Source organism: Athene noctua, chromosome 6, assembly GCF_965140245.1.
Source record: "Athene noctua chromosome 6, bAthNoc1.hap1.1, whole genome shotgun sequence".
NCBI classification, from domain to species: Eukaryota; Metazoa; Chordata; class Aves; order Strigiformes; family Strigidae; genus Athene; species Athene noctua.
Window position 1 is genome coordinate 16,180,966 of NC_134042.1, and position 236,792 is coordinate 16,417,757.

Sequence of the window (236,792 nt, forward strand, 5' to 3'; positions counted from 1 at the left end):
GAGTTAGGGGTTTTTTAAAAAGGGAAGAAATGTTTGAAATAATAGGTTAAAAGGACTGAAGTAGGATATGACAGCCTAGGGGACAGGGAGAAGGGGAAACTAAAATCAGAGCCGGGGCTAGAAGAAGAAAAGGCAGCGTGAGGAGTGAGGAGGTCAGCGCCAGCTCCTGGAGCAGGGGTAATGGTAATTCACAGTAACAAAAAGATGTGGGAAGTTACTGAGATACAGAGGCGACAAGAGGACTTGGAAATCTTAAGAAAGCAAAAAGTGCACGTGGATTTTTTGTGTCACTGGCGAGTCCCAGTTTAACCATGTTTGCGCCCTGTCATCTCTCTTCCTGCGAAGGCTGCCAGCCTTTTTTTCAAACGTGCCCATAAGGTTGCACATTTGACAGTAAGGATTCATGTTGCCCTGTCGCAGAAGGGAAAGATGGGGGCATTCGCTAGTTTTCAAGTAATTTATTAATCTGTAATCTTCAAACGTGCTGTGAATGGGAACAGTGGGAGCTTTGTGAACCCTCTCCCGCCAAGACACCCTCGGGTCAGGCTCCGGAGGCAGGTGCGGAGAGGCGGCCGCGGTAACGCTTTGTCACCGTCCGCCGCAGAGCCTCACCCCAGTTTTTCTTGAGTAAATCCGGGGAGCAGCGCCCTGCCAGGTGCCCCTCGGCTCGGCGCGTGGTTTGCCCCCCGGGGCCGCTACAAGTCCCGCCGTTTCACGGTGAGATCCGGCCCCGCTCTGTCGCGGGAGTGGAAAAACCCCGGCGGAGGGCGGGGCGGGGGCCGCTGCGGGGCCGCCGTTGGCCGCCGGCTCGGCCCCTCCCGCCTTCCCCGGGCTGTCGCGCGCGGGGCCGCGTGCGCGACGGGGGGCGGGACACACCCCCGGGGCGCGCGCGCTGCCGTTGGCCGGGCGGCGCGGGGGCGGGCGCGGGGCGGGGACGCGGGTGCCGGCCGCGGCGCGCGGCGGGGGCCGGGGCCCGTTAAAAGCGGCGGGGCGGGGCGGCGGCGGCGCTCGGCATCGCGCGGCGGCTGCGGCATCATGGCCCTGCGCGGCGGCTTCGCCCGGCTCCTCCGCAGGCAGGCGGGCGCGGGGCTGCAGCTGCCCCGGCAGGCGCACTCCGTGGCGCTGGTGGGAGCCCCGCTCTCCCGGGGGCAGGTGGGCATGGCGGGGGGCGGGGGGAGAGGGCCCTTCGCTCCGCTGAGGGGGCCGGTGGGTGCCGCAGCCGCTCGGCTTCCCCCCCCCCCCGCCCGGCGGGACCCGCGTACCTGGCCGCAGGCAGCGCTGGCTAACGCACCCCCTTCTCTTTGTCTCGCAGAAGCGGCGGGGAGTGGACCACGGCCCCGCTACCCTCCGCGCCGCGGGGCTGGTGGAGCGCCTGGCTGGGCTCGGTGAGGAGCGGTGCCGCGCCGGGGGGGGGGATGCGCGGTGTGGGGTGGGGTAGCGCGGCGCGGGAGGAGGTGGCGGCAGCGGGGCGGCCCCCCCTTTCCTTTGCCCCTGCCCTGGCCGGGCATCCCTGCCGCAGTTCGGTTCCTCGAGTCGTGACTCAGCCGCTCGCGGCGAGCCCGTGGGGGTGGGGTGGAGACGGCGCCTCCCAGGGAACCGCCGAGCCCCCAGCGCCCCCGAGCCGGCCCTGCCCGGGGAGGCGATGCCCGCTGCTGTGCGGCCGTGCAGCAGCTGCCCCGCCCCGGGGGTCCCCCGGGACGAGGAGAGGCCGGGTCCGCCCTCCCCGGGCGCGGCGTGCCCCGCCCGGCTGCCCGGGGGCAGGTGGCCGTGCCCGGGTGGGCTGTGCTGGCACCCCCGGCGTGCGGAGCGCGCGCTGCCCCCGCCGCGCAGAGGGGGGGCCTTCGAAACCGTACGTGTGCCCGGTGTAGCCGGGCAAGTCACACCCTCGGCTCTGCTCCGCGATTTCTCACATCGTGTGTTTTCTTCTTCCATATTCATTACTGGCTACTTAGCTTGTTCCTCAAATACTTGAACGCTTTCAATTGATGGAATTTGGAACTTTCTAGAGAAATCCTCAGAAGATCTCAGATACCAGGTCTTGTCTGAAGTTTTGCTTTCCAAACACTTGTAAACAGCACGGTGTGAATGGAAAGTTTCTGATCTTCTCACCGTTAGCACTACTGTTACTCAAGCGAATCTGTGCACTTAAGTGTCTTTCAGCTTCTCGCATCGGTTGTTTCTACAAGCTGAGACCTGCAGAAGACTGTATTGCAGTTATTAGAAACAGGATGTGAGGGATAGAAACTTGTAAAGCTGAACTCTAAGTTGGAATTTCTTTAATCTAAAAAGTGCTACTGAAAACTGTATGATGGGGATGGATTGCCGGGCTGGACCACAGGAAGGACTATGTTACCTGCTCTGTGTATGATTAGTGGAGTTTGGATGCGTGCAGAAGAAAGACAATTGCTTAATCACCCTCTAGCAAATTTATTCTCAATTATAAAACCTCTTTAAAATAGATGCTATTGTTCAGTGCAGCCCTGTAGGCTTATCCTGCATACCTTATGAACCATAAGCTGAAAAGTCCCAGTTTGCAATCAGATGAGTAGACATTCTTTTCCCTGCTTGTTTTGTGCCAAGTTGAGGCATACGCCTTCCTTGGCAGTATGAATTCTAGCGAGCGTGATCTATAGCCTCCACAAACGTGGAAGAGGCTGTCTAAAACAGGTCTTGTATACTGGAATAAAAGCAGGTCTGGATATTACTGAGCTTAGAGTTTAAAACTAACAAGTTACCAGGTTTGAAAGGACAATGTTAGTCTATACAGGACTATAGGCAGCACTTTATGACAATTTTATACTGGAAGGCTTGGGGTTCTCTTTCAGGTGGTTAAGATATAATACCCATTTTGTAAGAATTATTTTGCAACCGCCCCCCACCCACCCCCTACAAAAAAATCCCAGCCTTATTTGCATGATGTTAGTTCACTTCAGTAGGAACTGGGAGAAGGTAGAAAGAAAGGGTAACAACAAGCCCTTTCTGGATTCTAGTAACAAAAAGTTGTGGGGATAGAAAGTAAACTAAAAAATGAATGCAAGGTGAAAAATACTTTCACTTTTTAGTTGCTTATGGACTATTTACTCATTAATCAGTAATGCACATAATTTCCTTGCTGTTCCCTTACAACTTGTAAAGGCACTGGGATTTCTTCCTCCTGCGGTTTGTTTGTCCTGTTGCTGACGTGCTCTTCCACTGGGGTGGTGGTTTGGGGTTTTTTTTTCAGTTAGTGTTGATGTTTTTTGCTGCTTAAATCTGCAGCGCTCTCATGAACAGGTCCAGATGGCACGTGGATTGTGAACAGGTTTCGCTGTGAGGGCCCATCCTGAAACAATGACAGTCACCAGCATGCACAGAGGAGTTACTTATTTTACAAGGACAATCTGCTTGAGGGTAGGGTGGTAGATTGAGGAGGACACTGCCATGTAGCCTGCTGTATTGTGCACATCTGTTGTTCATAGAAACTTAATAAATGATTGGGTTTGTGTGGGCTGTTTATTTTACTGCCTTGGGCTGGCGGGATAGCTTTGCCTGTAGTACTATGATATTAGTGCCATTGCTTGGACTCCTGTGGTACGCTGAACTGGCAGTAGAACTTTAGCTGCTTTATTCTTTGTCTTTCTAACACTATGAATTTTCTTTTCATATACTGAAAGCAACAGAGCCCCAGTATTACTCTTATTATTAACTTGGATATTCTAGTTATCTGTTATGTTAAAAGAATTAATTTTCATGGGACCTTGTCGCTTGTTTTCCAGGAGCAGGTAAATAATACTGCAGCAGACCAGGTTCCTCCTTTAAAAAGAAATAAAATTTATCTAAGATACAGGGCTTTTCCTGCCTGTATTGGTTACTTCTGAAGCATTTGTTTCCATTGGGTCTGTGTTGTTGTGTGTCCCCATTCCCCACTGGGATGTGAGGGAGCGCTGTAAATATGACTTTCCTTGTCATTGCAAGCTTGGAACCAGGTGTGAGGCCAGCTGTGGAATGATGCTTCCCAGTAGAAGAGCAAGGGTGGATTCTGGGCAGTTTAAGAAAGTATAGAAGGGGGAAAGAGGCAGTGTTCCTGTTATGAAAACTCGGTATTACAGTAACTCTCAGATAAAACTGCCCTCACTTGTTTCAAGTAGAAGAGTGACTTGCGGAAATACGACTCTACAACTGTGGAGTTGTAAAGTAGGTAGGTTTATTCAGCGCTGGGCGCATGGGGGATCGCTCCACCGCAAGCATGCGCCCCCTTTGCAGTTCTTGTCCTGCTTATATGTTACAAAATAATGCATATTCATAGAATGCTTATACAGATACATAATATATCCCCGCCTCCCCTCGCTTCTCATAGTAATCAGGTCTCTTCCTCTTGCATCTGCGCGTTGAGCTCCTTTGGTGGTCGCAAATTCCTGGGCGGGGGTTGTATAGATGAAGTATCTCCTCTTCCTCGCCGATGAAATTTTCACCCTTCTGCGCAGTCTCAGTTGTTCCCTGGCCCCTGGCCAAACCACCAGGCCAGTTTGTGCTGGAATTTGGGTAATCTATTGCTGACCAGAGGAGGCTTCTGTTCAGGCCAGAAGATAGTAGCCTAGCAACACTATCAGTATCCAGCAGGTCTATGGACACAGCCCCCAGCCTTGCACAGGCCTAAAGTTTTGATCTTGCTGCATCCCCTAAACTTCCCATATCAATCCCCCCTTTTCTTTTTACTTAGTAAATTCTTTTACTACTCAAACTATCCTACAACTCACTTCTATAACTAACTCATGTATTAGTAAAGCCTACTTTAGTAGCTTCAAACTCGGATTATGATATAAAGCATCATATGTAACTTGCAAGCATTTTGTAAGTCTCCAGTTCCATACATATATATAGTCACAGTAAGGATTAACAAAATCACTATAGATATCAACAGAGCTACCACTGGGTGAAGGACTGTGTTAAAGGTTCCGGTTGCCATTGGTGACCATCCAAGGAGGGTATCCTACCAATGATATTCCCCTACCTTCCGTACTTTTGTTAAAATTTCATGAATTTGCTCCGTGTCATGTCTTACTATAACTAACATCTCCTTTCCTTCCTCCTTCACTTACTCTATAATGGAAAGTAGGTCATCATACTGCAGCATTTCCTTCACCCTTTTTAAATTCATTCCTAAGGGCATAGAACCTATGCTTTGATACAGAGTATATTTTGTTTCTATTACTTGGGAACTCAGAACGGGGGTGACATAATTAAAGTCACACCCTTCGATTTTCGTGAAATTACATACACAGTGATTAGAATGGTTTCCTATCTCCATTTCCTCACCATCGACTATAAAGCTCTTACAAGAAGTGCGTAAACATATGCACCCTCCTCCTATGTATATTAGAACTGTATTGTGGTTAGGAGAGGGTTGAACTTCAAAATTGCACTCTTTCTGGTGGGTGTCCAGGCACGTATCTTGAGCCTCTATGGAGTTCCCTTCGCAGACATATCCCTGATGTCCCATGTTAATGCCCAGATCTGTGTCAATAGTCTGCCATTTATCCCCTTGTTGCCACACCCACCCTCTATGTCCTACCAGATTGATTATTACTCCCTTATGATACAATCCTATGGCAGTAATAGGGTAGATTTTATACTGTGTAGCCCTTGATATGGTCAGGACGAAGGCGATTATTTTATCATTCTTATCATCATACGTGAAATTTACCAATTTCCACCAGGATTGTAATTCTCTTTCTTGATCAAGTGCTTTATCCCAAATTACCTTCCGAATTTCCTTAGGGAGGATTCCCTCATCCCCTTCTCTCAGAATATTGGAAATAATCGATTGTATCCGCATTTGTGCTTGTATACAACTAAGAGCCAGGGATGTGTCTTTCTGTAGAGCTTCCATCCCTTCTACCACTAATGAATGGTCTTTGATATTAACTCTCTCCCAATCAGGGAGAAGTTTTGATGTTAGCCATTGGTGATTCCCTAGGGCTAATAAGGATGATTTGAGAGGCCGTTTTAACTGATCCAATTCTTGAGTTGCAGTAGCCAACTTGTTCATTATTACTTCTGAATCTATACTATTTAATACCCCCAATCCTGTCCCTAAAATTCCTGTTGCATCCCTCTTTTGTCTTTGAACAGCCCGAGCCTTTAGCCAGGCAGTCCATCCCCTTTGAGTTGTTTCCAGAAATGGAAGGCACTTTGGTTGTATGTCTGTCAGGTTCACCTGTAAATGCACTTCCACCTGTTTTAGTGACCATTGGGGATTAAACAATACGACCTGCTGGCCAGTTTTTCGGATCACGTGTGGACCTATCTTAAAGATTCTTGGTTTTGACTTTGGCACTTGCCCAGCAATCACTTTCGTAACCCTTACAGACGTGATAGGTGACGGAGTCGTTGCAGTAGACTGCATGGGGTCAATTCTAACCCTGTAGAACAATGCCTGTCTTCTTGACCCTTGTCCTAAGCATGTTACAAAAGCTGTCTGAGTTAAGGTAAAGTTAAACCAACACATTGATTTCCCTTTGCACGATTCTCCAAATTTATATGAGGACCCTATCATTCTCACACCTATCATAGTGTCTTTTAACACTGGAACTAGACCATCCTCATGATATATTTGACAACCCACTGTTATTTCATCACCCGTCTTTCCTTCTAATTGGTCAATTTCGTCCTTATTGTCCCTTCTCCACTGGTCCCCTTGATATACCTTATTATTGTTAACAACCACCATGGCTAGTTTTGTTCTTGAGTCCACATCCTTCACCATCATGGCATGATTTTTCTGGGCATGATTCCAAGGCCAATCTTTGGGTTCCTGGGCACAGGCAAGAAGGATAATCTTAAAACATATTAACAGTTCAAACTCACGATTGATCATTTTGAGGTCTTAATCCAGAAGTTTTTCTTTGGATCTGAGTTTTAATGGTCCAGTTTCTGTCACCTCCCAGCGTTGTTTAGGAGCCTTCTTGACCCTAGTATGATGTATCCATGACGTGTGTTCTTTAATTTTCACTGCAGTAAATGTCGTAAGTAGCACCTGGAATGGCCCCTCCCATTGTGGTTCCAACGTTTTTTCTGCAAGAGACTTAACATACACATAGTCTCCAGGCTGTATATTGTGTACCGGTCCATCTAACCCTCTACACCGAGTTACGAATACATGTTTCCCAATTTTGTTGTTTGCTTAATGCTATCATGTATGAAGTCATGGTTTCCTCCCCAACCTGCAGTGACATTCCCTTCTGTATCACATAAGGTCGGCCGTATAACATTTCAAAAGGGCTTAATCCTTCCTTGGCTCTTGGTTTGGCCTGTATGCGCGGTAGAGCCAAAGGGAGGGCCTGAGGCCAGGCCAGGTTTGACTCCTGACCAAGTTTCACTATTTGCTGCTTAATCAAATGATTCATTTTCTCTACTTGACCACTGGATTGGGGACGATATGGGGTGTGAAGTTGTCAATCTGTGCCCAGATAGCAACTGACTTGCTGGACTCCTTTTGAAACAAAGTGCGACCCCCTGTCAGAGGATATGGTCGCTGGAACCCCAAAACGTGGAATTATTTCTTGTGTTAATACTTTTGTCACTTCTCTGGCTTTAACCGTTCTGGTGGGAAACGCTTCTGGCCAACCTGAAAAGGTATCTGTTAATACCAATAGGTATCGGTACCCCCCTTTTCTTGGAAGTTCTGAAAAATCAATTTGCCATTGTTGTCCTGGTCCGTTTCCTTTTCCAATCTGGCCTACTTCTAGATTGGGGGTATTCTTAGGATTAGTCTGGAGGCAAAGGTCACACGGTTGAGTCACTTGCCTTACTATGGTATACAAATTTCTGGCTCTAATATTCCTAACTAAATATCGGTATAGGGCCTCTGCCCCCCAGTGTCCTTTTCTGTGCTCTTCCCTTACCAGGTGTCTGGTCAAATAAGCGGGAATTACTACCTTCCCTTGGGGAGTGACGGCCCAACCTTCTTCATTATATGATCCTTCTAGATCTGCAATAAGCTTTTGGTCTTCTTTATTATAAGTAGGCTTACCTTCTAAGATAGTCTGTCCATCAGGGACTAAAGCACCCTCCATTTTTACCTCTCTTTTGGCCGCTTGTTTTGCCTCTCTGTCCGCCAGTTCATTTCCTCTTTCCAAGTCTGAGTTCACCTTTTGGTGTGCCTTAACATGCATGATTGCCACTTTTCTTGGAAGTTGGACAGCTTCCAGTAGCCTCAGAATTTCCTTCCCATGTTTGATGTGTTTCCCTTGTGAATTTAGCAGTCCTCTTTCCTTCCAGATTGCTCCATGAGCATGAACTACCCCAAAAGCATACTTTGAGTCTGTATAAATGTTCACAGTCTTGCCTTGGGCTAATCCTAAAGCACGGGTGAGAGCGATTATCTCTGCCCTTTGTGCAGATGTATTCACAGGCAGCGGTCCTGATTCCAGTATCTCTTGGGTGGTAGTAACAGCATACTCAGCACACCTTTTGCCGCTCAAGACATAACTACTCCCATCTGTAAACCAGTTCTCTGCGTCTTCCAGAGGGGCATCCTTCAAATCTGTGCGGCTTGAGTATGTTGCCTCGATGGTCTCCAGGTAGTCATGGTGTACTGGTTCTCCTGTGTTTCCACTAAGGAAAGAAGCTGGGTTGATAATGTTAGTTACTACAATCTCTATGTCATCTTGTTCCACTAATTCCGCCTGATATTTTAGGAATCTTTGGGGCGAAAGCCAATGTCCCCCTTTAATTTCCAATACTGCAGACACTGTGTGAGATACTAATACAGTCATTTTCTGGCCTAAGGTGAATTTTCATGCCTCCTGTACATTTAGGATTACTGCTGCAACCGCTCGTAGGCATCCAGGCCAACCTTTAGCCGTTGTATCTAGTTGCTTGGAGAAATAGGCAACTGCCCGATGATATGGGCCTAAGTCTTGTGCCAGTATTCCCAATGCAATTCCCTGTCTCTCGTGTGAAAAGAGGAAGAATGGCTTGCTTGCATCTGGGAGTCCCAAGGCCGGAGCTGACATCAGGGCCTTCTTTAGTAAGCCAAAGGCTCGTATGGCCTCCTTATTCCATTGGAGGTTTTTCTGTTCAGTGACAGTTAGTGCATATAAAGGTTTAACAAGTAGTCCGTAGTTATAGATCCATAATCTACACCAACCAACCGGTCATTCCCAGGAACGTTCGCAATTCCTTCACTGTTTGTGGCCTCAGAGTCTGACAAATTGCCTCCTTCCGAGCTTGTCCTAAGGTTCTCTTTCCAGCACTGATTTCGTAGCCCAGATAGATCACTTCACGCTGCACCACTTGGGCCTTCTTTTTAGATACTTGGTAGCCCTGAAGTCCCAGAAAATTTAAAAGGCTTACCGTCCAGCTCACACAGGCCTCTTTTGTCTTGGTGGCTATTAGGATGTCGTCTACATACTGCAACAGCTTTCCCTCTTCAGGTAGAGTTGGGGTTTCCCATAGTTCAAGGTCTTTGGCTAATTGGTTACTGAATATAGTGGGGCTGTTTTTAAATCATTGTGGCAGCACCGTCCAAGTTAACTGGGTTTTACATCCACTCTTAGGATTTTCCCATTCAAATGCAAATATTTTCTGACTGGCTTCGAGGAGAGAGAGGCAAAAGAAAGCATCCTTGAGGTCTAAAACAGTAAACCAGATTAGCTCAGGAGTTAATTTTGTCAACAAGGTGTAAGGCTTTGCCACTAATGGGTGGAGATCTTCCGTTATTTTATTTATTGCTCTCAGATCCTGAACTATCCTATATGACCCGTCAGGTTTCCGGACAGGTAATATGGGAGTATTAAAATTAGATTCACACTCCTTTAACAATCCTATTTGTAAAAACTTCTCTGTAACTGGCTGGATTTCTTCTTGATTTTCCTTCTTTAAAGGGTATTGTTTAATTCTTACCAGTTGTTGTCTTTCTTTAAGGTTTACCTCTATAGGTGGAGCATTCTTCGCCCTCCCAGGTGTGTCAGTGGCCCATACTCCGGGATACACCTGATTGATGATTTCCTCGCTAATTTCTCCTTCTGTGGGGATACTACTTAGAGATAAACTCATGATTTGTATAAGTTCTTGGTTGTTTACCTCCAGAGTAATCTCTCCATTGTTAAAGTTAATGGTTACTCCTAATTGTTCTAATAAGTCTCTCCCCAGGAGCGCTTTCGGGGAGTTCGGCATATACAGAAACTTGTATATGCCTAACTGTTTTCCCAATTCATATTTTAAAGGTTTGCAAAAGTATGCCTTTTCACTTTGGCCAGTGGCTCCTACTACCATGACGTAATCTTCCTCTAAGGGTACTAAATCCATGGTTAAGACTGAATATGTTGCTCCAGTATCCACTAAAAATTCTACTTCTTTTTGTTCTTTCCCTAGCTTTATTGTAACCAGCGGATCTGCTAGGGTAGATTCCCCAGGTCCCCGTCATTGTTCTTCTAAATTAGCTAATGTCTGCCGCTTTCGGCGGTTTCCCCCTTTTCCTGTGTTTCTCCATCCTTCACTCGCTTTTCCAATGTCCAAACTTTCTGCATATAGCATGTTGATTTCTATTCAGCAGAGGTTGCTCCGATCTCCTTTGTTCCCCTTCTTTTATTACTGCCAAAATTTTCTTGTGCCCTTTCTTGTAGTCCTCTTCCTTATTCCTAAATACCCTCCATGCCTCCTCCAATAGTGTTTCTAAGTTCCTTCCCCCAGGAGGAGGTACCTTCTGAAGTTTTCTCCTAATCTCCCCTGTGGCTTGCCCTAGGAACAGAGAAACCAGATGTTGTATTCCTGCCTCTGAGCTCGGGTCTAAGGAAGTGTTACGGCGCATTGTATCTCTTAGCCGATCCAGGAATTCTGACGGGGACTCGGATGGACCTTGTTTAATTTCGTAAAATGTTGACCAATTTATTGCTTTAGGAATAGCCCTCTCCATTCCCTTTGCAATCCATTCATGATATGCTCTTAATCTTTCCACGTGTGCAGACCGATTGGGATCCCGTTTTGGATCATCATGTAAGGGGAGAAACTCCTTATAGTCTCCCCCAGTGGCCCTATAGTAATCCTCTGCCAGATTTTGCACTGTCTTTAGGACCAACTGTTTCTCGGTTTCTGTTAAATAATCCAATAGCAGCTGCATGTCTTCCCAGTCAGGGTTGTGTTGTCTTATAATAAATCGAAAATGCCTGGTTACACTCTCAGGGTCATTTCGGTAGTCTTTGGCTTTCTTTTCCTGTATCTCTAAATCCGAAGTAGAGAATGGCACCTTAACCAACATAGTGCCTTGGGGTCCCACCGCCTCTCTGAGAGGTGCTTGGAGAGCTTTAGGAGCTCTTCCTCGCATCTGGGAGGAGATTGGGCTATCTGGAGGAATGGATTGTTCCTCCGAGTCCTCATCCTGTTCCTGGGATTGAGGAGGAGGTTTGAATAGGTCCTCCGAGCTTTGCTCTTTTGCCCTTCTAGTCTTATCCATTCTAGTACACCTCTGTCCGATGCTGCATGATGAGCAGCACCTTTTTAATTTTCCTTTCATTTCTCCCTTATAATCTTTTTCCAGGGCAAGCACTAAAGGGTCTTGTGGTGGAATTAATCCACAATCCCTCTGCCACTCCGGGTGATTCAGGAGGGTGAAAAACATATCTGCATAGGACACCTCGTCCCACTTCCCTTCTCTCCATAAAAATAACAATAATCGTAGCAACGTATGATAGTCTGAGGTCCTATTCAGTGGCCATTTAGCCTCCTCTTCCAGTTTGTAAAGTGGCCACCACTGATTACAATATTTAATCAGAATTTTCTTGCTTTCCGTGCTTCCCCTCCCTGCTATGTCTTTCCAGTGCGTGAGTATGCAATCCAATGGGCTTTTCTTTACAATTCTTACTTGCTTATTCCCCATTATTATTCCTTCTTCCCAAAATCCTTTCTCTCCATTTATCAGACGCACAGTACCACTTACATTGACAATCTATGCACTCTCCTAATACCCGTATTTGGTGAGAGTTCCCCTTACCGGGGGCAGGAATACAAAAAACAGGGGATTCTCCCACGTACCTGGGGGATATAATCTGCTGGTTGTTCCTACTCTAATGCTACCAGCTGCCCAGAAGGAGTTGTGTACAGTCCTTCTAGCAGGTATAAATCATTTCCCCGTGCCAACCATTCATTCCTTCTACACAAATAATCACTAGATTCCTACCCAAACCAACAGAGAAGGGATCCGCTTTCCCCTCTCTGGTTCATGCAATGTTTTCACAAAACAGACAAAGACAGTGCATTATTTAAACAGATAGAAACTTCTCATTTGTTTTGCAGCGACTGCTCTCACTCACGCCCTGCAGGCATGCAGGCATACAGGTACACAGACACTCATCACGCTTAAAGGGCCCGTCACACTTTCCACTCACACCGTGAAATACACCAAAGTTAAAACAGTCATCAAGTCTGTGTGTAACATATATCATAAGCCATTAACAATTTGCCATAAGTTCAGAATCTAACAGAACACCACAAGTTTCAGCAGGTTGCAACAAATATCAGTCCCGAGGTGGTCAATGACACTTCTATGAACCCCAATACCCACTTATTCAGTCGGCCGAGGTGGTCAATGACACTCCCATGAACCCTGAGAACCAAAACCAAATGGGTACCCTCTCCTTGGGACTGCACTGTGCGCCAGACGTCTCTGCGCGTCTTACCAGCAGCCCATTACCCTTTAAACATACCTTTGTCCGCGATTCAGATGGTCCTTGTCTACTCCCGCAGTGGACAGCTGGGAGTGGAGTTCCTCCGAGAAAAGCTCGGGGTGCACACCTAGGACATCCACCCGGCAGCCGTCCCGGCAGCCGAGCGGAGAATGTCCCATCTGGGGTGCCAACATGACTTGCAGAAATACGACTCTACAACTGCGGAGTTGTAAAGTAGGTAGGTTTATTCAGCGCTGGGCGCATGGGGGATCGCTCCACCGCAAGCATGCGCCCCCTTTGCAGTTCTTGTCCTGCTTATATGTTACAAAATAATGCATATTCATAGAATGCTTATACAGATACATAATATATCCCCGCCTCCCCTCGCTTCTCATGGTAATCAGGTCTCCTCCTCTTGCATCTGCGCGTTGAGCTCCTTTGGTGGTCACAAATTCCTGGGCGGGGGTCGTATAGATGAAGTATCTCCTCTTCCTCGCCGATGAAATTTTCACCCTTCTGCGCAGTCTCAGTTGTTCCCTGGCCCCTGGCCAAACCGCCAGGCCAGTTTGTGCTGGAATTTGGGTAATCTATTGCTGACCAGAGGAGGCTTCTGTTCAGGCCAGAAGATAGTAGCCTAGCAACACTATCAGTATCCAGCAGGTCTATGGACACAGCCCCCAGCCTTGCACAGGCCTAAAGTTTTGATCTCACTGCATCCCCTAAACTTCCCATATCAAGAGTTTTCTGGGGATCAGATTCTTCTGTTTGCCTGAAATGGTAAGGTTTGATTTATTTTTCTGTTCATATATTCAAATTCAGTTCAACCTGTGTGAAATGAAGATGCTATGAAGTCTCCTCTAAAATGTAGCATTTGGGTGGTAAGATGCATTTGCTTGATTGTTTTAGTCTTATGTGTGTATACTGTGACTACCAAGCAACCACATGGCTTTTCATATGTTTGTGTGCCTGAGGTAATGACTCCTGTTGATAGTGCTCAAGCCATATCAGAGAGAGAGAGAACACTAGACCTTTGTTTCCTTCTTTTTGCACTGTTTTGCATTTTGCTTTCACTGGCTGGTGTCTCTGGGAGGGAATTGTATTCTTCCTTTCACCCTATCCTAGTTTCTGTTCTTCCATAGTCCTATTGCAGTGTCCTGAGCTGCTACTCCCTATTTTTTGGGGAGGGGATCCCTCCCTTTAAAGAGACTGTGACTATACTTACATGGCATGATAAATTCTTGGCTGCCTAAAATGATGACTGCCTATGAACAGCTTGTTTATGCTTACACTGAAATATGAGAGGGAGCTCAGAGGCAGATGGTATCGCTAGTGTGTAGCAGACTGTCAGAGATGAATCTCAACTATTAACTTGACTTTTATCCCCTTGTTAGAAGCAGAGAGAACAGAGTTACTTACGTGTTGGTAGTAGCTCGAGGTGTACTCAGGAGGAGAGTTAATGTAGCAGGAGTCCAGTTTCCAAGCCAAAATCAGTGGGTGTGCAAGTTTGTAGCAGGGATAATTTAAAATATAACTGACTAAACCTGTGGGGCTTTTTATTTACTTTGGTGATGTTTGTCTTTTGGCTTTGCTCCTTCTCCCAAGGGAAACCAAAATATTAACGCATACTTCTTGCCAAAGAAGTAAAAGTGCGATATGAAAACAGAGACCCATAACTCCCTGGCATGGGGGAGGAAAGGGTACCAAGCTTGCAGGGCTGTGTATTGTTCTGGCAGCAAAGAGAAATGGTGCTATATGTGGAGGCTCTTGGACTGCTGGTGGGAAGGAGTGGGGAAGATGAGTGACAGATGCACTTGACCTAGGCTGTAGAAGATGCAAAGTATGAAGTTCTTCTAAAGTGAGAATTTATTGGATCTTTCCTGTTTGCTGCAGATTAAGCAGAGAATCCGGTCAAATTAAGAATGTTACCTAGTACTCTTGAAGAGAGAAGGACCATTCTCAGATTTTTGTAAATAATAGATAGCTGTTGTGTTAATTACTATAGCCCTTGAGGTGACTTAGAGCACCTCTGTTGTTGCTAATGTGGGAACAACTTTAGTATAAAATTTCCTCCCAAACATTAATTTTTGTATGTTGACTGTTGATTTCCTTCCCCCTGCTTTTATTTAGAGCTAGATGTGGCTGGGTTGTTGAGTTTAGTCAAACTTGGGTTTGTATTACTCTGGAATTGATTAACAAAGTTTGGATCTGAGTTGCTGGTTTGGCAAGTTAGTGAACTGCAGAGGCATGTGGCTGACAGAAGTAGAGATAGACTGGTCAAAAGAGAACGACCATCATATTACTAGTCTTTTGTTTGACCAGAACAAAGCTTTTCAGTAATAGGATTCAGGAGGTCAGTGTAGTGACTCAAAAAGGAGTAACCTCCTCTAAAAGAGGAATGGAGCTGCTAATCCCTGTGTCACTGGAGATATGCTCCTGCTTTGCCTAAAACCATTGGATTCATACTGATGATGTCCGCTGCCAAAAATAGCAATTCAACTTTGCTGTCTCACCAACATTGTTCATATGGTTAGTTCCAGTCTTAACAATTAACAAATTGTGAAGCAGCTTGTACATATGTCTCCTCTTTCTTCACCCAGATCTTATTGGGTGAAGAGTTTAAGAGGAAGATAAATAGTCTTTCAGTTAGGTACTGAGGGATGCATAATGAAGTAACAGTGCTGGGATTCAGCAGATGTGGACTGGCAAGAGTTACAGCTGCAGTGTTGGGAAAATTTCGTCAGCCCATCCAGTAAATATGTGTTTGAAGAGTTGCCTATATCCCTGAAGACTTTGATAAACTGTACCATTCCGCTTGCTCTGTATTTGAATTAAGATTTGTAGTTTGACAAAGATCCGTTTATGTTAGAAACAAAATCTGTCAGGAATTCGGTACTCTTGGATCAGAATCTATTTTAGCTTTGCCTGAGCTCTAATCTCAGTTGTTTCTCTTCAAAGTTTAGCATTTTAAACTTTCTAAGACTTTACAGTTTAGAGATTCTTGACTGGCTCGACTAAACTGTAGAATTCCAATAAAGTCTAAATTTATTGTATAAAACTGGGATTTTTTAGCCTCTCTCTTTGCTCTTGTTAAAATGGGAGACAGACAAAATTTTAAATAATGGCTAGCATTTTAAGCAGCATGTTGTTTAGATAAGTCTCTGCGTTGTTGAGGTGAGAAATGCTAAGTTCATGGGTTCTTTCTGATTGCATCTGCTGGCAGTATTGTCAAAGCTAAGCCTATTAATTTACTAGGAATGTTCTCAGGAAAAAAATCAGTTAGGATACAGAGTAAAGATGTGAGACTAACAGTTAAGTCTTCTGCCCTACAAAGCAGAAATGGGAATGCCCTTTTTTCACTCAGGCACACCCTCCCTCCCCCTTTTGCCTCTGAACAGAACAGGTAAATGGCAGTCCTCTTTTTTTATTAGACATATGCATGCACAAACACTTCTGTTTAATAATACCAGTAAAACATGCTTATGTAGTATTGCAGCTTGTTTCCGTAACTAGAATAAATGATCTCTCTTTATTTACAGAGACCTAGAGATCCAAGCAACTCTTATTCTTGTTTACCTCTCAAATGTTGATTAGCCATGATTGGTTCGCTTCAAAGACCAGTGGTTTGACAAAAATCAAAGCTCAGTCAAATGAACTGGTTATAACTGGCATTTGCAGTTAGTCTTTGAAACTATGCCAGTTGTCAGAATGCATCAAGGGCAGGTGCTGCTCCCCTCGGTGAGGGAAGGCAGCCAGGAGCTGACTCTGGTAACCAGGCAGGCGGAAGGAGCCCTGCTGAGGCTTTGGAGGAGAGCTCTTTGGGCAGACCTCCACTGAGGCTCTTTCTAGGTTGCTTCTTCGCAGCAGACCTCATCAGCTAGCTTGCCTTGAGCCCAGGAAGCTAAGCTCCTAGAAGTGGAGTAGTGTGCTCCGACAGCACAGTTTATCCTTTTGAATGTTGTACCCTTTGATATTTCCGTGATTACAACTAGTCTTAAAAGTTATTAGAAATATGCCAACAAAGTACATGGAGTTGGAGCATTCTTTGCAGTAGATTAGTTCCGACTCTCTTCCCCTCCCTATACTGATGGAAGACACCATCTGCTTGTCTCTGCTTTGAAATGAAAAGCATTGTGTCAGTCATTGATTTGATGTTTGTTTTTTCCTCTCCCATTTGGCTGGCACATATTCCAGGTTGCACATTATCCATGAAGTTGGCTTTAAAAGAAACTTTGTTAATTTGGGGTAAAGTTCACTCAGTGCTTTAATTGTAATTGTTCCTCATATTAGTTTAAATACCTCTAAATAAATAAGCTATGCTGATGCAGATTGGGAAACCTGAATTGATTATTTCTTCTCAGTCTTTCAATGAAAGGAGATTATATTCAAGGACCAAAGAACAAAGCTCTTGGAGGTTTTGGTTTTATGGTGATGCCTTTCATCCTTGCTATTTTTATATTATAGAATTAGTTTTAATACATGACTGCTGAATTTCTGCACCCATAAAATTATCTCTGGATTGTAATAAGGGCAGATCACATGGTGGTTTTATTTTTTTACCATGAATGGTGTTGAAGGAGAGGAGTTACTGAGGCGGGGCACAAAGGGAAATGACAGGGAAAATTTAGGTAACGATTTGGGTTTCAGTCTGCTTTATGGTGCACAGAATCTGTTATTACTTTCTCATTTGAAACTTTAATTCTGTCTCATTGTGGACTCAGAAGACCAAGGGACCTATGGCAGGTATGTGCCTATGTGAATAAGGTACAGAGGATTATTTTTAGATGGAAGGTGGAAATTTCTGTTGTAAAACCACCTGGTGAAAAGCAGGGAATGAGGCACTAAAGTAAAAAAAATCCCCATCAGATCTTTCATTTGAATATGAAGAAATTAATTGGTCTGATGTTAGTTTCTTGCAGCTAGTAAGAGGGACAAAGATAACTTCAGGAATCTCTGATACATTCTGCTCTTCCTCTCAGGTGTTATTGGTCTGGGTTAACTAATAAAACAACTATTTACTTCTGTAAAAATCTAAAGCACAGGGTGCTTCTTGAAGAGAGGTGGTTTGGTATTACGACTTCCTATGGCTGTAAATGCCTACTTGCTTCTCGCTATGGGGAGCCGTTTCTGGGTTAAGCTTGTTTGAAGGGAATTAGAACTTGTGTGGGGTTTGGTGGAGTGGCAGACCACTATAGCGGCACCCTTGTCTCCTCTCTGATGCAAACCAGAGCACAAATGTTTCCCAACACCCGATACTGACGTTTGTGGAGACCTCTTCAGGTCAAGCACACTGGATTTCATAAGAGATTAAAGTTATAAACAGTTATCAAAAGGAAATGAGGTAGCTGCTCAATTTGGGGTCACAAAAAATACTTCTTGGTTCATTTTATGCAAAGGACAATTTAACACTACAGAGTTGGTGTAGCAATTGGTATTGTGTTTGCTTATTGCTGTTATATGAGCTGAAGCCTTTTAAATAGGTACAGATACAGAAAACACCTTAAACCAGACCTTTTAAAATTCCAAAAGGCAGGGTGGAAATTACTGAGACATGAACTTGCCTCTTAGTAAGTGAAGTTTTTAGAACTGGCAGAAACCTATTGAGCCATCAAATGTATGCAGCTAATAGGAGACATCTTCCAGCAGGTACCTGCTCAGTTTAAAGCAAATTAGACACTGTGTAATGAATTTCCAAGCAAGAAGGTTATGATTAAATAGTATTGTATAGTTTTTACACACTCACCCCCTGAATAATTCCAGAGGGTTAAAACTCTTAAAATAAGCTTCAGAATGCACGGGTTTTAATGAATTGAGTCATTTGTTTGCTACTGTGCAATGTTTTGACAGTGACTCTGAGAAAGGATTGCAAAGTTTGTACCATAAACCGGTGAGATTATGCTGAAAAGAAGGATGGTAACAGTTTGTAGTCCCTTGTTTTATTCACAGGAAGGGAAATGTTAAGTTTGTCTGTAAACATTGTTCATAATATCCATTGCTTCCAGAAGAGCCTTTCTGTGTCTGTGGTGGCTCACTAGACAGGCTGTAATCTGAGAAAACAGTTTGCAGGAGTGATGCTTTCATGTGAGGGGCTTTATATAACACACAGTATAAAGTAAGACCTAATAACTGTGGGATTTCCAGATTCCTTCTGAAAGTAGTTCAGCTGGGTTTAGAAACCCGGAAGAGGAAAGATTTAATTTTCCTATTAATGTAGGATTTATTCTTTTTCCCTCTAGTTCACAGATACCAGCATGAACAGGCAGTGTCAGGAGATCACTTGTATCTCGTGTTCCACGTGCTTTTGTTCCAGTTCCTGTTTGCTGCCTAGAAGCGCTGTGACAGTTGCTACAGTAGCATGCCATTGGGCACTGCCTGTGGACAGCCTGGACTTTGAAAGCTCCATCTCCTGCTATTAGATTGCTGCTGGCTCGGGTGCGGTGTCCTAGTAGAGGGTGGGAAGGAGGCTTTCCCTCCTGCTGCTCAGATGTTTTCCAATTAAATGCCCCTGGACTTATGAGCCACCTGCTTTTACAGAAGAAAATTTTCTCAAAATCTGTGCAGGGAAATGACTTGGTATAGTAACTCCTTCCTACAGTGGGTACTGAATAAATGGGCTGTATTGCTTAAGATGAGAGGAAGGGGACATTACCATTGTCATATAGCTTGCCAAAGGGCATCTTATGTCCCAGCTATAAGCATCACTGTTTTGACCCTGAGTGCTACATTAATAGCTTATTTGAAAAGGCATGCAGGAAAATTTATTTTCTTAAATATGTTCTTAATTTGTATTTCCACCTTTTTTTCCCCTTAGCATAAGTTAGGCTCCTAATTATGAAAAATGTTCGTTTCTGTTACCAGGTACACGTAGGTTCTTCAGCCTGCACAGATTGAACAAGAAACAACTGCCCTCTATCCCCTGGTCTGCTGGTTGAATGCCTATGTGACCTTTCCCTAACCTGTGCGGGTCAAAAGAAGTTGACTTAGGAAATATTTACTGTACGAACTATTTCAAGCTAATTTATTCATTTCTGGCTGAAATGTGTCCCCAAGCAGCTCTGCTGATAAACTCTGCCAGAGGGGGAGGGCATTGAACCACTGAGGATTGCACTCCTAAGCTGTAGAAGAGAGGTGTGTGCTGCCTTTGCACACTAATCACTCACACCAAGAGGAGGACTGCTGGGCATATGTGCATCTTAATTATGTAACTATTTACTGAGTGTTTGTATCCAGATTGACACTTTTATTGCCCTCATACCTCTTTCAAGCTCCTGTAATGGAAATAGATGAATCAAGCCTGGGGCTTTTTTCTTCACTTCAAAAAAGTGATCTCCTCTTGAGCCAGGGTATGATGGAGCTGACTTGTATGGACTTGTTATAAATTTTCTGTGCTGTTGATAATTGACTGATGAATCAATATATTTTTTTCATTTGAATGTAATTTCTGTTAGAGCTTGAAAGTGGAACAGAAGACTTCTTTTGATAACATTCAATTTTATATTAATTAGTTATAGCAAAATGTTTGTGGTGTTTAGTCTGTAAGTACTGTATGGTACTGGTTTGTTTAAAAAGAACGTCAATCCTGACTAGACCTGCTCTGCTGCACTGACAAATGGTGTGGATGCTATGCTTTCTAATGAATCTAAGGAAGCTGGCTTTCCAATCTGCCCACATCTTTTTCTAGTTTTCAAAACTTGGATCTACTCTTTTAAAAGGCCTGTATGTCAACTTTCTGTGCTGATTTAAAAAGCTGTCTGTTTATAGCTATTAGCATCTAAGAGTGCCCCAACTACCAGAGAAAGTAAGTGCATATTTTTTGGTGTGGTAGATTATATAAATCTTTCACTAACAGCCAAATAACAGCAAGATACACCAGATTGCACTGTGCTACGGCATGGCTGTCCATTGAGCAGTTTCTGTGTTGAACAAAATAATGCAGTTGAAAAAGATTTAGGTTAGTTGAAAAAGATTTAGGTTTTGATTTCTTTAAATCAAAACTGTGCAAGCAGACAGGTGAAATGGAAAACAATTCAGGTCTTTAAGTATTAGACTAATATCTGAGACTCTAAATAGAAGCTAAGAAAATAAGAATTATGTGACAAATTCTTTTTCCTTGCTGTTCAGTAAGCATTAATATATATGTGCACACACATGCACATCTAGTCACTTTGGAATATATGGTGTATCTATGTACTGTGAATTATTTTGTGTACTCTGTATTCACTAGGCTTTAATTTTGCACTAAGGTTATTTAATCATAGCTTTCAAAACTCAGGCACATTAAAAATAGGAAGAAGAAAATATATTAGTGTTTGAGGATTGGATTGGTGTGTACTGAGATTAACTGTATTTTAATCAGCCATTGGATAGCTGGCTGAAAACATCCATATCACCCTGGGAAACTTGAGCTATCCTCTGCAAGCACATAGAAACAGTAGGCCTAAATAAGAGGGTTGTAAATAAGAGCTGAGAAAAGAAGCCACTATAAGGTTTATGAACTCTTATCTGAACAACAATAAACTTTTGAATATGGTAACCAAAACAGGAGGCATTTATTGCCTTTAACAGACATTGGGCTTTTTTTATAAACCCCCCAAAATAACTAGAGGCATCAATGCAGACGATAGGGGAGTACCATTTGTTCAAAAGGTGGACGGGATCCCAGAATTCTGAACCCCAGAAGTGTGTGTCTGTCCATCTTGCTAGCATCTGCCATGTCTGGCCTTGAGCATAACCTGAAGAATCTTAACCAGTTCCTTAAAGTGCTGTGGTTGGTTCTTTGTTTTATGCTGATCTCAAGATGGAGCATCATGATACAATTTCTTCTTGTTCTTTCCCATCTTTCAAAATGGGTAAAAATACTGTGATGTGCTTGTATGTCCTATAAGAGAACAAAACGTGGCAGTCCTCTCTTACATTACCTTGTGTAATGTGCTGTCCTGTGGTGTGTAAGTCACTGAACACAGCTCCCCGCTGCAGATTTACCTCCCGCAGATGTCAGAATATTAGATCAAAGGCATTATTAGCTTGTACAGCATCTCCAAAAGCTCTTGATACCTACTGAATAATGCAGTGTCTTGAAGCCTTACTTCCAAAATTTCCCTCCTGTGCACAGTCGTGTACTTTCATCAAACTCTGAAATACCGAAATGTGTACCGGTGTGCATATGCATGAGAAGTAGCCTTGTGGGAAGACACGTTAAAAAAATGGATTTTTGACGTTCATTGAGCATCTCAGAGCTTGCAGCTGTTTTCTGATTCTGCACAGCAGCAGAATGAAACAGAGGTTAAAATGTAGTGGTCACACAGAGATCAGATAGCACATTCAAATCTGAACAAAATGGGCTCAGAATTCCAGGGCCATCATTCTGCTGGCTAATTAGGTATTGCCTAAGTGTGTGGGGGAAATGCTGCTGTGTGCCTGTATTGCCTTTTGAAAACCAGGGAGAGTGGTATGTCAGGGTCTTGCTTACTGCTGTAAGTCTGCGGGTTTTCTCAGAGTTGCGGAGATTTATTTAATCCTCTTGCTAGCATCTGAGCTCAGCTGACGTGTCCTCTCCTAGAAAATACCCTAACATATGTCCCTGCTATAAGAAGTATACTTGCCTATTTGCCAGTCACCAGTGACTAGACCATTTTCTGTTATTCTTTACACCAGTCAAAACTCCTAAAGTCTTGTTTTTCTCAGTGCTATTTTTACATTTTGTTCCAGCAAGCAAATTCACAGGGCCTGCTTCCTGGACATTAGACTAATGGTTTAATGGAAGTTAAACCCGAAACCCAGAGCCTCAAGTGGGCTGTTTCTTCATTTTCATTTGCTTGCCTTAATTTTTCAAATTGCCTTGTTAGGCATAGCCTGGCTAAAGGCAAAATGTGAAGCTCTAGACTGGATGCTTTGAACTGCAAGCAGACTGGTGATTCTGAGGAACAAATGGGACTGTCCTGACTGGTATTCAGGGTGGTCTTGACTTATTAAGCCACTTTTGGTGTAGCTGTAAATACCTTGAGGCCTTTACAGTCCTCATCAGTGTCTCACCAGCAACAGGCCTATCTGAAACAGAGAGTCTCTGGCCTGTGAAATACTGTTAGAAATTTTGGTATCTAAATGACTGTTAAGAAAGCACATGGTATCAGACAGCAGAACTTCAAAGGGTGAGCTCTGTAATGCGTATGAATGAGAATTAAACTTCAAATGCAGCCAATTTAATAAATATGTTCCCAGCTGGGTGGAGGAGGGGAAACAGCACTCAAAAATGTTCCTTTGTTTCATAATCTGTCAAGTCACTCCTTTTCAGGGTAAGTAGACAGAAATACATTTTAGGAAAGGCTGAGTCTTAGACCTCGAATGTTGTCAGGCTTCAAATGGCCAATTAAGTTGTAACAGGCAGTGATAGGATCTCAAATAAGGTTGGGATCAAAGCCCCAGAATCAAAATGCCTTCTAGAACATCTTGCGTTGAGAAAATGGATAGGTTCTCTTACAAAGCAGTAGTGCATCCTCCATGGAGTTGCCTGAAAGTACTACAAGAAAATTTCCATTATTGGTAATGTAGCACTTTTGTGCCTGGATTCTTGTGGGGGTTTGAAAATGGAAAATAACTGTTAGGACTCAGGTATAATTAGTGAAATGTGTAGTCCTAGGCATCTTTGAGCAGCTGGGCTCATTTAAGGCAGTATATGATCTGTCTAACTGGGAAGGAAGACAGCAATACAAACTGTACTTTTTCATGTTAAAATTCCCAAGAAATAATTAAAAAAAAACAACAAAACCAAGCTTTATTTCTAGGTGACTTTCTATGATTGTTGTATCTGATTGCTAAATTAAAGCAACAATACTATCTTAAGCTTTCTGATCTGCAAAGTTGTGACACAGTTGTTTGCAAGGGCATGCAGATAGTCAAATGAATCCATTCACTTCCTGTTGTTCCTTTTGTACTTGCCCAACTGATTTTTCTGAGGGGACCATATTTTGAACATTTCTCTGGACAATTAAGTAACTCACTTTCTCCTTTTGCTGATGTGTTTCCAGGATGCCAAGTGTACGACTTTGGAGATCTGAATTTCACTCAAGTTCCCAATGATGAACTGTACAACAACCTGATTTTATATCCCCGGACAGTGGGTTTAGCCAGCCAGGTGCTGGCTGATGCTGTGAGCAGAGCTGTAGCCGCTGGACACAGCTGTGTGACTATAGGAGGGGATCACAGGTGAGCTGAACTAGAAGCAATTAGTGGTGCAAGCTGCAGGCTGACACTTGGAGTGTAGAATTTAAAGAAAAAAGAAGGGGACAGTGGAAACAACTTGGGTTCATTTCCTGTCAATACCATAGGGTAGCAGCATTTTGATTTTACTGCTGGGGCTTTTAGGGTGGAGATGACTACAAAAATCTGACCTTCTAAGATGGTACTGCTTAGTTCCTGACTGTTCTGTGACCTGCAGACAAACAAATGAGGTTTTTCTGTTTGGGAAAGTTTATGTAATCAGATCCCTTTAGGAACTGTTGTGGTTTTTTTATTGCTGAATGCTTAGTGATGTGTCTCTTTTGCTCCTCAACTCTCAGGATGTCATCTTAGGATGGGTTTGTAACGCCTGCACACTGACCATTTTGTAATGGATCTTAGAACATGAGAATCTCTTTTTCACTAAGCTTTGGTCTCAGATTTGATTGAAGAATGTAGGCATGTAAAAATGAATTGTGGGGGAAGGTGTCATGGCTGGAATCAAAAATAGGTGAATATCAGAAGTGACGAGTGAACACACTAGATGTTCTAAGAGATCATTTTGTGCTAGAACAGGTGAAGGTTTGAGCGTGGGAAGGGTGACAGTGGAGAGACAAAAGAGCTCTTTTTCATCTGTCAGTACTAGTATAGTCCCACAGAGACTTGGAATCTCCCGGAATCATGATGCCATGCAGTTTGTGTGGGATGCACCCTTTATTGTCAGGGATGTCCGAAGTGTTGAAACATGACAGCGTTGCTGACTGAAGTTGCAGACTTTCTGCTGTCGTGTAGTTGTTCTGAAGGAGAAATGGTGACTAAAGACTTTGCTACTGTACTTCCAGCTTGGCACTTGGTTCTGTCAGTGGCCACGCACGGCAGTGCCCACACCTTGGCGTGGTCTGGGTGGATGCGCATGCTGATATCAACACCCCGCTTACAACTCAGTCTGGAAACCTCCATGGACAACCTCTCTCATTTCTCTTGAGAGAGCTTCAAGATAAGGTAAGTCAGTATTTTGCTTGTACAGTTAGCCTCCACTGAAATCCTCAGAGCATTTTACTACTTCTGGTGTGAGGTACTTTCTTATCTGCTGCAAACACAGACCTTTTTTTCTGAGTACAAGCAAAAATACATATTATTTGTTTAATACAGGCACATACGTATACATACATATACACAAATGTAAATATAGGTATACATGCACACACACTTAGAAACAAGAATGATAAGCTCTCCTTTTTGTTGGCACCCTCATGGGTGGTAGGGAGAGCAGGAGTTCATGTGCTCTGTGTAGCAGCTGCCAGAGGTGCCATTCCCACGCAGTGAGTGGAGCTGGTGCTGAGTCTGTGCAATGGCAGCAATTCTGCTGAGCAAAGAGGGAGCCTCCCCCCAGCCGAGCCTGTGGGAGCTGTGCTGAGCTCACCTCTGGAACAGCTGGTTCCTGCATACCTTGTATGCTGCTGCTGCCGCCGCTTGGTTTGGCTTTTCCATGTTTTGAAAACCTTGGGGCCTGACAGGGGCTGTTCCTGCATGAGCTCTCATAACTGGTTGCTCTGGGATTTGCTCCACGGGCAAATATTAGAAATTAGAAATGCTGTACCTGCTTACAGGATGCTTTCTGGAAAGAGTCTTTGGTCTTGGAAAGAGGTCAAATTATCAAAAAATGCCGTTTACTGGGGCATGTGGAATGTGCATGGCCAGTTTTCCCTACTGTCGAGATGCAAAACACCAGGTTGCCCTAAGGCCTATGTACCCCCTTTGGCTTAGCTGCAGGCTGTACCTGTGTACCCTGGAGAGGTACCTCTGGCATCTGCTGGAGACACTCCGGCAGCAGCTTGTGCATTGGAAGAGCTGGGGCCTTAGACAGGACAGGCTGCCTCTGCTGAACTGTAGGCTGGAGCGTGGGAGCAGGATCAGCAACTGCAGGTTGACAGTGGATGCTGGAGCTGCAGAAAATCTGACTCTGTTTCCTGGCACTTTGCACTGCTAGTCATTTCTCTTAGATTTATTTTTTCTCTATGATACATTTTGGGGGTGCTATGTTGATGGAAGTTTGATCAAGCGCATTTAATGGATGTGGCTATTGAAGACACCACTGCGTTAGCATAGTGAGATTGCTTATCAGCTGGTAAAACTCTTCTGCTTCTCACCTGCCAATTCTTCTGAATGAATCCCATCCACAAGTCTATAGTCATTGGGTGCTTTTACATGCTTTCCTCTTTCTAATAATTCTTGTATGGTCTCTACAAACATGCTAGAATTCTCATAGCAATGCAGAATTAATGGGGCTTCTTGAAATACCCCCAGGACATGAGAAGGTTAATATAAATGGTTACTGTATTTCTAGTTTCTTGCCCATAAATTAAAGGGGGTGCTACTCTTTGTGGCATCTGCACCCACTTTTGCAGGAAGGATAGGAAGAGGGAGAGAAAATTTTGGAGCTCACCTAAGGTGAACAGTTTATGTCCTGGTAAGAACAGAAAAAAGTCAAGTTCTTTGATAGCTGAGGAAGGCAGAGTAAGACATGCTGCTTTCCTCTTCTGTCAGTAGGCCAAAGTATTTAATCGACTTCCTGGGTATACATGTTGATTTCTGGTCTGCTGGGCTCCAGTTCTTGAGCAGCACAGAAAAGCAGTTTGGTGTTTAGGTTTTTTGGTGTTTGTTTTTTCTTTTTAGAGCTGCTTAAAAGAGTACTGTGAGCTTTCTGGGGTTAGTTGGGGGATCAGGCCCCTTGCTAGCAGCAGTAGTGAAGGAAGAGTAAGCTTAGGCTACACATAATGGTGAGTTAGTTGGGTGTGGTGCTGGTTAGGAGGTCTCGTCACAAGCCCACCTAAATTGTAGCTGACAGGAAGCCTGTGCAGAAACATCTGACACAAGCCCCTCAACCTGTATTTGTAGCTACACAAATAGGTGTGTACTTTAAATTTAGAGGGTTTTCTTGCCATACTGTATTCCTGTTTAGGGGAGGAAAATCAACATCTGTCCTGCTGGTACAAGGAGGCTTCTGCAACAGTGTAACTGGCTGTTTCACAGTAGTAGAATGTACCTTTGGCAATGGCTCCTCTGGCTACAGATCTGCCTGGCCAGAGGAAATTTTATGTGTGAACAGGTGCCTGTGGCTCCCTCTCATCCAGCACAGCAGTTATGTTGAGAACAGGACCAAAAAATGTCCTCTCCTTTCCTGACTGCTTTGAAGGATTCTTTTTTGAATTGTAAAACTGCCTGCCACCAGCAAGAAGGGTACTCCAGTCCCACACTCTGCTAAGAGTTACATCTCCAAGGGACAGGCAGACTAGCCAGTTGCGCTTCTCTCTCCAGGAGGTCTGGGTCCTGTCAGCGTGCGCACAGCTCGGCAGTGCGAGAGGATGGGAGGTTTAGCGTTGAGCCCTCTATCTCCTTCCTTGCTTTCACTCATGCTGTGAAGGGTTTTTTGGCAACCCCTCCCCACCATGACACATCTGTGTGCGTGCTTCTCTGGGTGGACTCCCATAATTCCACAAAAGTGGAATTTTGATGCCTATTGGTCATCAACCTCATAGTGTCAGGAAGGCTGGCAAGCACTTGGCTCCCTGTCTAGATTGTTTTGTAGAGCCACAAGAAACAGCTCCTTTGAGATGCGAGCAAAACAGCCTGCAGGATTACATCTTCCTGATTCATTGCCCGCCTCTAACTGGTACTGCTCTTCCAGCACCTCCAGGCTCCTTGCTCTTCATTCCCCATCAAGAGGATGTGAGACAGAGGTAGTAGTGTAACACACATCTCTCTGGGTGGCACAGCCTGCTCACACTGTTGTTGACCCTGTGCCAGCAGCTCCATTCAGCTGCTGTCACCCTTGCTGGGGTTGCATGAGAACTGAGACAGGAGCACTGTCTTTGCTTGGTTAGGTTTGGAGACACATCAATTCCTTGTTCACTGCATGACCCTAACAATATTAGGTTAATAGGTGGACGAGATGATCTTGAAGGTCTTTTCCAACCTAGATGATTTAGTGAAAGAGCTGTCCTGGGGCAACAGAACAGTGGGAACTCAGGTGGCACAACTGCCAAGAATTCCCCCAGGGCTGTTTCAAGCCCTTCAGTTTGGGGTGTTCTCTCACCTGTTTTCAGAATCTCTTGTGTACCCACGGCTAATGAGCTTGGTTAGTGCTCTACTGAATTAAATATCCACCCCCAGCAGACAACAGGAAGCACAGAAGTGATGCATCTGGCTGGGAAGGAAAATAAAGCATTTGGCCAGGTCGCTGTAGAACCACCCCTGGTGGTGCTTGCACAGTCCCTTCACAGGCTGTCAGCTGCTGCCTGTTTGCCCAGGGGGCTCCACAGGAGCACTGCTTGGTACTCCTCAAGGCAAGGGGGCACTTCAGGGGGTTTAAAATCTTAAAAAAATAATTTTGCTGCTTTAAAGGGAAAATATATATTAACATAATCCTTTGACTGGCATTCCTCAAACCAAGCATTAGTGTCAGGGCTCCTGGAACCACTCAAACTAAACTCAGAAACTGCTATTAATAACTTACCCTGAAAATGCCTGTACCTTCTGATGCCTGTCTGGCTTTACTATCAGCACTCCTTTTCTACTGCAACAAAGTAAAAGCAGAGCCTACCAAAGGAAGTTAGGGCATTCAGTTTTAGTTATTTAAAGAGGAAGAGGTGTAATTAAAAATGGCAGTATTAAATCTACTAAATCACTGATACTAGAGAGTATCTGACAACATTACCAATACTATGCTCAGTTTATGGTATGGCGATGGGTTTCACAGATACAGCTTCATTTCTGAGACCTGAATTATTTTTCCTAGTGGTCACTCTGCTGAATTCATAACTGCAGAAAAGTTTCAGGTCAGTGCCCCTGAGTAACAAATAAGTATTGTATGTGTGTATTTAATCCCAATGTAGTTATAGCTATGGGTGTGATAGCCTTTAAGAACAAATCCAAATGTTGTAACTAGAATTAGTAATTGAGAGGTGTAAGAGAGAAACAAAGCCTTCTTGCTGCTTGACAGCTGTGTTGGCTGTAGCCATTTTCAGAGCTGGGAGAAGAAGAAGAGACGTTTGAGTTAATTTAAAGCACTCCTAAAATTAGAAGATATTACTAAGTGAAGGATTTTTATAATTGTATACCATGCCTATGTAATCACCAAAGCTGAAAAATGACCGCATCGTCTTTCACTTGCAGTCCTAGGCCTGTTCTCTTCAGTCCTACGTTAAAAAACCAGTATGATGTAGCCCCATGCGGAGGCCCAGCTTCTTGTGCTTTTTTTTTTTTTTTAAACTTCACACTTAGCGTTTGTCTATCTCTAACATTGTTTTTGAAACAAAGTTTGCATAACTTTTTGGTGATTCTCCTAAAAATATAGAGGTGCCTTGATTTTTATTCTTCCACTTAGGCATGATGTACTGGGTAAGTTACATAGCATTACCATTACTTGCACTCTTATAAGTGATCTACATCTGGGTATCTGCTTTCTCATCATTCCCCCTTACATTCACTGATGGTAATTACCTATTGCTTGTGGATTTGGACTTCTTTAAAGTGGAAAATGCTTAACATTCAGCTCTGGTAAAATGGGACAGCAAAGGTAGGGACTGATTAAATTGGGAAGACAAACTCCCAAGTGATGAAGTTCCTCTGTTTAGACAAAGGATGCTATAAAATAATTTTGAGGGAAGCACTAAATACAGTTTTGTTATATATGTCATTAATCTAACCTAATGCCAAACCTTTTGCAGGTACCACAACTTCCTGGCTTTTCCTGGCTGAAGCCCTGCCTTTCAGCATCTGATATTGTGTACATTGGTTTGAGGGATGTGGATCCTGCTGAATAGTAAGTTGATCAAAGGATTTCTGTGAAGGCTGAAATCATGCGCTTCCTTCCACCTCTGGCTGTTCACAAGGGCTGCTAGGTTTAAGCTTAGGCCACTAATGATTTAATTTTATTTTAACAGCTATATTTTGAAGAACTATGACATCCAGTATTTTTCCATGAGGGATATTGATCGCCTTGGAATTCAGAAAGTTATGGAAAGAACATTTGAACAACTGATGAGCAGGTAAGAAACTATTACCTGATTTAAAGTACTGGTATCATCCACTTGTTGAGTATCTACTTTCCTCAGAGTTATTTAAGTGAAGGTCACTCTCGATGGAAGGTGGCCTAACAGAACTGTGACAGTGTCCAGTAAATACTAGTCTCAGCACAGACTTTAGTCCTCAACTTCCACATCTTGACCAGGAACCATTTCACAGTCTTTGGCAAAAAGCTACAAGATAGGTTACATTAGCTACTACAGTTGTGGCTCTGTTTTATAGGATTTGTTTTGTTTCTTGAGGAATACTGCCTTTTGCTGCTGTTTGACAAGATGTTTGAATCCACTCAGTATCTAGGGTATACATTAAACTTTTGACAAAATATGTAACAACTTGACGGTAAGTTGAATGCAGCTGTTGGTGCATGAGGGATAAGCATTTGATGGCTTCCTCCTTAGGCGATGTGCACATACGCTGTCCTGATGACAGCTGTTCAGCTAGCCAAGTTCCCTGTAACACACCCTTGCTTCAGGTCAACGCTGGAGCCTCTGCTAACCGTGCTCATGTCTGGGGACATGGGGAGAGGGTCGCAGTTAGGAAGGGTAACCTCAAACCACAGGGCAGAAGAGAGTCCTGTAGACAGGGCAAGGTCTGTGTATCTGTGCTGTGTGCTGTTGTATGTAAAGGTGTGCTCACCCTCCCTAGCTCCAGCTGTGCCCAGTAAAGGAGTTGCTAATCTGCATTAAGTTTGAAGTACACAGCCTACCACTTATATAGCTCCTTGGAGTGACAAGCACTGTCCCATTTATTAAGCTGTCACCAGTTGCCAGACTTGATGTAGTAAGCAACTAACAGTTTAGGTTTGAGATTATTCTTCACTTTCTCAGCTACGCTTACATGGCAGTCTGGGAGCAGCCTCCAACTCTTGACCTGAAAAATGCAGAATGCCCCATTTGTCCTGATGAGCTGTCTATGAAATCCTCAAGCTTGGCGCTCGCTCTATCCTAGAGGCCATGCGAATCAGTTTTCCAGCCTTTCACTCTGGCTTCTGTACAAAAGGTGAAAAAGCTGGGTTATATCATACATTTCTGGACATTTTTCCAAGTAAAGAGACAAATACCAGCTTAAGTGGTTTGAAGGAAAGTAATTCTCTTCAGCCAGATCACACCTGAGCAGATGCTGAGTGAAACTAGAAGGACAAACTTCTGTTCTCCCACTTTGCACGGGGGAAAGTTCTGAGCTAAGAGATGTTTCAGAGTCCAAAGATATTTGAAAAAATTAAAAATCCTTTCCACATGTATTTAAAGACATGATACAGGATTTACTGGGGACCTTTAGCATCACAGAGCATGATACTACCTTGCTGATCAGCCAGGACAGTAAGAAATACATGTAGAAAAAGTTGAAGGTTCTGAGATTGCTTTTCTTGTTTTTTTCTGTCTCAGGAGACAGAGACCAATTCACCTGAGTTTTGACATTGACGCTTTCGATCCCTCACTGGCTCCAGCAACTGGGACTCCTGTTCTAGGCGGACTGACATACAGAGAAGGCATGTACATCACGGAGGAAATACACAACACAGGTAGGAGTTGACCAGCAGTACTGGACTAACACTACATAGAGCACACACTGGTTATGTTTTTCCCGTGTAACTACATAATAAGATAAACATAGTCATAGGTGCCTACAAAGTCAATTCAGCCTTCAGCAAGGGAAAAAGATGTCCTATGGTTGGGCAGTACCCAGGTGTTGGAAGCAGCTTAACCATCAACAACTTCAATTTGCCAAAAGTAAATAAAATACATAATATATATTAACAACCATTGCCAAAAATGACTCAGTCATCGGGGACAGTATTATACAAAATTTCTAAACACATGGGGCAAGATGGGCATATGGAATAAAAAAATGGAAACAATTTTAAACAGTGTGAAGCCCCATTCTAGGATTCAAGGCTAACAAATCAAGCTTTTTCACTAGGTACACTGCAGTTGACATATGAGGACTTTCCTCCTTATGCCATGGAGTTTTATTTAATGTGTTTAAACAATGAGTTATTTGCAGTAAACGAAGGAAAAAAAAAAAACCAACCAGACAACAGAGTCAATAGAATCATGAATAAGATGGCAAAAAACATTACGTGAGGCTATTCTATATCCACTAGTTTTTGGGCTGAGAGAAAATAAAATTAAAAACCATTCCTTTCATAAGTGTATACAGAACATCAAACTTATTTTTCCTGAATGCTAAAAGCATGAATGAATGAGGTAGTGACAATGTAAGAAAGAACCAAATTAAAACCACAGGCTAGCATCTAAGAATGACAACCTCATCCCTCACTTGAGGGCCAATTTTACTTGTCTAAGGGGTAGAGTAGGTAAAAGGTCAAATGTCAGACTTGGTGCAGTGAAACCCTGTTGGAGATTTTACCCTTTGTCATAGTACCAAAGCTGTAAATCATTTTCACAGGAATGCTTTCAGCTGTAGACATGGTTGAAGTCAATCCACTGCTTGGAGCATCTCAAGAGGAAGTGAACGCAACTGCCAGTCTTGCAGTCGACGTGATAGCAACGTGCTTTGGGCAGACAAGGGAAGGAGCGCACACTGCTTTTGATGAACTCCCAACACCCAGTTCTCCAGATGAATCTGACAGTGAAGAGCAAGTGAGGATTTAGGAACTCAAAGTGTTGGGTATGTTGGACATTATAGAGCTCTGCTGAGGCACTTGAGTGGATCAATTGTCAACACTTGGCAAATACTGTTAACTTCTCTGTTTTTAAATAAACTAGCTTTTCCACTGATTGGTGGCTACTTTATTACATACCAAGATTTATTCATTTAGTGAAGTATATACAAACTGAGACAATAAAATATTTATTACCTTCTGATTAATCTTACCAGTAGTTCAAGTCTGTCTCTGCATTTTCCTTTTACTCCCTTCTCTGTCCCTCTAGTGTCAGTACAGTTTCAGTTGAACCTGCTGTCCCATGAAGAGTTCAATCCTCAGACAGTCAAAGGGAACAGACAGCCCAGCCAGTTCCTCAGCAGTAGAAAAGCTCACGTCAGTCATGAAAATTCATCTGCTGCGGAAGAACTTGTAGTAGACCACACCCCCCAGGATGGCTAGCTCCAGGATGATGATAATGGACAGCAACAACTTGTTAGTGGTAACTCTAGAGTGAAAAAATAAAAAAGAAATTCCAAGATAACTTTTTTTCTCCATCGATTATGAAAGCAGATTCTAGATAATCTGATCACCATCTTACCTTTGATAAATACAGTCCCTGTTTCAGCTAGACCACAAAGTGCCATTTGAATAGCTCTTAACAAGCAGGAAGGGACACACTCAGTAGTTTCCTACTCCCGTTTTCCTGAAAATTCTGCTTAAATCTTCTACTTCAACACTAGCAGTTCTGTTCCTCTTCCCCATGTAAGGGAGATCATTGTGCTCTGTACGTGCCTACTCATTCAATTAAGCAAAGAGGAAAAGATCAGTTGAACTCCTGTGCTAGAGCCCACACTGTGGTGCTTTGACTTGGAACTGTGTAGTTGAAGTAAAACTATAAAATCTCCAACTATAATGTATTTTTACTATTGAACATGACACCATAATGTCCTTTAGCAATGGGTATAAAGGAGGAAAGGTTGTTAGGCCAGAAGTACCTACTGAAAATACACTCCATGGACAGGTTTATAGGGATCATTAAACCACACAGTTTAGAAACTGTAGATACACTTAAGCAGTCACAGGTGGTGTACAGTGAGGCTCAGCATTTCTCTTATGACAATCCAGCTATGCTACAGCACCACTGTGGGCTCCACAGACTTGTCTGTGTCATCAGACATCTAATTTGCTCAGTGCCACAGGTATTTATTATAGCTTCTTCCAACCTGAATAACAAGGAGTTGCACCTAAAGTTACCATTAGCAATTTGGTAGAACTTGCTTATGTGCTCACCACAATTTATCATGAGGGATGGCTAAAGACCACATATTACCCTAGACAAGCAGCATAAATTCAGTACTCCATTCTGTAATTACCAGTGAGGAGAAAACACAGATTAGCAGCTGCAGATGGGCACACATTCTGTTCACATGTTCCCCAAAACCTCCCTGCAGTTCCTACTGACCCTCTGTTCTTTTTTTTTTTTTTTTCTGAAACTGGTAGGCAACAGTGCTACCACCCAGTGCTGCTCCACTCACCTCCTGGACATAGAACGTAGAATCTTGCGACTCTTGCTCAAGTTCTCACTTGTATTCACCAACTAAGGAGAAACAAAAGTTATCTGTCAGTTGAACAAGTATTCAGCATCTCTGCAAAGATGCACCTGGAAGTAGCTGGCATTGACTGTTGCCATTAACGGGACCAAATTCATTGACAACACTGTTCTCTATACAGTAGGAGCTTTCTAGGGAGGAAATTATGACTTTCCCTTAGATACATACACAGATATTCAATTTAGGATCACTTTCAGCCCCTTTAGTAAATCTACAGGTATCAGGAGGTTGGTATTAGCTTCTTTCATTAAATTTTATTATTCTAGTTGTAGACACCAGAAGAAATGACACTGACTGTTCTCCCCAGTGCGTATCTGGAACCGTTTGAAATGCTGTTCAGATTCTGGCAAAGAAAGCAGCACGTTGCACTGATGGGTCTCAGTGACCCAGCGGGTGTGAGCTCTGTTAATAGATGATCCATTTCAGCTTTATAACACTCAGAAATGAAATGCCAAATATTTCTCAGTAAGCTATTAAGCAGCACATAATTACATGAGGTTATAGACAACTAAGCTGTTGTTTCACCGACAGAGTCAGGATTTATGATGTGTAAATGAGGTACCTGGAGGTCTCCAGGTAAGATTCCACTATTCCACTTCAAACCTCCAACCGAAGTGAAAGGTAAGCCAGGTTGCTCACTCGCCATTGCAGATGCCTGCCCGCACAATTCCTCTGTCGTTTAAGCCACTGCCCTCAACTGCAGAACTGGTCACTTCGCACTGAGACAGACTGGACAAGCTGGGAAGAAAACTACCAAGTCCAGCCAAAACATGCTAGATTTCTGATCTCTGCTATGGCAGACCAAGCAAGGAGGAAATCTGCTTCTAATTGGAATGCAAGGTGAATACAATTCAGCAATATGATGCCTAAAAGGCTCACAATGGAAGCCACAGGTTCATGAACAATCTGTGGTTAGACTGCCATGCTTGAAGGGCTGTAATATTTTTAATCAGAAAAAGAATGGGCAAACACTATACCTATAAATCTTAAGAGCATGTTTCCCTTCCTGATCTCCAACCCAAATTTGGGAGCCGAGAAAATAAAATTCTGACTGAAATCGAAAAACTACTTAAATGAAAAACCTGCAGGCTCTGTTACAATGAGTAGAGACGACTCCCAAGAGAAAGGCTATGCTTTTCGTTCTGGCTGAGCCTGCTTACTTACCAAACTCACCCTACCCCTGCAAGTCACTCACCTAAAAGCTTTACACTCAGGAGCCCTTGTACACACAGAAAATCCCATCAGTTTTCTTACTTAAAACCCAAAATTCTTAGTTTTGCACAGGTGTGTAAACAAAATGAATTATTTCTTTAAAGCTTCCACAGTAGAAACAGAGCTTCTTGACCCAAGGATGAGGAACAGGCAATTTTTTTATATCTAATTTTTTCAGTAATGCCTTTTTTTTTTTTTTTTTAAAGGTCTAATACCCAGTCTTGCACAGACATGGCAGCAGATGTTTGGCCATCATGCTTTGGACCCTTCTACAGTGATTATTTTCCTTTTATGAGCACAGCATAGAAATGTGGCAGCCTGGATTTGGTCTGCAGAAGCACCACCTGGGTTACCATGTCTAGAGAGGGCTGTAAGAGTAATTACTGGCTCACAGTCCCCCAGGCCAACATCAGGTTGTTTCAACACAATGCCCACAGCTTCTCTGCTTACTCTGCTCTTGGTGCGCTCCAGTTGCTCCCGCTGCTCCCCAAGTTCTTCAATTATATCGGTGCCAATCTGATCTGTTTCAGCAGCAATTCGGTGTGAGCGCTCAATGCTCTGACTGGCTCGGTTCAGGCTGTCTGTTCCCTGGAGAAGCAGCACCCTCTGTGACTGCAGATGAGTCTGAAAAATAACATATGCTTTGCTTAACAATTAAACACAGAGGTATCAGGCTTCTGACATATTAAGAAGTTAGGCCGCGATTCCACAGGCCATCCATTTGTGTTAGCTCTACACGCTTCTCATGCTAACTGATGTAGGCCAGTTAATTTTGAAAGAGCTCTTGTTCATGTTGTAAGATTATGGCAAAATCTGGTTAAACCTTGAAAAAGAAGGACACACAGCTACAGAAAACTGTCTTTGCAACAATTTACTTTCCCATCAAAGAACATTTACATGAAAATACCATCTTTGCTTTCCAGATGCTTACTTTTCCTTCTTTTTGTATATAATTCAGTCTTATTTGTGACTTCACAGTTGGTTGCCATGGAGATCACTAAGAGTTTACAGTCAAAAGGATTAGGAACAAACAGCACTAACAGATGGATTGCTAAGTAACACAAAGATCCTCTTTTCATGCCAGTAGCTGCGGCCAGAGGATAAGAAATGTTTGCTGATGTTGGGGTCAAAAGGTAGTTCAAAATAGGGTATTCTCTTAAGCTTCAAAAAGCCTAATCTACCACCCTGCTCTCAGGTTTTTGACAAACCACTCAAGAGGAATCAAATGCAAAAATCTACCAAGCTACTGCAAAACAAGATACTAATCAAAGAGACTCCCTCAAACCTTCCTTATCTAAGGCAGGCAAACAAAAGCCCACCTCTGTGACCTTTCTGTCCTGATGACAGCACTTTGAAGATAATAAGCAGATTCAGCCTCACTAGCTTGGACATATCTAAGCATATCTGGTAAACAAAGAAATTGGTGTGTTCTTGCACTGGAGCAGCACATCCATAGTGAACAAAGTGCTCCAGCATGGCTTCTTGTACTTCCTTGAAATTGTTTACACTGAGTCTGCTTAAAAGAGAATTCTACCAAAGAACCTATACAAGATGCATGATCCATTCTGCTAGTTTTGGAGACCACAAGTAGATCAGTTAACTTTTTTCTCAGTCAGTAGTGTCACCTTTGTGTTTTCACTGCTGTATGGGAATGATTAAATAAAGCATTTCAGTACAGAATGTTGTGTAAGTTACTAACCTCACGGCATTCAAGGAGTTCTGTTTTGATTATACTCATATCTTTGTTTTAGAACAGAAAAGCTCTCTGAGTTCCAAGTGTTCCTTCTCCTCCCTGAGATATTCATGTTACATGCATGGAGTTATCCAAGCACAAAAGCTAAGTGGATTAAAGTAGAAACACTGTAAACAATATACCTGGAACATTATTCTTAAACAATCACAGCAGTGTTAAATAAAATTTATATCTAATTCTCACACTCTGTTCATTTTCTGTGGAGAAGATTCCGTATTTTATATCGCCTTGACTTCCAGGGCCCAATCCCAAATCTGTGCTTCTCAGCTCTCTCTGGAACATGGAGAGGTCTCTTCTGTATGCCCGGATTTTGCTCATCATTTGGTTGCGGAACGGCAGAGGAGCATACTTCAGTTCTTCCTCCATTTCCCGCAGCTTTAACAAAAGAAAATGTGTTTATTTTTAAAGCACCAGATCTATTCTTAGGAGCACCTATATTCAAAACTCACCACCAGATGAAGGGATTCACATGTTTTTATGTAATTGGGCAAGGAGGATTAACCCCAAAGCATATATGCCTCATCTACTATCAACTGCACCCTTCTGCCTAAAGCTGTTCAGCCCACATGCATTTTCAGATACACAGTGCCTCAAGAAAAAAAAAAAAATTGCCAAGCTTAAATGCTTGATTTTTTCTGAAACATCATTCTATAACTTCAAAATGTGCAGTTCTCACTTTTATCTAGTTTAAGCATTTATAGGATGGGTATGGTATCAGCTTCTCATCACGTTTATGGCACAGGTAGGCACGCCACTAAATTCACACTCTGAACACCCGGACATGGCAACTAGTTAGGGTTTGTAAACCCTGAGATTTTCACACCAGCTTTTAGTGACAGTTGTTAAATATTCATAATGCTTAAAGCTGTCTGCCAATATGAGCTCTCTCACAATATGAGATCTACATCTCATACATCACTCACACAGATGCAGGTCAATAAACCCCAGTTAGAGTAATAATGCATCATGTTCAGCTGTGACTCAAAAACAGCCTAACAGCACATTAATATGAAAAGAAAGCTTAATCCATAATGTCTTGCTTAAAAAGAAAGGTCACATGGGGCTTTTTGTTCTGTTCCATGTCACCTGCTGTCCAGGAAGCCTACACAATAGAGGTTTCAAATATTCAAGGTCCCTGATATTTAACCATCAGACTATTATAGAAAGATCAGATGGGTTAAGACCAATGTGAAAAAAGACGGGGGGGGGGGGGGGGGGGGGGAAGCAGCAGATTCTCTACATGCCCTCCCTACAATCTCTAGTAATTTTAATTGCACCTCTATCACTCTCCTTTGTTCAACAAAGGGAAGGCAATATCCAAACCCAGCAAGTAAAAAAAAAAGCTCATAAGAATATTCATCTGTACCTGTATATATAGATCTTAAATATGTGATTCACAGAGATGAGGGGCAGAATGTGCTGGGTTTGTGTCTGTGATGGGTTTTTTGGTAGTGGGGGAGGGGGCTACAGTGGTGGCCCCCTGTGAGAACCTTCTCAAAGCTCCCCTGGCTCCGGATGGACCCACCTCTGGCCAAGGCCAAGCCAATTAGCGACAGTGGCTGCACCTCTGTGATAATGTATTTAAGAAGGTGAACCTGGGACTTGTGAGGAGGAGTTGTGAGGAGGACACCTCTGCAAATGCCGGGGACAGTGAGAGAAAGGGGTGGGGGGAGCCTCCCTGCAGGCCGTGGTGAGAGGGCAGGCTGTGCTCCTGCAGCCCATGGAGGTCACCAGTGGAGCAGATGCCGACCTGCAGCCCGCGCAGGACCCCACGCCACAGCAGGTGGCTGCGCCTGAAGAAGGCTGGGACTCTGTGGGAAGCCCCTGCTGTTGTACATTGGTGCTGGGAGGACTGTGACACACGGTGGGGATCCATGCCAGAGCAGTTCAGGAAGGGCTGCGGCACATGGGAGGGACTCAGATCAGAGAAAGTTCATGGAGGACTGTCTCCTGTCAGAGGGACCCTGTGCTGGAGCAGGGGAAGAATGCGAGGAGTCCTCCCCTGAGGAGGAAGGAGTGGCAAGACTGACCGCATCCCCACTCACCTGTGCCCTGCGCTGCTGGTAGGGAGGAGGTACAGAAATCAGGAGCAGAACTGAGCCTGGGAAGAAGGGAAGGATGGGGAGGATGTGGTAATGCTTTTCTCACTGTCCTACTCTGTCTGGTAAGTCTTGTTGTTGTTAGCATTAAATTAAATTGGTGTTCTTTTTTTCTTAACAAGTCTGTCTTTTGCCCACAACCATACTGGGTGAGTCATACCTCCCTGTCCTTATTTCGATTCCTGAGCCTTTTGTTTCATTTTTTCTTTCCCATTCCTGAGGGGGAAGGGGCGAGCAAGCAGCTGTGTGGTGCTCAGTTGCCCTCTGGGCCTAAACCACAACAATATGTATACAGATCTATACAACAGTCTTGGCAGACACACCTATCAGATCAATTAATCAAATATTAAAAAATACAACATCTGCCTGCCAGAATAGGATCCATAAAGAAAAAAAGTACTTAGGCATCACTATTTCAACCAGTCAGAAAGGCCAGAAGCCTAGACTTATGCTTACCGTTTCATCTGCTTCACGCTGTTTCTCATCAAATTCCCGAACTAATTTTTTCTTCTCCTCTATGAAAGGAAAAGTAGTATGTCAGATAAACTACAGAGAAATAACAGAACTCCAACTCAACACATTATAGACAAGGAAGGTGCTACAGATGGCTGATTACAGAGAGTATTTGAGGTCAAAATTTACCTCAAACAGGTACAGCCTATTCTTTGGACAGCTTTTCAGAAGGGTGTGGGGGGAGAGAGCAGAAACCACCCTTCCAAATGCTGGCCACTACCTCTGGTAGACAAAATAAGTCATTTTTCAAACTTCAAATATTTTTCTGACCTATTATCCTTCATTCTCTACTGACAGAATTGCATGTTGAAAAACAGTTAACATGAAAGAATAACAAAGAGGACATGCTGGTAAACAGCTCACAAGTATTTCTCATTTTTTGCACACATTTGGCAAGATTACTGAAGGCTCAAATTATAATTTGGATTTGAACAGAACATCAAGTCAATCTACATTCCCAAGTGAGTCCTGAAGCTCCTGGCAGACAGGGCACTCTGCATTCTAGTGGTCACAAAGTAATTGGGTAACCCAGGATAAACATTCTAGAGCACTCAGAGATTAAAGATGCCACCAAGTTATCACCTCAGGTTCATGGATTAATGCCCAAATGCTTCCCTCTTCTGGAATGACATCAGTTGTTGAATCGGCCAATAAATCTATACATTTGGGTTGTCTAAGTCATTTGCTAAGACTCTTGTACCTAGGGCTTTGGAGGCCAAAGGATGGGTTTCACTGCTGTTACTCTATTTTTAAACAAAATCTTAAAACATGTATTTTGCATGTGTTAAAAAACTATCATACCTCTCCAATATCCACGATCAATGAAAGTGTAATTCTAAAACTCTCAATGGAGCAAAAATGTATGGGTTTTAAGCTTTTGCAAGCGCCCTGAAGATGACCACCACAGGACTTGTAGAGTACTGCAAATGAAACCAAATCCTATCAGAAGTCTGATAAATGTGCACCAGTCTAGTTCATCCCTCTCAGGAAAGAATAATCCAATCTTAAATAAAATAAGGGGTTGCAAAAAAATGCAGACAATCATCTTGGTAAAACTTCTCTAATTTGATTAAACTTGAAGACAACATTATGAAGACATCATTGCAGCCAAAAAAATGACTTGATAATACCTTTTTGTAAATATGGTCCTCTGCAGAAGCAGCAGTTTTTAAACCACTGAGCTCTCAACAGAGAATATGAAAAAAACCTGAAGCAATCAAACCATTTTTCTATAGCTCCCCTCACATACACAAACACGCCTAAGCTAGAGGCTTTCCTTTTCAGTTCAAAATCGTATTAAGCCCCAGATTTTGAACTGTAGAAAATTTAGGACAGAATTGCAAACCATCATGTAACAAGAAGCTATGCTTGCAAGTAGCACAAAGAATTATTACAGACTAAGCCACGTTATGACTGTTAATATATGACACACTAGCTGTTATCAAGAAATGCAGTTTCACATCCCTGATTTTTTCAGGAAGAAATGCTGACTTACAAGGTTCCTAAACACACACTCAACTTCCTCCATGACTTGTCACCAGGTTCATTTGTGCTGATGCAATTATTTGTGTAGCTGGGTTGTAAGTGAAATCATGGACGTGAACTGCAGGAAAACAGCCTTCAGAAGTCAGTATTTTGCTTCGTATAGGCCATTTCACTAATCTGATTTAAGTAGTGCCCTCTTAAAACAACTGCTGTCTCAAACTAATTGAAACCTGGTGCAGTACCAAAAAAACTTTTTTGTGTCCCCCAAGAGGATTAAGACAACGTTGCACTTATAACCAAGCAGCCAAAGAAATGTTAGTTTCCAAAAGTCAAGTAGCAATGGCTTGAGACTTTTTTTGTCTTTATGCCAACAAGAAATCAGGCAATGTGGCTTGAAAGCATTATACTAGACCTGGCCTAACCGAAATGCCAGAATATATTGAACAGTTTAATTCATACCACTCCGGATTAAACTGTGACTCAAAGTGCACTGAGAGAACTTTTTTAATGCAGTAAAAGTAAAAAGTACCTAAGCCACAGTAACACTACTCACACACTCATCAACATTTAACTGATCTATTTTGACACCACACAACATCTTTGTCTCTAAGATGGAGAGACATGAGTTTGATGGATGGACTGCTTGGTGGATAATGAATTGGCTGGATGGTCGCACTCAAAGAGTTGTAGTCAACGGCATCAATGTCCAAATGGAGAGCAGTGATGAGTGGTTTCCTCAGGGATCAATACTGGGAACAGTGTTGTTTAACATCTTTCTTGGTGACATGGTGGGATCGAGTGCACCCTCAGCAGGTTTGCTGATGACACGAAGCTGTGTGGTGCAGTCGACACGCTGGAGGGAAGGGCTGTGCCATCCAGAGGGACCTGGACAGGGTGGAGAGGTGGCCCATGCAAACCTCATGAAGTACAACCAGACCAATAAGGTCCTGCACATGAGTCAGGGCAATCCCAAGCACAGATACAGGCTGGGCAGACTGAGAGCAAGTGGACAGAAAACTGACTATGAGCCAGCAAGGAGCCAACTGTATCCTGGGCTGCATCAAAAGAAGTGTGGCCAGCAAGTCAAGGGAGGGGATTCTCCCCCTCTACTCTGCTCTCATGTGACACCCCCCCTGCAGTGCTGTGTCCAGCTCTGGGGCCCCCAACATAGGAAGGACATGGACCTGCTCAAGCAGGTCCAGAGGAGGCCACGAAGATGATCAGGGGCTGGAGCACCTCCCCTGTGAGGACAGGCTGAGGGAGTTGGGGGTGTTCAGCCTGGAGAAGAGAAGGCTCTGGGGAGACCTTATAGTGGCCTTCTAGTACTTAAAGGGGGTACAGGAAAGCTGGGGAGGGACTCTTGATCAGGAGGTGTAGGGATAGGACAAGGGGTGATGGTTTTAAACGGAAGTAAGGCAGAGTCAGATTAGATATAAGAAATTCTTCCCTGTGCGGGTAGTGAGACGCTGGCACAGGTTGCCCAGAGCAGCTGTGGCTGCCCCCTCCCTGGCAGTGCTCAAGGCCAGGTTGGACGGGGCTGTGAGCAACCTGGGCTAGGGGAAGGTGTCCCTGCCCATGGCAGGGGGGTGGGAACTAGGTGATCTTGAAGGTCCCTTCCAACCCAAACCAGTCAACGTAATTTCCAATCAGTTAGAAATAGATCCAGTTGAAAAGTACAGCTACCTGAATTAATTTAGAGGAAAGTATCTATATTTGGTAAAGATCCAGGCTGTTTAAAATTTGGCTGTTACAAATTTGGAAGGAAAAAATTTGTTCCTAGAGCTAGGGATTTATTATCTTGCTTATACAGAGTGAAACAGCATTTCCAAACCTCTGCCCCTCAAAGATGTCCCAAGGACTACAGATTCTGACTTCCCTCAAGTTTGGGAATCTGTCGATCATTTTAGGACTGTATGCAAGGTAGCTTTTATCACCTCCTGAAGTTTTCAGAATCAGGTAACTTGAAAAATAAAATAAACCGCCCTCCTCATAAGTGCAAGAAGCAAACAAAGCACATTAGGAGAGTGGAACACCTTTATCAGATGGACAAATTCCTGACTTTATCTTAAACTCTCTTAGAAATACTTGCAAAAAATATTACCAGGATTTTTGCAGCAAAAAATTTAAAGAACGAAACAGTCATATTAAAATTTCATAGCATGTCTGAAAAATCAGTTTGTAATTATTTGTAATCTGTTGAAAAAAAAAAAATCTACAAGCATTGCAGAATTGTTGTCTGTAAATACTCCATTTAAGCCCACTGCTCAAGACTACCGCAGTTCCATGGAGACCTGACAAAGCTTTACTTCACCAAGAAGCTGACCCTGACCACTGTCCTTTCTACAAGGAAATAAGGAAATAAGGATTTCCTACAAGAAAAGGTATTTCTTCTTTTATGATTTTTATACTTGTTGACCACTAGTGTCATCTTTGAAAGTTGCCATCTTCAGGTCTGAAGTTTCTTGTACCAAACTTTCTGGAAATACTGATGACAAGGACTGCAATCCTGAATTTAACTCATTAAACAGAAAGCCAGAGTAAAAAATGTAAAGTTAAGCTTTGCATAGCCTGTGTTATCTAGCACGAACAAGCCATTTTTTACAATTTTACACCTAACACATAAAATTGATCAATTCTGGGAGAATTACAGGACTACTGCAGAACGTTGCTGACAGCCCCTACTCATTCTTGTAGTACAAAACCCAAGCTGAGCTGCAGCAGCTCATGAAAACTCTGTATCATGTTTCTCATCTAAAGAAGTATTCAAAGAGATTTGGTGACACTGGTAAAATTCTCCTTGTCAGATCACTTCCCTTTCCGGTTCTCAGATTACTGCCAATAATGCAGAACCGACTGAGAAACACAACTCCTACAGAGAAGTGTTTTGTCAGAGTGTTTTACCCACTGGTATCACATAAGGAATACCTATAAAATCGGGGTTTGCTTCTAATAAAACTCTGTGTAGCTTGATAGTTTTTCCTAGTCTGTGGGTAGGTAGGGCACAAACCAGGCTTCTAAAACAAACACAAGTCTTCTGCAGTAAGTCTACAAATGGTTGTGGACAGCTGTGATAATAAAACCGACTATTAATTGTGCCGATGAGATTTTACATTGTTGAGATCCAGCAATGACCAAAAACATAAGAAAAAACCCAAAGCACGGCAGTATAGTTAGTTCATCTAGTGACAGCATGAAATAACATCCACATTACAACTCCCCTCGAGAGACGAGACTGAAAGCCCAGCACAGCAGCGCTTGGCTACAGACTTGAAATTTGGCAGCGAAGAGGAGCTGCTCCCCAGGAATAAAGCCACACATCCGCCTCGCTACTTAGATATTTGGGGCTTTGCACGACCAGATCTTATACCCAAGAGCAAAGCTACCAGAATATAGCAGCAACACAGAAATAAGACAGAGTGAAGCCAGGCCTAGCAAAGCCACTTGCCTCCTCCAAGGATGCGCTGCCTGAGCAAACTCCTCTCCCACCCCCCGGCTTCCTTCAAGAGACTCTGCCCTCCGGGATGTCGAAACAGGTTTCTCTCTGAAGAAACATTCCAACCGCCCCTGCAACGGCCCAGCCGGGTGGAGAGGCCGCCCGCGGGGGAGCCCCGCCGGAGGGCCGGCAGCCCGCGGGCAAGGAGCGACGCCGGGGCAGCCTCGCCAGCCCCCGCCCGTCCCTAGCGACGGGGAGAGAGGCGGCCGCGGCGGGTCGGCCCAGCCCCGCCGCCGGTACAGCCCAGCCCGTTGCCCGCGCACCGTCCTGCGACCGCTACGCGACGCCCCCCCCGCCCCCAGCACCAAGGGACGCCACCGCCTCACCGGCCGCGCTGCCCCGCAGCCGCTCGGGCACTCCCCGCAGGTCCCCGTGCAGTCCCCGGAAGATCTCGTGCAGCCGCTCCAGGTGCTCCGAGGAACCGGAGCCGCGGCCCGCCATGGCAGACACCCGCCTCCCGCCCCCTCGGCGACGCGATGCAGCGCCGCTCCCCCGCCCGCCACTTCCGCCATCGGGGGCCTCCCCCCGCGGGGCCGGCCGTCCGCGGGGCCGGCCGACCGCAAAGCGCCGCTCCCGTGGGACGGGGCCGCCGCCCGCTCCCGCGGGACGGGCCTGCCGCCGGCGCCCCCGGGCTGCCGCCGGCGCCCCCGCGCATCAGGCGCGGCCCCGGGCTGCCGCGGAGGGCGGGGGGGGCCTCACGGCGCGCAGCGCCTGCTGGGAGCTGTAGTCCCCCCGGGGGACGCGGCGCCGCCCGCCGGCAGCCGGCGCAGCGCCCGGAGGAGGGCGGGGGGCGGCAGCGCCCCGTGCCCTGGGCCCTTCGTTTCTTATGCTCGCCGGTAAAGGTGCGAGCGGGCGCCGCTGAGCCCCCTGCCGCGTCCCTCCCAGCCCGTACCGCAGGCCTGCGGACCCCTCATGTCACACGTTTCGCAGGGGTTAATAGCGTAAACTCTGGCGTGAGGTGATGAAAACGTGCCTTGAAGGTCTCCAGACAGCCGCCGGGCTTCCCCTCCCGACACTTCTCCGCGTTTAACGGGAAAGTGCAATTAAAGCGGCGGTTTCAGGCTGTTCCCAAAGACCCAGGACGGAGCCGCGCGCTGCCGGGGGCAGAAAGGCAGCAGGTGCTGGCGTGGGGCCGGCCGGCCGGCCCCCTGCTGCCAGCGGGGCACGCCCGGTGCGGGAGGGCTCGGGAGCAGCGGGTTCCGCCGGGTGAGGGGCTCGGCCACGCCGGGGCGGGGCCGCGGGCGGTCCGGGGCGGGGCCATGCCGGGGGCGGGGTCGAGGCGGCCGCTGCTGAGCGCCGGCGGTGGGGCGCGGAGCGGCGCGGGCGGGCGGCGGCGATGCTCACCTGCTGGGGAGCCGCGCTGGGGGCCGCCGTCTCCGTCCCCGTCCTCCTCCTCGTGGCAGCGCCCTACGTCAGGTGCGTCCCACCGCGCGCGGCGCCGGCCCTGCGGGCGGGTGCGGGCAGCGGAGCCGGCGCTGCCTGTGCGAGCGCCGCACGGGCCAGGCGGCTCCCCGCGCGCTGGGCAGCGCCTCGGTTACACCAACGCGCTCAAGGCGGGAGCTGGGGCGCCGCGAGGCTTCGGCTCAGCCCTGGCGCCGGCGGCGGCCCCGCGTGGCTCGGTGGCCTCCCGCAGCCCCCGACCGCCCGGGACCCGCCCCGGGCTCTGCCCCGCAGCCGGCGGGGCTCGGCAGAGGCGGCCGCCGTAACGGAGCGCCCGGGGGGGCGGGGCCCGCCGTCTCCTCACGGTGCCGCGGCGGAGCCCATTGGCCGAGTGTCCGGAGCGTGGCGGCGGCAGCAGCCAGTGGGAGCCGCGGCCTCACCTGGCGCCAGGGCGCGGGGCGGGGCGGGGGCTCGGGGGGCCGCTTCCCCGCGGCGCGGTCAGGACACGGCCCCGATCAGCCGCTTCTGGTAACGATGCCCGTGGCTGGCCGGCGCCCTGAGCGAAAGCTTCGGCCTCTGGGCGCCCAGTCCTGACCCCAGCCCCCCGGAGGGAAGGCGCCCGTGGGGCTCGTGCCGTGACGGCTGCCGCCCTCCCCTTGCAGGAGGTATGTCGCCGGAGGACGGTGTAAATCCGCAGCGAGGCTGGAGGGGAAGGTGGCGATAATCACCGGAGCCAACACGGGCATCGGGAAGGAGACGGCCAGAGACCTCGCGCGAAGAGGCAAGTCACCGGCCGTTGCCAGCTGGCATAGCTGTGCGGCTGGCGCCTGCCGGCCTGCGCATCAGCAGTCCCTTTTCCAGATCCCAGGGAAGACACATTTTATGCTTACATTTGGATTCCAGAGTTACTTCAGACGAGCCCAAGTGTTACTCCTCCAGAGGTTGTAACCACTGAAGTGCAAATCCCCAGTTCCTCAACTGTTTTCATTCCTTGAACTCCAAAAACGTGCCCAGTGACGTGAAAATGCTCTGCACTGCAACTGTTTTGAGAGGGCTGGGGTTCCCGGTGGTGTTGGGTCCTGCTTGTATGAAGCCGGGAAACGTCATAGGTCCACTGCCATGTGCTTTAGTTAGTCACGTTTTAAGCTAATTTAGTTTAAATGCTTTTTGGGTAACTGGTAAAGCGATTAAACTGTTATGGGCAGGTATAACCTTATCATACCAGTGTTGTGGTACGCACTCCTGACCTGGGAGAACCTGACAGAGGCACTTCAGATGTGCATTTTCCTGGTCTGAAAGCAGCTTTGGGCTGGATCAGAGCTAACAACATAGTAGGATAGGCTTTGTCCCTCCCAGCTGCTCCCTGGACTGATGCCAATTCCCTAAAGAAACAAGACGTTGTTTGTAAGCACTGCATGTAGTCAGCCTGCTTGTCAGAGCCTTGATCATCCAGCGTGCTCCAGTGATTTCAGCTTCTGTTCCTGCTTTTTCCTGCCGTGCAGGTGCAAGGGTGATTGTTGCTTGCAGAGACATAGCAAAGGCAGAAGCTGCAGCCAGTGAAATCCGAGCTGAGACAGGGAACCAGCAAGTCACTGTGAGAAAGCTGGACTTGGCTGATACGAAGTCTATCCGGGAGTTTGCTGGGAAATTTCTAGCAGGTACAGTCTCTAGATCATTCTTCTCAGAATATTTTACCAAGGACTGATGTCTGCTCTTCTAGCAAATGCCTGATCCCTGACCTTGCATATCTCCGTATGACACTGGGTACTGCAGTTCACAGCAGGGGCTTGCCAGAGGCCATGAGCTACTTTGGGGTAGGAGACCTATCCTCACTTTATTGAGGCCATGTGGCTGCAACTCAGACAGGCGTGGGGGTTTTTGTCTGACGTGTGCCACCTCGTTGTCTGTCTCTGGGCTCTGTTTCCCTGTTTAAGGATGGCTGTTGTTTCTTGCAGAGGAGAAGGAACTCCATATTCTCATTAATAACGCTGGGGTAATGTTATGCCCTTACTCCAAGACTGCCGATGGCTTTGAGATGCACCTGGGAGTCAACCATCTTGGTAAGGCCAGTGAAAGTCATGTTTACATTCAGTATCTGGGGCAAAATGCCAGAGGAAAATTCTGCTTTCAGATTTTCTTTTCCTCACCCTTGCTGCTTGGGAAGGGATAGAAGGCCAGAGTTCAGAGCTCTGGAGATGCAGTACAATGTATTTGCTTATTGTGGACCCAGTTTAAGTATCTGTGCATGTTACTTGGGATGTTTGAGATGCACGACAGCTCCAGCTTTTTAAAGCTGAGGAGCAGAACTTCATGGCCCCAAAAAAATTTAGCTCTTGATTCACTCTTTTCCCTGGACCTGAAATGATGGCAGCAGTAAGATACAACATGTTGGTAATATGTTGTAAGTACTCTGAAATTCTAGCAGAGGAACCTTCAGAGAAGAATGACATCTCCTCTCACCCCTAGGTCATTTTCTCTTGACCTTCTTGTTGCTGGAGCGCCTGAAGCAGTCTGCCCCAGCCCGCATAGTGAACGTGTCCTCGCTGGCTCATCACGCAGGCCGAATCCGCTTCCATGATCTCCATGGTGAGAAAAGGTACAACCGTGGCCTCGCCTACTGTCACAGCAAACTGGCTAACGTGCTCTTCACCCGGGAGCTGGCGAGGCGGCTGCAAGGCAAGTCCCAGAGGAGAGCAGAGTGTTTTTCTGCTTGACTTTTGAGCACATTGATGAGGAGAGTGGACTGAAGAAAGGTCTGGAAGTTGGCCATGCAGAAATGAAATGGTTTGAGGCAAGGGTCACTGACAGCTCTTACCTCCCATCTGTAGAACAGGAGACTCAAAACACTAATTGTCTTTACAACAACAGGGCAGAGGAGTGTAGTAGCTTGGCACAGTTGAATGTATTTAATTTTTCTTTGATGCTTGTCAAAAATTAGCTGCATCCACACAGACAATTGTGGTATGTGGGCAGAAGCTGAACTACAACTGCAGTCTCCACTAGAAAAGCTGATGCGTACCCAGCTGCCTTAAATGTTGATGGCCTGGAGAACAGAAGCATAGGACTAGACAATACCTCTTAAGTCACAACATCTGTCACAGCCATGTCATTCAGTCCTTTTCATAAACTTAAGCAGTATTTATTTTACTAAAACAGAAGCAGTGTCTTCTCTAGGAAATTAGTATTACAGTAGATCAAAAGAAGCTGATGTTCTCAAAAGCCTGATGGAAGCTGCTGCTCTTAGCACCCAGGCCTTCTAGCACATTGTTTTGCAGAAGGCATGTAGTGACTGCAGTGTTTGGAAGGGAGTGGGGGATGCTCCAGCAAGCAGGAACTACAGAGGACTTCACTTACTCTCTATCCACACCTGGACTCCTCCTTTAAGTTGTAGAATATCTGCAGGTAGAATTGAGGAGTACGTTACCCTTTTTTAAAAAGGCAGTTTGATGCATGCAGATTTGTCCTGGAACGCTTTCTTTTGCCATAGGCACTAAAGTCACAGCAAACGCCCTCCATCCTGGGTCTGTCCAGTCTGAGCTAGTCCGGCACTCATTTCTAATGATGTGGCTGTGGAAGATATTCTCATTCTTCTTGAAGACACCTTGGGAAGGAGCTCAGACCAGTGTCTACTGTGCAGTAGCAGAGGAGCTGGAATCTGTGACAGGACAGTATTTCAGGTGAGTGCAAACAGATGGAGTGATATACTGTGGAAGGTAACCTTGTTGGCTGGGGAAAAGGAGACTTACTGTCATTCTTCATTAAGAAGGGACTGGCTGATAATACTTAGAGATTTACCCCTTCGAGGTCTGTTGCAGTCAGTGTTGTGTTAGAAGAAATCCCTGACCTGTACAGCACTTTACACAATGGCAGGGCCTTCAGCGCTAGGAATATCACTGTACTCGAAGTGCAGGAAGGGCTGTCACATGCTCAGAGCTCTAATCCTGATCTGCCTGAGACTTGGGCAAATCACTTTTCAGTAGAGCCGTTTAGTTAATGAGGTCACTTGAGTCAGTCCTGGGAAGACCACTTTGGTTCTCCTTGTGGTTTTACCCCACTGGAGCAGAAGGGGCCTGAGCTTCCCAGGAGCTGGGAGGGCTGATGGTGCTGCAGAGATAGGTGGTGAGATTTTCAGGACTGGCATGTGACAAAATAACTTGATTCTTCAGTGTGACAGACCCACCAGCTGGGAGGAACTCCTGCTGGGATGCTCTCACTCTGTATTGCAAACTGTCTTCTGTAGCTCCCACTATAAACTCTGTTGTTTCTTGAATACTTTGACTTCAGGCCCCTGCATAGTCATGCCTGTTCCCCTCACCAAAACTACAGCCTAGAGCAGTTCCAAGTCATCATCATCCTGGATTTGAAGGCTGCCATTTGAACAGATTCATGCAGATGTGTCTGTCAGCTTCCCACCAGGTGTAGAGCTGTGTAACAATACTGTTTGTTGGGAAAGGAATGTGATTGATTTTTTTTTTTTTTCCTCACATGAATACTGTTGGAGCCTTTGCAATCTTTGCAGAGATTTCCTCTTGTGATATGTGACCAGATTAGTCTCTGTAATGACTTGGATCTTCACTTGGGAGTTTGTACTATCTTAATCAGACTTGAATATCTATATAGATGTCTTCATCTTCCCTGGATGACTGTCTGTCCCAGGATATAAATGGAGCATTTATATGCTGGAGTACAGAAAACTTTGGTGGATTTTAAGCTCATAAAAGAAGGGAGTTTTGGACTTGGTGGGAAATGAATAGCTTCAGAATAAATTCAGTTTACCTTGGACTAGGCAAAAATCCTTTAAACTTTTCAGGCAATGGAATATAAAGTACAAGTATAGATGTTAAGAATTTACATGCCACAGCAAGACAGGTGGAGTCCACCAGAGTCATTTCAGGAACATCAGAGATTGTGCACTTGGAGCTCTGAAAACAGTAGGCTGGATAGAAATCTTAGGAGATGCAACTTCCTCTTTTCTCTTAAACTCCCATGTTATTGCAGCATCTAGCATTACAGAGGAGAACACATGATCTCTGTTCCAGACAGAGTGCTGCCTGATGGCAGGAGCTGAAAAGAAAGGAGCCACAGTTCAGAGGATAATGGAAAAGGGGATAACCATACACAGTTATTACAGTATTCTTACTCTGGGGCAGCATTGCCTTTCGTCCAGTGTCAGTATCATGGGATGAATAGGATGAGATAAATAGTTTAGAATGAAGGGCTGTTTGAGAGGCTTTTTGGTAGTGTTTGCTGGAAGAGGTGTTCCTGAAGCAGCTTTTTTTAGTGCTATTAATGAGAATGTATGCTGAAGAGTATACAGTAGAGCATACACAGGTTTCTTTAAGAGTCGCAACAACACACAGAGCTAGATTTGCTTGCCAGTTCTTGGTGGCTTTAGGAGACACTCTTCCCTAGCAAATTGCAAAGAGCTTTCTCAAGGTGGCTTAGCACCAACCCTTGCTCATTTGCTGGAGAGCCTCTCACCTTTCTTCAACTGCTCTTGAATTTACACTGCTAGAAAGCAACTCTGTTATCGTAACACAAACATTTTAGTGTGAAAATGGAGATGAGATCTTTGACTTTAAAAATGAAAATAAAAAATGTTCCTCTTGCAGTGATTGCCAGCCAGCATACGTATCTCCATGGGGTCGGGATGATGAGACAGCAAAGAAGCTCTGGAGTGTGAGCTGTGAGCTCCTTGGCATCCAGTGGGACTGAACACCAAAGACTGCAAGGGTGCCTGGCTGAGCCAGTGATGCTTCTCCTGGGAAAAGCACTGCTGAGAGACCTCAAGACTAGAATGCTGATACTTCAGCTTCCCTAATGGCAGCTCTGTGGACACAATCTAATGTGCATTTCTGCAATATTACACATAGGGACTGAGATTTGTAAGCAACCAGTCCCTCTTTCTAGCTGGAGAATTAGAGCACTGATGCAGGGAACAACCTTTGCTTGTGTTGCAGAAGCTCTTAAATAAGCAAATAACAACCAAAAATAAAAAATCTTTCTACACAATTAACTAGCACTCTGCAAAAATACAACAGCAGATTCAGATGTCTGTGAGAAGAGAACAAAGCTATCACCATAAACTTCCTAGGGTTTAATGACAACCCAAATGCTTTGTCACTCACCTAAAAAAGAGAGCTCTCAAACCTCAAGGAACTTCTGAGGGCAGTGTTCTGACCCCTGGGAACCTCAAGGAGTTTCCTTGGGCAGCATTCTGACCCAAGGGGAGAGTCCTTGACTGCAGCACACTGCTCCAGGGGACAACTAGCTCAAAATGGCTCCCTCAAGGGACTCCATTCATACCCAGCCGAATCTGATCTGTGGTCAACATCAGCTCCCATTGGCCAAGGGCCCCAAGTACTATAAAGCCCTGAGAACAAGGGCACACATAAAAGAAGTTTCAGCAGCCAAGCAGCCCTATTTTCGTCAGGCAGATGCACCTGCCACAGCTTGGTTTCTCACACAACAGGCACAGCGCTATTGCTCCCTGGGTTTAGAATAGAAAGGGAGGTTGCAGTCTCAGGTTTAGGTTATGAATTAACAAAGACTTTTATATAAAACTTTTTTTCCTAACAGTAATAGTAAAAAGGTAGGACTCTAAGCTTATGCTCTATGAGGTTAGTTTCAGCTCCTACTATTTGACCTAGCAGAGTGAAAGTACTTTAGGGTATTAGATTTTCTGTCAATTACATGCAATGCAAATGCTCTCAAGCACACAGAAACAGGTGTTGGCCTTTTTGTGCCAAGCAATAGGTTAAGTTTTTAAGTGGAATCAATTATTTTTCTCTTTATTCTCTGTAAGAATCTGGACCTTTGCTACTGGCCCCAAATGCCCATTGACTGCAGTAAGTTAACTGAGGGTTGGTGTATCTTTTGAAAACCCAGGTCTCAGTGCAGGTGACTGGGAGGTTAAGAGCTGCAGGAGTGCTGCAATTGGGTGTAAGCAAGTTATCTTATTTTAAAAAATTAACATGTCTCCTGTAAAGCACTGAGCAAAGATGGTGTAAAAGTTGTCACAATAACACCCCCCAGCTGCACTTTAAATTACTTCAGAATCTAGAAAAGATAGCAGAATGAGTGTACATCTCAATTCTGTTAAAAAACACTAAACTTCAGCTGAGACTTTAGCTTTAAATGACAGCAAACTACCTAGAGCTAAATAACCGAAGCAGAGGTTGGGACTGTCTTGACGATACGGTCAAGTTAACTTCAGGACAGGAAAGTAAGGTGTGCACAGAAATCTTTACGTTTGTCTGCCCAGCAGTTGCTGGCCTTGCCGTACCGTACAGCTTGCCCTTCCAAACGGCAGCTGGGTCAATCCACGTAGCAATGGGACAGCTCCCTTGGAACTCCAGTGCTGCTTTGGTGCAAACTGCTAGAGTGTGATCCAGAATCAGAGATTATTTCTGAAAAGAGCTAAGCAGTTAGAAAGCAAACGCCACAACTCATAGGATTATCTTCTGCTTCTGAAAAAAAAAATTGGAAGGTTTTAGACTTGCATATGAGCATACCACTGTGGCTAACTGCCAGTTTTGGGAAACAAATGCTGGTTTTATGATTATTTTGTTCTGCCTGGATACTATCTATGCAGATCAGTCCTGTGCCACCTCTGAGCAATAATAAAGCCATTTTCCTTTTATAACAGGAGACTCTGTCTTCCTTCAGAAATGTTGAATTTGTTTACTTGTCTTTGTTGTTACCTGCACCTGCCTTACTAGTGTAGAGAACTCAGTTTCAGTAACATTTTAAAATCCCTTTGTGTTTTTCCTTGCTGTACCTTTTTGCTTCCCTCTTCACGCTTCATCTAGAATATGAAGCTAAATGCACAGGTAGCAGTACAATGCTACCTAGCATCGCAGGCTTGGCCTGCTTTCTGTGTGTGATTCTCTGACCTCGAAAGTGGCTTTCAGGAGCAATAGAAACTATTTTCAAAAAATGCAGGAAGTGTCTCTAGGCTGAAATATTTTGCCCTTGCAGGTCAATGCTCTTCTCAAAGAAGTCTGATTGTTTCTACAGACACACACCCACTCTTTTTGACCTTGGGCAAATCATTTATATCTTCCTCTAGGTTGACCTGTAAGATGAAGGAACTAAAGCTCATTTAGCTTTCTCAAAGCGAGGCTTGTAAAAGAGAGTTAGATTAACTTGCAGAGCTCTCTAAAGAGGATTACTGGTCTGTGAGAGTACTTGTATGAGGCCGAGCTAGCTACCAATCTACTGGGAAGACTTCTGAAGATGTGATATTCCAATTGATCTAAATATTGAGGACACTGTATAGGAGAGTTCTGCATGACAGAACACTTACCCCCTTCTAATTACTCTGCTAAGCAGAGCCAAAAGCAAAGTACAGATCCATAACGAGATCCCCAGCTATGTTGAGATAAAAAGCAAACCAGAAGTTATGTTAACAGTCATAATACTTTATTCTCTTTTTTCATTGTAAACAAACCTCAGTCATTAATATAGAAGTTCTTTTTAAGTGGCAGTATTCAATCCCTTTTTGACACTCAAAAATAACCCCTTGATAACTGCACTATTCATGACACAAGGCAGTTAGTTAGTCAGGATCAAAATTCCAGTTCTGCTGGCAAGAGAAAGATCCCTACGATTCCAGGTTAAGAACATCAAATTACAACAAACACTATATAAAGTGCATCAGGTACAGTGCAAAGAGGTCAGGAAGAAAGGCAGGTACGAACCAACTAGTCTGCATGGCAGACTCCACTCTCTGTGCCCTATACAGCTGAAAACTCAATCAGAAAAGTAGGTATTACAGCAATGCAGATCTGGACACCCACAAAGAATAAAGCCTCCGCCTCATAATTAGATATTTGCAAATAATCGAAGACAAGGATAGTGTCACGTTTTAGGATTAGCTTAATGGCTGCAATGTGATGGAAAGCTGGGTCAGTCTGGCCAAGAAAACAAAGCTTTCATTAGTACTGCTCACTAACAAGATAATGCTAATCTCTGGTCAGGAGCTAAATGTGGTCATTTCTGACCGCTTCACTCCGAGACATTTCTATCCCTGCTCTAGTGAGCACTTCTGAGAGAGGTGCTCGTGTCAGTGGGGCACTGCTCATGAAACACTAAATGAGACGGACCAAGTCCTTTTCAATACTGTGGAAGTCTCTTCTGTCACTACAATGAGCTTGGAGATAGTGCAAAACTCAGATTTGACAGTCTCAATTATTTTATGTACTAAAACTATATACAGTTATATTACACTTCAAAAAACCTGTTGTTTCTTTTGAAGTAAACAACTTTTTAACAAAAAAGTGAACTACTTTCTTGTGCTGAAATACACATAAACAGCAAACACAAACTCTTGGAGTGCCATGGTTTGTTGTTGCTTTTTTGAAGGTCCCACTGCTGTCTACCATTCTTCTGCCCACTTCTCATGTCCCAGTCATGGTTGCAGAGAAGCAGCTGCTTTTTTCAGCATCCTTGAACACAGCCATTACACAGAGATTCCTGCTTTTTCATAAAACTGAGTTAACCTAATGCTTCCAGAGCAAAGCCTATCGATATAGTCTATACAGTACATCCAGCTAATAAAAACTTAGTCTGGTGTTCTGTTATACCTGACAGGGACAGATTATTCTTGTAAGAAACAAGTAAATCCCTGTGTGACAGGAATGCAAACTGTCTGCTGAATTTTACCACAGCTTGCTCTATCCATATTTGCTGCTACACCTGATGAAAAACTGTGGAAGTTTACTGGCAGCTGTTCAGTGATACAGTATCGCAACAATTTATTGGGTATTACCATAGCAAAGAAAGAGGTATATGATTTTTCAACTATTTTTAAGGATTCTTTTCCCTTTGTACTCCCCTTACAGGATATATCGTTTATCAATTCATCCATCTAGTAAGGGCTCAAATGCCATATGTATAGCACACATCAGACACTGTGACTAAGTAGAAGCCTGCCATGAAGAATTAGTTCCTACCTTTTCAAGCAAAGAAACTGGGCACATTGTACTAGTGGGAAGGAAAAAGTAACAGTAGCAATGGTTTGTATAGAGGTCTTAAAAAATCTCTGAATTTCAGTCTTTGTAAAAGAAGCTCTCTCCAATCTTGAAAAAGTTTACAGGAAACCCATAATCACAAAAGTTTTATACTCTAGGCTACGTTGAGCTGATGAGATTTTTCTGTCCTCTCTACATAGGTTTTCTGGATTAAAAGTAAAAAACATACAATAAAGTTCAGTGCCTTTAAAAAAAAACCCAAAAAAACAACCAAACCCCCTCCCCCCGCCAAACCAATCACCCCCACCCCAACCAGAAGCTGAAGTGCTCTCTTACATACACCTCAATTCTTGCTTGTTCAGTGTGAAACTGCCCCCCTCCCCACCCCACCAAAAAGATAGCCAAAAAACACCCTGAGGTAGTGACTGACTGTCAAAATACAGGACTGGCACTTGTAATTTAGTTCCCTTCCTCTCACCAGAGGTACAATAGCAGCATCCATTTGCCAACAACATGAGTGAAGAGACTTCCATTTTACCAAGAGGTTGCTGAACCACACACCTTCAAGCTGTCTTGAAGCCTTCTCTTTCTGTACAATGGTGAACATCAATTACTTATTACTTCCTAGTGCCCTGGGGAATCCGATTTCTCATTTTGGGCTGGTGCACTGAGAGCCATTGGGCACAGATGGCCTTCACAACGTCATCGCCACTGTTCTCAGCCAGCTGTCGCACGTGCTGGACTAGCTGCACTGCTCTGGTCTTCTCCTGTCTCACTGAGACTAGATAGGCAGAACGCAACTTGTTGCACATCACGTAGGCCTGGATCTGAAGCAGAAGATGCAGTCAGAACTTGGTTAGAAAGCTGTAGTAAACTAAGAGGACAAGCTTAAGCGAGGATTCACTGGAAATACCTAGCTCAGAAGCATGTTGTAGAAGGTGGCTGCAGCATATTATGAAACAGAGTATGGCATGGAACAGATCCCAGTGTAAAAGATGGATAGACCGCTGTATTTCATTATGTTTGTCTCTTTTGGAAACTCCCTTACTGTATCACCATGAAATTAGCATCAGGAATCCTATCTTGTGCATTAGTTTACCATATCCTCATAGCAAAGAGGTCCTAGAACAGCTCACATCTTTCAGCGATAGATCTTGCATCAAGGCAGAATGAAAAGCCCCTTTTTTAATCTACATACAACAGGGAGTTTGTCAGTTGGAGCAGGACAGAGGACAGTCACAAATCTTAAGATTTTATTTCCAGTTATGCCATTCAGGATCTACCACAATCCACAAGCACTAAACCACAGCCTCTTCAACTATAAACATGCACCTACAGTTTATGTATCTATCTGTGACTCTCCAGTGGCTTGGCCAGCTGGTATGAAAGCTAACAAAGTAGTTTAGGCTTCCCTCCTCTAAGAGAAAAAGTATAATCAGAACTAGAGAAGTTTTATCATTTAACTCTTGATCACAACAGAAATAGCATAATCCTGAAACAATAAGCTGAAATGGTCATCTTGGAGGTATGTTGATACTCATTAGCTGTCTGCCATTAACTAGAAACTTACATGCACCAGTGTGAAAAGCTGGGTAACAAACCCAGCAAACCCACCTATGCACCTCTTCGAAATACTTGGCCTCCCCCTATAACAAATTCTTAGCCCTCACTCTGAGGACTGTCAAGGAACTAACATGGATAACATCAACTGGTACCTTCATGTCATAGCTCTACAGTCACAAAAACCACAGCCTTGAGGATTTCACTGTGATTTCTACAATCTAGGAAGTAACCTTCAAAACTTTGGCTTGAGTGAGGATGAGAGAGAAGATGGTGAAAGAGAGCACAGCATATAGCCTGCAGACCAAGACGGGGCTGTTCAGCTCTTGCTAAAAGAGTTTCTCTCCTGTACTTTTACTTACCTTGTTTTCATCACTGTCCATATCCTGAATCAGATTATCAAGATCCTGTAGCCAAAGAAAGGAAAAGGTGTTCACATTTAGAGTGACTACAGTTTGCAAACTTTAACCCCTGCCCAGAGGAAGGGCTGCTGAGATCACAGCTAGCTGGCTACCTCGTCCCAACTGCAAGTGCGGCAGATGTAGAAAACACAAAGTCCACTTCTTCGCTTTTACTATAGCTCCTCCTGCATGCCATGTCTGTGGGGCATCCCTAGAGAACGCTATGAGCCTGGGAGTCCCTCAGGGACACAGCTCACATTGCATGAAATCAATTTGTAGCTTCTCTGCACCCCAGCAGGAGTCACCCCCGTAGCCTATCCCCAACCCCAAGGCATAGACTGCATGCCCTATTCTGATCAGTAGAACTTCATAGAGGGCACCTCCTTCCCTCACTGGGATGGAAGAGACACTCTGGTAGGCAAAGGAAATCTTAAAATTATTTCCTATGGAGGCAGGAGGTTTCTGCCTCCACACATCCTCTATGTTAAGCCATGGAAGCCTCCCACCTCCCACCCCAGTCAGGAGCGTTTACAGGATCCTGCAAAGCAGTTTCTCTCTCCCTCATGGGTACACATCTGGGAAGTACAGGGCAGGAGCACGCTACAGCTACTTACTGCTTCCTCTCAGAGTAACTTGCATAAGGCAAACCACACATTCCCACCTTTAAACAATTCATGTAGTACAGAGCCAGAAGATAGGAAGGACTCGCTAAAAGAGCAGCACAGACACCAGAGGATGGTTTCCCTGTAGCCTGTATTGTATATACCCATTTTCCTTCAAAAGGGACACAATGCAGGATAGAAATACCTCCGCAGGAATGTTCTTGAATTCATTTAGGCAGTTTAGGATAATGTTATCCCCATCATTTTTTGCTGCAACTCCAGACTCATTGACACACTTGAGGAGCTGCCGGATCTCACTATACTTCTGCTGCTTCACCAGCTGCTTGGCCACTTTGCTGTACACATCTGTAGCCTCCAGCTGGAAGTCCTAAGAGGTAATTGGAACATCAGAGGAACACGTTACATGTTCTCAGCAGGTTCTCTCACAGGGAGTCTATACAACAGAGACAATACATCACACCATGCTCCGAAAAGTCAAAGCTGTTTTGGGGGCCTCTGATTTTCCAGTCACCACTGCTCAGCTCTGGATTAAAGGTTTTCTATAATCAGCCTAGTAAAACTCAATTTTGCTCAAGAACAAAAGCGCTGTTACCACCTCCCTTTCAGGGGTGGCAAAAAAGCAGTTTTATTTCTTCTGGTGAAAGATCTTTCCTACCCATGTCTCCACACTTCGCAAGCTCCCACTATATTCCTCCAGCCACCCCACCAGCAGCCACCCTTTATGTATCCCAAGAAACAGGAGACAACTGCCCATCATACACCTCCTATACTAAGGATAAGAGCTGTGGACTTATCCTGCCATGAATAAGGCAAGAAAAGAAAAAAAGAGGAAGGAAACAGAAGTGATGCTAGGCAGCTGGACATGCTGCTCCATTTTTCCTGGAGGGTAGTGACTGCTGTTGATGCTAAGAAGTGCTATTTTTCTAAGGCTGTCCATCTCACTACAAACAGGCATTTTGCCTTGTACATCCTGACTGGAAAGAAGGAGCAGGGCCTGCCACATTCACAAATATCCTTTCAGTGTGCCACCTCTGTCCTGAGGTGGCCCTGCTATATCCTCTGTCCCAGACAGGAGGCAACTGCAAACTGCACTGCTTGAAGCAGCGTCTTTTAGCAGCTCCTAATATATGGATGAGAAACACACAAAAAAATTGGGAGGCTCATGAGCTATGCTGACCGGTAAGGGCCTCAACTTCTACCTAGACATGAGGTCCCCACAGAGAACTTCCAGTTAATTAGCTTTGCTCTCTCAGCCAGGAGAATAGCACAGAGATAGCCTTGGCCTTATTTATTCACTGTGCATTTGCATGGCTATCACAAACTGCAGAGAGCTACCAAGTCAGACCTCTCTACTCACATCTGTGATTGTGGTTTGCCAGAGTTAAGTCACAGAACAAGGTATACAGCAAAGGAAAGCTGTACTTAATTCTTTTGTATGACCAAATTAGTTTGGAAGTGTCCTACCAAAGCAGCATCTTTACTTCCTTACCAAACTTTGTCCAAATACATAGACATTTAAGACTTGAACTAGTGACTTCTCTCACAAGAGGTTTTTCTTTTGGGGGATTAAAAGACATTTTGCAAAAAGTCTTTTGCTTTAACAATTGCTGCTTGCAGGAGTTACTTTTGTAATAACAGTGCTTGTTATATCAAGTTTTTCCATACCTGAAGGACTCTAAATGCAATCCCAAACCCTTCCTCAATGTTTTTGCCTTCCAACATGACCTGAAAAGAAAGGCGTAGACAAGTTTGGGGATGCACATTCATTTTTTCATGACATACAGTTAAATAATAATGCATTTCCAGATTTTGCCCAGAGGCCAAAAGACAGTGCATTAATTTGTCAGAAAACAGCACCACCCCAACAAGTAGAGCAAATACATGGTCTATGGTCACACACTGATTACCTGTGGGACATTGGGCAAGTTACATATGGAGCTGAGCTGAAGTGAAGAAGGGTTAGAATAATAGCAGTATTTGTCTTGCTTCAAAACACAATAGGATGTATAGTCAAAAGGCACATTACTATCTGTATTGGGGATCCTCTGCTTCTGAAAGTTTGAACTTTGATAAAAGGAGCTCCAAGTTCTCACATTTTCTCTACTACTTTGAGGAAAACCATGAATTTTTCATAAACAGTAGGTTGCATATGTGCACAGGTAACCTGCCCATGAAAAATACAAGAGGCTGCTTTGACCATCAAATGTTTCAACCTGTCTATCAAGTCAGTATTGTTGATGAAAAATAGAGCTGTGTTTGACACAGCAATAAGTACCTTGCAAGCAACATCCATTTTCATGTTATTGTTTCCAAAAAGTGTGGGCAAGGAGGAGCCTGTCATTTGAGAGGTTCCTGAGCTCTCACATCGATGCAGGAACTTCGTTACTTCCATCTGCAGATCAACTGTATTGATATGCCTGGATAGAGGAAAAATTCTGACTTTATTTTGAAGTAGAGAAAGGGTCAATTACTATTTGTGTGAACTTACTAATTTCTTGAACACATTTCAAAATAAGACATATATCCAAACAATAATTTAGTTACTTTTTGACTTTGTCTTCTGTGTAACCAAGTGTGCAGCAATGAGATACTTTTCAAATCAGTGAACTTAACATGTATCACAAGCTGCAGGTGAGTACTTGTTCACATTATTTCAAAGAAATGAGACGATAATCTGGATTCCAAATAAATATCTGCTCCCACTTTTCCACCTCATCATACACACTGCCCCCCACCTTTAAGTTAGAGTCTAGCCTAACAAAAAGAAAGAAAAAAGCCCCTAAGAAGACCAAGATATAAAAGCCCAAGCACAAGAGTGATCTGACAAAATTTACACTTCAACTTTTGAATACAGGGGTTCAGTTATGTCTGGCACCTATAACCTGTACATTGTTGAATGGTGTGAGTTAACCTCAGTAGGCAGCTAAGCACCACAAAGCTGCTTGCTTTGTAGAGAGGAAAGGAAGAGTAAAAGCAAGAGAACTTGTGGATTGATATATAGCTGTCTAGGAACTATAGGGGTTTTGTTTGTTTTTAAAATTAAAGGAAGGTAGATGATACATAGACTGATATTTTAGTAGAAACAATCGCTCATTTCCTGGGTTGGGTTGTTGGGGGAAAGGTAACAGGAACCCTATACTTGCAACTACAGAAAAGTCAGATTTGGGTCAGGCACAGCTAGTATGTATTAGCTAAAGCCAACTTAAAAACAACCACAGGAGAAGAAGCCCGAATTTCCCCTTTCCTGTAACTTAGCTTCTTCTTTATAGATACCTTGACACATCTGTAGCAGACATTTTCTTCCGAAAAGTATATGCCATTTTTTTCCTTCCTGAACTTCTTGAAACCTCCTGCAGATAGACTTTGAGATGGTCCTTGATCTTTAGAAGCCATGTCTGTTTGCCTCCCAGTTCAGTGTAAGACTTTGCTCCATGAGTGAAAAATCTAATACAGGTCATGGCAGCACGAACGTGATCCTAGAAGAAACATACTGAACACCAAGATGGACCAACGTACGCCACCTTCACTAATCGCTGTCTGTACTAAAGGGCTCACACAAAGCAGGCAATGCTGTTTTCTTTAAAACAGTAGTTAAGCTACTGCAATGCACCAGATCCATGACAAATGCATAGCCGGTCAGATTCAGTCAGGCTCAGGCCTTCCTATCTGTTAGTTAGGATTGGAAAGTAGCAAAAATATACTTGTCCATCATGCAGATTTACACCAAAGTAATTAATCAAAAGTCTGAGAGTATTCAACATTTCACTGGAAAAGATGCCACTGACCCTCATCTTACCTTCATGAACTGTTGCAGCTCATACAGAATATGGTAGTAGTTCTTTCTCTGCAAGTATTTGCAGGCTGCAATCAAGTAGACTCCCCAGCTCTCCAATCCTGGATCAATGGTTTCCAGCAAGTTCTCTAACATATGCAGTTTTCCACCTTCATAACTTGGAATGAAGATCCCTTCAATGAATAGTTCTGATGGGGACTCCTACACAAGCAACAGAAAGGTAGCCTGAAGCAAAGTCACTGTGGCTTGTTCATTCTCCTTATATAACACCGGAGTATAAAGTGACAGAGATCATAAAATTAATAAATAATTTAGGTTGGAAGGGATCAAACCTTTGGTTCAAACTCCCACTCAAAGAACAGCGTCGAAGTTAGGTCATGCTGCTCTGGGCTTGTCCAGTCAAGTTCTGAGCATGACAAAGCAGGGTGATTCAACAGCCTCTCTGGGGCCCAGTTCCCATGTCTGTGTATCCTCACTGCAAAAAAACCCTTTTCCTTATATGCAGTTGGAATTTCCCTTGCTCCAAATTGTGTCTACTGTGTCTTACTCTTTTACTTGGTAGCTGAAAACAGGACATAGATCTTCTTTTGCCTTCTCTTCTTCAAGCTGGAAAAACCTAGCTCTGCTGCTCCTCATACATCACGCGCTTCAGGCTCCTAGCCACTTCGATGGCCTTCCATTAGATTTGCTCCACTTTGACAATGTCTGCTTTGTACTAAGGAACCCAAAACTGGGCACAGTAGTTCAGATCAAACCTCACAAGTAGTGAGCTGAGGGGAATATTTACTTCCCTTGGCCTCCTGACCATGCTCTTGCAAATGCAGCCTCACATATTAATGTTTCTATGGAAAGCAGCATGTGTGACAACACAGCCTGCATAAATGTTTTAAAGACATAATATGAAATTTTTTTGGTTTTTAAAATCTGAGTAAGATACAAGCTACAAAGCCATACACATAAAATGTTTCCAACCAACTGACTGTAAAATGTTTCATCAGAAGCTTAGTACCTTACAGCTTTAGGGTAACAAACCTTCCTCTCTGGTTTGCATGATCACTACCAGTCTCCTTGTCCAAAACTTCCACATCAAATTGTACATCTAGAGTATTTTCAAAGTTTGCTACTTAACTAGTGAAATTATTTCACCAACATTGCAAAGACATGCAACTGTTCTTTAAAGGCAAATTTAAACTGATACAAAGGACACATTTGAAAGGCAAATTTAATGTGCAGGTGAGTACATGAGCTTAGAATGACTGATGACACAATGAGAAAACAGAGCTGATAAGACAACTTAATTTTCTATTAATAAAGCTCATAAGCAGACTGAAGATAATGGAATTTGGTACTTCAAGCTGTACATTCTCAATAATAATTATTAAAAATATTTTTTTTAAGAAATCAGTAAATCAGACAAGCACAGAAATTTAAAAAAGAAAACCCCACACACTTATCAGCCCTCAAGCTTGTGAGATGTAATGGATTCATATCTCCTCCACATCTCCCAAGAAGCACCCTTAATAAATTAGTGAGAACCCTGTTGGAATAATTTCTAGGTTTAATTGTAATTCAGCACCAACAGAACTTATTTCTCCAGACATTAAGTCCTCCTGTATTATGCAGTTTTCTTAAGGGAGACCTGGAAACCACTTTGTGGCTTCCCTAGATTTCTGTTCTCTGGGACATGATCCTGTATTCCCTTATATTCCTAATGGTTACAAGAAGTGCAATCATGGGTGTCTGGTTCAACAAACAATACCAAGAGAGAGCCGCTGTGATAGAGAGTAAAGTGTCTAGTGTTACTGGCATATTGGAATTGAAAATTTTCCTTCTCTCTTCTGAACAGTATGACAATACTCCCAGATTTTCAGCTTTGCAGAAAAAAGACAAAGTGCTGTTGATGCAGAACCTCTATCAAAAATATAAACCACTTTCTCCTCTCTAGAAGCCACTGTTTCAACACAATGGGGAAGAGAGATTAAACTTAAGATGTAAAGATCAAAGTTACTTTTTCATGTCACTGAGTTGTTGCCAGTCACTGGGTAGTTTGTATAACAACATTTAGGACCTCAGAAAACTCCCATGCAGAAAAACACCCAGAATGCTGCATCACGCTCATTGCCATCTAAGACCGGCCTTGAAGTCCTCTTAGCCACTTTTCAAATTTAAATTTAGGTGATGGCAAATTTGATTACTCACCTTATTTAACAAGTGAAGCAGTGCTTCTCTCATACAGTCATGCCTCATGTAAAAGCTTATTATCGCCAGATTAGTGCCGTAACTATGTAAATAGAACAAGCACTCTTGATAGTAGCTGTTGTGTTGAATCTTCCCCTCACACATCAGCTCCAGAGACAGACTTCTTGTCCTCAGTGTTGCCTCAAGTTCCCTCAATGTGGCAAAGTAATCGTCATCCTGCCATTAAAACAGAGAATCAGCAATAGGTTATGAATAAGAGGAAAACTTTCTTTTCAGTTAGATCTTGTAATTCAGTCCTGAAGCACTTCTATTGTTTTTTTTAAATAAGGTATCACTTCAGAGGAGTGAGAATCCAGTAATGCTTTTTATAAACACTAGATTGGAATTCTGCTATCAACAGGGGTGCTGAATCTTCCTGTAGCTAGCATGGCTGTTTCCAGGGTCAGACAGGAGGCTTATGTAAACACAATTCTACTACAACGGCATCACTGCAGCATCACAACATACTGTTGGGACTGAATTTAATTTCTTCAGATGTAGTAATAATATGGTAAGCTTCTTTCCCCTCTACTAAGTACGCTCCAGATTAGTAGAAAATCCCACGATCTAGTTCTCAGCCATCAATTCACTGCGATGAAACAGCTAACAAATCTCTCAACCATATTCAGTTTCCAATATGCAGTCATGAAAAAAGAAGGAAAAAAATCCTAACACCTGATATTGTAACATGCACTGCTATAAGATGTGTATTAAAACATCACTACTTAGCTTGGCTATCACCTTTCAGAGTAGACAGAAGACTTACCGCAATGAGTATGGGCTTCACTGTGGACTCCAGGTACTGTATCACATCCTGGACCAGCCTTGAACCATGGTTCAGCTGGTTTAGATCCATAGGTGGCTTTAAACATCGGTTAAACTTCTCTCTTGCTGAATTTAAATTTCCAGCTTTAAGGCAAGCCATGCCCCAGGCATGCCACGCTCCACCTGGATCCAACCCAGATTTTGTAGAAACCTAAATTCAAAATAATTTGTTAATATTGCAACACAGTTCCAGTACAGAAAGCAGGAGAACTGGCTTATCACACAGTCTGCGATTGTGACCTTTCACTTCCTAGAGTACGTTTCCCATTAAAAACAAAACATGAAAAAACTCATACTGATTATTTTGTATTATTGGCACAAAATGCCAACTACCAAAACACGATCTCCAAATGTGGAAGTATTCTTTATTGTACAAATTTAAGCAACTATTTATCTGGGAAATTCCAGTTCAGCAGTTTTAAAACTGAGGATAGTTTCACATCCACTTTTCTAAATCGAATGATCTTTACAGAGCAGAATTCATCAGGTATGTGGTTTCAAAAAAGCAACAGAAGATGCTCACAAACCACCAGCAATTTTTTTATTGCACATAACATTGCTGATCAAATGTATTCCTGATTTTCTTTAGCAGACCACCTGCCTTTAAACACAAACTGTTTTATTCAAAGAGGTCATCTATTCCTGCAGTTTATTACCCATTAAAAATCCTAGCCCTGTTTGTAGTATCAATCCTGTTCTTCAACTGCAATGCCATAAACCAGAAGTTTACAAAATTCTGGGAGCAGGAGGGAGACAAAAGATGATAAAACACACCAGATGAGCTCTGATAGACAGATTTGCCACCATTGCTGATTTGCCTTACTAATGTCTGCTGTGGGATTACAGACAAATGATATCAAACATACAAGCTTCAGATAAAGTCCTGCCACAAAGGACACCTCAGCCCTTCTACCAGATGCAAGATTCCTCCATTTAATGACTCTCTTGCCATTAGTCCATTCCAATTTCAAATGTACCAGCAGACAGGGCCCCTACCCTTCCCTTCAGCAGTCTGCTCCACAACAAGCGGACTTTTCCATCTCTGAATTTTTTTTCCAGTGTTCATAAAAATTATTTCTTCTTTGTTTAAAAACTTAATCTCAGTTTGTAACTGTTCAAATATTGTCTGTTTCACACATCACACCTATCTAAACTCAGAAGGCAAAAAAACAAAAAAGCCACTACAGAAGCATTATTAATGCTGACATCCCTCGATTGTCATTACCTCTATAGCTAGTTGATAGTACTCTGCTTCCAGAAGCTGATTTCTTAATCTTGTAACTGCAGCAGGGAGAAGAATCTGATCCAAAGATGGTATTGGACGATAGGCAGCAGTAACCAAAATATTCAACACATCCACTTTGCTGATGTAGCTGGGAGAAAACAAAGAAGTTGAACAAATACATAGACTTTCACTATTATCATACACTTAAAGAACTTTATGTCAAAGACAACTCTTAGAACAGTGGTTCCTAATCACCAGTACCCCAGGTTTCTCTAGTCATCATATTATCATATTCAGATTGTATTTTAATATTCAGTGGAACACTGGCAGATGCTAACTGCAAACAGCAGCTATGTTACAAAATCAAAATAGTACATGTGACATGTATATTACACCTGCCACCTCAAGCTCTGTAGGATAGAACTTTAGGAAAGTGCAAAATGCTCATTCTCAGGAAGTGCAGGTTTAAATTCCCATATTGAAATATAGATTGAAAGCAAATACACAATATCAGAAGCAAAATATTTACCCCAGTCTTTGTGAATTATTTTTCCCTGCTTTGAGAATTTTCTCAGTAATTATTATGTAGTCATATTATTTTAATTTCTAATATTTGAACTCTTACATTATGAACTTCTCTTCTTGTTTGAAGTGTCCACAGTACAATCACAAAAACCCTCCCACCCTCCACTCCCCAGTAAAAAAGGATAATGGTCTTGACAATACCTCAATACACCCTAGTGAACATCTGATAAATCACCTGTCACAGAGAGCTAGATCCTGGCTCCTTCCAGCTTTTACAAACATCATTTTGGCACTGAAGAGCAATTGTTTCATGATGTCCATAAGGAGACCAGCATCCACCTCAGGATTAGTGAGCCCTTGGGACAACTTGCAGCAGTGCTCTATCAGTTGGTGGCCACAGACTATGCTGTCACTGTGCAGGCTAAGGATGGCAATACACAAGGAAGAACTGGGAGCCTGACAATTCGAGGAAATACAGACAGACATGGGTATTGAGGTAGTTCTCCAGGGAACATCTTATATTGGACTCTCTTTCTCCAGATCTCACCTGTTCATAATAAAATTTACTGCGTACAATTTCATTCTCCTCTTCATTCAGGGAAAAAATCCATTCAAGCTCAGTTGCCTTGGGTATTCGCACCACTGTGGAATATTCATTATTAGAAGTTTCTGCAGCCAAAACCAAAACACCATATAGAATCACTGTACAAGAAGCAACAAACCTGGCTAAGGACACATATTGCAGACACATAATATATTCCTATACTCCTTCAAAACAGTCATCTGTAATCTTCTCATTGTGCCACTTTCTGTCAGTATCACACATCCAGGACCCAGATTACAGAAACACTTCCATTCCTCAGCAGGCTGCCAAACTGCACCTAAACTTACCCTCAGCATAACCAACACCCTGTCACGAAAAACTGGCTCCAGTAACATGTCTTCAACTGACAATCCAACTCTCACCCTACTGGACATCAAGCATAGCAATCTCCCCTCTTTATTTAATAATTTGCCTGAGAGAAGGCTATTCCTGAGCAGGAGGAAAGTGGAAATATGAGAGCTGTGGGTTATAGCTGAAAAGGGAAACTATAGAACTAGTTGTAAAAGAAAGGGTAAATTGACTGAACTGTATCTTCTTTTGAGAATTCAGGTTTTTTGAACATATAGCCCAGTGGCTTTAAGACAAAATGTTGTGAGAAGATGAGCTAACTCCTTACATTTTCATATAAAATAGTACTGCAGGAAATTGGAGGTTTGATCAAATGACTCAAGAAATTTCTTTTCTGTAAAAAGTCTTCTTCTTTCCTCCAGATTAAGGAAACTTCTGTTTTGAAATTAGTCACCCCGAACAGCTACAGATCAAATCTTGTCTGTCATCTGAGTGCAGCTGAAAATGCACAAGCCCTCTGATGCTCAAGTCTGTGATTGCGGTTCCTGGCAGAAAAACAGTAGCCAATCTTACAATGCTAAGAAATTGAGAATAATACTAATTTGCTACTCTTTCCCCTAATAAACTTTCCAACTTCCTCTCCTGCCTGGGAAAAACTTAAAATTGAAAAAAACCTCTCAAAATTCACTGTTTTAGATTTCATAGAAGGACTGTTAGTGTTGAATAAATCTAAAACTGTAGGATGAATAAAAAAACCCCTAAAACTGCTATTTCTAAGTTGAACTGGAAACTTGTATAATTATAATAAACCAGGCCTGAAAATATTTGATAAGCCTTCACTTAGACAAATTAAAAAAGCAGAATAAAGCACTTTCCCTCTTAAATCTGAGGATTTTCATACTTTTGTGTTCACTCCTACTGAACGAATCATATGGGCCCACTGATGTGTAGCAATGCTGCAGGCAAAGAGAAAGATCTAACCAGAAGCAGCAGCTCAGAAACTGCATTTCAGCTGTTTCAGTCCTGTAACAAAGGTAGCAGTAAAATAAACTTCTGTGAACAAGAGAAAAAAAGCTCAAATAGCCCATCATACTTAAAAAGGGACAAGTAAGGAAAAATATTGTCATTTGTTTTTTAGCATAAATGAAAATTTTGCATCATGTTTCACATTAATACTATAAGCACTTGAAATAATTAAATTTCAGTCTGCCAGAATTTCACGTCAGTGTAGGAAAATTTTCCAGAATCACCTTAAATGTCACACTAAGCAACAAACAGTAAATACCTTCTGAGGAAAAATGGTAGAGAAAAAAGTCAACTAAATTTTGTTATTATTCCCTAACTGTTATGATACTAGATGTGGAAACTGAGGCACTGAAGAGAAATTATGACTGTATTCACAAAACCAACGAAGGAGATGGAACTCAGGACACAACCAGACCCATGAGTGGGGCCTCATCCTGTGCTACCCCCAGCCCAGCCACCACAGGGTATCAAACGTCACAGCACATTGCAGCAGTATTCAGAGTTGTACTAATATGGTTTGTAAAAAGAGGATCACTCCACAGAGCTCTGTAGTCAGCTAATTAACTCCTACTCAGACCACAGCCTCTCACTGACTGTTTCCAATATGCAAAGTGCATCTCCAACTGTTGTTTTTCAGTTCCTTCCTTTAATCCCCATCCAGCACATTTCAGTATTGGTTCAGAAATCTCTCCTAAATCTCAATTTCCACTCACAGAAGTCTGGAATGCTCAATTTCAGCCTGCACACGCAAAAACCATCAGTGATATTTTGTAACTGAAGTTTTGATCACCCTTCAGCTGCAAGGAGATATATCAGCTTCCTATCTCTAACTCTGCTGCTAATCAGGCACTTTAAAAAAAAAAGTTTAACATTACTCCATTCCTTACCTTCCACTTGGTCCTGATCTTCTTTTCTGCTGTAATAAAATGACAGAAAGAAACATCATGTCTACTCCAGCACGCGGGGAAAAATACAGTTTTAAAAAGAGAGATCAAAATGGCTAGCCTTTTCATAACACTGTCTTGTAAAAATCCAACATCTCTCCCTCCCTGACCTCTCCAATTTATTGCCCTGCCCCAACCCCATGCTGCCTGGAAATCTAAGATCCTGCTTCTGCATTGTTGTATTTCAACTACACTAAGTGATTATTTCTTATAACCTTCTGTAGGAATAGTACTGTTGCACACTTCATAAGAAAGCAGATGCTGAGAAGAACTGCCTAGTATCAGAATATATCAGAGCTAAAATGAAGTTTTTGGCATCCAGGTCTCTGTCCTTAAGACTTAGTTGGTTTTGATATACAAATAGGGCATGTATAAAAAACCCCAGACATTTAAGCAATTAAAACATGACAGGTGGCATTCAAGCTCACTGCTAGGTTCTGCTGACATAATCTAGCAGTGTAAGCAACCATTCTGATGCAAACTGGTTTAGCTAGAGGTGACTGCTGGCTAGAAAAAGAGGAAATGCAGCTGAAAGTGCAGCTGAAAAAAGTCTTACCCTCTGTGACCCTGACAAGCCTGCAGTGTCAGCAGGCCTGACAGGGCCACAGAAAATAAAACTCACTCTTTTGAGCTGCACATTTTACCAGCTGGTCTAACATACACAAAATGAGTTTCAGTCCAATTCTCAGCTTAAAGCAACGACATCACAAAAATTTCTCATCACAGCTGTCCCTTTTAACAAGGGCAGTTTCAAAGCCTATCTAATCATGAACTTGCTTTTGAATCCCCAAGGGTTCAAGGAGTCATAATCAAGGGATTGTGGAATAACATTAAAACACTGGTATGTTCAGCAGAGCTAATCAATATGTGATACTAACGTAGAAGCCAAGTAAACTGCAGGAAACTTCATCACACTGTAGAAGTTTGTGCTGAATATGTTTTGCATCAGAGCATTCAATTCTTAGGTTTAACAGTCAATCAGTGCTTAAAGAATTAAAGACTTTGTTGCCTGGCTTGCCGGTGTTCTTTCTAATACAGAAAGTAAACTGAGGCATACAGAACATCCCCACACCTATCAAACCTGAAAATCCCAACAGCTGGAGACCAAAAAGCTGATATTATTACATTATCAAGATAAACCCAAATGTTTGTTTCTCTCTCATTCCATTCATGTATTCTGCCATGTACATGAAATTGAGGAGAACTAGATAGAATGGAAGGACTTACATGCTTGTGTCTTGTACCAGGTCGGGCACATGTTCTCTGTTGTAGTAGCTATAGCACTGATCGCATACACGAGACAGATTTTCTCTGCAAGCTTCTACTGCCATTTTCTTGGTGGAGCAAGAGCTGCACACCAGCCTGCCACAGCGCCTGCAGTGATGGCGCCTGTTAAACTAAGCAAAAAAGGTCATGAATGAGCAACAGAAAGAATTTACTGAAGTCCCCTCCTATATCTGCCTCCACTTCTGAGTAAACTTGCTCCATTTGAAGAGGTAACACCATGCATGATAAGGCTTTTCAGAACTACACAGTAATTCATTCTCACTGTTACAATTACTTTACAGAGGACATGGCAAAGAAAAAAAACCCAAACAAACCCTGAGGCAGGTATTTAAAACAAGTTTGCTGCAGTCTTGAGCTTTCCACTATTTAAATTGTCCCAGTTTTAATCACAGTGCTAACAGATAATCTCTTGGAAAAGTTAGAAGCTGTAGACTGTGTTTCTGACACCATCTTAGTAATTTCCAAATTCAGAAGCAACAGATACTTTGAGAAAACAGTACCGTTTCTAAGCAATAGCAGATAGCAGGCTGCCAGCACACCTGCAAAACTCAAAATTTATCTTCTCCCTTAGAGCAGCAATGCAGTTGCTCAAGTACTCTGTGAAATGACAGGTTTTAGAAAAGTGTAACCAACAACAAAGATTACATTTCCTATATTTGTAATCTAAATTATATTATACTCATGTTAGTTCTTGCCAGCCCAGTCAACTAGACAACCTTTTGGAATATTAATACTGCTATTATTACATATTTTTCAGATCTTGTAGTTGTCTCCTCTCTGACAATCAGATTTCCTCTTTAGGCTGTGCTCAAAGGACTCTGCAAGGAGATAACTGTTGCCAGTCTCTTCAACTACACTAAATAGAAACTAATGGTTAAATATCAAAGGACTGGCAATGTCATCAGGCCTACACTGATGCAGACAAACTTGCTGAAGTAGTTAGTGTCTCTTAGGAAACAGACTACGAGCAAGTATTCATATTAAGATCACAGTCTAGGAATGCCTGTACTTTGATTTTACTCCTTACCATAGTAAAGCGTTCAGTTTTGCAAACCATACATATCATTTCAGTGTCATCAGGTATCCATTGCTGCTTTGGTGGTGGCTTATCAGGAGGCACAAATTCTTGAGGAAACAAATTCTGCTGCAGACATCTATCTCTGGGACTTGCAGATATAGCGACACCTTAAAAAGAGCCCAGCCAAGAAGAACATCGAACAGAATGTAAGCTGTTTAATCGAGTCTTGAATACCAAAAACCACTACAGACTTACAGAGGCTGTGAGACCTTTCTGGCTCACAAGATGACTACCATTACTTTTCAGCCAGGCATAGCAGAATAACATTGTGTAAGAAATATGTATGCTTTAAGCTAAAATTGTAAGATGGTAAACTTATAGTCCTTTAATACTGATAAGCAAGAGTAGAGTTATTAATAGACCTTTACCATAACAATTAGAGACGTATAAGACAACTTGTCAACATCTGTTCTTGTATCATAAGTAGTGACTTAGAGCAGGAAGAAAAAAAAAACCCATATCCTGGTATATGGATACCAAAAACCAATATAGCATTAAATATAATATTAAGAATACCCAGTGGTGATATTCCTGAAGACTGAGATTTCTTTGTCATCTCAGGAGAGGTGTGGTATGGTTAGCAACAGCATATCCCTCCCTGTTCTGGTCCCCTTTACAGTCTACTGTGGAGAAATCAGTTCAAAGATGCAGGAGTTTAAGTCTTTGGCCTTCGGGATCTTTGACCTTGCCAATGAAATACTCATTGAAACAAGTTTACAGTATTAGACAAGCTTTTAGTTTATATCATGTGAGCCAGTTACACTACAGGCTAATTAAAAAAGTTCAACATGTCACTGCAGCCCTGCAAGCCCCTTTCTGTGTACATGAATACTAAACCAAAAAAGGAAAAAAAAATTCCACTCCAATAAAGCTAACTCATGATCATCTAAGCAGATACTGGATTGCAAAGGAGTATTAGAGGACAATGTATTCAAGTTTTGTAACAACATATAGATATTAAGCTGACCATTATGAGAAAAACTGAAGAGCTACACAGCCCAGCCCAAGACACTGCCGTCACTTCGTGTAGGCAGAGCAAGAAAAGTCTTCAGTTCAGGATGGAGAACCAGAGAACAGTTCAGACACCCTGAACTGTAGATCAGGATATCACTGTGCAGCCCTAGTTCAGGCCCATTACTTGCTGAGAATTCCCAGCCTTGGAGGTCTGAGGCTATCCTTTGATAGTCATTTCCTGAGAGCACAGGTTGTGCATCACTCAATATATATCCTCCAAAAAGTGTCTCTTGCATTAGATGCTGAATGGATCCTATAGAAAGATTTGCCATTGTTTTTAAGCCAAAAATACTCTTCAGCTGTTTTGGCAAGTTATTTTGTTTCTATTTATTTGTTTTTGAGGACTGTGAGTGGAGCCTTTCAGACAATAGAAGGTGTGCCATTTCCCTTAAGTCACAAGAAGGATCCTAGAAAAAAATAAATTCAAGGACCAAAAGAATAACGAAAAAAATACAAAATGAATGAGATGTCTACTGTAAAACCAAAGTTAAGATCTAGAAGAAAAAAAGTGACTGAAAATAGAACAGGAAGACAGGGAGAAGTACCACACTGATGGGCTTCCAGATAGGCTCTGCCTATATACCCAGAGAGAGAGCACAGAAGTCAAGATACAGAAGATCAATCTGCAACACCATTAATCCACCAGCAACCTAGCTGTGGCAAAGAGGTACTTTATTTTTTCCATCAGATGTAGTTGTTTCCTATAATCTGTTCAGACTTGGTTTTTTCCATAGGGTGTGGAACGGAAAGGTTTTGTGCTGATTTTTCAGGCATTTTGTAGATACCTACCAAAAATCAAAACAAAGTCATACACTTCTTGTTCCCCTTTAAGTCTTCTTTTAATTGGGCCCAAAGCACACAACTGTAGAGACCTACTAACCCACATTAAACGTGACCCAAGTTAGTATTAAGCAGTGGGACATACACAGCCGATAAAACAAGCGAGAACAGATTGAAAGAAAATGCCACCAAAGTCTTAACTTTACCAGTAAAGCTGACAGGAGAGAGTTCTGATGATCCCGATTTAGACAGTGCTTCACATTCCAATACCTGGCTGAGATTTTCCTGGATATGTATCAGAGAATCTAGGACAAAGAGAAAGAAAAATAAAAATCAGAGAACAACACTGGTCATATATCTACCTGTTCTTACAAAGATTAGAGGAATCCATTCACAGCAGCACGTAAGAATGTCAGCACAAAATGGGAGTAGCTACTAATTGCAAATTGCTATGTTTTCATGAAAATTAGCCCATAATTCATGCAAAACTACAGAAAATTCAATGATCTAAAACACAAAGGGATCCTTATCAAAGCAGTGGACTACAGGAATAATACAGCAGAGAATAAGTATCAGATGTGAAAACAATCAGTTGACACCAGATGCTCATGGCAAATATTAAATGCTTCATATCGCAGTGGAAGGAACATACTTGCAAAGTTATAGGTCATTTGGCAAGAAAAGGTAGATAATTCTGATGCTTTTGTTAGCAAGAGCTGCATCTTCAAATCATGAAATGAAGTCAACATTTGAAAACAGACATAAAGCCAGTTGGTACCATATATGGAGGTATAAATAGACACAGATAGGTACACACACCATGCACTTTTAGTACAGTGGGAAAAAAAAAGCACTGGACTTGATCTGCAGCACCCTCTGCTGTTCCAGTTCTAAAACCTCGACAGGAAAGAACCAAATGCAGGAGAATCGAACACAACATGGATGAGAAGCGATTTGCAAACCAAGAGAACCATGCTGAGAATGTTACATAGAACTACAAGTTTAAAAGTCTTTTATATGAAAAAAGGAACAGAACTCTAGTAGGAGAAAAGACTATGGAAGATTAAATCCCCATTCTCTTTGGGGGAAGATGTGGTTGGCTGCAGGTTTTAGAACTGCTTAAGTTGTCAGTGACTTAGTGTTAAACAGGAATGAAATAAAATTGAACAGGAATGAAATAAAATTGAACAATATCATGTAAGAAAAGAGACCCCAAGAAGGAGAAACAGAGGAAAGCCCAAGAAACTTCTGAAGCTACTGGTCCTTGAGAACATCTATTTACAAGACAGGCAAAGACTTCAAGAACAAATTCCAGGCTAGAGGGAGACTGGAGGCACATGTCTAAAAACGTTGTGACAATTGGCGAAACAATGCTGGGGGGAAATTGGCCCTTCTTTCCCAAGTGAAAAACAGCATTCTCATGGAAAGTCACCTGATCTCTTTTCTTTTAATGCAAAAGGGAAGTCGAGAGCTTTTTCTGCATACTTTGAGAGCAAATTGTCAATGTCTTCTATGGTAAAACCAATTTCCTGTCCAGATAAGAGCTGGTGCAGTGTCTGCACAGCTACAGCTACCCAGTCCACCTTCATATTCATGAGGAGCTGTTCCAGCATGAGCAGTGGCCTGGAGGAGAGGTGGAAGTAGTTAACACGGGAAAGCTCAGGCAGAGTCAGCAGCACCTGAGATACAAGGAAAAAAGCGTATGTTAAAATTATAGACCTTCAAATCTGTGTTTCGGTGAGATTAAAGATAAGAAACTAGCACAGTAGCTTATGCAGAGAATGTAATAACAGAGGCCAAAAACTGGAGGTGAGACTTCTCAGACCTATTCCTACTTCTATTATAGAATTACCGAGGGGATTTGCAGAAATTACTTAGTTTCCACATTCCCATTCTATAAAACACTGCCTCATGTCAGAGGCAGTTGAAGAGTGGAAACCACTGTGACCCTGTGATAAATCTGTTGTAGCAGGGTAGAGAATATTCTCTTATTAAAATAAGCTTATGAAAAATAATATTAGCCCAATCATTATCCTTCCATCATCCGAGGAAACTTCAAGAAAAGATAAGAGCAGTTCTCCTAAATATGGACACTTTTCAAATTGAATCATTCTTCAAAAGGGACAAGTAAGGAAAGAGGAAGTCCAGCAAAATACTGTTGTGGCACACACTGGAGAAAGCTGCTATTTGTAGTCCTACAACAAAACAGACATTACCAAAAGCACTTCATTTTGTTTACATATAATGCATTCGACTAAGATAATCTACTGGTTATGCATCTATTCCGATGCCGAGCACAGAATCTGTATGACTTCTGTAAAGGCAACAGCCATCCATAGAGAGGAAGGATGCTGTCTACCTTAGGAAGGCACCTGGGAGAAACATGACATGTAAGTGTCAAAGTCCTCCATATAGGTGGGCATATGTAGGACACCTGGCGTTACTGACACAGAGAGCAAGTTGAGGAGGCCTGCTTTTTCACTTGGGACAAAGATAGCAACTGTCCTGATAAACACCACAATTTTATTTTATTCCACCACGTCCCTCTTTTAGCCTGTGTGTTCCTCCACTCCCTGCAGCTCAAACACAAGACTGCTCTGCTTGTATTAGGAGCTACAACTGCATTAGAATATAGGAACTGCAAAGATGGAGAAGGGGAAGAAAAGTTTTAAGTCTTCTCTAACTTTCCTTTGAATCCTGAGACTCAGGATCTTAGTCCTGATACGGTGAGAATGCTCTGGTAAAATCTACAGACTGTATATATTATGTATTATAAAATTACTTATATATCACCATTAATCCCACAGTGGAGGAGTTTAACTCACCTTTGATCCCATATAGAGTGCCTGGATTTCATTACGGCGTGCTGTTGTCAGATTGGCATAGAAGTGAGCTGTGAGGTAATCAGCCAAGAAGTGAGAGGCTGCCAGGTTTGGATGCTGGTCAAGGGACTGCTCACTGATGGCAAGGCAAATACCAGGTTCTTCAATTCTTTGTAAAAGCTACAAAACCAAACAAAATACAGTGAATCCCTACTACATTCCTGGGAAGTGGCCTTTATAATGGGCAGTCTGTGACAGATTATTGCCCTACAATAGTCCAGCAAGCAAATTCACTTGCACAGGTGTCTTACACACACAAGGGTGATTCAGATAACCTATTTATCAACTACTCATTGCCTATTGCTCCATTTATTAATCAAAATATTTTTAAAATTAAAGTAAGCAAAAAATTAAGCAAGGAATGGGACAGAAGGTATAGTGATCAGAAGCCTCCACTTCCTTTACAGAATACTTTCAACACTACATAGTCTGAAAGAGCCTGCACTTTACACTCTGTTATTAGCAACAGCTCCATAAGTATTAAAACCAGAAGAATTCACTCTTCACTAATTTGGGCACTGAAGTCCAACTGACCAATTTCTGTTAGTAGTTTCACTTCTGGTTCTTCCGCTTAAGCAGCACAGCAGTGCTTCATTATGATTTTTCAAATAAAAGGGGCCTTTTATTTCCATGTGCATGACACTGTGCTATTAAGTCCAAGACCTAAGCACGACTTTCACTTAAGCAGAACAGGACAGAGCCAGGATCCTGAAAGCATATCTAAGCAAATGGCATCTCTTAAGGGGAAACGAAAATGGCCATGAGAACACACAAGGAGGAGGCAAGGAAAATGTTCTCAACGTATTTGACCTCAGAATGTACGGTTAAAAGAGTCTTGCTATTACCTGCAATGCTTTTTCCATGTCTCCCACCTCCAGTAAGTGGAGAAGGTGCTCACGGTGAAGGCTGATCAAGTCTTCTCTTGGGACAGGGTACAAGTACCCCCATTCCTCACACAACTCATAATCCTAAAAAAAATATTTTTTTTTTTTTAAAGAAGTGAAAATAAAAGGAGGATAAACTCTACCCTCACTGATACAGCCTTTTCTCCCACAGTTCTGATCAACCTCTCAAGAAATTCTGTAGCTTAGACTCCTCTCCCACATGCAAAAAGTAAATAATTACACTGACAAAGGGAAGATGATGATAGTCATTTTCATCAGTCACAGCCTGCATTAGGAATACCTTCTGATCTCACAGTAAGCAAGCTGGCTTTTTAGAGAGACACTTTTAAAGCCAGCCAGATCTACAGTATTAGTACTTAGTTAATAATCAAGTCTGTATTGTGGCAAAAGCCACCCTACTAAAGTCTTCAAAATTCCAAGAGAAAAGAACAGGTTGTATCTCAGAGTAAGGGTTATAACTTAAATTTAAGGATTATTAACTACATGTATATCTTGACGTTAAACACAGATCTGTATTTGTTTCTGAAGCACAGAACCCAGTAAAGGAATCCTTTCTCCCAAGGTAATCTCCATTGATTGCTGTTTTAAGATGCTACTTGAAAAAATTTATCTATTCAAAGTTTAACACATTCTACTTCATCAAAATTCACATGATGATGCCTAACCTTTGCTTTCAGAATGATACTCATAACAGCCTGGGGGTCATCAGTGCAGGCTTTTTTCAGATCCTGCCAGTCATTCCACAGTTGTTCATTTTGCACATTCAGAATCTGAAAAAGTCAGTAAGGGTAGCAGAGATTTTAAAAGCTTTATCTACAGCAATCACTAAGTCTAAGAAAGACAGCTGAGCTGATCACATCAAGAGCTGGTTCATACAAAGAAAAAAGTCAAAAAGGAGACCCATAGTTATCTCTAGCCCCTTTCTGGGATGTTGTAATGCATTTGCACTCCAAAAAAGAATACACAATTTTCTCAGAGGCATGAGTTTACAAAGCATGTTTATAAGGGAAGGTTTTTAAGAGACTAGATGGCAATAATTATGGATCAAAAAGTACATGCATACTGCAGACATTACTGGCACTAACAGAGAGACAACTGAGCTGTCAGTTAGCAAAACCACCACCAGACAGATTTACGACTCCTTTTGCTCTGTGGTGGCTTTTCAGTCTGTGCTGAACTCCAGGCCAGCTAGTCTGACATACTTTGGGTATCTGCACTACCTTGGAGTAAGAAGAACTGACTGCAGTACAAACATGCTTATTGGACCACTAGTCTTGTACACCATGCCTGGGTACATCTGCACCTTTCAAGCTTATAAAATGAATTGCCACATAAAGCTTCCAGTGGCTCCAGAATTTGTATAGAATTGAAAAATGAACACTATGCCAGAAAGTGGCCTCACACAAATGTTTATATCTAATTGTGTTTGCAGACTTGAATGCTAATAGGAGATTAGGAAAGTTATGAAGGACAGAAGTAGAGAGTTAACTGGATACTACAGCACTGAAGATACATGAACTGTTTTGGATGAGAGTCAAAAAGCTATTATGAACAAAAAAGAACCAAGGGCTAAAACTTTTTCAAAAGGCAAGCATATTTGCTCCCTGCTGCCTATTTCATCTCACTGGTTACTTGAAGAATGACTTTGTACCTTTTGATAAACATGAAGTTCTTTCTTCCTGCTCTGCAGACTGGTTTTTAGTTCATCAGTTATGCCCAAATCAGAAATGCAATAAGCTAGGATTTCCAAACAGGCATCAAGGGGCCATTTGTCCAGACAGCGCAGGGCCAGCCTACTTCTTAATGCTGCATTTTTTACTGCGAACAAGTATTGCCAACCATCCTTATCTGTGGAGGAAACAAACCACTAGTTTGAAACTGAGTTGCTATAATTTGGAAAATTAAAAAAAAAAAAAAAAAATCCTCATCCTCACTGGCTCACATCACCAAAAGAAACAGTACAATGCTGAAAAAAAAAAATCTATGCAAGACTCATCCCAGGCATCAGATTCTCAGGAAGTAACCAAAGTTAGCATGGGATACTTACTATCTTCAGAGTCCAAAAGGAACCTCCTTTTACAGGATACATCATCCATGTATGACAATGACACTGCTGTAAGAGACGTTCCATTAACAGTACTATGACTAATGTCTCTTGATGTATTCAGCTCTTCACATAAAAATAACACCACAGATGCATTCCAGTTCTCTTGTACTAAACTGGTCAGGATTTGCACATTTGCAAAACAAACTACACTATTGGAGACAGCAAACTTAGGATGAAGGAAGGGAAGGGGTCTGGGGTCTTTGGATTTGCCCAAGGACCACTACTTTAGTTTCCACCTCCTGATCCATGTAATCTTCATAAAAAAAAAAAAAAAAAAAGGAAGGGAAAAAAGCCTGCCTTAATCCTTCTTACCTTCAGCAGTTGCACAGCTCAGCACAGCATCCTTCACATTGACCAGCTCCTCCACATCCTGACTGTACAGATCCAAGACCTTCAGAGCTCTGTCCCAGTCCTTTGCAGCAAGAGCTTGTTCAAAGACTCCCATTAATACCTTAACAGCTGTGGTGGAATGCAGTCCCAGGAGAACCAGAGATATGTATGCCTTGCCCGAAAAGACAGTAGCCAAACTGCTACCTTCTTCTTGCTGATTCTGAAGTGGCTCAAACATAGCAAGAAGAAATCGTTCCAGTATTGGGAACTCCTTCAACAATGCCTCACACTCCCTGGAAATCTGTTCCAAACCTAAGGGCACCTCCCGTTTGCCTCGAAATTCCATCCAAGATAAACTCGATTTGGGAATTTTCTGTATATTAGATGCAGTCAGACATGCCAACGTGGCCATTAGCTTTGACTGAGACTTTAGGAAGTCCAGGGAGGAAGCAGTGAGTGTGTGCTGGCTCAAGTCATTCACAGATGGTGGGGCCTGAGTGGAAATACCCACCGAGGTCACTGAAGAATTATGAGTAGGCATTTCAACATCTGGCAGGCAGTGGTAGGCACACTGGTGTGCTAAGTTGCTGATGTTTGTCAAAAGAGACTTTGCCTGGCTGTTTTGCCTTGCACTGCACAAGGACAGTGGTTCACAGCAACAGTTAACAATAACTTGCTGTACATTCAAGTTCAACTTTTCTTTAGCCAAAAGAGAAGAAAGCCTGCAGGATTGAAAACAGAACCAGCTTACCCAGCACGTATAAAAGGCACTTTACAAGTACACGTTTTCATAAATCTTCCAAATTTTTTGTGAACACAAGCCCCCTAGTATTTTTCATAGGTACATACAGGGGAAAAGTACATATCCTGTTTACTCAGTAAGAAAAAAACATATACAGCAGAACATCAACTCAGAGCTTATGCTGCCATTCCTTTAAGAAAACTAACTTCTCAAAAACTGACTTTTACCTAAATGCAACATACCAGAAGAGTTCACCATTAGTGCTCATCTTTTTAAGGGGTACTTCATCAAATCAGACGCTTTCCATGCCAGCCTAAGTTATTAATTTGTGATGGAAGGACATTAGATTATCCAGTTTGCCTACTGACCAGGGCAAGAGCCATGCCCAGCTATATTCTTAAAGAAGCCCTACTGGTCTATTTTATTTTATTATACTGCTAAACAGCAAGTACACTGCTCTGAACTGTCATACATTCCGTTAAAAAAACCCCATGTAAGTGCACTCTCTTCACAACAGACAGTAATTGTTTAAAAATATGGAGCCAGTTTTCCCTATCAAAAATCTTCAGGTTGGTAGAAAAGCCACTGACTAGGCTCCTCCCTGCAAATCAATCCTTGCAGCATTAAGCAATTGGCTGGTGGGACACAACAGGTTGTACTACCCGTGCTAAGTAGCCAGAGAATTTAATCCTGGCTGAGGTCCAAAGTCACCAACACCAAAATAACCTAGAGAAGTATATAAACTGAAAAGCACCTACCTGTCAGGATGAACCTGTCTCTCAAACACAAGGTGGGCCAGCAGCTGAGATGGATTCTGCTGTAACAGGATGAAAGGGTTCCCCACTTTCACTTCTGTAGATGTATCTTTAAAAAAAAACCCACATCAGAACATTTATTATAAACACAAACACATTAGCTGAATACACCACCCAAGTCTTATATTAGAACACAAATTTTAAGAGCCCAGGTCTGAAACTTCTTTGACTACATTCACAGAGGTCCACATTCACACTAGTGTGGTAAAATCCAGAGTAAATTGCAAGGCATTTGTGATGATGATACGCCTCTCAAGCTTGGCACCACTGGCTCATAGTTTACTGGACCTACTACCAAACTGGTAGAGTAGAAAGTCTGTGGCCTTTAAAGCGAGATCTAGCAGAATCAAACAGATTAGCAACTGTACTTCAAAATTTCACCAAAACATGTATTTGTGGTGAGAGACAGAAAATATGCAGGTTTGGTTTGTGAGGAGTCTCTGGAATGTAGATTAGGGAGTCCATGTTCTGAATAGTCAGAGTGAGCAAAGGCAGAGGGCACTCGCAGACAGACCGCTACATTTACAAAAGGAGTAAAACCTTGGGCAATATTGCTGAAAAGCCTTTGTATCCACTACTGAGTTATGTCAAGTAACTCTGTTCAGATTCTCTGAAGTTTACCTTTTCTTTTATCTTCCAGCACAGTAAAACTTCTGCAAAACTCACTCAGCCCTTAAATATCGTGCATGTTTCTGGCTGTGGCAGTCAGTCAGTGAGGACCGAATCATGTCCATACAGAAGCTATGGTTCGCATGGTAGTGACCTGAGCTGAACCAGCATGTATGAAAAGAGATCTCTGCCCTTTTTTCTTATCCTCTTGGGAAGGTACTCTCCAAAATCAGTATTACGGTATTTTACATTAGTGCAGCTCAATTAGCATCAACTTTAAAACACAGACAAGTGTTTTTTCTCCTAGCACAGTGAATTGTTCTGTGACAGCTTAATATGCTGATGGTACACTTCTTTTTATGGACCATCGTCATCTGCTGATTCTATGAAAAAATTCTGCCTAGCTACCTCTGCATAGCTTTCTACACATTCTCTTCTTATCCCTGTGGAGCAGCAGGGCACTGGTTGCCTCTAAGGGAGCTGAACAGTGCACAGCATGCTGATCCACTGGATGTAAAAATCAATCTCACCTAGTGATCAGACAGTGATCAGAATTTTTGGAGGTCAGGGGTTATTTGTTTTGTCTAAACAAAGTGCATAATCTGGGTCAGTAGTAAATGTTTCTGTTCTTGTTTTCCTACTGGCATCAGTTACTTTTATCTTAGCTGTATATGGCCTAGGTGTTAAGAAATAAAATTTAAAAAGCGGTGCAATAATAATCAGTTGAATTCAAAAGATCTGACTATGCACAGGTAGCAGGTATGTTTGGCAAGGAACCATCTTTGCACAATTGCCTTCCAGAATCAGGCCAGACTACACAGTCTGGTATATTCACCTAGGCTCACACTTTCCAGCAGAAACCCCTTACCTAGCTCTGCATTCAGGCTTCGTAAGACAACAGCAGCCAGTGTAGTGATGTAGTCAAAGAAGGCCTTCACAAAGTTTGTCTGCATGTTGCTCTCTGGCATGGTTTGGACATGTTGGTCAAGAGTTCTCAGCAGGAGCTGTGTTTGATTCCAAACCAGGTGCTTCTCCAGCTCCACAGGTTTGAGAGAGGCCTGCTCCACCAAGGCGCCAAGCAGGCTCCCTTTAGAGTCTGGTTTAAGAGAATAGACATACATTCAGGATTCAAGTAAGTATTAAATGTCAAAAAGGAAGAGGGTGAGGGGTAGGTAAAAAGGAAAAAAAAAAAAAAAAAAAGATAACACAAAAAAAAAGAGAGAAAAATGATTTAGCCTAATTTACTCTCTGCAATTACAGATCTCAGACTAGGCATTATAATTTTACTGAAACAAGATAAATTTTCACAGCAGAATAAATCAATGGTTCATCTCAATTGGTAACCATGCCTCTGACAAGTTAGAAATATATTAAGGCAGGACTAAAATAGATCTAGTTGTGTCTCATTAACACATAAGCTTATTCTAAAACACAGGTGTTGACCAGTCCCTGTGCTCCATAACATTTAACCCTTAGAGCTCTCCTAAACTTTTGGAGACACTTATTAAACATACAAACCAATAATAAACTAAATTTAGTTTCATAAACTAAACTTACTAAACATACAAATACATTTAAATGTTTTACCAACACCTACATGCTGTTCAGAAATTTGGTGAATGGAGGGGAAAAAAATAAGCCCATATGAAAACATGCCAGTGCTATATAGTGAAAAGAGCTTTGAGAAAAGGCTATTGTGGAAAACTTCAGAAAAAGATGAGACATTTTATGATAGCCCCATGAAAATTGGCATGTTGTTATGCTATAATAGTGTTATAAGTTTATCTCCTTTTCATTAAAAAACCCAACAGTAAGGATACACCTAATTACCTATAAATTGTCACATTAAAATACACTTTCATCTGACACAGTCAATACACTGTTATGACTGAAGTAAAATAGGACAAATAACAACCTCAATTGTATTCCTCAATATTTTCCTTTCTCCTCTGGCAAGTTCACAATTTTAGGTCTGAAAACAAATACTCTAAATATAAGAATGAGATAAATTTTACATTCTGCATTTATGATTTTTAAAAAATGTATTTATGCATATGTCAAAGAGTATTACCACTAGATTTATAGTTGTCTAGACAGGCCAAAACACAAATTTAGATCCATTTGTTAGTCTTCACGATCACAAAAATAACTCACCCACAGAACGTTCAACATGTGTCAGTGCTTTTAGGATTTGATCCAGATTTTGTGATAAAACAATTTCATTAGTAATACTTTCTTCAGTCAAGGCAGGGTAGCAAGCTTGCAGAAGATCTACAATACTGCATCGAAAATGACTTCCTATTTTCTCATCTGAGACCTCTAGAAAGAGGGAGAAAGAAACAGCAACTATAACAAAGACAGAAATATTTTTGCACAGGGTAAGGCCCATAGAACCAAAATTATATTATAATACAACTTGAAGTTTTCCAAATTCAAAGCATTTCAGTTTATTCAAAATTGAGCTTGGGTCATGTGTGTCCTCCCCCAGCTTTGTTTTAAATACTAAGCTAAAAAAAATAGAAAGTTCAAATTTCTATTGCAACAGAAAGCAAGAATTTGATTTAAGCACTTTTCAACAGAAAATCTTACCAGCAAAACATACTACCTGGCTTGCATTGCCCTTGTGATGTGCAGGAATAGTTGAGAATTTTACTTATTTGCTGAAGAACTGCTGGGAAACCCTTTACACCTTCAGAATGCAGTAAAACAAAGTCAGGTCGGTGGCCTGAAAAAGTCATTGTGCAAAGGGGGACAAAAATAAGAGTTAGGAGTGCAAAAAGAGTGGAAAAAGGAGAAACTGATATGAAAGTACAAAATGAGATTTAATTAAGATTCAGGTGTCAGCACAAACAACACAGCACAGAGGCATCTTCTGCTCCCAGGCCCATGTTGATAAACACAACAATCACCTACCCCGAGTTTCGAGGCTGTTGTAAAGTCTTCTTTCTGCTGTTTCCAAAAGCTGTTTGCATGTCTTCCAAAGATGGCACTGAGTACAAGCTAGGTCAAATGCTGCCATTGCTGAAGGACTGAGGTCCTCAAGGACTTCCCGCAGAGGATCAGTATGCTCCAGCTGGATGTTGGTGATCCAGAAGTTTTCTTGGAGAGTAGGGGCAAGACTTCCAGAAGTTGCAAGCAATTTATCAGTAACATCCGAGATGGAATAAAATACCATACCTACATGCATCAGCAAAACACACAATCACTAACTTAACAGTATATTTATCTCAGATCCTGTCATGGATAATTATTCTCTAATCCTTTAGGAAAATAATTCAATAGGTGGCCAGCTTCACAGATCAATTACTACAGAATGGATAAAACTAACTGAGCATCAACAACAAATTTCAGCATTCTTAGTCTCCTTTTAGTCAAAGAACCACTATGTACTCTTCTGAACAACTGCTGCACTCATTATGACAGTATTCAAATTGTCTTCTGTTTTCCACTTGTCCCTCACCTTCTATGAGAACTCAAAAAATCCAGCCCTTACCAGCTGCTGCTGCGTTCCCAATAGCTTGCAGTGTCGAACGGCCACTGCCAGATTTCCTGATGCCTGTGGTGCCATCTGATGTTTGAGTCTCAATATTGTGCTCCACTCTTGCCATTTCTCGTACCGCCTCTTGGTAGCGCTCCATGAAAACCAATTCACCATAGCAAGGTGAAGTATCCAGATTAAACATCAAAGCCACCTTTCAAAAATAATAGTACAGAGCATGTCAAAGGAGTTTTCAAAGGCCAGAAAGCTTTGGGAGTTTTTAGAGAAGATGAGGGAATCAAATAAAACAGATACTTTAACTGAAGAATGTCCTCACAGACACAGCAGGCTGAAATGATAGGGTTTTTTTCTGAAAAGTTTTAAGTGCCTAAAAACCAGGACCTTAGAGACATTTTTCAACTATTTTTATAAAGCTTAGCTATTATTGGCTGCAAGGCTAGAGTTGAATTAACTTTCATAAGCCACATCTTTCAGAATGACTACATGATTTCAATACACTATGTAGCAAGAGAAACCTATCACATTGGGCCTCTAAAGTAACCTATTTTAAACAAATTCTTATTCAGCAAGGTATACCTTCTAGAAAACCAAACACAGAGTAAATAAGCACAGCTGTGCAAGTTCTTATTATCAAACCAACAACAGAACACAAACCAAGCTTGAATTCTTTATTATCAGCGTTACTGAAATTCAAAGTAACAAAGCAAAACAAAATGCTTCTTTTGGCCCTAAAGTAGGAACAAGATAAAGTGGCATGCTTGATGTCAAACACAACGAATGAGCTGAGCAGTAACCTGCTGCTAATGCAATGCTTAAATGCTATTAACTGCTCCAATATCACTATCTGAAACTCAGCCAGGTCACTGCTTTTTGCAGAGGATCCAATCACTGATGCACCTTGAGATATTTTTTTGGAGCATCAGCCCAAAAGCTGCATAGAGAAAGGTATGCACAGCTGTGAGGGAGCAAAGAACTACAAACATGCAGACTTCAAGTTGACAAACGTGTCAACTTCAAGTCCTTCTGCCTGTTTTCCGCATGGTCAATTTAGCCTCAAAACACACCTCCTTCAAATAAATGTAATTGTCACTTTGGCTCCACTCTGGATAAGGAATACATTTGCATGTGCCTACCGAGCTTACAAAGGGCAGAGTGTCATGGTTTCAATTCACTGACTAAAGGAAGCACTGCAGATGCTGCTTCCTCAGGAGGCTTCAAATGAGCTCTCCGTGTTCTTCATTCAGCTGAAACACTAAGCTTGACCAGCTCTCATCGCACATTTTCACGCTTAGAAAAAGCATTTTTAAATAACAAGGAAAAAAATGTTGTAAAAGCATTTTTAAATAAAATGAAGAAAAAAAGCCCCAGCATACTTGGGATGTTGGTTTGGAGTATCTTTGTTCCTTTTACTCGCATCTGAAGCGTCCCTTTCACTTGAAATGCTGATGCTTCAGCTCTATGCTTGCTAACGCCGAAGAAGCAGCAATTTCATGGGCTATCACAACCACAAATGTCAATACCAAATTAGACTTTTAATTACACAAAATACATGCAACTCATTTACCTGATGGGCTTCTACGAAGTTTCCTCTCAAAACACAAGAAACTAACAGAGATTCTGGTGGGGAAAGCATCATAGGAATGAGGGGGTTTTGCTGATGTGGTCTCACCCTGCTTTCCAAATCACTTGAGCCAGACACATTACTGGTACTTCCCTCTGCAAGACAACAGAATTAATCAGGATGCTATTATGGAAAAAACATTTGACCAGAGAACAGCCAACTATCAGATAACCTATTTAACACAAAATTATAGGAACAGAGTTGCAAGGAAATTTTAGGGTAAAGAGGTTAACATAAACATCTTGTTAAAAATTCTCATAATATTTCACTATTTGGTCAGAAATTTCAGTTTGGTTTTCATCCAAATGTAACACCGTTTAGCAGCTACATAATGTGGATGCAATGCTAGCGCACCGCTTCAATACAGATTAAGGGAGATGTCAAGTACTGGACCTATTAAATCAATTTAGCATGCCTAAGCATGCTCTAGGTTACATGACTACCAGTCTATTAGCTTTTTTGATGGTTTGCACATCACTAGATTGCATAATGTTTCCTGCAAGCCAAAAATATCAAGAAAAATCTAATTTTCTTATTCCAGATGAGATACATACTATTCTAATTATTAAAAAGTCAGCCAAAAATGAGAGCTCCAGGAAGTGTAAAGTTCTAATTCTACACAGAATTGTGCCCTACACAGAGCAGTAATTCACATTAACTAGTCAAGCAAATACTCCATCATGCACAATCGACAAGACAAAGAAATACTATTTCTGTGGCTTAATACCTGAGGTACTGGTGCTTAGCTCGCTGCTTGTACTTTCTAATGATGCACTAGAAGTTCCCTCTTTCCCATCTAAAATGGAAACAAATCAAAACCAGCACATTAAATGCTCTTTTTCTAAACAAGGTAATTAAAACTTACTGCAAGTAACAGATCAGGAAAGAGCTCTTCAAGAGAATCTCACAAATGAGCCATCACTGATGTCTCTGATAAATGCACAAACTTGAGGAAAATGCCATGCAAGAGGCTATGTTGGGGTAGCTCATCAGTGACTCATGTCAGATACTTTAAAGCTTCTTATTTTGGAACATCCCACACCAAAATCAGATGTATCTTTTAAAGGTTAAATAGAAGAAGGGTGAGGAGCCCAACTTTCTACTAAGGCTGCCAATTTAAGCAACAAATTCCTGTAAATTCACATCCTAGATACTACTGTGACAGGAATGAAAAGATACCAAACAGCCATTTGATATAGTGGAGAAAGGGAAGAATTGGTACTGTAGTTGCCAAGTTCTCCCCTGCCCCAAATCAGCCTACATATGAAAGAAGTCATTTTCTCACCTGAATTGAATTATCTTTTAGTTGTGCAGGTAAGCTTTAGGAAAACAACCTCAATCCAAGTGGAACTGACACTTCAAACCATTTAGAAAACTAAAGGCAATAAATCTAGTTCTATTCCTAGTCCATTACATCTAATTGCATTCAGCTATGAGCTCAGCAAAATTATACACATTTCAGAGATGTCTTCTCCATGTGAATTTTTTCAACCCACCTGCTCTGTTGTACCTTTGAGATCTACTTCGTTTCTTAAAGCTGGAGGACCTGATTAAAGAGCAGTATCTCCTGGAAGCTGCAAGCTGATGTTCTGTGAAACATTTAAGCAAAAACATTATGAAATAGCTAGACAGGCCATAAACCAGTATTTGTCTACCTTGAGAATCTATCAGCACATCTACAGAGGTAGAGCTGTTGTGGCAAATCTCCAAAGGAAACACAGTTGATCTCAGCTAAGAGCTCTTCTGCAGTAAAGTTTAAACTAGCACCTTGAAGTAATTATGAAGCAATTCAAACAATACAGCATTTTCACATCCACATCCAATGTTGCTTGGAATGTACTGTACCTTCTACACACCCCTGATGAGTAATAAGGGTCTTTTCCAATCTAAATGATTCTATGATTCTAGCTATGCAGAAAAACAGGTATAGTCCAAGTACATCAGCAGCTAGAAACAAGGTGAAAATAATAATAAAAATAGTAAAATAGAGAGTTTGATCTGTCATTAAGGTTTTGCTGAAACAACTGGGTTCTTCAGTAATGCTGGGTAGTATGAACCGTGTTTCAGTCAGCAATTCTGGAAGCGAACAAGTAATGGGGGCATCAGCCCTTAAGACAGAAAATCCAAGAGATATGCAGTGTCAAGAAAAGCCAGCCATCTCCCCCAGAAAGATGTTCCCCAAACACTTGTCATCATCTGTCCAAGAGAAACACTGAGGGCTGCCTACTCAAACTCAAGTCTCATCACTTCCCCTCCTTTATAGGGAGAGACTTGAGAAACAGTTGAACACAAGTTTGGAAACTTGGAACATTTAAGGTCCATACTGCCCAGTCTTTCTTGGGACATGGAATTTGCATGGTCTGAGATACACAATAAGCCACACTGATACAAGCAGAAATCTGACAGTAGCAGGTCTAACTAGTTATAGGATAGGGAGAAGGGTGGAAAATATTTCCTGAGTATTTTGTTCTAGCTACTCCTGAGGAGTAGTCTGCATCCCAGAATAATTCAACTTCCTCTGATATACGTTCCTAACATGTTTCCAGACTAGGCTAAATCAACACTCCGCCCATGAATGAGTCTACCTGGTTTGCACTGGATCACACACCACCACATCCATTCATATCACTGTCTCGTCAACCTAACCTGTGACGGAGGGGCAGGAGAAAGACAGGTGAACTGAAGCAGTGTGTACACAAATGGAAGGGGAAAAAAGGAACAGAAAACCCAACCTTTCTGGTTAGAATAGAGATCACTCCTATTGGAGAATGGTGCAAGAACCAGGTGATCTCCAACTAGGTGACTCTCATCATATCTACCAAAATATGCTCCCTCAGTAAGATTCTCTGAGAATTTAGTCTTGAGATCATTGCCTGGACAGCTGTAAGAGAACAGGGTTGATGTATCAGAAAGTGCCAGATACAAAGCCTACCTGCATTTCTATTACTCATCACCACCTTGTATCGCCAGTGAGCTTCAGAAAGGTATTTGGAAAACTGTAACACACGACTTCCAAAGGCATCTCTGCTTGCAGAAAGATTCAAGCACTCAACAAGCTCCAGCTCTTCACGAAGCACGTTACTGGAGTCCCATGGGAGCGAACTCTGAATTTCTTCCAGATGGCTGAGAAGCAATGTGAGGAAGGCATCCATGGCCACATCATCAACTAAAAATCCAGTAACACCACTGGTGAAATGTTTGAGATCCAGGTAGTTCACCTTAGAGGTTTCACAGCTTTTGCCACCTAACATGGAGTCATGAAGATCTGGGGTATCTGTGTGAACCATCTCAGCAGCCAGCAGATGCCTCTCTAATTTCTTTTCAGCACCTATTAGGTGCTGTGGACTTTCCGAGGCGGAAGACCGCCGACTAGCACTGCCTTCTACACTCACAGTAGTACTCTTTTTCTCAAGATCATCATCCTCTGCATAATCCTCAGGTAGAAGAGTATCTGTATGGAGGTCACTGTAGGAAACAAAAAGCAAGGAGAAGATATTCTCCAAAACCTCAAGGCGCAGAGGAGCAGGAACACTCCTTAAAAACTGCTGACACTTCACAAGGTACTGAGGAAATACTGAAGAACACTCTGTATAATTAAAAACAAAAACAAAGAACAGTTACAACATTTTCCAGGAGTTCCTTCCTCCAACCTTTGCCCTTTAAGTATACACTAGAAGAGAGAACTGTCCCAGTGGTTCAGAACCAATCATGCCTCCACAAATCAAGTAAGTATAGGTTCCACATTTTACATTTAAAAAGGTAGTATGCCTCCTCCCTCTCAGTAATGCCAATTATCACCTTGTGCAATGATGTACAAACCCATGTGACACCCATTTTAGTCATTAAGTCAGTTTTAGTTCTGGGAAATCGTAAGCTCTTACAAAAGTATCCTTCCCACTACCATGCTGTATCTAATATCACCTTTTTGCACTAAATTTTTAATACAATTACCTTAAATGTTTTAGAACAAGGCAGGTAGCTTATTCCTATATATTATTACTAAAGGTAACAACACCTCAAAGAAATGCTATTTTACTTGTCTGCAAACCATTCATAGCCCACTGAATAAAAACATCGTATGTACACAGGGTGCAGTATTATCCCAACATCAAATGATAATTCAGAGCCCAGCAAATGGAGAAGCACAAGCTACTGAACCTGAGAAGGCTAATCACCTGCTGGTTCTCCAGAAGTTCCATCTTCAGGGATATCACCAAGAAGGCTGCGTACACAATCTTTGCACTTGGAATGCTTATGTGAATTCACACAGAGAGCATAGATAGCATACTTCATGGCACAAAATGCTCGAAAGAGTGCCAGATTGCGTCGCTGACTCAGGGCGTTAGGGAGTGTTGCTGCTGTGGAGGAAAATAAGGGTGGTGAGGGGGTAGGAGGTAAGACAAGAAAACAAGTCAATTTTCTCCTGCAGCTACGACACAGCAATACTTATCCTGTCCTTCTTCCCCACTGTAACCTCCATCCCAGCTTTGCTCTACCTCATTGTTACTTCACATTTAGGAAAGGAAAAAACCCAACAAAACAATTAACGCCACAACAGATGGACACAGAAAAGTCAGGCCTGGATCCCCTTCTGAAAATGAAAACAAGTTTTCTGTGAATTTGTGTTACAGGACCAGGCTACAGCACAGAATGATCATGAACTGCTCATAGTGAGTCTCATTAGAGGTATGTGATTAAGCTACATTGCTGCATTTACAACACAGCGACAGACTGTGTCTCATTTCAGCATCTTTGAATTTTACACATTAGGTAAGTAGGGAGATAGTGTAGACTGGCTATGCCCATAGCGAGAACAGCATATCACCACCTCTACAGATTTGTACGAATAAATACCACAGTGGATTGTCTCCACAATGGCTGGCCATATAGATCATATACAGTCTGCAACTGGTTAACGTACAGTCCCACAGTTCCCTTCACACATTTATGATAAAGGCAACTTAGAGAAGTACTGTACCCTCTTCTTTCCCCTTTTGCTTTTTTTTGAGGAAAGAAGGTGTCACATGCCAGACACATGACCTCTTCTTAATAAAATGGAACATCAGAGCTGCAAATTATGCAAAAGTCGCACCATCATCCCCTTCACTCAGGAACACAACAGTCACATATTGTTACACTGGGTTTAGATAAATTATCCAACTACTGTACAATGGCTAAACAAACAAAAAACCCCCAAACCCCAGACAGTGTTAAATTAGTGCTTGAATCCACTAATCTATGTTCTCATACAAGAGGGTAGATTGTCCATTTACCTATTGTCATGCAGGGGAAGCATTAGCCAAGGGTTTTTTTTTTTTTAAACAAAGCACTGGTTTGATGTACTGATAATGTCCCCATCCAAACTCTGGGACTGAGCAGCGTTACCTAGGAAGTGTTTCAGCACTCTCCACAAGGTTTGAGCATGATTTCAAAGAAAAGCACCAGCCTGAACTCTTCTGAAAACTACAGAGCAGCCAAGACAAAAGCCTTGAGAGCACAAACAGTTTGAAACCAATTATTCCCTACCACTGCAATTCTAAACAGTGACAATGGTGGAAACTATAATGTAGACAGCAGACAGAACTGGGGAAACATCCAAGTATGGATCCTCTGCAGAACCCACATATGTAGCACCCAAAAAGCTCTCAATACCACTCTGTAGAGAGGACTTAAGGCAGGTGAAACCAGAGGTCTGTTTCAGTCCTGAATAGAGTCCTCTGAAAAAGAGAAATAGCTAGCTGGAGATACTACAGCATACACACTGGTAATCAAATGCAAGTTTAATACACTTTTGCCACCCATGTGGAAAGACCTGGACGTAGTGAGTCTCTGTCAGTATCTGTGTCTAAACCAAGCCTTTTCCTTGTGCCAGTACTGAAGAACTACCCTTTAATTATAAGCACTTGCTTTTCTTATGCCAGAAATATTAACACCTTATTCTGGAATTCTGTACCTCATGAGGAAATTTCTGCCCATCATTTTTGGTAGTGTAACGGTTAGTGTTACACACTGATCTGAAGGGTGCCTAAACACAACTGTCAACTAGTACCACTACCTCAGTTTCACTACTGCAGCTGACAGCTGTGTGTCAGAAAAAAGGGAAAGAAAGGCAAATACATGGGCTGAGGGGAGAAAAAGACCTACTAACAATACCGTCAGACAAATCGAAATATCATGCCTCCCTCCTCCCTTTAAGTTTCAAAATAGATTATTTTAAAGAACATTCTATTAAACTGTGTTCACAGAATTATCTGAATTTTACAATAATCACTGGGCTGAAGAGAGAGGGAGGACTCATCTTCCGCTAACTAGTTCTGTAAATTAAGGTGATCTGAAAAAAAAGAATAGAAACCACAGCTAGAGTTCTTTTGCTACAGTCATACAGCTTGCAGAAGATCTAACAGGACTGTCTCTTCCTGGTTTTGAAGTTTTTGACTTTCTGCTTTTAAGCAGAAAAGAATTAAAATTTAAGAACTGATTAAAAAAAGCAATGTCAGCAACAACAAAACAAGCAATTTCAGAAAGCAGGACACTGAAACTAGCAATTATGAGTCTCAATCATTGTCTTTCAACTGTCACAATAATTTTAACAACAAAACCTGCCAAAATGGGACTGGAAATCAACATTTAACAATCCCATACTGGAATGAGAAAAAACAGCTTCCCACTAGTCAACTAGAAAATCTGTGCAAGATGCATCACTGAGAGCTCTCCATGGAACTCAGGTTAAAATTACACATGTACAAATTCCTATCCACAGGAGGAACAAGACAGAAAAAAATTGCAGCTTCTTAGGTTCTAGTACAAGCATGAAGATTGAGCTTCTGTATCGTTAAGAGGCCCTATCAGAAAACAGCATTAAAATAGCAGCAGCTGAACCTGGCCATATGCTGCAATCAAAAAGGTGTACAAGGAGAGTCACTTCTAAGTGAACTTCTAAGGGTTTAGTAATCTCAGGTATTTTAGGAACCAAATGGGAACATGGGAAGATGAGTGAGGCAAGAGGGACATCAACATAGACGGTAAGGCAAGCCTTACTGATTTTAATACTAGTTGATTTGGTAAGACTTAATATTAGAAGAAAAAAAAAATTTGTATCTTTCAAAAATTAAGATGTGATAGTACGAGATACTGTCTATTTCATTTGGCTTTGCCCTTTGATTTTAAATTTAAGCACACAGATGGCCTAAATCCAAAACATTCGCTTACTTTTCAAGCTAAGGGTATTACAAGTATATGAGTTACATTGAGTAGCACGTATTATGAGCATGTGCAAAGTCTTGTTACCATTTTGAAAAAGCTCTTTCAGAGATCTGTCCTTGTGAGATTAAAGTGATCTCACAACTCTTTCTTGGGAGACAATTTACTCCCCAAAAAGATTCTAAAATAATTTCCACATGCTCTCTAGTTTTCTTCCACAAAACAGCTGGTAAGTGGTATCTTCCTTATTTACAGAAGTAGGTCAAAAGAACAGATTCTTCCTGGCAAAAATATTGAGCAGCATATACTCAATGGATCAGGGTTTTTCTGTGTTCTCAGGATCCTACACATTTACCCTGCATCTGTTGGTCTCTAGCAGGAACTTTCTGAAGAAGCTCAATAACATCATCTTCATTCAGTGCCAGAAGATTAGTGAGATGATGAAGAGAGTACACTGCAGTGTGGCAATCTAGACTGTGCAAGTGTTGCAAAAGAACCTTCCTTGGGATAGCAATACTGCAAGAGAGAACAAAGAAAGAGGTGGCACAGATTTAGGTGTCTCAGCCATGTTTAAAGACGTATCTCCCACTCTAATTCTGATTCAACCAAGCTACTGCAGTTAAAAAGAAAAACAAATAGCATAGCTAATGCCCATGAAGCAAGTCAAGAGCTTATGATATACAGTCACTAGCAGATGATTAGACAAGATTCACAGAAAAGAAAACAATTTCTATTTGCATAAATAAATAGACTAATAGGCAGATTTGGCAAAGACAGTTTAGAAAAAGTCCTTCTGATCATTTTACCTGTTTTGCTGTATGCACCATTCAAGAACTTCCACCTGAGCCCACAGCCCATCACAGAAATCTTTTAGTACTGAATCATTGCACAGATCCTAAATGGAAAGACAAATAAAAAAAACCTTTATGACAAATCCTCCAGTCAGACAGAAGAACCAAGCCTGTGTCACATATGGGATGTTCAATAAGGCTTCTTTATCCAGACAATAAGTTTCAAGTACAGAAAGTTGCCAGTGTTATTACAAAGCCAGCAAGGAAGGTCTGTTCTGAAGGAGCATCAAAATCAGTCAGCCTTCACTCGATGCACCTACAGACCATGGAAAGGTGGCTACATCCCTTTTCAAGGTTAGCTTTCAAAATGGAAATTAATGCTTCTTAATAACAGTCTAAGATACTAACCTCTAGAACTAATCATGTACTGGAACAGATGATATACTGGGTAGCAGACAGTTATTCTCCTTTTCCATGTGCTTTTCTACTACAGATGCCTGCCTGCTAAAACCAGATCTAAGACTCTCACTTTGCAGAGGCTACTGAATAGACCTTCAGTCTATGCCCAATAGATTGTAACTCCGTCAAGGCAATACCAGCCCAGACCTGCCCCAATGATCCAGCAGTGCAAGGCACCCTGTCTCCCCACCTCTGTTGTCCAAACCACTGGCCTGCAGGCAAACATCATCTGAACTGCAACTATACCTTCAAAGATGAAGGCTCCCCCCAAACAAGGTGGATCTTTCAGTCACAGCTCTTGCCATTCATCATTTCATTTTGAGAATGGGTATGGGAAATTTCCAAGCTACCCCGCTGCTGAGCTCTAGTTAGTTGTGACCAGAATTAGTCACTACCCAGGGATGACTCACTGGATGAAATGACACCAATCAAACATCCCCCACCTCTTTCCAAAAATAATCAACAGCCATTTCTCTCTCCTAACAGCAAAGGCTGAAGAGCTTATGCAAGAGCAGCTTTCAGAATCTCCTGAGGAGTAAGAAGAAATGCCAGTAATTTACCTACTCACAACTGTAACATCTTAACTTTTTTAAATTCCATTTTGAGAAAGATCAACATTCTCACTGGAAACTCCCTGGTTTTATTTATTCGTACATTTGAAAAAAACTGTATTATCGGAACTCAGACTGGGATACTGCCACCTGCTTTCTGCTGATTTACCTGAGTTTTGTGAAGAGTCCATAGCAATGCTTTTGCTGATTCCAGGCTTTGACAATGAGTCCACCCTAGCAATACCAAGAGGCGGCTAAGGGGGTTGAATTCTCTCCTCAATAAGCTGTTCAGGCCTGCATAGTCTTCTCTTTTCAGTAAAGTTAATGCAGTCACCTAGAAAACAAAAGGAAGAAGTATTTATCTTTCCAAAACACAGAGTCCCACAATGGCTGGTAGGTGATATAAGTGAGTAACTAAAACAGTGCAGTTCTGTATCTGGAAACTTCCCTAAACTTGTATTTTCCTAGCCCTCAGGTTACTCTCCAGTAACTGTCATGAGGAAAAAAATCATCATTTCAAATGCTTACTACAAAGCCCACGCACACTCCCTCACTACATTATCTTTACCTTCTTTCTATTGATTATGTCTCTGTCAAGGGCATTATGTAAGAAACTTGCATGAGCATGTTATTTAGAAGTGGAAGTACGTTCAACCTTAAAAACTCGCACTTTAACAGTGACCACCTACCTGTATCATAATTCTATCTATGTAAATACATTCAAACCATTTAATTCATAACAGAGTCATTTTCACCAGGTCTTCAAGCTCTTTAAAACATAAATTTTACTGTGCAAACTGCCTCTCTGTCTCACTACCCTAAATCTACCAGCATCAGAAAAGCAAAGCAACAGTTCAAGGTCATGGGATAAATCAAGTGGTGTATCCAACAAAATTATAAGCAGAACATAGGACTTCTTAAATCCTGAAGATCTAATTTTCAGTCTGCATGCAGATGAGCTTTTCCAGAAATCTCAATGAACGTTTTAAGTTAATCACAGAGCTGAAAGCAGGGGAGTTATCACCAGTTACCTCCTTGTTCCTGTAAGTCATGACCCCTAGTAAATACTATTTGAATACAAAACGCTTCTGTGCACCACCAAGGTATGTTCAATACATGGACTGACTTCAGCCACCATTGGGTTTCCCTCTTAATGATTTTATGGCCGTACCAGAATCTGTTCCAGAAAGTGCTTGCTGCTGCTCAAGCAGTAGAAATAAGCCGTCTTCCAAGAAGGAGCCTCTTTGGGATCTGAAAACAAACTCATCACAGTCCGCTCTGCATCCAGCTGCTCAGATGAACCTAAAAAACATCACAAGATTACCTTCCAGTACAGAGGGGTACCTTTGAAAGAAGCATAACTGCTCTTAATTTGAACTGAGATTTACCTTAAACATTTCCTCAAATACTAACCTGCTGTTACATGTTAACAGTTAAGAATCTCAGATATTGTTACTGGATAAGAAGAAAGCCAAGCAGAGAAATTTGGCAGAAAATAAACAGGCCAGATAGGAAACTGCCTGGACAACTGTTAACACAGCAAGAGCCTGTTCAGCACACAAGCTGTTTGCATTAGCTCAGGGCACACTGCCTTTCTTTCTCTAGTCATACACATCTTATCTGTATGTTGTATGAACTCACTTGTGCTCTGAGAGACTATGCTGCTTGCAGGGCCTCACAAGGACTTCTCCAGCACAGGAACTTCTCAGATGTGTGCAAAGCAAAAAAACTGAACTACTCACAGTGAGAATGAAGGTATCTACATCTCCATTTCTCTTCCCCCACAAGGAAGCACTAACTATAGTGACTATCAGAAATGCCAGTCTGCCACACCACACCAGCCTGAACTTCCCTTCAGCAAGTGAAAGGAGGACAGAAGATAAAAACCCCATTGGCCTACACCTCAGTGTACAGAGGTGAGCGAAAGAGGGTAGGCATTCTAGTTTCTCCTCCCTTGCACGCTCACCTGACACTTTTCTGACAAGAGCATGGGCACCACTTGCCATTCAGCTTCCACTCAGATCCCAACTAAACATATTAGTCATACGGAGCTAGACAGAAGCTGTGAAGTTACAGCCAGTACAAAAACAGTTGGCTCTGGCAAGCAAGCAGGTAATCAAACTGCATCTTCTTTCCAGCTGGGATATTGGCCTGCTTCACATCTCCTTCCACTTCTAGAAGTTTTCTTTTCCAATATTAAGGGGTTTGAATGTTTTGGGTTTACTGAGGTAGTTGAATGGTTATTGTCCTGAAATGGAACATCCTCCAACACAGATGACCCCAAGCTGGAACTGAACCAATAAAAACCTTCTATACACATGGAGAGTGAATTTTCTAGTGACAAGCAAGATCTTCAGCAGGAGAAATGCTGAGCAGACTAAAAGAGAGGACAACAAGGGGTGGTAAAGGAAGTGCTGACAAAGAAGACAGCATAGACTGCAGAAATGTAGGGACAGCCCAGGAGTTTCTATGCCAGTTCCTTGCTTTAAGTCATTTTAGCATCATTCTTTACAAGACTCCATGGCCAGACTTCTTGACAACTTGCATGTTTAAAGCCTCAATGCCTTTGTTAATCAAGAAATTAAAACAAAGCAAAAGGGAAACAAACCTTTTTGTATTGATTTTGACACCAGAAATTTCTCTCTTGTTCTTTCTATGAGAACACTGCTATACAGGGTTAACAGGCCGTGGCTCTGTTTTCTCAGCATACAGTTTAGTAGCTTCTCCTCCCTCAGTGGGCTTCCCTCAGCCCAGCATACATCCAAGAGCTCCTTGAATAGTTGCTGTATTTCATCTGCCTGATGCTCCACCTCAAAAGTCACTATACTAAGAGCAGCATAAATTGTATCTACTAGTTCTCTTTGATCTAGTTCTGTTGAAATCTCAGAACTGCACTGAAGGCTCTGCAGAGATTTCAAGGAGTCACGAAGAAATTCAACAAAGATATTCTGTAGAGAACAATATTGCTGGAGTGAGGAGCTGTGTGCGCCTTGTTCCTCCTGGAAGAACTCCAGCAGGGCTTTTACCCTCTGGGGAGCCCGCAGCAAAAGCTTCCGAAGAGCTGAAACAACATCCAAACTGAATCTGTGAGAACAGCCATCTCTTCTTTTCCTGTCTGTGATGTCCTTGTTCTGGGTGCACTCAAATGCTTCAAACAGTTCCTGGTAGGGAAATAACAGAAGAGTAAGCCTTTCAGACTCCATCAAAAATATGAAATAAATTATTTTTAAAATATGAAAATTGAAAGCAAGAAGATAAATCAATTTGGAAACATCATTACTACTTAGAAAATCCATTAATAATGGTTCCCCTTGTCCAGTATCCTTCCTAGAAGAGTGGATATGCCTGAATATGTAACAAAATTTAAAGAATCCTACAATACATAACTACGCTATATGGGACGTTCTCATAAGCAAGTCACGTTGGTTCAGAGGCTCCTATGGGATGGTGAAGCATTCCCATATTCTACCTTAGCCATATACTGATGTGACTTTATCTTCATAAGTCAGTAAGAACATGATGATTTGTGTTCAGTCTTTTATTTTTATTTCTACTTTTCCAGATTTATACCATCTATCTACTAACTGCATTGTCCTCATCAACACTAATTTTTCAAACTTGGTTGAAACTAGCCAACAGATTCAAAAGCCATCTCAGACTTCTTAAGCAACAATAATTTTTCTTGCTAACAGAAGCAAACCTACAGTTCCAGAACTAGGAAGGGGAAAACAAACAAACAAATCCCAATTAGCTCTCACAATAAGGGGTGGGAAGGTAAGGGACAAGCCAATTGAATAGCAATTAAGCAGCACCTGTATTTCTGGAACTATGCGAGTGCTGTCCTTGGCTGGAAGGCACAACTCGGGGAATATGGAGGATAGAGGTGGTTGGTAAGCACATCAATGAGAACATCTATCAGCAGTAGAAGACAAGTTCACACCAGCCTTTTCTTTATTTGCTGGTTCACAACATAACTCTACCTACTAACGTGCCTCTGACAGTAACTGTGACAAAGATACGAGGTTGCTGAATCTCCTATTTCTGTGCAACACTGCAGACAATGGAGGAGTATTTAATGATCTTGAAGGTTAGATGTTAATATACACAGACTTAATCAGTCATTAAGAGACTTCAAGCAGATTTATTTTAATCAACAGTCAAATTTACCTTGCTTGCTTTCATCCTGTAATTGTTAATACTGCAACCTTAGAGAATTATTGAACACCTTTTCCGTATTCATATTTGAAAACTTGCTATATTCAGAGGCTATTTGCCACTTTCACTTTCCTCTTAAATGAATTTGTTCTGTTTGGCTTTTTTTAAGAGTTAGAACCTGTAAGACTATAAGCAATATCTGAGGACATTCCACACACCATGTCAGGTCTAATTCTGTTGTAACCAGCACCAAAGTTTTACAGCTTTACAGCTAGTAACTCTCCTGATTTTCTGCTCTATACTTGCTTTTGATATTAATCCATCTTTGCATATGTCCATGTATTTCACAAATAAACCAGTCTGCACGGATTAATTAATAATAGAAAAATGGGTCTTGGACCTCAGAGCGCATATCATACCAATTACTAAATAACATCAGTAGTAACAATACAGTGTCTAAAAACTTCCAGGAAGGGGGTAAAGGGGTGCAGAAGAGAAAAATTAAGATCTTAGGAGGAAGAAAAAGAAAATAGACATACTTTTAAATTTTTCTGTTGACTGTGGTTTATTTTGTCTCACAGTGGGTTTTAGTTTTATGATTACTAAAGGTGTCTATAGATATAAGACAGTGGCAACGAGCTGCAGTCAGGACTGAAGTGTGTTAGAAAGACCATGTAGAAAAACTTGTTCCCTGCCTGCCTACAGCCTCCTCTCTAGCCAGAGAAATCACCTGGAGGCACATTGGATTAACTTCAGAAAGGAATCTGAATTACAGTCTCTTTCAGTTGCCTAGAAGATTAGTAACACACAAGCATCTCAGGCAGTCCAGTTAGCAGATTTAATCTCAAAACCTGATAAAGTTGGACATTCTGCGTAACAAGTAGGGCATACTAAGTAGCTCACCTTTAGGACTTCCTCAGGGACATCTTTCTGTAGTTCTTCCAAGAACAATAAAAATTCAGTTTCTCTCTGAAGAACAACTGGAACGGTTTTCTGAAACAGTATCAGAGAACGGGAAAGACATTAGCCAACCAAGATTTTATTTATTTACATTAGCTTATAAACCTCATCTTAGCTATTTCCTCAACATCTTGAGACAGATTGAAATATCTCTCTGAAGATACTCAATTCTCAGTTAAAGGCTATTCCACAATTAGGTTCTGCCCCCACACCACTGGATTCCATTTATCTATACATGTGGAAACAGTGTCACTTTGTCAGGAATTACAATCCCATCAGAGACATCTTTCCTCAGAATATAAAGAAAAAATGCAAGTAGTGACAAGGACAAATGAAGTAAAAAAAAAAAAAAAAAAGTATGATCACATATCCCAGTGTACCAATTAAAAAAAAAAAGAGGAAAAAGACTAGTTCCTCCTCATGAAACATACTGCACCTGTCTGTCTGGGAACAGCAATACAGCAAGCACATCGCCTATCATCTAAAGCTTATAAAGAATTCTGTGAATTGTGTGATGCCTGAGCTATTTCTTCTTCAATATAAGAAAGGCGCTACACAAACGCATAAGTTGATACGCTCATGTTTTCCATTTACAGAAATGCTTAATGCTAAAAAGCCAATTTCTGTTCCCAATTTTTCTCTCCAGTGTGGAGAAGATTAACAGTTGTTTTGTGATAAGTTTGTTAAAAGCAGTACACCTTTCCAAGCTACCTTGAGAACTTAATTCCATGAAACATGGTAAAGCCTATCATTTAAATAAGCAACTAGGCAGACATTTTGCACTTGGAAGTCACCTAAAAGTCAGAGCTCTAAGTCGCACTTGGAAGTCAGCTAGATGTTTCTGTACCTGATTCCTGGCAAGCCATTTTTCCAGCACAAGAAGCCAAAGCCATGCAGATCTCCATGGGCTAGAATTCTGTCCCCATCTACAAAAGCAACAAGCACATACATTGGATTATACAAAGTCATTCCCATCTCTAAGATCCAGGAAAACACTGTCAGAGGTCATACTGATTTTTATATTTCTCTGTGTAAGATAAAACCAAAGATGACTAAATAGATGAAGATGAGTCAGACAGGAACAGAATGCAGAAAAACCAGAATATTGGTACTACTTACACATTAACTCAATGATTTCTGCTGTGCAAGTAACTGCTTTTAGATATGCCAAATACTAACACTACTGACATAGTTCTTTGCTTCAAAAACAAAAGTTCATTTCTGGTCTAAAGTTCAGTCTGTATAACCCTCTTTGAGCACTTCAGCAGATTTCTTTGAAATCTGACCACTTGCCAAACACTGCTATTTCCTGTTCTATCTAGTTCGACCCAATAAAATGAAAATAAGTTTTAGGTCAGCAGCACAAGTGCAGCTCTATGTCCAAACTACAAGTGAAGTAACATACTAATTAAACACAGAATACTTTTAATTCCCATTAGCTCTTCATGTGCTCCTGTCCTTATACACACATTCCAAAACCTACACAGTTAGGAAACATATTCAGTACTGTCAAATGGACTAGGAAAAAGCCCAAGATAGTTTATCGGCCTTTAAAAACCTCAGCACTGTTAACCAAAGTCTTTAAGATGCAATAGCTCAACTATCAAAGATTAAAAATGTTGTGTCTCACATGGCCGTTAGCAATATTAGTCTAACCACATGCACATCTTCCAGACTCCTTTAACTGCTGTCAGTGTAAACTGTTTCTTAGAACCTTTACCAGAACGTTACACAAATTTTAATGTGAAGTACGATCATCTGCTTGGAGAAGGGGAATATCAATGTTCCCTGAAGTGCTAAAAAGTCACCCTTCATATGCACCTACCCGAAAAGCAAGAGACCATAACTAACTAGGATTGAGTAAAATCAATACTCTTTTAGAATCTAATGTGAGAGAAATAAGAAATAAATAGCATTATTTGATTTTTTTTTTAAATTGGGAGGTCTTTCAAGAGCTGGAAACGAGAACATTTTAAATAATTACAGTGCTAATCTTGGTGGTTCCATTTTGTCGAGGTTTAGCCCCAGCCAGCAGCTAAGCACGAGGCAGCTGTTCACTCACTCCTCCCCCTGCTCCCAGTGGGACGGGGAAGAGAATAAAAAAAAAAAAAGTAAAACTCTTGGTTTGAGATAAGAATAATTTAATAATTAAACTAAAATATAACAGTAAAATAATAATAATAGTAATGAAAAAGAATATAACTGAGAGAAATAAACCCCAAGAAAGTCAAGTGATGCCCGATGCAATTGCTCACCACCTGCTGACTGATGCGCAGCCAGTCCCCAAGCAGCCATCGGCCCCACCTGGCCAACTCCCCCCAGTTTCTATACTGGCTGTGACGTTCTATGGTATGGGATATCCTTTTGGCTAGTTTGGGTCAGCTCTCCTGGCCACGCTCCCTCCCAGCTTCTTGTGCACCTGCTCTCTGCCAGAGCACAGGAAACTGAAAAAATCCTTAACTTATAATAAATGCTACTTAGTACAACTAAAACATCAGTGTGTTATCAACATTATTCTCACACTGAATCCAAAACACAGCACTGTACCAGCTACTAGGAAGAAAATTAACTCTACCTGTGACAAAACCAGAACACATTTCTAAATTAACCAAAGCTCAGTGTAAAAGAAATGTAATTTCAGGAGATGCTCCTTCTCCTCCAGTAAAATCTAGCAAAATACGTCCTGAAATGCTTCCAAATAGTTTTAAACTTGTATCAATCACCATGTTAACTGCATAAATGAATACAACTCATTATAGCCGGCTGGGTAGCCTGATTAGTGCTTGGGCAGTGATGTCAATGTTCAGGTATAGCACATCTAGACACATCCAAGATGCACAGAAGCAAGTGCTATTTGCCAGATCTGCCTGTCTCCCACAGTCACCACTAAACCGATTGCTCCTCCTCATTTCACACTCAAGTCTGCTGAACCAAGACAGTACCTTACTTACCTTACTGTCACGGGACAAGCTACCAGAGCCTGGAGAATTGCTTCCACCTTGTCAGTGCCATCCCCGTGCCACTGGCTCAGCTGGGGCACACAGGCCTGCGCAAGCTCCCAGTCTCCATGCCGTACGCACTCGCAGAAAAACCCGAAGAGCTGCTCCAGAGAGACCGCTTCTTCATTTCCAACGCACTGCATCTTCCCGGGACGAGCAGGTGACCTGGGGCAGGGTGACACACGCGAAGGCAGATGCCGTAAGGGCGCTCCGAGGCACCATCCCGGATTTCTTTTTCGCACTGACAGCGCGGCCCGGGCAGGGACAGGGGAGCGCCAAGGCCAGGCCTCGGGGGGCCGCCCCCCACAGGGGCAGGGGGGTAGGGCGCCAACAAGCCCCGCGGGCTGACAGCGCGGCTGCCGCTCGGCCACGACCGCCCCGCCGCGGGTGCGTGGCGCGGGGGAGGCCAGCCCCGCGGGATGCTCCCGCCACTCCCCACCGCCGCCGGAGCCCCTGGGCCGCCCGTCCCCGTGGGGAGCGGGTCTCTGGGGGCGGCGGCGGCGGCGGCCACTCTCCCCAGCCGCGCGTTCTGCCGCGCACCCGCCCGCAGCCTCGCCCTCCTCCGCAAGGTCCGGCACGGCACGGCACGGCCCGGCTCGACGGCCCCCGGGACCTGTCCTGGCGCAGCCCGCATTACCTGGCGGGGCAGGACGCGGCCACCCCGGCGACGCTGGGCTCTACCGCACCGTGCCGGCACCACCATCCCCCGCCGCCGCCATCTTGGGCGCCGCCTCAGCCGACAGCGCCGTCGGGCGGGCACGCGCCCGCCCATTGGCCGAGCCGGGGCCGAATGTCAATAAACCGCCATTTTTCTCGGGGGCGCCTGACGCCGCAGCAAGAGCCCGGGCAGCGCAAGCCCCGCCCTCCCCGCTAACCACGCCCACGCTCGCCTCCGCCTACCGCCACGCCCCGCGGCCTTCTCCTACCACACGGCAGCTCCGCCCCCTGCTCGAGCCTCTCGTGGTTCTGATTGGCTTCCGCTCGAAGCACCGCCCCCTGGCGCGCTCGGCGTGCCGCTGGCCCCGGAACCGGCGGGGCTGGGGGGCGGGCTTGAGCCCCCCCTGGCCCCCGGCCCGAGAGCCGCCTCCCACGGGCAAGCTGTGTGTATGTGTGATGTAGACACCGACAGACACACATACAATAGAGGTGTTCGTATAGGCGTGTATATATGTGTGTAATCCTAGATGTATACCTCAATCCACAGGTTTATATAGGGATTCAAATTATATATATATATATATATATATATATATTTACCCCTTTAAGAAAGGACAGAAATGGTATCAAAATAAATAAATGATGTGTTATAAAATACAATATGTTACGCACACACATGCATAGTTTGAAACCCCCCTATAAAGAAGTGTAGGTATAGATACAGACCCAGACACTGGCTCGCCAGGCACTGTGGTGCAGCAGGGGCCTGCCCACCCTTGCAATTCCCCTGCCCTCTCACCCTCCCTGGGCTATATTATTTGTGAGCTTCCCCGGGTGGGAAGAGGCGCAAAGGGCCGTGACTCAGCTGCTTGGCTGGGTGGTGTCCAGCCACTGTTTGGCAGAGATAAGCCCCCCCCCCCCCCTCCCTTTATTCCGGGCTTTTTGTTTGGTTTTGTCCCGACACACAAAATAAAAACTACTCTGGGGACTGCTGCAACGGAGGCACGTGTAGGAGCAGAGCAGTGATGACAGAGGAGAGGTGTCCCAAAGTAAGTGACCGAGTGAGCCCCCAGGGCTCCTGAACAGAATATATGGGAGGGGGGCTATATCCATATGCATGTGCTGGGACCCACCAATAAACCACGTAAGGTGCTGCAGGAATTTGTACCATTACCTCCGATGGCATCTTGAGTATTTTTCATCTGTGCTGTCAACTCAGTGTTGGCAGAGAAATGGCGCGTGGGTAGTCATGCATCTGAGCTTACTTCAGTCATGCTGTACCAGGTGTAAGTGTTGAAACCATGTGGTTGTTGTTGATTTATTCTGTGCTGACTCCCTGTGCTTTTAATGATGGTGCTTACTGCGGTGCTGCTCTGTGCAGTTTCTCAAGGCGCACTTTCAACTTGGGGTATTATTTTATATCTTGTCTCTTGTGTAGTCAGGGAAGGAGCTTTAGTGGGACACAGGACCTGTATGAGGATGAAGTTCATTTAGCCTGGGATCTCTTATGCTTACTACCCACTCTCTAATTGCTTTATCCAGTTGAAATTATCTCCTTACAGTCAGACTCCTTTCTTGGAGCTGCTCCCTCATGTAAGACATCTCAGGTGGCTGACGCTTTTCTTTTGTTACAAAGTTCAAAACGTATCTGTTAGAGTCACCTGCCCACTTCTGCCAGGGTAAATGTACGTTATTAACAATCAGCAGTAGTGCTGTCATTTTTGAAGGTACTTTTAAATTCATTTCTTCTAATACTGGCCTTGTTAGGAATTAGAGGTTTATTAATATATCTGTGAGGCTGTAAATGTGGCTCAATGTAAATATCAAGGTGAGAAAATAAAATTGTTTAAGGTTATCCTAGCAGACAATATAACTAATAAACTTAAATTAGGAAATGGAGTATAGGCAAAACATTTTTCATCCTGAATTTGTGTTTCCATTTAAAAAGCTGGCATTCAATAATTTAAAAATCTAACATTGGTTACATTTTCCAAAACTGAAAAATACCTATGAAATACCTGTAGCAACCTGAATGGAAGCCCATTTGCTGTGAACAGAAGTCTATGGGTTTCCATGCTGATGTAGTGCTTCTTGTAGTCAAAATACTAAACCACACAAATATTGAGCAGGTCTTCTAGCAAAAAATGTCTGAATTTTTACCTTGGAACACTGGAATGATATAGCGCTTTTTATCTAAAATAGGGTCTGCTGTGCACTGCCTTGGAATATTATCAGTGTTACACAAATTGCTAATAACGTGTAGTGTTTTATAGCAGCTCTTTGTAAGTGAATCTGCATAGGGTGTGATCACATGCTACAGTGTAGTACTCTGACATTTACATTTTAAAGCAGCTTCTGAAACTGAAGTCTCAAAACATCCCTGTCACTTCTTTTCAACCTCTCTCTTATTTTTCTGTGTCAGCCATTACCTGTATTAGTTTCACCACTGACCACTGAAGATGTTGGAGGATTACTTGGAGCAGTAAATGTAGCTCTGATCTTTGGGTGGAGTTTGCAACTACAGGTCTTTGTGAATGGGACAAAAGTAGATCCCCCGAGAAGCCATTTTCTGACTTTGAAAAGATGATGGGGACAGGCGTGACTGGGATCAGCTGTGAGGACATGGTTGTGCTTCTGTCAACATGCAGTGGTAGGGCAGCATCTATGCTGGCTTTGTGCTCTTATGGCAGAGGACAGAGGCCACCTGGTCCAGTGTAACGCCTGCTGGTGTCAGGTTAGCCTACTGAAATCTGTTAACAAATCTGAACTTACTCCGGCAGAGTAAATTCACACAGAGTCTGCACTCTGCATCATGCTGCCACAAAGCTTTTGATCTACTGCATGGAACACTGCAACCAAATTTATTGTGTCATTGGACCATAGCAGCTGTCACCGGCTCGTCCCAGGTGTGTCAGCTTACTGGCTTCTGTCACTCATGAGATGTGTGGTGTAGTGCTTGCAGCACTGTAGTGCTTGCAGCACCTGCACTGGTCTTGGGGAGTGGCATCAGTCACCCGAGGTCAGTGGTGGCTGTTGCCAGAGCCACCTGAGGCATGCCGTCAGGGTCTTCGGTCACCACATCTGTCAGACAAAGCACTGACAGCCGCCGCTCATCTCACTGACAGCAGGTTTTGTCAGAAACTGCCCACCGGAGCTGGCAGTCCTGTTGGGCAGCCAACTCCTCATTACTGGTGGGTTGGTTATGGCAGCCCTCTCACTCACCTCAGATACCAGAACTGACAGAATTTGTACCAAAAGTGCAAGAAGTACTTTAGGCCAGAAATATTTTTAAGTTCTTTTGTACACGTAAAAATAAAACCAAGTTATATGAGGTGACCAAGGCAGCTGTTAAAGCTGGTTTACCCACAGCATGACCTACTGCAGCACATTTTCACTGTTCCCTGCAGGTGGAGCAGTATGTTGGTGAAATTAAAGGTGGCCTGAGACCAGCCATGAAACTCACAGTCATAGGAATGGTGCACTCCAACCCCAAGAGGTAAGTGAAGAGGCTAGTGGGGGTCCCATCCTGTCATACATGCTCTTACCCGTCTTCTAAATTCATAAGATTTCTTGAGGGTCTGTGCTCTTTGGAGGAAGAAAGTCAAACAGATTTATCATTTATGGCTTTAATTTTCCTGCTCTTAGATTAAAAGAGAAAGAAAGAATTCACTGTTCAGCCTTTCTGACTGCCCTGTCAGGATTTTCTACTCCTTGTCCTTATGTGAACTGGAGGGGGCACACAGGTGGCATTTCTCCTCCAGGAAGAGGTGCAAATCTGAACCTGCATCATGGCTGGCTGCTGGGGGCTGGAAGCAACACCATTTAAAAACCAACGGTTTTGGCACAGGAGGTGCAGGTTCATGGCTGTGTTTAATCTGGATGACAGCAACTATACTTATCATTACACTGTTCTGCATCTACAGCGATCAACTCCAGTGTTTCCACTGTTGAAGAGTTTGCCATAACCTCTTTTAGGACCCAAATTAGCATTGGCTCATGCACAAATGTGGGTTTGATTTCAGTCACAAGAGAGGGGAAGCAACATCAGAAGTCACTAGCATCCTACTGGAAACTGGAGGAGAAACAAAGACCAGCCTGTTCTCATCCCTTTCTGCAGTTTCTAAGCCTGTAGAAGTCTTGTGTTTCAGTTTGACAAGAAATCGATGTCTGTCTCTAGTCTTTATAGGCATCTGCCATGTTCACCATGTCCTTTCACATTTATGAAAGTCCCAGTCATTTAATTGTTTTTCCAGCTTTTCAGTGACTCTGCTCTGTGATCCAGTGGATGCAAACCGAGATGTGGGGCTGTTATTTACAGTTAACTTTAGTGACAAATCCATCACCCGAAATGCACGAATTGCTGGGAAATGGGGAAGAGAAGAGAAGACCATTCCCTACTTCCCATTTACAGCAGGCGACACGTTTAAGGTAATTTTGGGGGTACTATGAGTAGGGTAGAGAAAGGGAGGTGAGAAAGGCTGAAGGCTACATATATGACCACAACTAGCTAACTATTGACACTGCTAGTTAACTAGACTAGTATGGCACAGAGAGCAACAGCTCAAGCCCTGATGGGAGAGATCCATTCCTTTCTCTAGTCTTAGTGAAAGAACTCGCTATAAGGAGCTTTATATTATTATCTCAGCAGAGGGTAGGTTATTTATTAGGGGCATTTCAGAAGAACCAGCCGACTTTGTGCTTCGCTGTCCCCATCATATGGGGTTCTAAGTCCATAGTGATAAAATCAACCCTGCTGCTGTTCTCTAACACCCTCCCCTGTCCTTTGCCATTGCAGATGGAGCTTTTATGTGAACACCAGCAAATACGAGTCTTGCTTGATGGACGGCAGCTCTGTGACTTCACTCACCGCATTCAGCCCCTGAACTTGGTGAAAGCTTTGCAGATCTCAGGGGACATCAAGCTTACCAAAGTGGCTTGAAAAAAAGGAGTCCACAATAACACCAGGGGACAGAGGCAAATGTACTTTCTCCTGTCTGACATATGTTTTATCTTTTCCCCTGGCTGATTCTGGAGAATGAAAACTCTATCTTTTTAATTTGCTGATGTGTTTGAAATATACACTTTTTTCCTCATATACACTCAGCAATTGCAGAGCTATGAATGGTCCAGGTAAATCATAGAGCCTTTGCTGTGATACTCTTTTGGCATCCCATCCTGCAAGATTTATGATGCTATGCAGTATGTTGTGGTCCTCTAATCCCCCAGGCATGACAGCTGGCAGAGCTCAGTCCTCTGCGGTGGGGTGGCTGTGCCCCTTGTGACTAGAACTGGGCAATGTGCAGGTGGTGGGACTGAGGAAGGAGAAGCAGATTTTCTTATAAGTGAATAAGGGAGTCTGGTGGGCCCCCGCAAGGCTCACGTTATCAGGAGGGAATGGCTTTTCCTGGAAGCTCTGCTCAGTCAGCACAAAGCCATCTGCGCTTCCCAGTACAGAGTAATAAATGCCTTACCAGCATCCCTTGTCTCTTGCAGGTAGCATTCTCGTGAACTGAAAGGTTTCAACAGCTGTGGATTTCAGTCTTCTCTGAACCAGCCCTAGGAAATGGTATCTGTAGCTGAAACTACATTGCTCATTCTTGTATCTAATTAAAACTGCATCTTTGCTGGCAAAATTCTTTACCAGCTCTGTTAATTATTTGAATGCACATGAGTGTTGTGCTGTTATTTCATTGCTGTAGATTTAGAAAAAAGTCCTAAGTACATGGCTATTCTAATACATACATAAGCATATATCACAGCTGCTGCCTTTGGCTCTGTTACGATTGGTTGGTTTTCAGACAGGATGAAGGGGAAAATCTCTAGATGAAGATACTTTTTTTTTTTTCAGTACATACCTTGGAGAACAAAAAATCTGCAAAGAAGTGGTTCACTGGATAGGGAGCTGTTGAATTCCTCTGTGACTTCAGGGAAGATATATAGCATGCTGTCTTCAGAGCGCTTTTGGAGGCTCTGCAGAGTCTGGCTGGCAGATAAAGGTACTCAGATAACATGAGAAATTCTATGAAAATAGTATACCATCAGCAGGCTGGTCAGATGTTTTAATCATTTTGTACATTCCATTCTACCCTCTGGTGTTGTGGAGAACATCTCAGTTTCTCTAAAAATTAAAATTTACAGTGTATGAAACCATTATTTTCATATCCTCAAACTCTGATAAAAAGTCTTATCTAAAGAGCACAGGAGATTCAAATGCACTGAACCTTTTTTTATATTTAATGAAATCAAAGTCAAGTTTACTAGACAAATAATGGAAAATTTAATGGCTTAAAGTAGAAAAAGCAATAGTCAGAACTGCTATTAGAGTTCTCGGTCCCAGTGGTGCTCCACATAAACAGATTTATGGTGATAATCAGGAGGAAAAGTCTTGCTTTTATGGCTGAATGATTTCTTCCAATATATTCAGCACCAGCAATTGTCTGGAATAACTGCCACTGTTCTGATTTGATGCGAGGGTCCTGTACTGCTATGGGCTATTACCAGCACAAGAATAATCTATATGCTAGAGGGGAGGATCCTCTGGTCCTTTCCAGCCTAACAGAGAGCCAAATGGTAGAGCAGATGGATGGACAGACAGACCGCTGGTTTGTTTTGCAATAGTGATTATTCTGGCAGCTGGGTTGTGGCTTAGCACAAGACCCTTGTGATATACCAAGAACAGCAGCCTCAGACACCAGGACCTTCCATGACTTTGCTTCAGTCAGTTTTAACTAAGTTTTATGAGACCCTTTATAAAGGGAAAAGGAGCAAGACACTTCTGCTTTAGGATAAAGCACAACCTGGATCTCTCAGATGTAGACTGAATACTTGTACTTCCATCTTGGAATATTATATCTTATTGTTTCTTTGTAAAGCCCCATTTCTCTGTATCAACCTGTTGTCTTTTGTCTCTTGGTTAGATGGTAAGTTCTTGGTGGGGAATTATTCTGGATCTACATGACTTCTAGGCATCCAGGAGTCTGGCAGGAACTGCTAGGCACTGTGGCGATACAAATAAAAAAATAGACTATCTAAGGGAAAAACACTCCCAGACAATGAGAGCAGGAAACTTGGTCACAAATGTGACTTGTCATTTGGCATGGAGTCCATCTTACTCATGTCAGTGGTTTGATTGCCTCAATCCACTGTGCTCGCTCTGCCTTGGAGCTGGCCTGGATGTAATAATGAATGTCCTTTTTGGTGATGATTTTGAAGAGGTTTCCTTGCACATTGCCCTTCACTCCTGCAGAGAAAAAAAGATATGACAGATCAGGAAGCTGCACAGGGAAATGCTTTGTGGCAGATATGAAGTTTCATAGGGAAGAATATTAATTTAGTGAATTAGGGTATCAGACCTTTCCATTTCATTATGGATAAGACATCTAAATCTCTTGTGTCTTTGATTTACCTTCTGCAATATAAAGATGTAGTACAGCACCCCTCACATAGACTGTATGAACTACTGTGTACTATCCATCATATATAAAATACCTGCCAATTAAATGGGGAATCTTACTTGAGTTATACAATGGAAGGATGAACACCCTACCAACTCATGCAGTACATTAGATTGGCTCCTGCCCACCTTCAGGTTCCTCTTAGCAAGAAGTTCTATTGTTCATCATGCCCCCCCAACCCTGGACAGTATCTTCTTCAGACCCTGTCTTTTGTCTTTAGAAAGATGCTCCCTATTCGAGATCCAGACATTGTGCTTACTGTCATAAAATAAATTGCTTTAACAGCAGAAACACTTATCTGACATTCTAGACAAATACCTAAGCTAAGCATATTGACTAGCAGAAATGTTGTTTGTATTGCTGTCTTTATGTCTCCCTTACATTGGTGTTCTAGCAGATAAAAAGGAGAAGGTCATAGCATAAGTAGAGAGGACACACAGAAAAGCGGTGACATTAGGGGATACCTCAAGATTTTGTGTTAAACAACATCCAAAAAGAAGGTGTTTCCTCTTTGTCTGTTAACTCTGGAATATTAATCAGTGTTTTAGGACTGTCTCAGAGGTTATCTGACTGAGAGAAGCGCATAAAAAGGGGAACACCCAAGATAAGTGGAAATAACGCTAAAAAAATCCCCTCTGATACGGACAATCCAGCAGTATGGGGATTTTTTATGATACGCCTCTTCCCTTGCTTGCAAGGGGAGAGGAAAAGCCAGGCCACTTGTGCATATAGACAGGCATACACACAAACCCACACCCAAAGACTGTATTGCTATGGCATCAGTATGTATGTATGTAAGTTTAGAGGCTCATGCTTACCTGATGGGACTCCGTTGTCCTCCAGAGCTGAGACAAGACAGCCACGGAGAGAAAATCCACCTACTGGCCTGTTTTCTTCCTGCAAAGAGAAAGGAAATGAGGCTTATCTGGAAAATGCCATCATTGGAATAATTTCTCAGAGCAGATCAATTATTTTTATGAAGGTGGAGATGTAATGCCAGTCTTTCCAGATATAAAACATCCATGTCACAAGAGAAGTCAATTAGGACATGTAATTAAATGCATTACTATGTTGTTTCAGTCTCAGATATTTCTCTGATGTAGCTGGGAATGGCAGAAATCAATTAGAAGCACAAGGGTAGACTAACAACCACAGTTCAAACTTATGTATAGTCTTACTAATAACACGCATAATATATATATATATATTTCTGCAAGTTTTCAGCTTGCTGCTTTTTACTGAGACTGTATGGGAAAAATTTGACTGTTTTCGCTAGTAGGCTGGCTTTCTTGTCTGATCTTCAGGTTATGCAGTTTTTGTTTACAGCATTACAAGGGCAAGCTGCAGTGCAAAAAACCCTCACAAAGAAACAGGCAACAAAAAATGAACCAGCTCCATAAGCTCTTTTCACTGTTGTGTTGCGTTTTCTTTAACAGTCACATAAAGCATTTCTAGACGTGTTCTTTTAGCAACCTGTTGGACTTTGTGATACCGTATGCATCTGATGGATCCACATGCCCTTCTGGGTTGCTCACACTGATTATTGTATCTATGAAGATAAATTCTACTGTTCCCTGAGCAAGTGTAAAACTGAGTAGCAGAAATTCCTATAAATACTTTGGCATCGACCTATTTAATGTGGGAATAAGAATAGAAAAAATCCCAGTAGCAGTATGACCCTCACTTGGTGGGATGTCAGTTCAGAAAGATCACAGCTCAGGAAGAATCCCTGCAAGAGCACGGCCCCATACTGTGTGGGTACAAACAAAAGAGCAGTCCCAAGAAGACTGCTGCCCCTTGGCTAAGGAAAAGTAATCTCACTGGGGAAATACAAGAGGAAAGACGCAGGGATAGAAAATCCCACAAGGACAACCTCCCAGGGTAAGGCCAGAGAGGTCTTATTCCCCATGAAATGGGCAGAGGAACCCAGAAGATTTGGGTGAGAGAAACATTTACAGCATAATTGTATTTTCATTATAATGTTTAGGTCTGTAAGAGGAATTCTGCGGGTAGTAACTCCCCACTCACATACCTTAGTGGGGTCATAGTAGTGCAAAAAAGCAGGATCAGCTCTCAAAACAAATCTCCTCACCTTCCAGTTTTTCCTCTTGTGCCCCTGCAAAACAGAATAGTTGAAGTTACCACCAGTAAATACCTCCTGAAATGGCCATTTCCTGCAGGCTGTAGGGGAGACCTAAGTAGGTACTGAAAAAAAGAGGTTTTGGAGCCAAGAGGGAAAAATCTTTTCTGACATCTTAGTAACTCCCATGATTTCCTTCTTAACATCCTTCTTCATACATTGGTATTTCCTTCCTCTCTCCCTTCCTTGTGCTGAGAACTAAGGAAGCAGAATGACAGGACCAAGAGATTATATCCCTGATTCCTGCTCTTAATTTTAGATTAAATATGTGTCTTGGATTAAAAACCCATGCTGTGCATGCACGGAAGGGATTATGCCAAGTCCTTTTTCAGGTCTTCACTCTTTTGCCCCCAGCCCTTGCTTGTAGCAAGTCTTGCAGACTTAGGGTGGGATCCTGTAAATAATTACTGCTGGCAGGTAATTGTGCCCAAAGAAAACAAGTCTCAACACCACCAGAGCATCCATGTGGATATGAGTGACTGTTCACAGGTAAATGTCCACTTCATGCAAAAGTCAATCTACTCAGCTTTGACATTTGTCTGTGGCCAGCAGAATCTCGTAGCTGCTCACACGACCCAATGGGATAGGTTAAACCAGAGGAACAGTGGATCTGCTTGGAAGTGAATGTAACACCTCTGGTGGGATTTGGAGTTTGTCTGGGACTTTTGGTTTTGGTACTATTTTATACCTTTCTGTATACACTCAATATATACAGAATATCCAATTAATCCTGCCTAAGCAACAAGCTCCATAGCTCACTTCTTTATTACTAGATACTCTTCACCACATGATCTCTGTAAGTAGTACTAATAGGCAAGTTAGCTCTGCTGACCACAGCTCTCCAGCCATGCTTGTATAAACCACATTCATTCTCTAGGAAGGCCTAAGAGCTGTCATTTTTCTTGCTTCCCAGTGAAGGTTCAAAAACTGTATTTACCTGTTTGACTAAGAACCCTTGCTTCACAATTGTCCCTCTTAATTCAGAGATGTTAAATTGTAGCTCTTCCTTGGAACTGGTATTTTTCTTACTGCTCTCAGCCTGCAAATAGGGAAAAGATGGTTCCACTTTTCAATCTAAACACACTCTTAAGTACAAAGTTCTGTATGTTATTTTCCTTGAGCTGTTTTTACCTCATATTGCCCAAGTAAATTGTACTCTGTAGCCCTCCCTGCTGCTCAGCTTTGTAGGCCTGAGATTTACAAGCAACAGATTGCAGCTGTAAAGCCTGTACACGCACTGTGGCCTTGAGTTTTAGCATAACTACAGCACGGCCTCCGTTAAATGTAGACACAGCACTGCACTCAAGGGACACACCCCTTTTAATGCCTAATTATGTAATTTGTAGGTCCTTCCATATCCATGTAGTTATTTGTCTCCAGCAAAAGTGCAAGTGTTAATGCTACTAAAAGCCTAGAGCTGCTCCTTCTGTGTTTGCTTTTATAGCCTGCATATTTTGCCTTTGGTTGCATGCTCTGTGTGTCCCGGTTAGCACTGCCCCAAATCAAGCATGTCACGAGGGGCAGAGGAGGTGCCCGTTAGCAGCTGCATCGCTTACAAACATGTACAGCGCGGTGGAGTCGTCGAGGAACTGCTCAGAGAGGTCACTGTAGCGTGTGGCCTCAGTGCTGCGGGCTCCCACGGGCTTGATGAAGTTCTCCTCCATCAGCATGGATGCCAAGGTGATGGCCTCGAACCGTGACACAGCAAAGCTATTGGAGATGAGCCAGTCCACCAGGGCAGAACCTGCAGGGAGAAAGGCAGCTCTCATACCAAGATAATGAGCTCTTCCAAGGTGAGACAAGTGGTCTCCTGCCACACAGGTCTTCATTTGATGAAACATTTTGGCACCATCACAAAGACTGTCAATGAAGTGCAAAGCTGACCAAAAGTGTGGGGCCCTGCATGTGCCTCTTTGAGAGCAAGAAAGAAAGGTGTTGGAGAGCTTGGCTGCCCCACTACTTTTCACTGGGCCACAAGTGATCCCACCATGAAGGCAGTAAAGTAGCTCCCTTGTCTCTGCAGCGTGGCATGTCAGATGTGAGGAAGCTCTCTGTGTGCAGTAGGTGTACCTGTGAAGGTCTCTTTGTATCTGTTGCCTTGCTCCAAGTTGCGGGTCCGCTTGATTCCAGTACTGCTGTCACACATTCTCTCCACTATGTGGCTGTAAAAGAGCACAGGACAACGTTAGTAGAAAGACAGGCAGAAATTTCCACATACTTCTGTCAGTGCCTGGGATGTCCTCATGATTACCAACATAAACATGGGAAACAGTATAAATACTCCCCCAGGAGTTTTGTTCTAGAGTATGGTATGGGAAAACTTTATTCTCCCCATAGCAGCAGTAAACAAGATACCTTACAAAGTATCTTTCAATTTAAAGCACTTCAAACTGAGCTATAGTCAGCCTCCGTTTTACCTTCTCAAGACAAATCAAAATAGTCATTTTTCTATTTCTTAATCGGTTCTCTGCTTCCTCTTTTTTTAACATGATGCACCCTAAAAATCCTAGTCTGGATTCCAGCTGCCAGCTTTGAAAATTCACCAACATAGCATGAACAATGTCATAGCGCAGCCTTTCTATGACATTACCTCTTCCAAGGCAATACACCTCCCCAGTGAGAACCTTTGCAGCTGACTAGGGAGGTCTTCAAGCCAGCAGTGAGGTGCCTGTGCAGAACCCACATACTCCCAAAAAATGATGGTCAGGAAAAAGCACATTCCTGTGCCCTGGCAAAAGTATGTGCAAATCTAGGGCAGAGCAACCAGTTTAGAGGCTCCTGGCCACACAAAACCAGATCTGTGCAGAGGAGCTTCCCTTGACCCTTCCCACTTATCAGCTCAGGTTCTTCGCAAACTACAGCAATAGCAGAAGGTGAAACCATGTGCACTTACTGGAGGCTGATATTCTCTAGCAGTTTGAAAGAGTTCTTCATTCTGTGAAGCTCTTGTACCTGTACCGGGTGACCAGCATGAATAGCTCCAGTGATGTCCAAAGCCCAAGAGTCTCGCTCCTCCCTGGAGCAACATTCAAGGAAATAGTCTGTATTGGTTTTTGTCTTTAGTTTGATAAGTAGCTGTGGAGAAAGAAGTGCAAACAATAACATCATTTAGCTATTGTCCTCCACTTGCATTTTGCTTCTTTTAGCACTGGTCCAAATGACACAAATAAGTCTGATATGGCATCTCACCTGAGCGGTACAAAGCAATTCTTGGCCAGAAGGATGGTGGGCACAACTCTGGGTTTTTTTGCTTCTCCCCCCCACCTCAAATCCCTGGGTTTTTAGTTCCAAGCATGGTTTGCATGCATGGAGCTTACAGTACTTAGAAGAGAGCAAACCACCCAGATACTGGATTACATAGGAGTGTGCTGCTGACTGTGAAGCTTTTCACATCCAGATCTCTAGTTTCTCAAAAACTACAAACTCTCACTAGGCTCTTTCTGCCATGAGAAGCACTGAAATAGTCAGCAACTTCCAGAGTCATTTCCCTTCTGGCCCTGCTCAGAGGAAGTTTGCCCGTGGGTGAGCAGAGAAGCACAGGGGCACTTTCCCTTCCAGACCCCTCCTGCTGGAACTTTTCCACAGCAGCAATGTCGGAAAAGGGATTCTGACCTGGCTGCCCAGGAGCATTCCATGGATACAGCCCAGGTTTAAGGCAACTATCATATATGTTAAGTTTCCCTTTTTTCCCATCCTGCCCAGATTTTATTGAGCTGTCCATGTCATCTCTCCACACACCGTTGGGCTAATGCATTTGCATTTATTCTTCCCACTCTGTGTGTATCTGTGTGGGGTGGTTGTTAATGGCTGTAACTCAGATTTGGGTGCAGGGAACAGCAAAAACACAATGAGGGAGTTCATTGCTTGTCCTGGTTACATTGCTATGGGCAGCTTGATTTTATCTGGGCCTAATTCTGGAAACGCCCCAGTGATAGGGTTGCAGTAATCAAAGAAGTCAGGAGAAGAGGAAAAGACTAGGGAGGAGTTAGAAAGTGAGTGTCATTGAGAAGGGATACATTTTTCCAGTCGTACCGGTCTGTTCTCATATTCCAGGCATGGACAAGTAATGGTGCAGCCATCCAAAAGTATCCTGCCCTTTGGAGAAGGCTCCTTCTTGCCTCCTTCAATTTTGTAATACAGCAGCTTATCTTGAAGCAGAACAAACCATCTCACTTTCCAGTTACGAACAATATGTCCCTAGAGGGGAAGAAATCCACACAGATAACTTTAACAGAAGCATTAAGAAATTACTGTATTTTCTCTTTTCTTTGTTCTCTTTTTTTTTTTTTTTTTTTTGGGGGGGGTGGTGGCGGTGTAAAAATACCATAAACTAATAGGACACTGTATGAAAAGAAACACAAGCAGTCATGATGAGTCCTGTTCTCCCCGAAATACATATTATCAGTAACAAAATTGCACAGCTCAATCACTGTAAAATCATGGAGCAATAAAAGCTGCTTTGCTCTTTCTCCAGCAAGAACATCTTCGCTGGCAAGAATTGCTGCTTGCAAAAGCTCACATGAATTATCTCAGAGAGCTGTCATTTGGGTGCACACCTGCCCACTGACAGCACCGGGCAGGAACAGGGCTAAATCTGAAATGTGTGAGGGCTCTTGGAGACAAACTCCGTCTCTCTGGTGACCCTGGGTGGTGGCTGATGTGTTTTGTTCTTTGTCATTTTGATGTGGCTGTAGGTGCCAAGTGGTCTTGAGACCTCTTTGCTGGGTGAATTGCCTTTTCCTTACATCCCCTCTTACTACTAATGGGTGGTTTGTTCCTATCCTGCCTGCCTCTAATCTCCTGGGCTAAAACATTCCCTGCGCTACCGTTTACCGTAAAGGAAATATGTTTTTTAATGTCAAAAGACCAAACAAAGGCTGCTGTTGAATGCCTCCTGGGTTATACCAGAATACAGACAAACCCTCTTCTTTCCCTTCTGTAACCGCCCCCCCCAGCTCTCTTTAGCCCAGCTATACAGGAGAGCAAACCTCAGTGAGGGCTGGCAGTCTGACAGTGTCAGGTTCAGCTTCGGTGTGAGGAGCTGACTTGCACGTCTACAGGTGATGGAGCCTTACAGCCGGCAGGCAAAGCTCTGGCTAGAGGAAGCTCTGAGACCTGGGAGAGGGGAGGCAAAGCTAGAAGAAAGGAGTGTGCCAGGTCCGGTTGTGGCAGCAATCAAAGCTCATTAATTCTCTATGAGTAAAGGGGAAAAACAGCAATTTCCACAAAAAGGTGGGGTAATGAGTCTCTAAAATCCAGGGCACTTAGATCTAATGTCTTCTACTCTATACTAAATACAATTCGTCTAACTTGGGATTGTTTACTCCTTCCCTTTGCCTTCTTCAGTGTTTTTTGACAGCTGTTGTAAAGTCCCTTGGCCATTTTTCCTGAGAGTTATGTTCTTTGCTATGGTTCTTTTATTTCCTTCTTGGAGATCTCTTATTTTTTCAGGAGGTTGCCTTACCTTTTTTTCTTTGTCATTACCTGACTTCCACACATTTACTTTATAATATGTTACAATATGTAATCGAGTAATTTATAATGCATTTATACCATCTCCTTGCTTCTGCTCCCTTCTTAAGAAAGCTGTTTTCTTTACCTGATCCCACTCCTTCCTCACTTTTTCTGCTGGATCCCTTGTTCCCTTCTCCCTCAGTTTTCTTTAGTCACCCTCTTTGAGGTCTCCTTCCTATCCAGCTGTGTATCTCTCTGATGTTGTACGGACTGCTGGCAGTTTCAGCTCAGTGTGCTGGTGATATCCTATTGCTCTCACGCACTCGGTGCCTTGGCTTCCCATCTTGAATTCAGTAGTCACTTAAGAGACACAAAATAAAACCATAGCCCAGAGAGGAGAGCAGGAGCTGGGCTTGCTCTGTCCTCGCTGCAGAAGGGAGGAAGAGGAACAGCTCGGACTGTGCAGCCCTTCTCCGTGCAGAGCACAGCTTCAGGTGGCCAGTGGCTGGCCGGGCTGCCGGAGCCCTGCCAGGAGAGCTCCTGACCACGGTTACCTTCATGTTAGCACCAGAAGCACTGCCACGTACTGTAGAAAAGCATTTCCCAAGGTGTGGCAAACCTCTGAACAAACCTTTGAATCACATATTTCATGTGCAGTCAAAGGCCATATTAGTCACTGAGACAGGGTCTTGGTACTAAAAGCAGCTTATGCCCCTTGCTTAATTGCCCTCTTGTGTCCCAGGCTCACCACACACTGTCCTCAACTGATTTCGTCCTGTAGGAGAAGTATTGGAAAGGCTGAAATCTGTCACATCATCTTTCAGCAATTTTCTCCGTATTTTGGCTAAAATTTTCTTCCAGTGCAGCTTAATGAATGTAGAAGAAAGAAGTTATTTCAAACACATTTCTACAACTGAATTGCTGTGATCCCCTTCCAAAAGGATACTCAGTCCTCCATGCTCTCATATGAAATGGGAAAAACCCTGCTCAGCTGGGTCACTAAAAAGGCGCAAACTATCTTAAAAACCTGTCAAAACATATTTCCTTTCTCCATCCTCCCATGGCTGCTTGCACAGCTGCCACATTGCCATTTGCCAGGTAGTTTTTTATGTGCTCTTTGCAGAGGTGTGCCCTAGGTGCAGACATACTGTCGTTGATACCAGAGTAATCCTGATAGCTGATTCACTTTCCTCTGGGCAAATGCCAATACAGGGAAAATCGAGGGAGGGTAGGGAACACCTGCAGTTCCGCAGGTCCTCCGGCAGGCATCTGCCCACAGCTGGGGGGGAGCCCCTTTCCCAGGAGCGGGCAGGAGCCCCTCAAGCCCAGCGCGCCAGGCGCTGCCGTGTCCAGAGCCGTGGCTCGGTCCCTGCGCAGGGGCTGCTTCCCCGAGCAGAGCCGCCCGGGGGCAGCGGGGCACTCACCCGTTTGACGAGGAAGCCCTCCTTCAGGACTCCAGCTGCTCCCTGCATCGTGGCCAGCAGGGAAGAGAGCAGAGCCCTCGCCGAGAAGCGCCCAAGCCCTGGCAGCCTGTCCCTCTGCACGCGATTTGCTTAAGAAAGCTCATTTTTCTTTGCTACCCTCCTCCTCCAATGTGACGCACTCTCCCCTGGTTTTTTTTCTTCCTCTCTCCCTACCTATGAGACATTAGTTAAACAGTGACCTGGCTCTGATACGTTACCTGCCCTCTGGGAAGTAAAACAAAGGGAAATCTAAAAAAGATCTCAAAAGAACGTCACAGAAGTTACTATAGCAAAAAAACACCACCAAGTGAGTTGGCCAACATAAGCAGCCATATGATGACAAATCAGGTATTGTATGGGAGGGAGAAGCAGAATTATACAATCACGTCCCTCAGAACTTCAGACTACCGCTTAAAATTTCTCATCTATTAATCACATCTTATAGGGGTTCCACAGATCAGAACAGCTTAAGTGTAACATACAAAATTTTATGACCACAAGGAGACTTTTACAAACCTTAAAAGAATTTCTTTTGCTGGAAATTTATTTTATTGAAGAAGCCCCAAAGCACCTAAAAGCCCATTCTACTTTCAGCGACCTCTGGGCATATAAACCAAAATTCTCAACTTAATATCCTAAATCCCTACATAAGCAACTACTCAAGCTTTTAGTAAAGCAGTCTGATCAACGAACACTGCGCAGTGACCTCTTGTAAGTCCTGAGCACCTCTGAAACAGAGTACAATTTTTGTCTCAGATGTTTATTGCGTTTCTGAAGACTTTGGCCATGATAAGTCTCTGTCTGATAGATTTATCAAATCTTGTCCTAATGAAATAAACCAGTATGAGTATTTCAGGCAGAGCTGCTGTTCAGGAGTAACAGTCTTTGCTGTGCTGTTAGCACTGCCTGACTTGTACAAAATTAAGGTGATACATGTGGGCAGAACTAGGGGCTGTGATAAGAAATGCGACGTAGAGTATAACAAATAAACAAAAGCATTCCTTCCTATGTCAAAAGAGAGTCCTGAGCTCAGTAAGACAAAGTGCCTCAAGTATCTTTGCACACCAGATCAGGTTACTGATCACACTTTCATGTACCGAGGAAAAGGAACAAAGAAACATTTCTCTATCTTTATACTATTTTTTATAACTTTTACCAAGGAAGAGTAAGACAACAAAAATTCAAACCTGACAATGTACTGTGGACAACCCAGAGAACAGTCCTGCAGAGATAATGAGAAATACAATAGGTGACTGAACAGTACTTGCAGTTAGAAAAATCTATTGCTGTGTAAAGAGAAAGCATGTGGTTGAGATTTCAAAAGCAGCCGGCCTGTATGGAAGTTACCTATGTACCTATGTACCTCTACGTACCTATGTACCTCGACTCCCTTTGCCACTTTGGAAAACGCAGGCAGCAATGAGGCAACCGGCTGCATAAGTCATATCCCAGTTACGTTTGTTCTTCAGTCCACCTAAAGCAAGTACTGTAAGTTTAACAGAACACCTAGAAAAGTATGTTTTGCTGTGGGTATGCAGCATTTTCAAAGATATAAATGGAATTTGTTGTAATTTTTTATATTATTGTGGCCTTAAAATAAAGCAGAAATGAACGGAATATATTTATTTTAATTTTAAAAATAATCTGTCTCTGTGCATATACATAAATATATATAAAGAAAAGTTGTACTCAGAAGCAGAATCTTGGGAAAAGAACTGATACAGTCAGCAGAAAAAAGACAATAAATTTCGGGTCACAATGTTCTGTACATCAGAATTAAACTTGAGAAAAAAGAAGAAAACTTAAGTCTGGGTACACAAGAGACATTACTGCTGCATGCATTTCCTGGACACGCACACTTTATATAACCAGGAATAGACCGTTCCACTGTTTGGTATTTGAAGTTTGACTTCACATTGTTCAGCTTGTTACTGCAGGCAGTTTATAACAAGGTGGGTGAGATAATTTCATGCTAGCAAGGACAGGTAGAAGCTTGCAGGGGGTTCTCGCTCAGACAGTGATCTCAGAATTGCACCATAACCAGTCCTTGCTGAAGGTAGGAGCGAGCTCTTTTTCTCCAGTGTGCAGACCACCCACAACCCTGCAGAAGGATCCTGGCAAAATTACCATTAGCAACAATGAACTTTATTGTCAAACTGCTGGTGAATGGTGAAGCAAACATTGCTGTAGCTGATCATTAAACAATAGGTCTGTATCAACTACTTTTTCTAATCTAGAGCCTTCACTTTCTTAAATACTTCAAAGTATTTCTTCAGTACTTTGGATATTTATCATACACACACACCCCCCCTTTCCTGTCTCATTCTGTAGTTAATCAAGGCTAACAAACTGCCCCTACATTGCTCCCTGAGGCTGAGTAAACAGATCTTTCAGGGTCATACAGTGTAAAATGAGTCAGTCAGTAGGTCTGGGCTGCCATAGTCATGTATGTGCGGGGCAGGCAAGTTCTGGCACTGAGGTCTCCCGGTGGAAAAGGACATGCTTCAATCTGTATAAATCCAGGTTGCTCTGTATCAAGTCTTCTATAGGACTTGAAACTCACTGAAGGGAAGACTATCGGTTTCCTCAGATATGTTTTTCAGTGTTTTCCACATGTCAGTGCAGTATTTTAACAGCAAAGCACAGTTGAGTGCTTTACAATTTTTTTCCATTCAGAGTGACCCCGAATCCTTTATATGCCATAGAATTTGCATTGGGGTGGCCAGGAAGAGCCAGCTGTAGGCTCCAGGACCACAGGATGCTACTCAGGGTTAGAGGAAAGGGCAGGAGTAGCTGGCCCTCAGTGCAGACTCTGCTATTTCAGCTGACTGACCTGACAGACACTGCTGGTACCTCCAGGCTGGTCCCTCAAGAAGCCATGAACAGCTGATTAAGAAACTTGCCCAAAGGGCAACAACCCCTCTCGCATGCTCTGCAACACCCATCGTTATCATCCTGTCACATGGGGGATTACACATACCCAGTTTTTTCAAAGCAGCCTCTTAAAATGCTAGGACTTTGCCCTCCAGTGTAGGACATCATCAAGTAGTTCCTTTAGTGGATTAGGGATAGAATGAGATGAAAACAAACCACATCAAAATAAAGAATGATGAAACATTTCTAGATAAAAGTGAAAGATGACAAGCGTTCAAAAGTATTCTGACACGATGGCATTTTTAAAATTAACTGTAGAAAGGTGGCAGTGTCTGAAAACAGTTAATAGCCTAGACTCTGGAACAAAAAAATAGCAGAAAGTATATACCAAAGTGCAGATTCTGCTGTGAAGAAAAATGTGCCAGCTCCACTGCATCTAAAAAAAAACTCCACAGGCCAGATCAGAAAGAAAACAGCAAGGAACTATCACTGCATTAAAAACCGGACAAAGCACAACAGCCCCAAGAAAGCAGGGCACCAGTTCTTTAGCAGCCACTATTTCCCCTCGTCAAAACCAGAACACTGGGCTGTGTGTTACCGGAATGTGTGCCTGAGCTGAGCTGGTACCCTGTTGTGTTTTTTTTTTTTTTTTTTTTTGTATTAATGAGTCCTGATCAGATAAGTAAACTGTTTCCAAGGTGCTGATCTTACAAAACTGATTTGGGATATGAAAGTCAAACTGAGATCCTTACAATTAACACTTCGGGCCAAGCCCTGTCCACGGGTATTAGTCGCACCTTCCCCTTCAGTTGGCTATGTGAGTGCAAGGGGAGATTTTGGCCTTGCAATTACAACTGAGCAAACAGCAGAGTTGCTAATGAACAGCAGGAATACGGTACCTCGCTTTAGCGAGACATTCCCACAAAACACACGACCCTTGTTTTAAGCACTTGGTAAGCAAATGCAGTTCCCGCATACAAAACAGACCGGCTGAAATAGAAGGGAGCAGCTCAGCAACTTCTGAAGATCCTCAAGTCACAGGCTATGGCAACTGATGCAGCATGGCCCAGGCCCAGCACGGGCTTCACAGGTTCAGCACTCCCTTACACACACCTCGCGAACAGGCCTCTAACATGGCCCTCTTAGACCCCCTCCTTCCAGCTACTGCAACACATGAGAAATATCCACTAAGTTGTCTGGCATCTTTTATTTAAGCTTCTTGGTTAAAATTTGCTCAGGCAGCAGGAGAGACTGATTTTATCTGCCAGGGTAACAAGTGATTGAAATGTATTTATCTTAAGCTGTTTTGTTACCCTTCTCACCTCAGTCATTTTTTTCAGGCACTCAAAACTGACACAGAATTGTGTACACCAGCATGCTGAGGCTCTAATGAGAAAAGCTCTTGTACTTACTGAACAAGTTTATCAAACTTTTGCCTAAGTTACCGACAAAAATGTTGCTCACACCAAAACAGCTCTTAGAAATAATACTAACTGTAACCCCTTGATAGCACTCCAGGAGAGCACACGTGGCTCATTTTTCAGTGCTTTCCATTAGAACATTATTTTGGCACACAGATCACACGGTGACTACATTTCTAAACACTTGGTTCTCTGGACCAAGTACCCACATACTGCATTTAATGGAAGTCAAAGCACTACTTTAGCAAAAAGGTGAAGTTGGAAGAGCTGTTCAAACAGGAAACTGATACTATCACACCTTCAAGCCATGACAAGGCTGTCAGACACAACTTCTGACAACAAATTTGAGAAGGTAACCATAAAAAAAGTCTGTTTCTTGATTTTGTGATGACACATTCAGGCATTTTCCAATGTTCTGCAAAGACTGGAAGTTACTTAACTTTTTTGGCTTTGCATTGCTATTAAGAGTTGGGTACATGTGAACTTTTCTTATAACCAAGCACGGATTGCAGTATGCATCCCTTTGTGAATGCTTTTTGTGGCAACACCACGTAGCAATGATATTGTTTGTACTGTAGCAATACAAACTAGTATTAAGAATTCTTGTAACTAGTATTAAGAATTCCTAGCTAAGGCTCACAGCCTCATTTTTCATGCATTCTGCCTCTACCAGCACAAAATATTAAGAAAAAAAGGAGATGGGCAATATAGGACATAACAATAAAGATGTAAATATATTTAAAAACTTAGCAATTTGGAAAGGTTACTTAAACAAAAACTTCTCCTCCCAGTTCCCAGACACAAGGAAAACAGGATTTTTTTTTTTTTTTAAACACTCCAATACAGAAAGCACATCTTGTTTCTCTTCTTCAGAGAAGATAAATAGGTTGTTTCTAGAGTGAAGAGCTCAGTCCAGTGTAAACCAGATTAAGGGTGGGCAGAACTGAAGGTCATGCAGCAGTGAGCTTGCAAGACAGTACTGCCTATTCTGAAGTACGAGTGAAGCTTCTGCTATAGTAACCTATAGGAACAAAGTGCAACTGTATGGAATTTTTCATTTATCAGCTATGTTATTGGAATGGTAACAAGCTATTTTCAAAGTTTTCAAGTTCTCAGTCCCTAAATATCAGATGATAAAGGAAATGCTCTTTTAAGCAAGTCTGCATCAACAAACTTGCAAACATTTTGTTCCACTCGTTCTCGGCTTGATTTAAAGCAAACAGAAGAAAGCCCTTTCAAAGTTAAAGTGGAGTCACCCACTGATCACACCCTTCCAGGCTGTATATTCACACCACTCTAGGCCATGTGACAAAAGAGGAAAAAAAAAATAATCTTGGGAGTTATGTAGCCCAGAAATTTATTGAATATTTGATCAAATACATTCTGTATAGAACTGTTCAGCTTGCTTGGATTTGGTGCTCCCAGGAAAGATCATTAACAGATGCTGTGAGCTCTAATCACCAATTGAGAATTGTTACATATGAAAATGTTAAGCATGGGGCTGCAACCTCCTTCTGGCCAGATCTGTGTCTTGAATTCAACTAGGCACCTTTCTTTCAAAGGATTCAGTATGTGTAAGTTGCTGCATCAAATGTTATTTAGAAGAGCCTTTTACATTTTGGTCTTTTTAGAACAGTAAAACACTTCAAGTATTTGTATCTGAAGTTTTTCAATACTGGAAACATTTAGTCCAGAGTGTTTGCAATTGGGTCTCTAATTTTTCATATGGTCTCACTTCTAAATGTCCCAGAATTTAGTCTTCAGTTTTGGCTTCCATTTCCTCAGCATCATCATCCCCATCCACTTCAGCATTTTCCCTCTCCAGTCTTTCCAACTGTCTTGCAAGCTCAGTCTCATCTGTGTCAGTAACCACCTTAGGCTGAAAGACAGAAACAAACCAGAGCACATGGTAAACTGTCATAAAGGAACACCATATATATTTGTAGACTCTGATTCTACATAAAGACATGATACATCCTGAAGTTGCACAATAGAAACCAGGAAAATTAGAATTTTTGGCCATTTGTTCATTTAAGGAACACAGAACTTATGGGATTTTTTGGAAGTTTTTAATACCTTTTTGCTATAATTTCTTCCAGCACTACTGGTCTTGCTCTACTTAAAAATATTTCAAGGAAAATAAGAAATCACATTTTAGAATGTAGTCAGTTCTTACCTCCATCTGCACATTAAAGACTCCTCTCTTCTCCTCAATTTTTTCTTTAATTACAGCCATGGCTTGATTCAGAACAGACAGTCCTTCAGTTCTCTCCAGTGTTGTAGTAGTCATCACATAACGAGGAGGGGCTATGAGATTAATCTATCATATTGCAGGAATTGGGGGCAGTGAAATAAAAAAGCAAACTCAGTAACAAAGAAAGAAAAACATTGAAAGCAAAGCGGACAACACTGTTCTGACTACCATTCAGAGAAGAAACATTTTCACATTAGAAAAACCGTTTCTTGAAGCATAAACAACTTGGACTGAAATAGCAGACAAGAAGGTGCACAGCCTGTTTGATTTCTAATATCAGCTTCAGTTATTTCTACAATTAAAAGTGTTACAACCAGTACTTTTTTTTTTTTAAGGTGATTAAGTAAACTTTTCCTTTTGTTAAAAGAAACCATTATAGGAAATAATTTCAAAAGAAGGAAGTACTTTCAAGTTTTTTTAAAACACATACTTAGTGATACACTCAATATCCTAAAAGAAAAACCAGGCCTGGGTACAGCAGCCATTCTACCAACACTCAAACACACGTGGAGCAAACATTCCTTTCCTTATGCAATCTTATAAAATTTATTGCTCCCTACCTAAGGCTGCATAAAGGAACAGCACGTATGCAGTGTGCCAATATTAGACTTCAATAAACTGAACAGAATAAATACAGCTTCTGGAACTTGGGAAGCCAGAGCACAGTCACAAGAACAACTGTTGGCACACAGCTGAAAGGAACTGTGCTACAGACCTGTCAGAGAAGAATCAGAAGGCAAGTACACGGTTTCCCAGCCTCAGCTGCGTGATTGTGAAAACTGCAGCCGTGTGCCACTGACACCTGAGGGCATCAGAAAACTTTGCTTTTGATTTCACTATTAAGACAGACACTCACTTTAATGGGCATGTTCTCCGTGGAACAGTTCAAGCCTGCTCTCAAAGCTTCTTTTACTGCGTCTATGCCTTCATAACCATAACAGGCCACCTCAATATCTAGGACAGAGGAATATAAATAACAAAACTTTAAAGGTACCAAAAGCCATAGAATCTTTAAAGCTTTTAACTTAAGCTTTAATAAAGCTTTTTAGCATCCAATGTTTATCCACAATGAGAGCCTCAGTAGCTCCCAAATCTGAGGAAAGTATTTCACTTTCTTGACTTGTAAGTAGAGATAAAATTCTTCATAAATTCTTCAGACATACATTTTATACTGTGCTTTGAAAAGCCAAGATATGAATTATACACCCACACTGACTCATCTCTTCCCCAATAAATTCAACAGGAATAATTATGTATTTCACATGGAGAAATGAAGATAAAAAAGAAAAAAATACCAGAGAAAATTAAAGATCTATTGGGAAAAATGAAACTTGATAAAGAACACATCTACAAATTCATGGAATTCTGTCAGCAATTACAACAGAGGCATGGAGGCATCACTTGAAGAGCACTGGAATTGCTTTTAAGGTAAGTTATATACAGTTAAAATGGCAGCTATAACTTTTTGTAGATGTTTTGAAATTAAGGCACAGACTAATGCTGGTCATATCTGTCTTTAGACTAATCGGGGTATTACAAAGATTCCTTCACCTATGTAGCAACGGTGCAAGACTAAGCTACTGTATACAGGATTCATCTATAGGTCAAGTCTGGCTTGGGCCCATTGTCCAAGCCTTAGCACTTCAGCTACACAAAGAAGTTAGCCTCACTTCCAGGTGACTAACAACAACCTGCTATTTCTCAACTATCAGAAACAAATCTACAGAAGAGCATCCCAGTCAGCTTCAGGATGAGACCACAGACCAATGAAAAGTTTCTTTGCTTGCTTTGAAGACAAAATTAAAACCAACTTAGACCATCAGAATAATATAGGCAAGACAAAAAAAGTAAGAGCATGCTCATCAAGTAACTTCATTTCCAAATCTAATGAAGTGCTATTCATGTTTGCAATTTCATTCTTTGTGGCAATCAAATTCTACTTAACATTTTTGAAGTTATGTTAACTCATGGTGATCTAAAGTAATAGGTAAAGGAATTTTTCATTACCTTACTTTTTCCACTCTCTTCTTGACCTGTCATGTGGATATGACTTGTATTTTCTTCTCTCCACAGTAATCAACAAGTGCTAATGCTCTTCAATATATCCTTGCAGAGCAGAGGCAATTTCTCAATCTAGCTAAAAACGTGACTCTGCCACACTGACTGTTTAATGGCAAGCATGCTTTTAGGCTGTTCGGTTAGCTGTACAACCAGATTAACAGTTTTAAAGTATGCCTTCTTAAGTAGTGCAGTCATGTGCCTCTTCTGCCCACACTGAATTAGTAAAAGACAGACTAGCTCATACACTTTACAAATGCATTAGAGATGTGCTAGGCTTGAACTAATATATCCTGCCGAATGGTTTGCAACCAACCAGTTAGAAATACACCCAGAACTAAGTCAGAACTATTTTCACATGTTCATGAGCGAGAGGCTAAGACATGTGCTGTAGCCATGCTGACAGAGATCAATCATCCTGTTAGGGAATCGATAAATTGAACACTTTGAATAATGAAAAATAATACTGTGGATACAGTAATAAGTATAAAATATTTCAATTCATTGTGTGCCAACAAAATATGATAGACTGTATTATATAATATATCAGGACAACTACTTCGTAACCCAAGGAACCTGCAGTTTGGGGTAAAAGATAAAAGCCAGACAACCTTTCATTTCAAGACAGAACCCACAGAGGCATTTTGCAAGCAATTCTTGATTAAGGCAACTTAATTCTGAACAGTTCCATGCAACTGTCAGCACTATAAACCACTAGTTTTAACTGAATTTATAGTTTGGAACAAGATTCACTAACTTGACTTAAGTGTCAAGATGTGTTCAATGAACATCTGGAAAGAACTCACCAGCTCGGATCTTGACTGCTTGCGGCGTCAGACGTCTGTTAATATTGTCAATTAATACACGTCTCTCTTCCTCTGTCAGATCCAGGCTATCCAGGATTGCAGGGTCTCTGAGCCAAGCAAAGCAATATTACAGAAGTTATACTGAAGTGGAATATGACACAATATTAACTTCTGGTGCTATTTCAATATTCTTATGCATAATCCTAGAGATCTACTAGGCAAAGAAGACAGGGAAATTTCTCAAGAGTTCATTGAAACACCAGAAGAAAATAAATATATCTATTTCCAAAGTATTTTCTATTGGAAACATTTCATAACAAAGCAGATAAGTAGTTTACTCAATCTGTTCCTGGAAGGAAATACTTGAGTGATTTTTTTTTTTTTCTTTTTTAAGCAAATGAATGACTTTTGTCCAGCTCCATTTGTATGTGATACACAGAATGGACAATACCTAGTTGCTTGGTATTTACGTTCCCTCCAATGTGAAGATAAACCCATATTGCATGAAAGAGAATCCATAACGAATCTGAGGGTTTTGAGTTAAAAGAACTCATTTAACGCGTTTCACTCAAAACACAAGATTTTTGTCATTCTACAAAGTAACCTATACTCACTCCATGTTATTCTGTACTCCTTTGTATCAGTAACTGGATCACATACAGATATTATCTGCTGGCTATACTCTTAGTTAAAAAAAGGATAAAGGTTTTTAGAATCACAAACAGTTTAAAATCCAGAGATCACAGAGGCAAACTCTGCTGTTTATCAATATAAATTAGCAGCTCTTATTTGAAGAAGTGGTGTCAATTCTCTGTTGCTATACTAATTTTATCCCAAATATACCTCAAATGGAGAATAAAACCAAACAACTCCTCAAAAACTGTTCCTGTTCTTCAGAGACAAGAGTTGCAATTCTCTGAAACACAATACCAGATCACCTACAATATTACTAGCAGGCAAACATGAACTAAAATGGCCAGAAAACCAGAGGCAATATTGGAGATTCGTCTCTGTTGCTAATAAAACATCATCTTTCATGATTTTATATACTGAGTATAGGCAGTAGAAGGGCCAAACATAATCAAACAGAATCCAGAAATATGGCAGGTTTTACACATCAGAATATGAACTTGTATAGGACAAGGGATTTATTTGACATGCAAATTTTGCTTCTTCATTTACAATCCATCCTGTTAAATCTCTGAGTTACTTTCATGAGCATTTGGTAGACATTCAACAAATAGGTCCTCAGTGTTTAGTTGTTACTGGGGCAGGTGTACTTTAAAATTCTGCCACAGGTATCATGCTGTGTGAAACTCCAAAACACTAATCCTCAGTAGTATGAAAGGAATAACAAGTCAAATTCTTAGAGGGCAAGCTAAGCCTCCTGCAAGCGCTTCAGCAAGCACAGTAATAGTGATATCCACATTTTTCTGCTCAACAACTACAGCTTTATGTAGGAGCACAACGGGAACAAATAAAACTTGCAGTTCATTGTCAGAAATCTTAAGGCATTACTGATGGACACGGGTCTTGAGAACAGTCTCAGAAGTTTGTGCTCCAAACTGAATAGCAGATGAACAACAAAATGGCATGTGTTCAGGAACTTTTCTGAGTTTAAGAGAAGCTTAAACAACCAGTGTAACTACAGTTTTTTGTTCTTCTATCATACAGGTGTTTAACTAAGTATTTACAGTTACAGAATGATCGGAAATTCCTTCTGCAGCAATACACCCAGATTTGCCCTTTACTAGGAAGTCTGCTACCATTAGAAAATAATTATTCTCGGAAGCAGAATACATTTAGTCTAAACAAGGTTACAAGTTGTGTCTTCCCCAAAACCAGAGATGGTTTTAAGCTAGTCAGAATGCTATCAAGTGCCCTGCCTCGTGAAGTCAACACAATTTCTAAAATTTTATTACTGCCATCTAGTGTCCAAGTCAAGTTCATCACTCATAGGTTTATGTGCTACAAGAGTGTAAAATCAGAAATGTTTATTGAGAAATAGTTTTCGGATGAACAGTTTTACAACAGAACTTTTAGGAGACCAACTAGGTTAATTCTGAAAAAAATGAAAATACCAGACTCCATAAGAAATTAAGAATAATATAGCTCAGTGCATATTCCCTTAGCATCACAACTTCCATCTCTTTGTGTTCATGATGCCACTTCTAAGTTCATGATCCCATTCCTATTCTTTAAGCTTGAAAGTGTAGAGAAGTAACAAACCAGCTTTTTGAATTTAAGAAAAATTCTGACAGTGCAGTGGAAGAGTGACAGTCAGCTGGAAGCAGAAACATATTCAGACACACAGCTAGGCATTTTTGCTAAATCTGCTTGGGACTAAGAACTGGCAAATTCTGACAGACAAACCAAGATCAGTGCTGCTTCTGTTCGAAATGTCACAGGATCATCTGTAGCTATAGAAAACTCCTCAGTGTTTGTAATCCCGTTTCTTTTATACTTAAACCATCTTATTCACCAATGCCTCAGTATTTCTCCACATCAAATTCAATTCCTGCTTTTAAAAACCTGACATACACAGATTGGCAGACTCAGAGATGGATAAAAACAAGTCAACTCTGAACCTTCTTTCTCAAGAGCATTGGGAACTTGAAGAAAGCAGTAAGACAGAGGAAACCTACAATAAGTAACTGGAAGACTGATGTCAAAATTTACTGGGTTTACTTGACCAGTACATTCTGCGTATTGACTCTGCGGGCAGCGGGAAACCAAAATCAAAATAATGTTATGATGGATCTATTCCAGGAAATACTTCTTTGCAATTTGAAATAAGCCCCTGGAAGTAGAAAAGATGTCCTTACGAGACTGCATGCTTGAACGCATCATAAGCGCCATATCCTGGTCTTTTGTACTTGTCGTCAAATACCCAGGCAGTTCTCTGGAACAGACTCTCAAGCTGCTCATCCTTAGTGTACTCCAAGACTTCAGCAACATGGCGAAGGATGCTGTAAACCTGGAAGACAAAAGGAGTTGTTAAAAAAAAGAACAACCAACAAACAAATACCAAAACGAGACAAAAATTGAGAATCAGAATATTTAATGGCAAGCCTTCTACTCAGATGCCTAAGACCACACAGTAGTAAGGGTGGGAGCCAATGCCTTAAACTATCCGCTTGCCTTTTCAATAGAAGTGGTCCACAGTGTGCTAAACCAACACATACTTTTGGATTTCTGATCATTTAAATATAACCCTTTACATCACAGATCTTCAACTGATGTCTTCCCTGATCTATTCATTAATTATGAAGCTGCTTACCAGAGCAGTCATGGACAGATGAACTGATTACATATATTTGCATGGGTAAATGAGAAATAGAGTATGCCTAATAGATGAGAACAATACTTCATATGTCTGTGCGTTTTGGTTGCTCAGGAAAGAAGCCAGAAATACACAGTGCCTGAATACAGGAAAGCAACTTACAGTCTTTGATTTTGTGAATTTGTCTTCACATTTGATTGCCTCCTCAGGAGAAACTCTTCTTTTTGACAAGTCAATATAACCTATTGGGGAAAACCATTTTGGAAGCATCAGGCATTGTGCAAACTAAGTTTAACTGCTTCAAGAGAAATGCATAAAGAACACACACTCTGGGTCAGGATTTGCCCCTTGCCAACACTATCCTTAGATGTTGCTCCAGAAAGTAACAAAACTAAACTTTAATGAATGTGATCAAATTATGATCCAAATCAGGATATTATTCTTTCAATTGTAAATACTCGTAACAGCAAATATTTTGTGCGGCATTCTGTAAAACTACTGCCTTAATGTTTTCTCTGCAAACTTAGAAGGAATTTTGATATTTCAGCAATCAATGATCCTTTTTTATGTTGCTGTACAGAGTTTTGGCAAAAATCATACCAGCATGCAAAGAAGGAAGTTTGATGCATATTTTTGTAGCTCTCAACTTATGATTCAAGGCTGGCACTCTATTAGTTTAGCTCTGGTCTCTGGCTTCCTAAAAATGTAGGCCTGGCCTCAAATTCCAACTCTTAAGTCCTTGGATACCCTTTTGAGAGAACTGCCTGTGAAAAAACTTCTTTTGAACAATTTCTTAGCAAATCTCCAACCTACTTCTCATGAACTATAGGTTCTCCAGAAGATAAAGACCACTACATGAATTTCAGATGTGTGTCTCTTAATATGAGAATGAAATTAATTCATAAAAGTATTCTTTCATTAGAGATGCTGGGAAACTTATTTCACTTCAGATCTATCTGAAATAAGTTTCTTTTTGTCTTTCTTTCCTCTCCGCTTTTTTCTTATCCTATCATCCATTACTTAATCTCAAAGCTAACTGCAGTTTCAGAAGTATTCTAGAAAAGCATATTACTTGAGGAACATCATACCAACAGTCACGTTTCTAGGAGATGTGCTCAGTGTTTATTTCTTTATACCTAGATACAGATTTTAAAGATCGCATGGAACAGTATTATCAAAATCCAACATGTTCTAAATAGAAAATGTATTTAAAAAACCCCTTCAAAGATTCAAATGCTCAGAAGACAGGAAAAAGACAAAGCTGCCTGTAGCATCTCAACTTGTAACCTACAGAATTCATGTATTATAGTACAATAATTACATACATGTCATCAATTTTATAGCTGAGGTTCAAGACTTGTTAATGAAGAGGATGGACTTTGAGCATTGTGTGAAACATTTAGATTTTTACATCAGATGATTCTCCTCTTCAGTTAAGACTCAGAAAATCTACATAGATATCAAAAGAAAATTCTACTTCACTATGGTTTGTTGACCAAACACTGAGCTGGTGAGTGGGCACTTAAGCAAATCTTTACTGATGTGATTGACCTGCATTAACCCAATTCCCAAAGAACACAGGGAAATGGAAGAATGATCATAAGTATCAGGCGGAACAATGATGGTCTGCTTTGCTTAAGCGCCTTAAAAAAAGAACCCCTGGCAAAACCAATGAATACCTAAGCCACCTAGTTCATCTGCATTTCTCTGTATGAATTCAATCTTGGCATAGCATACAATATTCCCAAATACCTTTCTCTTTGTCAACTCTTATGACCACGACGCATTCATTCCTCCCGATGCGGATCAGTTTGTTTATGGAACGAATACGTCTTCTGGACAGCTCACTGAGAAGGATCATGCCTTCAATGTTGTTGTACTCCAGCAGGCTGACATAGGCTCCCATTTCAGCAATGGACCGAACATTGACCATCACTACATCTTCCACCTCTGGAAATTTATGCTGGTAGAATCTACAGCTTAGTCCCGGCATTCTGGAATTTGAGCAGAAAGAAACAAAGACTTTATTTCACAGTACATCACTGTCTTCTCCTTCAAACATGGTAAAAAAATCAGCAAGGACTGGTGAGGATAGAAGGGACCACTAGCACAAAAAATTTCAAATTAGGATAAGGCTTCTGCAATTCATACTTTTAACAGAAATTAAACAATAAATTAGTATTTTAGTATTACCACAACCATTTGCTAAGACGCTAATTTTTTGCATTAAAGTAGAAAAAGCTTGCCACTCAGACTTTATTATCCACTCCAACTGTTGTACTGCCTAGACATAGCACACTGTAGCGAGGAGACTTCAAGTGGTGAAAAGGTGGCACTGCACAACTTGCATTCATCTAAATTCATGAGGCTGTGTAAAATTTTAAATCTGATTTTAGCAGGAGGACGTGGGAGAGAAGCAGCCCGCATTTCTCACAAAGGTATTTGTATGCACATAATAAGATAGCTTGTGAGAGGCTGAGAAAATAAAGAGGTAGAGCGAAACTTCTGTAGTACTGAGGAGGAGCAGACTCTACGCTCCGTAAAATCACTTTCTAAACTCAGCACAAGGTATTTGGAATAATCCTGCAAGACCTGCTCCAGAGGCCACCTGTCAGCAAAGAAAGCAAAGGCAAGAACCAGAACGGAAGACAGAACTAGCCTGACATGAATGAAGCACTAAAGGAAAAAAAGCACTCCCCAACATACTGCTAGTCAGGAGGAAAAAAAAAACCCTGAAAAACAGACCAGCATCCTTTCATTACACATTTATAAAAAAAGCGCTTCATAATCACCTAGTAATAAGAAGAAATGCTTAAAGTGCTTCATTTTCCCGATGATGACTCCACATACTCATCACTGCTAACCACATTTGTTCAATTCCTTTTGTCTGTGCCTAGAAGTTTCACACAGAAAGCTTCCTACAGAACGAGGAGCCTAAGATGACGAGTCACATGTATCACTCCTTCAGGAGGTTATTCACCATTTTGGTTTTACTCTCGATCTTTACAGCAGTGCTAATGCCGTCTAGCTCTATCAGAAATTAAAAACTGAGTAAAATGGCAATACCAAGTGCTACTTACACGTGGCCATACCATTCAGAAGTCTGTGTCCATCCTTATCTCCAATTTTCACTTTCAGAAAGGGGGAATAGAGACTAGTAAGGGATTATAAAAGCACTCCTCTAAAGGTTTCCTGTAACTTCACATAATTTGAAGCTGAACAAAGATCTTCAAGATTAGAAACTTTACAGTTCCACTTAATGTAGTTGAGCTCAATCCTACATGTCTACTTATGAAATAAAAATATATTGCTAAGCAACAAACCCCAACCACAGCAAGCAAGAATAGACAAACACTGCTCTGCACGCAGAGCATCGTACTCCTCGCCATAAGGACAAACTTTTTATTTTGGCCTTCTATGGAAGACTCGCAGGAGCAACACAGTGCCCATAGCGCCAATGCTGGAAATCGTCTTTCCAAGACGCTAGAAAGTTCTCAGCAAAGGTTTAAGTCCGCACGGCTGCACAAGCCTGCGGAAACTGGCGAAAATGGAGTCCCTTCTGACCAGCGACTCCTCCGGCCGTCGGAGCGCCACCGACACAGGCGATGCCCAGCGACAGCTACGGCACCAGAGAAAGGAAGCGGGCCGCAGGGCGACCGGCAGCCGCTGTCGGGCCGGGAAGAGCCCGCCTCTAGCACAGTGAAGGCGAGAGGCCGGCGGCCCCCCGGGGAGCGCGGCCCCGCGGGCTGGAGAGCTCGCAGCTGCAGCGCCGGTCCCTTCCGCCCCGCCCGGGCCGGGCCCAAGCGCCCGGGCCCAGCCCCCCGCCGCGTCGACTCCCCTCCCGACCCCGCGGTCCCACAGCGCGGCCCCGTCCGGGAGGAGCCGCGGCGGGGCACGAGCGGCGGCGGGGGCGCAGCCGGTACCTGGCAACGGCCGAGGGGTCCCGCTCTGCGCCGGCGGCCCGGGGTCTCGCGCTGCTCCCGCTCCTGCCTCAGCGTGCGCTGCTGCCGCCGCCCCAGTGCGCAGGCGCCAGCCCGCCCCGCTCCCGCTCCTCCGCACGCGATAGGCCAGCACGGCCCCGGAACCATAGAGTCTCGACGTCGAGGCAGAAGGCCGCCCCTTGCTAGAGCGCCCCCCGAGAGCGGGCGCGGAGAGCAACGCGGGCGGACGGACTCGGAGGCCTCCGGGTGACATAAACAGACCGGGGAGCCAGTCGCGCCGCTTCCGTCCCGCCCCGCCCCGCGGGGACACGTGACCACAAGCCACTCGCGGAGGGGGGGAGGGGCCGCGCCGCCATCCGGGTGCTCCCTCCGCCGGGTGCCGCCTCGCGCGGGGGCGGGGCCGCGTCACGTGCCGGCGGTGACGGCGGTGACAGCCGGAGCGGGCCCCGCCGCCACCATGTCGGGCAAGGACCGCATCGAGATCTTCCCCTCGCGGATGTGAGTGTCCGCCGGGCCGGGCCGCGCCGCGCCGCGCCGCTCGGGAGGGCGGGCTGAGGGGGCGCGTCGGGCCGGCCGGCCGCCGCCCCCGACCCCGCCGCGCCGCGCCCGCTGAGGGCCCAGCGGCTCCCGGGCCGCCCCACGCGCGACCCCGGCGGGGTGAGCGGTCCGGGTGCGGCGGCCGGGCCCGGCTCGTGCCCCGAGCACAGCCGCGGGGGCGGGTGAGCGCCGAGGTGCGGGCGGCGGGGGCTCGGGACCGGCGCCGCTCGGGTGCGGGCGGGAGCTCTCGCTGGGCTCCTCTTCCCATCTGGGCTCCGGCGCTGGAAATCGTCTTGTCGGTGTGTGTCCGCTGCCGCTGCCCCCGGCGCGCCGCGCCCCCGGGGAGGGTCCCCCTGCGGGTTCTGTGTGAAACACGCAGTTGGAGGCCGCAGTTACATCTGCTCTTCAGTTTCTCGTTTCAGGCCCAAAATAAGCTCTGTCAGCCATCAGAGGGCCATTGCAGGGTCCAGTACCAAGACGCAAGCAGTTTCCAGTGGGGGAGGCTCTTTAAAATCATGCAATTACGCAAACCTTTATTTTAAAAATAACAATTTGTAGAATATATGTATAAGAAAAAAATGCATAAATGGACGATAGCTTCCCTTAAGTTATTAAATAGCTGTACAAGAGGTTGTCCATAAAGTGTTAAAAAAGGAGGAAGTAAAATGCATACAGTGCAGTGGACAGTTAAGTAATTTTCCAGATCCTGACAGCAAACTATTTGTCATGAAATCAGATGTCTCCTGACAAGGCTTAGAAAGCTGCCAACATTGAAATCAACACAAACAGTTGAGCTGCTAATAAAATTGCTGCTTTAATAATGCTGTTCAGTGTCTCTTCAGAACCCTCCAGGACATAAAAAATTTGCCTTAAGGTGAAAGACTGTTTCAAATCTTGCATAAAATTGGGTTGATGCCTGCATGTAGTCTTTATAAAAAGGTGCCTTGCGGGTCAGAAAGCCTCAACTGTAAAATAATAATTATTCCCCTGTGTTTGAGCTCAGGTCATATGAAATAACAGTTGATATTGAAAGATTAATACATTAACTCGTAAAGGTTCTGTTTTGAAACTTAGTTCAGAAATAAATTATTGCATATATTTAGTCATCTGGTCTCACTCCTGCTCTTTGATAGTGCTCTTTTCATTCAGTTTACATGTCCAAGGAGGACGCACTTCAATCGCTTTTAAAAGGTATCTGGTTTTGTGGGCCGATACGTCGTTGTGGCAAGAAAGTGGTGATGTACAAAGGCTTAATATTTACAAGCCCTGTTGCAAATGAGGTAATAGACTGATGTGGCTGATATTTGATAGAAATGTAAGGTAGGATGATAAAGTAAAGATGGTCTGCCTCTGCAACAATTATTTTTCTTAACTGACAGAACAGAATTTCACAGGTTTGGTTTGGTTTTTTATCTTTAGGAAGTGGCTTGCTGGTATGAGCCTCTCCTGTGCTGAGTATCATTAACTACAGAAGCTGCTCAGTCTCCTTGACAGTAAACAAGACTTTGTTTAATGCACTCTCAGAGCCTGTGAAATCTTGCTTGGACTAGAAGGTCAGCCAGTCTCTGGCAGGTGGTGAACAGCATGAACAAGTTAGTTCAAGGTGGTGACAGAGACCTGCTTGTTGTGAAAGGAAAGCTGCCTTTTTACTCTTTTGACTTTGCAGGGGTTTTAAAATCATAAACATTGAGAAAGTATTCGTGCTTTTCAGTTTTAAGTATTTGGTAGCTATTAATGGAGCTATTCTCATCAAATGTCAGTAGATGTGGAAAGTAATGGAGTCCACTGTGTAGGTAGAATCTTAATTATACTTCCTTCTTCCAAGGTCAGGGGGGAAGTGTATTAGGCTTCTGTTCACATGGAGTTGACTTGAGTATTGTCCTGTGTGTGTAGTGGCTGCATGTACAAAGTGGTAGCTTAAGTTAGCACAGCTTGTGGGTTTTGTAGTGTAGCTCCTGCTATTCTAGTTAAATAAAAAAGATTCTTCAAATTAAAATATACTTTACAGAGGAGAGGGAAGCAAGGTTTGAATCCTTCTTCAGTTCCTAATGCCGTACAAGAAACCTGAATGTGTGCTACTGGAAGTACAGAGTATATAATGCTACAGCTAGCTTACTAATATGCCTTTTAAACTCATTGTCTTAAATAGCTTGTACATCTCCTGTGCAGCACAATGAAGATATGGAATCACTGTACTTTCTGACTTTCTTTAAACCTGAATGTATAACTGCTGTATCTTACTGCTCTGTAAAATCAGAACACAGTGCCAAGAGTTATGATCACATAAGGAATTTGCTGTGTTGTCTGATTTTGAGAAGATGACATAGCAGTAAAAGAGCTTAAAAGCAATACCAGTGTCACACTAACAGTGGGCTTTTGAGTTAGGTTAATTTCTGGTACTTTTAAGTCATCAAGAAGAATGAAAACTCTTTTATTTCCTGTTATGGAAGAACTGAAAAATGACTTGTCAATTTTCCATGATCACTGACTTTGCAGATAATAACCTTGTAATCCTCAGTGATGATGGAGATAAATATAATAAATTCCCTTGATTTTAAATGGGAATATAAAATTCTACCCTGAAGTGGCCGTCCTGTTTTACTGCACTGACGTTTCTTGGATGCTTCACAATTTCAGTCATGTCCATGTCAGAAAACTTTTCATAAGTTTTTTCCTAATCCCTTCAGGTGATGCAGGATATTTTTATTTATTCCTCTCTTTAACAGGGCTCAGACCATCATGAAGGCTCGTTTGAAAGGAGCCCAAACAGGTCGTAATCTCTTAAAGAAAAAATCTGATGCTTTGACACTCCGATTTAGGCAGATCCTTAAGAAAATTATTGAGGTAGGTAAATGAGAATTTTCCTTTGTTTGGCTCACTTTATTTGTGCATTCCTGTTCTGCTAACTTCATTAAGTAAGCTGGAATGTAGGATAACTTTGTGGATAACCTGTTTTTGTAAATGAGGCTGCTGAGGACAGATGAGCAGAATTATGTTTTTCTGACTGCAGTGATACAGAAATTTTTGTAAGAGTTAATATTCTTCACCTCTTTCCAGCCAGTCCTAGGCTCTCCTTTCTTTTGTGTCCAAAGTTCCTCATCATCTCTACTGCATTACAGGGAATTTGCTCTGATGCTGCCAGATACTTTAGGAGTGGATTGAACATGTTCTGTAGACCCATTTTTTGCTTTATCTGGCTTGAGAGGATACTGCAGATCTATGATGTTTCCAGTATGACGTTTACCACTCCTAAATACACTAGAAAGCAGTTTTGTCCAGATGGAACTTGCTCCTTTATGAAGAAACACCGAGTCCTGCTTCTTCCTTTGCAATATGAATGACAAATCGAAGATACTCCATAGAGCCTAAGAGGGCTTCTGCTGTTCTACCATACTAGATGGGTTTTAGTTCTGCTGTTTTGGCTGTGACTGCTGCAGTCCATGGTTAGCAGTAAGGCTTTGTTGCCATGCTGTAGACAAGCTCTTGGCACTCTGGGTCTTGTTTCCTATATAGACTAATGCACAAAGGCTATTGCTTCTCAGTAGCATGGTTTTTAGCTACAAGGGCTTCAAAAGTGTAAACACTGGGAAAAAAATGGAGTAGGAGAGTGCAGCTTCACAAAGCTGCATATGTTGAAGAACAACTTCATCTGTCTCATAGTATTCAGTACAATATGAAGTAGAGTGTTTTCCTGCTGAGCCATTTTATGGTTGTGATTTAACCCCCATGTAGTAGAAGCTTATGATTATTAAGACAGACAAATTTTTTGCTGTTTCTGTGAGTTCTACACTGGGTCAGTCAAACAGCTGAAATGTTTCTTTTTTTTTTGCCAGTTGCTTGGGAACTACGATTTGCAGTTTGAGAGTAAGCTACACATACAGGACTTTCTCCCTCTTTTAAATCTCATTCTTTATGCTGTTATTTATCCTGGAAAAGGAGTAATGATGTGCCTTGTATTTGCTGCCTTCTTTCGGTTTTTAAACAGACTAAAATGCTGATGGGTGAGGTGATGAGAGAAGCTGCCTTTTCACTTGCTGAGGCAAAGTTTACAGCAGGAGATTTCAGGTAAGGAGTGCTGATCTTGTCAGATATCCTACCCATGAGAAAGAATGATCAATAAATTGTTATGTGTCTCTTTTGGAAAAAAAAAAATAATTCTTAAATGCACTTTAAAAAGAAAAAAAAATGAAGTAGGATAGGATGAACTGAATTCCATTAGGTAAAGGTGGGAGACATCACTGCAGGAGAGAGATAATATGCGTGATGAAAATGTGTACTCCATTGGAAGCTAAACAAAGCAGAAAGATTAACAGAATTTACTTTATTTACAAATCCTTGATTTGAGAAGAAGTTGATTTTTGGAGCTTCCCTACATCTAAAATGTAGGGAAACAAGAATTTCTAGAAGAGTATGGGACTATTTACTTTGATCTTTGTTGTGAATGTAAGCAATCATAGTAGTAATCACCTGCGTGCTGCTGGAGAAAAGCCTTTTTGCTCTTCCATTCAGATACGGTGCTCTTTCCTGTCCTAACCAGTGGCAGTGTTTAGCTATAAACAATAGTCAAATTTCACCCTCTGAGCGAACTGTACTTCAGTAGAAGAGTTGGCTATAGTGACCCGTTCTTGGAAGACCTTAAGAATTCTTCAGGATGAATTGTACAAGCTTAAGTTTGTTAATTTGATAGAGTTACTGGGTAAACAAACTCATAAATGTTCTGAAATAACAAATATGTACAAACTCAAATGAACAAAATGGTCTGCATTAAAGCCTTGAAATTCCTTCACTTTTATTGGGAAAAAAGTCTCACAGGTTGATTAGACTCAATGTTATTTAAATATTTGTAAGTAATTTGCCAGATGACTGGCTAGTCTTTAGCTTTGTCTACTCGACTCTGTGTCTCTTACATTTCCAAACATTGCTGGAAACCTGTTTTTTTCAAAGCTGCTGCATTACCTTTGAAGACTGTGCAATGAATTGCATAGAGAACTGACCTGAAGACAATTTCCAAATTTTTACAGCTATTTGATAACTACTTCATCTTGTATATAATGATGATTTAATAAACCACTTCAGCTTTCCTGATTAAGATGTACATTTTCTTCCTTACAGTACCACTGTGATCCAAAATGTGAACAAAGCTCAAGTCAAGATCAGAGCTAAAAAGGACAATGTAGCAGGTGATTGTCTTCCAGACTATGAGTATTTCAGTTCTTAAGGGAATTGTGGGAGGAGACTCTGAAATATGGAGGAACGTATCCTTCTTTCTTTTACTCATGTAACAGTAGGAACACTTGTAATTTGCTGTTTTTTTCACATACAACATATAATTTTTATATTTAGTTATTTACCTCTCATAAAATTAAACGAGTGTGCATAAAGTGCAGTCCAGTTTCTAGATCTTTGGACAAAGTGTAACTTTTCCATAGGGCTTTACTGAAAAATAGATCAGGAAATGAAGTATCACAAATTAAATGTTTCAGGAAATTGACTATCAGTAATTGCCTATGAAGAAAACAAGAAAGATAAATCAGGATTGAATGCTTAAAATACTCCTTAAAGCATAGGGAATATAAACAGAAACATAATAAACCATACAGAAACATAATAAAAACTAAACTGAATAAACTATTCCCCTGAATTTTTCATGTGTCTAGAGCTCTGTGATCTCAGTACAGTTCTGAAGTTCCACACTAACATGGCAGAACCAGCATGACCTAGTTGTTCCAAGATACATAGGGAGATTTTGGAAACAAAGCTTCTGAGCTTATGTAATGTATTAGAAGCAAATGGGGTAAAAGTGAGTTCTACTTAATAAATCTACAACCCTTTATGTCTCTTACACATGTTCACTTTTGTCAGGTGTAACCTTGCCAGTTTTTGAGCATTACCAGGAAGGAGGAGACAGTAAGTACAAACCAAGTATTTTTTATCTTACATGTACTTATGGTTATTCTATGCTAACACAAAACCACTTGTCACGTCTTGCTGATAAGTCAGTTTACATCACAGGCATAGGTCTACTTGACTTCCGCTATGATACTTTGTCCTGTTCCTGTGACATGGAGAGATTATTGGGAACTATAGTGGACTTTAATTTCCTGAATCAGTGAGTTTTTCAGATGAGAAGGCTTGTCTTGAATTACCATGTTTTGAGACTGGTAGGTCTTACCGTTGAGATGCACGCAATCACCTGTAGTAATATCAACCACTATAAAGACAATTTGTTAATGGGAAAAGGCTTCAGCTTGTCACTTGCTCAGCTGTCTGTATCCCTGTTGTTGGTAAAGTACTAATTTTTATCTAGTAAGAAAACACCATAGTAGAAATAGCAACGTTTGTTTTTTTTTTTTTCCAGGCTATGAGCTGACTGGCTTGGCCAGAGGTGGAGAACAGCTGGCTAAGCTGAAGAGGAACTACGCCAAAGCTGTGGAGTTACTTGTGGAATTGGCCTCCTTACAGGTTGATGGGAGACAAAAAAGAAGGGATCATTGGTTTGAATTGTTCTGAAATGAAAGAATTTAGTCCCAGTGATTGTAGCTTAATACTTTGAGCTGTACTATACTCCTTGTACAGCACTGGGACTAAAGTTTCAAACCTATTCCAACCATGAAACATTATATTACCACTTCAAAGAAGTCATTATTCCTCAGTGCTAAGAAGAAACTTTCTTTGGGGAGGTGGTATTTATAACTGCTGATATGCAGTGTTCAGCATGCGGCTAACATTGGTAGAAAAAATTCTGCTCCTATAAAGAATATAGTCTGTAAAGCTACATTACAGACTTGGCTTTCAAGTGCTATTTGTTTTTTTGTATAGAGTTGATGGAAATGCTGAATTTGTCTTGTTATGTATTAATTATTTAATCCCATTCCCTTCTATCAGACATCCTTTGTTACTTTGGATGAAGCCATTAAAATAACAAACAGACGTGTGAACGCAATTGAACATGGTGAGTATTTTTCCATTTGGGATGCATAATATTCTTCTGTCTCCATGAAAGATGAGGAACAGGGTATTGGAAGCCACTCTTCTTTTGACTGATTTCTTGTTAGTGGAATTTCTAAATAGTTCAAGAACTCTTCAGAAAGCATTACAATAAAGCGTACTGCAAGTAAGAACAAAAATTAAAAGCCCAGTGGAATGGGCTGAAGTACACAGCGATAAATGAAAATGCAAACACAAGAAAGTAACCAGGAAGTAATACTGAGAACCTATAGAACGAAGATTTCACACACAAATTCTGGAGTCTCTGATAGTGACTTTGACTGACTTGGTCAAAGAAAAGAAACAAAAGCCAGGGTGTTTCTTTGTGTTAGTTCTTTGTTTTAGCTAGCCTAATAGCTTTTAAAACTCTTAAGGATGGTGTCTAGTGAAGAGCCGGTGACTTTTTGTTGGGTTTGGATGGGATCAGAGTGTAGGCATCCAGAGAGGAATCTTGGTAACTTAATCAGGCTTGTGGTACAGGAAGCTTAACAGTCCTACTGTCAGTACTCTGGTATTTTTCTTTCATCTGAATTCTTTATCATTCATGGTTTTGTTTGTAAATTTGTTTCTTGCCACTTTTTAAGTACTACCTATGCACAGTATTGCTGTGATTCCTTTTGCTGCAGTATCCAGGGTGCTTTGATTATTTCTGGTTCCTGTCGGAGTTGCTGATAGCTTGGATTTAATCATCTTTGCATGTATGCAGTAACTCCAGTACATGATTCTAAACCGTCCTTTTCAGTACTGTTTTTCATAGACTTGTTCCTTTGAACATGCAGGCCTTCTCTGCAGCTTATCACCCTGCAAGTTTGATTGTAGAAAAGGTTTCCTCTGCAGCCTTCCAAAAGAACTTTGGTAGTGCTGATAGCAGCTTTCTCCTTTCAAAAAGTGATTGACACACAGCTTGACCAGTTGGATGTTAAATCTTTGTTTAATGTCTTTACCCTTCCCTTGTGATGGTGTTATATTTGAATATTTTTTCAAACCAGGAGCATAATTCTGTGAGTAAAAGGGCTATATTGAACAGAAGTTTCTGAAAGAATGTAATGGAAGAAGATGGTTTTAATGTAAATCTTGCAGGATTTTTGCGGGATTATTTTTTAAACACTTTCCCGGGGAAAAAAAAGAGTTTACAAACAAACAGGCATCAGCGCTTACTGATTCTGTTGCATCTTTCAAAATAAAGTGCTGTGGGAGATTGTGATGTTCAGAGTCCTAATTTAGAAAACAGGTTTGTGTACTTGTGCCTAATGAAATAATGGGATCTTCCATGAAAGAGATGGAAATTGCCCCCAGCCAAAAGAATGACTAGATTGACTTCAAACAACCATCTGTGCACTGCATTAAATAACCTGGCTAATATGACTGCAATGCAAAAACTTTCTTATTTATATTTTTTAGTGATTATTCCCAGGATTGAGCGTACTCTTTCTTATATCATCACAGAACTGGATGAACGGGAACGAGAGGAATTCTACAGGTAAGTATCTAAAACAATACTAGACTGGTCTCTCCTTCTGAAATAAACCATTCCTCAGAAGGGACTTATGAGAACTCTTCACCACATCTGGCTGTGAACACTTATAAACACGACCTGGTTCTTATTGCACACTGAGTTTCCAGAGCTGGGCACTTGAAGATCTGCAGTTACTTGTCTGAAAGTTACAAATTAATCCCTACCATGAGGTTGTACATAGCTGTCATTATCATTCTTCCAGAGGGAATGATGTGACACAGTACAGGGAGGTATTCTGCTTTAAGGACATCTGTGACAGAGGCCAGTGTTCTGGGCTACCTGAAGCAAAAATGTCAAACCTGAAATGAATTAAAGGAGAATTAAACTTAAAGATAAGAATATTATAATGCAGCGTTTAAGCTCAAGAATATAATTTGTAGTTTTGATGAAGGAGTTAATTTGCAGAGATGAAGTTTTTCAGATGGTAGCAGCTAGCAACAAAAGCCTTTTGCCATTCGTTACAGGATTTTCATTTCCTGGGGAACTTCTCCAGGCAGCTTTATCATATCTAAGTTGTATGGCATCTTTGCTGCTAGCTTCTTTTATGAAAACATATTTGTTTCACAGATAAACCATGTTTTTCTTCACAGGTTAAAAAAGATACAAGAAAAGAAAAAAGTATTGAAAGAGAAATCTGAAAAAGAACGGGAGCTGCGGAGGGCTGCTGGTGGGGAACATGAACCAGCCAATCTCTTAGCAGAAGAGAAGGATGAAGACCTTCTCTTTGAGTAGCCCAGCACAGCTGTTGGACATGGAGCAGGGAACCCAGAATACAGAACGTCCATTCACAATATAATTCAGGACATGTTGCCTCAATGATACTTATGTGGCTTCTCAGTTGGTGTAAAAGTCTCAAATTGAAGGGATTGTGGATTTCTCTGGGGCGATTAGAAATCTGGGAACTTGACTGCAGCATAGGAGAAAAAGGAGAAATGAGTCAGGTGCTTTACTATCAGGAAAGCCTTCTATTGCCTGTTCAGCCTGTTTCTTCACTTGGTAGGAATGACTGTCCATAGCTGTGGTTTTTGCAGGATGGCTCTGGATTTGTCTAATCCGATTCCTCTTTAGTTGCTCCCCTTCCTAGTGCAAGCAGAGGAAAATGATATTGTACGAGGGAGATGCATGTAATGTTCTTCACTGCTGAACTATTAATGTTAAAGCCGGTATTGGCACAGCTGAAGCCCAATGTCAGTAAAAGCAATTCCAGTTTTCTAACCTGTTGATGAAATCCACTGTCTTCTGTGATTTGTTGCACGATTGTTACCATTGGCCTAAACATCTATGGTTTTAAGTAGAGGTTCTGCCAACTTGTGTACTGTCTGTGCTAGAAATAAGTAAAAATTTTAAATGTTAGATGTCTGGTGTCTGGCTCAAGTTGCTAGAAGATGGTGGTCATAAAAGCTTGCTATGCTGACTGCAAAATAAAACATTCACTTCATCCTCTACCCTGCACTGGGCACAGTAACCAAGGAGTGGCTCCTTCCTGCCACAAACATCAAAACTTTTCTCAACTATCCAGCCACATATTGCTCCCAATCTTCATTTCAACCAGGCGGCTGGCAGGCAGAGCAGGGTTGAAGGCAGGGTAGTCCATGGTTGTCCACATCCTCAGCTGATGAGGGGAGTGCAGGACAGGGGCTGGTGAGCAGGAGCCGGCTGTCACTGAACGCTGCTCAGTTTGAAGGGCTGTTTTCCTAAAGGTGCTGGTTTGCAGTTGTGCCACTGCAGTAATACTGGTACATTGTCTCTAGTACCCTGAGTCTCTTCAGGGTAAACCTATTGTTTTAAACATGATCCAGCACTTAAATGCAAGTGCAGGCTAAGTGCAAGGGAATAAATTAAATGAACACCTTAGAACAGTCATAAATGTATGAAACACAAGACCATTTCTTTTCAAGCTGAAGGCAGCACAGCTGAATAAGTCATCCATACTTGTTGTAAGATACAGGTCCATCTTGAAGGAGAGAAACTGTAGATCCAAACCGTTAACATCTCCCACGGGATGTGCAGTGGTCTACCACCTCTAGGGCACTGATGGGTCACAGCATCTTTCACACATTCAGCATAACGGCTGAAAGAAGACTCCCAAGATCCACTACAAGAAGTGAAATTGTACAGTGATTTATTTTAAATCTAGAAATATTTTACATTTTTACATTAGTGTGCAGTTCATGATGTCTCAAAATACAGAGTGCAGATACATGTAAAAAAGTACAATGTGGGGCTAACCACAGGTCTCAGTATAAGTTACCTTAATTATTTAAGGCATTAAACCCCCCATCTTATATTTTAAAAAGTCACATATAATTACATTCAAAAATTATTTTATGCAATTCAGCTAACATACAATTTTTAATTAAATCTGGACTGGTAAAAATGCAGACACCCTCATTTCAGTCTGATACAGCTCACTACAAAGCCTGCGTTAAGGTTGAAGAGTTTCACCAGTGAAGTTTACATGTCCTCTTTTACTCTCGAGGGAATTAACACACATTCTTCATTAAAGAAGGCAGAATAGTTTCTTACACAAGGTAGTTCCAGGTCCGAGCTGGCAGCAGCAGGACAGGCAGGTACACTTCTCAGTGCTCTGCTGTTCAAGCCTTTCCTTTCAGCAGGAGACAGAGCTAACACTGGTTATAAACTACCACAGCACCTCGGCCTGCATGTCAGCGAGTGCTGTGTGCCTCCGGGAATTAGGAGAGTAGAGCTGAACTTCAAGCAACATTCTTTAAGTCTACATTCAGAAGCTTATTTGTATAAAAACAACTTCTGTACACCATTTCAGAAAAAACAGGGAGACGGACAGTCAAAGACATTAATGGCATGATTTACTGTGACTGACACTGCCTAGGAACACCGAATACTTAAGGGAGTTCAGCAACCATCATGAGCTGATAGCGACTGCAAGAATTTGGACAGTACCTACATAGCTGAGCTCAGTGACCATTAACATACAATTTACTGCTTTCCACCTTCTTGTCCAGCCATGAAACAGTCAATACCAAAAAGCCTAATACATCTACAATCATCTTTCTTAAAAAAGGGTAGACTCGATACAATATTTTGTCATCTATGAAACACTGACTATCCAATATACCTGAACATTGTAGTTGTCATAAACTATGGATTAAACAAAGAACGTGCCTGCAATGTGAGGCAAAAAGCCATTGTTTTGAATTATCCAGCCCTTAAGGCCAACAGCTAGCACATTACTATTTCTAACACTGAATCGAACTGAAGATATTAAAATTTCCAACCCCTTTTCTTTCTGAAGGGTCATTACTTATCCCCACTAATTGCTCTGCAGCCCTAAATACTAATTAAACCAGCAAATAATTTTGCTTTCTAACATGACAGGAATGCACTCTATACTTCCATTTTTCAATACAAAAATGTACTGAATGTTAGTTCAGTAGCTAGGATAGTTATCTGACAATTTCTTTACATATGCTGTATACTTTCAGCTCTCTAACTATGGATGTGAATTTGTTCCATTAACATTGGAAGAAAGAATATATGCAAAAGAATGGAAAAAAAAAAATCTACTTTATCCTTCAACATTAGACAGGAGTGAACTACACAACGATGTAACTCCAGTGTTTTACCTGTAGGAAAAAAGAAACACTACGGCTAAAATTAAGACATATTCACAGTCAAGGTTCTTTGTGCTACCCAAACCAGCCAAGAAACTACTGTTCAGTTGGCTTCAGCGATAGAGCAGCCCTACTGCAAATGCACAGCCTTAGTAGTTAAACCTTCACAGCTCAGAGTCATTTGAGGATGCAGAGATGTTCCCATCTGCTTAGCAGAACACACTAGGATAAAGACAGACTTTGTCTTTTGTTCACGTGTTTCAAGTTTTTTGTTTTAATCATTACAAATATTCCCCTTTCTTGTGACTTCTCAGTCAGTTACCAGTGTTTTACACATACTTTCACTGCAGTACTGAGCAAATGCAGGACAATGCATTGTTCAAATGGCTAGTGAATTACAATACTAATTTAAAACACAGTAGCTACATTCAGCTACTTTAATTCCAGTTCATTATCTGTTAGACCAACAGCCACAAGATGAACCATTTGCAGAGGTTAAAAAACCGCAGTATCTTCCAATGTTCAGCACTATTTTAGTCAGTATTCTGTTATAAAACATGAGAATTTGAGTTTTAAGCAGCATGTCTTATAACTATATATTTTTCACAAAAATATAACCTCTGCCTTTCTAAATATCTCTACAGATCTGTGGAAAACCGTAGCTCCAATCAGTAAATATGTTTTAAAGAAAATTCCATTAAAATATAATATCTAAAAGATCAATATTAATCTTTGATTGGATCTAAAATTAATGTGCAGTCAAATCTGATTTTAAAAGTCTGACTAAAAAGACACAAGGATTGAAATATTTACATTATACACATTTTCCAATTACAGTGCTATTAGGAAGTGGAATGTTTGAGAATTAAAATATTAACTCAAGCCTCACAGGGCAGCTTCAGACCAGAGCAGCATCTTCATTCTGTGTATATTTTTGAACAGAAGAGATTTCTCACCAGTATTTTAATGTGTAGATTATTTCTCTGCCCAGTGATCTGTAGAATTATGCTCCTGAACTACCATCACGTCCCACAAAGCCATTAAGTTAAGTGTTAAATAACATTTGTATTTATAACTATGTGACAGCATGGACTGTATATACACACACATATATACTTCAAATCTTTGATTTAATAAGGGTGATTCTAAGTAAAAAAGGTGGATTTATGTATAAAAGTAGTTGCTAGAAAAAATCCATCTAAAACTAGAATTTAGTACTGAAAAAGTCTCCATTTCTAGACCACAGAGAAAGAAAACCCAAACAATCTTTAGATGAGTTAAATTGGCTCACAAGCTGATTAGTGTTTTTTTTTCAGTAATACGCAATTTCACCAGCAAAGGATGCAGCCACTGAGGTCTAGAGCTCACACGCATTTATACTAGAATTGGGCAGACCTACACACGATCTCCTCGGAAAGATTACTAGATTGAAGTCCATTTGTGCCTTGGAATTGTTCTCTCTCATCGTAGCCAGGTAGAGGGCACCCACTGGGGTTCTGTGTCAAGTTTGTTTATTAACCGAAGTAACTCTTGATACGCCTTATCAAGATCAGAATTCACAATTGCTGTATCAAAGTAGTGGCCATTGTTCTGCTCCATCTCTCTCGTTTTCTCTATGATTTCTCTCAGCTCTTCTGGCTGCAACCAAAACCAGAGAATTAGTGTACCTGTGTAAGCCTCTCCCCCCAAACAACGAAATAGGGAAGGGTAATGACTCAGAAAAGTCTTTTACACAAATTGTCATGGTATTGCTATCAGCTGTTGAAAAGTTCACAATAACACTGAACCATGATACATGTTTGAAAGCTAAGGGCACTCCAGACAATCCTTTCTGACTGGCCGTAAGTGGCAAACAGTAAATAACTGTCCTAGACTGAAGTAAACAAAGAAGATCTAGCACTGCTCATTTTATGACATTCTTCTTACTGAGGCTTTTAAATCATGTTTCTGAAAAATAAGTTAGGTCGCTAAGCCCATTATCCTCCTGAAAAAGACTGGAGATGGCAGAGATAGTGTAAGAATAAGTTTGAATGGTGTAAAACAAGACAACATTCCTCTGAAGATGAACCACCACAAACACCGAACAGCCAAAGGCAACAGCTACCATTGATGAAAATATTTCAATAAACAGCAGTGAGAACCACAGTGAGCACTATACATTTAAGCTGACTGAGTCACCACAGCATCAGGTAAATGACATTGTAGAAAAATGGAAAACACTATTTGGGAGCTGGAAGGGAATATGTCAAAAGCAGGAATATTGCAGATGTAGATAAATGATGTAAAGGGAGAAGTAGAAATGGGTTGTTTTACTTCATAATTTTTTACACTTGGATTCTGAAAGTGTGTTTGTTTTTCTCTTCAGCTTATTTTTGTATTATATAAGGGAATACTCAGGTATAATTTCTGAGATAATTTTCTAAAGAGGGTATTTTCAGAAGGGACTTCAGGCCTTCAAGTTTTTTTTTTTCTAGGCTTTATATACACATAAGAAAAATCAATGCCACATACAGGCATACATGCAAGAAATACCCTTTATCAGGGAAGGGGTTTAACACAGTAATGTTTACTCAACTGAAAGAAATACAACTCCAATTCAATTAATCAGAAAACAGGCGTAGTTTAACAGTATGTTAATTTTTATTGCAAATGGATTCCTTGAGTACTGTGATAAAGAACCCAGGACATACATAAGATGACGTATTCATATGAAGTTTCATTTGTTGCATAACAATGAAGAAGGAAACATGCCTGTTTAAAGACATGATTATATCTGACTCAGGAAGAAAAAAACAGAGAAAGAGATGTCTGTTTTAAGACCTGGACTTTAATGGACTTTAGACCCTGTATCCAGGCAATACACCACACCCCTGCATCAAACAAGGAGAACAAAACACCACAGCTGTAGAACACAGTGAGTACTATTCCAGACCCACAGCCACAGCAGGAGTCGCTGAGTTATGCTGGGAAGAGTGCTCTTCCTCAGTCTGAACTGCATGATGTTCAATTAGTACTGTGAAGATACTATGGCGGAAAAGTGCTCCCCCCAACCACTGTAAGGTAGATTCCAGTGAAAAAGCTGAACATATTTCACTACCTTAGCAACAAACACTTTGTACCTCATAAGCTGGTAAGGACCTTTTCTGAGCTTTCAGACATCCTAGTTTAATCTATAGGTTTCAGTTCCAATCTTCGGAACTACTCATTAACTAAATCATCTGAACTGGGTAAGCTGAGATCTTGACATGACTCTGGTTGAAGAGTGTTTCTATAGGATCAAGCACTAAAATAACTTTATCTGAAGAGTTTTGGAGTACATTTTCAAGTAAATGCTTTTCCAAGGGCAGATATGTTCTCAAAAGAAAAAAAATAATCATTTGCTCCCTAGAATTATTCTCAGGTTTACTTGAAGACACAGTTGGGTTTTCCACAGTTTTGAAATAAAGGGTCATATTTTTTTACCCAAGTGCAGGGACCCCAACTGATACATTGTGTTTCAGAATTACTGAATTAGCAGTGGATTCTTTTGCCTCATATCTCTCTCGCTGCATGAGGCAAAACCCTCCTGAGCCCTTCCCTTAGTATGATCTGCCTATTAACCTGGAGCACACAGATCTCAACTACGCTGCTTCCCATATATGGTCAGTACCATTTATCATCTCCCAAATCCAAAGAAAGAGTACACAGATTTATTCACCAAAAGCACCCATAAGTAAAAGCATGGTTTCAGAAGAAGTGTTAGATGGATTACCTTTGGGTTTTTCCCTTCTTTGGCCAGCAAAGCACGTAATCTCTCTTGTGAAGGTGGTGCAACAAATATAATATATGGCTTCAAGTCAGAATTACGTAGTGTCTTCAGTGACTGTAGAAAGAGGATTTATTAAGTGTTTAACAGTTCCACCCATGAAAAGGGCATTTAATGATGCATTATTCACATGCTATTATTTATAATATACTCTTCAAACACAATAACAATTATACAATATATGAACAGCAGTATAATTAACCATAACAGCATTATCATCACCAGAGTTAAGTCACCATGTCCTACAAAATTATATTCCAGCATTTTTCAGCTTCACAGAACCCACACATTTATTTTTTTGTCCAAGAATATTCTTCATAACTAAACTGAAGGAATGTATCTTTTGGTACCCAAAAGCAAAAGTCACCTACATTGAAGTAAGTTTCCTTACAATGCTAAGGAATGGTATCAGGTTGAATAGAGAGAAGAGTCTTTAAATACTACAGTTCAATCTTTTCTGTTTTGAAGATTAAAATACAGAGTATCAGATGCACTACCACTGTATACTTAGCATATCTTTTTTTGTCAGGTTACATTTATATTAAGACACAGGAAACAAAAAGAACCAAATGGTAGTCTGATTTTTCCAAAAGGTTGCTCTAGGTGTCTCAGAGCAAACAACTTGGCTCTGAGACAGATTTGTATAACTACCAAATTAGATCAATTTTCAAAGTGTTATGAATTTTCAACTCATTACATGCTTCACAATACCCATGAGCTATTCTAGTGGAGTATCACATTGTCCCAACTGGTGATAACTGCTTATAGCTTCAGTACTACCAGACTTGTACTCAGACTATGTGTCTGAGTTTTAGGGCTTCTTCTGCAGCATCTACAACAGCAGTAGACCTCACATGTATTGTACGTATTAGACCTCACATGTATTGTACGTATTAGACCTCACATGTATTGTACGTATTAGACCTCACATGTATTGTACGTATTAGACCTCACATGTATTGTACGTATTAGACCTCACATGTATTGTACGTATTAGACCTCACATGTATTGTACGTATTAGACCTCACATGTATTGTACGTATTAGACCTCACATGTATTGTACGTATTAGACCTCACATGTATTGTACGTATTAGACCTCACATGTATTGTACGTATTAGACCTCACATGTATTGTACGTATTAGACCTCACATGTATTGTACGTATTAGACCTCACATGTATTGTACGTATTAGACCTCACATGTATTGTACGTATTAGACCTCACATGTATTGTACGTATTAGACCTCACATGTATTGTACGTATTAGACCTCACATGTATTGTACGTATTAGACCTCACATGTATTGTACGTATTAGACCTCACATGTATTGTACGTATTAGACCTCACATGTATTGTACGTATTAGACCTCACATGTATTGTACGTATTAGACCTCACATGTATTGTACGTATTAGACCTCACATGTATTGTACGTATTAGACCTCACATGTATTGTACGTATTAGACCTCACATGTATTGTACGTATTAGACCTCACATGTATTGTACGTATTAGACCTCACATGTATTGTACGTATTAGACCTCACATGTATTGTACGTATTAGACCTCACATGTATTGTACGTATTAGACCTCACATGTATTGTACGTATTAGACCTCACATGTATTGTACGTATTAGACCTCACATGTATTGTACGTATTAGACCTCACATGTATTGTACGTATTAGACCTCACATGTATTGTACGTATTAGACCTCACATGTATTGTACGTATTAGACCTCACATGTATTGTACGTATTAGACCTCACATGTATTGTACGTATTAGACCTCACATGTATTGTACGTATTAGACCTCACATGTATTGTACGTATTAGACCTCACATGTATTGTACGTATTAGACCTCACATGTATTGTACGTATTAGACCTCACATGTATTGTACGTATTAGACCTCACATGTATTGTACGTATTAGACCTCACATGTATTGTACGTATTAGACCTCACATGTATTGTACGTATTAGACCTCACATGTATTGTACGTATTAGACCTCACATGTATTGTACGTATTAGACCTCACATGTATTGTACGTATTAGACCTCACATGTATTGTACGTATTAGACCTCACATGTATTGTACGTATTAGACCTCACATGTATTGTACGTATTAGACCTCACATGTATTGTACGTATTAGACCTCACATGTATTGTACGTATTAGACCTCACATGTATTGTACGTATTAGACCTCACATGTATTGTACGTATTAGACCTCACATGTATTGTACGTATTAGACCTCACATGTATTGTACGTATTAGACCTCACATGTATTGTACGTATTAGACCTCACATGTATTGTACGTATTAGACCTCACATGTATTGTACGTATTAGACCTCACATGTATTGTACGTATTAGACCTCACATGTATTGTACGTATTAGACCTCACATGTATTGTACGTATTAGACCTCACATGTATTGTACGTATTAGACCTCACATGTATTGTACGTATTAGACCTCACATGTATTGTACGTATTAGACCTCACATGTATTGTACGTATTAGACCTCACATGTATTGTACGTATTAGACCTCACATGTATTGTACGTATTAGACCTCACATGTATTGTACGTATTAGACCTCACATGTATTGTACGTATTAGACCTCACATGTATTGTACGTATTAGACCTCACATGTATTGTACGTATTAGACCTCACATGTATTGTACGTATTAGACCTCACATGTATTGTACGTATTAGACCTCACATGTATTGTACGTATTAGACCTCACATGTATTGTACGTATTAGACCTCACATGTATTGTACGTATTAGACCTCACATGTATTGTACGTATTAGACCTCACATGTATTGTACGTATTAGACCTCACATGTATTGTACGTATTAGACCTCACATGTATTGTACGTATTAGACCTCACATGTATTGTACGTATTAGACCTCACATGTATTGTACGTATTAGACCTCACATGTATTGTACGTATTAGACCTCACATGTATTGTACGTATTAGACCTCACATGTATTGTACGTATTAGACCTCACATGTATTGTACGTATTAGACCTCACATGTATTGTACGTATTAGACCTCACATGTATTGTACGTATTAGACCTCACATGTATTGTACGTATTAGACCTCACATGTATTGTACGTATTAGACCTCACATGTATTGTACGTATTAGACCTCACATGTATTGTACGTATTAGACCTCACATGTATTGTACGTATTAGACCTCACATGTATTGTACGTATTAGACCTCACATGTATTGTACGTATTAGACCTCACATGTATTGTACGTATTAGACCTCACATGTATTGTACGTATTAGACCTCACATGTATTGTACGTATTAGAAAATGGGCTGTGTTCCAAGACTCTGCCTTTTCCCATGTTTGACTAAATTTCCAGGTTGAGGTCTGTATGCATAGTTTGTCTCTTCTTCCTCCATAATCAAAAGGTCATCGCTGAAGAGCTTTTCAATATTGTTGATGTGATGTACTTTAATCCTGTCTGTTATGGAACTACATAAACATTCCCAAAATGCAGTTTTCCAAGTATAATCACAACTTTGTCTCCATCTTCAAAAACCTCAGAACTCACAAGAGTAACTAGAAGGCAGAGACACAAATCTTAATTAATTTTTCAATTCAGATGGTTCTCACCAGCTTTAACCATCTGGTAACCAATTATTAGGTCCCTATTACCTTTAGCACAGATAAAGAAGATGCGTATATTTTCAAACGGAGAACAAGAAAGTTGTATTCATAACACACTAGAGTCAACTGAACACCACAGAAAGAAAACTTGGAATAAACATGAAAATGGACCTTGAAAACACACTCAATTCTATATCAACCAAATACAACTCTTCATATTTTCACAGTAGCTTCTACAACTAAAGCATTCAACAACAGGCAGCTGAAACAGTCAGCAGCTTTGCCATACCTGGGTATGAAGATTTAAAAGGCATATCTTGCCCGAGTTGATTACTTGCCGCACAGAGTCTGTGCTAGTACCATAGAGGTTCTTCTCAAACTCTCCATATTCAATGAACTTCCCTGCAGCTATGTCACTCTCAAATGCCTGTCGGGAAATGAAATGGTAATCCCTTCCAGCTACTTCAGTCTCTCGCCTGCTCCGAGTGGTATCTACAAAAAAGAGCCACAGAAAAGAAATTGAGACAGTGATACACCTGGAGAACTGAAGAAGAGAAATTTTTCTTAGGACATACTGCTAACCAAGCAAAAAAAGGCATATGAAATATTCAAGAAATGCAAGTACTTTATTTTCTACAATAAATATCCCTGGACACATTAAGTTGCCAAAAGCTAAAGCTACATTTAGATGTCTTGTTTACATTATCTAGTTAAAAATAGTTAACTAGGAAAGCAATAATTTCACCTACACAGCTGCATTCTGAATGTGAAAGCAGCTATTAGTTGTTTACAACAAATTATATTGCTAAGCTGTTGTAAACCTAATTTAGGGTACATTAGACATTAAAAATATAAAATTCACTGAAATTTAAGTGGTTTGGGAAGGCACTAAAGCCACCTGAATTTCAATTTATTTAGGATATGCAAGTTAAAAATTCTTTAACCAATGTACCAGTTTAAAAAAAGAAACTTGTGTAACTCACTCCAATTTTATTCAAACTGAAATATATGCATGTCTTATGCCTCTATAACACTATATTGGGACACTGGATTTGCACTGACTTACTAAAGCTACTTTTTGCCACAAAAGATGTAACTTTGTCCTTTATCCAAGAGCTGACTATATCCTGCTCAAAACCCCCAAACTCCTAATTACTATCTTCAACACAAGAGACTTTGTCTGTAGACAACATTTAGAATAAGCAATCGTATCCGCCCATCAAGCTTACGGGGAACTGCAGAGGCAAAGCGATCCACTTCGTTATTCATAAGTCTCTGCCGCAATTCGTTTTGGCCACAGTTCTGTGGGCCGATCAGAACAATGGGCCGTTTCCTATTTGCTGGTTGATGATACAGTGACATTTCCTCATAGGTCAAAATTTCCTCGTTGTCATAATCTTGAGAGAAACAATAAAAGTCACAATACACTTTATTCTAGTTGCATGCGCTACCTGCCATGCAGTATCGTGTTTCAGGCAGCTCCTGACTTTCTCTGCCCAGCATCTAACTGTGAGTCACCAAAGCAACAGGACCCCAAAGATCATCAGTTGTTCACTAAGATGAGGCCTTTTTCCCCCCTTTCTGGAGAAAGAAAATGTGTTTCCACTTACTACTGCTGTAACTAGTAGCATAAACTCAGGAAACAAGTTTCTTGCCAAGGAACAAGTTTCTAGTACAAGAATAACACTTTATACCCAACAACAACAAAAATCATCCTCCCAATCCCAAAGTACCTTTGTAAGAATATAGTATAAATGGCCTTTATTAAACTCTGTAGAGAAAGCTTCCATTTACTAAACCTAATTATGCAGAGCGAGATAATATTACAAAACCATAATAAATTGGTTTATCATTGCGAAATTATGAGTGTTTCCATGTCTAAAAAGCTATCTGTTTTTTTACCCCATCATCTGGTCCTTATTAAAGACACTAAATGACCCTACAAATCCTGCCACCTCTTTTACATCTTTCACTAAATGCTATTACAAACCATACTACTGCTCCTGCATAGAACACCACCAGATGGTATTTCTAACATCACATCCTGAATTTCGGCATTATTTTCACAAGGCTATTTGTAGAATCTTTTGTAGTTGCTTATAAATGCACACACTGTGCAAAAGATGTTGCTTACCATCATTTTTATTTGCATTGTATAAAACCTTTTTCCGTTTCTTTTTGTTTTTCTTCGCACACCAGAGTTTTCCTAACCAAAATAAAAATTATCACAATCAAATACCCATACAGTAAAAAGCTTTCTATCCCACTATCTGGATCTTTAAAGTGGAGAATTTATTCTGCAGTTTTGAAAAGGCATAATATTATTCCGTTTGTTACAACAGTTTGGTGTGTTAAGCAAATTCTGCATGCCAAGGACTTCAACTGAGTCATGACAAACTTCTCTAAGAAAAAAAGGGGCTTTCCAAATTCCCCTACATCATCCTATTTATACAACAAAGTGCTAAACTCAGACCTGTATTTACATGAAGAATTAATTTCAAAGAATCATTCCATTTGGATTACAAAACATCGAAGAATTTTCTGCAGCTCCACAATGACAATATTCCAGATATCACTAATTAGCACCTCCATAAGAGTTAAGATTTTTTTTTTTCCTTGGAAAGCATATATCCAACCTGATTTTTCTGGTTCCTTGTCTTCTTCTATGGTTTGCTTCATTGCCTCTCTTTGTTGCTGAAAACTTTTTCCTTAATGCATTTAAAAAAAAAAAAAAGGGTACAAAAGCAGTTAGCATTTAGAAACCATTTCTATGCTTCTTTTGTAATGACTTATTTTTCTTTTTCCTAAGGTTTTACATCTCTGAAGATGTAAAATAGTAAAATGTAACATAGTAGAATATAAAATCTAAGAGAAATTTAAAAAGAGAAATGAAAATTTAAAAAGAAATTAAAATTGCTGCGAAGCTTGTTTATTACTTTGAAAATTTATTCATCACAAAAGACTTGCAAACCATTTGTACTATTCTGGACAGTTTTGCCTGAAACATGTACACTACTGGAAAAACTACATTTCCCTACTATGATAAAAACTTTTTCTAATTATTTTTGTATATTAAGTGTGCTCTATTTCTACTAAATCTTTTGAACTTCAGCTTGAAACAGATTAGCCTATATTTACATCAGTGCTCCTCTCAATTTACTCAAATGTCATAAAGTAACACTGATGTTCTATGGAATTTGCAGTCTTTTGTTCCCTGTATTTAACAGATCAGATCTTTAATGGATGGAGTGCAGTACATATTTCAATGTAAAAATTATATACTGACTTCAATGTCTGAAAACCCTATTACTCAGACTCCCAACAGCTAGAAAGGAAGGATGACTATTACAAGTAACTGAAGCTCTTTGCCAAGTGAAAACATGCAGAAAAGTTACCATGAAAAAGGTACATTTTTCAAATTGACTATCTGATACAGTTAGAAAACTACAGCTGCTCTCCAGAGAACAAGCAGGGTGAAGTCCCAGGTTTCTGCCGTAGCCAGCAGAGGGAACTCTGAATCCAGAATCCCCAAGGTGGGGAAGTAAAGGAAGAGGAGAGTACATCTTGAAAGGTGAACTGCAGTGGAAGCAGCAGATTTACTCTGCATATAACATCTATACATGGAGATGCCTCTAGAAGGTCAACCTTTTAAGTGAATCACATAACAAACACTGAGCTCAGTTGGCAAAAGGTTCAAAGTCACAGATACTTAAGGCAATTGATATTTAAGGGTATGTGAGTCTTTGAAAACCAGAATATTGTTCCTGTGGCTATACAGTAACAACTGGCTGCCAAGCTTTCTCTAGAGCTTTATTTACCAGGGATAAGGCCTGCCAATGGCTGATTATCTTCATCTCCATCTCTGTAAGCCTGCCACCAGTTTGGGTCTTCTTGGCTGATCACATGGAGTATATCTCCTTTTTGAAAAGATAGGCCTAACTCTCGGCAGGGGACGTATGGGTCATCAGAGGGATCATAATCAAAATGAGCTTTCACGTGTATCTGTGGGAGATCCAATGTAAAAACAGAAGAAAAAACACCATGACTTCTTAAGAATGACACCCCATCTTCCTGTGACTGCAGTGGAGCTCTGATATATAAAAACTCCCAAGATTCTAGAAAATGGAATCTTTATCTGAGGCATACAGGAGATACAGGAATGGAATCATTAACTAGGTTAGCAATGGAAAAGACACAGTTGTGCTAGGTTGGAGGTGAAGGCTCAAATTTAACTTGTGAATTCTACAGTCTATGCAATTTCCTCACCATTTTAAGAAACAAAAACCTCTCAGCTACTGATATAAGTTCTCTGCATTCAAAAAGTATCAGAGGTATTCTGATTTGTTTAAAACATCTAATAAATACACAGACTGAAATCCATTTGCTGGGCTTTAGGTGAAGTTTCACTTGTAAAATATTTTACTTTGTCACCAACCATTAATATTTCTGTGGTGTATTTTTTTAAAATCTATTTTTTATATTATATTTTTTGGTGCATTCTTTCTTCAAACTGTTAAAGTGGTCTCAAGAAGTGTTATTTAAAAAGATAATGAGCAAAGATTCCAGTATACAAACTTTTCCTCCAAAGCATATTTGCAAGTTCCATCGATCTATTTTTGTACGTATATATACAAAAAGATAGAGAAAATGGAAATTTCAAAATATAATTTCAGAAGCACAGGCAGTTCTGTTTTATAATTTCGTACTATTTTAGAAACTGAGTTAAAATCATACCAAGAGTTTCAGCTTAACACCATCAATGTTTTCAACAGTTAATTCAGGTGTTAGTCAGGTAACAATTAAACCAATTTAAACAATTAAGTTTTGGGTTTGTTTCATGATGTAAGGGACCTACAGAAGAACTTTCTACACATTACTGGTAAAACAAAGTATGTATCACTGAAGTCAAGAACTTATGGAGAGCTACTTACAACTGTCTCCTTTGCAGGAGGTGGCTTGCTCTGCTGACTGGGAATCAATACAAAGGTCAGAGTACCATGCATGTCAGCCTGAGACAAAAAAATAGACTCTTCATACACAGTATCGAAATATGGCTTACGGTTAAGAATTTTAATAACATTTTAGAAAATGCTTCCAAAACTCCCATAAAAGGCAGTTTCTAACAGCACATCATCTACCTCTTTATGGTTTAAAAGATACAGTACAGATACAGTGATTTAGTGACAGACTAGTAAGCCTAGCATTCTTGATTATACACAAGCCATTTCTGTTTGAAATAGAGCAGCTGCCATTCTCTCAAGAAACGACTTAGGAGAAATTAAGAATACTATTCTCTTGTTCTGTTCGAAACTACCAAGAAGTGAATGTACGCTGAGAAGAAAAAAATATACGAGATTATTATTTTTCTAGAATTGCTTAAGTGGAACAGTGTTTTCAAACCTAAACATTTTTACTATAATTTTATGCTGTTAACATTATTAAAGTATAAAACCCACAGTTTAAAAACTCAAATCCTGCATCTATAAAGTACTTAATATCAATATTGCAACCACCCCTACTAAGTAGAACATGATAAATGTCCTGGCTTTAAAGAATTCTTATTTGTTTGCATACTTTTGTATGCAGAGTGTGTTTGCACACATAAAGACTATCTAGAAAAAATGCAAGTGCCAATCCATGATAAGGTCTACGTGTATCTCACATCCTATAAATCATTCTATGAAACATAACACAATTCTTGTTTATAAAAACCAAAGCAAATGCATCTATCTCAAAAAATTCAGACCTAAGACTTAAGTAAACATAACTGAGCATAACATGATGAGGCTGCAGGAAAGGAAAATCCACCATTTTCAGTCAGCATGCATAGTTCCATGAGGAATCCATGGAATTTCACAGCGATCGTGTGAATAGTCTTGTCTAAAATCATGTGCAGTTTATCATCATGTGGGTAGCAAGTGCTGAGGTAAAATTAAGAATGAAAGTACTTTCCTTCTCCTGTGCTTAAGTATTTCTTGGGGACTGAAGCATTTTAAAACTTCACTTCCACATTACAAAATACAAAAGACAACACATGAGAAATTAAATATATTATTTAAAATTAATGATCTTAAAAATAGATTTGAAAAATGTGATTTAAAAAAATTTTCAGCAAATAATTTGCTCTTATGTTAATGTATTATGGTTTTAAATCTTTTATTCTGTAACTCTAGGTTGCTGCTCAAGAGGACAACAAGCTTTCTGCAGAGAACTAAACTGCCAGAGTTGAATTATCTGTCAAGCATCTACGAAACACTCTTTTCAGAAGCACAGGACATAAGTAAATGAGGCCCTTAAAAAAAAAATACAGATGGCAATTGAGACAATTCTTAGCATAAAGAATCTCAGATTATCTCTGACTCAAAGCACACATAATGACTGAAGGCTTTTCAAACTATAAGAATCTTCAAGTAGCTTAAAAAACCCACCCCCATAGATTTCTGCCTCTCCTTCCTTCCACTTGACTTCATTCTATGCATTAGCTGAAAAAATTTAACAGCAAATTTCAGAAAAATATCCAACTAAAGGTAGAAATTGTCCATTAAAAACTACAGTCTTACTGCTGTAGCATGAGACAACTTCATCTATGGCTTTTGCTGCTTATTCTTCCTACAATAATGCAACTTACAGCACAACCCAGGTCTTTGCGCCAATACTGATTTGTCTATAGAGCACAGATCTACTAAGTAATTATAATATCTAAAGTATATTTATCTCCCCCCCCCCCCCCCCCCAAAATAAGTGCTAGTGGATACTTCCAATGTTTTGTAACAAAGGTATAAATTAACTTCTGAAAAAAAAAAAAAAAAAAAAAAAAGCCAGTTTCATCTCTTTTCATTTTGACAGAATGGTCTTGCCTGCTGCAATCAGACCAAAGGTTCCAGGGGTCCTATCTTAGACACTGATCAACAGCAGGTGCCAGGGAAAAGCAGGAGAAAAGAGCAATACCAGGCAACAGAAAATACTGGTAATTACCAGCTTTTGACATTCTACCTCACCGGGCCTCTGAAAGAACCTCTGCATTTACTAGTTCCTGATGGATTTCTCGCCTTATGTTTCGACTAGCTGCTTTTGAACTGATGTATATTTTGTCATGAATAGTAAAAGTGTAATAAAGAGAAAAATGTCTATGCTCGTAAATGCTAGACAAAAGAGTTTGTATCAGGAGTGGAAGAGTAAGAACTCTAGTTATATAAAGGTCCCGGTGTGACACAATTTATGGTGGGTTAAGTCTGGCCAGCAGCTAAGCACCCACCAGCTCCTCACTCACTTCCCTTCCCCAGCAGGATGTGGGAGAGAATCGGAAGACCAAAAGCAAGAAGACAGTTTAATGAGTGGAGGGGGAAAATAACCAACCTAACCAGTGATGCAAAGGCACTCACTCACCACCCAGCTTTTATTGCTCAACATGATGTTATATGGCAGGATATACCCCTGTGGTCAATCCAGGTCAGCTGTCCCAGCTGTGTCCCCTCCCAACCTCTTCCTCATCCCCAGCCTACTTGCAGGCAGGGGACAGAGCAACAAACACAAGAAGGCCTTGTCACTGTTCAAGCACCGTTCAGCAATAGCTAAAACACTGGTGCGTTATCAACACTGCTTCAGTCTGAAACACAGCATCCTATAAGCTGCTATGAAGAAAACTACCTCCACCCCAGCCAGGCACTACCACAATCATACAGCCTATTAATTGCAGACTGAAGAGACAAAAATGAAAAAACATAGCTTTTCAGAGCTAAACGAAGTTTTTCTTAGAAATCATTAAAAGCAAGTCATGATGAGGGCTTGATCCTTCCACATTCGTAGGCTTCGTTTTTGCAGATAACTGCCATTATACTTATCAATATCCATACTATGCCTCAGAAAGAGAACTTGAAATGGCCCCCCCACATATAAACACTAGCTATCAGAATGAAAATACTTTCAAACTAATGCTAAATATGAGTACAAATGACAAGGACACCCAACAGACTTCAGTCTTATGAAATGAATATTTTTTGCAGGGAATACAAGCAGCATCCAACTCACCAACAAGTCAAAAACTTCATTAACATCTTTTCCACGAATCTCAATGCCATTAATCTCCAGGACTTCGTCCCCTTCATGTAAGAGCCCACTCTTCTCTGCAGCACCTCCTTTCACTATTCGACTAATAATAACAGAATCCATTTCATTGCGGACAGTAGCACCCTGTGTAGTAGCAAAACATTCCAAATGTATTATATATATGAAACTCAAATCCATCTTTCGTATACATTTAACTATGTTGAAAGAGAATGCAAGTAACAGCTCAGATGCATACATGCAATTCTCCAGTTTAAAAAACATTGCCTTATTTCTTCAAACTGCACTAAAGATTGAAGAATTTAATTGCTCCACATGATAAGATTAATAATTTTTAAAAAATGTGTTCCTAAGTTCCTAAGGAAACATTATTTGAAGCAAAATAGAAGATAAGAGCTGCTAAAAAAACAAAAACCCAAATGTGGTTGTCACAAGGCTATAAGCTCCCCTGCAGCAAAGGGTGACTTCTGGCAAGAAGTCCTGTCCAAACCCAAACTGACAGAAGCTGTACAGATTTAAAATGGTAGTACGGCTAACTGGTATATGAAGATAAGCACAAGTTTACTGTCTATGACTATTCCTCATTTTGGAGGGAGGGTGTTTACAGTTTAAACATCACCTCCACATTCAAATTCCAGCATTTTCATGGCAACCTGCAAAGGACAAAAAAAGTTTACCTCCTTTGCATGTAACTGAGGGAGTGCTAGTACTTACCAATGGAATATCCCGAGCTTTCTCAATACGAACTATTTTAACTGTCTCCCCTCCATACACACCAACATTCTCGTAAATTTTTTCATCTGTCACAGGCTCTGGTTGCATTTCTTGTTCCGCAACCTTATCATGAGCCAGTAAAAGTGCCTAAAAAAAAATACCAGCTCAGTTACAGAAAAGTTTCACACTTTGTATGTATACAAAATAGTAGAGTTCAATGAAATTCTGCAATTTGAATAGTGTCTTTGCAGGCTACAGAATATACCAAACTGACTCAAGCAATGAAAAAAAAGATAAATCACAGCTATGTAGCACCTACTGCTTTTCAAAAACTTTCCTTTCAGATTGGAAAAGAAATAAAAAAAGCAATTCTGAACACACAACTGTGACTGTACTTGCAGCTTCTCCTTCCTAAAAAACTAGACATTGGTTTACGATATATGTGACTGAGGATACAGACATAAGAAGTTACTGTGGTAAAAACTACTCATGGATTTACAACAAAATCCCCTTTATTATGCACCCTACAGTAAGCATGAAACAGCTGTCAAAGGGAAAAAAAAAAAAAAAAAAGAGATAAACAAAGCAGCTCATGTGTTTCCCTGACCCTATGATCTAGTGCTGTATTATGTGCAAATTACCCTGTAATACATGTAGAAGTAGCAAGGGCTCCATACAATCATGCACTACATTTGAAGTTTCCATTAGTTGCTGGAAATTAAAAACTCCTCATCCTAGAAAAATATTAAGAGATCTGCACGAAGTTAAGAATAAAATTCATCCTTACTCAACCAGCCCAAGACATTTGAAAAAAATAAGTTGAAGTGAAAATAGCATCAATACATACATCCATTAGATTAGAAGTTTCATTTTGGTTTACCTGCATGTGAGGGGCATTCAGCAAAGCATTAAGCTCCTGTCCATCCTTATGGTGACTGGGTTTCAAAACAGTCTGTACCTAAAAAGAAATCAAGTAGTAAAACTCTAAATCTACTCTGTGATTTACCCACCCTTCCTCCCCTACCCTACTCAAGCACAAACTCCTAGTTGCAATTATTCTTTTTACTGAAAGTACATCCACACAGTTGTTACAATGGCTGATTGAACACAATGGTACACATTAGGCAGATATGCAGTGAGACCACAGAACTACTCCAGCATACCTTGCCTCAGTAATTATCTACCAGATCTAACCAGGTATCCAGTGTTTTACACAGATTTGTCAATACTAGAGACTCAAGGCAATGAGCTCAGCTACCACAGAGATGCAGTCACAATGAAATGTACTATATGAATATGCCGGGTCTTTTAAAATGGACTAATTTCTCATTAGTGTGACTAGCATCCCTTTTCCTTAAAGCAGATATTTTTACCCAAATTATTTCCACCAACAGCAAGACCAAAGATTCCAAGACAGGTTTTCCAATGCATACTGGAGTACCTGCCTCAGAAAGCGTGTGCGTCAGAACTTCAAAAGGTCCGTGAAAACCAGATTTCTTTGGCTGGTTCCAAAATAATTGACATTAACGCAAGGACAGGTTTTGCTCAAGCAGCTTCAGCTGCCAAAAAACGTCTGCCTTCTCATAGTTGCCAAACATGCCTTGCTATCATCTCTTGCAAATACTGGCAGGCTTATAGAGAAAAAGCCAAGAGCAGGGAAGTCCCTCTTACCTAAAGGCAAGGCTTAAGATGATACTTCCCATAGCTATTATCCCCTGGCCTAATCTGACCAAAGTCACACAAGTCCAAAAGCACAAACGAATCTACAGACATCAAGAGTATGTTATAGATATCAAAGCAGCAGCTTTCAATGGGATACAAACCTTCTTTTTATTTCAAGAGCTTCTTACTCTTAAGGATGAAGTGATATGACATTGGGAATCAAGAAACCACAAGTTCCACAGTGAAAATAATTATGTTTTTTGTGTGATCTAACAATATCTAAAGGTCTGAAGAGCCTCTATCCTAGGAGCAATTATCTACTGAAATGCTAACAACTCTCTCGGATGCTACCAGATGACAGTACTGAAAACAGTAAAGATAACTTTGAATTCTAGGAGAAGCCACTAAATGAACTGTTCCCATGGAGCAAGATCCTTACAGTCCAACCAAACACTGCCACACGGAACAAGTTCCTGAGCTTAGCAATAAAACTGACACAACCTCCAAAAGCCCTCCTACTGACATCCCTAGAACATCCCTCATGATGAACAGATCTATTATGGCTTAAGAGTCAAACAAGAAGCGTGATTTAAATATTTTTTAAAACTGTATTCTTTAAAACTGTAGAGAACAGAAAGAAGTCAGTTTCATAGAGGCCTGACTTCAGTCATACCTCTGAATTGGCCAGGAAGGTATTATTCCCAGCTCAGCCTGAATTTTAGGATGCTATATATCATAGCAGGCAGGGCAGTGTAAAGGATATACTCACTGAATTTTCTTCTGTGTTGAAAGAAGAGATTCTTCTATACAAAAGACCTTCTTCTCATAGAGGTTTATTTAAGGTCTCTAACTTTCAAGGGACTTTCAATTCCTTTCTTGAAGAAGCTAGAAGAAGCTTTAAAGCCTTATTTTATCCAATCTTTAAATGGATAACCTACTAAAGCCTACTTAGAAAACAATTTAGAAGTCCTGAAAGCAAGACAACCTTTTGAATGCAAGGTCAGAGGCTGGGGATTTGACAGGGGAAAAGAAACCAACCAGGCCCAGCCAGTCATTCTGTGTGTGGTGAATACTCTTTATTCAAGTTGAATTTCTGCTTTAAAAAATTTAATTATTCAAAACTTTAGTAGCTTTCCCCTCCCTTTTAAGAGAAAGATACATTTATTACTTATTTAATGAAGCACTAGGAAAGCTTCAGACTGCTGTATACACTAAATACGCGGCAACAGTATTTTCTTAACTCTTCAGACTAGTTTTTACTGTTAATTACATTAACTTTAGTTCAAGCAGCCCTCAAAAAAGCTATCAATTTGGTTTCATTATACACACCACAATTTGGAGGCACATGCTGGAGTGATATTAAAAATTGAGAATTTAACCACATGCGAAATTCTGTTTCTGTTTACTCTCAGGTAAGCAGGACTACAGAGGGAATATGCATACAGATTATAGTGCATTTATACCAGAAGTTACAAGCTTCCAGTGCATCCTCCCAAAAGTACTGATCTAGTTTAACTGCCTGCACTTGCTAAAGTGAACAGTAGCAAGTCTGAAACCTTTAGAAACACAGCCTATATATTAAGTCTATTAAGTATATTTAATAACAAGAACATCTTTAAGGTATTTGATGTGCTGTTACAGGACAAAAATTACAAGCTGTCTTGAATGCTGCATCAAATAATCATCCTACAATGTCAAGATTCAGACCATGTTCCCATAATCGTTGCCCCCATCCTGGTCAAGTTTAAATGGATTTAAAATCAATTTAATTACACTTGATGTTTACTGGCTATTTTTATTTAAGACTTAGAGTACACCATGTTACATGAAGATTAGTTCTCTAAAATAAGCTCAAGTGCTTCATTTCACCTTTTTAATTCAAAGGTTTTTTTAAAAAAAGAAGAAAAATCTTAAGTTGTTGGTGCCTGGTTATCGGAATCAGTGAAAAAAACCTAACTGTACAAGTGTACTACTAATTTTAAGAATTTCCTAAAGAGGACTAGAAAATAAAAACATACCATTCCACTCATGTATTGTTAATGGTTAAACATTCAAAATCAAAAAAGTTTTCACAACACACTGTTCATACACATTGTTTTATAAAAGCAAACCATCAGTTAAAGAGTAAATGAAAACAGATTTGAATTTCTAAAAATGGTAATTCCCAACACACTTCCAAAAGTATAGTTTAATTTCATATTAATTTTTACTTTTTAAGGAAGGATGTTTCATGTTGCAATATGAAACTGTGTTGCAAACTGTCTTTTCCTGTTAGAGCTACAAGAGCATGAGCTCTTGAACAGGTTCTCTTCCGCACCAAAGTGGAAGCTAAGAAAACATGTCTTCTGCTTTAAATTAGCACATGCACTCCAAACCAGTTTGAGTTATACACCGTCACTGATGACCTGTGCACTAAAATATGCACATCAGCATTACCTGACATTTAAAATTAATGTTATGCATGTAATCTGTTATTTTTCTTCCTTGTAATGTCTTGTGGCTTTTGTCATCAAGATGTTATCAGCATCTTAAATCCAGGCTTTGCAAGTGTCTTTTCAAAAACCCTGAAAACTAACTGCATTGTTTAGGGATGGAAAAAGCAAGACACAACCAAAAATCAGTACAAGAAAAAACCTGGGTGTGCAAGATGGACACTTTATCAGGATAAAAAGAAACCAAACAAAACCAAACCCAACTTTTCCTAAAATAGAAATCATTGCCTCCCATGCTGCTACCATAACAAATACAGAAGCCTTTCCAAAAAGAATAAAGGATCTTAAAAACCAGCATAAAATCTTCTATTCAGGTAAGACTAGGAAGTACAGAATTATGTGAATGAAGACCTCAAGGTGTTCCTCTTGAGACACTTCTGTTAGTCACAGAAATGTATGTCCTGATTTTCTGGCTTGATCGTTTCAGGATGCTATTTAACATATTGCAAAATACAAGTCACCTAGAGTTTTCCTAGGCATATTTTCTTCTCTGAAACTTCTATTAAGCAGCAAATAAAAAGACATCATATCCATGAAGGGGGAAACCATCTTTCTTAAGAGAAAAACCTGTAATATCCTGTATTACAAAGGAAGATTCAAAAACTCTGGTTTGTACCTGAATGAAATCCAAAACTAGACCTGTGGGAAGTGGGTGTTTGGGAAGCAGTTTACAAACAGAAGTTAACTGAAAAGGTTCCTTCAGGCTCACATACATTGAAGAAGCTCAGTGGGGATCCTATAGCAGCATACAGGCTGATGAATAAGCCAGAGGGAAGCTCATATGTAAAATATTCCCATCAGGTTTTGGCACAGTCTTACTGACAAATCTAAACAGGAAAATCCTGAGCTAGTTTAATCGGCAGACTGCACCTTTAGATAACATTTAAGTGATGTCCCTCAAGAATCAGTAATTTCTTCTGCAAAATAACTTCAAGCTTGCTACAGTGCTGTTTTCCTTGACTTACAAGATTAAAGTCTAGAAAAACGAAGGAGGGTGGAAAGAGCTGTTGAAAAAAATTGCTTCAGGCGGAAAGAAAACCAGACACTAGAAAAATAAAGAAACATCAGCTTGCTGCCATGGAGTGATGTGCCTCTGAGCAATTGGAGAATGGCTATATCCTGGCTTGGGTACTCCAGCTGGTGCACCTGAGCCAGTTTTGAACAGCTATGTTTGGTTCACTGGGTGATAAATGCTGGAGCATATACCTAGCCTCTGGATCTGGCTTTGCTGAACACGACAGTGCTACACCTGCACTGATACTGGTATTCAAGCTAGCTAAAGTTAACAAGTGTATATTCATATAAGGTGTAGTCACATTTCACTTCAATGTATACATCCACCAGGCCATGGAAAATGAAAATAAACTTACTGATCAACCCCTCAGGTCTTAGCTGTATGGAGCCACTTGTGAAAACTCATTCTGCTTGCAGCAACTTTGTATCTGATCAGTTTTCTGCAAATTACTACTAATGCTTATAGCTATTGTAGACAGGTACTGCCTATCTATCGTCAAGTGAATAAGCCTCAAAGAAAGTAGTTAACCTAGCTGAAATTGTTAAAAGTATTTCAAACAGTTAAGATCTGACTGAAAAGATTAAAGTTTAAAAAAAAAAATCTTGCTCATTCTGAAAGTATACTTTAATGATTTCTAAAAGACATATCAGATCTTGTAAAAGAGCTGTCATCTGTCAAGACAAAAATTAAGTCTAATCTGACCATCACAGCAGTAGTTAAAACATTGAAATTAAGTATTAAGGGATCTATTGCTCACTTTAAAGTAGAATGCTCGTTTCCAGTATGGTTGTATTTTCAGAGGCCTCCCAATTTAAGAACCATGGGTCAACTCAAAGGAAAGTCACAATAATAGAGAACTGTATTTCAGTTCCTGAATGCTCGGAGTAAAGAATACTGAAGGTAAGAGTTAGATTTTTCATAACTGCTTCCTCTTCCTGTGTTTAAACATAGTACCTTTGCTGTTACATATCTATCCGTGCTAAAAAGGAACTTCTTATCCCCAAAATATTTTTCTGGTTACTGTTTGGAAATCTGGAAAAACTGGATACAGTAATCAGTGACTATTATAGTCCCTTTCATATTCAACATCCAGTAACTCAGACAAGCTTGGCAAGTGTGTATTTCAACAACAGCTATGATTATAGGTTTCATATATATCACAGATGCATACCGTACATACCTCTTGTGCTAGTTCTTGTGCATTGGAGATGAGAGGATATGGAGGGCTGGCTTTATTCATGTGCACTGTAACAGCATTGTGTATCTTAAATGCATTCTGAAAATCAGTATTTTGAACAAGCTGTAAAATGAGAGAGATATCCTCTTGGCTCTGAGGGTCTACCAAAACGTGCTGGATATGCTTAAGAGAAGTTAACAGTTCTTCCACTTCTAGGTAGGAAATAACAAAATACAAATAAAGTATGAGTTAATAAGATCCATAATTCAGTAATGTTTGTATTAAGATTTTTACCAAAATTTTTTGCTGTTCAGTTTTTAATCAGCAATGATGTATGCAAGCTTTAACATTATCCATTATTTTCTGACTTTTATCTATCTGAACCAAAAAAAGAAAAAGAGTACCCCAAGTCAGTAAAAGGAGAAACAAAAAAGCTGATACACTGTTTAAATTTAAATTCCCATTGCAGGAGCAGTTCTCCTTTGAGAGAAATCATCATTACATAAAAGATCCAGTAATTGCAGCTCAGGTATAGCTGCATGTGAAAGAGGGACTATTTTACAATATGAAAGTAACTCCTTTGCTAAACTAATCTTGATGCACTGAGTATTCACTTACTTTGATACATCTCTCCATGTATCTCAACTAATATTACAGAATGAGCATTTTATAAGTAAACAACACTCAATTTCTAAACATAAATTACGCTCAGTTTTAGCACATTAAAATAAAAATGTAAGGATGAAAAGAATAGTATCTATGATTGGAGTTCTGAAAGTCACCAGAAGAAAGTCCACATCTTTTACCTACAAGTTTATGAGTTCTGCTTGGACCATAAAATATTTTAACATATTTTAATAACCAGTTTTCTACATGTCTGCAGAATACTACAGATGTACCACATTCTTGAGCTCCAAGAATTAATCTGATACTTTAATGGGTGCCTTTTAAAGACTGTCAACAAATTTACATTTTTTAAACCAATCTGAATTTCTGCAAAGTATGTCACTGCTTAATATTAAATACTTGAGAAACTATCCAAAACAAGGAATATGAATCATACCTATAATATGTAGAAAACCAGGTAAGAAATCCTCAAGCAAACCAAAAAAACCAATGGATGTTCTGAGCCTCAAATAATGTACGCGTTCTCTCACACATTATCTGAAAAAAATCTGTTCAGCCACAAGGGGCTGGTCAGCTATCTTTATATTAAGAAATTCAAGTAAGCTAGAATTTTGAATCCTGGTATTTTTTTAAAAAATGAACAAAAAAACATCCCAATTTTTAAAACTGTCAGTTGATTCTGAGGTCAATCTCCCTTGCTGGTATCAAAATATCAGCTTTGAGACTTATTTTTGGTTTTTATTTATTTATATTTAGCAACCTTCAATTATTCATGATGAGCCAGTTAAATAACATTAAAACAGGAGTGCTATGAAGACATTAGCTAAATTGCACTTTTAACATGAAAAATCACAATAGATACTGATCATTAAACAAGGATATATTGTCAAGAAGCTTCCTTTACCTATTTTTAACTTCACATTCACCAGTACGCTGAACCCAATGCTAGACTCAAACTTGTTGAGCACAAGATTAAAATATGCATTTCTAACAAGTTTAATGGTTTTAATTTTGGACAAAGAATACCTACATATACATTTTTAGTTTTGAATTTGCAAGACAATCTTCTGTATAACAAAATTTTGGAAACAAGTAATCCAGTTACTACTCTTGTACTTTACTGTCTGCAGGACAATAAAAAAAACCACCAAAAAACCCAACCCCAAAACCACTCCACACATGCTAAAAACATCCTACCCACGAAAGGTCAAGGGCTTCTTCCTGTTACCACCAAGGAAACAAAGGGCAGCAGTACAAAAGCTGCACAGTGGCTGTGCAGGATATTCCACAGGTGAAATCCAGTACAGCTCACAACACTAATTAAGGCAGCCATGTCTCACTAGGGAACTGCATACACAGTATACTGCCTAACACACCAGGGGAAATGCCATTTGGAGAAAAGACTAAGAATACTACAAGCAAAAATATTTGCTAAAGAGGATGCTGTCAGCTGGCAAAATTCTTGTCTAGTGGGGTATGCAGACTACTAAAGCATCCAGCAACTGATTCTCCCAAGTCTGAGGACATGCAATATTTTCAAGCATTAAAAAAAATAGTGTAAACCAGTCAGATGTTATTGCAAAGTTCCTACTGATACCTGCTCAGTTAAACACACCAACTCAAAACTCTGCCTTTTGTTACTGTTTCTAGATTCAAAAACCAGTGAGGCATTAGAAGAAACTCACTTCTAACTCTGCCTACGTATAAACTGTTTTATTCCATTATTTCTAAATTGTCTACCCCCCCCTTGATATATCTGAGAATTCAAACACACATAAGTACGCATTTCATTCTAATACATATTTCATATAAGATATAAATACATAAAGACATCTTATTCCATATCTATAATAAATATGTCCTGTTACTAGATGCCTTTACATATTCTCTCTTCAGTACTTTGCTAGTTCCTTCTGTATTGCCCTTTCTTACAAACTACCAGAGTAGTTTTATAGTTTTATACTCCCTGTATAATTCCCTTCTACACTGAATCATCTGTGCTGGATGCAGAAGCCCCATACTAAATAATTTCCCCCCACGATGAAACAACAAACAAATATCCTCCTCATCACAATTCTAAAAGAGAAATAACGCTTGAAAGGAGTGAAATTAAATATTCCCCAAAAGCTAACAATCCATTTCCTAGTCACTTGTTAATAAAAACCACATACACATAAAATCACACACAAACCTGGCTTTATGCATGACTAACTCACTCTAGACTCCTGTTTCTGAATCCTAAATCACAGATTAGATTTCAGTGCGGTCTTTTTTTTTTTGTTTGGTTTTGGTCTTTTTTTTTTTTTTTAAAATAAATTCTAGGTAACAAAAGACTCCATCTCTAGAAGTTTCCTACTGAAAGGGTTGTCTTGAGGAAAAAAGTTCAGTAAAAGACTAACATCTCTATTTACTCACAGAAAAACACCAGGGTTCTTTTGCAGAACAAGTCCATGTTTTTAATCGCAGATCAATTAGCAATCAACTACTTTTTTTTTTAAAGTCTTCTTTTACAAGAAGTGTTGCAGCCTTTTTTCCATTAGGCTATGAAATGGCTGGAATGTGACTGAGCGCTGTGCGATATACACATTAATCAAAAGACTGCCAAGGCAAAAGTATGCAGCTGCAGGGGAGGACCTGTGGTCACAGCTTAACATGTTAGATTAGAAAAAGAAAAGAAAATAGTTCCTGTTTATCACCTCAAAAAGTTATGAGCAACAAATTTAAGAAGATATTGGCTTTATTATATGTCAGCACCAATATCTTAATTCCCAAGATTTTTTATAGATCTCTAGAGTACTCTGTGTGCTGGTACCAGCACTCAAATGCTCCATATATTACTTGAATCACAGAACTAAGGAAAGTATTGTTTTATCCAAAACAATTTATGAAAGTTTATTTATAAGTAAGTTTTGCCCAAGGTATAAAACCAAAAATAGTCAGCTTTTTCCTTAAAAAAAAAAAGTTTCACTGTAGCCACAAAAGGTTTACTTACATGAAACGTCACTCATTTAACTAAACTAACTAAATTAGCTGAACGAACCGTAGGAAAGTTTTCTGCATTTTCTACAAGTATACTGCTGTGAAAAAGCCAGTTAAATATTTGTATGCACGTGTTCCAGGTACATAGTTACTTCCATTAAGACAGCTGACTAAATCATATACTGTTTTGATAACAAACATGCCCTTTAAAATTGTTTTGATTGTGTACTGTTTTATTTCTATAAATAAAATCCAATTATTTTTTTTAAGATGAAAAGATGAGAGACTTAGCAAAGGTCTGCCAAATCAGACATTGGCACTTATGAAATGTTTTCAAAAAAGGTCAATATTCTTATTTAAAACACCTATCTTTAGCAGAGCCTCAATGTATTAGCACACCAAAAAAAAGCCACCCACAAAAAAACAAAACTAAAGTCAGTATTTAAAAAACCCCAAACTGGATAAAGGTAGTTCAACATCTCTAATTTACTAGCACCTGCCCTGGTTTATTTGTGGTTCTCCTAACACAACTTAAGAGATTTGTGAAAGTGACTAAGTACTCTCACCTGGACACCAAAAGTGGAAAGATGGAAAGAGTCAGTGTAGATCAGAAATTCAGTATAACCAGTGAAAAATTTCACATACTAGCAGTTATTTTCTGGACAAAGTCATGGGCTAGCAAGTTTCTTGAGAGACCAAGAAGTTTTATATATACACACACATTTAAAAAAATCTGGCATCTCCAATTCAGATATGCAACAAAAAAGCAGAAGTATTAATGACAATGGACTCAAATCCTCCTTATGAAACTGTTATTTTGTAAGCGTGCGCCCGTGTGTATATACATATATCGATAAGGCAACATCCCTAGCCCTGACACTAATCAGTTACAGACAGCTTTTAGAATAGAAAAAATATTCTTCTTTTGAAATTCAGCTTTATGTCAGATGTTAGAATGATTAATTCAGAAACTGGAAAAAAAGACATGTTTAATTCTGGAGGAAATTTTGGAAGAGGCAAAATTACTCTAGAAGGATTTTGTTATATTTAAGACGATGACTTAGTTTTTGACACCATTAATGACTGAACAGAGATTCTTTATGGTTTAAGATATAAAAACAGTTTAAGAGATCACAGCATTTAATTTAGAACTTTTAAAGTTTGTAACAACTCAGCATCACAGCTGAGTATAATAGAAAGCACCATTCAACAGGAATGTTCAGCTACTATAAATCTTCTTAAATCTTAACTCATCCAAATTGTTACTGTAATTCTGTCTGGCAAGGAAATAATATTGATAGTCATACAAACACACTACCATTATGTCATGACTTCTCTGATTGAAATAGATGCCTATGAAGCCATAATTCAGATCCCTGCTGCATATATGTATATATCATGATTTAGTCTCATTACATCTTCTAAAGCTCCTTGCCTTTCTAGCTCATAGAACAGACCACATTCACTCTGCAAGTCAGTCAATACTTCGGCTCCCCACACATACTTTTAAGCCTTATTTATTGCAATGCAAAGTAGAGACAGACATTGTTAGTTTTCTGATTTTCATGGTATCCAAATACTGAGGGGAATAACATTAGTTAAATCATGCAATTTACTACTGAAATATGGTGACATAATACAGAAATATGCTGACATGACAGTAGAACAATGACAACACCCTAACTTTGATTACAGAAGTGAAGAGGAGTTTGCCCTCCTGGACAAAATAATCTATAGTCATTTTCCTTCAAGATGCATCTTATACCATATATAGCTATTTCCTAATTTGCCTCTTTCCACATACACACCTCTATATTCTTGTCTCCAGTGTTTAGTTCTTTTCTTCTTACATCAAGTTTTCACATAATTCTAGCTTCCATTCACACCAATTTCGCCCTGTCTCTTCTTGCTGAGAACACCCAGTTTCATTCCTTCCAGCTTTTCACAAATACTGTCTTTCTCTGACAATCTTTCAGCTTCTGCCACAGCCTGTACCTGTTTTATCCCCATACTGAGATTTTTTCAAAACAGCCTTTCATCATCACAGTAATTTCTCCACCATTGCTTCTCCTGTTCAAACAGCTTTAGTCTACCACAGCTCCTTACTGGTTCTCAACCCTGTCATTATTCATTTCTCATTCCTACCAGTTTCCATGCCTAGCTTCTTTGCCCATTGGTTTGGACTTAGTCCTCCCTCCAAGTTCTCAGCTTCTCTGGCATGAAGCCTAGCCTCATCCTTCTAATTTCAAGTCATACTCTTTCCTCCCTTCTGTAGTTCCAATTTCCAATTCCTCCTGTAGTCAGTCTTCAGAGCTTTTAGCCACTGTAGCTAAGCAAGTCCCAGCAGAAGTCACTTCTACTGTTTGACATCAATCTTAGCATCTTCTGCTTTGTGTTCCCTCCAAGAAGAGAAGTTCAGTCAAATATCTAACACTTCATAAAGATAAGTACAGAATCTGCTTCTTACAAAGAGATCTCTGGGACAGGAGCTGACAAGCCCCACACTAAAACAAGGCCTTGTTCATAACTGACCCTGCTTTCAGCAGGAGGTTGGACAGGATGACTTCCTGGTGACCCTTTCAACCTAAATTCTCCTCAAGAGGGATTTGTACAACAAGGATAACCAGAGGTTATGGAATAGACACATGTCTTTACAGAAATGTTGCTCAGGCACACAAAAGATGAAGCAAAAAACCAATTAGCAATTTGATACCTATTTTTCACTGTGTGTTCTCAACTACCAGCCAATAGGAAAGAATAGCAAGAATCTTAGTGCTGCCAAAAAAAAAAAGGCATCTTTTTAAAGCAGTCCGCATCTCAGAACAGGTATAGAACAAATATATATATATATATATATATATATATATATATATATATATATGTATTTGGGAATCTGAACTGGACTCCTGCAAATTCCCAATGCTTCTTTTTCACTCCAGTGACAAACCACATTTTAGATGAATAGATAACTGTATTTGTGGAAGAAAGGTTAGAAACTTTATCTATATAAGCACAATTAAAGCAATGACAGCTATGATATGAACAATTTCAGAATCTTTCTTCAGCAATTACTAACACTATATTTTCATCAATGTCTAACTGCCAAGGTAACTAGATTTTCCACTATCAACACTAATACTTTAAAAGAAAATGTAAATTACATTAGGTGACAATTGATAAAGCCAAGACTGCCAGAATAAGAGACAACCATAAGCGTGCTTCTCCTTAAAATCTTAAAAACTCTTGTGTTTTGATTTTGAATGACAGTAAGTGTTTATTCACTGCTTATTCTGGTTTGTGCTTCATCAAACCTAACGCAAAATTTGGTATTACTTGTATGGTTTTCCCCAGCCTAAAGAGGCTAGACATCCACTGAACTCATTAGTCATCTACAGGATATTTAACTGTTACCCAAACAGATCAGTTTTGAAAAGTCACTTTGAGGCACACAGCCTAATGCTTGACTAAAATAAAACCCAAACAACCACAAATCCAAAGGACCAGAAGACTTTAAATCTTGTAGGAAGAACTAGCTAAATTAGGTTTTCAGAGGCCTAAAAGAACATTAATTATTTTCTCCACTAGCCCGTACATTGCTTTTTACCTACCTAGTGTCTTCACAGTACAATGAGGACTCTCCAAAACAATTCCTTCTTCTGTGTCAAATATTGGATTATCTATTCCAGTTTTAGGAGGAATTTGTGCTAGTTTCTTTAGCCTCATGGAAGCAGTAAGGTCCAGTTCTTGTTTCTTTCCCTCTTCTTCCCGCCTGCGCCTTATGTCCTCCTGCTGCTGCCGGATTCGCTCAAGCTGAGCGCTCCGTCGCATGGGCATCATCCTGGAGCCCAAATCCCCAGGGCAATCAACAGCCATTTCTCTGTGCTTCTGAGAGTCTTCAGGAGATGCAAGATCCACATTTTTTGCCTCACTGTCAGAATCTTCTGTGATATGCCCATTCATATGGGAAGTTGTCATGATTATTTGTAATTATGCTTATTCTCTTCAAACAGAAATGCTGCTATTAGGCCAGTTTTTGTTATGATGTTGCATAAAATCCATTATAACTTCAAAAATATTTCCCTTCCATCACAGGACAGTTTAAGAAACATCCAGGAAGAAGACCTAATGAAAGATATTCAAAAGAAGTTAGTGAATAACTGCATTAATAAGAAAACACCTAAGATAGTTCTCCAGGCATCAGAACAATGGAACTTTTCCTCCACATTTACATAGCGCTTCTTCTCCTAAGAACTACAGAACCCTCACAAATCTGTTTCACAAATTTTAGTAAACTTCAGATGCCAGTGTTAGAAAAGGAGCACTGTTCAAATTAATACTGAAGTCTGTTACATTTCCTAGTCAAAGCAGTGGAGATTCTACACTTAACACACACAATTGCAAATCAGCAGTTTTCTGAAAATTCCCACTCAGTTTTAATTTACCCCTTCATTCTTAAAAATCCCAGCACAAACCATGCTTATGATCCTACAAACACTAAATAAGAATAACTTGTTATAAACAACATGTTCAGAAGAATTTAAGTTAAACAGAAGTAACAATATTTACATTTATTGTTCATTAATTGAGGCATTTTTATGTAAACGTTGCCTCCCAGGTTCAGAGAAGACAGGTCTGGCACAGAGTTCTTCCAAAAGATATTATCTAAAGCAGTCTGGAGCTGCACTTACACAATTCCAAGTAGGCATAAAGTCCTAGGATAAGGCTTGGACAGTTCTGGTTAGCAGCCACTCTTAATACTTCCTCTAGGTATCCATTAAAGCAGAAAGGATTAGATACAAGAGTAAAAATCCTTGTGTAGGTGTATAGAAGTACAGATTTGACAGAGAACAATAATTAAATTTCCACAGTCAACTAGTGAAATTCCACTATAGCCTTTACATCTTAATCTGTTTTTTTCATTCCTGATTATTCAGGCTAAAGAACTTAAGTGTCCTGATAAATATAACCATGCAGCTCTTAAATATAATACATACAACAACGTGTTTTATAGGATATTGCCTTGCTGCATCACAATGCCAGTGACATGTTATCTTCAATATGTCAAATTAAAGTGTCATAAAATTAATAAATAGTTGTGTACAGTATTACCAATACACTTAATTTTTCAAGTTGTTTTTTTTTTTTTTTTTAAAATTCACTGAAAAGAAATGCTACAAAATATATCTCAAAGTTTTATTATACACTGGAAGTACCAAGACCAAAAAACCCCAAACCAACCAACTTTCTTAAACCAAATGTTTGTGCTTGGAGGAGGAAGGGAAAGATGCTTGCGTTGTAATTAAGTGGAAAATTAAATATCAATAGTACTGTTTTGGAGGAACAGCAATAAGAACTCCTACACAAGTTTCTGCCAGCTTGCAATTCTAAGTAAGTACAGCTTTTAATCTTTGTAAGGAGTACCATACAGCTCACACAGCAATACCAAAACAATTCTATTTCTTTTTTTCCTGTCTAGCCACTGCTACCAGTTATTACTAAGATCTTTTAAGAAGTCTATTAAAGCATTTCTATGATAGTAAAATTTTTTTGCCTTTGAAAGATACTTACTCACACCGCACCGATATGTAAAAATTATTTCAATGCTCAACATTCCCACATTCCGAAAAAATACAGACAACAAAATAAGCCCATCAAGAGCTGCACAGTAGTGGGGCTAGCACTGCAGGTACCGCACAATTATTTGGCGCCTGTAAAACTTTCAGTTAGTGCCCAACTTAAAAAGAGCAGCTTTTCGAAGAATAAAGTTGGCATTCAGACAGGGTTATATAAAGTACCATATCAAAAAAAGGTCTCTGAAATTCAGAGAAAGGCAGGTAACAATTTAAAAAAACCATCCTCGGAAAGCCCCGTTTCCCCTCCTGTAAAGGCAATTTCACTGTACAGAAATACCAGTCCCAAAAAATGGAAGTTTCACTGGGTACAATAAAATTGCAAAAAGCACTAATTTAACTGTGGACGATAATTCAAATTCTCTTTCATCCACATTGTACTGGCCATAACTTGTCTAAAGACTAAAGCTTTTAAAAAGTTACATTCATCTTTTTTCCACCTCTGACAAGCTGAAAGAAAACTCACATTCCTCAGTCCATATGGTACAACTAACAGGTGTCAAAACAATTTGGGGGAAGGATTAATATCCATTTACTCAGCACTAAAGAAGTCAAAACCACTATCTGAGGATATCCAAGAAGTAAATCGCAACTTTAAAAATACTACCATAACACTCAATCATGTGTAAGCTAAATGATGTCACACTCACTAAAGAATCTACACATCAGAAAATGAAGTTGATGGCCAATATTTAATAACTCATCAAAAATTTAAGGTGGAATTATCTATATTTCCTCTGTCAAAAGTACTAGCTACCTAAGACAAAGAGTATCTTTTGAGGTTAAGTCAGAAAAAGGGCACAGCAAAATCTCACGTTATCTGTATATAGAATGAGAAGGTTTTAAATCTCTTTAGTAATAAGCACTGAAGACCAGAGAAACAAAAATACAGTCTGAGGTAAATACTACTAATAGGCAACCTTTAGCAACATTGCTTACATTTTCAGTATAAGGTCCATGCAAGATGCAAAGGGCATATAAATTCTTGGAGCAGAGTAACCAAGACATTTAAGTGACCTGTGCTAACAGCTGCTCACTTCCAGTATTTAAGATCTGAGGTAAGTCAGTTAAGAGGAAACAAAGAAAAGTTACAGAAAATCCTGTAGTTCTCCTGCAGTCACACTTCAACAGCAATATTCACTAAACTGGTATCAAAATTTAAGAGAGTTTTAGGAGCATTTTAAATAGAAAGTATTTTTGATATCCCAGAAAGTTAGATGTGTCTGAAGCAAGCAATAAACAGTACAGGCAAAGTAATCAAACTCAGATAATACAAAAGATAATATGAAATATCACTTATCAGGCAGCCTAAAGTTTGACATTACCGAAATATCAAACCAAGTCCATAAAAACCTGATCCCCCCAGATATAACTCGTTGGTAACCCATAAAAGCACAGGCACACTGCAAGTCTGGAATGCTCAAAGAACTTCCTTTAATCAAGGAACTTCTGATAATGGATAACTCCTTCCAAACCTAAGCCCACTGTTCTTCTGATGTCTCAAGTCTGCTTCAGACATCACAAATCATCTTCAACAGTTTTGGAAAAATGGTACTGCCCAATTGCAACAAATAAAATAAGCACATAAGGAAAAAGTCAGATAAGCTCTGAAGTCCCTCTCTACAATGGTCCTAAGGAATTTAAAATTTGACACTGATAAAATGTTAACTTGGTCCTCAAATTAAGGTGTGGTGTAGCTGAGGTTAAAATAAGATTCAGCTTGAGGCAGGCACCAGGAACAGAAAATTTTATTCTAACCAATAAGTATGGCATCAAAAGTCTTATGATGAGTAATTTCAGAAACAGTTTTCTTGACTTTTCTTTCTGAAGGTTTCTTTTGCAATTTTAAAAATCCCAAGATAATAACAATAAGGGAAGGTTGCTCTCTGCAAGTTGTGGATCATCCAATAAACCAGCTTTTTCAGCCTTAGAGAAGCTTATTTTGTTACACTAATTCTTATACTAACGAGGAAAATTTACTCAAACATACTCAATGATTTTTACTACATCATATATAAAATAGAGTAATATTTATCATTAACAGAATTCTTTTCCACTTTAGAACTCGGTATTAGCAGTTTTTATACTTTTTAAATATGTAGAAGTCTCTATGTTACACAGAATCTGGTTACTCAAAGTATAATAGGGTTAAATTGTGGCTTTGACTGTCTTCTTTTGAACTACTGGTATCTAACAGAGGAACCTCAGCACTTCCACATGTTACATAGATCTTTCCAAATAAAACAGATTTATGACTGTTTTCTGTCTAACTTCATATCACAAGTCTTACCAAAATAGTCCTGGAAAGCACATGTGAAAGTCTCTTCTTCACAGAATACTTTTACTGTTCAAATTTTTGCCCTACAGAGGAGCGTTTGTATAAACAGCTAACATAAGTACAGCTATTAAGAAAGAGCATTTCAGTCACTCAGGTCACCATCAGGCACCACACAAGAATTTCACTCTGAAGTAATTATGAGCAGCAAACAAATATTTCTGGTGCAAGTTCAAAACAGCAAAATTAAAGAAAAACACGTAACTACTGTCTTGCTAACTATACTTACTGTTCTCAGAAATACTGTGTTTTACAAGCCACACATCATTCTTCATACTGACCCCTAATAATGTCAGGGTTCTATTATCTCTTCAACCACCCTGAATACACTAAACAAAGCACAGACCACCAAAGGTCTGTCAAGGAATAAACATACATAAATGCAATCATCTTAGTTTATAAGACAGATGCTATTATAAGATAGATATAGACAGGGACAGAAACAGAAGTGCTTAAGGTGGTTTAAGTTTTCACTTGCTTCCTGGGGACTGTGGCTGGTGTGCATAGCAATCCTAATTGCTTCAACAACTAAATTCTGTAGACTAAAATTAAATTTGTTTTGCTTCAGCAACTTCCAAAGAGCAAAAATGACATTTTCTGGAGGCTGAGGTTTTGTGTTACATTTTGGTGGTGTTTAAAATTTCTTTCAATGCTAGAAGTATGATTAGACTTGATAGTTCCCTTTTTAATATTCATTACAGCTCTAAATTCTGAATGACTGCAAGGGAGTTCAACGCTCACCTCCAACTGAATTTCATTAGTTTTGGCACAGCTGAAAGTATAAAAGTCCAACCTACATCTGTAGTTTTATCATAAACGCAAGAAATGCTATTTAACATCAGGCACAGTGCAAAGGTTTTATCATCAGCTGAAAGCCATATATTATGACAGTCAGTATATTAAAATATTCATTAAAAACAACTGGAAGATGAATTCTAGGTTGCTGAAGGGAATTAAAAGTTAGATTAAAATCACATACAAGATGCTTCCTGATATCTGAATTACTAACAAAATATGAGCATAAAATTATGCTAGAGATCTCTACTACGTATTATTAATGGCTCACATATGGTGAGTCTTCTGGTATATTTTTACTCAGTACTTCAGATTTCTAAGCAAGCAAAACCTAAGTCATAAAAATCGGAAAATAAAACACTTTAATTCCACAAATGGAAGTTTGGTGTAGGGAAAAAAAAAATTCCCAGCTCTTATCTCCCAAGCATAATTTATTTCTTCAGCAGAATCTTGCGGGTTCACTGAAATAAACATACTTGGAAGCCAATTACATAAAGAAAAACACAAACCATGCTGCACAGCATAAAATTAACCACTACATGATGGGAGCTAGATTGGAGTTTATGGTAGATAATACTTCACAAATATCTCCTATGGAGGTTAATAGTACCTGAAATACCCAGTACAGACTGTAACATCCTAATGTTTTTCAAAAGCAAGTTAGAAAACATACGACACCTTGATCCTATTTTTCTAAATTAAAAAAATTCTGTAATAGAAAAAAGAATTCTTTACACTAGCTTTGTAATACACTCAAGACTGCAACTTCTTGTATGGTTTGCTTGGGTTTTTTAATTCTGCAATAATTGACATTATTTCCTCTAATTAGACGCTCTAGCACAGTCTTGATATTAAAAGAAAACCTTTTAATATCCACTTGACTTATTTTTAATAATTTCAGAACAGAGTTCATTATAAAACCTGTCAAGCAAAGTAACTCAGTTCAACACGTGTATTTCAAAGGGCTTTCATACATGCCAAGAGGTTTTAACATTCCATGCTCACTTAAATGTTCAAGACATGGTTCAAAAGCAAAAAGGACTCAGCCCTCAAAAGGAAAGTAGTTTTCATTGTTACTGCTTTCTAAGTTACATTTGTACAAGAGCAATAACAATGTTAACTTGCAACCTTAAAGCACAGAGAAACTGATGAAACTGAAAATTCAGATGCTAAGGTTAGATTACAATTTTATAAATTGTATAAACAAATTGCTCATCATGCAAACACAGGAAATTGTAAGCACATTTTTGAATCACATTGGTATTACACTTAAGAACTGTGGTCTATTTAATACACATTTAATTTTATTAGGCTTGTTTATCTGTCGATGCAGTGGCAACAATCAAACCAGTCACAGCTCAAGAACTGGCCAGTCTACACTATCCACTTCAGAATGGGGGCTACTACCTACAGAATAGATAAGAACAAAGTGACTTCCATGAAAAACATGGACCAACGCAAGAGTATATCATGTCAATCAACAGCCACATCACTCACACTTCTCTGTAGTAAATATATATGCAAAAGTACCTTTGCAGTAAAATATATGCAAGATACCTTTGCAATTTTTATGCACAAAATAAATTAAATTAGGACAGAGTATATATCACAATTTCACTGTGTATTCGTTCATGACAAACAAGAGTGGATTTTAATCTGTTTCACTGCAGAAGCATATAAATTGCTTTCTAAGGTACATCCAAAGATTGTTTTGTATAAATATTCAATGTCACACAACATTCTTCTTGCTTCAGTCACTGTTGTAACTTTTAGTCACATCAGACTATTAGATAGATTTCTAAGAGGCCATGTTTAATTTAATTACCCAGTGTGATAGACAATGGAGTATGAATAAACAATTCTTGCTGCCTCAAAATTAAAGCAGAAATGCAAGATTTGTAATTGTTATCACTAATTAAAGCACTCCTCTTCATTGCCGAATGTCCAAAATAGTAGCTGGTCACTCATCCGGCCCAGGGAGGTGATGTTCCCTCCCGCTCCAGCTCCCCTGGTGCCAGGACTCCCTGGGGCAGCAGCTGCAGCCCCCCATTTGCCGGCCTCGGCCTTACCCCCCGGGACAGAAGTACTGTCGATTCTCATGCAGCCACAGCTTTGTTCAGGCTGCACTCAGGCCGCGAGCAGCAGGACTTACATCACAGGCCAGCCATGCGACGCGTTCCTCGCCTTGCTCTGCTGCTGCTCCCCTGATTGCGAGACCGTGGCAGCCGGTCTTCCAACCCTGTTTGTTGGAAATAGAGACAATTACTCAAACACAGAGGAAAAAAAACCAAAACACTTTTTGCAAGTTCTATCAAGCTCAGTCAGCAGATGGCTAAAACCTCTCCATGTGCAGCAGTGGTGAACTTCAACTTGCAGCCATCACTAGAAAGCACATAGCTCCAGTGATTCAGGTGAGTGAAATCAATTTAAGAGATACATAAGATACACCACAGTAGATTACTTCTGATAATATATTCTAGCTCTTTCAGGTCTAAAGAAAGTAATGCCCTTAGATTAAGCACAATCTAAGTTTTAAGAAATTGAACAGGCTGATTTTTACAAAAGAAATAACACAGCAGTCATATGAAGAGGGAGGAACGCTTGAATCTTATTTAAATTCTTACCAATCTCTCCGTGAAAAGCACATAATGCATGCTCTATTAGCAGCAATCTTCCTTGATTAGTATCTCAATAGTGAGCTCCTTTAATCAGTTAAAAATGATAGCACAGGTCAAAGCAGAACCACTGCAAAGGAAGCTTTCTTTAGTCTTAACAAATCTGATTTCCACTGCAGTATAAATGCTTTTTTTCTCGGTTACACAAATAATTAAAATGCTTCAATAGTTGATGGAGATTAAAAACAACTGTTCAAAACACTAGGGATAAACATATGCCACAATTCCCTTTGTTGTAAATATACACTACCACTTACACATTACCGTTGTTTAATTTCTACTTTTTAGACCAAATGAAAAATGGACTTTAAAGTTTCTACAGGGGTGACAACAAATGTACTGGGGAGAGGGAATGACAGAAACAAATCAGAGTAGGCTTCAATAAGCTTACTGCTAAAAATCACATCTAGATAGAATGTTAAGACTTTTACCAAGCTCATTTAAGCATATTTTTAAACTGAATAACTGTATTTAACTTTTGTTTATATTTTGCCATCTGCATCATCAATAAAACTCTGACATAGTTTAATACCTTTTGAACATTTATGAGCAACTCCTAGTGCTGACAAGACCTAAATTCTACTTTAGGTGAAGAGCACAGCACAGCAGAGGGCAGTCTCTACACCAATTAATGAAAACCTGAAAAAAGAAATACACTCAGTTTCAAAAAGTAGATCACCAAAACAACCAATACTATAGCTCCTTAAATGGTCTGACACCCACACTGCCCCACACCAGCACAGAGATTTACTATCCGAGCATCCCACTATAGCTTAGATTAATAGGCTGCAACTATGCATACATTTAAATACCCAGATCTAATCAAGTCTTTTAGTGCCAACAATCCCTGCTCGACACAAAACATTTTATACATCAATATGAGTGGATAACACGGATGTCTACAGGCTGCAATGAAAAGATGATAGAACACTGAAAGAAAAAAATAATTATCTTAATTTAGCAGTTATTCCAAACGTTAGAAACATTCAAGCATAACGAATGAAGAGTAAAGAAATTCCTCGAATTCCAGGGCACATTAACAGATCTCACAGGACAGTCAGAAGCATGATAACGAGACAGTCATTTCTTATCACCTATTCACAGACAGTTAAGACTTCAGATTTCATTGTTTTAAAAGTAAACATGCCTGTCCTTGTTTTAAACAGTGGTCATATTCTCTGTGAAATTAAAAATACTGCTACTATTTTAGTTCTCTAGTAAGATTCCCCCACCCCCTTCAAATTGTATCCTTTTTGGCTTGGGCTCTTGCACTACTTTTATCCCTGTATTTTTTAGCATGTTATTTTTAATGTTAATGCTTGCCACTGCTTTGCTATGTTTTACATAGTATTAATAGTAAACGTTCATGATTACTAATATGTAAATGACACTTTCACTTCAGAGATGTAATTGAACCAAAACTGTACTAATTCCAAATTAAATTTAGATTTCAACATGGTGTTCCATCTGACATTGAAATTCATACAAAATGGCATTAGTTTAGTCCTTCATAGCAAGTTGTTCTTAAGCCATATTTACAATATTCTGGGAAAAAAAAAATTTCTTCCTTACGTTTTAATATTCCAACAACTGGTGAATCTTATAAACACATTTAGAAACATCATCTAAACTAAAGGGGAAGACAGACATTCCTCGCAGGCCTTCATCCAAAAATGCTGAAATGTTAGCTACTTACTTCAACAGTCTTCTAAGGCTAGATAGAGGGACCAAGACTGTCTTTCAACTTTGTATGATTAAACCATAGGTTTTGCACGTTCAAAAAAGCAAAGTCTTGCAACATTATGTAACAAAGATACATGTGCTAGCCTCTTTTATGTGGCCTTCCTCCTTGGGCCCTATTTTCAACTCTTTTTTTTCAATATTATCTGAATGGGTAACAGCAATGCAATTTTTCATTTTGTAAAAAATTATTGTCCTTAATGATTTAACCTGATTAGCTCTGTCAATGTATTTATTACTCACAGGTATGGGGTGGGGGGAAGGGGTAAGGTTCTTCTGACTTTTTTTTTTATGATGACAGAAATGAATTGAGACTTTTGAAGATTGAGATTCTGAAATATAGAACATAAACCAAAAAACTGTATGACTGATGATCTCTGCACTTCATAGAATTAACGGTCACATACGCACCAAACTCAGAAGCACATTTTGTTTGAGTACTTCTCTAGTTAGTTATAGGGGGAGGAGCCACAAACTATTTTGGATACTCGGGTCTCAGATGTCACAAGGTTTTCATTCCTAAACTCATTTGAGATTGCACTAACCATTCCACAATCCCTAAAAACCTGCTGCATAAATTTCAGAAGTTTCCTTCTGAAGGATTTTCACTTCATGGGCACAATTCCCGGAGGTTTTCTAATTAACATCACCACTACTCGCTTCTTCTGGAGGACACTGTAAGCAAGGCATACCAGCCATGCAGAGTATGTCAGGTTTTTTTTCCATGATACCCATTTCAGTATTATACTATGCTGAGATGTCCTGTTAGACAAAGACAACAGAAGCCCTTGCTACTATGGGAAGAAACCATCCTCAACCAGGATGAATGCAGTGAATAGCTATGGAGAATATATCCCCAAAGAAATACTTGGTCAGAGTTGCACTTTGCACAGAAGAACTATGCTCAAGTGAATTCATGTACATGAAATCTGCTGGAATGTTTCTCACTCCTGAAATGATGAAGGCAAGTAGCAAACTCAATTTTGCAGACTGACACAACTGTTCAGAATCTGCAAAATGCTGTAGTTTCTTTATACTGTATCAGTCATATTACTTAATATTTGCAGAACATTTCACTAATTTCTTCAGGGAAATCACATAATTCATGTTTGTGCACAGCTAACTCCCCAACTGCTAGCACAGAATAAAGCTGACTAGGCTTTCAAGTGTGCCCTACTTTCAGATCCTGCCAAACAGAGATCCCATAGTTCATGCATTTATGACAATAACCAGAAAAGAAGCTGACTGTCAGTATGATTCCTGAGACTGTTAAACTGGGCTAGTTTGCTGCTCCCGAAGACTGCAGTCTCATAACTCTTTCTCTTGACTGCTCCCTTACCATCTCCACTTTTGGGTTGTACAGCCAATACCTTCTCTGATAGCTTTGAAGCTTGTCAAATTGCTCTGTGAAAGACCTTAATTCAGTAAGACTGTAGAATGTTATAATATAATTTTGTTTGTTTTCCAAGTGACATGCTAAAACAGCTCACAGTAATCTGAAAGGTGACAGGACATGCACAAGGGGCAGGAGCAAGTGGTTGAGACAAGGGAGATAAAGAGGTGAGGACAGAGACAATCAGAAACTGCCCCCGTCTGCAGCAGAGAGCCAATTTCAATGGAACCTCATCTCATGGAACCATATTCTGTGATTTCATTCACTTCCCCTGAAGAAAAAAATAAATCTCATCAACAGCTACTGATTTTGAAAGAGCTTTTCATCCTAAAAACCCCAAGCAAAACCCACAATAAAAACCCCACACCACAAAAAAAGCAACCACATGCATCTGTTCATGATGATGTAAACAGGACAGTTAAAAAACCTACTGGTTTCTCTTAAAAGGCAAAAACTGAGACACTGTGGGTGTAAAGGGCCAAAAAACTTTCATTTATATTTAAGTATATTTCCTCCCAAACAAAAATGGTAAATTTAACATGCATGTCTTGAGAGCATTATTAAAGGAGGTCCTACTGAAAAGCCTGAACATCTCTGCACATTCACTACTTGAAGACACTCGAGTAGTATTCTCAACGTATTACCTTTGCGTAAATAGTATAAACATACTAGATGAGAATCCATGACATGGAAACAAAGGATTTTTTTTTTTTTTTTACAGTGGACAGCAATCATAGCCATAAATCTTAGTTTTCTGAGTGTTTGCAGAAGGCATAAAATAGTACACCTACTGGTCAAACACTAATGGAAATAAAAGTACTAGTACCTCAGGCATACATATACCTATACAATGGAATTCACAATCAGGTAACCACTTGGAAATGGACATAAGTTACAAATCACCCTTACTTCAAACCTTTCCAGTATTTATCCCAAAGATCTGTTAAACTTATGGGAACAATGCCAACCATGACTAAAGAACTCATGCTGATTCCTTGGTCATACTACAAGGCAAGACTGCTGAACAAACTTATACAATCTAGTAACTTAAACGACAGGTCATGAGGAAAACCTGGAGAAAAATACGTAAAGTATTACCAAAATTTCACTATAGGATGTGAAAATCAAATGTTTTGTAAATAACCTACATTAGACTTCATAATAAAAGCACATGAGAAAGCTTCACAAAGCCTATAAAGACATAACATTAGAGACTTTCTGTACCTTATGAAAACAGTCTCTCTCTTTCTCTCCTATAAAATGTAAGTGGACTCTTGGGCCTAACGTTAGCAATCACTTACACAAATTAAGATAAAGCCCTGACAGGAACATAGTCACTTCTGCAAACTGAATTCAAGAATATAAGCACTGTGGCTGCAGAGCTCTTTCACAGTTCAACTCTTTAGCTAAATCAAAGAAAGTACATTCAGTTTCTGAAACCTTGTTAAAGCAGATGTTATATTTATTAAGAAAGCATTAGAAAATTGTGATAAACTCATAGGAATGTAAGAATCTTATCTATGTGAAGCGAGACAAACTTACTTCATATGTAGTGATGCAGCAATTCTGTCCAGAAAACCATGTCATCACCTGAGCTGTTGAACTAAGATATTAAACATCACTACACAAGTCAGGGAAAGACATTTCTAATCTAAATGATGCAAGTCCCCAGAACTCTCAAATCACGCTAAGAAACAAAGATTCAACACCTACGAAGGTGGAATTCAGCAGAAACCTCTCTCTGTCTAAGATCAGGGACGGAATCTTCTAGTGCAATGAACTTCCAACACAGCATTTGAACTTGAAGTATTTCCTCTTATTTCTTACATTAATGAAGCTGAAGATGACTCTTCAAACAGTAGTGTTCAATGTATTTAAAACCAACTTTCTCCTCCTTTGGTAGCATCTTGAAAACCTTTTTCCCTTCCCTAATTTCAAAGTTGAAAGCTGAATACTGAATTTTTGCTTCTTATACAAAAAAATTCTCAACCATCTTGAATGTTCTGTGCCAGTGAAATGGATAAACAGTGAATGGTATGTTAACCTATGCTTTACACATGCTTCTATTAATGACTACACAATTACTCTTAAATAAAAACCACAAATTTTTCCCAGTCATTAGACCTTTCTGAAGTGTCTGATAAGTAAAACTAGTTCCATAAACTTATTACCTACTAGTATTACCTACTACCAATTACAATAAAGAAAATTGTAACAACAATAGAAAATGGAAAGCACAAGCCAGTAATAGCCAGTCTTCCTAGTTTTCTGTACAAGTTAAAAAATTAGTTTTTGAACTAATTTGTCCCACTTTACCTTTCATGTGTATTTTTTATTGTTACAAAACCTGAAACAAGTTTCTCATCAGAAAAGTAGAAAATAAATAAAATATCTGGACATCATTTATCCCCATATACATATTTTAAATCTTATATTTATTTTTTTATATTTTATACTAAAAATTATATATTTTATATTTTAAGAGTTTTATATTTTAAATCTGATGGATGCTAAATAATAAAAGTTCTCTAACAACAGTTTTCCTCCTGGTGCTGATGTCATATCTCAGCAATTCAAATATTTCATAATGGGAAGAGAGGAAGAACACCTTCAACTGATGAATTCAGAATATCTTTGCATTTCACCACTCAGTGCAGTAAATTGTATAGGTATTACACAAAAGGACACTGAACATTAAGAATACACTCAAAAAAGTTATTGAGCAATTCTTGGAAGAACTGATCACACACGCAACCCCTTCAACAAATACCTAAAGATTAACTTTGTACAAGTTCTAAGTACCAGTGTTACAAACACGTTTACATGCATTACACCAACACAGATAATAAATCTCTACAAAAAAAAATCACAACACTTTATTGTCCCAATATTTAGAACTCAGCCATCAGGTACTTCTGAATCAGAAAGAACTGTGACCCAAAATAACCTTGACAACATAAACTTTAAACAGTGCCATTTATAGCCACTTTAGGTAGCAGCATCTTCAATAATCATTGTTTAATTTCATTCCAAAAGAACCATAGTATTGACTCCTTTAGAACAAACTTCTTAGAAATTTGAGCTTCATAAGCACACACTGATGCCATCCAGCTGAAGATAAACTGCTATTAAATTCAAAACCCTAGAGCCAAATTTCTCATAATTGAGCTTATCTAAGAATGTAAGCTGTGTATTTGGCAGTTCTACTTTGGGTTAAAGAATAAAGCCTTCAGTAAATTAGCCTTTAACAGGTTTTACTATACTAATCCTTGGAATGAAAAGAACCATAACACTAGGCATAAGGTGGTACTTTCTTAAATTCACATTCACATAACTGTAAAAATACAAACTTTTGAGTGGAAGTATTACTTTGTAAATCCTTCAGCAAAATGATGATCCTGGTGTGGTGGTGCAACTCCTGCCCCTCCTTGGGCCTAGTGCAATTTCTCCCCCTTGGGTCCCATGCCAACCCAAGATGAATAGGAAAAGGTAGGGAACCAGAGCATAAAGGCACTCCCTTAACACTCCTGACTCCTACCTCCCCTGTTGCTTGGGAACAGACAACATGCCAACTCCTCAGATGGCTTGGGAAAGGCAGTAGACCAGAGCATTAAGGTGCTCCCTTAGCCCACCTGATTTCCCTCCCCTCCTCTCCTACTGTTTGAGAACAATAACAAAAGCAGGGGACCAGAGCATTAAAGGCACTCCCTTGGTCCACCTGGTTTCTGCCCCCCTCTCTCACCACTTAAAGAACAGTAAGAACCATCAATACTGCCTGACAGCCTAGTACATCTGTACTTGGGTTGTGGCCCAAAGGGGGTGATACCACAACTCCAAGATCTAGCAAGTTCTGGGCCTGTGCAGCTGGTATAAAGTACCAGAACATTCCAGCATCTGAGCTGGGGTGAAATGAAAAAGCACCTGACTAAAATAATTTATCTCAGACCCTATAAATAGCAACCCTAAGCAAGACCCTTTGAGCTCTCCTGGACTGCAGGAGGCTGTGACCAACATCTCCCCTGAGCTGGGACACCTCTCAGGCACAGACTTCTTGATGTCTGGAGATTATCTGCCCACGAAGTCAAGAGAAGGCCAGAGTTAAGTCAGACAACTAGACTCTCAATTATCACTCACTGACAAATATTAATACATTGTATTTGCTCCAAACTCAAGAAGAGGGAACTATTAACTATAGGTTAGCCTATTCCATCCACCTCTTTATCTATCTATGTGTTTACATATGCTCATTTGCCTTCACAAGTCTAGATATTTGGATATTCAGTGAAATACACAGACATTTCCACTCTGTTTTGTGTGTTTATACATATACATAGATTCAGAATACCTTGTAGTAATTTAGTGCAAATCTCATTATTCTCAAACCTGTAATCAAGTTGCTATTTTAATCATAACATATTTACCAAATAACTTTGTTAATATTTAAATCAAATAACCATTAAGTGCTGCTAAAATTTAACCTTTAATCTATCTTACACCACAAATAAATCTTGAATTGCTATTAAACCATAACCGTGTGAGATAATTTCATCCACAACAGCTGGATGCTGCCCACTCATGCAGAGACTACATACACAGGTGTTTTACTCTAGAGGTGGAGATAAATCAGTAGTCTAACATAGGTCTTCTGTACAAGACTGCATTGGTAACACTCTCTGATCCTGAAGCATTCTGGAAAACACTGTTAGGATTATGAAGTTATCCCAAGCAAAACCGGTTACTAAAATGTGCCCAAAATACTGTCAATTCAGCATCAATGACACAGTCAGGACAGCTTGAAATATTCTCAGTGCTTTTGTCCCAAAAGTGGCAGACTTGCTTTGTTGCTCCACAGACCACCACCAGAAGTTGCATACAGTATGAATGCTAGCAAGGACAGATGCTGTTTTTCCCTGAGAGAAGCCAGAGAAGGCAATGAAAATGCAGAGCAGGATAAAGGGGAAAGTCTAGAACTAAATCATATGGAGTGAAGTTCACAACTGGAGAAACCAGTTCTGAATTTTCATTCAAGCCATAATCAAAAGAATAGCAAAGTTGAATTACTCTAAATTCCCTGCTTGGATACAAAGCAGAATCCAGTGTCAAAGGGCAAGCTAAGATGACAGAACAGACAGCAAGAGCACTAACTGGATATGGGGCTCAGTGCCAATATCAGCATTTCTATATGCTGCTTGGGAAGCTGCCACTGTCTTTACATGAAGATTTTCAGATCAAAGAGGTCAGCCAAATAGTAAGTGTGCCAGGTAAGTGTGTAATGGGTTTCTTTGATAGCAAGGGAGGGGACTACAGTGGTGGCCCCCTGTGAGAAGCTTCCCAAACCTCCCCTGGCTCCAAGTCAGACCCACCTCTGGTCAAGGCCAAGCCGATTAGCAAACCTGGAGGAGGAACTGCAAGGAGGACACCTCTGCAAACACAGAGATCAGTGGAAGAAAGGAGAAGGGGGCGGTAGAGGTGTGCTGGAGAAATGACCCTCCCTGCAGGCCGTGGTGAGAGGGCAGGCTGTGCTCCTGCAGCCCATGGAGGTCACCAGTGGAGCAGATGCCGACCTGCAGCCCGCGCAGGACCCCACGCCACAGCAGGTGGCTGCGCCTGAAGAAGGCTGGGACTCTGTGGGAAGCCCCTGCTGTTGTACATTGGTGCTGGGAGGACTGTGACACACGGTGGGGATCCATGCCAGAGCAGTTCAGGAAGGGCTGCGGCACATGGGAGGGACTCAGATCAGAGAAAGTTCATGGAGGACTGTCTCCTGTCAGAGGGACCCTGTGCTGGAGCAGGGGAAGAATGCGAGGAGTCCTCCCCTGAGGAAGGAGCACTGGGACTGAACTGTAATCCCATCCCCTGCCCTGCTCAGGTTGGGGGTGGGGGGGGAGGAAGAGCAAACTGAGCCTGGGAAGAAAGGAGGGGTGGAGGGGAAGGTGTTTTCAAGATGTGGTAATACTTCTCACTGTCCTACTCTGTTATGTGTTGTTGTTAGCATTTGAATTAAATTGATGCCCTTTTTCTTCCCCTAATTAATCTGTCTTTTGCCCATGACCATAATGGGTGAGTCATCCCTTCCCATCCTTACCTCAATTCCCGAGTCTTTTGTATTTTTTTCCTTCCCATTCCTGAGGAGGAAGGACTGAACGAGCAGCTGCCTGTTGCTCAGTTGCCCTCTGGGCTCAAACCATGACAAATAGTAAAGAGTGAAAGCTGTGGTCCATTGGAAGACAAACTCTTTCCTCTGTAAGACAGGGAGATGAAAAGAAAGAGTATTTTCTCTGATTCAGGTATAAGAAATGTGATAAAAATTAAACTGAAAAGGTTATGTGCATAGAAATTGTAACAATCTGGTCTGGTGCATCCACCTTATATGCAACAGGAAAAAGCAGCAAATTTTTCAAAGAAAACTCTGAATATCACTGTGAAGCACCAGAGCTGTAACAACAGCACAATACTCATGTCTTCACTGCAGCTACCCCAAGGAACCATCAGGTTTACAGAAGGGGTTTCAGTTGAGAAACTTCATCCAGACCCTAACCATACAGATCTAGTGTCTGACAGGCAGGGAGAACTCTAGTCAGTATATGTTGCTGCAAAGCTTGAAAATATTTGGTCCTTCTCTTGCCTAGCAATTTGAGGAGGCCTGACCAGCCGAAACAGAAAATGTTTTCCTAAACATATTTCTTCTAGATTTCACAGCAGCAAATTCTCACTACGCACTGGAGCAGCACAGCTGAAAAACTTTAGGATGCAACAATACATACCACCCATGGCTCAACATGCACATATATCCACGTCTCTCAGCAATCCTGAGTTACAGCCTCTACTTCTTCCTACCAGTTTTGCCACTTGAGCTTAGAATATGATTCTGCAAGATGGAGTCTACCGTCATCTTATTCCAAACCCCTTTCCTAACTTATTTTACATTGGCTTTGGCATCACTAGAACTCTCCATGAGCCATCTTACTGGACTAAAATGGCAGAAAACAAATCCAGGAGAGAGATACATCCTATTCTCAGGGACAAAAAAGCTCTAACCTGAGATCATCAGTACATAAAACAGTGGTGTCTCCATCGCCAAAACAACTGCAATTTTTGACGAGTTGCAGATTTTTAAAAGCTACATTTTTACCAACTCTTACTGCACATAGAAAAGCCAGCTTATACCAAATAAAATCAGAATAAGTAACAAGAAAATTTCACAGATACATGAGCACATGGAATTTTAAGTGAAAGAACAAATAATATCCAAAATCACTCCAGAATGGTGCTACGTAATCAGCAACAAATGATTCAAACCCAGAGAAGTACCCAAAGGTAACAGACAAAAACAAAGAGACAGGCTTACCCTTCATGTCAGATAAAAATCAGGATGACAGTGAATGCTATCTGCTTTCTCAGCTTCCAAAAAAATTTACAAATATATATTTAGGACTAGGATTAGAATTTTTGTGTCCCACTTACAAATGGGCGCTTTTGGGCTCTGGCAAAAATGAGAATTATAGACCTGATTAGAACGCAATTCAGTAATATCACCCAGTACATATAAGGCCATAATTTAAGCATGATGTCTACCTGAATCGTTGCAGACTATTTTTAATTATCTGTCATTAGTGGCATTTATTCAAATTCATTAGGTCACATTATGAGGAAATACTTTATCCTTTCTTCCAAAAATGAAACTAGACTAGTCTCTATTAAGATAAATCAATCAACGTAAATTGGGGATTTATTATGGGGATTCAGCTTTCTCTTGCGCAAATAAAAGAGTGCATACCTTCACCCAGAATAGGTTTTGCTCATTTTCTTAAAGGAGCCAGAAGAGTCTAAAGATCAGTAGTGCAAACAAGGTTTACATATGAAACAAAGTAAGGAAACACATGAAAGGATGTACAGATAAGAAACAGCCTACAGAATAGTGCATTTTTAATTAAAGAACAACAGGTTATTCAACAAAAGTTAGAGCAAAAAACTGGTTTGCTTACAGAAATAAACAACTTTAAAAAGTCATTACTTCAAGATTTTATGGACTGTGCATAAAAAGATCCAAATAGCTGCATAAACTGAAAAAGGCATCCAAATGCAGATAATTCTAGTCAACCCATCACACAGCTATAGCAGCTAAGTAGTACTGTTAGGACAGGGCTGCTGGCTCTTTCCATTCCTTGGCTCAAGGGGAAGGGTGTCAGGGCCTTGGATTGTCTCAACATTTTTTTTTTAACCAGTAATTTTTTTTTCACCACAGGGTGGATGAATGTAATCAAGAGGCCTGACGTGACCACAGGTCAATTAAAAACAGTTGTCTAGCACAATTTTCAAGTGCCACTCAGTATAATGGTTGAAACAAAATAAATTTAAAATCTGCAATTCAAAAATATTTAGTCAACGTTCCCAGTAAGCAGTAAGATACTGTAAAACTCCGCATAACAGCAAAGCCTGAAGATATGAATTTAGACGGCAAGACAGAGACAAAAAAATAATCAAGTGACACTGTGAAGGTCCAGCATAACCGGCCTGAAGTTAATAAACCATGCTAAATTTAATATCTGTCTGTGCAATGCTAACCAGGCTCTCCAAGTTCTTGACAACTTATTAGCTCAGACACCTGCATTTTAATCACAAGTGAAAAGGGCTCTCAGACAGCTGATTACTCCCTCCCTGATGCTCCAGCACATCCTGCAGTATGGCTCCTCTGGGTCCTGGCCAGGTGGTAGGCTACTGTCTGGGCACCCACCTTAAATTATTTTACTCACTAGGACAGGCAACTGTTGTTCCTACAGATACCATATAGAATAACTATGAAGCCATTTAATATGGTCTTTCACGCAAAGTTGAGTAGACTGAAAATACTATTAAAACAGAATTTTAACTGAGAATTGAAATATCACATTCTAGGCCAATAAAACCAGTTTTAGACATATTTTAATTTTGTTATAGTAAGAAAGTTAAAAAGTAACAGCAGATGCTGCAGTTCTGTACTTTCTATTTGTCAGATGTAGAAAAGCAAGTCTTTTTTGTGTTTTAGAGCTCACCTAAGCCTAGAAATCAAAAAAGGATGGCACAGATATGATGCAGTATTAGTTTTCTAAAAAGCTCAACAGGTGAGCCCAACTTCTAATCCAGCAGGTACACTGTGAACAGCACTGTTACCCTTGCTGGAAAGCGGCTCCTGTGGTGACTGTACTAATGCCTCATAGAGGCTTTTTATTAGCAGCTCTGCACATTACTTTCTTTTCCACCACCCCTCAGAGCACTTGTTACATGCACTCTGTGTGATGCTAGGAAAAAAAACAAAGTTCAAGATTGTGCTTTCTAATTCTGCAGAGTGAGAACACAGGTTCTTGCCCTAAGGAACCATTTCATACTGAGATTTTTTTCAGTAGGGGAGGAAAAAAACCCCCAACAAACCAACCAAAAAACCGAAACTTTTCTTGAACAAGCCAAGAACACTACAGTGACTTTACCATTTTGTTTGGAACCTGACCATATAAAACAACAGCCACTTTTTCAAATAATGTCAGAAAAATACTGTCCTCCTACAAGAGCTGCAACACTGTTCACACACCATTTACCCAGAGCAATCAACTGGCAAGTCTGGTCTCTCAGTTTAATCTTTAGTGCCAAATCAACCAACTGTGTTCGTGAGTCAAACCAAAACAGGTACATCTGATTTTGTGAGTCTTGATGGAGTTTCTATATTTTATCATTACTTTTTACCATCAGGTGCTTAGGAAACAGAAACAAATTTGGGGATGTAGATTATCTACTGTCCATTATTTATGTTTTGTCATTTCAAATTGAATTATTGCAATATAATTTAGGTCAGGTTATACCTTAAGTCCACTTGAAAATTTGAAAATAATCAATGCAGCAGCCATTAGTAACTGTCAATGGAAACAGACTAATCACCCAGAAGCCCCAATACTTAATAATTTATTTTTCCAATACAAGTCTACAATCTTTGCTTTAACGCTGAAGGAATTTTTGAAATCAAAGCAACCATTTTATCCTTCTGACGTATCTGTTTACCAGAGACACCCTGTTAAATAAAATGGTTTTATCCCACTCAATTTAAAGAAAGCATCTGAGAGGAGTTGTAGTTCTCTGGTCTTCAGAGACTGCAAATCACCTCAGCAAAGCAGGCAGAGAATTTTGTTCCAGCACTATCAAGACTATGACACCTGCAATAAGAAAATTTATTTTTGCAAGGCAAAAATAATACGAGCAAACCTAGGAAAGCATCCTACAATTTGGGAACTTTTAGGTATCCCACAGATGGTCAGACTTCATCCAACACTTCCAGGAGTTTTGCAACTTGAACCAAAAGCTTCACATGCCCTTTTCCAAATGACCATCAGTTGGAAGATACTTATATATCCAAGACGTATTTTCAACCTGAAGCCAAGTGATATTTTGCATTAGAAAACTATTTACTCAGCTTTATTTAGAGAAGAATATCCATAAGTCAGCATTCACAACCTTTTTGCTCTTGATGAATTCTGCATTTATAAAAACAGATATAACTATTTCTAAATTTTTAGTAATCATTCACAGATTAAAAATGAGTTCCAGAAAAAAAAAAAAATTCTAATGAATTAAGTATTGAAAAGAGAATCTATTAGTTAAGGTGAGAAAAGACCTATTAATATCTTCACACTCCACTAACTCAAATCATTCTAAGTATGTACCTATATTCTTTCAAAACCACTTCTGGAATTCTGAATACAAACAAGGGGTATTTATTAGAGAACTAAGTTTTAACAAACTAAACCCATAAACATACTTCTAATGCTTTCTGATTCCTCTAAAGTTCAAGCACCCATGCACTGTATTTCAGTTTTGGCTTTGAGTAATAGGTCTTACCTTTTTTTAAATCAATGTCTCTATTTTGCCTTTGGTTCTGCACACCCTGTGGTTGTATATATTGAATTGATGCAGTGTATTTCTGGATGGTTTTACACTGCAAGTCTGGAAACCAAAGCAAGTGCAAATTTTATCTACTAAATAAAAAATTGCAGAAATTTACCTGTAAGAATATACTAATATAAAGATATATGAATCTTTCATACCTGCAATGATGTAACAGTCAACAGTAATGTGCTAAATTGTTTATGGGTTTCTCAAAGTACAAGTTGGAAGCTAGACATGAAATCTGTTGCAAAGAGATCATAAAACAAGGCAAATAATTTCTCCTTGTGTTATTTTTTTCAAATATAGAAGAAAATAAGGCTGCATAAGAGGCTGAGCTGAAGAGACAGCAAGCTTAAATTAAAGATGTTGACAGACAAGCTCTAGCAAATCTTGTTGTAGCAGATTAAGTTACTATCCTCAGCTGTAGACTCTGCTCCCATCAGAAGTCACTGATCCCAAAAGCAGAGTTGGCAGAAGGGAACATGTACTGACACCTCAGCCACTTCAGTGCTAAGACTAGCATCTTAGTTTGGGACAGATATTGCATTATGAACTATAACAACCAAGGAATAAGCACTTCTGCTAATTCTGCAAATGATGAACTAGAGCAGAGGAGCTGAGCAAGGAAACGTAAAACTGACATCCCCAAATCTGGCAAGATTTCCCAGAGCTATAGTTGCAAATTAAATTTCTTCTAAAGTAGCCAGAATCAGATGCGCTACTTGTCACAAATCTATCCAAGAATAAAAAACACACCCTCACCAAAAAGTGTCAGAAGTACAATGTGAACTGTTACAACAGCTAGCCATTAAGTTTAATAGGCATTGATTAGTCATATTATGTACCTTAAAGGCTGAACACTCAATTTCAAATTAGTTTTAAGGAATCAAGAACTGACGCTTTGCATGGCATTTTAATTATCACATGAAGTCCCAACTACAGAAATTAAGGAGCACTAACACACATAATACCAAAAGAACAGCATTAAATATCTTTCTAAGATTTGACAAGACTGTGCACTTAAGAGGGAACACAAACTACCCTACATATACTACCCAGCCACTTAGGTATGCAACTGCATTCATTAAATACTTGAATAGAAAAGTCTTTAAAAATATTGACAGAAGGAGCAACTGTATGAAGTTCTCACCAATATAAGTCAGAAACTGGCTTAGGGGATGAAGGATATATAAATTCAAGTTTGTAACTCAAGTTGTTAAATTAAAAAAAAACATATATGCAAATATTTAATACTTTACTACTACAGAAGTGGTATTTCAGATTTTAATACAACCTAGTAAGTAAAATTCTTGAAATTTTTACTATGCAGTTATCACCCTAGTACTTTTTATTAGGATTAAGCGTGTACAACACTTTACTTTGTTTTATAAATGAAGAACCACCACTGATCAGCCATGGAAACCACATTCAAGGCTTCAAAAAGCTTGTACATAATAAGCAGGCCTAACTGTTCACTTCTGCAGACTGTGTCCTCCTATCCACCTTTAACTGAGGTTTTTACCTTCTAGGATTCCTTTGTTTTTCCAAACAGGTACGTAATACTAACGCAAGTTCAGCATCATGCAGCTGCATTTATAACAAAGGGCCCCACCCAGCTGTGCACACTGTCCAGTATTCAAAACTGAGCCATCAAGACAGAGCTCCAAATGAAACTGACATTTTTGTAGAGTTCACAGTTATTGTATCATTATATTGTTGTTATATTATTTTGTGAATTCCTTGCTGAAGTTCCCCGGCTCTGTAGTTCTTCCCTTTATAAAAATCAACCAGCCAAACCCCAAAAAACCAGCTTGTTATGTGCTTGTAGCCCAGAGCAGCAGAGTATCTGGTTGAGATAATCTACCACATTTTTATAGAACAAATTTCAGTAAGGTGTAAAACATGGTTTCTGCCAGTTTAGGACAGCAACACAGAAATGCCCTCCTGAGTCAAACCAATGGCCCACCAAACCCAGAACTCTGTCTGGACAGTGACAACCTGACATGCTGTTTAGGGATAACGAAGATCCGATGGTACATCCCCGACTATTCAATTATGAACCATTAAATATATCTGTCAATGGATCTGCTGTCTGGGAATCTGCATAACCCCTTCTCTGAAAATGCTGATATTGATTGCATCCACAAACTCCTATGGCAATAAACACCAGTAGTTCACCACCCAGTATGAGAAGTACCAGCTTCTTTTATCCTTTTCAAATCTACCATTTTAATCAACTGCATCCTGCATTTTTAAGATCCACAGCCTCCATAACCTTTTTTCCCAAATTTCTATCACATCCCTTTGTAACTGAGGAGTTCCAGTCTTTCTAGACTCTTCTTACATGGCTCCACCCTTTAACTGGTTTTATTGCTCTTTTCTATTTCTTTTAGTTCTGCTATATATCAGTACTTCCTTTAAATGCAGACCTGAACTGTATACAAAAGTGAAAACAACAGTGTTTTGCCTGGCTGCAACATGATGTCATCTGTCATCTTAGTGATTAAAATGCCTTTCCTGATACATTTAGCATTTCATTGGCTTTCTGGCTGTCATTCACACTACAGAAAGGATAGCAAAATAATACTATGGTTAAAGATAACTTTCGCAACCGCTCTACAGAAACTAGGAGACTGGTCCAATTTTGTTACACTTCACAGACATCTAAACACACCACACGCTTGCTAAAAATTCTTTCTTGAGCTCCTGGCACTGAACTACTCTGCTTTGCATACTACTAGATAATAGTCATCATTATGTCCCATAAAAGCAATATTGCTCCTTAACTTCACTCTTATTACAGAAAGATTTCCCACTGAAATAGAAGGGCTATCTTTGAATATACCAAAGCTGTAATGAGAGGTAAGATAACACAAGCACCAGAAGATCTAAAGGAGAAGCAGGACAGTACTGCTAAATTAAAGAAATAAGTAAGTATAGGTACTCTTTTACAAGTCAATCCAACCTGAAGACACAAGGCAATAATATGATGGGAAAGAGAAAGCAAAAGGTCATAAGACTTAACGGAGTATAGGAGTGGTGGGATTCAACACACAGAACCTTTGTTTCCTTACCAATATTGTCCATCTTCCCTATTCAGAGAGAGGAGACTAAGACTCATGCTTGAAGGTCTGCAGAAGGAAAGAATGCAAGAAAACAAGCAACAGAAAAGCTGCCAAAAAAAGCAGCAGCAAAAATGTAAGAAGTCTGTACTAAACCAGAAAGATCTAAGGAAAAACAATATATCATGACTATTCAAAATTGATCATGACTAGTCTCTAATGACAATATGCTTACTAGTCTAAACAAGACCTTGAGATAAAAAAAGTTTAACCTAAAAATTACTTCATAAGCAATAAGGCAAAATAACTCTTAACTGCTGCTTCAAAACATCCTGTAATTAGATGCAGAGTTCTTCCTTTTCAGTCAGGAAGAAACAGCTCTTCGTTACACTTAATTTTGATCTCTCCTTATTTGAAAATTGGCAAAAGCTTAAAGAAAGTAATGACCTACAAAATATGTCAAAATTATGAGTCTTGAATAGCTTTTCACCTGTTCTGCTATCTTAAAACCATCCTCAGAATTTTTTCTTTTGGGAGGAAGGACAAGTAACATTGACTTTGTGGATTCCTAGCTTTCCCTGGGATACACTTTCAGTCTTGATCTTTTCATTTTGCTTGATGAGCCAATGAAGAAATTTAAGTAGACTAAAAGGTAGAAGAGTGTCTACCTGACTGTAGAATCCTCGAATTGCCACTTTCCTGGTCTTTCCACTGAAGCCAAGTAACTTGCCTCTTCAGAGTTCTAGCTAGCCCTCATCATATGGTCTTGAGGCAGCGTGCTTTGTCGGGAAGTGGTTGATGACAGTGGTTAAAGTCTTGAGAGAAAAATCACACCATACACTAGATGAATATTCTACAAACAGGCAAAAATTAAATAGATAATTCAGTAGAAAAAGTCTAAAAATCTATGAAGAACTTAGGCTCAAATGGATTTTTAGTGCTGTTTATATTCTTAAATATGTGAAATAGACTATTCCACTGGTCAAAACCAATACTGCTGGGCTCATAAGTCATTAGTCAGTCAGTCCCACAAGACAACATCAAGCTGATCAGCTTTTACCTCACTTTAAGACACTGTACTAATTCCTCTCGGTAATTAGGTTACTAATTTAGAACATCTTGATTACTGGAAAAAATGAAAAGGTAAGAGCTTGCATTATGTTGGTTTTAATTATCCTACAGCAACAATAACCACCTTTAAATATATATATTTTCAGTTATATTTCAACTCACTTTTCTCCTGCATTTGAGAACTTCTAATACCATTCAAACAAAATGTAAATGCCAGTGCATAGTGGCACTAAGCAATTCCATCACAGCTTGATCCTACTGATTCTGCAGAAAGCACGTGATGTTCAGTAATGCCATATTCTCCCGCTAACAGAGGACTAAGTTTGTCTGCTGACATCATATGCCCTTTCAGACATTAGGAAGAAGAGATTTGCTTTCTGAAAACAGGGATATATGTATGTAAGAAATACAATCAATATAATACAAACCAATACAATCCAAACCCTCATCTATGTGCAACCTCTGGATGCTTAATCCGAAAGCTTGAGTTTTGCCTTCAGAGATGAGAGAACATTTAGAAAATAGGACGTACCAGAGGAAATGGCAACATGTTCTCTTAGCCAGTGCAAGACATGCAGTTCATTTCTATGGTGCACAACGCAGTTTTGTAACAGTTTTTCTACAAAAGCAACTTTAATTTTATAAGACAAGGTACACTGCATTAATCCATGATTAGTCTATCTCATGCTTCATTAACAGTAGCTGACAAGTCAATGGCAATTTGATAAAACAAGACAAACAAGGGTGACCATAAGTTCTCAACCATGACACTGCAGGGACACTGCATGATCTGATATTAAGGTCAAGCCTTAACTTTATGCACAGAGGTGCATAAAAAAGGAAAAAGTTGTCATGACATCTGCTGTGCTGAAGAATTTAACTCAGTACCACAACCACCATGCAGAAAAACATGCTTCCCTCCCTAGATTTATCCTCTGCCACACTGAAGACCAGCAAGCATACTATCTTCATTGAACTTAACTGTGAAGATCACCCTAGTTAAAAGAATGCTTGGGTTTACATTTGAATATTTAGATGAGAGCTGACTGCTGATATCTTTCCCACCCAAACCAAGATCAAGATTTGGCTCCAGGGAAATGGACAGGTGATTGGTAAACATCAAAAGCAAACTAAGTACTCTCAGTAGTGTCTTTACCAAGGTATAATACCAGTTATATTTTACCTGCCTTCAGCCTTGAACTTTTAAAAGTTACCTTACTCTTTTGTATACACCTCATTAAATGCAAGTCATTCTTGTGCCATCACACTGCTAGCAACAGCTCACCAGCAATCTTTAGAATATACTGTTGAAATGAGAAGTGACTCTTTTATGCACTAGTATACATTGTTCTCCTTTGAACACACATTTGTACTAAGAACTCCACTCATTACCACTGGTACCTAAAGGAATACTTCTTTTCCAGCCTCTCCTTCATGACTTTAAAAAAAAATATACACTTATATCTGGAAACAGACTTGTAACCCACACAGCCACCTCCCAGCACCATTGCCAGGTCAAAGAGCAGCTGCCAAGGTTACACTGGCACTTCCTGGTTATCAAAGAAATGTTTTTAAGTTTTGCTGAATTCAACTTTCTAGAGAGTTTGAAGACAACACTGAACATCTTCACACTATGAAAATAAGTCAATTTGCACGGACTATTCATATAATGGTTGATGAACATGCACAGGTATGTGCTTTAGATAACATACTGACTATTACCACACTCCTAATACCTTTTGCAAAGAACAGCTTAAGTGTCCTATCACTTTTAATATATCCCTACCAGAAATAATCCCTGGTTCTAACAACTTTTTCCTCACAAAAAAAAAAAAAAATTTTGAGTCTTCTGAATCATCCGTTATGGCCAAATAACCAAGTATGACCATCCAACAGAAGACGAATCCTGATGCAAGACAAGAATGAAACTTACTGTTTGGTTTCTATCTTATTTTTCTTAAGAACTATATTTTTCCAGTATTTCTATCTATTCTTTTGTTAGAACTTCGCAGGAAATAAGGAATTTATTTTCTATGCTGATAAAGTATAGCAAATTCAGATACTAAAGTTTGTGCTTTTCCCAACCACAAGCTGCACTGTCACATGTATCAACTGTCAAGCCTTTAATCCTATGGAAGACATTAAAAAATATAGACTAGAGGCAAACAAGTATTAAAAATGTTAACATAAAAATCACATTAACTATTTCTTACTCATTATTTTTCTTTAGAAAACAATTACAGCCAACCAGAACAGATACATGATGCAATAGGCAAATCACTTAAGGAAACACAAGGGACTGAGGTGATCTTCATATAAGAGATAACAATTGCAGGTATGCTGAAAAAATTACATTTTTGTATCTAATTATTTGGCATCTTATAAGCATGCAGAATTAGATCCACAAGAGAATCTAAATGCCATGCCACCTACTAGACGCCACAACTCACAAATAAGCAACCAAGCCCTGCTCTACAATGAAAAGGGCACATTATAGGTGCTGTTCAAGTATCTAAAACTCAACATGAGTAGGAATTGGCCAAGTCAGCCAAGAATAAACATAAAGATCAGAGATTTAAGTGTCCAGAATTTCACACCACACTAGGGAAGAAGAAAAAATTTACTCTTTCAACCCTCTCCCTGTAACAAGGAGATCAATTCATCATCCTTCTTGCCAGACAGCCCCTGTGCTACATACCCATTCATTCCCTTCCCAAGGGAATACTACTCCTCAAGAATGAAACTGGCTGGTGCCTGGAAGCACATCACACCCAAGCACCCAATGGCCTGGCAGTTGAAGTGTTCCCTTTAGGAAGTGACAGAGGGGGTTTTAAGTTCCCCCAAACAGAAGAAGGGTTTAAACCCAAGTCTCAACATACTGGACTGGTACTCAAACCATTTACCCATTCCCAAAGAAATGCAACATCACATCCTTTTTCTGCCAAAAGAAAAGTGTGCAAGATCGGGACTCTCTGTGTTTACTCCTTCACAGAATAGAAGCATTCCTTGTACACTGTGCATTACTAATGGTATTTCTGTTTTCTAATTTAACTGATGCAAGCTTTGGGAGTTACACCATTTTCTTCTTCCTATACAGCTATGTATTCGTATGCAGTTAAGACACTCTTGCAGTATAAAACAAGTCTTTACCAACAGACATACACAGTTTATCACCTCCAGTTAAAAAAAAAAAAACAACACCCCCAAAATTTACTTTAAAATGGCCTGGTATATAAACTACTTCTTTATTTATAATTTCCTCTTTTTGTTTAGAGTTCTGCTTCATACTTTAGCCTGAACTATACTTAAAACATTGTGTCACATAGCTATACTGGGAGTGCAGGAAAGAGGATATGTACATAAAACACTTTCGTCAGAATAGCTGTATTGAAGAAAGCTGCAAAGTAGATAAGGATATGCAAAAAATCATTTTGCCAGCATAACTGATTTTTAAGTCACAGCATAAGCCGATTCAACTGAGTTTTCTACCGCAGACATAGCAGCAAACCTTTTCAAATATAGAAATGCCTCTCTTTGCCCATTAAAAGGAAAACAATAGAGCAGCATTTAATTAATATTTACAAAAGGTCTTGAGGTTTTCTGATGAATGACCAAAGCAGTAATTAGTGTTCTGAACACCGTAATGTCATGCCTTTCTGCAACACTACCTGTCACACTAAGAAAGTAGTTTAAAAAAAAGCCAGTTGCTAGAACATTTAAGAATTTTAAACATGGCATATGAATACAAATCCTGTTATCTAAGAAGCAGCAGAGTGTTTGAAATCTTAGCCTTCAGCATTCTGAAAGCCTAACACTGTAAAAGGAATGCACTTGATCAAAAGTGCGAACTGGAAAAGAAAATTGGTAGCTGAAACAGGTAGTTACAACTGTTAGCATCTGATGTTAAGATCCAGTCTTTGAGGAGACATCTTAACAGAATTTGCATGTAAAAATGCTGCAGGAATTTTAACTGCTTGCAACTCCAAACTACAGCAAGAGATTTTAATTAAAAAGCAGCAAATGGAAGTGTTATGAAAATATCATTACTTACATAGGAAAAAATATATATGGACACATATATACTCCAGACCACGTTAAGTTTTTTGTGTCCATAACCCTCAGTGCGAATGCTAACCTCTACATTGCATTTTTACTAATTTTACGCCACATATTGCTGTGGTAATGAAAGATGCCCGGTAGCCCTCAACTGCCAGAGTAACTCCTGCAGATTCCTAAGGCAGCTAAATCAGTCCAGTGAAGAAATATTTTGATTTATGTTTCTAAGTAAGTTCAGATCTTTTGAAAGGCAAGTTAATAAAAACCTAAGTAGAACTACCACCTTTACCATCACCTAATTCTATATAGCAAAAACTACTATCCTCTGCTATTCCATACGTTGCAAGGCAACATGACACGCATCGGAAAGATGTAAAATCTGAAAGAACTACTTTGAGAAGAGCTAAATGGTCACGTATTAACACTTAACTCTATTTACTAACGGTTAATTAAATTTAACATCCTAGAACACTGGTTCACAAAATGATGAAATATAAATACTTGATGCCTTGTTAATCTATCTACAATATTAACCGTTAGTTAAGCTTTCAACATGTGAAATAGCGATTTTTTTTTTAATCACAGCATGTTGGAAAACAGTTCATATGTGTATAAACCAGTCAGGGTCTGAAGTGTTGGACATTTAGATTTGTAGTAACAGCTCTAAGATGATTATAAGAAAAAAACCCCGCACTGTTTGTGAATATTTAAAGGACAGCTTAAAACTAAATGACTGCAGGCTCGGATGCCTAACTAAAGACAATTTAAAGGTATCCTATATTTGGCAAATTCAGGAAAAACACCTCAATCCTCCAAAGACAGGGTGGTCCCTTTAAGGCATAGGAAGCTGTGCACTGAAGCAGCAGACAGAAAAAGACCACCACCAGTCCCTTCTTAGAACTTTAACGATCATCAATATATCATCACTTAGGTAGAATGCAAGTATTTTGTTCCAGTAAGCGAACTACGGAGCCAGTTTATGCCCAAATAATTCCATTACGGAGGCTTTAAGAATTACCGTTTGAAAAACAAAACCCTTACAGCACCAGTCGATATTTATCCCTTTTAATACTCTTCATTAAGTTCTTTTTCGGGGATGTGTCCCACATGACACCTCCAAGAACATTACTATTTTAGGCAGGTTTTCTAAAAATGGTTTTCAAAAAGGTCAAAGCCAAGTTAATTTCATTTTCTTGTGGGGTCTGTCTCACCAAGCTGAAAGTCCCCGTGCTCTTTGTCGCTTGCCCGTGGAGCCTCTGGCAGAGCACGGCCCGGTTCCCCCGCCGGGAAGGCTCCGGGGCCGCCAGCGCTCTGCCGCCAGCCCTTCGGAGAGCGCAGCCGTTCCGAGCCAGTACGCGCCTTAACTACTGCCGACTGCAAAATACACTGCAAGTCCCTCACAGCCAACCTACTTAACCCCGCGAAGCTTCATAAATGAATCCCAAGCGATCCCTTTACAGAGGCACCACCGCCGAACCCAGAACCGCCACAAGATCGGAAGCGCGGTGGGGGGACGCCTCAAGTTTCTCCCCTCATTAAAACACAAACACAGCCCCCCGTGATCAGCGGAGAAAGCGCCCAGCCAAGTACGGGGGGGTTTCTTACAACTTCTGGGCCTCGGCTCGCAGCGCCTGCCCGGAAGGCACCTCCGAGGGCGGGCAGCCCCCGGGGCAGCCCTCGGGAGCCCGCCCGGGCGCCGCCCGCCCCCCGCGCTCCCGGCAGCGGCGCCGGCTCCGGGCGCCCCGCGGCGCAGGCACCTGTAGCCGCAACGGCCAGGGCCGCCCCTCCCGGCCGGGGCACAGCCCGAGCCACCGCCCGGCGGGGCGCGGGGCCCGACGCGCTCCCCCGAGAGCCGCGCCGAGCCCGGCCCGGCCCCGCCTGGCCCCAGCCCGCCCGGACCCCCCCGGGCCTGCTCGGGCGCCGTGGCCGCGGGGGCGGCTCCCCGCTGAGCCGAGGGGGGCGGCTCGGCGGTAGGACCTGTTGCTCGCACGCCGGGCGCGGGAACAGGGGTTACGCTCACCGTCCTTCCCTGGCCGCCGCTGACACGCTCCGGCGCCGCCGCCGCCTGGAAGTCAGGGTCCCCCGCGGCGTCGCCCGGCCACAGCCCCCGCTGAGCTGCGCAGCCGCCGCCAAGCCCGGCCCGGCCCGGCCCGGCCCTGCCCCCCGCCCGCTCCCGGCGCCGGCCGCCAGGCCCCGCCCCGCCCCGCCCCGCCCCGCCCCGCCGAGCCCGGCCGAGCCGCGCAGGCGCGGGGCCGCCCCCACAGCCGCCGGGGGGCCGCGCCGGGGCGGGGCGGGGCGGGGCTGCCCCCAGGGCCGCGGTGGCGCGTGGCGGGCTGGGGCTGTCCTCAGCTCTCTCTGAGGGGGCAGGAGCGTGGCGCTGCTTCCATGTCTCCATCCTCCCGCGGTCATGTCTCATCTCCCTACCACAGCTCTTTCTGCACCCCGAGAGGCACCTCCACCGCAGCCCGGTGCCCTGAACGGAGCTGGCTTGCCTGCTCGGCCGCGGCCTGCTCCTTCCCCTCTCCCCCCGCCAGCCGCCTCCTGCCCACTCTTCTGCTGCAGCTGGCACATGCCACTGCAGCCCCTTTCTCCTCCACCCACCTTGTCACACCCCCATTCTCCTTGTACTGCTGCTGAAGTTGCAACCCAAACTTCAGTGCCCCAGCCGGGCTGGGACCTGTTGTGGAAATGAAAATGTGTACTCTCATCTGAGTGTCTAGTACGCCTTTGGGAGAGTGTAGGGAGGCTGAGGCACAGAAAGTGCCCAGAACACAGTGTCTGTGAATGAAGGAAACAGGGCACAGATAAACTGGTAAAATAGTTTTACCAAGTTCTTTATATCCATGACTGTGTTTAACAGGACCAGGGATACATATCATAGAATCACAGACTGGTTTGGGTTGGAAGGGACCTTAAGGATCACCTAGTTCCACCCCCCTGCCATGGGCAGGGACACCTTCCCCTAGCCCAGGTTGCTCTCAGCCCCGTCCAGCCTGGCCTTGAGCACTGCCAGGGAGGGGGCAGCCACAGCTGCTCTGGGCAACCTGTGCCAGCGTCTCACCACCCTCACAGGGAAGAATTTCTTCCTTAAGAAGAAAACTGAGTATCTTCAGTTTAGCTTGAGCTGAAAACTGCATTCCCACCTCTGGTTTTTCAGGCTAGCCTGCCTAGATCATTGCCTGAGGCATTAAAAGGAATGTTCCACATAACAAGATCTGAAAAAAAAGGCCTTCTTGGATCACTAGAAAGTCCTAAAGAGATGCCTGCTTTAGTCCATCTCCCCTTGCTTCAGTTTAACCATTTATAAATCTGTATAATTTTAACTATCATTCTCCATAATGAAATCCAGATACAGACTTCCTATAATTTTACCCAATACCATGTTTTCTTCAGGTGCATTCTAAAGGTAGATACACAGTCCAACTTTATAAGTCCCCAAACTCAATCTCGTGGTTTTCAGGTTTTCTTTTTTTACAGTGTGAAAAGGCCAGCTGACCTGACTCTAACGTATGTCCTGCCCAGCTACCGGCAGAGGAAACTCCAAAGGCATTCTACCTTTTCACACTGTGGCTGAAACTTCCTAGGATCTTTTTGTTTGCTCTTTTCAGGGCAGCAATGCCTTGTAATTGCATTTAACCAGCTGTTTCTATTCTGACCAATAACACGTGTCTTTGTATCCAGTGAGCAAAACTGCAGCACTGCAAGAAGTACAAATATCAGTGGAATGCATAATTATTTACCTGGTCTCCCGATTCCAATATCGGGGAGGGTTCTTAAACGATCCTAAGAGCCAGGTTAAGATGCAAATGAAGTCAGATGCCGCACAAACCTTTAAGCTTTGTTTAACAAAATAACTGATAATAGTGATAGGACAGAAGGAAAAGGAAAAGTCAGAATACCTAAGTGAGCAAACAAGAGAGATGCAGCAATACTAGTTACCACCACCATGAGTCAGTCTAGTGGCGTTCTGTTGATCTGGTTTCGGTGCCGGTGATGGGGGGTTCCTGCAGGCAATGGGGAATGTCACCACCATGAGCCTGGTGGCGTGCCGTTGGTCTGGTCCTAGTGCAGGCGATGGGGAGAAAGCAAGCAAGTGAAAAGCTTCTGCAGGCGAGAGCTTCAGCAAGCAAGAGCTTTGGCAGGCGATAGACAGAAGGTAAGCGAAAGACTACAGCAGAGAGGAGCACGCATCCTCTTTTATACAGTCTCCACCACTAGTTTTCTTGTTGTCACAGAGCTCAGTTGCATATTTGTGGCCCCGTGTTCCCCCGTGTGCTCATGCCCAGGTGTCCACAGTGCTCGTACCGAGACGGGTTCGGCCACTGACGCCTCCAGCTTCCGTACGTCCCCTGGCCCTGCACACACACGTGGCTTTCCCAGCTCCGGGCAGATTTTGTCCTCCCGTCAACGGGACGTCGAGGCCTGGCCTGTGAAATGGCGTGTGCTCAAACAGACAGCTGCCATCTTACACCACCCTGCGGCTCGGGGCATGTGTGTGTGTGTGTGTAACGGTGTAGCAGCAATGCCGAGACAAAATGACTGACACAGTCCCTTACACCTGGGAAATAAAAATGGAGGGAAAACATGACACTGCTAATTCATGGCTGAGCAGCATCAGTCATGGTTCTTTTGACCTTTGTATGAATATGGTCAAAGTTCACATTAAACTTTTTTTTACAGACTGCTTTGGCAAAGGACCTGTGAACCAGAAAGGACTTTTTCAAAATATGATACTTGCCTAGAAGATATAATTGTCCTGCCTGTCCAGTGTCCTTCTTAGTTGTCCTGCATCCATTTTGTTAAGGTTTCTCACTTCATAATGGCTGCAAAAAGTATCTAGGTTCATCTGTTGGCTGTTCACTGTTGTCATCCTCATCCAAACTGATCACTAGTTTACTGTCTTTTCTACATCCAAGGTTGGGATGATCAGACAAAAAACTCCCACAAATTCCAATTGCAGTTTCCCTCAGCTGACAACATTTCCCCTTCATCTCACAGAAAATCTCATTGCCTCCAGTTTGCATATTGCCTGGTAGCCACTTTTTAAAACAGGATAAGGGAATTTTCTTCAATATGTAGTGCAATTTGTCATAGAGCAGAGAAGGATTCACACCACTTCTAGAGTTTATTTTTCCCTCCTTTATGCTCTCCTATCTGTAGCTGAAGTTTTAATCTTTTGCCAGAAGGGGTTACCAGACCAAGTTAAGACTGAGCTTGGGATCTCTCTTGGATATATCTGCTTAAAGATCTATTTGTTTCTTTGGTAACCAATCTCCTCCCTCTGGCTTTCACAAACCCTAATATTAGCCCTTGCACAGCTGGCAAATCCATTCATAAGATGCTTGAATGAGGCATGCTTGGCTAATTCTATCCAACAGATTAAAATATTCTGTCAAGCCAAGAAGTTGTCATACCTGAAAACATTTCACAATAGAGTACAGGACCAGCAGCATTGTTTGTAAAGACCCAGATAATCTTTCCTTTTTTAAATCATTGTGTCAGCAATTTAAATGGACAGATCTGATGGTTCATTTTGCCTTGTGGGTGATGTTTGTTGGTATGCTGAGAACACAAAAATTGCTGAGAAAATCAACATTTTGGCTTGAATTTAACCAAACATGCAAATTAAAAAGTATAGATCCAGAGAAAGAAGGCAAATGGGAGGATGAAGAAGGACAACAGAAAGATGATTGGGACGATGAGAGCTTTTAGTCTTTGTTTTGTTTTAGTTGATTAATCTTTCATACGAGGATCTAAGACAGCTTTTAAAGGAACTGAAGAAATTACTTATCAAAGTACTATAAACCATGCTGCTCCATCTCTTGTTCAAAGTTTTCAAATGTTATCTTTAGACAGAAAGGAACTGAAAAGAAAGATCTAAGTGATAACTTCTGTAAACTTGAATCTTAGAACAATTTGATTTTAGACATGATTTTTCTATTACTTTTACTATTTGGGATTATGGGAACATTAAAGCATGCTGGCAGCTACAGAACCAATGTATATATAGGCAATTTATTATTGAAGAATCTTCTTTTTAAGGTTGATGCATTCATTCCATAGGCAAATATTTTTTAACAAAGGAAATGTTCATCTTTGATGAAGTGAATTTGACATGAATTAGTGTTACTGTTTTCCAGCAAGGTGCTGATATAACCGTTCATCAATCTAAGCCTGGCTGATTGTAATCAATGGAAAAGAAAAAAATCTGACTCAAGCTGAGGCATCAGCCTAAGATATGACAAAATGTTTTCTTTGAAACCATTGCCCTCTGGAGGGGGAATGAAAAATCACGGAAGGATTAAGTGAAAACTCCCTTTTATGTCGCTGCATAAGTGAATTCATGCTTTACAGTCCAGGAGTGGTTCTATGTAAAAAGGCATGCTCTGTCAGAAGAGCCACAGTGGCCACAGTGCTTATGTCAGTGAAGGCTGGAGGAGAAGTAATCCCCATCTGTCTGCCCCATTACTCTCCTCCCCTTTATCTCTAAACTCGTTATCTCTAAATTCACTGAACACCCATTCTACAACAGATGTACTTTCTCCTCCAACTTCATCTTGGATCCCTTCCAAGCTGGTGTCATCCCTTTTTATTTGCCAGAATATTTTTTTATGCAATCCCTAAAGAATTCTTGCCTGCCTGGTATCAGAGTCTGTATTCTATCCGCTTTCTTGACCTTTTGGCTGGTTTGTTTTTTTTTTTTTTTTTGGGGGGGGGGGTTATTTAACTGTTGGGTTTTTTGATTATTATTATCTTGATTACCCTTTCCTTCTTGATCTTTTAATCTTGCAATATTTTGAGAAATTGTCATCTTTTTATCTCTCTACTTTCGTGTCTGACATCTATTTAAACAGACTCTTTTCCTCCTGTCTCTGAGAACTTCACAGGGATTTTTCCCTTGGCCTTTAGATATTGATAGCTTATGTCTTAGATAATCACATTTACATGTCATCTTTCACTTAATATGAATAAAGGTGAGCTCCTCCCTGCTCAGACTTTCCTTGCATTTTTTCCCTGTGTTGCAGGGGAAATGACAATATCTCACAGGGGTCTTTCCAGTTTGATTTATAGAAATCTGATGTTTCCTGACTACAGATCTAGTGATTGTTTTAACCCTAAGTAGGACACATGCAGCAGCCATCTAAAAGAATATGACAGCAGCACTAGTCTAACTGTAGGGCTATAGCTGTGTTCAGTATCTAGTGTTTCAAAGAGTGCAAAATACAAAAGTCCAGAAGCGAAATTGTTCATTAGGCAAGAAAAAAAATTCTCTCCTGGCCTCCACAATTTCACAACAGAAACCCTGAATTTTGAAAATAATACAGCAATTCAATTTCATTTCAGCCTTCCTTGAACTAGGACAACAAACACCAAGGTTTCGAATATGGTTGTGCTTTATTCCTTGATAGAAAGTTAAAGTTGGAGTGGGATTGTTAATGTAACGGTTTGAGGCACTATTTTTAGTCCAGAAAATAATGGGTAATAATGGCCACCGTTTTCCCTTCCCCTATTAAGTTACTCCAATTAGTGATTACCTCATCTGGCTCTTCATATCTGTTTGCTGCTTCTTGTTCTTCCTTGAGTAGTTTCTCCTTATTTTTGCATGTTACTCTCTTCATGATCATATACCTGTCTGTCTTTCTGATATTGTTTCAGTCATCTGTGTGCCTTCCTCTGCGCAAATCCCCATCTTTGGTTTGATCTTGAATAAACCTATATGGTCCTAAAGTACATATTTAAGTCTTTCTGGAAAACAAAATCCCACTTTACTATTTATAACAATTACTCATTTGTATCACAATGCACTTTGTTCTTCCCTGATTTGCCATTTGCAGGCTGGATGTATCCTAAAGCCCAAAGTCAAGACAGGATTTTATTTTGGTTTTAGCACTAGCCTGCCTTACTGTCAACTTGCACATACTTTTTATTGGATTTACCTGACAGTTTGATTCTTTGTTTTAATCTGTGAATAGAGGGGAAAAGCCACTTTTCATTTCTACTCTTTTAACTCTATGGAGCTTCTTTTCTTATACTCGTAAATGTACATTAATAAAAACCTGCAAGATAATTCATGTTAGAAAATAGGGGAAGAACCAACAGAAGTTTCAACAGTTGATACCACCTAAGGGAAATACTTAGGTGGTAAATCCTAATGAAATATGACATTTGTGGTTTTTAGATTCTCCCCAGGTGTGACTGTCTTTCCTGAAAGGCCATTTAGTAGTGATGATTATGTTAATGAGACCCTCCTATCTGATAATGCTGCAGTGTAAATCTTAAGCTTTATGTATTTGTCAGTCAGAAGTGCGAGACTACAGTACATTGTTCACATACTCTATAAACCCGAAATGCAGTAAATCTCCTGAAAGCAAACTAGATGTACAGTGAGACAGCTGTAAGATGCTGTAAGACGTACAGAAATAACATAATTCTACTTCTTGTTCCTTTTTTCTAAATCTTCACTGAAATAATCTTGCACACTATGCTTTATTTGCCAGTCTTGTTTGGTGTCGGTTTTCAGCTTGCGCATCCCTTTTATACTTTACTTACTGACACAAAAAGATTTGTGGCCATTCTCTACTGTACCTTTATTCACGTGGATGTCTGAATATGACATAAGGCAGAATCACTTCTGAAATTATTCTTCTTAAAACTTTCATTTGAATATTCCCCTAGTTTTTGATCTTGCGTTCAGCAGATTATAAACAACATCTGGAGCAGTTAACTGCCAGCCAACATGTCTGTTGTTACCCAGCATTTAAAGGAATGTTTAAAATCTATTTAATCTGAATCCATAACTGCATAAGTTTTACTGGAAATATTATGAAACTAAAATTAAGAGACCGACATTTTTTTATTTGAGAAACATGCTCAGAAAAGTCTTCAATACATTTCGTTCATTTCATACTTTCATACTTTCATTCATTTCATTTCAAATTTTATCATATGCATAAATCTGGAGCATCATGGCACAGAGGAAATTCAGGTGTGGCATCCAGTTCTTTTGTAGATGTCCATGCTGATCCCAACATAATGTCTTCCTTACAGACATAAGATGCCAATAGATTTCCATTACCACCTCTTTCAGATAGCTCCTTGATTTGTGAAAACATATCATACACGATAGCACTGAGATACACTTGCCACATGTTGCCATAAGCAAAGCCAATATACTAAATTACCTTTCCCAAGAAAGCAATAGCAACTACAAAATCATCTTTAAGGAAGAAAGAAATTGTGCTGATGCTAACACAATAATCATTTCCACATAGCTATGCGGAGCTATACGGATGGTCTTCATTATTCTTCGATAAATCTATAAGCTGCAGTGCCAATTCTATACCGTTCTCATGAAGCTGCATCTTGACAGAAAGTTGTAAAAACTGCTTTGGAATATATTGAATAAATAGCACATTATTTTGCAGTATTTCCTAGAAAGTGTAGTCAAACACATTACCTTGATAGCTCTACTGCTTGCAGGATCTTCAATGACTGTCATTCGCCCAGCAGTTATTTTTCTTTCAAAGGAGCTGATAGACTGTATTGGCTCGTTGAGCCAACACTGCATACCAGTCTACTGAATCAGCTCAATGTAAGACTGTTTTGGTATGTAACCCAGCAAGCATCCATGCTGAGTTATTTTTCTTTGCTCCAGGCACAGCAATTAAGAGGTATTTCTTACTACATTTGAAATGCAGGCAGTTCAGCCTTCTTCCTAGTGTCGTAGTCTGGGAGACACAACACTCCATTGCTTATTCTTTGCAGCACTGACTGAGGGCATTTTAGATTGGATTCCAGTAAACTGAGGTGGAATAGCAGTTCCATTTGCGTGATGCAGCAGTCCTTTGTCACACCCTGTCTCTTCAAGATCTGTCAGTGTGGCCACAGGTCAGGATACTCTGCGTGTAAGAGTGACTGGTTTTGGCAGCACAATGTATTGTCTCAGACAATATGCTGGTTTCTGCAGGTAAAGGACTATACCTGTTCAGTCAGTGAAGAAAAACACAGTGCTCAACAGTTGTAATTATTCTCATGTCACATTGCCACATTAATGATGTCATGACTGTCATGAGCTTAGTGGGCACCATTGTCCCATTAACTACAGCATAAAGTAAGTCTTTGTGGAAGTATTTTTGTTAATTCTTTCATCCTGGCTCATCAGCTTGTCTTCTGTTATGGCGAATGCGTATGATTGGGGCAAATACATTTACTTAACAATAATCCAGCTCTGAAACCAATTCTAATTAATGTTGTTTCTCATCTAAAAATCACTCTTCTCAAAATGTGCTTGGACATCTGATACCTTTGTTTTGATGGATTTTAACTTTTTTCTTAGGACTAAGTCATCTTTGATGGCCTTATTCATTGGCAGGTTGTTTGGATGCAAACTAAATTTCTCTTCATCATTGTAGGCAGCGTGCAAAACTTCTCCAAACATGGGAGGTATTCCTAATTAAATCTTTAATCTATTGCATTCCATTCTATGTTACTTAGTATATGCAGCATATCTTGATATGAAACTGGTCATGGTTATTACATTACCTCTGTGCTAACAAAATTATAATTTCTGATTAATGCAAACAGTTTTTGAATGCAGTATACTCTAAGAATATTTAAAATCTGTATCATCGATTTTCCAGGATTCTACAATGTTAATTTCATCTTCACTTCCAGTGTGTAAGTTTAGTGTGAAGTCACTGATGGTAAGCATCTGCAGGCAGTCTGTGCAGAGATGATAGTGAAGACACCGTTATTGATCCTCTTTTTGCAGTATTTTACGTTTGTTCTTGTAGTGGACAACAGCATTTCATAAATCATGTATCATTCAAGTACTTACTGTCCCCTGAGCAGAGAATGTGCTGTATAACCTTTTTCTCAGGAACTACCTAAAAGTTTCTTCCCTGTCAGTAATTGCTACTTTGCTCTTTTGATAAACAGAATTTAGAAATTTTTTTCACCATGGAAAATAACATTGGCACTTCCAGTTATAATGAATGGTATTTCACTCTTGTTCACATTTTGGGTGATACCTAGAATTTGAATTTGCTTGATTCTTATGGCATCCTAACCTGGAATCTAATTACACATTGACTGCCCTCGAAGACTATTCAGTTAATTTATGTTTTCAAGGAACTTTAGATTGGCATTTGTCTCCTCAGAAGTTGTGAATTATGTATGTCTTCTGTGCTCATTTGGAGGGAAGCATACTGAGTGTTCCATCTCCCATGCTTAGTTATGCTTGTGCAAAACTTATGCTCCAAAACTTCAGTAAAATACTGCACATGCTGTAAATTACACAGAAATGTCCCAGGGACAGGTAACAAAAGCAGCAGCAGATACTTAGTTTGCTTAATGCGAAATGCTTCCAAGTGCAGCAAGTACATTCTGTCAAAAATGCTGCTCAGTATTCCAATAGGATAGTGATGTTTATAGTGTCTAAATAATAATAACAACAGTAACAACACCACCACCTCTTTATATAATGGTTCTCATTTAGTACATTGCATGGTGATTTTCAAAAGAGATCCTGGCTATCCTCATTCTACAAATGAAGAAGCTGAGAAACAAAAAGGAAAAGTGATTCACCCACATTCATTTAGAAGTTCACTTGCAGAAATAAAAGCTGTGTTAGTATGATTCTGTGCGCACTACATGATATTGCTTTCTATCACTTGTCCCCCGGCAGTGTTCTGGAAGTTGCTTGCATGAGAAGATTTCCTGACCCTATATAAAAGTGTAAGCTGTAGTCAAATATTATGAAGTTAATTAAAGTGTCTGTTTCTTTGCCTTCTGCTGTAAACTATTTACAATTCTTCACCCTGAAAAAATTGTCTCAGTCACTGAAAACTGTAGATTCCACTGCCCAGGATCAAAATATATTTGTTGTTGCTAGCTGTGAACTAGCACAGAGGAATACAGAATTTGTATTTCAGTAACAGTGAATTGTGCAATAGTAAGAGGTTATGAATGGAATGTAAGTCTGCAAGGAAATTATTTCTTCCTTGTTCCATCTTTTTCTTGTTCCAGCAGAATCTCCTACCACACGACAGGATCCATCAGTAAACAGAGCATAACGCCTTTCATCTTCTGGTAACTCGTTATATGGCAGCCACCTCCTCAGGAAGTACTACAAAATCTCTACCTTCTGGCCAGTCCATGATCTCTTCCAGGATCCCAGGACAGTTGGGTTTTCCTAGTCAAGCTCATTGCGTGATTAATGCTACCCATTTATTCCAGGTTGCATGGTGCATAGAAGGGATGTTTTCTTTGAACATCCAATGTAGTACAGGCAATTGCAGTGCCAAGAGGAGCTGTGCTTCTGTACCAACAATTTCTGAAGCGGCTCGAATCTCCTCATATGCTGCTAGCATCTCGTTTTCAGTTGGAGTGTAGTGGGCTTCTGATCCTTGATATCCCTGGCTCCAAAATCCTAATGGTCGACCTTGAGTTTCACCTGGTATCTTCTGCCAGAGGCTCCATGTGAGGCCACGCTCTCCAGTTGATGTGTAAAGTACATTTTGCACAGCTGGTCCTGTCCGAACAGGCCCAAGAGCTACCGCTCAAGCTATCTCCTGTTTGATGTGCTCAGAGGCTTGTTGTTGCTCAAGACCCCACTCAAAAGGGTTCTTCTTTTGGGTTGCTTGATAGAGAGTGCTCACAAGATGACTGTAACCTGGAATATACATTCTCCAAAATCCCACAAGTCCTAAGAAAGTTTGTGTTTCCTTCTTGTTTGTTGGCGGAGACGTAGTTGCTATCTTGTTCACAACATCCATAGGCACATGATGGCACTCATCTTGCCATTTTATTCCCAAGAACTGAATCTCTTGTGCTGGTCCCTTGACCTTACTTTTCTTTATGGCAAGCCCAGCTCTCAGAAGAATCTGAATTACTCTTTTTCCTTTCTTGAACACCTCTTTTGCCTCATTGCCCCAAACAATGGTGTCATCGTTGTATTATACATGTTCAGGGGCATCATCCTTTTCCAGTGCAGTTTGAATTAGTCCATTACAAAGAGTGGGCTGTGCTTCCACCCCTGGGGCAGTCGATTCCAGGTATACTGGACAACCCTCCATGTGAAAGCAAAGTGTGGCCTGCACTCTTCTGCCAAAGGAATTGAAAAGAATGCATTGGCAATGTCAATTGTGGCATACCACTTGGCTACCTTTGACTCCAGTTCATATTGAAGCTCTAACATATCTGGTACAGCAGCACTCAGTGGTGGCATCACTTTGTGCAGGCCACGATAGTCTACTGTTTACCTCCGCCCTCTGTCAGACTTTCGAACCGGCTATATTGGGCTATTAAAAGGTGAATGTGTCTTACTGATGACACCCTGGCTCTCCAGTTGATGTATCAGTTCTTGGATGGGAGCTAGAGAGTCTCGGTTTGTGTGCTACTGCCATCGGACCATGGTCCTCATAAGAATTGGCACCTGTTGTTCTTCAACTCACAACAGTCCCACAACAAAAGGATCTTCTGAGAGGCCAGGCAAATTAGACAACTGTTTGACCTTCTCTGTGTTCACACTGGCCACACCAAAAGCCCATCAGTATCCTTTTGCGTCTCTGAAGTACCCTCTCTTGAGGTAGACAATGACTGTGATACAAGGGGCTTCTGGGCCAGTTGCAATGGGATATTTTTCCCACTTGTCCCCGGTCAAGCTAACCTCGGCCTCCAGTACTGACAGGTCTTTACATCACCTTGTTACTCCTGAGATCCAGATAAGTTCTGCCCCTCTATAACCTGATGGTATTAACGTACACTATGCCCCGGTGTCGACTAAAGCCTGGTACTTCCGTGGATTTGATGTGTCAGGCCATTGAATCCACACTGTCCAATACATCCAATCATCCCTTTCTTCCTCCTCCTGTTCTTGGTCAGAGTATTCACTGTCTGACCCTTGCCATGCCAGGCTGGAGATTCCTTCATCAGAGTCAAGGGAGGTGATCTCAGTTTTCCTGTATCTGGGAGATCACTGATTATTTCTCGTGTTTTTACACCAGCTACATTAACAACCTTCTTGGATGTCATCTTTCCTCGCAATTCATGTACACAATCTTCCAACTTAAAGGTGGGTTGACATGCCACTTCTTCATGTCCTCCCCCTGGTCATGCAGGAAGAACCAAAGTTTGCCATGTGTCACACCTGGGGTTCCCTTTCCCTCTGACTGAGGCAGAAGAGAACTGATTTATTGGGGTGCTCCTGATATCCAGGTGCTCGCCTGTAGAGATGAGGAGGTACAAGACTCTCTTCAAAGTTCTGAAGCCAGGAAGAGACTACCTCCACAGTTGGTGTACGTCCTAATCCTTCTCCCACATCCATTTCTGGGTAGTACATTGCGGCCAAGCTGGCAGAATACGGGGATGGTGCACCTTTAATCACCTTCCTCCACATGGCCTGTGTGCAGAGGACATCCTCCAGATTTTTAGGGGCTTCATCATTATCTGGATCACCATAGATGACTTCCAGCACTGCTAATTATCTCAGGTACTGGACACCTTCATCTGCAGTAGTCCACTTCCCTGGGGAGTTGTGCATAAGATCTTCCTTGAAAGGATATCTTGCTCTAACACTTGAAAGGAGCCATCTCCACAGACCGCAAATTGCTGGATCTTTTCAAAATCCCCTCTTAATTCCTCGATTTCTAGCAAGGGAACCCAGCTGTTAGGCTTCCTTACCTTCCAGTTGTTGAGCATCAGCCCCATTATCCCAGCATCGAAGTAGCCAGGCAGCAATCCGCTCACCTGGCTGGCGGCTATAGTCTTTCTGCAGATCTCACAGTTCTGATGAGGTCAGGGACCAGGTAGCTTTGAGTTGTTACTCCCTCTTCCAACCCCTTTGCTGAAGGACCAGCTTCTTGATCAAGCTTTTCCTCTTCTTTCTCCTCCCTTATTAATCAAGGGTATGGGCCTGCTCTTCTCCTTGTCCACTGTTTCTTTTTCACTGCTGGGTCAATCTCTGCTGTTGTTGAGTTCCCATCTCAACCACAGTCATTTGAGAGTACTGAACTGCAGCTCAATAAGCATAGGCCAGGCCCCAGTACAGCACTAGAAGTTGCTGATTTTCACTGGGACAGTCAAGGCACCCTTCTATCAGGTGGTGTGTCAATTTTGTGGGGTTGCTGGTCTGTTCAGGGGTAAGATCTCAGGCTACGAGAGGTAATAACCATCCTAGAAATCTGCCCCAATCCTTCCACTCCCCCTGCCACCCAGGGACAGGCCACCTCGGGGCACATTTTGATATTGGCTCACCCAAAAGTTGCCTTCTCTTACACCAAAAACATACCGAGCTCCACACAACTCACAGTAAGCCAACAGTATCAATGAACAGTATCAAGCAGCTCACATAAGGGTGAATAAGTACCTCAGGAGCCTGCAGAATAAAACCACCCATGATGTTCTTGATTTTCTTCAGCATGTTCCCAAGCTTAGCAAAATAAAGATAAGCAGTGCAATCAACAAACCTGTGACCAGCACAAGAGCTTGTTGCTTAATAACTGCTATAGCTATAGCACACAATATAAAACTGCCGTTGTTGAGCCCCATGTTGGGCGCCAAAAAAAGACTGGTGGTTTGACCTTGGCTAAATGCCAGGTACCCACCAAGTCGCTCTATCACTTGCCCCCCCTTCCCCTTTTTTCTCAACAGGGCAAAAAGGGGGAAAGAAAATGAGATAGGAAAAAACCTAGCCCCTGTGGTAAAACAAAAGCAGTTTTAATGTAAGCAAAGCAAAGGTCCATGCATGGAAGCAAAAAGGAAACAGATTTATTCTCTACTTCCCATTAACAGGCGATGTTGGGCCTTCTCAGGAAGTAGGGCTCTGATACATGTAGTGGTTTCCTTGGAGGACCAAGGGTGACCCCACCCCCTTCCTCCTTTCTCCCAGCTTTATACTCGAGCAGACATCATATGGTCTGGAATGTCCCTTTGGTCAGTTTGGGCCAGCTGTCCTGGTTGTGCCCCCTCCCAAGACCTTGCCCACCCCATCCCGCTGGGGGAGGGAAAATGTTGGAAAGAGCCTTGGTGCTGTGTAAGCACTGCTCAGCAGTAGCCACAGCACCGGGGTGCTATCAACACCTGCCTGCTCCCAGCATAAACCACAGCACCGTGAGGGCTGCTGTAGGGGAAACCCAACTCCAGCTCAGCCAGACCCAGTACAGATGTCCAGAATGCTTTGCTTTATGTTCTTTTATTCCTTCTTACTAATCATCTGGGATAATACTTGAAACAGAGTCCTTGACTTATGGTCAGTCTCTTGATTTCCTGAAAAGAAACATGAGCGTGAGGAAACCAGCACACTAAGAGGCTGAAAGAGAAAAATAAGTACGAGGAATCAAAAGAGAGGAAAGTAAACATACACCAAGAACCCCAAAGGAAGAAAGATCACCCAGAGGGAACTGGTTTGCCTTTGTGGTGAGTTTACTAGAACTTGTGCTCTATATTCCAAACTGGCCTTTCCCAGTCTCTCCCATGCTATTCTTCAGTCACTCCTACAAACCGTCTCACCTATTCACAGCAGAAATCATCTTTAGTCCTTGCGGAACACCTGAGAGATGTGAAAAGCCTGTGCATAGCTGGGATCAGTTGACATGATATTGTCATACTTCTCAGCTGCTGGGGGCTATGTGAAGATCATTTCCATTCTCTACTGAAAGTTAATCAGCAGGTTGAGAAGACAACAGAGCCTGCAGGTCTGTGTAAGCCCAGGAGGAACACACACTGCCTTTGCCTCAATATGGCAAATTCAGGAATTGATAGTAGAATGCAGACGGGGAGAAGTGTGATTGGAAAATGAAGGAAAAGAGGGGAGACACAATTGCACAAGAGGAAGAATACATCTTTGGAGGAAGCTGCCATTTAAAAAGAGGAAGAGGCACAGTGTTGAAAGAACATGGAAAGTGAGAGAAAGAATAATCTAGAGCTAGAGAAAATGAACAGGAAAGCTGATCAGAGGGAAAGCTGAAAAGCTGTGAGTGACTGGGAAAAAGGAACACTTAGACACAGAGAAAGAAGCAAAGATGTTAACAGAAAGAAAACAGTGGGAAATACAAGCAGCTATTTTGTCTTTCCTACAGAAAATATGTTGCAAATGCAAATACATTATCACAGAATTAATATGTAAAAGTAATTGCTTATATAGAATAAAAATGGCGACAAAACTCTAGAGGGGAAGAGACTGAAATAAATAGGCAGTTCCCCTTCGCTCAGTGCAAAAAATACAAATGCTGGATTTGTCAAGACAGGTGTTGGTTTTTTTTTTTTTTTTTCTGAATGATATTATAGTTTTATGTGTGTAATAGGAAAACATATGAAGCATTTCTGTTCTGACTGCTTCACTACTTCTGTATTATTACAGTTTTCACAATAAAATCACAAGAAATAAAATATTGTATCACTAAGTCCCAGTAAATATAATTTAGGTGTTTGTCACTATATGTATGTCATAGACTACTTTGAAATGCAGGAAATGAATTTGAAATGAGAGTATAATTAATCTAGTGTTTTGCACAAATTTGGTTTTGCTGATTAAATATTATGTTCTCCATTTAATGTGGAGTCCTAAAATAAGTTCTTGAGCATGTACTAATTTATATCTGCTCATAGCTCGTTGCTCTCTCTCAGCAGCCCCATTTCGAAAGGAATGGCTGTTAAAAGGGGAAGAGAGTGAAAAATAACATAACAATGAGATATTAAAAATGATTCATGTCCCAAAGTGTGTGTAGAGAGAGATGGAACAAGATTTTCAGACAGATAGACGTGTATCAGTGGATGGAGAGATGTATGCACACAGAAAAACATCATTAAAAAAACACTTTTTCTTCCAGGTCATGTAGATCACGTTAAGACCACCAACTGGAGAAGAGGAGACTGAGGGGAGACCTTATCACCCTCTACAGCTACCTGAAAGGAAGCTGCAGAGAGCTGGGGGTGAGTCTCTTTAGCCTAGTAGAGAGCGACAGGACAAGAGGGAATGGCCTCAAGTTGCACCAGGGAAAGTTCAGACTAACAGAACGGGTTGTTGGGCGTTGGAATGGGCTGCCCAGGGAGGTGGTGGAGTCCCCATCCCTGGAGGTGTTCAAGAGTCGGGTCGATTTAGAGCTTAAGGATATGCTGTAGGTGGGAACTGTGCTAGGGGAACGGTTGGACTAGATGATCTCCAGGGTCCTTTCCAACCTAGACAATTCTGTGATTCTGTGAACTGGCAATTAGGACAATGAACTGCATGTAGCCCACCAGCCAGCTACAAAGAGGAGCACACAGTAGCATCATGTTCACAAAAAATGAGATTGACTGAACAAGAACTCATTCAAACTTGTAACTTAGTAAAATGGAGAAGTACATGGAGGAAGACCATAAAAGCTTTTGTTCAAGAGACTGATTCACTCACATGCAGAAGGATCATGAGTTTAGACATAAAGTAAGGGGCATCAGCAAGCAAAATGGTTCAGTTTTTGTCATTCCTCTGCAGGCACAGATAAAAGTGTTTAATCGCTGACAAGAAATGGAGAAGTATAAACCAGGGAAACTGTGAACATTAATGAAGACTGTCTTTAGGTGTCTACTTGTTCCAGCTGGATATTCTGTAGATGTTTGTGCAGAAATGCAGAATGTCAGAAAGGATGCTAATGCTAATCCCAACATGACATTGTGGGGAGCGCTCCAAAACATGTACTCATTCTGATGAAACATGAGTCCAGACCTCCTGCTTGAGGACACTGCAGACACACTGTCTGGAGGTAAATTCATTCTCAGACATGGGTTTTTGGGAAGCCTTACAGCACACTGGAAGAGGAGGTATGGGCCAACATTACCTCCTTGAACTGTCCTAGGCCTGCAGCTTTCTCACCCTTTCCACCATCCTGTATTTTATCTGATTTTGCAGTGAGGTTGCAATGGCTGCCATCAGCAAACAAGTCAAACATCAAGGCCATTCTAGAAGAAACCTGACACTGAACCCTAGAAGGTGAGATGTGATCCCAGGAGGGAACGAGCACAGGGTACCTTTTAGTAATATGGCCACACAAGTGCTGATCTATTTGCAATGTGGACAAAGGAATATTTGTTCTAAAGAACTCTGAGCTCATGAAGACTGAGCTTCTCTCATCTGTTGTTGAATTAGGAATAGCAATGGAGAAGTGAATAAATATCAGAAAAACTCATACCTGAAGTCTGTAACCTTCTTCTACTATTTTGCTTCATTGCATTTCTCCTAAAAAAAAGTAGTTCAGGAGAAAAAACATTATGCCATTGCCAACAAACTCAGGAAAAAGCCTTACCCTAGCAATATCATTATGTACCAGGATCAGTATTAAATAGGCGCTATTTTAATATCTTTCTGTCTGCGGTAGAAACATGTATTGCTAAATGATGTAGTAAGCCTTGTTTTGAAGCACAGGCGCACTAACACATAGAGCTATTTGAATGTTATAGACTGTGGTTGTATATGACGCATCTGAACACATCACTTAGTGCCTAGATGTGGCCTGAGAAGTGATTATGTTGAAGTGTTCTTTGTTGTTATGCAGATGCTCATGTAAATGACAGAGTTTCCATTTCCTTCTGCCATCTTAACTTCTACTTGCCTAGTTTGTGTAACATCACGGACAAAATCAGCTTCTTTTCTGCACAAGCCACAGTGGATATGGCAGTGAAGGAGATAGAGAAAAGACAGATTTCTTCCCAGGACACGTTGCTGATTTTGGGCAGAAAGGAAACACTGAGTCTGCATCATGCTGTATGTTTCTAAATCAAAGCCGCCTGTATGCAAATCGCTCCACATTCAGGGACACTTCTAGCACTTGTCTCTGAGCATTCATGCACTTTTGCTTGATTGCCCATCTTTGTGAACCCAGATGGTGGGAGGGTGTGCAGGGGAAATGGTCTTTCAAAAGCCCCTAAACATCTCAGAAACCGAAGTCTGGATACTTGGAAACCCCACTCTGTATTCTTTAGCTTTCTAATCCATTAACACATTAGGAAAATCACAGTAACCCTGAAAAGGTGTTGCGATAATATATTTTCTGAAGACCAAAATATGACACATTTTACTTTTCAAAAGTCAGCATCAGAATATTAGATTTGTTTTCCATACATACCTACCTAGTTTTGCTCTTTTTTGTGCTTTTGCTCTTTTTTGTATCCACAGGATGTATATTCTTTGACTGCATGGTGGTTTCTTGCTTGGTTGGTTTTGGGATGCTGTGGAAGTCTTGCACTTTGCTTCCACTCTCTTCTGTGGGACCTACTGTACCTGAGAGGCAAACTTGTTTGGAGGATGTTTCTTTAGTAACTTCTTCCCCTCCTTTGTGGTTAGGCACATCTTGTGAGTTGTTCCTCTTGAAGGAAAAAGGAAAGATTAACACATGCAGTACCAACTGACATAAAAAAGAGCTCTAAAGAGAGCTGATCAGCACAGCTGAAACTTTGTGATAATTTTCTATATAGTAGTCCCCTATATGCTGAATATTCTGCTATAAAGTTGTGTCAGACAGGCCATCCGTAGGAAATGCGATATATTTATCTAGAAGAGAGACTACTGTTTCTCCTACATTCTCAGTTTGTTGATTATTGGCCTACAGCTTTGGCTAGATCGACTATACAGTCCGTCAAGGGATAACAGTCCCAAAGCTTAACCTCTGAGAGTTTGTGGCTTTGCCTCCAAGTTCTCTGCTTCTGGTTCATGTCCAGGACTTCTTTATCTCCAGGTTATTATCCTATTTTTGCTCATATTCAGAAGCTGAGACAAGATTTTTGCTCTTCCTCCTGTCCAGGTTTTGAGATTGGTCCCTACTAAAATCTAAGCCTCCTGCTTTCAAGTAGCTGAGGCAGGGATACCTGTAAGTCTCTCATGTGCAGACAGCTTTCTATCTAAACAGGAAGAGAGCAGGGAGGATGTAATAATGCAAAGGAAAATCCAAACTTTAAAACTGTCAGTAGAAAAGTCAGTAGTGAGTGAAAACCAACACCTCAAGGTATTGAAACACTGATGAATGTGTGACTGGGAAAATAAGACACCTATTCTGCAAAGAAAAATAGACATTCTAGGACTGGATCATGATTTTAGTATATTGAATCACTAGTAACATCTGCTGTACACACAAGAGCTGACATTCATGTCAGGCCAGCTTATGTCCAGAAGTTGGTACAAGGATCTAGTCTAGAAAGCCCAGAAGAAAGGTGGCTATGTAGGGATAGTTGAAGCAGGAAAATATTAATTTTATAAATTTTTATATTATATATAGAAATTTCTATATATAAAAAAATTTCTATATTAATTTTATACGTTTCTATAAATAGAAATTTTATAAATCCTATACTTATTTTCTCACAATCTATGCATTCTTGAGTTAGCAAATATGGTTGTGGGTGTGCAGATTTTTCAGCCAAATCTGAGTCTTATAATTTCTGCAAATCTAATCTATGTTATTTTTTTTTTCCTAGATTTTCTCCATTTTTTTACCTTATCAGTGATTTTTCTTGAAAGAATTATCTCTCACAGTTCTGTCCTCTCTCCAAAATTACATTTTTCTAGTTGCCTTGTAATTTTTCTGTGTGTACACAGAGTTGTTCCTCTTCTCTGCTTCTCATGGCCAGGGAGAAGACGGGAGCTCCTTAGTGCAGAGAAGATGTATGTGCAGCACTGAGCACTGGCCGTGTGATTGTGTTTTTTTCTTCTCCTAGTGGATGTGCTTCTGCTTGGCTGAGAGCTGAGCTGGCTTGGGTGGAAACTAAAGACCCATCAGTGTCTGTGCTGACAAAATGTTGTTTGCTTGGAGCTTAGGGGAAATAGCTTTAGATAATGTTGAGCGACATCATTAACCATACAAGTTCCTTCCTAAGTGTGTCTCTAAGGTAACAGGTTCCTTCTGTGCTTTAGTGCAGTTTCTGTTCAGGGAATCAAGACACTTGAGACAGCTCTAGCGAATATATACACAGAGAGGGCTGAATAGTTCTGAAACTAAGGATCCAGGGACAACTCAGCCTATGGCACCTCTTCTTGAGCCTCAACAGGAGCCTTCATTTGCTCATGGAGGGCCCCGTGGGTGGATTAATGGTTCCGGGGCTGAAAGAGGATTGGGCATCATTTTCTGACTTGTACCCTCTGCAGGAGGCAAGGGAGGGGAATCAGTATTATGGTCCACACAAATTGTAAATGCCCTGATTGACACTGGAGCGGAAGTTTCCTTAATATATGGGAATCCCAGGAAATTTGAACGACAACCTGTAATTATCACAGGCTTGGAAGGAAAACGAAGCTGTACAAACACAAATAGGAATGAAAATAGGAAACCTCCCAAGATGATTCTATTCAGTCATGATTCCCCCCGTTCCTGAATATATAATAGGTGTAGATATTCTAGAAGGACTAACTTTAAATCTTTCTGATGGTCAGTACACTAAAGGCCTTGATTTTAAAACAAAGAAGGGGGGATTCTCTGGACAGACCACATAATGAACTGGCAATGGATTTATATACTCATTATTTCTTAAACAGAAATAATTTTGTTTTGACAGCAGCAGAAAGTAATTTTAGCACCACAACAGACTCTACAATTAAACCACAGGTTTTGTATAAGGATCCTGAAGGAGACCTGACCTGGGCAGGACCAGTAGATCTGCTGGTGTGGGGGAAGGGGTATGCTTATGTTTTATTGCCCGCAGGTCCTTGGTGGATACCGGCAAGGAAAGTCAAGCCATATTGTGAGCTGGAAGAAGCAGCCCGATGCCACAGAGCCCTCACTGATGATGCAGCAATCGACATGCAGCCTACGTTCCCCTAGGAACTCAGCGACTGCAGCTACCACTTGGACAAGTCTGAAACAACTATAACAGAAGACAGAAGACATGGTGGCAGCGGTGGGATCCTGATGTCCCAGTAGCAATAACAACACACAAGGGACTGGAGGAGCTTGGTTTCCTCCTCGAGACACAGAGAATCAGTCATATCGTTTGAATGTTGCCAATATAGCACTGTGTGTGGATGCCCCCCCTGTGTGTATGTCCACAGGAGGAGGGGGTGCATGTGTGCAGTCACCACAGCACCTGCACTTTAGACCCTCTGTGCAACTCATCCATACATTTGTTGGCTAGAAAAGAGGCACAAATAAGATGAAATGCTTGTAGGTTCTGTGCCAATTTTCCACCACTGTGTACTTCATTACCTATAGATGAACTTTATAACTAAACATTATCCATTATTAGTTCTTGTTAATTAGTAAAATCTGTATTACTATTAGCATTAATTCTTAGTATTTGATCATTAACAAAATATATAGGTTTACTAGTCACTAGTGAAAGATGTAGCTTAGACAAGATGTAGTTATTAACAAGGTTGAAATTCTGTGAGAATGTGTATCCAACTTTCTTTGTTTAGCAGTGTTAAAGATTAAGAACCCAAGTGTTTGACCTTGTTAGAAACTCCCTTGGTTTTCTCTCCCAAGTACTGGCCAGGCTCTGGGTGGAATCCAACGGGAGGATGAAACCTGATGTTTCCACTCAAAGAAAAGTGCAAGCCATTTTGGCTTGCTGGTTTGGATATATGAGGCTGGACCTGCTTGCCGTGACTTTGGATGCCTCACAGATGGATGCATTTTGCAAGTGGGACTTCCCACTTGCAGGGAAAGGGAGTCCAAATGCTCGCTGCAACCAGGGCTCCCCAGCAATTGCGGATCTGAATATTAATACCCCATTGTGTAGTAATGATTAGGTGCATTTGCCTTGTTTAATTATACATAGTAATAAGTAAGTGTACTATCCACTGCTTATTTTTGTAGTACTTAGTTACTTAGTTCTATCCTTTAATTATTGGTAGTGCAATCAGCATACTCTTTTCACTCAGATGTCTGAGTTTAATTGGCATCCTTGAAATTAATGCATGATGACATCATGAAAGAGTTAGGCAAAAGTTTATCACAGCTCAACCCTTGGCATTAATTTTCAGGTCTGAACCTATGGATGTGGGTTTTAGCAGGCCTGGGATGTTTGATTTGTTTTACAGGATTTGCCATCCTGCAACACGTATGACGCCTCATGTCCACAGTGTGGAAGGCTGAACTGAGACTGATTGCAATGATCGCCATGGAAACGAAGCTATAAAACAAAGAAGGAGGAGATGTGGGAATTAAGAACTGGTGGTTAACAAAATGTAAACTGGCCTTGAGGTTAGAATAATGGTGGGAAACTGAGGCAACATTTGGAACCCTGTGTTGCAAGCGTCAGAAACAGCAGGCCAGAACACCGCCTGCAGAATGCATGGTGAGCCTGTGAGCGGTAAACAGATAAAACCTGAAGGTCAGTAGGATGTAGAAGTAAAAACAAACCTATGTAAACAAGTGGGAATAAATTGGGAGCTGGCACACAGTGCGGCAACATTTGCTCATGGCAATGCCCCCACTTCAACAAACTGATGTGAGTTTGCCTTTCTTCTGTGCATCGTCCCGATCCCAGCTGGACCGAGACCGACAAGTCCCTGCATGGCTCTCAGCTGTGCCATGACTTTCCTTTCCTGCTTTTTTTCAGTGGGTTGTGGAATTCAGGCAAAAAGAACCATTTAAGAACATACCCCCAACTATGGGGGAAAACTAAACACCAAACAAAAAGTAGTATGCTATTTATTGATTTGCAAAAATGTATCAGGGCTATGGTGCACCTACCATCCTCATTCCCGTTGCCCTGAAATTCTGTAGTGAGTTTACAACAAGCCAGCTATTTTGATAAACAGAATGGTAGTTCCTTCAAAGCACACAAAAATATTGACTTGAGAGACAGTAAAGAATATAGGTACAAGTGATACTTTCTGATTGGTCAACCCGAACTTTTGATATCTATTTGCTAAAGACTCACCTTTTTTGATGGATGGTCTGGGCTGAGAGCTTTCTTGCAAGACGTGCCAAGATCCTTGCATTTTACATCGACTTCAGTATTGTGGATTTTTTGTGGGGGTTTCATGAGAGAGATAAGCTGCAGCCACAGGTGGAATAGATGTTGTTGCTGGTTTGGTGGGGCACAGAGTTCTAGATAATAGGAATGGCCATTTACTAATTTTAACATGAGGCGATGCTTCTCTGTGCTGTGGACCGAGAGTTCCACAAACTTCAAGGGCAAGACCCTATAAAAAAAGGGAAGAATCATCATTAAGCAAAAGTGGAGATTCCTCTCAAAAGAGAGACTGTGTCTGTTAGACCTATAGATAGAATAAGACTAAAAGGGAGAAGCAGGAATAGGAGGAAGCTGCTGAGTGGATTTGGACACTCTTCTTGAGAGTGCCTCTAGCTGATTGTGGAAGAAATGCTGGGCGGCAGTGGGCAGAATGGAGGCAAAGGAAGATGGCTTTTCTGCAATTCCTTTATTTCACTGCTTTATTCCCTGACAGTCCTGTACCCCCAGTCTTCCTACCAGCTTTCAGCTTCTGATATATTTAGAAAAAAGTTTATTAAGCACTTGTAGTTATCATTGGCCTGAAATGATGGCTGGAGTGGTGCCTAAAGGTGTGTACTTGTGTTTCTCCTAACTTTATGGAGTTAGTGCTGGGACAAAGACCCAGTGCAAATATGAGGTCTGTTAATAAA

The 236,792-nt window shown here is 40.9% G+C and overlaps 9 protein-coding genes across 11 annotated transcripts; 4 read left to right on the forward strand and 5 right to left on the reverse strand.

Moving 5' to 3' along the window:
- The first annotated feature begins 989 nt into the window (after positions 1-989).
- Positions 990-32,785, forward strand: ARG2 (arginase 2). Its single transcript, XM_074909745.1, has 8 exons — positions 990-1,152; positions 1,313-1,385; positions 23,666-23,843; positions 24,698-24,857; positions 29,585-29,679; positions 29,801-29,905; positions 31,328-31,464; positions 32,352-32,785. Exons 1-8 carry the CDS (start codon positions 1,036-1,038, stop codon positions 32,555-32,557), a joined length of 1,071 nt encoding a protein of 356 aa, XP_074765846.1. The 5' UTR covers positions 990-1,035; the 3' UTR covers positions 32,558-32,785.
- A 112-nt stretch (positions 32,786-32,897) lies between these two features.
- Positions 32,898-45,225, reverse strand: VTI1B (vesicle transport through interaction with t-SNAREs 1B). Of its 2 annotated transcripts, none has more exons than XM_074909746.1 (6): positions 45,042-45,221; positions 39,681-39,739; positions 37,309-37,500; positions 35,823-35,996; positions 34,086-34,147; positions 32,898-33,055 (listed from the first exon to the last, which is right to left on the reverse strand). In XM_074909746.1, exons 1-6 carry the CDS (start codon positions 45,154-45,156, stop codon positions 32,959-32,961), a joined length of 699 nt encoding a protein of 232 aa, XP_074765847.1. In that variant the 5' UTR covers positions 45,157-45,221; the 3' UTR covers positions 32,898-32,958. The 2 variants fall into 2 exon arrangements, with proteins under 2 accessions (XP_074765847.1, XP_074765848.1); XM_074909747.1 differs by having other exon boundaries at positions 32,919-33,055; positions 39,681-39,737; positions 45,037-45,225.
- Positions 45,226-45,988: 763 nt separating this feature from the next.
- LOC141962109 (retinol dehydrogenase 12-like) lies at positions 45,989-53,745 on the forward strand. The gene is made up of 7 exons (XM_074909751.1): positions 45,989-46,131; positions 46,758-46,876; positions 47,598-47,753; positions 48,051-48,155; positions 48,562-48,771; positions 49,583-49,772; positions 51,708-53,745. The coding sequence occupies exons 1-7, from the start codon at positions 46,052-46,054 to the stop codon at positions 51,808-51,810; spliced, it is 963 nt and encodes a 320-aa protein (XP_074765852.1). The 5' UTR covers positions 45,989-46,051; the 3' UTR covers positions 51,811-53,745.
- Positions 53,746-54,497: 752 nt separating this feature from the next.
- On the reverse strand, positions 54,498-105,633 carry ZFYVE26 (zinc finger FYVE-type containing 26). Its single transcript, XM_074909744.1, has 42 exons — positions 105,543-105,633; positions 104,858-105,070; positions 102,754-102,832; positions 101,850-101,939; positions 99,400-99,952; positions 97,963-98,093; positions 96,961-97,125; positions 95,797-95,885; positions 95,346-95,506; positions 91,966-92,148; positions 90,723-91,376; positions 89,287-89,379; positions 88,518-88,586; positions 87,734-87,885; positions 86,164-86,362; positions 85,584-85,847; positions 85,276-85,395; positions 84,825-84,989; positions 83,539-83,766; positions 82,005-82,110; positions 80,487-81,226; positions 79,719-79,915; positions 78,733-78,837; positions 78,008-78,130; positions 77,106-77,282; positions 75,713-75,959; positions 74,487-74,585; positions 72,436-72,593; positions 71,349-71,518; positions 70,065-70,093; positions 67,807-67,928; positions 67,495-67,715; positions 66,735-66,882; positions 65,451-65,660; positions 64,646-64,861; positions 62,450-62,647; positions 61,927-62,129; positions 60,929-61,070; positions 60,319-60,378; positions 58,838-59,020; positions 57,992-58,036; positions 54,498-56,896 (listed from the first exon to the last, which is right to left on the reverse strand). The coding sequence occupies exons 2-42, from the start codon at positions 105,046-105,048 to the stop codon at positions 56,687-56,689; spliced, it is 7,695 nt and encodes a 2,564-aa protein (XP_074765845.1). The 5' UTR covers positions 105,049-105,070; positions 105,543-105,633; the 3' UTR covers positions 54,498-56,686.
- A 914-nt stretch (positions 105,634-106,547) lies between these two features.
- On the forward strand, positions 106,548-111,191 carry LOC141962108 (galectin-related protein A-like). The gene is made up of 5 exons (XM_074909750.1): positions 106,548-106,611; positions 108,970-109,058; positions 109,816-109,990; positions 110,358-110,542; positions 111,056-111,191. Exons 1-4 carry the CDS (start codon positions 106,588-106,590, stop codon positions 110,499-110,501), a joined length of 432 nt encoding a protein of 143 aa, XP_074765851.1. The 5' UTR covers positions 106,548-106,587; the 3' UTR covers positions 110,502-110,542; positions 111,056-111,191.
- Positions 111,192-112,033: 842 nt separating this feature from the next.
- On the reverse strand, positions 112,034-122,141 carry PLEK2 (pleckstrin 2). Its single transcript, XM_074909195.1, has 9 exons — positions 122,035-122,141; positions 119,189-119,353; positions 118,050-118,231; positions 117,227-117,318; positions 116,713-116,900; positions 116,094-116,195; positions 115,049-115,132; positions 113,835-113,913; positions 112,034-112,802 (listed from the first exon to the last, which is right to left on the reverse strand). The coding sequence occupies exons 1-9, from the start codon at positions 122,080-122,082 to the stop codon at positions 112,675-112,677; spliced, it is 1,068 nt and encodes a 355-aa protein (XP_074765296.1). The 5' UTR covers positions 122,083-122,141; the 3' UTR covers positions 112,034-112,674.
- A 5,560-nt stretch (positions 122,142-127,701) lies between these two features.
- Positions 127,702-138,801, reverse strand: EIF2S1 (eukaryotic translation initiation factor 2 subunit alpha). Its single transcript, XM_074909752.1, has 8 exons — positions 138,693-138,801; positions 136,522-136,763; positions 134,932-135,011; positions 134,312-134,463; positions 131,487-131,593; positions 129,479-129,576; positions 128,545-128,688; positions 127,702-128,247 (listed from the first exon to the last, which is right to left on the reverse strand). Exons 2-8 carry the CDS (start codon positions 136,760-136,762, stop codon positions 128,122-128,124), a joined length of 948 nt encoding a protein of 315 aa, XP_074765853.1. The 5' UTR covers position 136,763; positions 138,693-138,801; the 3' UTR covers positions 127,702-128,121.
- Positions 138,802-139,113: 312 nt separating this feature from the next.
- Positions 139,114-149,103, forward strand: ATP6V1D (ATPase H+ transporting V1 subunit D). Its single transcript, XM_074909753.1, has 9 exons — positions 139,114-139,208; positions 141,974-142,091; positions 143,233-143,312; positions 144,360-144,427; positions 145,110-145,154; positions 145,606-145,709; positions 146,133-146,199; positions 147,636-147,714; positions 148,341-149,103. Exons 1-9 carry the CDS (start codon positions 139,168-139,170, stop codon positions 148,480-148,482), a joined length of 744 nt encoding a protein of 247 aa, XP_074765854.1. The 5' UTR covers positions 139,114-139,167; the 3' UTR covers positions 148,483-149,103.
- Positions 149,104-149,871: 768 nt separating this feature from the next.
- PALS1 (protein associated with LIN7 1, MAGUK p55 family member) lies at positions 149,872-213,350 on the reverse strand. Of its 2 annotated transcripts, XM_074909755.1 has the most exons (16): positions 213,242-213,308; positions 198,207-198,362; positions 188,466-188,552; positions 181,162-181,675; positions 173,951-174,159; positions 168,482-168,559; positions 167,602-167,748; positions 166,852-167,013; positions 163,755-163,832; positions 162,642-162,825; positions 161,460-161,531; positions 160,958-161,029; positions 160,053-160,220; positions 159,113-159,315; positions 155,095-155,205; positions 149,872-152,981 (listed from the first exon to the last, which is right to left on the reverse strand). In XM_074909755.1, exons 4-16 carry the CDS (start codon positions 181,526-181,528, stop codon positions 152,805-152,807), a joined length of 2,028 nt encoding a protein of 675 aa, XP_074765856.1. In that variant the 5' UTR covers positions 181,529-181,675; positions 188,466-188,552; positions 198,207-198,362; positions 213,242-213,308; the 3' UTR covers positions 149,872-152,804. The 2 variants fall into 2 exon arrangements, with proteins under 2 accessions (XP_074765856.1, XP_074765855.1); XM_074909754.1 differs by lacking the exon at positions 198,207-198,362 and having other exon boundaries at positions 213,242-213,350.
- Between the last annotated feature and the right edge of the window lie 23,442 nt (positions 213,351-236,792).

Excerpts from the sequence above, each read along its gene's own strand:
- PLEK2 (XM_074909195.1), bottom strand. The coding sequence starts at position 122,082 with ATGCAGGGAGCAGCTGGAGTCCTGAAGGAGGGCTTCCTCGTCAAACGG. Across the intron at positions 119,354-122,034 it reads AGGGCTTCCTCGTCAAACGG|GGACATATTGTTCGTAACTG; the intron begins GTGAGTGCCCCG and ends CTTCCCCTCTAG. Across the intron at positions 118,232-119,188 it reads TGGAATATGAGAACAGACCG|CTACTTATCAAACTAAAGAC; the intron begins GTACGACTGGAA and ends CTTTCTCCACAG.
- ATP6V1D (XM_074909753.1), top strand. The coding sequence starts at position 139,168 with ATGTCGGGCAAGGACCGCATCGAGATCTTCCCCTCGCGGAT. Across the intron at positions 139,209-141,973 it reads GAGATCTTCCCCTCGCGGAT|GGCTCAGACCATCATGAAGG; the intron begins GTGAGTGTCCGC and ends TCTCTTTAACAG. Across the intron at positions 145,155-145,605 it reads TTACCAGGAAGGAGGAGACA|GCTATGAGCTGACTGGCTTG; the intron begins GTAAGTACAAAC and ends TTTTTTTTCCAG.
- LOC141962109 (XM_074909751.1), top strand. The coding sequence starts at position 46,052 with ATGCTCACCTGCTGGGGAGCCGCGCTGGGGGCCGCCGTCTCCGTCCCC. Across the intron at positions 47,754-48,050 it reads TGCTGGGAAATTTCTAGCAG|AGGAGAAGGAACTCCATATT; the intron begins GTACAGTCTCTA and ends TGTTTCTTGCAG. Across the intron at positions 48,772-49,582 it reads GCTGGCGAGGCGGCTGCAAG|GCACTAAAGTCACAGCAAAC; the intron begins GCAAGTCCCAGA and ends CTTTTGCCATAG.
- VTI1B (XM_074909747.1), bottom strand. The coding sequence starts at position 45,156 with ATGGCGGGCCGCGGCTCCGGTTCCTCGGAGCACCTGGAGCGGCTGCAC. Across the intron at positions 39,738-45,036 it reads GGGGCAGCGCGGCCGGTGAG|GAGAAGAAAAAATTAGTTCG; the intron begins GCGGTGGCGTCC and ends CCTTTCATAGAG. Across the intron at positions 37,501-39,680 it reads AGCGTGAAGCAGATGAAACG|CTGCGGGAAATGGAGGAAGA; the intron begins GTAAGCATAAGT and ends CTTTTGTTAAAG.
- LOC141962108 (XM_074909750.1), top strand. The coding sequence starts at position 106,588 with ATGACAGAGGAGAGGTGTCCCAAA. Across the intron at positions 106,612-108,969 it reads CAGAGGAGAGGTGTCCCAAA|GTGGAGCAGTATGTTGGTGA; the intron begins GTAAGTGACCGA and ends TGTTCCCTGCAG. Across the intron at positions 109,059-109,815 it reads GTGCACTCCAACCCCAAGAG|CTTTTCAGTGACTCTGCTCT; the intron begins GTAAGTGAAGAG and ends TTGTTTTTCCAG.
- EIF2S1 (XM_074909752.1), bottom strand. The coding sequence starts at position 136,762 with ATGCCGGGACTAAGCTGTAGATTCTACCAGCATAAATTTCCAGAGGTG. Across the intron at positions 128,689-129,478 it reads CGGAGAACATGCCCATTAAA|ATTAATCTCATAGCCCCTCC; the intron begins GTGAGTGTCTGT and ends GCAATATGATAG. Across the intron at positions 128,248-128,544 it reads TCTTTAATGTGCAGATGGAG|CCTAAGGTGGTTACTGACAC; the intron begins GTAAGAACTGAC and ends TCTGTCTTTCAG.
- ARG2 (XM_074909745.1), top strand. The coding sequence starts at position 1,036 with ATGGCCCTGCGCGGCGGCTTCGCCCGGCTCCTCCGCAGGCAGGCGGGC. Across the intron at positions 24,858-29,584 it reads TGAGAGAGCTTCAAGATAAG|GTACCACAACTTCCTGGCTT; the intron begins GTAAGTCAGTAT and ends AACCTTTTGCAG. Across the intron at positions 29,906-31,327 it reads TTTGAACAACTGATGAGCAG|GAGACAGAGACCAATTCACC; the intron begins GTAAGAAACTAT and ends TTTCTGTCTCAG.
- PALS1 (XM_074909754.1), bottom strand. The coding sequence starts at position 181,528 with ATGACAACTTCCCATATGAATGGGCATATCACAGAAGATTCTGACAGT. Across the intron at positions 161,532-162,641 it reads ATTGGCAGGCCTTATCCCTG|GAAAAAGTTTTCAGCAACAA; the intron begins GTAAATAAAGCT and ends AAATGCATTAAG. Across the intron at positions 152,982-155,094 it reads AAGAAGGGAAAAACCCAAAG|CCAGAAGAGCTGAGAGAAAT; the intron begins GTAATCCATCTA and ends TTTTGGTTGCAG.
- ZFYVE26 (XM_074909744.1), bottom strand. The coding sequence starts at position 105,048 with ATGCAGTGCGTTGGAAATGAAGAAGCGGTCTCTCTGGAGCAGCTCTTC. Across the intron at positions 101,940-102,753 it reads AATGGCTTGCCAGGAATCAG|AAAACCGTTCCAGTTGTTCT; the intron begins GTACAGAAACAT and ends ATACTGTTTCAG. Across the intron at positions 75,960-77,105 it reads CACTCTATATGGGATCAAAG|GTGCTGCTGACTCTGCCTGA; the intron begins GTGAGTTAAACT and ends CTTGTATCTCAG.